Source organism: Leopardus geoffroyi, chromosome E3 (assembly GCF_018350155.1).
Source record: "Leopardus geoffroyi isolate Oge1 chromosome E3, O.geoffroyi_Oge1_pat1.0, whole genome shotgun sequence".
NCBI lineage: Eukaryota > Metazoa > Chordata > Mammalia > Carnivora > Felidae > Leopardus > Leopardus geoffroyi.
The window spans coordinates 18559290-18816268 of record NC_059340.1 but is presented as its reverse complement, the minus strand read 5'-3'; the positions used below and the strand labels follow the sequence as shown (position 1 = coordinate 18816268).

At 49.5% G+C, this 256979-nt stretch overlaps 15 protein-coding genes and 3 long non-coding RNA genes across 45 annotated transcripts; 7 read left to right on the top strand and 11 right to left on the bottom strand.

The window, feature by feature from the left end:
* The first annotated feature begins 25974 nt into the window (after positions 1-25974).
* On the top strand, positions 25975-39574 carry KCTD13 (potassium channel tetramerization domain containing 13). The gene is made up of 6 exons (XM_045460511.1): positions 25975-26415; positions 27953-28122; positions 35930-36019; positions 36109-36161; positions 36822-37017; positions 38739-39574. Exons 1-6 carry the CDS (start codon positions 26172-26174, stop codon positions 38973-38975), a joined length of 990 nt encoding a protein of 329 aa, XP_045316467.1. The 5' UTR covers positions 25975-26171; the 3' UTR covers positions 38976-39574.
* On the bottom strand, positions 39521-42953 carry ASPHD1 (aspartate beta-hydroxylase domain containing 1). The gene is made up of 3 exons (XM_045460510.1): positions 41889-42953; positions 40527-40640; positions 39521-39991 (listed from the first exon to the last, which is right to left on the bottom strand). Exons 1-3 carry the CDS (start codon positions 42766-42768, stop codon positions 39882-39884), a joined length of 1104 nt encoding a protein of 367 aa, XP_045316466.1. The 5' UTR covers positions 42769-42953; the 3' UTR covers positions 39521-39881.
* A 1202-nt stretch (positions 42954-44155) lies between these two features.
* On the top strand, positions 44156-62947 carry SEZ6L2 (seizure related 6 homolog like 2). Of its 3 annotated transcripts, none has more exons than XM_045460506.1 (18): positions 44156-44957; positions 45888-46019; positions 46688-46987; positions 47354-47493; positions 47762-47963; positions 52300-52485; positions 53136-53304; positions 53935-54098; positions 56070-56270; positions 56746-56884; positions 57722-57918; positions 58057-58251; positions 60363-60554; positions 60638-60829; positions 61318-61356; positions 61535-61652; positions 61754-61875; positions 62352-62947. In XM_045460506.1, the coding sequence occupies exons 1-17, from the start codon at positions 44879-44881 to the stop codon at positions 61866-61868; spliced, it is 2760 nt and encodes a 919-aa protein (XP_045316462.1). In that variant the 5' UTR covers positions 44156-44878; the 3' UTR covers positions 61869-61875; positions 62352-62947. The 3 variants fall into 3 exon arrangements, with proteins under 3 accessions (XP_045316462.1, XP_045316461.1, XP_045316463.1); XM_045460505.1 differs by having other exon boundaries at positions 44160-44957; positions 61779-61875; XM_045460507.1 differs by lacking the exon at positions 61318-61356 and having other exon boundaries at positions 44160-44957; positions 61779-61875.
* A 1623-nt stretch (positions 62948-64570) lies between these two features.
* Positions 64571-69257, bottom strand: LOC123588990 (putative protein T-ENOL). Of its 8 annotated transcripts, none has more exons than XM_045460538.1 (6): positions 69146-69257; positions 68244-68340; positions 67794-67941; positions 67497-67527; positions 67249-67306; positions 64571-64768 (listed from the first exon to the last, which is right to left on the bottom strand). In XM_045460538.1, the coding sequence occupies exons 2-6, from the start codon at positions 68334-68336 to the stop codon at positions 64733-64735; spliced, it is 366 nt and encodes a 121-aa protein (XP_045316494.1). In that variant the 5' UTR covers positions 68337-68340; positions 69146-69257; the 3' UTR covers positions 64571-64732. The 8 variants fall into 8 exon arrangements, 5 of the variants coding, with proteins under 5 accessions (XP_045316494.1, XP_045316495.1, XP_045316492.1 ...); XM_045460539.1 differs by lacking the exon at positions 69146-69257 and adding an exon at positions 68768-68841; XM_045460536.1 differs by lacking the exon at positions 69146-69257 and adding an exon at positions 68635-68760.
* Positions 69258-69285: 28 nt separating this feature from the next.
* Positions 69286-73556, top strand: CDIPT (CDP-diacylglycerol--inositol 3-phosphatidyltransferase). Of its 3 annotated transcripts, none has more exons than XM_045460531.1 (6): positions 69286-69803; positions 69898-70032; positions 70750-70903; positions 71615-71696; positions 72261-72342; positions 72489-73556. In XM_045460531.1, exons 1-6 carry the CDS (start codon positions 69761-69763, stop codon positions 72632-72634), a joined length of 642 nt encoding a protein of 213 aa, XP_045316487.1. In that variant the 5' UTR covers positions 69286-69760; the 3' UTR covers positions 72635-73556. The 3 variants fall into 3 exon arrangements, with proteins under 3 accessions (XP_045316487.1, XP_045316488.1, XP_045316489.1); XM_045460532.1 differs by having other exon boundaries at positions 69465-69803; positions 69983-70032; XM_045460533.1 differs by lacking the exon at positions 69286-69803 and adding an exon at positions 70446-70635 and having other exon boundaries at positions 69919-70032.
* A 7367-nt stretch (positions 73557-80923) lies between these two features.
* On the bottom strand, positions 80924-105711 carry LOC123589324 (major vault protein). Of its 4 annotated transcripts, none has more exons than XM_045461266.1 (15): positions 105304-105711; positions 98914-99046; positions 98535-98730; positions 90463-90586; positions 90231-90362; positions 89896-89990; positions 89128-89364; positions 86665-86946; positions 85579-85823; positions 85244-85441; positions 84011-84397; positions 82858-82974; positions 82575-82701; positions 81875-82063; positions 80924-81186 (listed from the first exon to the last, which is right to left on the bottom strand). In XM_045461266.1, exons 2-15 carry the CDS (start codon positions 99036-99038, stop codon positions 80968-80970), a joined length of 2673 nt encoding a protein of 890 aa, XP_045317222.1. In that variant the 5' UTR covers positions 99039-99046; positions 105304-105711; the 3' UTR covers positions 80924-80967. The 4 variants fall into 4 exon arrangements, with proteins under 4 accessions (XP_045317222.1, XP_045317223.1, XP_045317224.1 ...); XM_045461267.1 differs by having other exon boundaries at positions 105339-105711; XM_045461268.1 differs by lacking the exon at positions 105304-105711 and adding an exon at positions 104888-105297.
* A 113-nt stretch (positions 105712-105824) lies between these two features.
* On the bottom strand, positions 105825-108552 carry PAGR1 (PAXIP1 associated glutamate rich protein 1). The gene is made up of 3 exons (XM_045461288.1): positions 107642-108552; positions 107363-107445; positions 105825-106248 (listed from the first exon to the last, which is right to left on the bottom strand). The coding sequence occupies exons 1-3, from the start codon at positions 108121-108123 to the stop codon at positions 106049-106051; spliced, it is 765 nt and encodes a 254-aa protein (XP_045317244.1). The 5' UTR covers positions 108124-108552; the 3' UTR covers positions 105825-106048.
* PRRT2 (proline rich transmembrane protein 2) lies at positions 107721-112546 on the bottom strand. Of its 4 annotated transcripts, XM_045461280.1 has the most exons (5): positions 112394-112507; positions 110763-111729; positions 110238-110370; positions 108531-108618; positions 107721-107848 (listed from the first exon to the last, which is right to left on the bottom strand). In XM_045461280.1, the coding sequence occupies exons 1-4, from the start codon at positions 112408-112410 to the stop codon at positions 108566-108568; spliced, it is 1170 nt and encodes a 389-aa protein (XP_045317236.1). In that variant the 5' UTR covers positions 112411-112507; the 3' UTR covers positions 107721-107848; positions 108531-108565. The 4 variants fall into 4 exon arrangements, with proteins under 4 accessions (XP_045317236.1, XP_045317237.1, XP_045317234.1 ...); XM_045461281.1 differs by lacking the exons at positions 107721-107848; positions 108531-108618 and adding an exon at positions 108814-110059 and having other exon boundaries at positions 112394-112506; XM_045461279.1 differs by lacking the exons at positions 107721-107848; positions 108531-108618 and having other exon boundaries at positions 110066-110370.
* A 163-nt stretch (positions 112547-112709) lies between these two features.
* LOC123589334 lies at positions 112710-113843 on the top strand. The gene is made up of 2 exons (XR_006708261.1): positions 112710-113294; positions 113386-113843. It is a non-coding gene; the product is annotated as an uncharacterized LOC123589334 (long non-coding RNA).
* MAZ (MYC associated zinc finger protein) lies at positions 113667-118814 on the bottom strand. 5 transcript variants are annotated; one of them, XM_045461276.1, is made up of 6 exons: positions 118711-118811; positions 117981-118067; positions 117041-117897; positions 116576-116639; positions 116128-116299; positions 113667-114782 (listed from the first exon to the last, which is right to left on the bottom strand). In XM_045461276.1, the coding sequence occupies exons 1-6, from the start codon at positions 118744-118746 to the stop codon at positions 114625-114627; spliced, it is 1374 nt and encodes a 457-aa protein (XP_045317232.1). In that variant the 5' UTR covers positions 118747-118811; the 3' UTR covers positions 113667-114624. The 5 variants fall into 5 exon arrangements, with proteins under 5 accessions (XP_045317232.1, XP_045317230.1, XP_045317231.1 ...); XM_045461275.1 differs by lacking the exon at positions 113667-114782 and adding an exon at positions 115115-115317 and having other exon boundaries at positions 118711-118814; XM_045461274.1 differs by lacking the exon at positions 118711-118811 and having other exon boundaries at positions 117981-118243.
* Positions 115185-116225, top strand: LOC123589333. The gene is made up of 3 exons (XR_006708260.1): positions 115185-115297; positions 115787-115876; positions 116011-116225. It is a non-coding gene; the product is annotated as an uncharacterized LOC123589333 (long non-coding RNA).
* A 711-nt stretch (positions 118815-119525) lies between the features above and the next one.
* Positions 119526-133644, bottom strand: KIF22 (kinesin family member 22). 2 transcript variants are annotated; one of them, XM_045461272.1, is made up of 14 exons: positions 133585-133644; positions 127346-127541; positions 125678-125805; positions 125433-125587; positions 124984-125193; positions 124673-124903; positions 124187-124340; positions 123920-124055; positions 121976-122144; positions 121287-121455; positions 120849-120916; positions 119923-120135; positions 119744-119803; positions 119526-119659 (listed from the first exon to the last, which is right to left on the bottom strand). In XM_045461272.1, exons 1-14 carry the CDS (start codon positions 133640-133642, stop codon positions 119612-119614), a joined length of 1995 nt encoding a protein of 664 aa, XP_045317228.1. In that variant the 5' UTR covers positions 133643-133644; the 3' UTR covers positions 119526-119611. The 2 variants fall into 2 exon arrangements, with proteins under 2 accessions (XP_045317228.1, XP_045317227.1); XM_045461271.1 differs by lacking the exon at positions 133585-133644 and adding an exon at positions 127887-128901.
* LOC123589335 lies at positions 120038-121135 on the top strand. The gene is made up of 3 exons (XR_006708262.1): positions 120038-120152; positions 120428-120492; positions 120876-121135. It is a non-coding gene; the product is annotated as an uncharacterized LOC123589335 (long non-coding RNA).
* A 147-nt stretch (positions 133645-133791) lies between the features above and the next one.
* CE3H16orf54 (chromosome E3 C16orf54 homolog) lies at positions 133792-189703 on the top strand. 5 transcript variants are annotated; one of them, XM_045461282.1, is made up of 3 exons: positions 133792-133991; positions 156206-156325; positions 187863-189703. In XM_045461282.1, exons 2-3 carry the CDS (start codon positions 156221-156223, stop codon positions 188535-188537), a joined length of 780 nt encoding a protein of 259 aa, XP_045317238.1. In that variant the 5' UTR covers positions 133792-133991; positions 156206-156220; the 3' UTR covers positions 188538-189703. The 5 variants fall into 5 exon arrangements, with proteins under 5 accessions (XP_045317238.1, XP_045317242.1, XP_045317239.1 ...); XM_045461286.1 differs by lacking the exon at positions 156206-156325 and having other exon boundaries at positions 133828-133991; XM_045461283.1 differs by lacking the exons at positions 133792-133991; positions 156206-156325 and adding an exon at positions 187042-187169.
* On the bottom strand, positions 146301-165658 carry ZG16 (zymogen granule protein 16). The gene is made up of 5 exons (XM_045461290.1): positions 165653-165658; positions 156096-156102; positions 147689-147750; positions 147372-147504; positions 146301-146701 (listed from the first exon to the last, which is right to left on the bottom strand). Exons 3-5 carry the CDS (start codon positions 147741-147743, stop codon positions 146398-146400), a joined length of 492 nt encoding a protein of 163 aa, XP_045317246.1. The 5' UTR covers positions 147744-147750; positions 156096-156102; positions 165653-165658; the 3' UTR covers positions 146301-146397.
* LOC123589331 (zymogen granule membrane protein 16) lies at positions 172783-175124 on the bottom strand. The gene is made up of 4 exons (XM_045461289.1): positions 175037-175124; positions 174194-174255; positions 173877-174009; positions 172783-173208 (listed from the first exon to the last, which is right to left on the bottom strand). Exons 2-4 carry the CDS (start codon positions 174246-174248, stop codon positions 172893-172895), a joined length of 504 nt encoding a protein of 167 aa, XP_045317245.1. The 5' UTR covers positions 174249-174255; positions 175037-175124; the 3' UTR covers positions 172783-172892.
* Positions 189704-202982: 13279 nt separating the features above from the next.
* QPRT (quinolinate phosphoribosyltransferase) lies at positions 202983-218380 on the bottom strand. Its single transcript, XM_045460331.1, has 4 exons — positions 218256-218380; positions 203901-204436; positions 203463-203594; positions 202983-203365 (listed from the first exon to the last, which is right to left on the bottom strand). The coding sequence occupies exons 1-4, from the start codon at positions 218266-218268 to the stop codon at positions 203078-203080; spliced, it is 969 nt and encodes a 322-aa protein (XP_045316287.1). The 5' UTR covers positions 218269-218380; the 3' UTR covers positions 202983-203077.
* Positions 218381-222614: 4234 nt separating this feature from the next.
* On the bottom strand, positions 222615-225527 carry SPN (sialophorin). Of its 2 annotated transcripts, none has more exons than XM_045460329.1 (2): positions 225340-225527; positions 222615-224945 (listed from the first exon to the last, which is right to left on the bottom strand). In XM_045460329.1, the coding sequence occupies exons 1-2, from the start codon at positions 225510-225512 to the stop codon at positions 223481-223483; spliced, it is 1638 nt and encodes a 545-aa protein (XP_045316285.1). In that variant the 5' UTR covers positions 225513-225527; the 3' UTR covers positions 222615-223480. The 2 variants fall into 2 exon arrangements, with proteins under 2 accessions (XP_045316285.1, XP_045316286.1); XM_045460330.1 differs by having other exon boundaries at positions 222615-224930.
* Between the last annotated feature and the right edge of the window lie 31452 nt (positions 225528-256979).

Below are 256979 nucleotides of genomic sequence, written 5' to 3'. Positions count from 1 at the left end.
AAGGAGAATGGGGAGTCATTATTCAATGGGTACAGTTTCCGTTTGGGAAAATGAAAAAAGTTCTGGAGGTGGACAGTGGTGGTGGTTACACAATGTGAATGTACATAATGCCACTGAACCTTGCCCTTAAAGATGGATAAAATGGTAAACTTTATGTTACCTATATTTTAACACAATAAAAAAGATGGGAAAATAAAGAATGAAGTACTGACATGTGACACAACATGGATGAACCCTGAAAACATTATGCTGAGTGAAAGAGGCCAGACACAAAAGGTCACATATTGTATGATTCCATTTATATGAAATGTCCAGAAGAGGCAAAGCCATAGAGACAGAAAGTAGACAAGTGGTTGCCAGAGGCTAGGCAGAAGGGGTCTAGGGAATAACAGTTTAATGGATGTGGGATTTCCCCTAGGGTGATGAAAATATGTTGGAATTAGATAGAGGTAATGATTGCACAGCATTGTAAATGTACTTAATGCCACAGATTATGCCCTTTAAAATGGTTAAAATTGTATGTTATATGTATTTTACCATAATTTTTTTAAAAACTGAGCTTATTACTTTTGCTCTCTTACTGTATCTTCATCTCAAGTAACAGTATCATTATCTACCCAGTCTCCAAAGCAAGAAACCTCTGAGTCAACCTTGACGCCACCCTCCCCCTCACCCCCCACACTCCATCCATCATCAAAACTGGAATCCCTCCCCTTCTCTCCATGCCTACTGCCTTTGATTTCTTGAGGCTGTCATTAGCTCTCATTGGGACTACAGCAGCCAGGTGTCTCCTCACCCTTCTCACTGCCTCCGGTTTCTCCTCCCTTCAAACAATCAGCCACATTGCCTACTGGGTTAGCTTCCTAAAAGGACAATCCCAAGATTCCACTGCTCTGCTATTTTTTTTTTAATTTTTTTTAACGTTTTATTTATTTTTGAGACAGAGAGAGACAGAGCATGAACGGGGGAGGGGCAGAGAGAGGGGGAGACACAGAATGGAAGCAGGCTCCAGGCTCTGAACCATCAGCCCAGAGCCCGACGCGGGGCTCGAACTCACTGACAGTGAGATCGCGACCTGAGCCGAAGTCGGACGCTCAACCGACTGAGCCACCCAGGCGCCCCTCCACTGCTCTGCTAAAGACCTTTGCTGACTCCAGGAGAAAGTTCTAATTCCTGGTGCATATAAGATCCTTTACAACCTAGCCTCAACCCTGCTTTCCAACAACGCCTTCCATTTTCCACTCCAGCCACATAAACGTCTTGCAATTCTGCTATTCCCCACCACCATACTTTTGGCTAGCACTGTTCTGTCTTCCTGGAACACACTTACTTACTTCTACCTGGTACACACTTTCTTTCTTCAAGACCAATCTCTAAGGGCACAACCTCTGTAATGTTTTTTTCCTACTCTGAAGAGTCCCCACCCTCATCATGCCTCTCTGCAACACTCCATCCATTACAATACAGAGCATCCTGCATTCCAACCTTCTTGTAGAAAGTCTATCTCCTTTGAGTTGCAAATTTCTGAAAGCAAAGACTGTTTCACATCCTCCTTATCTCTTATACCTCAACACTCATCTGGTAGCTGGCATGTGGTAGTCTCAAAATGTTGGGGAGTTCCCTCTCCCACTCTCCTCAGTAACTGTTCCAAGGCTCTCCCACTCTCCTTCAGATCCTTTACCCAACCTCTGAAACTTCCATCTGAGTTGTCAACAGGTGACCAGAAAGAAGCCATCAACCATGAAATCCTTGGACTCCATGCCCTTGCCACACACCCACCATACCCCACAAACACACTTGCCTGCATACCCATCTAAGCTTTTCTCCTTGACTCTGTCACAGAGGAGCATGTATGAGTCCTTCATCCAGCCCAAGGCCAATCCCCACATTGTACTCCAGATCCCCTCTCAACTCCTCAGTGCTTTCTCCAACATCTTTCTCTCCTTTTCCACCTGCATTCATTCTACAAAAATTTACAGAGCAATCCTATGTGCCTGGATGCTAGGATTATAGTGGGGAACAAGTTCGATAATGTTCCAGACCTCATAAAGCTTCCATTGTAGTGAGAAAGATAGACCATTAACAAGTAATTTTGAAATGGATGTGAAGGAAATGAATATGAAGATACAGGGAATAAGAGATGGGTCACTTTATTTTATTTATTTATTTTTTTTAATTTTTTTTTTCAACGTTTATTTATTTTTGGGACAGAGAGAGAGACAGAGCATGAATGGGGGAGGGGCAGAGAGAGAGGGAGACACAGAATCGGAAACAGGCTCCAGGCTCTGAGCTGTCAGCACAGAGCCCGATGCGGGGCTCGAACTCACGGACCGCGAGATCGTGACCTGGCTGAAGTTGGACGCTCAACCGACTGCGCCACCCAGGCGCCCCGAGATGGGTCACTTTAAATAAGGGGGTCAGATAGGTGTTTTTTGGGGGAGGGGTGTTTTTTGGTGTGTGTGTGTGTGTGTGTGTGTGTGTGTGTGTGTGTGTGTGTAAGTGACATTTGAGCTGATACCTGAAGTTTTCTGTGTGAAAGTCTGGCAGATGATCATTCCAAGTAGAAGGAATAGCAGTGATAAACCCAGAGAGGAAAGGACTGGCTTGTAGGGAGTCAGGGTGACCAGAACATGAAGGAGGGGAGGGTGGTATGAAAAGAAGTTGGAGAGCTACTCTAGGGCTGGGGCCTTGTAAACCATTGTAAAGAGACTGGAGTTTATTATAAAGAGAAATGGGAAGCCAATGGGGATTTTAAAGGAGAATAATATGATAATATATGCATTTGTAAGTGATCACTCTGGCCTCTGGAAGGAGAATAGACTGAAAGGAGGAAATAGAGGGAAAGGGGAAATTAGGAGAAATTCCCAAAGTGCGAAGAAGATATGATGAGCTAGTACCAAGGTCATCACATGGGGTTGGAGAAAAGTGGTTGAATTGAAGATACCAGGCGCAATAGGACTTGGTGATGGAGGGAAAGAGAGAAATCTAAGATTATCCTCTACTGGTTCCCTTCCCTCACCCAAACACACTCATACCCATGGTTTTAACTATCTTTTGATAACAATTAGTTATCAAAGGGATCCAAAATCCTAAGAGCAAACCTTTTGGCTGATATATCTAACATCCAACTGTCACCTCCAACTCAACATATCTAAAAGGACTCATTATGAGCTCGTGTTCTATCTGCAACTGCTCCTCTCTACCTCCACTGTTCCCTGTCTTGATTGACACCACCACCTGTACTCTTATCAAACCCAAAATCTTGGAATCCATCCTTGCCTCTTCCTGACTCCTGAACCCTCCTATCCAATCAATCTGAAACTCTACCGCCCTATAGGTATTTCTCAAATTCACTCTTCCCTCTGCCTTTCCACTGCCACTGCCTTGGTGCCAGCCCTCAACACCTCTCTTGCCTGGTCGAAACCATTTCCAGACTTGTTCCCCAGAATCCTTTCTCTCAGATGAAGAATGATCATTCTGAAATACCAGTTTCAGAAGTTGAAGTTGAAGTTGAAGTTTAAAGAAGGTAAAGTTGGGCGCCTGGGTGGCTCAGTCAGTTAAGCGGCCGACTTCGGCTCAGGTCAAGATCTTGCGGTCGGTGAGTTTGAGCCCCGCGTCAGGCTCTGTGCTGATAGCTCAGAGCCTGGAGCCTGTTTCAGATTCTGTGTCTCCCTCTCTCTGACCCTCCCCTGTTCATGCTCTGTCTCTCCCTGTCTCAAAAATAAATAAAACGTTAAAAAAAATTTTTTTTTTAAATAAAGAAGGTAAAGTTGAAGTTTCTTGGTTTGTCCCATACCCTTGGCAGTCATGCTCCTGCTGACCTCTGCAGGGCTATCCTCTGCTGCTGTAACCCGCCTTGTACTTTAAACCCCAGTGAAAACTGAACACTTATGGTTCCCCAGACATAAGTTGCTAATTCAAATATTTATGCCTGTGCTCAAGCTGTTTCTTTCACTAGATCACTCCACACCCTTATCTGCCTCAAAACCCCCTATTAATCATTTACATGTGGAATTTATATTTCTTGTCTAGACCTTTCTCTCAAAGTCCACATTCATATTGTTCACTGCCTATGTGAGATCTCCACTTACATGTCTAATAGGTCTCAGAAACTGAAAATATCCAAAACTGAATACTCCATCTTACCCCCTGAAACTTCTCTTACCTTCAGCCTGCATGTCTCCATTGAGGGTAACTCCATTTTTTTTTTTTTTTTCAGTAGCTCAGGCCAAAACCCTGGAGGTCATTTTTAACTCCTTTCTTCCTCTCTCATGCCACTTCCAATTCTGTGGCTCTACTTAAATACATGTCAGAATCCAACCACTTCTTAGAATCTCCACAACAATCATGTTGGTCCAAGCCTCCATCATCTCACAACTGACTTACTGGTCTCTCTGCCTCTACCTATACCCCACCACAGTCTGCTCTAAATACATCTAGAATAATCTTTTTCTTTTAATTTTTTAAAGTTTGTTTATTTAGAGAGAGAGAGTGCATGCACATGCGAGCACATACATAGAGGAGGCGCAGAGAGAAAGAGAGACAGAATCCCAAGCAGGGATCCACACCATCAATGCAGAGCCCTATGTGGGCTCGAACCATGAGATCATGACCTTGGCAGAGATCAAGAGCTGGACGCTTAACTGACTGCACCACTCAGTCACCCTACATCCAGAATAATCTTTAAAAAAATTATTTTAGGGGTGCCTGGGTGGCTCAGTTGATTGAGTGTCCAACTTCAGCTCAGGTCATGATCTCATGGTTGGAGTTTCAGCCCCTTATGGGGCTCCTAGCTGGCAGTGCAGAACCTGCTTGGGATTCTCTCTCTCTCCCTCTCTCTGCCCCTCCCCCAATGGTGCACTCGTGTGCACTCACTCTTCCTCTCTATCTCAAATAAAAAAATTATTTTATTTTATTTTTTCTTTTAATTTTTTATATTTCATTTATTTATTTATTTATTTATTTATTTTTTAAATTTTTTTTTTCAACGTTTATTTATTTTTGGGACAGAGAGAGACAGAGCATGAACGGGGGAGGGGCAGAGAGAGAGGGAGACACAGAATCGGAAGCAGGCTCCAGGCTCTGAGCCATCGGCCCAGAGCCTGACGCGGGGCTCGAACTCCCGGACCGCGAGATCGTGACCTGGCTGAAGTCGGACGCTTAACCGACTGCGCCACCCAGGCGCCCCTATTTATTTATTTTTAAGTAGGCCTCAGGCCCAGCATGGAGCCCAGTGTGGGGTCGGAACTGACAGGCCCAAGATCAAGACCTGAACTGAGGTCAAGAGTCAGGTGCTTAACTGACTGAGCCACTAAAGGGAAAAAAAAAATTTTTAAGGAAGATCATGTTACTCTTCTGCTTAAAACCATGTAGTGACTCTCATTTTACCTAGAGGAAAAACCAAAGTTGTCTCAGTGGCCTATAAGGCCCTACAAGCTGTGGACCATATCATCTCTCTGACCTCCCTCTCCTACCATCCTTCCCCTCCCTCAGTTCACTGGCCTTATTGCTTCTTTTCAAATATGTCAGGCCCACACTCACCCGAGAGCCTTTGTGCTGGCTGTTCTGACTACCTGGAAAGCTTTTCCTTAGATATTTCCTAACCAACTCCCTTTTGACAGATCTTTGCTCAAAAATCACCTCCTTGATGGGGTGCCTGGATGGCTCAGTTAAGTGTCTGACTTCAGCTCAGGTCATGATCTCACAGCTTGTGGGTTCGAGCCCCGCATCAGGCTCTGTGCTGACAGCTCAGAGCCTGGAGCCTGCCTCAAATTCTGTGTCTCCCTCTCTCTGCCCCTCTCTGCTCACGCTCTGTCTCTCTCTCTCTCTCTCAAAAATAAATAAAAACATTAAAAAAAATCACCTCCCTGACAAGGTCTACCTGACTATCTTACTTAATGTTGCTATTCACATCCCCCTCTACCAAAGATACTCCTTATTCCCCTTACCGGATTTTGCTTTTTTATCTTTTCATAATGCACATCACCTTGTAACATGCGATATAATTTACTTATTTATTATGTCTACTAGTTATTGACTCACTAGGATGTAAGTTTCATGAAGCAGGAATCTTTGACACTAATACAGCCTAAGAATCCAGAACAGTGCCTGGCACATAGCAGGCACTTAACACGTATTTGTTAAATAAATGAATTCTTCACAAATTATCTCAGATATCTGGTTCTTCACCAAGTTTTCCCTGACTGTGAACAAACCCCACTGTCCCTCAAACAGATGAAATTAACCTCTCCCTTTGTTGTGCTACCTTTGTACCTTGTACCGTTGTTGGATTTTCCAGATAATACTGTAGTTTGCATGTCTCAATTATGAGGGCAAAGTTTAGGACTTGTCCTTTTCATTTTTACATTCTTGTGCTCAACTCAGGGCCTGACAATAACATGCATCATTTTGATGAACAAACGAATAAAGCTGCACCAAGATCGAATGTCTGGAAATATCCTATTGGTGGGGGGATGGGAAAATAGGCCCACCCTCAGTGTAGATGGGAGTCTAAATTGATTTAAGCTTTCTGCAGGACAAAGTGAAAATATCCGTCAAGATGAACATAACCTTTGACCTTTACCCTTAGGAATTTATCTGACAAACTTATTTATGTATTTCAAGAAGTATTACAAATATATTCATTGCAGCATTGTTTATACTATCAAAACAAAGAACACCACTGGAATTGTCCCCTCAGTAGGTCCATAATAGAATATGGTGCAGCTGCTGAGACATATCTATATGTACAGACCTGAAATAAGTCCCAAGTGGAGCTTATTCAGGTGAAAACAGTATAAGAAAACATATGGTATGTTAATTAGTGTCTTTCACAAAAAGGAGATTAGATACACGCGTGCTTATACATGTATAGTGTGTTTTGTAAAGATAAAGAAGAAACTCTAAACAGGGGCTGCCTCTAGAGAAGAGAACTAGAGGTCAGGGTCGGGGGTGGGGGAGGAAATGAATTTTATACTGCATACTCTATTACTGTTTGAATTTTTTATCATGTGTATCATATTTTCAATAGGAATTAAAAATTTCTTAATTACTAAATAAGACCCAAAGGTGCATATTGGACAAGGATGGAGAAGAGATGTAGCCCTCCATTATGCCTTGGGTGATTGATTGATCGACTGAAAAACAACAGATCTCTTTTAGGAGCCTCTGTCCCCAACACATCTCTCTCCTCTCCTTTTCTCTCTGTCTCTCTTTATCTCTTTTTTTTTTTTTTTTTTTTGTCATCTCTTTCAAAATGAGCAGCTTGGCCAGAGAGACATCTTGTCAGTAGCATGGTCGGGGTGAGAAAGAGGACAAGACTGGGGCTGGAGACCTGGTCGTGCACAGAGCCACTCCTTGAGAGATGTGGCCATGAGCCACAGGACTGTGTCCAAGGCATCTTGATTCAGGCTGTTCAGATCCATATAGTACATGAGAGGCAGTCAAATACTCTCTGTAGTGGCTATATTCAGAATGTGGTTCCGAGTAATCAGTTTCTTACATCAAGGCTCAGCCTGACATTATGAGCATAGGAAGACGGTCTTGACTCCAAGGGCCAGCATTGGCCAGGGGAGCTAGCGCCAGTCCTGGGGAAACTGTTTTGTCATTCGGGGAAATTGAGGCAGAAACGTTGGCCCACATAGCAGAGAAAAGGGGAAAGGCAGGGGTTTTATGGGCTTAAGACTCCCAGGGCTCACCTTAGGCAGTCAAAGGAAGACATAGGTCCCTGGGCTTTTTGGAGAATAGAGTGAAGGACATATGGTGTGGGAAATGGCAAGGATACAGACAGGGGAGTGAGTTAGTGGGAGCACTTAGCCTAAAGCTTTTTCTGTTTTCTCCCATCTTCACAAACCAAAGAGGTCATAGAATTGGGTCCCTTGCTCCTATGATTCCAGTGCTGGAAGGATCCTTAAAGATTCTAGCCAATGCCCCGGGTGGTGGTAGAATCCTTCTATACTCTAGGCACAATTCATACACTCAGAGATCTGGTAAAGCCCTCAGAGACCATGCTACCTGGTATACAAGCCCCTTTCTCCTGCTTTCTCCTCCAAAGAAGCATGCCCAAAGGATTTTTCCCCATAGCCTTTTTCTGCCTGCCCCAGACCTAGCTCCCAATAAGAAACCCATACCTGAGACAGCTCCACTTTCTCTTCCTCCAAAGCCAGCTGGAAGTTAGGAGGTGGCACACTGCTGAGAAGCCCAGGAAGCCCCTCAGATTGCTCTGCAGTCAGACCAGCTTCATTAAAATGAACTTTGTTCCCCAGGGACTTGATCACGGAGATGTTATTGTGTACTTGATCACAGTTCCTATGGCTACAGGCTCACAGTGGGAAGGGAACAGGTATACATTAGCATTTTCCTGTAAAATAGGGATTTGACCTCATTTATAGTCAAACATGCAGCAGGCGACCTTGCAAATGGCACAGCATGAATAGAATTCAGGGAGTTCTGACTGACTTATGCAGAAAAGAACATTAAATAAAACAGTACATGTGAAAGTATGTGTTCAGTCCCTGGTTCAGCTTAGGTACTTAATGGCTGTTAACTATTCATAATATTAATCTTTACATCCAGAAGGGAGATCTTCCAACTGAAAGGTTGCAAATTGGCAGCCCTCAGACAAAATCAAGCCGTAGACCTGTTGTGTATGATTTCAGACTTCTTAAAACTTATTTTGAGTTAACTTAAAAAAAAATCAGTATCTTTCAGTGAAAACAAACAAACAAAGCCAATTTCCAGTGGCAATGTCCTCCTGTCAAAGGCAACCAAGAACACACCTATAATTGAACAAAGTTGGGTTTATTGACTCATTGCAATGAGGGAGACCACACAAGATGGGAAATTGTAGAGCATTTCAGTATAAGAAGATGTTAGAAATGACTTCGTATAGGACTTGAGCTTGGGTTAAGTTTCTGGAGAAGACCCAGGGAAAGGGGCTTTGCTCTGGTTTGAATGCTATGAGGAAATGGGGATAGTTCCATGATTGGGTATCTTAAAATTTTTTATATAAAAGGTGGGAAGAGGGGTGCCTGGGTGGCTCAGTTGGTTAAACATCCGACTCTTGATTTGGGCTGAGGTCATCACCTTGCAGGTCACGAGATTAAGCCCTGCAGAGAGCTCTGTGCCGACAGTGCCGAGCCTGCTTGGGATTCTCTCCCTCTCTCTCTGCCCCTCCCTCGCTCTCCCTCTCTCAAAATAAATTTAAAGGTAAACTTTAAAAAATAAATTAAAGGTGGGAAGAAAGGAGCAAGACTAAAGCTATAATTGATAAAGGAGCATAATTCTCATATTAGCCAGGATGGAGAATATTTGGTCATTTCTGTTTGGATAATGCTTGTTTTTGTCGGTGTTCAGTCATGACAGAATGGTCATGTTTTTGCCTTGATCCATCACGGTGGTAGCCTTGTCATGTTAGTGTTTTGTGAAATTGTTTATGTTTATTAAGGGAAACCCACAGTCTAGCTGTGAGTGTCATACGAATTCCGATCAACACCAAAGCCTAGATGATAGTGTCAGGCAGGCTCCAGGCTGTCAGAGGATGCTTTCTCTTTCTCAGTCTCCCTCTTGGCCAAGGGCAGATGGAATCAGGCCTTAGGATTTTAGTCTACTACTCAGCTCTTTGCCATTGCCAAGATTTTTCTCATTAGGAGATTGCCAAGAGAACATCTATAGTTCAGCTTAGGTCAGTCTCACCTTCTCCTTTTGTTACATACAGCAAGAGTTGTTGAATCCTCTGACATGATTTTGGTTACACAGTAGCATTTAAGACTCTGAAGACAAGGGGCACCTTGGTGGCTCAGTTGGTTGGGCATCCAATTTTTTTTTTTTAATGTTTATTTATTTCTGAGACAAAGAGAGACAGGGCATGAGTGGGGGAGGGGCAGAGAGAGAGGGAGACACAGAATCAGAAGCAGGCTCCAGGCTCTGAGCTGTCAGCACAGAGCCTGATGCAGGGCTCGAACTCATGAAGCATGAGATCATGACCTGAGCTGAAGTCGGACGCTCAACCGACTGAGCCTCCCAGGCACCCTGGGTGTCCAACTCTTGATTCCGGCTTAGGTCATGATCTCACAGTTCGTGTGTTCGAGCCTCACGTCAGGCCCTGCACTGTCAGCATGCAGCCTGCTTGGGATTCTCTCTCTCCCTCTCTCCGCCCCTACCCCACTCACTCTTGCTCTGTCTCACAAAATAAATAAATAAATATTTTTAAGAAAGACTCTGAAAATGGTACATCAGCCAACTACATTACAGGAAATTACCAAAAAACAAACTAGTTTCTATTGAACTATTACTTCTTGTAATAGGTCCTCAAGACAGTGGCCCAGGTTATCAAACCCAGGCAATGAAACCATGTCCAAAAGCCCAGCTTGTCTTTTTTAGAGATTCAAGTGACTTCTTCTTTATTTTAATATTTATTTATTTTGAGAGAGAGAGAGAGAGAGAGAAAAGAAGAAGAAGAAGAAGAAGAAGAAGAAGAAGAAGAAGAAGAAGAAGAAGGAGGAGGAGGAGGAAGAGGAGGAGGAGGAGGTGGTGGGGCAGAGAGAGAGGGAGAGAGAGATTCCCAAGCAGGCTCCATGCCCAGCACTGAGACCCACACAGGGCTCGATCCCACACTTGTGAGATCCAAAATCAAGAGTCCGATGCTTAACCGACTGTGCCACCCAGGTGCCCTTCAAGTGACTTCTTTTAGCACAGTTGCAGACTGTTCTACTTGACCTGTATTTTGCAGGTGCAGCAACAAGTGTTTACAGAAGCATAACTTTCACCTTGGTTAACAAATTTAAGTTGGTTGTTGATCTTCTGAGTAGATGTATTGCTTATGATGTCTGCTGAGGTTACGGACAAGTTTTGCATCCTCTTTTCCAGTAGTCTTTTCCCTCTCTGGGAAGTGAAGTTCATATCACATGCATGATTAGGGAGTAGGTTATCCCTCCTGGGAGTTTATCTGAGTAGCCTATTCTTGTCTCATTTCAGAGATTTCTAGGTACCATTCTCAGGAAAACATGATCCACTGGAAAGGTGGTTGTTGAAAATACCCGAAAGGCTCTAACAGTTACCCTGAATCTGTAGGATAAGTTAGTGTGTAGCAGCAAGTAAAAGCTTGATGTCTGAACAAGAAGTATGACCCCTGCAAGGCATAGGTTGTATTGGGAGATAAATATCATGTATCAAAATAAGTGTATCCAACTTTTGAACTCCTGAGGTAGACAGATTCCTTGAGTGGGATTACATAATTACTATAAGTAGGCTAGAGTGTCTGTAGCAAGAATAGCCCCAACATTAGTTCCCATTCCCGATAACCTAGGTTTTACTAGTAGGGTTATAATGACCTCAGCAAAAGCATTTTGTTCAGGTCCAATTTCTACAGGACTAAATTTTGGAATTAATTATGTAAGGAGAACTTAAGACTGGAAAGGACTTGTGGAAGGAATTCTACCTTTTGGAAGTGTTTTGTTTTTTGTTTTTTGTTTTTGCTTTTGTTTTTTTGTCAGCAAGATTAGCTGGAGAGGCGACAGGTCCAGCAATGAGTTAAGTTCAGAGCAATACAAATAACAAGTGTTGGTGTGGATATGAAACAAAGGGGAATCCTCATGCATTGTTGGTGGGAATGTGAATTGGAAATGTGCTTTCTACTGTGGAAAGCAGGATGGCAGTTCCTCAAAAAATTAAGAATAGAAATACCATACGATCCAGTAACTCCACTGCTGGACATTTACCCAAAAAAGATGAAAACACTGAGGCACCTGGGTGGCTCCATTGGTTAAGCATCCGACTTTGGCTCAGGTCATGATCTCACAGTTTACGGGTTTGAGCCCCACATCGGGCTCTGTGTTGACAGCTCAGAGCCTGGAGCCTGCTTCAGATTCTGTGTCTCCCTCTCTCTGCCCCTCCCCTGCTCATGCTCTGTCTCTCAAAAATAAAAACAAACAATTAAACAAATAGATAAATAGATAAGTAAATAAATAAATAGAAAATGAAAATGAAAACAGTAATTCGAAAAGATATATGTACCCCTATGTTCATTGCAGCATTGCACTAGCCAAGATATAGAACCTAAATGTCCATCAATAGATGAATGGATAAAGATGTGGTATATATACATAATGAAATATTACTTATCTCATATAAAATAATGAGATCTTGTTATTTGCAACAACATAGATGGACCTAGAGGGTATTATACTAAGTAAAATAAGTCAGACAGAGAAAGACAAATACCACATAACTTCACTTATATGTAGAATTTAAAAAGCAGAGTCAATGGACAAACAAAAAAACAGAAGAAGATTCATAAATACAGAGAATAAGCTGGTGGAGGCAAAATAGGTGAAGGAGATTAAGAGGCACAAATTTTCCAGTTATGACATAAATAAGCCATGCAGTTGAAAAGAACAGCATAGGGAATGTAGTCAGTAATTATGCAGTTAATAATACTGTAATACTGTTGGGTGGTGACTACACCATATTATAGTGATGAGCATTGAGTAATGTATAGAATTGTCCAATCACTATGTTGTACACCTGCAACTAATGTAATAACATTGTGTGTCATTTCTATTTTAAAAATAGAAAAAAAATTTAATGGAATGTTGTACTTTACTTAGATTAGTGATAGATAACATTTAAAATGTGATTTTAATGTTTTTGTAATGTGCACATTGTAAAATAATTAAACACTGCCTACCTATCTGTGAAAGAAAATTCAGAGCAGTAGCTAAGGTCTGAGAAATATGCACCAGCATTTTTTTTTCCTTAAGTAACAAAAAGAAACCACTGGGGTTCAAAAGTAACAGAATGAAGATACAGAAGATCATATTAAGAAAATATTAGTCAATTAAAGAGGGGATGTTAAAGACAATAATAGGTAGAATTACTAGTAGAACAAAGGGTATGGAAAAGGGTACAGAAGAAATAAAAAATTAATCTTGTCTTCTGTAGAAGCTGTTCCATTAGCATCCTGTTCCATCATCTGGGACAGAAGCTGCCCACAGTCAGCAATTTCTAGAGAAATGCCAAGAATCCTCATTTTGAGGTCCCCTATTGGACTAGATGCCAGTATTCAGGAGAAAGTGATATATGTCTTTTTAGTTGGGAAATATGAGCCTCAGGGTCAACAATTTGGAGTTTATTATCGTATCAGTTATTTGTTAAAGGTCATTTGTTTAGAGGATCAAGGGCAGTTGTTGTGGTTGTTGTTTTTCACTCTTTTCCAGAAGACCAAATCTCTAGGTATCAGATCATGCAGAGCTGCTTAGGTGGATGTTTTGGAAATACTTATCAGTGGTAAGTCTGGAGGTATTATACGAGTCCCTGCAGAAATTAGTCATGTAAGTTTATAACAGGATCAGTCTAGGATTAGAAGTAATTCCCAAATGCATAGGGCCGTTAACTCAGTAGGAAATAACTTGTGAATCCCGGAGGGAATTGATCTTGTGGTACCAAGTGCAGTGGCAAAGCTTGGGGTTTCTGAGAGTTTTGATAATTATGAGCTTTCAAATTCCTTTAGTTCTCTTATTTTTGTTGAAGATAGTGGATGATATGGAGAGTTTATTTTCTGAGTAAAAGAAATTAAGAAAATAATGGTACCAGTGCATGTGTTTCTGTTATCAGAGAGATAAATTGAGACACCCCCCGCCCCAGCACCACCAACGTCGGGAATTTTAAAATCAAGTAATTTTTTCTCCACTAGTATGTACATAGCTCTCCAGCGAGAGAAAAACTTAATCCATCGTGAGAATAAACCACAATAACCAGAACACTCATAGTTCATCTGGAGGTGTTCACAGGGCCTGGGAGGCTTTGGTTCCTGTTCATGTCCTACCTTTATAGATAGTCTTGCAGGGAATATGTCCTTGACAATTAGGGCATGCATTGGAAGCATCCTCTGCAAGACCCTGAAAGTTACCCCCACCCATGTTGGTTCAGTGTTGTTAATTTATCTCTGCTATATGGGCAGTATCAGGAAGCATTTATGCTAAACTCCATTTTGACTATGTTTACCTCTTAGATAACAGCAAAACATCTAAAAGTTCTTTTTTTTTTTTTAGTTTTTTAAAATGTTTATTTATTTTTGAAGGAGAGAGAGAGCATGAGCGGTGGAGGGGCAGAGAAAGAGGGAGACACAGAATCCAAAGCAGGCTCCAGGCTCTGAGCTGTCAGCACAGAGCCCAACGTGGGGCTTGAACTCAAACCGTGAGATCATGACCCACGCCAAAGTCGGATGCTTAACCGACTGAGCCATCCAGGCACCCCAAACATCTAAAAGTTCTTAATTTGCTGTCCATTTTAGAGGGATATGTCAGGAAATCTGTTTCCTTTTTAAAATTTAATAAGTTTTTATTTGGAAATAATAACATATCCACAAGTAATTCCAGTAATTCTACTTCTGGGTATTCACCCAAAGAAATGGTAGCAATCCCAATGGTAACATCTTACATAACAGTAGTGCAGTGTCACAATCAGGAAATTGATACTGGTACAATCCACAGACTATTCAGACTTCATCAGTTTTACATGCATTCATTTGTGTCTGTGTATATACAGTTCTGTGTACATACTGAATTTTATCATGTGTAGAATTATGTAACCACCACCACCATCAAGATACAGGAGCCTGCTTGAGATTCTCTCTCTCACCCTCTGCTCCCCCTACTCAAGTTCCCCCCCCACACACACACACACAATTTTTTAAATAATTTTATGTAAGTGACCTTGAGGTCTAAGTCGTTGCATGTTTCAATAGTTTGTTCCTTTTTATTGCTGAGTAGTATGATAACCAATGGCCGAGAACCCTAACAGGAGGTGGTAAGCTTCTCCAAAAATTAACAATAGCTGAAAGCTGTTAACCACTCTTAGGATGGAGGGACAAAGTTTAGTGTTACCAGATCCTAGGGTCAGGGTCACCTGTAGAAGTTGGAATTATGGCCAGCCTCTCCCATGGGAGATGTGATAGCTACAGCCATCATAGGGTATACTATGGGAATAGGAAGTGAGGGTGGGGGAGGGTGCTGGTAGAGAAATATCCTGGCTTCTCCCTTCCTTCTGCTTTACATTCTCCCTCCATTGCCTTCCATTGCTTGAACCCAACTGGAAGCCAGCTGACATGGCTGCTTGAGATGGATAGCCTGTAGCAGTCACCCAGCCATAAAACTGAGCACAGCAGGGGACTATGAGGAGTAGCTCCAAGAGCAAATAGGCCCAGAACCTGCACAATAGCATATATGAGTGTTCAATTTTATGAGATGAAGCCACACCGTTTTTCTAAGTTAGAATGTCTGTTTCCGATGCATTTTGAAGTCAGGAATTGACCTAAAAGTGTAAACCCACTGTCGGTATGAATATTTGTTTTATTATCTTTGATCAGTTTGCAGGCCTGGGTGAAGGTAATTTATTTACCATCTGAACTGATTTAACATCTGGAACAAGTTTACAAGGATAAATCCAAGATGGTGATAACATAGGCTGCTTGGATTTTTTTTATTTATTTTTTTATTTTTTAACTTTATTTATTTACTGGGGCACCTGGGTGGCTCATTGGTTGAGTGTGCAACTTCGGCTCACGTCATGATCTCAGAGTCTGTGATTCTGAGCCCTGTGTTGGCCTGGAGACTGCTTGAGATTCTGTGTCTTCCTCACTCTCTGCCTCTCCCCCACTCACACTCTGTCTCTCGAAAACGAATAAATCTTTTAAAAATTTTAAGTTTATTTCTTTATCATGACAGAGAGCAAGAGAGCACAAGCTGGGGAGAGGGGCAGAGAGAGAGGGAGAGAGAGGATCCCAAGCAGGCTCTGCACCACCAGTGCCTAACCCAGCATGGAGCTCAAACCCACAAACTGTGAGATCATGACCTGAGCCAAAACCAACCGATGCCCAACCGACTGAGCCACCCAGGTGTCCCATATATTTCTCTCTTTTCTAAATTGTTAGTTGTAGTAAAATACACATAAAGTAAATCTCATCTTATGGCTTAGCATCTTAGCCATTTTTAGGTGTACAGTTCAGTATATTTTTAAGGTACATTTTAAGAGTACATTCACGTTGTGCAACCATCACAACCATCCATCTCCAGAACTTTTTTCATCTTGCAAAACTGAAACTCTGTTCTCGTTAAATAATGACTCCCCTTCCCCTTTTCCCCAAGCCCTGGCAACCACCATTCTACTTTTTGTCTCTATGAATTTGACTACCCTAGTACCTCATATCAGTGGAATCATACAGTATTTGTCTTTTTGTGATTGGCTTATTTCACTTAGCATTTCATTAGAGCATATGTCAGAATTTCCTTCCTTTTTAAGGCTAAATAATATTTCATTGTATGCAGATACCATATTTGGTCTATTCATTCATCTGTTGATGGGCCCTTGGGTTTTTTCTACTTTTTGGCTCTTGTGAATATGCTGTATACATATGGGTGTACAAATATCTCTTTGATACTCTGCTTTCAGTTCTTTTGGGTATATATCCAGAAGTGGAATTGCTGGATCATATGGTAGATATGAAGTGGTAACTAACTGGTTTTGATTTGCATTCCCCTAATGATTAGTAATGTTGAGCATCTTTTCATGTGTTTTTGGTCATTTGTATATGTTCTTTGGAAAAATATCTATTCAAGTGCTTTGCCCATTTTTTAGTCAGGTTAATTTTTTGTTGTTGCTGTTGTTGAATTGTAGGAGTTCTTTACGTGTTCCTGATATTAAGTTTTTAGCAGATACTGGATTGGCAAATATTTCCTCTCATTCCACAGGTTCCCTCTTCACTCTGTTGATTGTGTCCTTTGATATGCAGAATTTTAAATTTTTATGTAGTTCCCGTTTATCTATTTTCTTCTCTCTCTCTTTTTTTTTTTTTTTTTTTTTTTGTCTGTGATTTTGGTGTCTTATTTAAAAAAACATTGCCAAATCCAACATCATGAAGCTTTTCCCCTATGTTTTCTTCTAAGAGTATAATTTCAGGTCTTACATTTAGTTCTTCCATGCATTTTGAATTAATTTTTGTATATGGTGTAAGATGAAGGCTCGACTTCATTCTTTTGCATGTGGACATCCAGTTTTCTCAATACCATTTGTTGAAAAGACTAGCTTTTCCCCATTGAATGATGTTGGTATCCTTGTTGAAAATCATTTAACCGTATGTTTGAGGGTTTATTTCTGGACTGTCTATTTTATTCCATTGGTCTATATATCTATCCTTATGTCAGTGCCCCACTGTTCTAATTGCTATAGCTTTGTGGTACATTTTGAAATCAGTAACTGTGAGATCTCCAATTTTGTTACTTTTCAAAACAATTTTGGCTATTCAGGGTCCATTGGGATTCCATGTGAATTTTAGGATGGATTGTCCTATTTCTGCAAAAATCACTATTGGGCTTTTGATAGGGGACTGCACATATCTGTAGATGAATTTGGGTGGTATCGACATCTTAACAATATTAAGTCTTCCAACTCATAAACTTGGATTTCTTTTGATTTATTTGGTTCTTCCATAAGCTCTTTCAGCAACATTTTATAGTTTTCAGTGTACAAGCCCTTTGTCTACTTGGTTAAGCTTATTCCTCAGTATTTCATTACTAAAAATTTGCTTTATGTTTTATTTTACATTTGAGAGAGAAAGAGAGAGAGAGAGCAAGCAGAGGAGGGGTAGAGAGACAGAGACAGAAGCAGACTCCAGGCTCCAAGCTGCCATCCCAGAGCCTGATGCAGGGCTCGAACTCACGAAGAGTGAGATCATGACCTGAGCCAAAGTCAGATGGTTAATGACTGAGCCACCCAGGTGCTCCAGTGTTTTATTATTTTTGATGCTATTGTACATGGAATTGTTTTCTTAATTTCATTCTCAGATTGGTCATTGTTAGTATGTAGAAACAACTGATTTTTGAGTGTCAATTTTGTATTGCACACTTTGTTAAAATTCCTTTATTAGCTCTAGTGGGTTTTTTGTGGAATCCTTAGGGCTTTCTACGTATAAGATCATGTCATCCTTGAATAAAGAAAAATTTACTTCTTCTTTCCAATTTGGATGACATTTTTATTCAGTTTGGATGACTTTAATTTTTCTCTTGCCTAATTGCTGTGGCTAGGACTTCCAGTACTATGTTAAATACAAATGGCAATAGTAGGCATTCTCATTATTTTTCTGATCTTAGAGGAAAAGCTTTCAGTCTTTCCTCATTAAGCTCCATTATGTCTGGTATTGGTATTTATCTTTTTAAAGTAAGATTAATCAACAAACGCAATTAAAGCAGGGGTACAAGGGAATCTCTAGAAGGTCTTTCCAGGATTTGTGAGTTCCCTAAGAGAGAAAAACAACCATGGGCTTCTCCTCCTCCATGTAAGAAAAGGAGGGTGTCTGATTTACAGGGTTGCAGTGACGGACAATGACACGTAAAGGGAAAATAATAGTATTTCATAGGGAGATAGGCCACCAGCTGAGAAGTGTTGAGTGTTTTCTGTCAGTAGAAGAGTCTTTAGAATGGGGAACCATAGTTAGCAGAGACCTTAGAACTAAATAAATCAATGGAAAGTTGTATGCATTCTGCTGTTGTTTCTATAGCTCTTAGACAAGGTAGGTATGCCGTGGCTATTGGATCTAATGAAAAACTGAAAGGGGCGCCTGGGTGGCGCAGTCGGTTAAGCGTCCGACTTCGGCCAGGTCATGATCTCGCGGTCCGGGAGTTCGAGCCCCGCGTCGGGCTCTGGGCTGATGGCTCAGGGCCTGGAGCCGGTTTCCGATTCTGTGTCTCCCTCTCTCTCTGCCCCTCCCCCGTTCATGCTCTGTCTCTCTCTGTCCCAAAAATAAATAAATGTTGAAAAAAAAATTTAAAAAAAAGCAAAAAAACAAAAAACTGAAATAAGCAGTAGGCCTCTGATGACCCCCATCTGAAAGTTGACCAGTACTCCTAATGCTTGTTCAGACTTTTTTTTTTTATTAAAAAAATTTTTTTTTACATTTATTTATTTTTGAGAGACAAAGAGAGACAGCGTGAGCAGTGGAGGGGCAGAGAGAGAAGGAGACACAGAATCCGAAACAGGCTCCAGGTTCCAAGCTGTCAGCACAGAGCCCGACACGGGGCTCGAACCCATGAACTGTGAGATCATGACCTGAGCCGAAATCAGACGCTTAACCCACTGAGCCACCCAGGAGCCCCTTGTTCAGACTTTTCATGAAGATAAAGGAAAGATGCTTGTGACACTAAAATCTTGGAAACTGATCTTTTTGTAGATAGTTATCACACCAATTTTTGTGCTTAAAAATGATTGTGCTTGGGGTGCCTGGGTGGCTCAGTTGGTTAAGAGTCCGACTTCAGCTCAGGTCATGATCTCGCAGTTTGTGAGTTCGAGTCCCACATTGGGCTCTGCACTGGTAGTGTGGAGCCTGCTTGGGATTCTCTCTCCCTCTCCCTCTCTCTCTCTCTCTCTCTGCCTATCCCCCACTTGTACTCTCTCTTTCTCTCTCCCCTCCTTAAATAAATAAAAACTTAAAAAAATGATTATGCTTTTTTTTTTTTTTTTACTAAAAAGCATATAATCATTGACAGATATTTACATTAACCTACACTTTAGTCACGTGTAAATAACTTAGGAAGAAAACTCCTTGGTTTATTATTTTTTAATTATGAGTATAGAAGACAAAAGAGTTCTTATTTAATGAATTCAAACTAATAGGAGAATTTGGAGAAGAGGAGTTTGGAGAATTCCTGGTAAACCTAATGATTCCTATTGTTCTTCATTTTATAAAGTAAAGGAGAAGATCTCTGTGTTACCTAATGGCTTTTTTAGAAAATCGAAGCTAATTTAGGCATAAAAAATATCCTAATAGTGTTATTAGTCTAATTTTGAGGACTGAATCTAGGAAAGGAAAAATCAAGAATAGTTGTAGAGGAAACAATATACAGGAAACAAATATCTAAAGAAAAGAGATATTTGGTGCCTGGGTGACTCAGTTGGTTTGAGCATCTGACTCTTGATTTCAGCTCAGGTCATGATCTCATGGTTCGTGAGATTTAGCCCTGTGTCAGGCTCTGTACTGACAGTACTAAGCCTTCTTGACATTCTCTCTCTCTCCCTCTCTGCCCTTCCCCCCAAAAAATAAATAGATAAACTTAAAAAAAAAATAAAGTACCAAGAGTTAATAATCCCCAAATTTTTATGGTGTCACAACAGACTCCAAGTAGCCAAAGCAATCCTGAAGAACAAAGTGGGAGGCATCACAATTCCTGATTTACAGTTATCCTACAAAGCTATAGTAATCAAAACAGTATGGTACTTGCACAAAAAATTGACATATAAATCAACAGAACAGAAAAGACCCTAGTAATAAACCCACACTTATATGGCCAATTAATCTACAACAAAGGAGGCAAGAATACACGATAGGGAAAAGACAGTCTCATCAATCAACAGTTTATCCTGGGAAAACAGGACAACTGCATGCAAAACTGGATCACTTTCTTACACCAAACACAAAAATAAACTCAAAATGGATTAAAGACTTAAATGTGAGGGGCGCCTGGGTGGCTCAGTCGGTTGAGCATCTGACTTCGGCTCAGGTCATGATCTCTCAGTATGTGGGTTCGAGCCCCGCGTCCGGCTCTGTGCTGACACCTCAGAGCCTGGAGCCTGCTTTGGATTCTGTGTCTCCTTCTCTTTCTGCCCCTCTCCCACTTGTGCTCTATCTCTCTCTGTCTCTCAAAAATAAATAAACGTAAAATATTTTTTAAAAAAAGACTTAAATGTGAAACCTGAAATAATAAAACTTCTTAAAGAACACATAAAAGCAGTAACCTCTTGGACACCAGCCTTAACAACATTTTTCTAGATATGTTTTCTCAAGCAAGGAAAACAAAAGCAAAAATAAACTATTGAGACTACACTAAAATAAAAGGTTTTAGCACAGCAAAGGAAGATATCAACAAAACAAAAAGGCAACCTACTAAATGCAAGAAGATATTTGTAAATGACTATCCAATGATGGGATTAGGGTGTCTGGGTGGCTCAGTCAGTTAAGTGTTCGACTTTGGTTCAGGTCATGATCTCAACGGTTCATAAGTTCAAGCCCCACGTTGGGCTCTGTTGCTGACAGCTCAGAGCCTGGAGCCTGTTTTGGATTCTGTGCCTCCCTCTCTCTCTACCTCTCCCCCACTCTCTCTCTCTCTTTCTCTCAAAAATAAATAAACATTAAAAAAAACTCCAATAATGATATTTTTACCTGAAATATATAAAGAACTTATACAACACCAAAAAAAATCTGACTTTAAAATGGGCAGAGGACCTGAATAGACATTTTTCCGAAGAAGACATACAGATAGCCAACAGATACATGAAAAGATTCTCAGCATCACTAATTATCAGGGAAATGCAAGTCAAAACCACAAGGAGATATCACACCACATTAGTGAGAATGGCTAATATCAAAAAGACAAGAAAAAACAAGGGTTGGCAAGGATGTGGAAAAGAGGGAACCCTCGTGCACAGTCATTGGGAATGTAAATTGGTGCAACCACTGTGGAAAACAGTGTGGAGGCTCCTCAAAAAGTTAAAACTAGAAATACCATATGATCTAGTAATTCCACTACTGGGTATTTACCCAAAGAAAATGAAAATACTAATTCAAAAAGACATATGCATCCCTATGTTTATTGAAGCCAAGGGGTTATTTACAATAGCCAAGATATGGAAACAATCCAAGTGTCCGCTGATAGATGAATGGATAAAGAGGATGTGATTGATACGTATATTCGATGGAATACTATTCAGCCATAAAAGGCAAGAAATTCTGCTATTTGTGACAGCATCGATGGAACTTGAAGGCACTATGCTAAGTGAAATAAAGAAAGAGAAACACCATAATATTTCACTTATATGTGGAATCTAAACAACAACAACAACAAACAAAATTAATAGAGACAGAGAACAGATTGGTGATTGAAAGAGACAGGGGTTGGGGTAAGGGAAATGAATGAAGGTGGGCAAGAGGTACAAACTTCCAATTATATGATAAGTTCTGGGGATGTAATGTACAGCATGGTGACTATTTTATTTTATTTTTATTTGAGGGAGGGAGGGAGGGAGGGAGGGAGGGAGGGAGAGAGAGAGAGAGAGAGATTGAGAGTGGAGGAGAGGGGCAGAGGCAGAGAGACAGAATCTTAAGCAGGTTGCATGCTGAGCACAGAGCCAGATGTGGACCTCAATCCCATGACCCTGGGATCATGACCTGAGCCAAAATCTAGAGCCAGACACTCAACTGATTGAAACACTCAGGCACCCCAACATGGTGACTATTTTTAAAAGAAAAATATTTTAAGGAAAATAGTATCTGAAAACTATGATAATTTACTTAACTTTTAAAATCAATATAAAATATAAGAAGGTTTAAATCACAAGAAGACTGACACTGATCTTATACAAACCAAAATATTGTACTGGTATTATTTTTACATGGCAAATTTAAAGACATTGGATTATGCCAAAAGCTCTTCCTTTATCTTTGAACTGAGGCCTTTTCTTATCTTGTACTATAATAACAAAGCCTATTACATAAATATACTTTTCAGTGCACACTGAGGAAATCATATATAGTTTAGCAATTAGTTTAGACATGTTTGTTTAACTAGATTAGATATTTCTAGAGTGCATACATTCAACAGAATAATTCCCTAAAGTTTTCCAAGAGAAGAAAATGGACAGCAAAAAAAGTGAGAGGTAGCTACTTAAGGCTATAAAACTATCACTCTAAAAGGCTAATTCATGTTTTTCGTGCAAGGAGAAGGAAAACAGTTTAAATGTTAAAAAAAAACAAACAAAACACATTTTGACATAATACACACACACACACAATGATATTCCAGCCTATTTAAAAAAAAATAAATGAGGCACTTGGCAATGTAATACAGCTATACAATTAAAAAGTCAGCATTTGGGGCGCCTGGGTGGCGCAGTCGGTTGGGCGTCCGACTTCAGCCAGGTCACGATCTCGCGGTCCGTGAGTTCGAGCCCCACGTCAGGCTCTGGGCTGATGGCTCAGAGCCTGGAGCCTGTTTCCGATTCTGTGTCTTCCTCTCTCTCTGCCCCTCCCCCGTTCATGCTCTGTCTCTCTCTGTCCCAAAAATAAATAAATGTTGAAAAAAAAAATTAAAAAAAAAAAAAAAAAAGTCAGCATTTATTAATCTCCAAAGTATGGAAATGAAATAATCACCTATGTTAAACAAAATAACCTCTCTCTCTCTCTCTCTTTCTTAGGTAGGCTCCACATCCAATACGGAGCTTGAACTCACAATCTTGAGGTCAAGAGTTGCACACTCTACTAACTGAGCCAGCCAGGCACCCCATAAAATAATCTCTCCTTTTGACAAATAAGACAAATAATCTCCTCAGGAGACTTTCTTCCTTTTTTTGTTCTAAGGTACCTCTCAAATAAATAATCTTGTTAGGGGCCACTGCAATTCTAAATTGTCCCTAGTGAGACTGTGTCAGAGAGATAAGGGTACAAGTTAGTATAATTGTGAGAAGGAAGCAGGTATTTGGCCCAATCTTAGTTGAGACAAGGATCCATAAGGATGCTGTGCAACCTTGCATCTGCAGAACTTTGCCAAAGGCCAATTTTCATTGACAGGGACCAGAGAAAATGTCCTGATTCTGGTCAGAAGAAATGAAACAAAGAAGTTTGCAGGGACACAAACAAAACTGAGGAAGAAGACCTTATAGCAATTTAAAATGGCAATCTGCTGCAAAGTTTATCCAAAAGACACTGGTCCGAGGATACCTTTTGAATTTCATAGCCTCTAAGACTTGTTATAGTACAGACTTATTGGGCATTGGTTGATAGAGTGATTTGTCTGGTTTATCCTGGTAATAAATGACACTCCAGCATGCTAACTAGTTATATGACCCCTGAGTGGTTGGCATCTCCAGCTTCTTAAAGGGACAAGTGACGTTCAATCATTAGAGTTTGAGCAGTAACAGGTTTGTGATGCCCTTAGACATCCAGGACTGTATACCTGTCCTTTCCCTAGAAACGTTTCCTGTTATAGACAAATGGCATTCAAAACACTAGACAGGAGGTCAGACCACAATAGCAGGTATAAAAAGCCCGAAAACAATTTTACCAAGGAAAAATAAAAATCTAATTGGATAACCAAAAAACCAACGGGGACATTATACCAAGGAAAACAAAATAATCCTAACACATAAGGGTCTTAACAAAATATTAGAGCTCAATATAGTGACAACTTGGCTCCTGGTCATGGACAGGATGGCACCTCCGAGACACAAGGGATCTGAGATGTGTACATTACTAGAGTGGAGGGTTCCAGTCCACAGTGGTAAGGGCTTTAGCTGAATCTCTGTGGATTCCCCATTTCTGACAATGCCCTCCAGCCAAAGATCAACGGGAACACACCTGTAGTTAAACAGGGGCAATGGCACACCATGGGGAACCCCATCATGGACATCTCAGCAAGCGTGTGTTAGGAAGGACTTATTTATTACAGGATTTAGGCTTGTGTTGGATGATTTTCAAGGAGGGTTTGAGAAACGGGAGATTTGCGCTAGGTTGGAAGTTGTCAGGAGGTAGGGATAATTCTTTTTGGTTATCTTAATAATTCTTATCTAGAATTTAGGAGGAACAGATAAGGATTAAAGCCGTACTTGGTAAAAAAAATAAAAAGGCAGTCACTCAAACTGGGGGGGAGAGTTATGTTTGGTCATTTTTGTGGTTGGGACAATGTTCTTGTTTTTGTGTTCAGACATGATTATGAAATGGTCTTTCTCTCAATCCATCAGAGACTGCCTTTGTCTGATGTTGGGAGTTCTGTGAAATTGTTTATGCTCAAAAGCACAACACCATAGTCCGGCTGACAGTGCTAGGCCAGCTCCTGGCAATACCAAGGCTTCTAGAGGGAGAGTGCCCACCAGCTCTCAGCGGTGATGGGCTGCTTTTCTCTTTTTCACCAACTACACTTGTAAAATCACAATCGACAATCCCTTCTGGTAAAACATGAACTCTTTGGGTCACCCCAGGCCCCATTACTCCCCAGTGCCTTACAATGGCCCACCCCACTCATTTACACTCCCGTCCCCGGGCACTGAAATCTGCACCCCTCGCTAAGCAAAAAAGGAACCAAGCCCAGAGAGAGGTGGCTTGCCTAGGATCACTCCGTGAACTGGGAGCATGGTGGAAACTACAACTCCGTTTTTCCCTGCTAGACATTAAAGGCCCATTATTAAATCTCTGAAGTAGCAGCTTCTAGAAGGAAAGTAGATTCAGTCAGATAAAACACACGCTCTTGTCAACAAGGTGTTCCGATCTTATTCCTTCTTTCTTTCAGGATTGGCTGTCTCGTGACATCAGCCAGATTCTGAGACCCCTGCCTGGCTGCGGCAGCCACCCTTGACATTCATTCTGCTCCTCAAAACCACCAAGCGCGTTCTGGCCTGGAGTCTGTGTTTGTGCCCTTCCCACAGCCCGGAACTCTTGTCCCTCACACCTCCACGTGGCCGCGTCTTCTCTGCTTCGGCCCCGCATCACCTCCTCAGGGACGCACTCCCTCTAGACCTTACCTACTCACACCCTGCATGCCCTAGCACTCCTGTCACCTCCTCTAGAAGGCCACCTCACAGCAGTCTCTTGTAAGAATCTCCCCTGGTGCTTTGTTCGCAGCTCTTCTCAGTTTGTCAAAAACGCGGCGATGGGAGGCGGGAAACCTTGCCCTTCACGCCCACGAAGCGCTCTGAGGGCAGAGACCCAACGACGCGGAGGAGACCTCGTTTTCCACGGCAGACTCGCGACCGCGGGGGGGGGGGGGAGGGGAGTGGGGGGGGGAAGCCTCCTACACTCAGGGTCCCGGGCTCGCGGAGGGCCGCCCACCTTGCATAAGGCCCCGCCCCGCCATAGGCGGAGCGCTGTCTCCCAACCGGGCCCAAGGCCAGCACGCATGCTCCGCACCGCCTGCCCGCGAGGTCGGGGGCGGGACCTTGAGGCGCCTGCGCAGTTGCTCGGCCCCGGCTTCCGGGCGGTATCGGCGCGATGGAGCTGAGGGCCAGTGCCGCCGAGTAGCGGCGGCGTGAGGTCGTGCGGGCCGGGTGGTGTGACCCGAGGGCTTGGGTCTCCGGGTACTTGGGAGCCGCCGGAGGGTGCGGAGAGAGCCTAGGATAGCCGTCCGCCGCCACTCCCCGGCATGTCGGCCGAGGCCTCGGGCCCGGCGGCGGCCGAGGCCCCGTCCCTGGAAGCGCCTAAGCCCTCGGGTCTCGAGCCTGGCTCCGCCGCCTACGGTCTGAAACCGCTGACCCCGAACAGCAAGTACGTGAAGCTGAACGTGGGCGGCTCGCTGCACTACACCACGCTGCGCACCCTCACGGGACAGGACACCATGCTCAAGGCCATGTTCAGCGGCCGCGCAGAGGTGCTCACCGATGCGGGAGGTACGCCGCGCCGCCCTCACCTGTGTGGTCTTCCAGATCCCAGTCTGCCTTTCTTCGCCCAGTCTCTTCCTACCCCCTCTCTCGTCTCTATCGTCCACTCAACTCTTATTCACCTCCCTCCAGCCCCACATCCCGTCTTATCTCCCCTTTCTCATCCATAATCTCCCTCAAGTCCTTCACCCCCTGCAAATAACCAATGTTTATGAAACATCACTTCCCCCCCGCAACAGGTGCTACGGTTGTGATTCAACATGTCACTTCAGAATTTTTATTATCACTTCCCTCCAATTCTCCCACCCTTTACTCCTCTGCCCAAACGACTTGGAAACCAGCCCTTCTGCCAGCAGCGCCCTTCCAGGCAACCTTCAGGTTCCTTCTAACTGCTTAGACTTATGTTTGCCTCTCTACCTCAGCACTGCTAACCACCAGCCGGGAGGAGTTGTCTGTTAGCGTGTTCCTGTAACATAGGTCCCTGTACACTCTAGGGATTCATCTGTAAATGCAGATTGTAGAAAAGGGCTGCTTTGGGTTTGCCAGGGTCACCAGAATGGAGGGTGGACAGTTCTCTTTGGCAGGTGAACCTTACATTCTTGGAGTGTTGCCTTCAGGGTTGGACGCACATGCCCCGGTGGAACCTTGAAGTTTTTGTGAGGGGCGGGGGGGATTTAGAGGGATATAACGAGGATTGTAAGAGCAGGAGAATTAAAATTTCAGAGGTGGAGTTCAGTCTTCAAATATCTGAAATTGAAGAATGTATTTATTCAGCAATTATTTGTTTGTTTGTTTTTTTTAACGTTTATTTATTTTTGAGACAGAGAGAGACAGAGCATGAATGGGGGAGGGTCAGAGAGAGGGAGACACAGAATCTGAAACAGGCTCCAGGCTCCGAGCTGTCAGCACAGAGCCCAATGCGGGGCTCGAACTCACGGACCGTGAGATCATGACCTGAGCCGAAGTTGGCCGCTTAACCGACTGAGCCACCCAGGGGCCCCAATTCAGCAATTATTTGTAAAGCGCCAGTTAGTGCCCGAGATACTTTGGTAAATGAATCAAACAAGATTAGTCTTGTGGACTTTACTTTTTTTGTGGGAGCAGGAGGAAAATAATGAGCAAGTACACATGCAAAAAATACATGTAATTGCAGATAGTAATAAGTTCTATGAATAATATAAAGGTTAAAATGGTAGTGAACTGGAGGATGGGGTAGACATTTTAATTAAGTAGGATGGTCAGAATTAACACCAAAGGTTAGAGTTTGTTGATACGGTAATCTGTAATAACTTTCTCACGGTGAGAGCTTTTTCAACATGGGACAGACTTGGAAGGGAGTTAATTCTCTGTGTCTGCAATATGTTGTTAAAAAGGGGCCTATGGGAGAACTCACTGGAGATTTTTAAAAGGGAGGTTCTTGGGGATGGCAGCAGTCTGAGATCAGTATTCAGACTCGAAGAGGGAAAATCTGTTTTTCATAAAAGTTTAGTAGCTCCGGAGCCACCTGCAAAGCCAGCCTTCCTCCTGCCTCTCTCCACCCCACCAGGTTGGGTGCTGATTGACCGGAGCGGCCGTCACTTTGGTACAATCCTCAACTACCTGCGGGATGGGTCCGTGCCACTGCCTGAGAGTACCAGAGAGCTGGGGGAGCTACTAGGCGAAGCGCGCTACTACCTGGTACAGGGCCTGATTGAAGACTGCCAGCTAGCACTGCAGGTGAGGGTCCCTGGGTCCCACCCTATGCCCATGTCCCTGGGAGAGCTGCCCAAGCAGTTAGATACTAGGACATTAAAAAAAAGAGAGAGAAGAGGCATATGGGATACTGTCCAGAGATGCTGCCTGTGGCCTGGCCGTGACTGGTCATGACCACAGAAAATTTGGGGGTGCTTTCCACTGTATCCCTGCTGCCTCAAGAAGGACCTCTTTCACCACCTCATGCCAGGACTAATGCAGTTGTTAAATAACTGCTCTCTCCTTGCTGTTCCTACCTGGCTAATGGAGCTCTCACACTAGCACCTGAATGATGGTCCTTAAACACAATCCCAATCTCTTCTCCTCCTTGCTCAGAAATCTTAAATAACTCCATGTGCCACTAGGAAAAAACAAAAACAAAAAACTAATTTAAACTAGAATATAGTGACCTGTGTGATTTGGTTCTGTCCTGGGAGGCAGCATTCCACCTCCAACCAGGTTTGGTTTTTTTTCCTTTTCTTAACTTTTTTTTTTTTTTTTTTTTTTTAAATAGCGTTGAAATCCTAGAAGCAGAACTGCTCCCAATACAACAGGCTGGGGGTTCCAGAGCCCCAACTGCTGGGTTTCTCTTCTATGGATCTCTTAGGATTCTGAGGAAATAGAAAGCATAGCCAGGACCTGTGGGTTAAGTGTCACCTCTCCCACAGCTCACTGAACGACCTTGATTGAATCAGTTCCTACCTCTGGCATTCTGTCCTCATGTTCCAAAAGATAGGGAAACAAGAAAAATATGTACAGTGTAGTGAGTTTTACATAAGCCTTTTATTCTGTTCTACTTTTACAATGTTAAACATGTCCTTTCTTTTATGATACAATATTAATAGGAGATAATGAGGTTTTTTTTAATGCCCTTTATGTGTTAAAAAGTGGCAACTATTAACAACTTTCTGTTGTCTTGGTGAATACTTACTGGTTCTGGAAATCCAAAAATAGAGTTCCTTTGGGCAATATCCATGTTTTTCAAACTGCATCCCATAGAAGAAAAAATGCATTTTATACTCACATATATATAACTTAAATAAGAGTTTTATGAAAAGATACTTTTAGTGAAATACACACTGATATATTCTGTTCTCTTTTTAATGCTTTTTGGGACCCATTAAACTTATTCATGACCCACTAATGAGTAACCACTTGCAGTTTGAAAACCATTGCATTAAATGATCTTGAAAGTGGGTTCCTGCTCTGTAGTTCTATATTTATCCAGTATTACCTCACACCCACTGTGTGTCAGGAGCAATTCTGCTATCTATTTGTGTGTACATCTTGTACCTCCTGTTTGACATAAAGGAGGGAAGTTGGGGATGCCTTCGAGGTCAAAGAGCCAGTAAGCTGCAGAGCTCAGATTCCCAGGTGCAGTGCTTTTTCCTCTGTACTCCAGCTGCCTCCTTTCCAGGTTTCCCTGACACCATTCCCATCCTCACCCCACTCAGAGTTTTCTTGTTTGCCTGGAGGTTTTGTTTTTGTTGTTAAGATTTGGGTTTAGAGAATTGAGTTCATCATACTCCTCAGTGTGTGGTACTTAATCATTATTGGTGTATACAAATCTTTTCTCTTTTTACTTTTTCCCTGTCATTCCCAGTCCCTTGCCCATTTCCCTTTGACCCATAGATAGCCCTCCAATTCTAATGTTTTGATACATATACTTGGATTATGTTTGTACCCTTGAAAAGCTAAAAGCATTGTTTTATATATGTACGTTTTAAATATCCATAAATGGCATTGAGGTATTGGTTGTGTTTTCTGTTTGAACACTTTTTTCAAGATCTATTCATGTTGCTATATGTACATTTAGTTCTTTACTTCTGACTGCTGCACGAGAATCTATGGCTTGTATTCACCATATTTTATTTATACATTCCCCTGAGGTTGGAGACCTAGATTGCCTCCTACTTCCTTCCCCTACAAACAGTGCCACCTGTCACTGTGAGTGTGGATCCTGGGCCAGGGTTTCTCATGTTTGGGAATGGAATTGCTGGGTCACAGAACACATACAAATACATTTCAGCAAGTATCATCAGATTACTCTCCCCATTGACTGTAGCACTTTATACTCTTGATCAGCAATGCATAAGGGATCTCGTTTCTGCATATTCTCAACCACACACAGCATCATCCAGTGTTCTAATTTTGCAAATCTGATTCGTATGGAGTGATCTCATTTTAATTTGCATGCCTCTGATTACTAATGAATTGAGCATCTTTTCATATGCTTAACTCACTTTTTTGGTTTCCCATTCTGTGAATTGCCTATTCATATTCTTTACCAAATTTTCTACTGAGTTTCCTATCTTTTTCTTGTTGCTTTGCAGAAGATCCTTGCATATTTTAGTTTAGTTCCTGGGGAGAATTAAGCCCTAAGGCATATATTGTACATAATAAGTTTATTCTCCTCCTGTGCAGCTAGAATGGTACTATTTGCTTATCATCCTTGGAAGAATTGAGAAAATAGTTACTCAAATTATTTATTTGCTGGGTTTGTGATTTGGGTGAGGAATCCTAGTTGAGAAAATCTGTTTCAGATAATTTCTAGTCAGTTTTAGTTGTGGCCAGTATTTTCTCTTGAAATGTCACATGTCTGTGGCATCTGTTGTTGAATAGAAATCCTTGATTTTTTTTATTATAAATAACTTTTTTTTTTTTTTTCAACGTTTATTTATTTTGGGGACAGAGTGAGACAGAGCATGAATGGGGGAGGGGCAGAGAGAGAGGGAGACACAGAATCGGAAACAGGCTCCAGGCTCTGAGCCATCAGCCCAGAGCCTGACGCGGGGCTCGAACTCCCGGACCGCGAGATCGTGACCTGGCTGAAGTCGGACGCTCAACCGACTGCGCCACCCAGGCGCCCCACTATTTATTATTTTTAAAGCAGTATACATATGTATTGTAGAAATTTAGAAAACACAGATAATCAAAAAAAAATAAAAGCACCAAATATCCTTCCGGGTCTATTCGTGTGTGTGTGTGTGTGTGTGTGTGTGTGTGTGTGTGTGTGTGTGTGTGTTTGCTTGCCAAATTATGGTCGTGCTGTATGTGCTGTTTTGTAGTCTGGTTTTTTTGTTTATTTGTTAATAATTGCCATCTTTCCATGTCAATAACATTTTTTCTTATCTAACATCCAGGGTATACAAATTCTCCATTTGTTCCAGAAACATCTTTTATAGCTGACTCATCTAAACCAGGATCCAGTCTAGATCTTTGCATTACATATGGTTATTATGTTCTTTAAGTCTTCTTCCAGCCGAAAACCATCCCTTCTGTTCATGCTGACTTGTTAAAGAGACCACCAGCTGTCTTGCACAGTGACCCACTTTCCAAATTTGTGTGGTTGTTTACCTGTGGTGTCATTTGGTTTGTTACTCTACCCTATTCTGAGTTTTCTGTAAACTAGACTGTAGATTTAAAGACTTGACACTAAACATTTTGGTTAGAATACATTGTAGGTAATTTTATGTATTTCATACTATGTTATATGAAGTGACCCATAATATTGTTAATATGACCCATCATTGGTAATGCTCAGAATTGGCTCCTAGATTCAGGTGATAATGGTCTGATCCCTCCATTATAGTTACACTACTTCATGACAGCTATAAAGCAATCTATGTAATGTTTATGCACTGTGTGAATGGCAGTTATCTATCAAACACACACCAGTTGAGAATCCTTATGTGAATCAGTAGTTTCATTAGGGTTGTGGAGTAATTATAATTGTTATTATTCTTTCAACATTATGACCTGGGGTTATTTGTAAAGTCACGTTTTCTGTTGTTAACTGGAGAAATTCTTGATTTTTTTTTTAATGTTTATTTTTTTTGAGAGAGAGAAAGAGAGAAACAGAGTGTGAGTGGGGGAGGGACAGAGAGAGAGGGAGACAGAATCCGAAGCAGGCTCCAGGCTCTGAGCTGTCAGCACAGAGCCTGATGCGGGGCTCGAGCTCATGAACTGTGAGATCATGACCTGAGCCAAAGTTGGCTGCTTAACTGACTGAGCCACCCAGGCTTCCTGTGAAATTCTTGATTTTTAATGTCAAATTCCTCCCCGCTCCTTTATTTCCCTCCTTAATGGTATATCCTTTCAGGGTCTTGCTTAAAAAGGTTTTTTGTTTGTTTGTTTTTTCCATTCTACATCTTTTATTAGCTTTATGGTTTTATCTTTCATATATGGGTCTAAATGGAATTCACTGTTATAAATGTAAATTATGAAGGGATTTAACTATTTTTTGTCCTCCATAGAGTGAACTAGTTTTCCCAATGCCACCTACTAAATATTCTGTGGTAGCCAGTGTCCAAGATGCCCACCCGCAATTCTTACTTCCTCCTTATTCATGCTCTTGTTTAGTCCCCTTCCACGCTGAATAGGGCTGACCTATGTAATCAGTAGGATATTGCAGAAGTGATGGTGTGTGACTTCTAAAGCCAAGTCATAAAAGACATTGCCATTTCTGCCTATCTCGGGTCACTCACTCTGGGGGAAGCCAGCTGCCACACGAGGACAAGGGAGGTTCACTTGGTGAGGAACTGAAGCCAATAGCCAGCTTCAGCCAATAGCCAGCACAGACTCCCAGCCATATGGGTGAACTATCTCAAGCAGATTCTCTAGGCCCAGTCCAGTCTTCGGATAACTACAGCCCTGGCCAATGTCTGGACTCCAACTTCATGAGAGACCCTGGGCCAGGACCACCCAGCTAAGGTGATCTCAAGTTCCCAATCCACCGAAACTGTGTGATAATAAATGTTTATTGTTGTAAGCTGCTAAATTTGTAGTAATTTATTACCCAGCAATAGAGAACAGATTGGGTATCTGGAGTGGGGTTCTGTGGTAACAAAACTCTAAAGAGTAGGAGTGGCTTTAGAACTGGGAAGTGGGCACAAGCTGGCATGGCTTTGAGGAGAATATTAATAAAAGCCTAAAGAGCTTGAGAGGGTCTGTTCACAGAAGTCTGATGACCTTGGAGTAGGCTGCTGGGATGAAAATGTTACTGGAAACTGGTGTAAAGGGGATCCTTGTTATGTAGTGGCAGAAGTTTAACAACACTGTCTCCTACAGTAATGTAGAAAGTGGAAAATGTACCTAATGATCTGGGTGGTGTAGCTAAAGAGATTTCCAGAAAGAATGTTGAAGGTGCCACTGGGTTTATTGTTGCTCATAGTAAAATAGAAGAGGAGAGGGTAAGCAAGAGGAAAAACAATTGAGCACAAAGGAGCCAGGTATTACTGGGTTTGAAAGTCCCCAGCCTTTCCAGGTAATGCATGATGTTAAAATTAACAAATGGCTTCCAGGCAAAGATCAAATATAGGGCATTCTCAGTAAAACATGATCTAAAGATGAAACTGAGGATATGATTGTAAAATCCGTTGTTAAGACTTCAGAAATATCCAAGAAGATGCCTCAGAGAACCTTTGAATCAAATAATAGTGCTTCTAAGAAACTTAAGGGTGTTACCCCTCAGCAGTCTCAGCACAAGCCCAAAGTAGAGGACAGCTTATCTCACGAAGATTTGTGGGTGTGGCATTTGTCTAATGAACTGAACCCCAAGACTCACAAGACACCCATTAAGTTTTTAAGAGAATTATATTGGCAGAAACACTGCCAGCTTGGACCAAAAGTGACAGACCGTGCAAGACCTTTGGACCCCCAGAGTTCTGGCAGGAAACCGTGGAGCTGCAAGCATGGATTATCTTTCTTGGAAAAGGAAGGATGACTCAGGGCAGAGCCAAGAGCCATAGAGAATCATTTCTGAAAAAGAGTAGGCATCAGAGAGCTCCCAGTATTCATCCAACTGGATTACAGAATTGATACGAAACAGTGACTTCCGTGTGCCACCTACCTCCTCCCCAACCGTTTGAACAAGAGTGCCCCGGTGATTGTGCTAATGCCCGTTCCACCACTGCATAGTAGGTATATGGGAGAGATGAGTGGTCTCTTTAGTTCACAGGTCTTCAGATAGAGTGGAAATGTTTACGGAGCTATACTTAAGGAACTACACCTAAGGAGCCTCATCCCAACCTACACTGACTTAGATAACAAGATTCTGTACTTCAAGCGATGCTGAAATGGGATGAGACTTTGGGGGATCTTGGGAGGGAGGAAGTGTGTTTTTCAATGGGAAGGAGTTGAATCAAAGGAGCCAGAGGTGGCCTGTAGAGTCAGTTAGCCTCCAAGGCAGTCCCCGGTGATTCTTATTCCCCAGTATTCATTCTTTCATGTAGTTTCCTTCCACACTGAACAGAGCTGACAAAACTAGGTCATGAAAGACATTGAGCCCATCACCTTGGTCTCTCGGATCATCTGCTCCGGAGAAGCCAGCTGCCATTTTGTGAGGACACGCAAGCAACCCTATGGAGAGGTCCAGATGACAGGGATGAGATGTTTCCTGCCGACAGCCAGCATGAACTTGCCAGCCATATGAATAAGCTTTCTCAGACACAAACCGTCCAAATCAGGCATGTCTTCAGATTCCTGCAGCACTGGGTGACATGACTACAACCTCAAGGGAGACCCCTATGCCAAAACGACCCATCTGAGCCACTCCTGAATCCTTGATCCACAGACACTAGGGTAATAGATATTTATTGTTGATTTAAGCTGCCAAGTTTGGAGATAGTTCATTACACAGCAATAACCAATACATACTTCATACTTGCCCCCACTGATATGTGTTGTCCTCTTTATAAATATGTTTTCATATATATACCAGCCTGTTTCCAAACTCTCTGTTGTGTTCCATTGGTTTCTTGTTTGTTCCCCCAAACCAAAACCACACTGTTTTCTTTACTATGGCTTTGTAGGATACATTAATATATGATAGAGTCAGTCTCTTCTCTTGGTTCTTTTTAAAAATTGACCTAAGTAATAGACTTTTATTTTTCCATGTTAATTTTAGAAAAAGTCATATGAGTTTTTTTTTCTTTTAATGTTTGTTTGTTTGTTCGTTTGTTTTGAGAGAGAGGAGAGGGGAGAGAAATTCCAAGCAGGCTCTGCGCTTTCAGCACGGAGCCCGATGTGGGGATCAAACACATGAACCGGGTGAGATCATGACCTGAGCCAAAACCAAGAGTCAGACGCTTCACTGACTGAGCCACCCAGGTGCCCTAATTTTTAAAAATCTTCTGGAATTTCTAGTTAAGAGATCTTCTGGTTGAGAGAGGTGAGAGGGGTTTTGGCATAAAGATTCTTAAAGACAGGAAAGAGGAAAGAAGCCCATGTATCTGGTTTTGCCTCAGTCCTCATCCCACCCAACCAAGTTCATTTATTGAACAGACACTGAGCATCCACTGTATACTAGGAATTCCCTAGGTGAGAAGAGACCAGATCATAAGCAAACATACCCCAAAGTGAGAAAATGTGAAGAACTAAGAGCCATGAAGAATGAGCTGTTAATGTGAAAAGGAAGTAGAGGAGCCTACTTTACTCTAGTAGTGGTCAGGGAGCTTCAGGAATTGGACCAGCACCCTCTGGGGTTACTGTTTGAGTTATCTTAATGGTATGAAGGGACCAGCCATACATACAACAGTGTAGACCATTCCAGGCAGTGGGAACAGCAAACACCTGGGTGGGCACAAGGAACAACTATGGGTGGGGCTGAAGCCCAGCAAGTAGGTGAGAGTGGTAGAGATGAGATCGGAGAGGTTGAATCCTGCAGAGCTTTGTGGACCACTAAGGAGTCTGAATTTTTTTCCCAAAGGCAACAACAACTTTTGACAGCTTTTAAGTGGGGGAGTGAGTGACCTTTGGTTGTGCTGTTAACCACCTTCCGCTTCTTCTCCAGCAAAAAAGGGAGAACCTGTCGCCGCTGTGCCTCATCCCCACGGTGACATCTCCCCGGGAGGAGCAGCAGCTCCTGGCCAGCACCTCCAAGGTGAGGCCCCTGAGCCCTGTAGGGTGGAGGCCGGGGGCCTCTCCTTGCAGCCTGACCCCCACCCTTCTCCATGCTCTCTCCGCCAACAGCCCGTGGTGAAGCTCCTGCACAACCGCAGTAACAACAAGTACTCCTACACCAGGTGACCACCACGGGGCGGGAGGTGCACCGGGTGGAGTCCTGAGCTCAAGCACACCCCAGGTCTGGGCCCAGGGGGAGGGACAGAGGGACAAAGAGAAGGCCTGCCTAGATCAGGGTTCCAGCTCTGCCACTTACCCACAGGGCACTTTGGGCAGGTCATTTTCATTCCTGAGCTTCAATGTGATCACCAGTAAACAGGCTTGAGGTGAGGATTAGATGATAATGGCTGGCATTTACTAAGTGCTTTTCCGTAACAGGCATTGCTGTCAGTGCTTCACACATATTAACTCCCATCATCCTCACAGTCGTTTGAGGTCGGTACTATTGTGATCTCCATTTTACAGATGAGGGAACTGAGGCACCAAGAGGTGAAGTAGCTTTCCTGGTGTCACTCAGTTAAAAAGCAGCTGGTCTAGGACGTTAGGTGAAGCAGCCCAGCCCCACAGCCTGCACTGGGAGCCACTCCGCTGTGCTGGGATTTGCTCTGCAGATGCTGGTCCTCCCTGAGGCCCGCTTAGCCTGGCCCCAGGGGTGGAGGAAGCTCCCTGCTGGGCACCAAACCCCTGGGCAGGACCAGAGTGCTGGGTAGGGGGGCCCCTAGGCTAGGGGAACAGCGGGCAGGAAGCCAGTGTACTGAGGCCTCCTGGCCCCTGGTCCTCAGCACTTCAGATGACAACCTACTTAAGAACATCGAGCTGTTTGACAAACTGGCCCTGCGCTTCCATGGGCGGCTGCTTTTCCTCAAGGATGTACTGGGGGACGAGATCTGCTGCTGGTCCTTCTACGGGCAGGGCCGCAAAATCGCCGAGGTGTGCTGCACCTCCATTGTCTATGCCACGGAAAAGAAGCAGACCAAGGTCAGAAGGGGTTCAGAGTCTGATCAGGGAGGGCTGTGGTGGTGGGCAGCACCAGGACCCTGGACTGGACAAAGGCAGCTCAGCAGACCAGGCAGCGGAGAGTCCGTTACTGGGAGCTAGGAGCTGCAGTTCCAAGTTCCAGGGTCTTTTGTAACCTTGGGCATGTCACCTTACTTCTGTGGGCCTGTTTCTCTGCCGTGAAATGAAGGTGTTGGATTACAGTGGGATTCTTTACCTAGGCCATTTGGGTCTCCAGGCTACCTGGAAGTGGTTTGCAAGTTTGGGAGTGTGTATGCATCTTTCCATTTAGAAAGACCATAGTTGTTAGAATCTCAGAAGGGTCCATGACTCAAAATAGGCTTTTAAAACCTCAGGACCTTAGAACACACAGGTCTCTTAGAACAAGTGAGTGTATAATTCCTGAGTCATTAACATGACAGTCATCAGCAGATAACTTCCTGAGCACCTACTCTGCACTAAGCTTTGCACCAGGCTTCAAATCAAGGTGAATGAAATGTCTGGTTAAGTACCAGCCCTCTGTCATGGCATCTACTTCCTTCTGCCCTTGATATGAGGGAAGAGCCTCAGATACACCCTCTGAGCACCCAGTGCTATCTCATACCTCCCCACCTTTGTACACACTGTCCCGCTTCTTAGACTGTTTCCTCAGCCCCGTCTGCCTAATGAACTTGTGCTTAATCTTTAAGACGCAAGTCAAGCACAGCTTTCTTTGGGACACCTTCGCTCATGAACTTTCAACCCCACAACCCGAGTTGATCATACTTCCTTCTTAGTCTGCAGCAGGCAGAGGCGGAGATAGGGGGCTGTCACACCAGCAGCAAGGGGTTAGCTTCTTGAGCTTAGGGGGTCTATCTTTTCTTCCTGTCTCTCTAGTACTAGACAAGCACTTGCCACACAGCGAAAGCTAGGAAACATTCATTGAATGCATGCATGAATGAATGAGTGACCAACCCACCTTCCAAGAAGTTTCCACTGTAATTGGGAAAACAGGATAAACCAGTAATGAGAATGCAGCTTGTTAAGAGTTAGTTATATCCCTCCAGGCCACACAAAGAGACCCTCCATCACCCCCTCACTTCACTCCTTTCCACTCTCTCCACTGCCTCCCTCCTTACTATACTAAGTGCACTCCTGCCCCAGAGCTCTTGCACTTGCTGTTGCCTGTTCCCCAGACTGCTCTTTCTCTGCTCATCCACCTGGCTCCTTCCCTCCTCCTTTGTCTCTTGGTTCAATGTCACCTTTTCCACAAGACTTTCTCTGAACTCCCTCTCTAAAATTGTAACATTCCTGGCCATGACAATCCCGCCCCCTTTTTATTACTTGTATGTCTGTGTCCTCCCCCTAGAATGTAAACTTCCTGCAGATAGAAACTTTGTTTAGTTCACTGCTATCTTCTCAATGTCTAGAACAATGCCTGGTACAGTGCAGTCACTCAGTAAAAATTTGTCAAATGAAAGAACATACCAAGAGACTTGGCAGCAAAGGAGAGAAAACAAATAACTCTGCCTGACTTTAGAGCTGGACCTTGAAGGATAAGTAAGACTTTGCTGAGTAAAAAATTTGCAAAGAAGATAGTCCAGGCCAAAGAACCTGTGATTTCAAAGGCTCAGGGGTGTGCCAGTGCAGGGCCAGCTGGGGGAGGGGCACGTCTGTGTATCTGGATCAGAGGGTTGGAGCTGGGGGTTGCTGGCCTTTTGCAGGTGGAGTTCCCAGAGGCCCGGATCTTTGAGGAGACCTTGAACATCCTGATCTACGAGACTCCCCGGGGCCCAGACCCAGCTCTCCTGGAGGCCACAGGGGGTGCAGCTGGAGGTGGTGGGGCAGGCCGAGGGGAGGATGAGGAGAACCGAGAGCACCGTGTCCGCAGGATCCATGTCCGGCGCCACATCACCCACGACGAGCGTCCTCATGGCCAACAGATTGTCTTCAAGGACTGACCTTTGACCTTTCTCCCTGTTTTCCTCCTGCCACTGGAACCCAGTTCCTCTCTCTTTCCCTCCTTTTCCCATACCTTTGCCCCGGCTTTGCTGGCCAAGTCGTGGGCCCATCTTCTGTCTCTTCATCGCATGGTACAGTTCACTGTGGCCCTTTTCCATTCATTCCCACCTCACTGCTAACAGCACGGTACATTCCAGCCCCCTCCCTAGGTCAGAGCCCTTCAGAAGGCCTGCATTTGTTCCCTTATCCCATTCTTGTCTTGTTCTTCCCTCACCAGCTGGTTTAGAGTGATTTAGAGCTCCCTTTCTCCCCTTCTCTCTCTCTCTCTCTCTCTCCCCACCCCGTTCCCCCCCCCCCCCCCCCCGCTTTTTCAGCACATAGTACACACCAAAGTGTCAAGCCAGCCCTTACTGAACCACCTCCCCACCACCGTGCAGGGTAGTTTCCCTCCCTTGTCCTTCCCCCACGAGCCCCCCCCCCCCCCCACCTCCTTAACTTTGTACTAGGCTGGCCTGGGCTTGCACCAGCTCAGCCATCTTCTCAATCTATTTCATATTATTTATTTTAATTTTCTATTAAATTATTGGAATAAAGTTGAGTTGAGGGTCTGGTGCTGGCTCTGAGGGAGAGGATCGGGGAGATGGCTTGTGTTAAGGAGGTACTTGGTTAGTTGGATGGGACAGGCCAGGAGCTCCTGCCCAAAGCCTTGAACTGGGCTGGTAGCTAGAAAAAGGTAGTCAGGAGTTAGGAGAGGATTTAAAATCTGTATTTCAGTGTTGGCTGGTCCGTTCCCACCCGAAGCCCCACCCCACCCCCTGCAGTGGAGAGGCAGTCCTGGCTACCACTCAAGCCATCCCTGAGTGCAGCATCTCTCCAGCCCAGATGTCTGAAGGGAGCCCCTTCCTTCAAGGGTCTGGTGCGAAGACAAAGTCAAGGGCCTGGCGCTCAGCCCCAGCCACGTTGGGGTGCCAAAGGTCCACGATGAAGACCACTCGAGGCCCATCTTCTGGGGAGCCTAGGGCACATGGGGATGGAGACAAGAGAGCAGCTGACATTAATTACTTATATGCCAGAGCACTCGCCAGGTGCTCCTAACAGCAAACACTTTGTAAATAAGTGCCAGGCATTGTTCTAACCCCTTGTATGTGTTAACTCTTCATCATCAGAACAAACTTGAGGGTCAGTACCACAATTATTCCCGTTTTATACAAAGTAACTGAGGCACAGAGAGATTAAATAACCTGCCCAAGATCACACAGCTAGTAAGTGCCAGAGGTAGGACTGGAACCCAGGTGGTTCAGGCCCAGACTCTTGTGCTGTTAACCACTTGGCTATGCACCTACATTAACTTATTTAATCCTTGCAGTCACCCAATAAAGAAGGTGATTGCCCCATTTCACAGGTGTTTGGGGAAGTTATAGGACTCGTTCAAGGTCATGCAGCTGGAAAATGATGGTGCTAGGACAGGAAACGGGTTGGGCTTGATTCTGCAGTCTCTATTCCCTTTCACTCAATCTCTCATGCCTCCTAGCAGAACGGGAGCCCATTACCATTATGAGCCACTGTGTGCAGGAACGAGTCGTCCACCAGTAGACAGTGTCCTTCAGCCCAGCACTGGGGCTCGCCCCCGACCACCAGCTCACAGCCAGGAGGAATCTTCAGGCCTGTGGAAAGAGACCCAGGCATCCAACACCCCTGCTTCCATCAAATGGGCCCACCCCATTTAGTCAAAATGCAGAATTGCAAGTCTTAAGCACCCCATGTAGTGTCCCTCTTTGCTGTCTGGAAGGTGACCCAAATGTAATTACGACATAGTAGCAGCTGAAGTGCTGGGAGATACAGGAAAGGCAGTGCAAAGCACAATATTTGTTTCAGAGAAAAGGGAAGGCTCCCTGGAGGAAGTGGCATCTTTTCTTGGGCTTCTGCCAGTTTAACTCAAGATGCTACTTAATGTGTGCTTGGCCCTCATTAGTATAATACTGATGGATCCACTTTGGCCCCAGGACCACAACACAGTAGAGTGCTGTGAGAAAAGTGGGCACCAACTCCAATGATGGGGAATAGACCTCCCAGAGGCGGGTGCGGCACTTGAAAGTGGAGTCCTGAAGGCGGAGTAGGATTTTTCCAGGAGGTGATAAGGGAGAAAGAGATTCTAGACTGAGGATAGCGTGAGTGTGGCATCTGCCAGGATCAGCCAGAAAGCTCTCATGATTTAACACATGGTGGGAGGGAAGGGGAGGAAGGGAACAGGTGGGAGATGAGGAGAGAAGGAATCTGGACTTGATCCTGAGACCGGGGTGCTTCGAAGTGAAGGACATGTCAAACTGGTAGCACACAAAATGCTTTTAGGCAAAACAAGGTTTTAAGTAACAGCACATTAAATAACAAAAAATGTTTCCTTTTCCATTTTCTTTCAGCTTTTAAAACATGAAGAAGAGAATCTCAGTTTGGTGCTACCATAACTTTAACACCCCACCAACACTGCTCCCTTCTAAAGGAAGAGAGTGGAGGCTTCAGCCTGAGAGAGACTAGAGTATTTAGCTGGGATTTTTAAAGCTTGCTTCTTTCTTTAAGTTTAAATTTGTTTTTATGAGTCCTTTCTATTTGGAGCAAGTAATACTGATTATCATTGTTCTCTAAAGATTCCTTTTAAATAAGCGAAACAAAATGTAGGGAGAATCAGTATCGAGAAAAACAGTACAGGTGGAAAATGACCACGGCAAAGCTTATGAAGATGGTTCGCAGGTAACTGAAGCTCAGGAAATGCTGCTGTGGGCAACAGGGAGTCATGGAAGATTTCTGAGAAGAGAGGCATGATCAGAACCATAGTGTAGAAAGCTCTGGTGGCAGAGAAAAGTCTGGAGGAGGAATCGTGGAGGCAAAGAGGTTGTCTGTAGGCAGCATCTACTTACCCAGATGGCATCTGACCCGGGCATTGGTGGGCCCACAGCGACCCTCAAGCCGGGCCCCAGGCAGGAGGACAGAAAAGCCAGCATTGCCGAAGGTGTTGGCACTCATAAAGCTCCGCAGCCCCCTCAGTGCCCGATAGGCCCCCGGGCACCGGCGGCAGTTGCTGGGTTGGCACCGGCCTGCTTGGTACAGCAGGAGCTGGTAGCACCCAGGGGCCAGGGGTGGGGACCAGCCCCGAGGCAGAGGAGTTGTCCCTGAGAAGTCCCAGCTCACAGCCCCAAAGTCCCGCAAAATGGCAGGGAAGCTGCTCTCCAGGAGCTCCACATCATGCCGCTGGGCATCCCGTGGCACGAAGGGGACTGAGGGCAGGTCTGGCAGGAAAAGCAGGCCTGGGCGCTGAATGCCCAGGACCCCTGGCCCTCCCCCAGGGCCTGGACCACCTTGAGCTGCCCTCCTCACCCTACCCATGCCCGCCCAGGAGTAGCGCCTGGCATAGGCCCGCAGGCGACGGCTCACTAGGCCTTCTGTCCTGAGTCCTTCCCCAGGCTCCCCAGAGCTCCCAGGGCTTGGCCTGCCAGTCTCAGAGCATCCCCTAGGCCCTCCACTGACACCCCCAGCCCGACCCCCAGCCTCCAGGGCCTGCATGTCTTGGGAGCCCAGACGGTAACAGTACCAGAGGAAAAGGGAAGTGAGGGCTCCAAGGAGCAGGGTAAGGGCTGAGGAGGCCAGGGGCGATGGCCACGCAGGCACGATGGGCAGGGAGGCCCTGGCCAGGAGGCCTGGGGCATCTTCCAGACCCCAGTTCCCCTGTCCCCCCAGTTCTCCACCGGTTCCCTCTGTGGCTGCTCCAGGGTTACCCCCTGGGCTGTTTCCCCTCCACATTTCCCACTCTTGGTTCTGTCTCCTTCTGAGGTCTTCTCTTCACCTTCTAGTTCCCTCTTTCTCACCTCCTTCAAATACCTCCAACCCTCCTTTCTCTTTCTTCCCTTCTATCTCTCTCTCCTTCTACCTCTTTTTTCTCCTTCAACACTCTCCTCTTCCTCCTCCCCCACCCCCTCTCCTTTCTCCTTCCGGCAGTTTCCTCTCTCCCCTTCAGCCTCTCCTTTCCCCACTCTCTCTGTCTCCCTCTCTCCTTTCTCCTCTCTTCCCTCTCCTCCCCGCCCCTCTTTAAGCTCTCCCTCCCTTCTAGCTTCCCCGGACAGCAGTTCCTACCCCACCTGGACCCGCAGCCCCGGGAACCCGCAACCAGTCGTCCTCCGCAGCGGCTTCTCTCTCTCCTTCCTCCCCCTTCTCCCCTCTGCCCACGCTTCTCACTCGACTCGACCCGCGGGTCTTCTCTCCCTCTCTCTCTCTCCTTCTCCCTCTCTCTCTCTCTCTCTCTCTCCCCCCTCCCTCCCTCTCTCCTACTCGTTCCTTCCTTGGCTCCCACTCACCCTGACGTCACCCATCCCCACAGTCCTCTCAGCTTAGCTACCCCCGCCCCCACCCAGTGGCAGCCGCATCTCAGCCGGGATGGGGGGAGGGGGGGGTCGTCTCCAGATTTGCCTCCCCGCCCCGACGGGGCGCCACGTGGGGCGCAGGGGGCACTGTGCCAACCTCCAGCCGCCCCGCAATGCGAAAAGGAGGGGCGGGGGCTGAGGAGGGGCGTGGCAAGGCAAGGGGCGGGGCGGGCGCGCGGACTGATGGACAAGGCCGGCGCTCGCGGACTGAGGACAGGGACACTGCGGCCCGTCCATAGGTCTGCAGATCCCTTGACCAGTCGGCCTGTGACTCCCCTCCCCCTCCGCCTTCACTAGAGCCGGCCCCCGGCGGGAGACTGATTGATAGTGAGGGTGGCTTCAGCCAATCGCCGGCGGCGCGGGGGGCCGGGCCCGCTTCGGCTGGGCCGAGAAGAGCTGTCCGCTGGCTGGTGGTGCTGAAAAGGGCGCCCCAGAGGCGTGGTGACAGAGGCCAGGAGAAAAAAAAATCAAAGTTGAAGCTGCCTGGCCGCTGGCCGGGGTCGTGAATGTAAGAGAAGGGGTTTCCCCTCCCCAGATCCCGGCCTGTCGCCCCTGCGACTTCTCATAAACGTGTAAACTTGCCATTCTCCTGGAAGAGGGGAGCCCATTGCACATGAGCTGTAAAACAGAAAGGGAAGTCCTGTGGGGGGTGGGGGTCCTGGATGTGGGTAGGGGGCATACTGGGGAGCCGAGCAAGCGTGAACCCAGCTGTGCCGCCCCTCGGCACCCTGGGAAGAGGAGATTCAGATTCCAGATGTGCTGGAAAGGCTGGGGGAAGAGGTTGTAATTACAGCTAGGACCAGAGTTTCCTTTGCCTCCCCTAGGGGCCGCGGGAGTGAGGATTACGGTCTGGCTCATGTGGTCCCTCCTTCCTCCATCTGCACTTCCTCCTTCTCCCTCCCCCCTCCCCGTCGCCCCCAAATAAATCCCGGCCCCTCCCTTCGCCCGTCCCCAGGATCTGACGTGGGTTCGACACCTTTCTCAGCTTCTCCCTCCCGCAGCTCCTGTGCCCGAGCTTCGGCTCTCCAGGTTCCGCAACCCCCTCCCCTCCCCGCCAAGCCCCGCTAGAGCACAGTAGGGACCCTCCTGATCCTCGACCCCACCCCAGACCCCCTGAAGCTGTCTTGCCTCTCCCCACTCCCCCAGCTTGGGATCCAGCCAGCTGGGGGGACCCAGGCGCCCGAGCGAGAGGGTAACCCAAGCGACCCGGCCCCTTCGGCCTTCTTGGTCCCACCCCCTGCAGCCGGAGCCGCGCCCCCTCTCCCACAGACCCGAGAGCAGAAGACAGAGGAGATTGGGCAAGGAGGGGTGGGATCCAGGCGACCTCCAGCCCAATTCTGCCCCTCCATCCCAAGGGGCAGAGAAATTGTCTTTCTTGCTCCATGCTAGCAGGGAAAAAAATAAATAAGTAAAGGGAAAGATAAAAGGAGACGGAGGAAAGGTGACAGATTATTTAGGAGAGACGCAGAGGAGAGAAATCGGTGTGAGTCGCCATGGGGACTCCCAGGGTCCAGCACCCGCCGCCTCCCCAGCTGCTGTTCCTAATTCTGCTGAGCTGTCCCTGGATTCAGGGTAAGGACATGGGAGCGTGGGGGTAGGCCCCGGGAAGGTCCTCAGCTGGGTCTTCTGCCATCCTTTCTCTGAACATCCTGGGCTTTCTGAGCTTCTGGGGGAGGGGAGGGGTACAGCTGATGGGGAAGGGGCAAGCCAGGGCTTTCTCGCTGGTGCCTGGAGCCCTAACCCCCAATACTGAAGAGGTGGGGGAATGAATGAGGGGAGCTTTTACCAGAGCCGGGGGGGGGGTGTTAAATACAGGAAGAAGGGCTGGGGAAGTTGGGGGGATGTCTGCGGAGGCGTCATGAAGCATGCAGGGTACCTGGGTGGGACACGGAGGTGGTGGGAGAAACGCCAGGCACTGCACACACAAACGCTCTTGGACGAATGGACAAAGACAGATGAACAGAGGCAGTGCTCAGAGACCAGAGACCAAATATTCAGTCCTCTAATCTGACCCCTCGCCAGACTCCAGGGAAGCTGGCAGAGACTGCAGAGAGGGAGAGAGAGAGAGAGACAGAGAGAGAGAGAGAGAGAAAGAGAGAGAGAGAGAACACCACACTGCAGAGACAGAACCCCAGAAAGAAAGCTGGGCACTGCGGAAGCAAGGGCTGGGAGGTACTGCCAGACCCTCTGCAGAGCTCCAGGGTTGGGGAAGAGCACCAGTGAGGGGAAAATGAAGGTAGCACTGTGGCCACGCTGCTGGCGCTGTCCAGGGTTCACTGAAGGCCCACTCAGCCTGGGGGGTGGGGGGAGAGGGGAAGGTGCAGGAGTGTGTGAGGCAGCTGGGAGCCCCTCCTCCAATCTTGGCTCTCAGCCCAGTCTGGGACCCTCTGAGCTCCTGCAGGCCCTGCTGACTGGGGAGAGGGGAAGAGCTCTGGAAAAGATCTTTCTGGAGAAGGAAAGAGTGTGGGGCAGTGGAAGGGCTCACACAACTTCATCTCCTAGGTCTGCCCCTGAAGGAAGAAGAGGTACTGCCAGAGCCCGGAAGTGAGGCCCCCACAGTAGCCTCCGAGGCTTTGGCCGAGCTGCTCCATGGGGCCCTGCTGAGGAGGGGTCCAGAGATGGGCTACCTGCCGGGTGAGGCCCCCAGAGTGGCACGAGTGGCATACAGAGAGGGAGGGAATAAACTCAGGGAGATGGGAACCCAAGCCAGTGACGTTCAGAGAGTGATGGTTAGAGCGTGTCAAAACTGGGCATAGACAGAGACCCAGGGAAATCGAGACAGAATGATCAAGAGACAGAGCCAGACAGAAAAACAGACCATCAGAGAGAAACACAGATGGAAACTCAGAGAACCAGACTCGGAGGAACAGGGGGGAGAGAGACACAGAAAGAGAGAGAAATGCAGAGAGTAGCAGATTTAGACTCATAAAGTCAGAGAGCCACGGGAATACTAAACAGAGAAGAGTTCCAGAGAGAGCGAAAGAGAGAGAGAGGAGAGAGAAAGGGGTACACAGGAAGGGGAGCCGGATCTGAAGGGGGAGGCATGGAGAGGCTCAAGGAGACCGTCAGAGTGGAAGGACCTAGGCAGAGAGGTGGCGAGGGATGGGGGGTCAGGCTGTGGACGCCTTGGGAGGAGGCTCCAAGTTCGGGTGGGGAAGGGAGACGTGGGGGGGGGACCTGCACCTTGTGGGGGAGGTCTTTGGGGTTCAGTGGGGGAGCCCCCAGTTTCCCTCAGCCCTGCTCCCTACCCATGGCCCCCAATTTGCTCCTTCTGTGCCCTGACTTCCGTTGCACTGTCCCAGGATCTGATCCAGACCCCACACTAGCCACCCCTCCAGCCGGCCAGACTCTTGCAGCGCCCTCCCTGCCACGGGCCACTGAGCCAGGGACAGGGCCTCTGACAACAGCCGTAACCCCTAAAGGGGGCAGGGGGGCAGGCCCCACCGCACCAGAGCTGCTGACCCCGCCCCCAGGAACTACGGCCCCGCCCCTTCCTGGCCCCGCCTCCCCAGGCCCACCCCTCGGGCCTGAGGGAGGAGAGGAGGAGACCACGACCACCATCATCACCACGACAACTGTTACCACCACGGTGACCAGCCCAGGTGAGGCGAGCGAAAGGGGATGGGGACAGTGTGCAGGAGTACGAATGTGGGAGAGGAGCGGGTGTGCAGGGGGAGAGGCTGCTGGGAACGTGTGGAAGAAGGGGTCTGGGCTTCCGCTCAGTAATAATAAAGGCTGGCATTCACATACCCTTGCTATGTACCAGCACCTCTCTATGTGTTTTATCTCCATTACGGTTGGGGAAGGGAGTTGTGGGCAAGGGGGAGGGGGAGGGGGGAGAGGGAGCACCGGATAAAGGTGGTGAGAGGGGTGCTGGGGCCAAGACAGGTGAGGACCCCCACAGTTGCTTGGCTGGGGGGGCAAGAACACAGGGATTCTCCCAACTCCAGCCACTTGTATCTCTTCAGTTCTGTGTAATAACAACATCTCTGAGGGCGAAGGGCATGTGGAGTCTCCAGATTTGGGGAGTGCAGCCAGCCGCACCTTGGGGCTCCTGGACTGCACATACAGCATCCATGTCTACCCTGGCTACGGCATTGAGATCCAGGTAACTGGACTTCGAAGCCCCCAAGCCCTTTCCTCTAGGCTCAGGGGTGTGCACAAGTTTGGCCTGGGAACCAGAGAACCTGTTTCCTAACTGAAATGGGCCTGTTTTCCGAGGATCTCAAAGACTCTCCTAGAGTTCTATAATTTGACCGATGTCGCAGTGATATTTGGCTGCCACACGCAAGGGAGGGGAAGGCAAGGGGTGGGGGACTTAGGGGTCACCCACCCTCACTGACTTGTCCCGGGGGGTCTGGGTCTGGCTTCTTTAGGTGCAGACGCTGAACCTGTCTCGGGAGGAGGAACTCCTGGTGCTGGCTGGTGGGGGGTCCCCAGGCCTGGCCCCCCGACTCCTGGCCAACTCCTCCATGCTGGGAGAAGGACAGGTCCTTAGGAGTCCAACCAACCGACTGCTCCTGCACTTCCAGAGTCCACGGGTCCCAAGGGGCGGTGGCTTCAGGATCCACTATCAGGGTGAGGAGTCTGGGGTGCTGGTGGAAGGGGAGGGGCCACACTGGGCACAAGGGACATCACCAGGAGCCTTTCCTCCTGGCTAGGACCCTGGGGGCAGAGCCCATCGAGGAGATCTACATACACTTATTTCACACACTCACAGACCTGTGTCTGGGTGTGCACACATCCAGGTGGCAGTTCACCCATTCACTCGACAAATGTTTATTGAGCACCCGTTTCATACCGGCCCTGTGTTATCCCTGGAGGGAGAAAAGAACAAGCTAGATGTAAATCATCAAGGAACTCAGAATCTAGGTAAAGAGATGGGCAAGTAATCAGGATGATTATAATTCAGTGAGATTCGGACCTATATCCCTGTGATGAAGGAAACACAGGCAGAGGGAACAAATTTCAAAGGGACCTAAATTTCTCCTAAGGGATACAGGGACACCTTCTTGGAGGAGGTAATGAAGCTGGGAACTAAAAGATGAGCTACTAGGGGAAGGTGGGAGGGGGAGAAAGAGGCAAGTGTCCTGACGGATGAAAAAGCATGGCCTCCTTGAGGAGTTGAAGTGATTCAGCATGGAAGACAGAATTGTCTTAGCTGTGTGACCTGGGGCGAGTTACTTAACCTTTTTGTGCCTCATTTCTCACCTGAAAAGTGGGGATCATAATACTTAGCTCATGGCATTATTAGGAAGATCAAATTAACTAATACATGTCAGGTGCTTAAAATAGTGTCTCGTACACAGTGAGAGTTCAGCAATGTCAGTTGTTGCTACAGAAAAACCCAGAAAGTGGTGGGCGGGAAGCAGGCTCTAAGAGACCAGACTGGGAGGTAGGTTGGACTCAGATCATGAGGGGCCTTATCAGCTTCAGTAAGGAGTACAGACGACTTTATCCTGCAAGGGGCATGGAGACGGGTTGAGAGGTTTTAAGCAAGATAGTGACAGCCTCAGATTTGTGGCCGAGAAAGATCCTGCTGGGTTTGGGGGGCGTAAGAGGCACAACTGCATTCATGAGCAACCACCCACGGACAGCCTACAGACAGGTGGACATTGGTGCTCACCCGTGTGTACGGGAACCTTCCCACAGTGCAAGGGTATGTTCTAGCATACATGTATGTATGAGGCAACAGTCCCAGCCCACTGTCCCATTCCGGACCCTGCTGCCATCTCCAAAGTCCCTGTGTTCCTTGGAAAACAGAGAGGGAACTATGTTTGGGGCCAATGTCCCCATTTACATCACCTCATGGCCTTGCCTGCCTCTTGTGTGCTCTGCTGCCCCCCGTTTCCCTTGTGGGCTTTATCCAGCTCACACACCGCCCATACCCCTTCCTCACACCCTTTCGAGTTTCTCCTGAGGCCTCTGCCCAGCCCCAGGGGCTCATGTGTGCAAGGTGGAGAGACCTATTCGCGGAGAACCCAGTGAGGTGGGGGCCATGTAACTGGTGGTCGGATCAGCAGGAAGCAAGGGCATGGCCCAGGGCCCGGGCCCAGGGCAGGACTTCCAATTTTACAAAATGGCTCCCCGCTGGCTCTCTTAAGCAGCCACTTCCCTAGGGCATTGAAAATAGGACTCTTTAGACTAAGTAGAACATTTGGGGAAGCAGGGCTATTGCATAAATTGGCCTTCATTACCTGCCTCGGTCTTCCCTGCTTTGCAGCTTCTCAGGGCACCTTTGGGACCGAGGCCCTGTTTAAGCGCTCCCCAGTCTGCACTAGCTGGGGCCTCTGGTCCAAAGTGGCCTCATTAGCTTCTCTGAAAGGCCAAAGGCTCCATCACTGCTCGCCCCAAGCCCAGCGAGCGTTCCCATTTACAAAACCCCTGCGCCAACTGTGGTTTCCTTTGCATCTCCCAGCACCCCCGAGAGTGACCCCCAGCTCTGAGAGGATGAAAGGTCAGATGGATGCTAAACCACCTGTAAGTTCATTGCAGAGTCAGCAGTCAGTCCCCAGCCCTGACTCTGAGGCATTCATTAATTGAGATGGAGTGGCAAGTGATTAAGCTTTTCTGAGTACTTTCTATGTGTCAGGTGCTTTGCGTGTTTCTTTCCTTTAACCTGAAGGCCAGTTGTCAATGATAGTGGTTATTACTGCCATTTACAGGTGACAGGCCCTAGAGGTGACATCACCTGCTCAAGGCCATACAGCTAATAAGTCTTGGAGCTGGACCCAGAACTCAGGTCTGCCCGGTTCCAAATCCAGTGCTCTTGTGTATTGTTCCAAAAACCCTCTTCGCCGCCGCATCAGTGGACCAGTTAGGCTAGGCTCTGGGGAGACAAAATAAATAAGGTGTGGTTCTGTCTCATCATGGCAATAGACAGCAGTCAATGTGATGATAAGATTATGCAGGTGCCTGTGAGGAGGCAAGAAAGAAACAAACTCAATTGGAAAGGGGAGGGGTGAGGAAGACTTCCTGGAAGAGGTGGTTCTTAAGTTACTCCTTGAGAAATGAAAAAGGGCGAGAAGAGGGCCTTGCAGGTGGGGGAAATGGTGTGAAAAGATACGGAAGTCACAAAATTACATTGTGTAGGATATACAGATTGCGGGTGCTAAGACCTGACGCTGGGAGTGTTGCGCTGGACACAGCTATGGAAGGCCCTTGAATGTCAACCCAAAGCATTTGGACTTGATTCTGCTAACTGTGGAGAGTCATCAAGAGGCTAATATGTACTTAAACCACTGTATTCTAGAAGGTTTTTGTGTTTATCTTCATAGACTGTGAACTCCCGAAGGGCAAAGCCTGGGGGCCCTTTTTGCCTCTCTGTGCCCAGCACCCAGCCAAGGAAATGCTTATTGAATTTTGAAGTAGGGAGAGACCAGGTCTCTGACAGAATCACTTAGGGCTGGAGAGTTAGCAAAAACAAAGGCCCAGGCAAACTGGTACCTTCCAAGCACGGTTACCCAGAGCCTACCCCTGCTACAGAGACCCAGCTTTGGTGCACCTCCGCCTGGCAGCCCTTCTTGATGAACTGTGACTGGTCTGAAACAGACACACAGAACTGTGTCAGGACCAAATTTAGAGTCCATTGTTTACTACCAAGTCTCTTCCTTTCTTTTTCTTTGTTCCTTCCTTCCTTCCTTCCTTCTTTCCTTCCTTTCCTTCCTATTTTATTTCTTTCTTTCGTTCTTTCTTTCTCTTATTTAATTAATCTCTACACCCAACATGGGGCTCAAACTAATGACCCTGAGATCAAGAGTCGCATGCTCGTCTGACTAAGCCAGCCGGGCATCCCCAAAGTCACTTTCTATTTATTTCTCTCATAGGATTCCACAAGGTTTTCAGGAGGCTTTCAAAAAAGAACACAGCAAAATTAAATAAAATAAGAAGAAAATTGGTGCCAGGAAGTGCGTATTAAAGATGAAAAAATAGATGTGGATGGACAGGCCCTTGTTGCTAGGGACAAGCTTCGATCTGGTTCCGAGCGTCTTAGCAGCCAGCACAAAAAGAGAGATTGGATAGTTCTCACTGCAAGAGAAGAGGAGAGAAACAAAGGAAAGCAAAGCTTTCCCTAGCACTTCACTTTCACTGGAGGATTCATTTAGGGGGCACTGAGTATGAAGGTCTTTAATGACAAGATGGTCAAAGTTCCTAAAGGAGTTTCATGTGGCTCCTCTAGATGAAAGCTGAGGGAATCCTACCACCACGCGCCTCCATGGAAGAGAGTCTGTATGTGTAGAAGGGAGAAAGCATAGGGGTGCCTGGGTGGTTCACTTGGTTAAGCCTCTGACTTTGGCTCAGGTCATGATCTCACGGTTCGTGGGTTTGAGCCCTGTGTCAGCACAGAGCCTGACGCCTGCTTCAGATTCTGTGTCCCCTTCTCTCTCTGCCCCTCCCCCACTCATGCTCTCTCTGTCTCAAAAATAAATAAAACATTAAAAAAAAATGCTTTTAAAGGAGGGAGAAAACATGGTGAGGCACTTAGTAACCAATTTCTACATCTGGAAAACGTATCACAGTCTTACTCTGGCTACCTCAAAAGTGCTGCATAAACTCACCTTAGCAGCTGAACAGGCTCTGGAAATACTATTTGTTATTATTAGAGCTGGATGGGTTCAGAGTGGTCAACTGATTTGCCCGAGGTCACACACCAAATATGTACCACAGTCAGAATGTCTTTGAATCTCAGATACTTCATCTCTAAAATGGAAGCCAAAGTGGGTAGATTACAAAGATTAGGGGACATAAGAGATATTGAAGTTATCTCTTCATTAGACCAAGTAGCCATGTGAAAACTCCAGTAAGGAGCCAGTCTGTGCCTCCAGGGGGATGTGGAAAGGGGGAAGGAAGTGCTGGGTGATTGGTGAGAGTGGCCTGGAGAAAAGAGTCCTTCTCCCTGCTCTGCCTTATCCAGCCTATCTCCTGAGCTGTGGCTTCCCTCCCCGGCCGACCCATGGGGATGTGAGCGTGACAGACCTGCACCCTGGGGGTACTGCCACCTTCCACTGTGATTCGGGCTACCAGCTGCAGGGTGAGGAGACCCTTATCTGCCTCAATGGCACCCGGCCAGCCTGGAGTGGTGAACCCCCCAGCTGTATGGGTGAGTCTCCTGCATGCTAAGTGGGGCCTGTCCTGGGAGCCCCATTGGGAGGGTACTATCTTGGGCATCTCCATCTTTGGGGAACATCCATCTTGAAGTGGTTTCTGCCTAGAAGAGTCCCTATCCTGGTGTCTCCATCTGGAGCTCCTTACACTGAATGTCCCTATCCTCTGAGAATCTCCATTCTTGGGGGTCTCTATCTGGGGATGTCCTGCCTAGAGGGTTTCCACTTGGGGAGTCACCATTCTGGCTGCCTCTTCTCTTAGGGACTCCTCATCCTCAAGGAAACCATTCTTGAGGTCCATATCTAGAGGGTCTCTATCCTGGAGAGTCTTCATCCTGGTGATCCCGTCTGGAAGATTTTCCATTTGAGGGCTTCAATTTGGGGGATCCCCCATAACTCCAGATGCCAGGGTATCCACATCTGGAGAGTGTTCATATTAGCAGGATTTCCATCCTAGGAGGTGTCCATTCTGGGGTTTCCTATTTTAGGGCTGGTTCCCTGCCTGAGTGGTGGCCTGGAAATGTCCTGTCCTCTGCCGTGAGCCTGTAGGGCACCCTGAGGCCAGGTCCCAACCAAAGGTGTGGATGTAACAGCTCTGAAGACAGGAGGACAAGTCACCTTAACATATCCCCCCTCCCCCCCACAGCATCCTGTGGTGGCACCATCCACAATGCTACACTGGGCCGCATCGTGTCCCCTGAGCCTGGGGGAGCGGCAGGGCCCAACCTCACCTGCCGTTGGGTCATTGAAGCAGCTGAGGGACGCCGGCTTCACCTGCACTTTGAGAGGGTCTCACTGGATGAGGACAATGACCGGTGAGGATCTGCGCCTTGAGTCAGAGGTCCCCACCTCTGGGAAACAGGGAGGCTGCAGGGGGTGGTCAGACAGGTCTGGGGTGGATCCCAGTTAAAATTTGTGTCAAATACAGATTGGTCCTTCCCCTTCTTAGGCAGTATAGCTGTGTCAACTTAGATGAATCACTGAACTTCTCTGTGCCTCAGTTTCCTCTCCTGTAGAGTGGCAATAATAGGACCTCCTTTTGAAGGTTTCTGCGAGGATACATGTTAAGACACATGAAATACTTAGAAGGGTGCCTGGCCCACAGAGAGCACTGTAAATGTGCTTGGCATCCTCATCATCATTGGTACCCCCTCTATCTAACTGCTATCGCAGCTCTGCCACGAGTTGCTGTGCGATGTTGGGCAGGTTATTTACTCTTTCTGGGCCTCCGTGTCCTCATCTCTAAAGTAAGGAGTAATAAAGAGTACCCACTCAAGGGCTCTTGTGAAAATTAAATGAGACAAAATGTGTAAAGGCTTAGAGTACTTGGCATGTAGTCAACCTTTGAAAACAATAGCTTGAAAATGAGTGAGGAGAGCCTGGCAAGAGGTGGGGCAGTTTCTGAGGGGAAACTGAGCTCCTGACGACCCTTCTGTCCATCTCAGGCTAATGGTGCGCTCAGGGGGCAGTCCCCTGTCCCCAGTCATCTATGACTCAGACATGGATGATGTCCCAGAGCGGGGTCTCATCAGTGATGCCCAGTCCCTGTATGTGGAGCTGCTCTCAGAGACACCTGCCAATCCCCTGCTGCTAAGCCTCCGATTTGAAGGTAACCGCCCTCCTTTCGGGGCCCCAACTCCTGCACTCTCCCCTCTTCCTGATGGCCAGGTACAGTCACAAGCACAAACACTGTCCATGTTCATTTCTGTGTTTGGATCCCTGGAACCTAACTTGCTTTCCCACCCCAAAACTCTAAAAATCCCCTCTGATAGACCCCTTCTAATTCCTGAAGTGGCTTTTTCTCTTTAAGTTTCATATATGGCTGGCTCTAGATACACAGCCAAGAGTCCAATTACCTTAATCTCTCAGTTCTTTGCTCTGCGTTGGCTTCATTGTCAGGCTCTCATATGTGGTGGACCTAGCAGTTCTGACTGATAAACCACCAACTTAGTAAGTCAACCAGAAAGAGAAAGTATAGCACTTTCTCAGCAGAAATGCCAAGAAGGGCTCTCACTTCCCTGGCTTAGGTCATGTGCCTACGCCTGAGCCTCATTAAAGCTAGGGTCAGGTGGTGTTAGGATTGGCAGATCCACATCACACAACCATCCAGAGTTGGCCCCAACCGGACCTCATTGACCGGGGAGGCATGTATCCCAAAATGAAAAAGGAGTGCTGTAAACAGAAGAAGGGGGACCGGATGCTGGACAGGTAGAAACAAGGAGGTCAGCCGACCATGGGAGAAGAGGTGTTTGAACACCTTACAGGATAGAGAGAATTTTGAGAGTCTCATACTCTACCTACTGGCCAGGCTCTGGGATAGAGAGAATTTTAGAAGTGGGAGATTAGGGGCACCTGGGTGGCTCAGTCGGTTAAGGGTCTGACTTGGTTTCCACTCCGGTCATGATCTCATGGTTCGTGAGTTGGAGCATTGAGTGGGGTTCTGTGCTGACAGTGTGGAACCTGCTTGGGATTCTCTCTCTCCCTTACTCTGCCTCTCCCCCACTCATTCTCTCTCAAAATAAATAAATAAACTTAAAAAAATAAATAAATAAAAGAGGGAGATTAGGGATGAGCATCTCAGGTGAAAGAAACAGTGTGAGCAATAGTAAAGAGTCATAGAAAGGCCTGGTATGTTTGGGAAACAGGAAATTTCAGTGTGACTGGAGCAGAGGATTTGTGAAAACAGTAGCAGGAGAGAGATAAAGAAAATGAAATGCTCAGAGATGGGAGGGGCTGGTCTCTGGTATGAATCAAGGGAGAAATGGAATTGGCACTGGGCCCTGATGGGTGCATAGGATTTGGACATGACACTTAACCTCATCGGGTTAAATAACAATAAACTACAACAGTGGATCTAAAAAATAATTTGCATTTTGTCTTTGAAAATGTGAAAAGAGTCCCAGGTTTAAGGCCTGCCTCCCTAGTTGTGGGTCATTGCTGTTCCATGAGCTTCAGATTCCTCTTCACGTATAGTTTTGCAGCTAAGATATGATCACGTGGGCCAAAACTAAAATGCTCTCCAAATGTTCATTTTTGCTGACTTAGTCCAAAATCAAAATTGAGTAGCTTCTGCATTCACTGCACTTTTGGATTCTAGCCACAGCATGGATGATCAGGGGTAATCAGAATCTGTTATTTTTGAGGGGAGAACACACTTACATGAGCCAGTTCTCCAAAGGCACCCTTTCCTCTCCCTCCTCTGCAGTTTCTAAAACCAAGTGTCTCTAGCTGGGAATCAAGCCATGTGAGTCTGAGACCTGATTCTGCCACTGCCCTAGTGTATGACACTGGGCAAGTGACTTTTTGTCCTTGGACCTCAGTTTCCTCATCTGTAGAATGGGAGCTGGGATTTGACTAGCCTAGCAGTTTTCCTCCAGAGGCCAGGAAGGTAACAGAAATGTGTAAAAGAGAAGTGTTAGGGTTTGGAGGAGACTGGAGAGTGAAAGTTAAGCCCTAAGCATTCCATTGTAAACAGACCACGGAATGACCAAACGACACTTGAATTCAGCCTAAGTCCCCCCAGTCTGAGACCCCTGAGACCTATCTTAATACTTAATTTCTGTGACTGACTCCTCTCTAGCCTTTGAAGAAGATCGCTGTTTCGCCCCCTTCCTGGCACATGGCAATGTCACCACCACGGACCCTGAGTACCGCCCAGGGGCACTGGCCACCTTCTCGTGCCTCCCAGGATATGCCCTAGAGCCCCCGGGCCCCCCCAATGCCATCGAATGTGTGGATCCCACAGAGCCCCACTGGAACGACACAGAGCCAGCCTGCAAGGGTGAGCCCTCGACATCGCCAGGAGGTCCTTCAGTCTACAGACGCCCCCCGGGCTGGGAATCTTAGGAAGGCCATTCAGGGAGGAGACTTGCCTCTCCAAACCTAATAAACCCAGGCCTTGGGCAAATCCCTGTCCCTTTCAGAAATAGTTTTCTTAACTAACTGGTGGGTTTGTTACAAAACTTAGGGGTCACAACCCAAATGTCTTGAAGAGCTAGAAATAGAACTAAGTTATGGGTTGGGGTGGGGGGTAATGCATAGGCTGGAGCATGGGCAGGGTTAATTGAGAGCAGGGCTGGGGATTGGGTACAACAGGACTGGGTACATCGAGAAACAGGTGTCTTAATAGATAACAGGAAACCTGTGAGGTGGTCTAGTGCACGCAGTTGGGAGCGGTGAGGTCTGTGGTGAACTGGAGACCGCCCTCCCACCTGGGTTCTGAATCTGACGACGCCCCCCCCCCCCTTCCACCCTAGCCATGTGTGGAGGGGAGCTGTCAGAGGCAGCTGGTGTGGTCCTCTCTCCTGACTGGCCCCAGAGCTATAGCCCCGGCCAGGACTGCGTGTGGGGCCTACATGTCCAAGAAGAGAAGCGCATCTTGCTCCAAGTGGAGATGTACGTTTGGGTGCTGCAGGGGTGCGGCGGGCGTGGGTCGGTGAAGTGTGGTATGACAACAGCCTAGCCTGCATTCTGAGCCTGGCCGGCTTGCACGTCTACACGAGATTTGGTGAATATACGATCTAATGAAAGAGGCAACTAAGGGTTCAGGATGGGGGAGTGCGTTGTCGGGTAGACCTAGGTACAAATTATTAGCCAGGCGATTTTGGACAAGGAAATGGGCTACTGCAGTCTTCTGCGGCTGGGGGGGGTGGGGGGTGGGTAGTAGTGAACAGGGGGCTCTGGCCTGGAGTCTCCCACTCTTTGGCTGTTTCTGAGGTCGCCCCTGGAGTAACTTCCAGGGGCCCAAGCCCAAGCTATTGTATCACCACCAGCACCCAAGGTGGGTGTGGGTGTGAGGAGAATCCAGTGAGCTGATTTGGTGTGAGGTGGTCACGTGACGAACCAGAAGCGGGCCTGCAGATACTCGGGTGGGGCCTGGAGTTGGGCTGGTGGTAAATGAACATGGCCTGTGATTGGTCAGGGCGGGGCTTGTGCGAGACTGTGGCTCACCGCGTGATGGAGGAGGGACCAGAGAGTGCGAGGTCGCAAGGAGTTGGACTGGGAATGGGGAAGCAGGAACTGGGACGAGCCACAGAACAGGTGGAACCTGGAGTGGTTAGCACAGAGAAGCCCAAAATTGGTCAAAAGGCGGGGCCGGGCCTGGGATGGAAGAATGTGGGCAGGGCTGGAGAGTAGGTAGGGTTACTAATGAACTGAGTTAGGGATTGGGCAGAACCGGATAGGAGGGGCCGATCATAACCCAGCCCCCTTATCTGGTCCCACTCCCCGCAGCCTGAATGTGCGCGAAGGGGACATGCTGACACTGTTCGACGGGGACGGTCCCAGCGCCCGAGTTCTGGCCCAGCTGCGGGGACCCCAACCGCGCCGCCGCCTCCTCTCCTCTGGGCCCGACCTCACGCTGCAGTTCCAGGCACCGCCAGGGCCCCCAAACCCGGGCCTGGGGCAGGGTTTCGTGTTGCACTTCAAAGGTACCGAGGTCTAAGCTCCTGAAATGGGCAGGGGTCCGGCAGGCCAGAGATCGCGGGAGGAGCTCGAGGTCCCCGAGGCTGGAAGGGCTCCCCGAGTCATTCGCAGGGCAGCCTCCAAACTCTGTCTTTCCCCTGCAGAGGTCCCGAGGAACGACACGTGCCCCGAGCTGCCACCCCCGGAGTGGGGCTGGAGGACAGCCTCCCACGGGGACCTGATCCGGGGCACCGTGCTTACTTACCAGTGCGAGCCTGGCTACGAGCTCCTCGGCTCCGACATTCTCACCTGCCAGTGGGACCTGTCCTGGAGCGCAGCGCCGCCCGCCTGCCAAAAGAGTGAGCTCGGGCCCCGCCCACATCTCTCGTGGCCCCGCCCCTCCCCATCTGGGTTTCGCGGCTCAGCTTGGGCGCCGCCAGACCCCTCTGCGTCCCGCTTCGGTCCCTTTGTGTCCCCGCCCCTATCCCGGCCGCGTTTCATCCCTTCGTTCTGGATTCTGCCCAGATCTTGCTCAGGCCCCGTCCCTCTTTCCCTTTGGGGTCAATTCCTCCGATCCTCGGTGTCCCAAAACTGTCCCCTCTGGACCCACTCTCATCTCCGGGCGTCATCCCTCAAGTGCACTGTTCTGGGCTCTGACCCCGCGTGCCCTGGGTCCAGCCTCACCTTTTCGCGGCCCCGCCCCACAGCCTATTGGCCCCGCCTCTGCTGAGGCCGAGTTCCACCCCTCCCGGCCTTCCCGGTCAGTTCTCGGCTCCCGCTCGCTCTTTTCGTTCTAGACCCTGCTCCAGTCTCTCAGTCCCTAACCTTTGCCCTTACGGGGAGTCACTGTACTAAGGCCGAGGCTGGTCAGAGAATTAGGTTTATTTTAATGCAGTCTTTGAAGCCCCATGCGGGATTAGGGTTATGCAGAGGGTCTGGGGTCCCTCCCGACCCTGGCGGAGCTCACAGTCCAGAAGGGGGACAGACGCTTAAATAACTCAGAATATTGCACAGTGGTAACTGCGGGATGATTTGGGGCAAAGTGCTTAACATCTCTGAGCCTTGGCTGCCTCATCGGTGAAATAGGAAAAGGGGCTGTGAAGAGCAAATCAAGTTCACACAGCGCGCGTGTCAGCAGTAAGTAGTAGCTGCTATAAATATGAAGAAGGGAAGGGAAGGGGGGGTCGTTGTTCCAGTGATGGCACAGGAGATTTCGCAGAGGAGGTGACATTTAAAGGAGCTGGGAGTGTTTATCTCTTAGAATAGCAGAAAGGGGTGGTTGCTGTCATTTTCTTCAAATTTGGGGAAGCCGGCCACGAGGACATGGGATGGGAGGTCTTCTACCTGGTCCTTGGGGGCAACGGTGGGCCCGATGAGGTTAAGTTCAGGAAGGCAGATTTGGGCTGCGCACAAGGAAAACGTTCTGGATGACGCAGCTCCCCATCTCTGGAAGGATTCACAGGATGTCCAGTCTGAAACCCAGACAAGACAGGACAGGGACAGAGACAGGAAGGGACGGAGGCAGGACCTAGAGGGGATAGGGGACAGGGGATAGGGCCTGGCCAAGGCAGCACATTGAGCCTGAAGTTGAGCTGAGACTCAAGTCTCCGAATCTCAGCCCAGTGTTATGGGGCTGTGACCTGGCTGAGTGGCCATGGACCAGTTATTTGACCACCTTGAGCCCTGGGAGACACGTTGACCTTTTGGGACCATCAGGGTATAGGATACCGTGGATGTAAAACATTTAACAGGGTGCCTTGTGCAGGTCTAAGTACAAGAAATGGCTATGATTGTTACTTCCTGCAAGTAAGTAAGCACCTGCAGGGCGGGCTGTAGGAGCGCACAAGGGGCTGGGAAGGATAGTGATGAGCTGAGCAGGAGGGCTCTAAAGAGGACAGCTGCTGGACCGCCTGGGTGGCTCAGTCGGTTAAGCGTCCGACTTTGGCTCGCATCATGATCTCACAGTTCGTGAGTTCGAGCCCCACACTGGGTTCTCTGCTGTCAGCACAGAGCCTGCTTTGGATCCTCTGTTCATCTCTCTCTCTGCCTGCTCCTCCCCGGCTCATGCTCCCCCTCTCTCCCCCCTTCCCCTGCCCCCCTGTCTCTCTCTCTCCCTCTCTCTCTCAAAAATAAAATTAAAGAGAGCAGCTGCTGTCCCGCCCAAGATCCACCATGCAGGGCTGGCAGTGCTGGGGTGTAGCTGGTCTGCTCTGGTACAGGGGCCACCATATTTCAAATTTCACCCTAGGGTGAGGGCCTGGGTTGCCTCCACCACTCTTTTCTGGAAGAAGCCTGAGACCTAAAATGCATGGGGGTTTAGGGCTTTCCAACTTCTGATCTCTTCATTCAGAGGAAATAGGGGGAGAGGGGGGGCTTGCCTAGAGGGAACACGGCCCACGGCTCAGCCCTAAGCTTTCTGGGAGATCCTTTAAGGGCCGAGTTCCCCCTGACCTTGCCCTCCTGCCAACAGTCATGACTTGTGCCGACCCTGGTGAGATCACCAATGGGCACCGTACCACCTCGGACGCTGGCTTCCCCGTTGGCTCCCACGTCCAGTACCGCTGTCTGCCCGGGTACAGCCTGGAGGGGGCGGCCGTACTCACCTGCTACAGCCGGGACACAGGCACACCCAAGTGGAGCGACCGGGTCCCCAAGTGTGCCTGTGAGTCTGGGGACACCCTGGGAAGGGTGGCTGGGTGGCCTGCTCAGCAGCGAGCCGGCCTGTGACTGACATGTGCCCTGCAGTGAAGTATGAGCCGTGCCTGAACCCAGGGGTGCCAGAGAATGGCTATCAGACGTTGTATAAACATCACTACCAGGCGGGCGAGTCTCTGCGCTTCTTCTGCTACGAGGGCTTTGAGCTCATCGGCGAGGTCACCATCACCTGTGTGCCCGGCCACCCCTCCCAGTGGACCAGCCAGCCCCCACTCTGCAAAGGTGCCTGGGCAGACAGGGCCGGAGGGGGCGCAGCAGTGTCTGGGGAGTGACAGGGCTGGGAAAGTCAGGAAGCGAATTTGAGACCAGCGGTTAACCCTGCCGAGCTCCCCCTTCACCTACGGAGGGCTCTGATCCTCACGGGTATTACAGAATTGTCCTGAAGGATGATGGAGCAGAGGGGGCTTTGGCTTGGAAGTCCCGTGCCCTCTGGAGCAGTCTCCACTTCCCTACTTTTGACAAAGTTCACAGACCTGATTCATTTAGACTGCCCAAGAAGGCTGAACTTTTAGGGGTCTGGAGAAGGAGGAAGAAGGCCCTGCCCTGACTACTCCTGCCACGCCCCCGCCAAGGGAAGGATAAAGTTTAGGGTGAGCAGAGGGCAGAGAGACCCAGGCTGTCCAGCCCAGCCCCCCTGGGCTCCCGGCCTCTACCCAGCCTCCTCCCCTCCCTGGCTCAGACCCCGTCCCCTCCCCCTCCTCTCCCTGCAGTGGCCTATGAGGAGCTCCTGGACAACCGAAAACTGGAAGGTCAGTGAGGGCACAGGTGGAGAACCAGGCCTGGCCGAGTCGGGGGGGCAAGGCAGAGGCCGGGGGCAGGAGGCCAGGCCCCGGAGGGGTGAGGCCCAGGGTTCGAGGCCCAGGGCAGGAGGCTGGGAGAGCCCAGGGCTGGGCCCAGCCCCAGCTCACTGGCCTCTCCTCTCCCCAGTGACCCAGACCACAGATCCGTCGCGTCAGCTGGAGGGCGGGAACCTGGCTTTGGCTATCCTGCTGCCCCTAGGTTTGGTCATTGTCCTTGGCAGCGGCGTCTACATATACTACACCAAGTAAGTACCCTACTCGGGAAGCTTCGAGCCAGGGCAGACGTCCTGCCTGCCTGGCACAGACGCCTGGGTGAGGGGGGGTTGGGGGCTCACCTCTCGATAAGCCCCTCTATCTCCTCCCTTTCCCAGGCTACAGGGAAAATCCCTCTTCGGCTTCTCGGGCTCCCATTCCTACAGCCCCATCACTGTGGAGTCAGACTTCAGCAATCCACTGTATGAAGCTGGGGTGAGCCCTTCCCCTGCCCCCGGAGCGCCACACCTCTCAGCTCCCCCAGGACTCCATAACCTTCTCTCAAAGTCTCTGTAATACCCGTCTGGGGAATTTCAACCTCAGCTGCCTACCAAGGCCACGCCAATGAACAAAGCAAGTCAGGTGTGAACAATAGAGGGTGGTGAGGACTATGGCTAAATGGAGACCTTGCACCCCATCGGGTCCGTAGTGGAGACTCGGGCGCAGTTGCCAGATCTTCCAGTTGTTCGAGACAATCCAGAAACTCTGATTTTGTATGTGATTTTAAGATACTATAAGATAAACCGAACATCCCCTGGCTGTTCCCACCCCCTGACTCCCAAACGTCGCGATCGGTGTTATTTGTAAAAAGCCCACGGTCTCTCCCCTTCCTTGTGGGTGCCTCCTCTCACTTTGTTCCCTCCTCCATCCCCCTCCCACTCCAGCAACTGATCCCACCTCTCTGTCTCCAGGATACACGGGAGTATGAAGTTTCCATCTGAACCCCAAGACTAAGGCCGCAGGACCCAGGACGCCCCTCCCCTCCCCCTCCTGGGCAGGGAGGAGTACAGGACCTTGCCTCTGGCTCCCTTTCTCCCTGATGTGTAAATAGTCTCCTGGTCCCACGAGGGGGCTTTGATGGCCCTTGGGGACCCTACAGTAAAATAAACCAGCATCCTGCCGCCCAAGCCTCCTCTTCTCAGTTGCCAAACAAGGGGCCTGCCCCTCCCCTCTGGCCCTACTGGCTTTTGGACCCTGGGAGGGGAACTCGGCCCCCCGCAACTCCTGGGACCCCTCCAGCCCAGGGCAACCCCTCCCCCCCACCCCCCCCCCCCCCACCCCCTGCCAAAGGACTGCCTGAGAGCTCTGCATTCCCTTGGCCATGAAGCCTCTTCCCAGACGCTCTGGCCCCAGGCCTAACCCCTGGGCTCTGGAGAGTCACAGGAAGAGAGATGTAGGGGGAAAACAGGGACAAGGCCCCTACCCACTTCATGCCGTCTCCCAGCCCACAATCTCCCCGCCTTTGCTTATGGATTTTTGTTTTTGAGCAATAAACAGAAAACCACCATTTGTAACTGGGCTGGTGGGGCATGGGAAGGTGGGTCACAGAGTGCTGGACACAGTGACGGTGGCCCATCTGGAGAGAGGCCTGGGGAAAGGGGAACAATTTGGAAAAAAGATGGCGTTCCAAGACTGGGCACAGGGCAATGTCAAGGGGGGTTGGCTAGGGGTCAAAAAGCCTGGCTTTCGTCTCACCCTCTGTGGAAGCTGAACCCCCTCCGGGCCTCAGCTGTCTCTCTGCCAGGGCTTGGTGCTTCTAGGCTCGTATAGAAGCACCTAGTCAGGAGATGGCGGACAGTAGGCAGGAGGCAAACAGCTTTCCATTTGTTTCATAACCAGTGTACCTAAAATGCAAGCTTCTTTTGAGAACTTTTGTATCCATCCAAGTATACCATTCTTTCGTCCCCTAATCTGCTGTTACACGTCTACTAAGGAAGGGTCAAATTTGTAGCATTTCACAAAGAATGAGCTTGTTTTTTACCCTGTGGGCTTCCTTTTCTGGCATATCCACTTTTGAACATTATAAGGAATTTGTAGCCCATTTGTCTAAAGAGTCTCCGAATTCATTGAATTTCACTTAATTCAGATTTTTATATTTAAATATAATTAAACACTCTTAGGACACTCGAAAGGACACTGAAATACTCAAAAGGAGGTTGAATTTAGGAGAACATGATGCAAGCTGACCTTACTAATAATAACAGCCTGCATTTCTGGGCGTTTATTCTGTGCCAGGCATTGTGCTAAGCACTTTCTATGCATTATGTTTTTAACCCCTACGAGGACCCTGTGAGACAGGGACAATTATTCCCATTTTTCTCACAAGAAAACTGAGGCTCAGAGATGTGAATGGACTTCCTCATGAGGCTCCAGTAAGTGGCCGGACCAGATTTATTTTTTTTAAGTTTTTATTTATTTATTTGTTTATTTATTTATTTATGTTTTTATTTAGAGATACAGAGACAGCACGAGTGGGAGAGGGGCAGAGAGAGAGAGAGAGAGAGAGAGAGAGAGAGAGAGAATCTCAAGCAGACTCCACGCTGGCAGTGCAGAGCCTGACATAGGGCTCCATCTCATGAAACCGTGAGACCATGACCTGAGCTGAAACCAAGAGTCAGATGCTTCACCAACTGGGCCACCCAGGCGCACCCCAACCCCCCCCCCCCCCCCCCCGCCACTCAGATTTAAATGCAAACTCTACAAAGCTAGCTATAATGAGTGTGACCTGTTCCCCTAGGCACGAGGCCCCAGAGCTTGGAGGGGAGGCCTCAGCACTGCCATTAGTGGCAGAGAAGCTCCTCAGATGCCAGAAGCAAGGGTGTATCTTCTCAGATGCCAGAGGCCTAGACCTTAAGCTGTTGGAGTTTGGCTAGGAGGCTGGTTTGGATCCATGAACTCATCTCTGCCAACAGGTTGACTGATAACAGTTTGTTGACTGCCTGTATTAAAGCCATTCCAATAATATGGAATATTCCTGTCCACCAATATGCCCACACATCTGGCAAAACAAAAAGGAGCAGGAGGAGGGGGGAGGAAAGGAAGGAAGGAAGGAAGGAAGGAAGGAAGGAAGGGGGAGATAGGGCCACCCTCTCATATCCCCACCCCAGAGAAGTCACTCCAGAGCATGACCTGGGTTGGGAGGAGGGAAGGACCTCTGTCTTTTTATTAAAGCCTTTGATTTCTGGTGATGTTCTTGCCAGTTGAGGGGGAGAGGTGTGTGATGGTTCCTGAACACCTAGGAAGCTTCCAGGGGTATGTTGCTCATGACCAGAAGTCCCAGCAAAGTGAAGTGTTAATGACTCGTGAAAGAGGAGCTCTGATGCACGTTCTAGAAGGACAGAACAGGGGAGGACTTGAGAGGCCAAGAGCAGCACCAAAGAGGGTTGGGGTCATCCTCCAGATGTTAAGCTGCTAGGCAGAGCTCTCTAGAAAAGCAAAAGAGCCTTCTGATTCTTTGGACCCAAGGCTCATGTCTTCTTATCCTTCTATCCTTCACCTATCCATCTAACCCATATACCCCACTCACCTATTTATGCATCCACTATTCCCTATTTACCCACTCATCCATCCATCCATCCATCCACCCACCGTCCATACATCCATCCACCCACCGTCCATCCATCTATCCACCCACCCACCCACCATCCATCCATCCATCCAACCATCCATCCACGTATTTATCCACATATCAACCCATCATTCTTCATCAATCTTTCTGCTCATCTGTCTGCCCATCCACCTATCCCTCATTCATCCATCCACTCACTCACCTCTCTTCCACCTAATCACTCCACCCCCATTTAAACTTCTCAAAAGCAGGGACTCTATCTTGCTCACTTCTAGCCTCCAGCCCCTACAGCACTGCTGGCACATAGAAAGTGCCCAATGAACATTCAGTGAATTTACCTAACCATTTATCCATTCATCCATTTGCCTACCCTCTCCATCCACTCACCCATCCCCCCACTCAACATTTCGATCACCTACAATGACCTATATTTCAAGGGGCAATTCAAAGGTCTGTAGGCTTCCACGTTCTTTCTTGAGGAAGGAAAAAATCCGTTGGGACCATGGAGTGCTGCCCGGGGGGATGAGAGGGTATTGGCTCAGGATGAAATTCTCAATCAAGTGCCATTTGGGAAGAAGCAGGAAACCACTGTATGGGCAGGTAGGGCCCTTACAGAGCATCTTGTCCAAGGCTCCCATTTGACACATGGGGAGGAAGAAAGCAACTTGCTTCCTATCTAAGCTAACTATCAGGTTGACACCAGATCAACCCAGGGTTTTTCTGCTACTTCAAGCTGCTTCTAACACCAAAGCCCAATTGGGAGACCTCAAGTGTCCCAAAGGCACTAGGAAGCCAGCTCCCTGAGGATAAGAACAGTGGATTGTTCTCAGCTCTCTTGTGCTTCTGGTCTTAGTCATGAACATTTGAAGCAGCAGCCCTGGAGAAATGACTATCCCTCAGACCTGGTGGACCGGGCACGAACAAGACACTCAATAAACATTTGCTGTCAGTTCCTTTTCATGACCCCCATCTCCTCCTCCATCAACTCCTTACACAGAGACACTCTTCAGGGCTCTGCCCTCAGGGTCCTCTTTTTTCTTACTCTGCATAACCCCCACCTCTGGGGGCAACCACACATCCTTCAACTGCCAACTCCCTCCGAAATCCAATTTCTGTCACCAGCCCAGATGTCTCCAGTGAGTTTTGAAGCCGTATTTCCAACTATCTACACTACATTTCCACATGGAGTGGGATCTGTCCAAAGGCGGGAGCATGGCTGCCATACTCCAAGAAGAGTGAGAAGGCTGGCATGACTGGAACAGGGGCGAACAAGGGGAAGGAGAGAGATCATGTAGGGCCTTATAAGCTATGATGGGCTAGGGCTTTTACTCCGAAATGGGGAACTAGTGTGGAGTTCGGAGCAGAAGCATGAGGTCATCAGACTTGTTACCTAAGTCAGAAACCTGGGGGAAGGGAGGGGTCATCTGATTTCCTCTTTTATTTGTTCCCCTATCATTTCTAATCAATTACCAAACTCAGTCTTCCTGGTCTTTATTTCTCATATCTGCTCCTCTTCTCATCTATACTATCACTGTGACAATTTGAGACCTAATCATCACCGACTCAGTCTCTTGGCACAATTCCTAACTGGCCTCCACCTCCGGTCTTCCCTTTCCAGGTCATTCTCCCCACTGACCACCAGAGTGACTGATCTAAAATTGCAGCCTCTCTTGCTCAAATCTCTTCAGTGACTTCTGATCTTAATAAGCACACATAAGGTCTCTGAGTAGTCCCTGGCTAGCCTGCCTGAGTCCTCCCGCAGTTAAACTGCCTCTGGTCCCACCCTCTCCCCTGCCCTAAGCATCCATACACTCCCATGCACTCTAGTGAGATTCACCTTTGTGTCTTCGCTCATGCAAGCCCTACCACTTGGAATACACTGACCAATCCATTTTTTTTTTTTTTCCCTAGAAGATTCTTTCTTTCGGTGTCACCCCCTCCAGGAAGTCCCATGATTCCTTTCCTTGCTGTTCCAACTGCGGCTGGGATAAGGGCTCTTCTCACTGTTTCCACTTCTATTACACTTCTATTACTTCTATTACAGGGCTCTTATACATATTATGCTGTAACTGACCATCTACTTGACCGGTCCCACATGACACCGTGAACTCTTCAGGGGCAGAGACCGTATCATTCGTTTCTGGGTCCCAAACTCCTGAAACGGGGACTCGCATAGCCTGTGAACTCCACACGTTCGGTTAATACTGAATGGCGTTGTCATTCATGGACTCGGTACAAACCTTGTCACGAGGGGACGGCAGGAGGTGGGTCTTGGTGCGGGTACGGTTTCTGTCAGAACTAGAGATGGCGGACGGAAAGGGGAGGGCTGAGAAGTCTGAATTTGAGGATCAGACCAGAAGAGAATCGGACTTCCCGGTTTAAAAATCGCCCTGCCCCGCCAGGATGTTGTCAAACCCTCCCTCTCTCCCCTCCAGGCTCCTTATCCTTTTCCCAGGACAAAGGGCATCTCCATTGAAGATTTACTCACCGGGTGTCGGTGCCTCGGGTCTGGAAGAACACTAGAAGTAGAAGCCCCAGTCAGAGAATTTCCTACCCCTCTAGCCAGAAAGAGATGAGGCTAGAAAGGAAGGGGCTGAGGTGATTCCTGGCCAGCAGTGGGGAGTGGGTACCCGGTGAGTTGTGCGGGGAAGCACTAAGCAGTCCCAGGGAGGGCTGTGAGACATGAGATTGCTGGAGAGCTCAGCTTGTGGTTGGGAGGGGTCAGGGATTGGAACTAGGGGTATGGTGGGGTCTCTGGACACAGCGGTCCTGGAGGTGGGGTCACCGTGTTTGGATATCTGAGTCCCTCGGTCTTGGGTCTGTTTATCCTTGGTGGGTACAGGGTTCGTGCCGTAGCCAGCGGTAAACAAGGCCTCATCAGTAAGTTCTGTGCTGATCTGGGTCAGGAATTCCTCAGAACGGGATAATGAAACCTGCAAAAGGGGAAATCAGAGAGACTCAGCCTAGGAGTCCCCACATGGGAGTCCTGGGTCTGGGGGCTCCCAGGCTGGGGCTCTGGGTGTAAGGAGTCTGGTACTGGAGGGCTGAGTCTTGAGATTTGACAAAGGCGGCCCTGGGAGTAGGGGGGCGTTGTGGTTTTTTTTTTTGGGGGGGGGGGTAGTTTCTTTGAGGACCTGAGGGCCTAGTGCTGGGGGCTATGGGCTCAGGGTTGAAGCTAGCCTCTCAAGGCTGGAGACTCTAACCCCTGGCCTAGGAGCTCTCCACTCCATCTCACCCCCATGCTCACTGGACCTCCACCCAAGAAGGTTGCAGCTTGGGACATCCTGCTGCCCTTTTCCTCCAAATTCCTGGTAGGTGTGGACGCCATCCTCCTGGGAACAGGTGGAGCCTGTGTTAGGCTGAGAAACCAACCCACTTCCCCCAGACCCATCCCACCAGCATTCCTCGGGGCCAGATTTAAATAAGGCCTTTAGGTGAACCATCCTGCTGTCTCAGTTCTCTCCCTGGGTGGGGGAAATCCTTACCTTAAATCTTCCTGGGGGGAGGGAGTGGAATAGGGACGCTCACAACAATCCTCTCCCCACCCCCACTTCTCCCAGGGACACTCTCCTTCCTTCCACCTAAGGCCCTTCCCAAATCAAGGCAGCTGGCTTGCCGGCCCAGACCTGGCAGGAGTTGAAGTCTCAGGAAGAGGTAAACGGAGAGGGCTAAGGAGCTTCTATTTAGGTCTCAGGGGACGGGGAGTAGGCGCTGGGGAGGAAGGTTGGAAAGAGGGGGGGACCGGGGTGGTGCGGCTACCGTCGCTATAAAACCCTTGGTGTCTGCGGACGTTCTGCAGCCCGGTTGCCAGGATATTAGGGATTCTAGAACCAAAGGCGGGGGCCGGGGAGGGGGAGCATTTTCCCAGCATGTCGCGTTCGCTCCTCTGGTCTCCATTCCACCTCCTTCTGGGTCCCTCCTTGGGGATGCTGGGCCCAGCATCAGAAGTCTGAAAAACTTTGGAAGATCACAGGTGGTGCCTGGGACCCAGTCCTCCTACCACTAGGGGCAAGCAAGAAACAACCCCGCCCTCGGCCGCCTTCCAACCTCTCTAGCCATTCTCTCGCTCCCTGGAGCCTGCGAGAGCAAGGGCGAGACAGGGGCGGGGAAGAAACCATGTGGGCTGTACTAAATAACCTTGTATCTCAGGGACGCGTAGGTCTAGGAGGGCGGAATATTTTCTCCGTGTCTTCGTCTCCAGGAAGCTATACCCTCCGGAGAGAGAAGAGTAGAAGCAGTTCCTCTGGGCCTCCTTTTCTTTTGACCTCTCCTTCTCGGTTCCCTCCTCGGCGTCATGGGTTCCTTGCCCCCCTCCTCCCTCTGCGTTTTGGTACGCGCCCATGGAAAGGGGCGGAGGGAGGAAAAGGAAGAGGAAGCGGGCAGGTCTTAAAGGGGCCGCAGCCATTTTTAAGCTTTTTTTTTTTTTTTTTTTTTTCTTTTTTCTTTTTTCTTTTTTCTTCCAATTTTGCCCGGTGGGGCTCAGCTGGGGTGGCGAGGGCGGCCGCTGGAGGCGCGAGGGCCTGCCCCCGGGGGAGGGCGGCGTGTGCGCGCCCCGGCGCCCGACGCACATCTGGGCCGGCCGGTGCTCCGGCGGGCTGCGAGCTCTAACACCTGGGGCCGGGCGGGGACAGCGGGGAGCTGCGCGCTCTTGGCGCTGCCGATGCGCCGGGCCGGAGGGTGAGGCCGCGCGGCGGGGCTGGGACTCAGTTGCCACCTCCAGATCGGGCCCGGGGCTGCAAGGGGGTCGCCGCGATGCCAGGCGAAAATATCTTCCTGTTTGTGCCTAACCTCATCGGTGAGTGCTGCCCGCGGCTCCGGGCCGGACGGGAGGGCGAGGGGCCTCGGGCGGGGTCTCTGATTCCACCCTCTCTGCCCCCGTCCATCCCAAGGTTATGCCCGGATTGTCTTTGCCATCGTTTCTTTCTACTTCATGCCCTGTTGCCCCCTCACGGCCTCCTCCTTCTACTTGCTCAGTGGACTTCTGGACGCTTTCGATGGACACGCTGCTCGAGCCCTTAATCAAGGTGACTGACACCTCCTTCCAACCAGCCTTGGGGCCCGACAACCCTCGGTCCCCTTTTCCTGCTTCCTGAGGACCTTAGGGCGGGCGGGTACTCGGAACCAGAGGACTCCGTCATTCCCATCTCTAGAAGGCAGAACAGAATGGCCTGGTTTTGTAACCGAAGGGATTTTAGCGGGCTCTGAAGAAGAACTCACTGATAGGGTGTGGGGTAAGCAAGACGAGGTGGCAGTGGCAGTGCTGAAGGTCTCTCTGAATAAAAATCCACTCGACAGGTGTTTGCTGGGGGGGGGTCTCCTGTGTGCCAGGCACAAGGAATAGGGGTTCCAGAAGGCATGTTTAGAGGGAGACTGGAGAGGGAAGACGGATGGTTTCTGGAGGGTTGATTTTTTTTATTCTATTCTCCAAACCCACCAGCAAGACTTCCCCTAAGACTTTAAGTCTGCTTGTCTTGAGTCCCGGACCATTGATTCTGGGATTGATGAGTTATAGACCTAGCCTTCTCAGGCCCTGCTACGCGCTCCTGTGTCTCTGCATTTCCTGCATGGTGACCCTTGTCCATTGACCTCACACCGCACGGATAGCAGCGGCCTGTTTTCCTCCCCAGGCAAGTAGGTGGTGACATTTTCAGGCTTCTTTTAGACTCTGCATCAGAAAGACACAGCAAACCTGGTCCCTGCCCCTGATGGCCCCTTCCCACCTAACAGCCCCCGTTTTTCAGGGACCCGGTTTGGGGCCATGCTGGACATGCTGACGGACCGCTGCTCCACCATGTGTCTGCTGGTCAACCTGGCCCTGCTGTACCCACGGGCCACCCTTCTCTTCCAGCTCAGCATGAGCTTGGATGTGGCCAGCCACTGGCTGCACCTCCACAGGTCTGCGATTCTGGGGGTGCCGGCCAGCTGAAGAAGAAACTAGAGTGGGGAGGTGGGGAGGCTGTCTGGGAGGGTGTTTGGGACGGCTTCCGGCTTCCTGGGAGGTGTCCCTTTCAGCTCTCCTTTGTTGAAAGACCCTGGGCAAATCCTCTGTCGGTCAGCTCTTGGTCCTGTTCACAGTTGAATTAAGCAATCCCTGGGGCGCCTGGGTGGCGCAGTCGGTTAAGCGTCCGACTTCAGCCAGGTCACGATCTCGCGGTCCGTGAGTTCGAGCCCCGCGTCGGGCTCTGGGCTGATGGCTCAGAGCCTGGAGCCTGTTTCCGATTCTGTGTCTCCCTCTCTCTCTGCCCCTCCCCCGTTCATGCTCTGTCTCTCTCTGTCCCAAAAATAAATAAACATTGAAAAAAAAATTTTTTTTAAATAAAAAAAAGAATTAAACAATCCCTAAAACTCTTCAGACCGGATGGTCCCAGAATTCCAAATAGATAACAGCTGGGGGCTTTTGAAACAGCCTTCAAATCCTGACTCTGCTAGGTAATTACCAACGAGGTAATTGTGTGGCTTCAGGCAAGACCGTGGTCCTCAGCTGTGCCCCACTTCCTCTGTACGGCAGGGACGATCCCAGCACCTACGTCGTGAGGGTGGATAGGAGGATTAGATGGGCGTTAGTGATCAGGAGTGCTCATGGACTCCCCTTGCTTTCTCCCCAAGTTCTGTGGTCCGAGGCAGTGAGAGTCACAAGATGATCGACCTGTCTGGAAATCCCGTGCTTCGCATCTACTACACCTCCAGGGTGAGCATTTCCTGCCCCTCCCTTATTCCCTCAGCTCCCCCAGCTCCTGCGGGGGGGCCCAGCCCTAGTCCTACCTTAGGGGTCGGGAGGGAGGAACCGACCCAGAGTTTTCTCCGGAGGGGGCAGGGGAGGCCTGTAAGCTGAGGCACGAAGGGGAGGGCAGGATTGGTGAGGAGGACTTGTGCAGGCAGCAGGTGGGCTGGAGGCCCGGTGCACCCACAGAGGGGCAGGTGCATCCAGAGAGGGGGAACCTGCCCCGGAGGGAAGGAGAGAGCGAAGCCAGATTGGCCTGTGGAGCCAGTGCGCAAGGAGTCTTAGGCCATAAAGTGTGGGCTTTATTCTGGAAGCGGAGGTCGTGTCTGAAAGGATGTTTCCAGAGAGAAGCAATAAAGAGAGAGCTGAGATTGCTCTTTCCTCTCACCCTTGCCCCACCCTGCACACCCATTTCCCGGGTCTGGTTCTTCCCCGGCTACCCATCCGCAGAGGGTTCTGGTCCCCCCCTCCCTTCGCAGGGGGAGGGGCGGCACTACCCTCGCTGAAGCAGCCGATCTGCTGTTTGTGCAGCCCGCTCTGTTTACCCTGTGTGCTGGAAACGAGCTCTTCTACTGTCTCCTCTACCTGTTCAATTTCTCCGAGGGACCTTTAGGTAGGAGGCGAGGGGCTGGGCAGGAGCGTGGGAGGGGGGCCTGGCCTGCCCCGGGGGTGACGAAGGCCTGAAGGCCGCCAGCTCCCAGGCCTCTCCCTCACCTGCATCCCATTTTCTTTGTATCCTCCCCGTGTTCCCTTCTGCAGTTGGCTCTGTGGGTCTTTTCCGAGTGGGCCTCTGGGTCACTGCCCCTATCGCGGTGCTCAAGTCTGTCATCAGTGTCGTCCACCTGATCACAGCCGCCCGCAACATGGCTGCCCTGGACGCCGCGGACCGTGCCAGGAAGAAGTGACCCCGGAACCTCCAGCCCCTGGCTGCCCACCTGCCCTGGGAGTCTCGCTGTGCCACGCGGCTCCCCCTCTCACTCCCGCGAGGTCCCAGGCTCACGTCTTCCTAATGTGTTGTCCGGCCTGCTGGGAAGGGCGTCGGCCTCCTTGGTGATGCCATGTTCTCTGAAATCCTGAGGACCAGTCCCACCAGTAGGATTCCCCAGGACCTGGACTTCAAATCAGGAAGGATGCTCAGGAGGCCCCGCCCATGCGGGCAGTGCTCCTAGGGCACCAAGAGACCTGTCTGGGGACCGGGCGTTGTCGCACCTGCTGGCTCAGCTCTGGGGTCTGGCTTGGCCTGAGGCTTCAGAGACACCTGAATGAGGGAGATGGGGTAGGGGCCAGGCTTCTCGACAGGCAGGGAGTCAGGCCTGTGCCCCTGGCCAGAGGAAGCCTGCGGTCCCACGGCCAAGAGAGAAGGAGCCGAGTAGATCCTTTCCCATCCCAGCCTCCTGTGTCTGGTCTATCCCAGCTCTGCAAACCTCTGTAATAAAGGGGGAGGGGGACGTCACTCTCCAGGATTTGGTTTCCTTTGAGATACAGTTGGACCAAGGCCTGGGTTGAGGGGAGCTTGGGGAAAGAGAAGATTCATCTGGATGCTTTCCCCTAGTTGCTTACTGTCTGGCTCTGTCCTGTCGTTCCACAGTGACCTCAGACAGAGGCCCTCCCTGCCACCCAAGCTCGTACCCTGTCTCTGCCTAGTTTTCTTGATGACCTTGTCACTGGCTGTCTCCATTTATTTGTATACCTCATATTTTCTATCCCCACCAGAATGTAAACTCCCTGAGGGCACAGACTTTTCTTGTTCTTCCTCTGTCCCCACCATGAAGATTAACCTGAACCTGGCCGATCATAGCCACTTAATAAATATTCACGAACAGATCAGTTGGTTTCTCAAGAGTGCAGTCTTTGGATCACCTGTGGATTATTTCTTTAAAATTCAGCTGCCCGGACCTTGGGCCAGACCTTTGGAGTTGGAATCTCTAGGGATGGGCCCCGAGGTCCGCAAGTTTAATACACTGCAGGTGACCGATTCTTCCCCATAATGTTGAGAATCACTGTTCCTTCGTAAAACAGTTCTGGGCATCTGTCCCTAATAGCTACCTACCCCTGCCATTTGAGCTTTCTCTGCTGTCTGGCACCAGCTTGCTTTTTAAGGCTATATTGAGCCTACCATATGCCAGATCCTGTGCTGGGGGGTTGCGGATGCCACTCATTTCATCCTTATAATAGCTTGGCCAGGAGGCCTTTGTGTCCCGGAGAGCTGAAAGTTAGCAGATGGGTATTGAGCCTCAACGCCTGTGCTAGGCCCAGGGGATTAGGTCAGCCCTCTTGGAGGTCACAGGCGAGCGGGGGCGGGGGGGGGGGGGGGGGGGGAAGTAGTCTGGTGGTGCTTGGAGGAGGGGACAGGAGAAGGAAGTCCGGAAGTCCCATCCCGGAGCGCTTAGGTGTGGCTGAAGCCGGTGGGTGTCTAGACCGCTGCTGGGGATTGGGGCGGGAAGGGTTAATGTATCAGAGAGGGTGGATTCGCAGCTGAGACGTCGGGAGCCTGGAGAGGCCAGAGAGCACACTGAGCAGTTGCAGAAAGGGAAATGGAAACAGATCGATGTGCCTGGAACACTCAGCGCTGGGGGCTGGGGGCTGGGGGCTGGGGGGCGGGTAAGAGATGCCCTCAAGCCAGCGGGGCAGCCCGAGGAGTCCCATAGGGCATTTGGGTTTTGTCCTGAGGGCCACATGGAGCCACCGGAGAAATCTTTCCAAATAATAGGTAAAATATTCGTGCGGCAAAGATACTAAATCGTGACCAAATCTGCCTCCTTAAGCCCCCACTCCTCCCCAGAGGTGACCAGGGGTACTCAGAGCTCAGATGTCTGTCTCGGTAAATTCTCCACGTTCCCATATCGTAAGCCTCATCCTGCGGGTGTGCTGTTCCACTCTCCCAAGCCACCCTCGTGCCAAGTGCTTTTTGTGTGCGTCTGTTCCCTCACTTCGCCCCACACCTACGCCGTCCTGTGTACTAGACAGCACGACAAGCCTTTTATTGTGCCCATTTTCCAGAGAGTAGGTCGAGGCCCTCAGAGGCGTCCATCTTGGTTGGCCTGGCTCCAGAGCCTGCACCCCTAACGTTCACCGCCCACAGCCGTCCACGTCGGCAGTCTGCTTAATGGTGGCACAGAATTCCATTATTTGTTTCACCAGGTCCTGCCACCAAAACAAATGAGGCTGTGGTAAGTCACCTGTGCCCTCTTTTGGAGGGCACTTGTCTAGGCAGGGACAGATTTATACTTGAAGCTAGTATACGTTACTCAGCTGCCATTCCAATGCTTCAGGGGTCCCCCTGCCTGGCCTGCTCCCAGATTCCCAACTGTCTGCCCACTGTCCCTCGTGAACCAGCTGTCCCCTCCAGAGGGATGCATCCTTTCAGCACTCAAGATGGCTCCCTCCACCGCCGGCCCTGCCTCCTTGGCTCTTTGACCCTAACCATTTACAGCAACACCAGGAGTCTCTAACTTACATAAACCCAGCAAACCCTGGCCTAAAAAAGAGGGAGAGGTGGGCAGGGGAGTGTGTCTCCACTCAGAAGAATACACCCCTGAGGCCTGAGGCCCCAGCATCAAGGACTCGTGAGTCCCCTCCCCCGGTAGGGCCTGGAGGTCAGCCTGTGCCTTTGGTCCCATGTCCAGTGGCTGGACTGAGCCCAGCAGAGTGGCCTGGAGGAGGCCAGCGGGGAAAGTCTAGGCTGAATTTGATCTAAGGAACGTGGTGGAGGAGCGCCTGGGTGGCTCAGTCGGTTGAGCATCCAAATTCGGCTCAGGTCATGATCTTGCAGTCTGTGAGTTCGAGCCCCGCATCGGGCTCTGTGCTGACCGCTCGGAGCCTGGAGCCTGCTTCGGATTCTGTGTCTCCCTCTCTCTCTGCCCCTCCCCTGCTCATGCTCTGTCTCTCTCTGTCTCAAAAATAAATAAAAACATTAAGAAAAAAAAATTTTAAGGAACGTGGTGGAGCCATATGTTACCATGGGCTAAGTGTTTGTATGCTCCTAAAATTCATGTTGAAACCTAATGCTCGACGCGATGGCGTTTGGAGATGGGGCCCTTAGGAGGTGATAAGGTCTTGAGCCTTCATGAGTGGGATTAGGGATCTCACAAAAGAGGCCCCAGAGAGCTCTCTTGCCCCTTCCACCAAGTGAGGACAAAGTGAAAGGTGCCAGCAGGAAGAAGCAGGAAGAGAATTCTCACCAGAACTTGACCGTGCCGGTGGTGCCTTGATCTTGGACTTCCAGCCTCCAGAACTGTGAGAAATGCATGACTGTGGTTTATAAGCCCCCCAGTCTGTGGTATCTTGCAGCCCGAATGGACTAAGACATCATATGTGCAGTAAGAGCTTTCCGGATTTCAAGCATATGCTTTCAGAATAAACGAATAACCACCATGCAAGACATTCCATTTGCTCATGCCACTCAACTGGCTCAAGCCTCCGGGAGGGCACGGCCTGGGCACCGTGAATCTGTTCTTCCCTCCGGTAAGCCTCACTGCTATAACAACCTCAAGATGCACAGTGGCTCAATCACAACAGAAGTTTATTTCTGACTCCTGTGAAGTCCTCATCAGGAGCTCCCGACTGGGAAGCAGCTCTCCTGAAGCTGAGACTCAGGGAAGCCGCCATTTTCAACGCAGGACTTCCAAGAACATTCCACCCTCGCATTAGCTAGGCGGGGGAGGTGGGCCCGGAGGATTGTCTGAGGATGGCGTTTACGGGAAGCCAGGGAATTGGCACGTCTATTTCCCTTCACTTTCCATTGGCTACAACTCAGTCATGCAGCCACATCTGTATGCAAGGGAGGTTGGGAAATAGAGATTAGTTGTGGGCTTAGGAGGAAGAGAAAATAGACTGGGTAAACATCTTACCACGCTGAGTGTGATTTCACTGTTTAAAGATGCACATTTTTCTTTCTTTTTAAATTAAAAAAAATTTTTTTTTTCTTTTTAGCATTTATTTTTGAGAGGCAAAGACTGAGGGCGAGCAGGGGAAGGGGCAGAGAGGGAGACACAGAATCCAAAGCAGGCTCCAGGCTCTGAAGCTTGTGGGCTTGAACCCACAGACCACGACATCATGACCTGAAGTTGGGAGGGAGCTTAACCAAATGAGCCACCCCAGGTGCTCCATTTTTCTTTTTAAACTTTTAGAGGAAACCAATTTGACAATAAATTTCATATATTGAAAAAAAATTAAAATAAAAATAAACCATGTCCTTAAAAAATAAATAAATAGGGGCGCCTGGGTGGCGCAGTCGGTTAAGCGTCCGACTTCAGCCAGGTCACGATCTCGCGGTCCGTGAGTTCGAGCCCCGCGTCAGGCTCTGGGCTGATGGCTCAGAGCCTGGAGCCTGTTTCCGATTCTGTGTCTCCCTCTCTTGCTGCCCCTCCCCCGTTCATGCTCTGTCTCTCTCTGTCCCCAAAATAAATAAATGTTGAAAAAATAAATAAATAAATAAAATAAACTTTTAGAAAGAGAGAGAGAGGGGAGAGGGGCAGAGGGAGCGAGAAAATCTAAAGCAGGCTCCATGCTCAGTGCAAAGCCCAGTGCTGGGCTCAATCCCATGACTCTGGGATCATGACCAGAACTGAAATCGAGACAGACAACCAACTGAGCCACCCAGGCGCCCAGACACAGATCTTTCTTACTCAAAGGGTCCTTAAGTCAATTACTTTATCGGTATTCAAGCAAAGAAAAGCCAATTGCTCGACTGCTGGAGGAAAACAGGTTGTGTTGAACTTCATCAGAGGTCACAGTGTTCTGTATTTTATGGGCAATTTAAGGGACTCTCAAGGGTAAATTTAGTACCAAAGGGACTGGCTTAGAATCCGGCTCACATCCGGCTCACACCGGATAATGTGAGCTCCACATTATCTCCAGCGAAGCCCCTTTTCCTGTCACTGGGGTATATCTGGTCTCCCTCACCCTACAATCAGTACCGGGCCCGTCTTCCTGCGTACATTTATTTATTTATTTTTAATTTATTTTTGAGAGAGAGAGAGAGAACATGAGCCGGGGAGAGGCAGAGAGAGAGAGGGAGACACAGAATCCAAAGCAGGCTCCAGGCTCTGAGCTGTCAGCACAGAGCCCGACACGGGGCTCGAACTCACGGGCCGTGAGATCATGACCTGAGCTGAAGTCGGACCCTTAACCGACTGAGCCACCCAGGCGCCCCATGTGTACAATTTAAAGAACAGCTTCCCCCATTACCTTACCAGACTACAACTTTGTGAGGTACACAGAAGTGGTCAGGATAGGCTAGGTTACGCTATGGTAGCAACCCCCCCCCCCCGGCCCCCGCAACTTCGGTTCCCTAACACAGCAAACATTTCCTGTCCCTGTGGCAGGTCTACTGTGGGTCAGCTGTGACTCTGCCTCATGCCATTTCTCTCTCAGGAACCCACACCGACAGAACAGCCTCTGTTTGGAATATTGCCTGTCACCACGGAAAAGGGAAAAGAGAGGACAGAGATGCCACTTCCCCTTGCATTTCACTGGCCAGAACAAGTCATACAGCCAAGCCCAATGGCCATCAGAGAGCCATGTGGAGACATCAACTCAGTTGGAAAGGAGTCCAGAGTTCAGGGGTGAGGTCAGGGATAGAGGACTACATTTGAAGTCCGTGGGATAGAGATGCTCTAAAGCCATGGGACTGGCCAAGGTTGTCACTAAGAATGGGGTTCAGGGCAACCTGTGACTGAGACGGAGCAGAGGGCGTGGAGCTGGCCAGGGAAACAGGAGTGGCCCCTGAGGTGGAGGCCATGTCATGGGAGCCCAGCGCGGAAGAGGGATGGCCCCTGTCCCGAATGACGGCAGAGGCTGAACAAAGAGAATCTAACTGCGGGGTCTGGCAACAGGGATGTCATTGGTGATGCCAATAAGAGCAGTTTCCAGGAAGGAAGGGGTGGAGACAGCAGCTGATGGGAGTGACATGAGGAGATAATGAGAGGGGAGGGATGGAAACTAAGAAATGTGGCCGCGAAGGGAAAATAGAGGAGGGGGTGCAGCGGGAGGGAGGGCAGGGCCCAGGGGGAGCTCACTCGTTGAGTCTGTGTGGCAAAAAGTAGAGCACGCTCACCTGCTGGTGACAGGGAGCCGGGAGAGGGAGAGATGGACAGTGCGGGACAGAAAGGTGATCCGTGGAGGAGTGGACTCAGGGGCTTGAGATTGGTGGGTGGTAAGCTCAAGGGGAGGAGTGGGGCTCAGGGGGACACATCCCCAGTGGGAACGGGGGTGGGGGGGGCTTCCTGCCCAAAGTGCTTCTATTTTCTCTCAGAGGTGAGAGAAAGTGGGTGGGGATGTGGGAAGCTGAGGGGAGAGGTGTGAGTGGTAGTTCTGAAGGAGATCTGGCACAAGCGGGAGAAGCGGAGTCAGAGGCCCTAGGTCTCCCTTGAGATGTGTTGCCAGGAGTTTAAAATGAGATCAGTCAGCATGTGGGCTGTACCTCCCCCAGCAACATGCAGCTGGGCAGGGGTGGGCAGAGAGGGCGGTGGATGGTTTAAGGAGGGACAGGGCTAAGTAGCCCAGGGGATGGGGAGGGTGGCGTTAAGGAGGGAGGTTTCTAGTGCGTGAATTACCCAGACATGCAAAGGGTGAGTGTCAATGTTGAGGGGGTGGTCAAGGTCACTGAAGGAATGGTTTTTGGAAGGCGAGGGTGAGGCAGCAGTTGTTGGTGGCAGAAGTGGGATGGTCATTAGTAAAGACAAGCAGAGGGATGGCCGTAGGAGCCGGTTGCTGAGGGGTAGGAACGTACCCACCTCGCCTGCTGTCACCCATCCCCAGAGGCCCTTGGCCATAAGCTGTGCTAACATAGCATGTAAAGCTCCTCAGCTGGTACCAGGCACATGTTAAGTTCATTACCTCTCTCAAGGGACAATATAGGACAGTTAGAAGGAAGCTGGGCTGGAGGGGCCAATTCACTTGCCTGTCCCGTCAACTCTGAGCCAGCTCCACCAAGTGCTGTGGGCTCAACAGTCAGCCCCTGGCCTCAAGCTCAGACTTGAGTGGAGCCACTGGCCACACAAATGCACCTCAACTCGGAAAGAGACCAGGCTCGTAGGGTCAGGCCTCAGTGCACGAAGAGGAAGAAGGCCCTAACCAAGCATCAGCCCTGTTCAGGAGGAGAATTCCTGGCCTCTTTCACGGACAGAGGAGATCAGAGAAGTTGCCTTCCTCAGTTATACCGAAAGTAAACCCAAGCTTCTCTCTCCCCAGGATCTTTTTACTTAGTTATCAACCTAGTACCTACGGCTCTACCTGGGCAAAGGGCTGGTGCAGCCTCCTCTGTGCAGCCAAATTCGATCACGCCTGATCTTTCCTTCAGAAAGGGCTCTGCACTGGTTGCAAATTTGATCATGCCTGGATCCTTCCCCCAGAAAGAGCTCTGCACTGGTTGCGGGGGAGGGTGGAAAGAGGGAACTCCTCCCTCGATGCTTGGGAAGAGCCCATATCAGAAGCCCAGAAAGGCACTCCAGTTCCTGTGGCCCCTGGGCAGGCTCCTGACATCCCATCTGAGAGGGACAAGTGTACAGGCCTGCTGGCTATGCGGTGGGACCAGCAGGTGGTGCCAGAGAGAGAGAGAGTCTCCCAAGTGCTGGGAGGCGGGGGAGGGGATGCAGGGGTGGATGCACCTGCGGCCTGAGGGCTAGATTCCAAAACCCGCCCAGCCTGCAGTTTCCTGGAGGAATTAGCAGTGAGGAGAGACGTTGCTAGTGCAGGAGCCATCCCAGGGAGGCTGCCTAGGCAGGGCCCCCCATTCTCTCCCCTGTGGTATCAGCTCCCCCACCTGAGGTCTAAGGGAGCTGACCACCAAAGACAGTCTGACTAGTTGACCAGCCATGGCGCCTGGGTGGCTCAGTCGGTGAAGCCTCCGACTTCAGCTCAGATCATATCTCCCGGTTCACGGGTTCGAGCCCCACGTCGGGCTCTGTGCTGACAGCTCAAAGCCTGGAGCCCGCTTGGTTTCTGTGTCTCCCTCTCTCTCTGCCCCTCCCCTGCTCGCGCTCTCTCTCTCTCACTCTCAAAGACAAACAAACATCAAAAAAAAAAAAAAAAAGTGCGATTAGTAAGACTTTGGGGTCACATTCCCATCAGCGTGACTGTTCCCTGCCTCAGTTTCCTCTCCACCTCACAGGCGAGGATAGTCTCTAGTAGCTACCTTGAGATTTCAGGGGTATCCACAATGCTCCCTTGTGACAGAGACTTGAGGCCCAAGGTTAGAATGCCCAGAAATGTTTAATTTGTCGGTTGCAGCACGGCGCTAAGGGACAACACGGTTGTCTCCAAGAGACTGAGGGGCAGGAGGGGACCGGAGAAGCAAGCCCTCTTGGGGGCTGGGCATGCCGGCTGCCTTTTTGGTTGGGGGCTGGGCCTCCGACCCCAGCCCCAGGAGACCCAAGGCTGTGTTGAAGAGGTTGATGGGGGTGGAACCATCGGTGATGAGCGTTGATTTCAGGCCCAGGCTCTGGAGCAGTTTCACCTTGAGGAGCAAGAGGGAAGAGTCAGGCCCCTGTTCCTTTTCTTGTCTCCTTGGCCACCACCCACACTTATCGGACTCTGCAGCTGTCACCCGAGCCATCCTCCTAGGATTAGTCGGGGACAATAAGCGAGGTGTATCAGGGGAGACTGAAGGTTTCACCGGGGCTTAGAAGGCCTGAAAGACCCGGCCCCACTGTAGCTGCTTCCAGAAGCTCACCGTTCCACCCTCGGTCACGGCCATTCAGTCCTTTCTGTTCCTTAAACGCACTGAGTTCTGTTGGCCTTGTGTCTTTGCACATGGAGCCTCTCCCAGGAAGCTCCCGTCAACTCTACATCGGCCTCAAGTATCCCCTCCTCCGAGGGACTCTCCCTAAACCAGCCAGCATCCCTGGCTCGACTTCCTTCAAAGCACTTGCCACGGACTGGGGTTCCACTTGATGACCATCCGCCCCAGGGGCTGCAGCTCCCTGCCGAAGCTAGCACAGTGCGTGACAGAGGCCACCGTGCACAAGTGCTACAGGCTGGGGGACACGGGGACAGTTCCACCTCCTCTCCCCTCCGCCCCCAGCATCATCTTTCCAGATACGTCTGCCCCAGCTCTGCCTTCTTGGTTTCAAATATGGTCCCAACACACACATACACACACACACACACGCGCACACACACACCAGCCCCCTCCCCACTCTGACCTGCATCTCTGGCCCAGCCACAGCAAGGTCCCTGATGGTGCTGGGGCCCAGGGCCTCCGTCATCTGCTTGAACTTCTTCACCTCCACCTCCGCCAGCTGCTGGGCCTTGCTCACCTCCAGCTCCAGCTGGGCCCGGGCATAGACCAGTTCTAGTTCTCGCACTTTCCGTACCCGTTGGAGCTCAGCCTCCTGGAAGGGGGTGGGGGGAGAGAACGCAGGATTGTGTGGCCCCTGGGAACTGTCCCAGCAAGCCAGAGGGAGCAGAGGCCAAAGGGATGGAACTGTAAACGGATAGTCAATTCGGGGCGACTCCTGGCCAGGCTGCCTTGTAGCTGGCGACTGGTGGGAGTCCTCAATCCAAGCCTTGGTTCCACCATCTGTAAAATGGAGACAGTACCTGCCGCCTGAATGGGACTTCAGGCATTAAATAAGACCGTGTGTGTAAGACAGGTGCAGCACTTTGCACAAAGCTGGCCAACGTGTGAGCGCACATTACACAGAAGACAGAGGTCATCGTGCCCGGAGGGGAAAGGCGGTTAAGCGAACAGACACAGGGCAAAGGACTTTATAAACCACGGAGTATTTAAATAGGGCTTTGCATCGGGACGCCTGGTCTCCCACTCCTCTCCAAGGCTGCAGTGATGGGGCCTCTTCCAGACCCCCGGAGCCGCACCCTTCCGCAGGCATCGCCCCCACTCACCGTCTCAATGGCCAAGGCCTCGGCTTTCAACTTGGCCTGTAGCACGGAGCCTTCTCCCTCGATGCGCAGGGCCTCAGCGCGGGACTCGGCCTCCGCCTTGGCGGTCCCCGTGCTCTCCACGGCAGTGCTGGAGGGGTGGCGGGGGTCAGGGGACGCCACGAGGAAGCCCAGCCCTGCCCTCCTCCACCCTCACTTCTGCGCAGCAGAAGTCACACTCGTCTCAGTCCCTCCGCCAGCTGCTTTCCAAGACCGGGCCCCTCTTTTCCTCTGGTTCTCAACCCACCTCAGAGCCTCCAGCTCCAAGAGTTCGCGGCGAGCCTTTTCAGCTTCGGATTGGTCCAAGATCTTCTGCCTCTCAAGCCGGCCGCGGGCTTCTTGCTCAAGTCTCTGAGCCTCGTGCCTGGAGGGGAGAGGGGACTGGGAAGACGCTGGCCATCTTCCAAGATGCGAGCCAGCTCTCCAAGGGCAGGGACCGCCAGTCTGCCGGGGGTGCCCGCGGGAAGCACTCAACGTGCCAACGGAAGAACGGCGTGCGCGCTAGCAGCCTGGCATGATTGCAGGCGCAGGGGAAGGGACGGACTGGTGACCCGAGGCCCCCGCTTCCACACAGCCCACCCTCCAGTGGGGAGAAACAAAGGGACGTGGTTGATTGCGGACAATGACAAGTTCCCTGAAAGGGGGTGATGGGACACCAAGCAGAGCGGGTGCTGCTTCGGTTGGGGCAGAAAGAACTGGGCTCTGCGAGGAGGCGAGCTTCGGGCTGAGGCCCGAGGAGGAGGCCGGCTGAAGCGCTCTAGGCGAAGAGCATTCTGGCCGGAGGGAACAGCCAGCGCAGAGGGCCCGAAGCGGGGAGCCCGGCTGTGCATCTGAGGGGCAGAAAGGAGCCGGTGGGATTGGAGCACGTGAGCCTGGGAGAGGCTGGAAGGTGAGGTGGGGGAGGTAGGCCTGGATCCCCGGTGCCTGGAAGGACCACGGAACAAGTTTGCCTTCTAGCACAAGCAAGGTGAGAAGCCACAGGAGGGGGATGGCACCTAGTCATACTTTTTTTTTTTTTTTGAGAGAGAGAGAGAGAGAGAGAGAGAGAGAGAGAAGTCAGGAAGAGACAGAGAGAGGAGACACAGAATCCAAAGCAGGCTCCAGGCTCTGAGCTGTCAGCACAGAGCCCGACGCGGGGCTCGCAGACCGCGAGATCATGCCCTGAGCCGAAGTCGGACGCTTAACCAGCTGAGCCACCCGGGCGCCCTGTCCTAGTCGTATTCTTAAGTGGGCCATGCCATCTGCTAAGGGTGATCGCAGGCCGACCGTAGGCGGGGGCGGGGGGAGGCCACCTTGTTACCCAGGTCGTGGCAGTGGGCCGAGGTGAGGACTCTGGAGAGGTCTGGCCCGCAGTGGGCACTGTGGGCAGTGGGGAAGCCCTGCCCCCAGGCCTCGCTCACTTGGCAGCTGCCTCCTGGGAGTTGGTGGTGATCTCAATGGCCAGTTGGACGCTGCGCTGTAAGGCATCCCGGGTCCTCTGGTCCACGGGCTCCACGGACTGCACGTCCACGCTGCTGACCACCAACCCGTTTTGGGGGAAGACGGCCCGGTCCCGGGGCTGGGGCAGAGCCCTGCCGTCGAGCCCCTTGGTTTCTGGGGTCTCAAAGCCAAAGACAGCAGTGCGAATAATGCGGGCAGAATTCTTATGGAAGTCATCGAAGGTGACGGAGGCCACGGCCCCCCGCACCCGGGATGCGATGGCCTTGCAGGCGTCACCCACGAAGTCAGGCACTGAGAAGAGCTTGGCTGTCTCCTGTGGGTCCTTCCGGTCCCTCAGCTCAAAGTGCCTGTGAACAGAGAGGCCCAGAATGGGGAAGCCATCTTCCTCCAGGAAACGGCAACTCTCGTCTTTGAAAAGGACTCTGACACCCACCCTCTGTCACTGGCCAGGGTCTCCCATGACAGAGAACGAGAATTGCTACCCACCATGGGCCCAGGTGAGATACCATCTTATTCTCCCAGCCACCCTAGGAGGTGGGGATGAGCACTATCCTCTTTTACAGATGAGGAAAGAGAGGCCCAGAGAGGTTAAGTGACAGGCCCAAAGTCACATCATATGTGGCAAGCCAGAAAGGTGAACTCAGGCAGTGTGGCTCCAGGGTCTATGCTCTTAGCGACCATGCTGCAGTGCCCCCCCTCCCTCCCAGAGAGGTCAGCGCCCCCATCTGTCCCTGTCACAGTCCTGGCCACTCCGCCCAGAGGTGGGTGTGGTGGGACACAGCGACCGTATGGGACTCCCCTCCCCCGACTCCGGTCGCTGCCATTTGAGCTCTAACTACGTACAGGGCACTGTTCCAATTCTCACCGCATCCCTTCGACCGCCCCGTGAGGCTGACGGTTGTCACTCTCATTTTACAGATTGGGAAATGGAGGAAAGCACCGAGTCACTGGCCTAGGTCCACAGCAAGCAAACGGCAAGGCCGGGACCCAGGCAGCGAGCCCCACAGCCTGTGCTTGGGGACATCTGCCCACTCGCACTGGGTGTGTCCAACCGACATTTTCATGACCTTGCAGTTATGTGGTTGGCTGAACGTGAGCCCAGCGCTGCGGGACCCAGGGCTCTTCCTCCTGGCCCCCCCCCCCCCGCCCCCGGGCCGCGCCAGCACCCCGGCCGAGCCCTCCCCACCCCTCACCAGTTGTAGGCGAGCTGCAGCTGCAGCCTGGCATGGTCTGCTGTTTCGATGGTGATGACGTCTGTGAAGAAGTCAGGCCCCAGCAGCAGGCAGAGAGCGCGGCGGGCGTGGGGACGCTTGGGCCTCCCGGCCGAGAGGGACAACACGGTGAACTGCTCCTCGGGACCCAGCGACACCAGCTCGGGCCCAAAGACCACACTGCAGAGGGAGCCGGGAGTCAGACACACGGAGAACCCCTCCCGCCTCGTCCCCCTCGCCCCCCCCGCCGTGGCCCTTCCCGCCTCCCCCCCAGTAGCCTCCCCAACTGCCCCCCCCCCCCCAGGATGGCCCCTCACCGAGCTCTCTTCTCTCTGTAGTCATACACCTGCACGGCAGCGTTGTGAGGGACCCGGTAGCTGACCACGCGGGTCTTGTTCCGGAGAGGGGAGGGCTGGGGGGTCTTGGGCACCTCCTTCACACCCCTGTCTGCCAGCGGGTCCTGCCCCTTGTTCAGCAGATCCTCCACCCCAGGAGGTAGCTCTTTCTCCCACAGGACTTCGTCCTGGGTCAGCATGTAGGTGCTTCCAATCACAGCTCGTACCTTGAGAGAGAACGGGCAGGGGTGTCACCCGGGAAGGGAAGGGGGAAGGACCCAGCCAGCAGCCCGGTGTGTGTGTGTGGGGGGGGGGGAGGGTAGCGTGGCGCTGTGGCCAAACATGGTCTCTGGAACGAGGCTGTATTCGGATGCACGGGCTGCTAGCTCGGTCGTCTTGGGCGCACCCCTGCTTTGGTTTCTCATCCGCACAGGGTTGAGGAATGAATGACATCTCAGATGTCTAGTGCTGAGAACTTGGCACGTGGTAAGGGCTTCAGAGGATTTCTTCTGGAACTTTCCTTCTGGGGGCAGCTTGGAGGGCATCGTAGGGACAGATGCCATCAATCCTAGGACCTAGGTAACACTCGCCAACACTTCCTAGGATTCTGAGCTCTCCTTTCAGGTTGGCGTCTTAGAGAAAGAGGTTGGAGATGTGGTCCTAGGTCAGACCAAGGTCAAGGCTTCAGATTAGGGCGGGGGGGGGGGCAGTTTGGCAAAGGGGAAAAATTCCACCTGGATAAGGGGATGGGGGAGGAATTTGGTTCTTGCTGTTCCCAGGCCACTCCCCAGTTAGATCTTTAGGCTGGGGCCAGTTCTGCAGTGGAGACAGAGTCCCCGTCCTTAAACCTGGCTCATCTCCTCCCTGGGGAGCTTCTCAAGTTTGCACTTCGCTATTTACGACAAAGGGAAGGCAGATACTCCACAGAATGCCGGCCTGCTCGGATGCCACCACCAAGGCTGTCAAAGTCTCCTCCCCCATCTCCACCACGCACCTGTCCCCGTCAGCCCCGAGCAGGCCACCACCGTGGCCGCACAACAGTAAGGGTGCCCATCCCTCAGCTGTTACCCTTCCAGTCTTGACATCCTGCACGTAGATGCCCTCGTTCTCGTCCAGAGGGATGGCCTGACGTTCTTCCACCACCTCTACCTTGGCAGAGGGCACGTACTCCAGGGGCCCGCGGATGAGCCAGTTGTCCCCAGCCTGGTGGGAGACCTTCTCCTCCTCTTCTCCCTCCTCCAGGGGTTGCAGGGCCCTCAGCAGCAGGCCCTGCTGCTCTGACAGCACATATATATCCTGGATGCCTCGCTCCAGCCTCTCTCCAGGCTGGAGGAAAAAAGACTTCTCGCCCTGGCGGAAAGACATGGGATTAGAAGCGGTTGCCACCCAGAGTTGTGACCGCCTCTGATAGCGCCTCTTTTGGTTCCTGTGGCCACAGGCTTGTGATGAGGACAGGAGCCCCAAAAGACCCTCCTCACGTTCCCACCGTAATACAGCGAAGCATTATCGGGACGAGGCTCTCGACAAACGCCCACAGATCTCGTTTGGTCAAACCCGCCCTTGATAAATCCTGTAAACCGTCAGGACCTGGACCCTCACAAGCTCAACCGTTAAGAATAAACCTCTTGGAGGGCCTGGGTGGCTCAGTCGCTAAAGCATCCAACCCCCTTTTTTTTGTTTTTAATTCATTTTTGGGAGAGACAGAGCGTGAGTGGGGGAGGGGCAGAGAGAGAGGGAGACACAGAGTCCGAAGCAGGCTCCAGGCTCCGAGCTGTCAGCACAGAGCCCGACATGGGGCTCGAACTCACTAACTGCGAGATCGTGACCTGAGCTAAAATCAGATGCCCAACTGACTGAGCCACCCAGGTACCCCGTAAGTGTCCAACTCCTGATTTCAGGGCAGGTCGTGATCTCATGGTTTGGGAGTTTTGAGCCCCGCATCTGGCTCTGTGCTGACAGTGTGGAGCCTGCTTGGGATTCTCTCTCTCTCCCTCCCTCCTCACCACCCCCGTCCCTCCCATGCACTCTCTCTCTCTCTTTCAAAATTAAACATTAAAAAAAAAAAAAAAAAAAAAGCTTAAAAAAAAAATAAGAATGACCCTCTTGTTGCTCATTTCTCCCATGCGTTGTTTTCTTGGGATGGTGTCGTCTGGACATTGGCAAACTCAGTTTCTGGGCCAAATCTGGCCACTATTTTTTTTTTTTGTAACAATCTATTTGAGATATAATCTATACACCATACAATTTTTCCGGTTAAAGTCTACAATTCAGTTGTTTTGGCATATCCACAGAGTTGTCCGATCATCTCTAGGATCTAATCCCAGGGTTTTCATCACCCTGAAAAACTCATTAGCGGTTCCTCTCTGTCCATCCCTACCCCCTCTAACCACTAATCTATTTTCTATCACTACGGATTTACCCATTTGGGACATTTTGTATAAACGGAACCACACAGGGGTGCGTGGCTGCCGCAGTCAGTTGAGTATCCAGCTCTTGATTTCAGCTCAGGTCGTGATCTCAAGGTCATGGGATCAAGCCCCACTTCGGGCTCCGCACTAAGTGTGGAGGCTGCTTGGGATCCTCTCTCTCTCCTCTCTCTCTGGCCCCCCCCCCCCCCCCGCAACTACATTTTAAAAAGTAAAACAAATGGAATTAAACAATTCCAAGTACTAGCTGAAATACTAATGTAGTTTTTTTTTAATGTTTATTTGTTTTTCAGAGAGAGAGAGACAGAACGTGAGTGAGGGAGGAGCAGAGAGAGGGAGACACAGAACCCGAAGCAGGCTCCAGGGTCTGAGCTGTCAGCACAGAGCCCGACACGGGGCTCGAACTCACGGGCCGTGAGATCACGACCTGAGCTGAAGTCGGACGCTCAGCCGACTGAGCCACCCAGGCGCCCTGAATGCTGATCATTAGCACACGAGCATCTGTACATGCTTATTTCCTTTTATAGCTGAAGGATATTCCATTGTGTGGATATGCCTCAATTTGTGACCTGTTCATCCACTGCTAGACATTTGGGCTATTTTGGGAAGTAAAATGTTACAGGAACACAGAGGCACTCGTTCATTTACAAGCTGTCTATGCTTTTGCTCCACCAGTACAGTGGAATGTGCTCCCAAAGCCCAAAGCATCTACGATCTGGCCCTTTACAGAAAAGTGTGTCGATCCCTGGTAGTCCCATGTATAGTTAAGAGAGGGGTGAGGTGGGGTGGGGAGACGCGTAAACCAAGAGGTTTGTTTTACGCAAGATGACAAGGTTTCCAGAACAGCAGGCACGGATGGGACCCGGGAGATGCTCCCAGAAGAAACTATGTGGAAACTGAGGTTGGGGGCCACCAGGGAGATGAGGGGGCCTCTGTCTCAAAAGACAGAACTAGACGTGCAAGGACACAGAGGGAGCCAGAACAAGCTTGGTGCTTCTAGAACATGTACCTGGGGTGGGAGGAGGGAAGGAAGAGGTCCGAGGGCCTCCAGTCAAGGGCATTCGCCCTCCCAGAGCAGAGCTCCAGGTGAAATGGAGGCACTCACCTTGACCACACGCTTCTGCCCCAGCTGGTTCTTGCCATCCGGTCCCACTGGGTCGAGAATCACACAGTAGTTGCGGGGGCCCAAGGTGGTGATGGGCACGACCCCCAGCACCTCCTCGTAGACGTCTGGCACATGGGCCTCCGTGTCCTGCACGGTCACCAGCCACTCCTCCCCCGTGCGACGGGTCACTCCTCTCAAATCTCGGAAGTTCTGCCGAGCCCGGAGGTGCAGGGCCGTCTGTCGGACAAGAGGTCGGGGCGTTTGGGGAAACCGATCTCCAAGTTCCTCAGGGAACCTGGGAGCCCCCACTGGCCACTAAGTGCTTCCAGGCCTGACCGCCAGTCTCCGCCAACCCAGGAGGGCATTTTAACCCTCTCAGAGGACTCAGGATACCCCTCAGGTATCGGACCTTTGCAGTTTTCTTTTAGTGGCCTTAGAAATAATGGGGCGCCTGGGTGGCGCCGTCGGTTAAGCGTCCGACTTCAGCCAGGTCACGATCTCGCGGTCCGGGAGTTCGAGCCCCGCGTCGGGCTCTGGGCTGATGGCTCAGAGCCTGGAGCCTGTTTCCGATTCTGTGTCTCCCTCTCTCTCTGCCCCTCCCCCGTTCATGCTCTGTCTCTCTCTGTCCCCAAAATAAATAAACGTCGAAAAAAAAAAAAAAAAAAAAAGAAATATTGCTTCTCTTTCACGTTCCTGTCCTCTGCCACTATTCTCTGCCACTCAGAGGGATCCCTACCCCAGGGTCCCTTAACCCCCCAGAGCACAGACCTTTTCTGTGAGGATCACGGCGTCCACCAAATCCAGAACCTCCTCAAACACTCCCGGGAGATATGCCCCCACGGAACGCACCAGCCATTCTTCCCCTGGGTCAGGTGGAGGGTGGGGTTGGGGGGAGGGAGAAGCCATGTCAACACGACAACAGGGTCAGGGGAGAGCCCGCACAGGGGGGGGGGGGGTTAGGGAAAGCAGCAGTGGGCAGCCCCCAAAAGCTTATAAGAGAGATCCCAGGGAAGTGCTTCCTCCCAGGCTGCTAGTGGCCATCCCCAACCCTGCGGGCAGAACACGGCCTGTCCGCCCCCATCAGCACCCCTTATCGACCCCACCTGTCACCCTCTCCTTGCCGTCCCGGTCCCAGCACTCCTTGCGGGCCCTCAGCCGCAGGGCCTGGTTCTGCCTGATGACCGTGGCCTGGATAATCTCCAGGACCTCCACCTCCTTCTGGGGGATATATGTGCCTGGGGAGGGGAGAAGAGGCTGGAGGTGAGCAGGTATCAGAGCTCTAATGGAAAGGCCAGGAGCCTCTGACCCGGACTCCGGCCAACGGAAGGAACTTACCGGGTCCTTCAAATAGCCACTCATCTCCTGCCACCACCTTCTCTCCATTCTTATCCTCAAAATCCAGCAACGCCTTAAGATGGAGGGCAGTGTTGGGCATAACCACCTGCAGCGGAGTGATGTCCTGACAAGGGAAGAAGGGAGGTCATGGGACATCCAGTAAGTACTGTGACTCCAGGAGTCACGCCCAATACCTTGGAGGTCAGAGTCCACAGCATCCATCTTTATAGGTTCCCCCCCCAAAAAGCCGCCAAGTGGAATGTACAAGGTAGGGGGAGTCCCAAAGCCATCTGACCTGAAGAACTAAAACAGCTGACCGAGCAAGAGGAAGCCACTACCAATGAGCCAAGAACACACGATCCTCTGGAGGAAGTGCTTAGAAGCGGTTCTGAATTAGAAACCTAGGCTGGGAAACTGGGACACACCTCAAGGTCTAGTACGCCCCGGGGAAGTGCAGAAAGTAAGGAAGTGGGAAGCCTGGACGGCTGTAACAGGCATGCTTTGGCACGTGGCTTTGTCATCAGGGTCGCTTCATGGTCACAAGATGGCCACCGTGCTCCAGCCATCACGTCTCTTTTCATCAGGAAGGGGGACCTGGCAACAAGCATCCAAACCTTTTAGAAGTTTGTAGAAAGGTTTCTAAGAGTAGAACTTCACTTGGTCTTTGATCTGAGGGAGGCAGGAAAGGAGAGAAAGAGGCTCAGAGAGGCTGGAAGAGATATGCCCAAGGTCACACAACTAGTGATGAACAGGATCCGGACTTGAACCTCAGTCTTTAGCGAAGCTTAGCTGCCTGCCGCTCCTTTCTCTGACCAGAGTGACCCAGCGCGGAAAGGTCGAGCAGCTCTACTCTCTCCCCACTGACCACACACTGGGTTGGAGGCAGGCGAGCCCTTCCTTGTGCATCTTCAATGGGCACAGCGCCTGGCTGATTCTGGTAGGGGCAGGCCACACACACACACACACACACACACACACACACCCATCTTCCTGGATTGGAAGTGGCCAGCAGGTGGTAAGACAGATACAGACCCCTGTCTCCAAGCACACCGTGGACAGTGTCAAGGGACAGAGGTTGCAGAAACTTGGGCACATCAGGAAAAGCCCTCTGGGAGTGGCATTTGAGCAGGGGCTCAAAGGAAGAGCTGGCTTTTGATATAAAGGTGCAGGAAGAGGAGAAAGTGAGATTTCTGGAAGGAGCGTGGGGGTTTTTCACCTCCCACATCTACTCTATCATCATTTTCTCCCTGTTCCGCTGAAAGCTACATCTGCCTCTATCGCTGCCATTCCCCTCACCTAAGTCACCATCTCTTGCCTGGATAATGGAAAGATCTTCCTAATCTGTCTCCTGGCGGCCACCCTGGTCTCCTTCCTGTCTGTCCCCCACGCCACTGCAGGCTTCCAGCTCAGGTGACTAGGTACCCAGCAGTATCGCCACATAAGATTGGGAATGCGGGAGAAGAGCAGATGTGGGGGGAAGGGAAAGTGTCGGGTTTGGATGTCCAGTAGGAAGTGGCAGTGGGACATCCAGGAGAGAGCCTCCCACAGGCAGCTAGGGGCTCACAGGTCGGCAGCTCCCAGCGACAGTACAGGGGTGGATGTCTAACATAGACGAAGTGGTCAAGGCCACGAGAGCATGAGAGGGCTCACAGGAGGTTCAGGACAGAATCTGAAGGCAGAGGGCAGGAGAGGAGAGGGAGACATCGAAGAAGACGGAAAGAGATATCCACAGGGTTAAACAGGAAGATAAGTTTTAGCAGGGGGCCAGGTGGAGGGGAAAAAAAGACAAGTTTTTTTTTTTTTTTTTTTTTTAAGTGTTTGAGAGAGAGAGAGAGTGAGCAGGGGAGGGACAGAGAGAGATGGAGACAGAGAATCTCAAGCAGGATCCACGCCCTTAGCACAGAGCCCAATGCGGGGCTTGAACTAACGAACCATGAGATCGTGAGCTGAGCCAAAATAAAATATCAGACACTCAACCAAGGGAGCCACTCCAAAAAGACAAGTTTTAATAACAGGGCAGGTCAACAATGGTTGTGGCTAAGAAGACCCGTGAGACACAGAATGTCCACCCAGGTTAGGAATTAGGAGTTGGGAGGCCTTGGAGCTTTGTGAAAGCAAGTTCAGTGGAGGTGGGGGGCGGGGGCAGGGGCCAGATGTAGGGGCTTGTGAGGAAATGGGGCAGAGGACATCAAGCAGTTATCAAAGGGTAAGTATGAAAGGAAAGCAGCAGCAGTAAATAGCTAGAAACTGGATTTATATATAGGGCCCTCATAAAAGTTCCTACTTTTAAATTTAAATTTCAGGGGCGCCTGGGTGGCTGAGTCGGTTGAGCGTCCGACTTCAGCTCAGGTCATGATCCCGCGGTTTGTGGGTTCGAGCCCCGCGTCGGGCTCTGTGCTGACAGCTCGGAGCCTGGAGCCTGCTTCGGATTCTGTGTCTCCTTCTCTCTCTGCCCCTCCCCCACTTGTGCTCTGTCTCTCAAAAATAAAAAAGTGTAAAAAAATTTCACGTGCGTATCCTGGGACCCAGCAATTCTTAATAGTTTCTACTCTTAAAGAACAGCAAACACTATACGTGCCTGGTTGGCTTAAGTTGGTAGAACATGGAACTCGATCTCAGGGTTGTAAGTTCAAGCCCCAGGTTGGGTGCAGAGATTACTTAAAATCTTTCTTTCTTTTTTTTGTTTTTTTTTTTACATTTATTTATTTATTTTTGAGAGAAAGAGCACAAGTGGGGAGGGGCAGAGAGAGAAGGAGACAGAATTCAAAGCAGGCTCCGGGCTCTGAGCTGTCAGCACAGAGCCCAACACGGGGCTCGAACTCAGAAACTGTGAGATCATGACCTGAGCCGAAGTTGGACGCTTAGCTGACTGAGCCACTCAGGCGCCCCTAAAAATAAAATCTTGAGAGGCCCTGATGGCCGGTTAAGCGTCCGACTTTGGCTCAGGTCATGATCTCACGGCTCCTGGGTTCGAGCCCCACATCGGGCTCTGTGCTGACAGCTCAGAGCCCAGGGCCTGCTGTGGATTCTGTCTCCCTCTCTTTCTCTGCTCCTCCCCCACTCACACTCTGTCTCTCAAGAATGAATAAACATTAAAAAAATTTGGGGCCCCTGGGTGGCGCAGTCGGTTAAGCGTCCGACTTCAGCCAGGTCACGATCTCGCGGTCCGGGAGTTCGAGCCCCGCGTCGGGCTCTGGGCTGATGGCTCAGAGCCTGGAGCCTGTTTCCGATTCTGTGTCTCCCTCTCTCTCTGCCCCTCCCCCGTTCATGCTCTGTCTCTCTCTGTCCCAAAAATAAATAAACGTTGAAAAAAAAAATTTAAAAAAACATTAAAAAAATTTTTAATTAAAAAAAATCTTGAAAAAATGTTTTTAAACACACACACACACAAACAGCAAACAGGAACATGAACAAGGACACACAGACAAGCTTTTAGCATCATCTGGAATTACATAGAACAAATGAGACTTCTATAACAATATGCAGAAGCTCATTCAAAATACACTGGCAAGTGACAATGTGATAGCTTTATGCAAATAGGTTATAGTTGATATGATTTTTTTTTTTTTTTACACATACTTATGTTAATGCATAAACATATCTGGAAGCACAGACCCTGAATGGATGACAGTAGAGGGCTCTGGCCAATGGCGAGTAGAGATTGGGGGCAGAAGTCACGAAGGACCTTACAGCCTTCTGGGTGTATTCTTTAGAATGAAAGCTTCTGCAAGTAAGCCTTTAAGGGCAGAGAAGGATGGAAGAGACAGAGCGTATTTATTGGCCAAGAGAAAGGCAGCAGTAGTGGGGAAATTAAAGACAGAGAGGAAAGAGAAGCTCCAGGTGGGGTTACAGGTTAAGTGTTGGACTTCGGCTCAGGTCATGACCTCATTCATGTTCAGGACTTCGAGCCCCCCATCGGGTTCCACGCTGATGACGCGGCACCTGCTTGGGATTCTCTCTCTCCCTCTCTCAAAATAAATAAATAAAAAAGATAGAAGTATATAAACTTACCCAAGGAGGTGAAAGACCTGGACCCTGAAACTACAAGACATTGATGAAAGAAATTAAAGGAGACACAAATGGAAAGACATTTTACGCTCATGGATTAGAAGAATATTGTTAAAACGTCCATACTGCCCAAAGCAATCTACAGATTTCATGAAATCCCTATCAAAATACCAACAGCATTTTTCAGAGAACTAGAACAATCCCAAAATCTGTACGTTACCACAAAAGACCCAGAATAACCAAAGCCATCTTGAAAAAGAAAAACAAAGCTGGAGGTAGCACTATTCCAGATTTCAAGTTCTATTACAAAGCTGTAGTGATCATGACAATATGGTCCTGGGGCAAAAATAAACATAGATCAATGGAACAGAATAGAAAGCTACAATTATATGGTCAATTAATCTTTGGTAAAGGAGGCAAGAGAATGCAATGGGAAAAAGTCTTTTCAACAAATGGTGCTGGGAAAACTGGACAGTTATATGCAAAAAAAAAAAAAAAAAAAGCAACGGTACCACTTTCTTACACCATACCCAAAAATTAACTGAAAATGGATTAAGGACCTGAATGTGAGACCTGAAACCATAAAAATCCTAGAAAAGAGCACAGACAGTAATGTCTCTGACATTGACCATAGCAACATATTTCTAGGTATGGTCTCCTGAGCAAGAGAGAGAAAGCAAGAACAACCTATTGGGACTACATCAAAATAAAAAGCTTCTGCACAGCCAAGGAAATAACCGACAAAACTAAGGCAACCTACAGAATGGGAGAAGACATATCCATAAAGGGTTAGAGTATCCAAAATATATAAAGAACTGACACAACTCAACATCAAAAAATAATCTAAATTAAAACGGACAGAAGACATGAATAGACACTTCCCCAAAGACATCCAGATGGCCAAAAGATACATGAAAAGATGCTCGACAGGACTCATTATCAGGGAAACGCAAATCAAAACCACAAGAAGATATCCCTCACACCTGTCAGAATGGCTCAAATCAAAAACACATGAAACAATAAGAGTTGGCGAGGGTGTGGAGAAAAAAAGGAATCCTTGCGTACTGTTGGTGGGAATGCAAACTGGTGCAGCCACTGTGGAAAACAGTATGGAGGTTTCGCAAAAAATTCACAATAGATCTACCCTACGATCCCGTCATCACCCTATGGGGTATTTACCCAAAGAATGTGAAAACACTAATTCGAAAGGATATATGCACCCCTTTGTTTATTGCCGCGTTATTTACAATAGCCAAATTGTGGAAGCCCAAGCGTCCATCAACAGAAGAAAGGATACAGAAGATGTGGTATAGACACACAATGGAATATTACGCAGCCATAACAATAATGAAATCTCGCCATTTGCAACAACATGGATGGAGCTGGAGAGCATAATGGGAAGCGAAGTAAGTTAGAGAAAGACATACCGTATGATTTCACTCATATGTGGAATTTAAGAAACAAGTGAATAAAGGGAAAAATAGACAAACCAAGAAACAGACTCTTTTTTTTTTTTTAATTTTTTTTTTCAACGTTTATTTATTTTTGGGACAGAGAGAGACAGAGCATGAACAGGGGAGGGGCAGAGAGAGAGGGAGACACAGAATCGGAACAGGCTCCAGGCTCTGAGCCATCAGCCCAGAGCCTGACGCGGGGCTCGAACTCACGGACCGCGAGATCGTGACCTGGCTGAAGTCAGACGCTTAACCGACTGCGCCACCCAGGCGCCCCAAGAAACAGACTCTTAACTACAGAGGACAAACTCTGTTACCAGAGGGGAGGTGGAGGGGGATGGGTGAACTAGGTGAAGGGGGTAAAGAGTACACTTATCCTGATGAGCACTGAGTAAGCATATGGCATTGCATGGCTCACCCAAGCCTAATACTGTAGGTTAATTACACTGGGATTAAAATAAAATACAATTAAAAAGAGACACAGAAGGATAAGCCAGGTTCCCGGGGCCACCTGATGGAGGCCCCAACAGGTAGAAAGGAGATGAGCACAGATATAAAATAAGGGAAGGGGATGCAGACCCAGATCCTGCCAGATGGCCTGGACTTCTAAGTAAGTGGCGAAGTTGTTTAAGAGTGAGTGGGGCACCCAGGTGGCTCAGTCAGTTAAGCATCTTACTCTTGATTTCAGCACAGGTCGTGATCTCATGGTTCGTGGGTTCGAGCCGAGCCCTGAGTCGGGCTCAGGGCTGACATCGTGGAGCCTGCTTGGGATTCCGTCTCTCCCTCGCTCTCCACCCCTCCCCCACTCATATGTGCTCTCTCTCAAAATAAATAAACTTTAAAGGGCTTCTTAAAGGGGCACCTCGGTGGCGCAATTGGTTGAGTGTCTAACTTTGGCTCAGGTCAGGATCTCGCCGTTCGTGAGTTCAAGCCCCACATTGGGCTGTCAGCACAGAGTTGGCTTTGGATCCTCTTTCCCTTTCTGTCTCCGCTCCTCCCCAACTCGTGCGCACGCAGGCGCTCTCAACATTAAAAAAATTAAAATAAAATAAAATGTTGGGGCACCTGGGTGGCTCAGTCGGTTGAGCGTCTGACTTCAGCTCAGGTCATGATCTCACAGTTCGTGAGTTCGAGCCCCGCATCGGGCTCTGTGCAGACAGCTCGGAGCCTGGAGCCTGCTTCGGATTCTGTGTCTCCCTCTCTCTCTCTGCCCCTGCCCAGCTTGCACTCTGTCTTTCCCTCTCTCAGAAATAAATAAACATTAAAAAAATTTTTTTAAAAATAAAATAAAATAAAATGCTACTAAAAAATAGGATAGAAAATAGGAAGGGAGTGGAAAATGATAAATATTTAGAGGCATGCAGAAAAAAAGTGGAGAGAAAGCTGGTTAGGAAGGAAGAGAACCACTGAACAGAGCTGGCCTGGAAATGAGCCACTTGACCCATCAGCTACTTGTAATACTGTCATCTTTGTGGATCTGTCCCCATGGCCAGTAAGCCCCTCCTGGGTATGAGGACAGGAAGGGTTGGGGTCACAGCAATCCAGGACCGGCTTTGGCCACATAAGAGACTGTTCCTGCACATAAGAGACTGTTAAAATGACAACCTCCAGTTGGTGTAGGAAAGAGACCAGGAAGAGAATCTGAGGGACAGAAGACGGAATGAAAAGCCCTGAGGGGTCATGACAACTGAGGAGGCAGGGATTGAGTTTCCAAGGTGGGGGAGGTGGGAGAATAACCAGGTCCCGAGTGGGCTGGCACCAGGAGGGGCTGCAGCAGAACAGAAGAATTGAGGTCAAGAAGGCTAAGTCATTGACAAGGTCATCACAAGGACATTAGTGAGGCTCCCATGAGTCAGAAGAGGAGGGGGAGGGAGGCCTGAGGCAGGCACCTTCTCAGTGGAGACCAGAAGGGAAGAGGTGTGGGCAGAGAGGGTGGAAAAGGAACGGCTCCATGACATTGGGCTCCAAAGAGGGAGAGGCCCTGTCCTCCTGGCCTGGAGGATGTGGGGTTTGAGAGAATGAGCTGCTGTGGGCTGGGGAACCTAGGGAGCTTTCAACACTGCCCCCCCCCACCCCCCCAACCACTCCCCACCCAGAGAGGGACTGAGCTGATCCGAGGTAGGACCTGGGTATGGGGGATTTTCAGGCCAGGGCCTGAGGGCCACGTAAACGAGGGCCAGGCCACAAGCGCAGGCCTGTGATGCCTTCCTGAGGAACAGTCACCAGTCCCCGAGCCCAAACTCATCTCGTCCACCATTGCGGTCACTGCCCACCAGACTGCCCAACGGTCTGGCACCGTTTGAGTGGATGAAAGGCTCACACTTGGCATAATTGTTTAGCACCAGAATGGTCGGGAGCTTCTAGCAGGCTCCAGAGCCTGGCAGGTCAGGAGGGGAGATGGGCTGACATCTCTCAAAGCAGAGGCAGGTCTGCTGTGGGCATGCGAGGAGGAAGGAAGGAAGCAGTAATTCTAATTTGGGGAGAACCTGCAAATGTTGCCCCCACCCCCTCCCACAGCCCCAGTTTGTTTTCCCTCCAGAAGGCAGCGCAGAGCCCTAGGACAAGGCAGCAGAACAGGCAGAATGATCATAGAGGAAGCAAGCCAGGTACCTTTTCCAGCACCTCCCCTGGGTACAGGGGGAAGGGGTCCTGGGCCAGCCGGATCTCTAGGTCAGCGTGGCGGAGCCGTACTTGTCCTGTGACGTCGAACAGCACCAAGCCCTGGGGATCCCGGGACACCGGGTTGGCCACTGTGCAGTAGTGGCGTGGGGGGACGGTCACCATGCGCATGGGGGCAAACAGGACCCTGTAGGAGGGTGAGAAGCAGTGTGAGGACCTGGGGGACCCTGTTCTCATTTCTGAAGGGGACAGTGAATGGGAGAGAAAGCGTCACCCAACCCAGGGCCAATCCTGCCTGGGAACAGGAAGGGGATGGACGGTCACGCCAGCCAGACTAACAGGCACCCCACGGCACAGTCCCAACACCAACCTCTCATTGTCTTGCCGGATGTAAGTCTTTGGCCCGACCTCCACGCGGGACACGTTGCTGTTCTGGTCCAGCACGTGGATGTAGTGGTATGGGGGGATGCGGATGATGGACTCTTCGGTTGCCATGGTGACTCCTGAGCCCAGGGCAGCAGGGGGACAGACAGGTGGGGAGAAGATCCAACAAGATGAGCACAGGGGGCCGGCACGGGGCCAGCATGAGCCGGAGGACTGGCTGGAGATGGGGGAGTGGGCCTGTCCTCCTCCAGCTCGGATTATTTCACCCTTTTGAGCCCCACGCCGGCCGCTTCCTCTGTTCTCCCCCCCCCCCCCCCCCCCCCCCCCCCCCCCCCCCAGGGCACACAGCCCATCCAGACCTCATCCCTGCCGAGACCTGCTTGACACAATTAACCGCGGAAGCCCAGCTTGTTCTCTGCCTCTTCCTTTCCCTCCCCAAGCTGCCTGCAGCACCGGAAGGGGCTTTAGATGAAGACTCTGGAGGTGCCGGAGGTGGCCTTCACCAGCAGAGCAGGAGCAGTGGCTGGGTGGCTCCCCGGCTCCTCCAGACACAGGCTTGTTTATTTCAGGGGATCCCGGGACCCAGCTGTATTGCAATGGTAGCCCACAGCCTAAGAATATTTACACGATCTTTGCACCCATGCCCCCCACACACATTTTAAGCAATCTGGGATGAACTGTTCAGACACGGGCCACCTCTCAAGGGAGGGATCCCTGGCGGAACTGGTGCTCCCATAGAGTCAGCTGGGTTGGAAACCCCAACCAAATCAGTCCTTTTCTCCCCAGTTCTCTCTGGTCTGTGGTCACTCTTGGTTTCCTGTGTTTGCAGGTAGGGGTGGGTGGGAAGGGAAAGGGAATGAACAAGTGCGTCTCTCACCCACCCCCATCCTACCTGCTTCTGAATCCTGGGTGGTTCAGGAAGGTCGTGCCTCCTGCCTGAACCCCCGTCCCTGCCTCCAGCAGGCCTTGGACTTTGGACGATACATCCCTTGGGGTCACACAGAGGGAACCAAGTTTATTAGACAACTCAAAGCCCTGCCCTCTGAGACTTTGGTCAGGCCATTTTGAAGCCACCAGCAGAAAAGGAGGGACACTTCATCTGCCCCACCATTCAACTAACTTCTTTTTTTTTTCAACGTTTATTTATTTTTGGGACAGAGAGAGACAGAGCATGAACGGGGGAGGGGCAGAGAGAGAGGGAGACACAGAATCGGAAACAGGCTCCAGGCTCTGAGCCATCAGCCCAGAGCCTGACGCGGGGCTCGAACTCCCGGACCGCGAGATCGTGACCTGGCTGAAGTCGGACGCTTAACCGACTGCGCCACCCAGGCGCCCCGACTAACTTCTAACCTGAGAAGCGGAAGCGAGGATGGAGTGGCTTAGCGCAGGAGAAACAGGCTGAAGCCCCAAAATTGCAGAAGCCAGGGAAAGGCACAAGAATTCTACTTAACCTACACACTCTGTAAAATTTTTATTTATGTTTTTGCTTAGCAATTGTGAGTTTCCACAACCTCCCGATTCCTGCTTCTCTTGAAGAATTAGGAGCTACACCCTACATTTCCACCTAGCAAAACTGGCTAGAGTCAAGTCACAGCTGCTGCCTATAGATGTGACACCCCCCCCCCACGCCCGCCTGCCCCCTCCCCGCCAATCGTGCGCTTACCACAATCCCCACGTGCTGTCCCTGTTTTCTTCTACCTAGGCTGCTGCACTCAACGTCACCTGCCTGGCTCCTGCTTAAGTCTCTAACTCAGCATCATCTAGTAGAACCTTCTGTAATGATGGACATATTCTAAATCTGGGCTCTTTGGACTTGTCATGGGCGGCTACCGAATACTTGCAACGTGACCAGGGGAACTGAGGAACTAAACATTAAATTTCCATCAAGGTGGCCAAATAACTGTACCTCCAAGTAGCTGAGTCCCAGGTAGGGACTATGGATCATTAGAGGCCACGCAGCAAATCAGTGGGATGAGAATCCCCATGGAATGCTTGGTCCTGTCCTTCTCTGGTGGCAGCCATGGGACAGTGGTTAGGGGCACAGATTCAGCCAGACTGCCCGGTCTTAGGGTTCTGATTCCCTGCCTTGTACGGTTTCCTTAACATCTTACCTCATTTTGAAAGGTTACAGTTTTCACCTGTCTTCCTGGTACACTTTCTACATCAAAAGAATGTTCTGCTCTCTATCTTGCAACTTTGTATGGGATTTGACCTCGATACTTTTTTGTTGCTCTGGTTTATGTGAAGTTAATTCCCGGGACTTGTAGGAGGGGCTTTTCTAACGACAGGGCTCCCTCTTCTGTTGTTTTCAGGCAGTGTTTGAAAATACAGGGGCTGCCTTTCTGCTTTCCTTGATCTGTTCTCCTCTCCACTCTTACCTTGACCTTCTCTTTCCTTCCTCCCTACTGCCCAGTCTCTCTCTGCTGTGCTTCCAAAGTGGCTTCCTGAGGAAGCCCCCGAAGAGCCCCCAGGAGCCGGAAGTACCTGCACCCCTTCCTGGATGGGGTAACCTCAGACGAGTCTGTTGCCCTCCCTATACCTGTTTCCCGGCCTGTAAACTGTGAACGGATAGGGCATCTACCCGAGTTACGAGGACTGAGGTAATCATAAAGTACTTGGAACAGAGCCCGACTCTTCAGAAGCACTATGCTACTTATTGCTGAGGCAGGAATAGCCTGAGGCCCAGCTCCCTTAATCAGTTAGGGGACGTGGCCTAGCACCAGAGACCCCCTAACCCACCCGGCCTTAACCCCCCTTGCTGAGTGGTCAGAAAGGTGGCAAGTCTTGTGTCGCCCCAGCTGTGGGGCTAGAATGGCAGCAAAGAAGGGGCATCTGAAGGCTAAGTGAAGCCTTTGCCAGGTTCTCTGCAGGGTAGAAGCCTGGCCAGGAAGCCAGATGGGGGAGAGGAAGGGCTAGGGCTATAAGTGGAGGTGTGGACAGGGCTCCGTGAGGCACCCCCTAGGGAAGATCTGAACTCTAGAAGGCCATGCAAGGGCTGGGAAGCAGGCCCCAGGAACAGCCTCCAATGACTCCTTTTTGGACAATCCCCCACTCCCTATGGCTGAGGCCTCTCCACCATCTGTCATCCCAGCTGGGCCCAGTCAGGGGGGCTGAGAGCCTCACCCAGCTCAGTGACTCAGCTGAGAATCATCCTTATAGCTGATCTGGCTGGGCTTCTGCCTTGTTCCAAAGCCAAGCCCTTGTTTCAGTACTGGGACCCTGTCTTACCCCCCTGACTGCCCACTACCATACCCTAAAGCTATGCCTTCCACCTAGACCACCCGCTGTTCACCCCAGAACAGACTTTGCTCTTATCCTCTTGCTATCTGTAAAAAGAAGCCTCCATGTATGACCTCTCCAGGGAGCCAGGGAAACCACTTGACTCAGGCAGCTCATTTGTGACAAGTCCCAGATTTACACTTTTGGGGTGTACCAGATGACATGGATAGTCAGAACATTGTCTTTCCAATAAAGCCCCTCAAAAAACAATGGTTAAGGATGATGTTGGCCTTTGGAAGGTCCTGCCTAGACCTTGGGGCTGGCCCCCGCACTCCAAATCCACTCATCCCCTCCCCTTCGGGGCCTGCTTCCAGGATCTGCCCCCTAGTCTGCTCTCTGCATACATGCCCAGCTTGGTCTGATCACACTTCCCCCAGATGTCATGAGCTTCCGGCAGGAATCCATCAGCTGTTGCCCAAAGTCTCAGACACTGCACCACACCCACGAAGAAGGGGGGCGGGTAGTGGGTGGAAGGGCAGAGAACAAAACCTGTAGGCAGAAGCTGCTTCATCCGCTAGTTAAGACGCAGCTATAGACCAGTGTCTTGGCTCCAAAGGAAACTTACAAAAAGGAAACTTACACTACAGCAAAACTCAATGAGCCTCTCTGGTCACTACCTGTCAAGAGATCTTCAGGGTCAACCGTGAGCGCCTGGCACAGTGACTCAAACAGATGTCTGAATGACCAGTTTTATGGTGTACTGGTCTGTAGTGAGCGACATCGGCATCACCTGAAGCTTGTTAGTAAGGGGGCTTCTCAGGCCCCACTCAAGAGCTGTTGAATCAGCCGGCATTTTAACCAGATCCCTCGTGATTTGGGCACATATTAAAGTACCAGCAACTCCGGCCTCGAGCAGCCACTCTCAGTCCTGGCTGTACTTGAGAGTCACCTGGAGGTCTTCGAAAAGCACTGATCTCTGGGGATTCTGACCTCAGTGGCCTGAGGTGGGGTGCAGGCATGGCTAGATTTAAAATCTCTCCCACTGACCCTGATACACAGCAAAGATTGAGCTCTGTCAATCTGGGGCCACTTGCTAGCTCTGTGCCTTAGTCTCCTAGACGGAGAAATGGAAAGGAAGGACTATTTCCTGGGCCTAAAGAGATTAGTGACTACAGGATGGCTCTAGGGCACAGGAGCTCAGAGGGTGGCTGGGAGGAGGGAGAATAAAATGAGCTCAGATTACAGACTGCTCAAGGGCAGGGCATTTCGTTCAGCCAGGTCCATGGCAGGTCCAAGGAGCCCCCAAGCAGACCTGAAGCTGGAGGGGAAGTCGGTGACTCAGCCTGCCACCATCCTCCCTATCAAGCTCAGGTTTAGGGAAATGTACAGGACGCTCAACATACACAGGGGCTCATCGTTGCCGTTTCCCCGTGTACACATTCTAGTCTTTGGAGAATGCAAGAGTCACATTACTCAGGGACTGCTCAGAGGATGTTTATTTACCAGCTTCCCAGTTTAGGGAGATTATTTCCTACTACAGGGGGACTAGAGTGGAAATTCAAGAATTTGTCTCCCACCAATCAGGTTTAAGAGCAGCTTTTTGGGAACTTTTCTTCCTAGGAAAGTGTTCTCTGAGCTCCAGCTCAACTACCTTGTGGGAGGAGGAGCAGCTTGGTGGCCTCACTGGGGACAGAACAGTTCTGCCAGCTCAGGATGCTCCTCGCCCTATCTTCACCCTACTTCCTGGATGCTGCCAATTAATGCCACTCATTGAAGATGAAGGTTGTCCAGTTGAGAAGTGACCCAGGAACCAGGCTTCAGAACCCCTGATCTAGATCAATGTTTTCTAAACTTGCTCCATCACAGGAACCAGCTGAGAGTGTTGCTCCTGTTCATGCTGATTCCCAGGCCTCATCCAGCCCCACCGCACCAAAGTCTCCAGGAGACTCTAGAATGTGTGTCTTTGGCAAGAGTCCCCCAAATAACAGCTCCCGCTTATTAGGAACTTAAACTGTGCCAGGCATTGTGTTAAGGACCTTTAATTCATTCATTTAATCCTCACAAGAACCTAGATTAGTTAGCAACATCACTCAGGATCACGCAATGATCAAAGGACAGAGCCAGAACTCAGCCTGGGATCGCTGCTGCAGAGCTCCCAAACCAGGAAGCACAGAACAAGAACTTAGGACCCGGGTGGGGCAGATTATTCTCTGGGAGACAGGGTCAATGGCACTTCACAGCCGAGCAATTTCTGCAAGGGGAGGGGGGCTGGGGGGGAGGGAACTCCTCCATCCAACAAGGAGGCCAGAGTCACCTTGGAGCCCTCAGGCTGTCCCTGGGCCATCCACTCAGGGTGGCTGCTCCAGAGAGCTGCCCCACCCAGAAAGCTTCACCCGGGGTCAGGCTGGGTGCCCTGTTTGCCAAGGGCAGAAACAGGCAGAAGTTTCTAGGGAGCCCACTGACTGCACCCCATGTAACAGCCAGCTTTCCCCCCTCACAACCCAGGGGACCACCCAGGCGGGAAACAGACAACACAGGGGACATCTGCCTCAGTTACCATCCCCCACCCCCCTACTTCACTCCTGAGAGCCAGCTCCAAGATCCCCATAATCACAGGCTGGCGGGTCCAAATGAGTTTCCTGTTTCTTGATTTCAGCCCCCACCCCTCCACCCCCCCCGCAAAAGAGAAAATGAGAGAGCCTTGCTCAGCAACCCCCAAGCCTTCTAGAAGTCAAGCCTACCTTGAGATCGCTTTGCTAACCACCTCCCAAATGGCCTGCTAGGATCACGGTCAGCATAGCCTTAAGTGAGGCTGTGGGAAATCCTCAACATTTGGCACAGATGAAGGATCTCAGTGTGTGGGGGGCGGGAATCACATTCTAAAAGCTCAGAGAGGACAGGCCAGAGCCGAAGTCCTTAGGAGGAAGAGGCAGAGGCCTACAGCAGGGACCCAGGGACCCAGGAGAGAGTGCGAATGGACCCAACTTGCCTCTGCCCTAACTTCTGATATGGGAGCCTGAAGTCAAGAGGCCTTCGATTTGGGGGGTGGAGGAGTGTTGGCAAGATAACAAGTTGATCTACGTTTACTTCAAAAGACAAAAAAAAAAAAAAATCCAGCAAGGAAAGCAAAACCTCCCATGGCCAAGCCTCTACCCACCTTCTTCCTCCTCCTCCGGTTCAGAGATGTCTTACCTGCCCCGGCAGAAGCAAGGCCTTAGAAGGCAGGACGGGGCTAGGCGAGCCTTAAGGGACACAAGGTCCCACCAACTGTTTGGGGGGCTTTGGGACCTGTACGAAGTACACCCAGAAGGAGTGCTGCCTGCCCCAGGCGCCTCAGAGGGGGAAACTCCCAGGCCCAGCCTTAGGGATCACTTCCCGGCAGGGCAGGCACTCAGGGGTGGGGCCTGGCCATTTAAAGGGCCCTCGCAGCTGGTTCTCTCTTCCTCCTCTGGGCGGCTTCTACTGCAGCTGAAGGCACTGCAGTCTCTTGGCTCTCTCGCTGAGGTCCCACCTCAGAGCCAGCTGGCAGTGCTGGAATGAGACCGGGAAGGGTCAGAGGGGCAGGTGCTGAGTTCACCTCTGCCCCCACGTGACTTTCATTTCCCAATCTGGCTGAATATGTTTCTGCCACCCCACAACTGTTTGGGCTCCTGCTGCAGCCCAGCCCCTAAGAGAAGATAACTTTGTGTTTTTTATTTTAGATTCAGAAAAGTCAACCCAGGTTCTCCAAAGAGATGTTCACCAGAAAACGTAAATACACACATGTCCTCCTTCTGGCAAGGTGCGGTGTTGGGAGCTTGGGAGTCTCTGTCCTCTTCCCCAGTGCCCTGGGTTAGGGAAGGAGGGCCCAGGTCTCAGGACGCGTACACCCTGCATCCTAAAGGTGGCGGAAGGAGCAGCAGTCAGTATTTCCGCTGCCGGGGGAAGAGAGTACTCCCTGAGGACCGGAGTGGGGGGCTGGTGGGGCTGGGGTCCTCGGAGTCCAGGCTGAAGAGGTCCCTGCCAGTGCGAAGGATCTGTTCCTCCAGCTTTTTGTGCCGCTTCATGTCTGAGAGGACCTTGTCCAGGCGAGCCTCCCGTTTCTGGCTCCGGGCTGAGCTCCCTAGAGAAAAGTAAGGTAAGAAATGTGGATGGGAAACAGGGTGCACCAGACCTGTCCGGATGTTAATTAATTACTTGCGGAGCTCATTAAACATAGAGAATTCCAGACCTCTGTCATGGAGGTTCTGAGGTTTAGGGCTTGGCCTCAGACGGGGTAAGTCGTGAAGGTCTGAACCACGAGAAGGGGCCAGTAATGTGCAGACCAGGGAAGGGTATCCAGGCAGGGGAAGGACAAGTACAAAGGCCCCAGGCAGGAGCAGGGAGGCCTGTTCAAAGAAGAGTATATAGAAAGCTGGGGGAGGAGACTGAAAGATGTGCTCAAAGAATCGACTCACAGGCCAAAGTCATGAGGAGTGGCTTGGATCTCTTAGTTTAAATGGAAATGTCCTTGGAAGCCTTGGTGACCCAGGGAGTGGCAGAGTTGGGGGGGGGGGGACAGGGGAGGGGAGTTGCAGCGTATGGATTCTCTCTTGACATGCTCTTTCCTCCAGTGATGGAATCCTTTGGAGAATTTTAAACAGAGTAGTGACGTGATTTATATTTTAATAGGATCGTTCTAGTTGCTGAGAATGGAAGCAGGGAGACCAGTTAGGAGCCACTGCAAATATCCAGGCAAGAGAAATAATGGCTTGGATGTGGGTGTGGTATTGGAGGCGGAGAGTAGCAGATGAACTTGGAAACATGGAGGTAGAGAGCTAACAGAACTTGCTGCTGGCTTGAATGTTGGGGTAAGAGAAAGAGAAATCAAGAATGGCTCTAAGGGTAAATTCTAGGAAGGCACATGGGGTGTTAAGTTGGGTCAGATTAGGATATGTACGCGGTAGTAGAGGGATGAGGATCTAGATAATAATGAATTACCAGAAAGACCTGAACTTTTAGGGAGACAGAGATAAAAGGAATGGGGACCATTATAGAATTATTCGTGAAAGTTTTGTAAAAGAAGATAAAGTATCTATCCAAGCCGGAAGGAGGGCACCACTGGGTGAAATGCTCGTTCCTGCAGCTACAAGTTGTGTAGCAACCAAGGCACCAAGCATAGGCCTCTTTTAGGCAGTCACTTTTTAGGTCAGTGGGAGTAGAGGCTCTTACCACCCCCCCACCCCCCTTGTCTGTACCTGGGGTGCGTCTCCGGTCAATCAGGGAGTCCTTTGGTGTCATTGGCTCATCATCAAAGTCAAATTCTGTAGGCATGTGTGGTCTGGGAGAGGTGGACAGAGGGTGAAGGGTGAGGGTGGTCTCCCCAAATACCCCACCCTGCCGGTCTTCCCCCCCACCCCCCCCCCCACTTCGGTGCCAACACTTTCCATGCTCCAGGGTCCCACCTCCCCTCCCAATTTCCTCCGGGCATCAAAGGAAGCAAGCCCCAGGAACAAGGTGTAAGGGTGTGCCCTCACTTTTCCTCTTCCTCCTCTTTGGGCTCAGGCTCCTCATCGGATCTCTCCTCTTCACTCTGGGCCTCAGGCGTCGGTGGCCGGCGGGGCAGGATCTCAGCCCGAAGCTCCAGGGTACCGTGGGCAGCCAGAAGTTCATAGAGCCGCTGGATTTCGGAGGGGGGAGGCATCCAGGCCTGCCCATCCGCGGGCAGCTCCACCTCCTCATCACTGCAGGGCACGTACCAGTCTTCGGATTCTCCCTTGGCCTGCTCTTCCCCGTCAGCACTGGGGGCTTCTCCCTGCACCTCCTCAGCCCCGGACCCCTCATGCTCCGTCTCCTCCCGGCCTCCTTCCCCCTCTTCTTCGGCTTTATTGGCCGAAGCAGAGGGGCCTCCGGTATCCTCCACGGCCAGAGCTTGGAGGCCAGAGGTCACTTCCCCTTCTTCAGACAGAGGCGCCGCCGTGGTGGCCGAAATGTCTCCATGACCCCGAACAAGAGACATAGGCTACTAGGGGAGGGGCCTTGCGATGATAGGGAACGCAGGAATAGTAAGCCGGGGGGGGGGGGGGGGGGAGGGGGCGCTGGAGGGGGGGGCCTCCCGTCCCCCTCCCCCAAGGGATTGGGCTGCCCAGGAGTTTAGGAATTGTCTCTGCAACCAATCAGGCTCCAACAACGGTCCCTGCGACGAGACCGCCGGTTCCCAAGAGGGGGCGCTGAGTCCCCTCCGAGGACCCCGCCCCACGTATCCAGATCCGGTACTCCAAGATTCCCAGGGATCACCGGAACCACTTTCTGGGCCAGAGAGGGGCGGAGCCGCTCTTTACGCCTTCACACCGCCCCTCTCCACACCTGGATCCGAAGCCCTCTCCCCACACCTCGCAGATCCGCCACTTCAGCCGCCGTACGCACCTGGAGCTAAGACCCGCCTCCCGGGCTGCGCAGGGTCACAGTACGCAGGCGCACAGAGATGGCGCGGAAGGCTCCGCTCTAGCCAAAGCTACTTGGAAAAGGAAAGCAAGGGGAGGATTGCACATGCGCAGGTAGGCTCGGGCACAATTGGCTTCGGCCCACAGTAAAGATGGCCACCGGGTCGTCGCATGCGCACACCACCCAGTAGGTTCTGCCCGAAAGAGGGCAGTGCCACGGGCCCCGGCGGCGGCGGACAGACGTAAGGACCAACTGAGGCTTAGAGGCGAGTCTCATGCAGTCTCCGTTTATTGGTGTTTCAGACTCATGCAGCATCCGGCATACAAAGAGGGAGAATCTGTTTGATGTATCTTTTTTTTTAAAGACTTTTAGTGTTCCCCCACGCTTTTTTTTTTTTTTTTTTTTTTTTTTTTTTAAGAAAACAAAACCCGCCAACTCCAAACAGCGTCATAGCTCGGTCCCCGCCTCCCTAGCGGACTGTCGCGTGCAACAAACCTCTCTCGTCCTCTTGGAAAATAATTATAGAGCTTCCCGCCCCTCATTCGCTCCCTGCATCTGGGAGCTTTGGATCTATTTCGGGGTTCTTTCGCTACAAAGCACGTGAATGACCCCAGTCCCGACGCCTTTAAGAAACTCGCTGACCGGGTTAAAAAGCCCAGGTGGGGCAGGTCAACTCGGGCTGACCGGAGAGGGTCAACAGCCACGCCCCTTCCTCCTCGCAGGTGCGTGTTCAGAACAGAGCTAGCAACAGTGCACGACACCCTGCACAAGTCCCCAGACAAGGCCTGGCTTGCCAGCTCTGCGACCCAGAGGCGCTCCGGGGGCGTCAGGACCTGGGTGGGCCCAGCAGAAAACAGTCGGAACCCAGGCTGGGGAGCCCTCCCCTGATACCGCTCCCCTCCCCCAGCCTGACCTACGTGCTGGAGTTTTTGCAGAGAAAACGGTGGCAAGAGGGAAGAGGAAAGGATCCTGAGGAGAGGAAGAAATGCTGAGGGGGGATGAGGCAGGAAGGGGGCAGAAGGTGTGAAAGGGGAAGGAGAGATGATACCGGGGAGAAGGAAGAAAGGAATGGGGAAATATGCCACGACAGTGAAAGTTGAAAGGGGGACACTGGGGCTGAGGTGCAGGGAATTCGGGAAGTTGGGAGGAGTGCAGGGAGGGTGAGAGCAGAGAGAGTTTGTGAGACCTTCAGGGAGATTTCCAGAAGTGCAGGGAGGTTTCCAGAAGTGCAGGGATAGGGAGGCCAAGAGGCTGGAGGGGATGCAGGCAGAAGTGCAGGGAGGTTGGAAACAGTGCAGGAAGAAGAGAGGCCTACGGTTGGCACAGGAGCCTGGCAGGATGCAGGAGCAGGAAAGAAGCTGGCTGTAAACAAGGCCGCTCAGGCTCCCTTGGTCCCTATGGGTGCGGGCCTGGGCCATCGATTGGACTCCCCCCAGGGGAGGATGGGCCCAAGGCAGCTCCCAACAGGAAGAAAAATCTTGGAATGCGGGGCAGAGCCCCTCACTTATACACTGTGGGAGAGGAGAGGGAGGGACAGACAGAGACAGTGGGGGGGGGGGGGGAGGGGGAGACAAGGAGAGACAAAGGAGAAGTAGGGAGGACAGACAGGAGAGAGCAGGGGAAGGGGTTAGTAAAGCTGCCCTTGCCAACCCTTCCATTCCTCCCAGCCTGTCCCAGACCCCCACTCACCGCCTAAGTTGATGACGCAGGAGGCGATGATGATGAGGACCCCCCCTACCAGCGCCACGATGCTTAAGAGCTTTGCCACGCGGCCCAGACGCTGGGCCCCATCCACGTCCCCCTGCTGCAGGCTGTTCCGGGACTGGGGTTAGGGTGAGGGGTGGGGCACCATGGCCCAGGTCAGGAGAAGGCAGCCCAGCAGGGATCAGGTGAAAGAGTTGTCCAGAGGAGACAGGCGGGCCCCGTGGACAGTGGTTAAAGGAGGAAAGAGGGTTGGGGAGGCAGGGGGAGGAGGGCACAGGTCAGCAAGGTGGTGTGAAACACGTCTTGGCATCCCTCCCACCTGACGGGGTAGGGCAGTGGTGGCTCAGACGGTAAAGTCCTAGGGAGAGGCCGGGAAAATCCCCATAATTGGGAAGTGAGATCCATGCAGAGAGGAGAGGGGAAGACAAGGCTACTCCCGGGGTTCTGTCCAGGTGCTGGCAGGAAGCTGGGAGCCACAGCAGGCCTGGGCCAGGGTCCCATGGGGCTCACCATGACAGCATAAGCGAAGGCCACGATGTTGACAGGCCACATGGGGCAGAAGCAGGACAGGATGGCGAGGATGATGTAGTCCCGAGGTTTCTGGGTGCCTTCACCCCCCTCCACCCCAGACCCTGCCAGCTGGGAGCTGGGGTGGCGGCTCAGGCTACCTCTGGGAGATCCTGGATGCCCACTGTGAGCCCTTCCTAGTCGATCCTCCTCAACCAGCTGCTGCAGCACGCGGGGAGGAGCCCCATTGGCTGGGTGGGTTTTTGTTGAGGGTGGCGAGTGAGGCTGAGGGGCTGGGCCCTCTTCCCCATCGCCAGCCTGCAGGGGAACCACTGCCCCATTTTCTTGCTTTTCCCCCACACTCTCAGTCAGGACCTCAGGGGTGGGGTCCTCCTGGGTAGGGGGCTCTGGCTGAAGAGCTGACTTGGGGGTGGGCTGGGAATCTGGCTGGCAGTCTGGCTGAGGGTCTGACTGGGTGTCCAGCTGGGGAGCAGACTCTGAGGCTGGCTCAAGTGGGGCTGTAGACCCCAGATCAGACCCCTGGTCTGCAGTGGCCTCTTTATTTGCTTCTGGTTTGGGTGCCGGCTCTTGGTGTGCTTCTTTGGGGCTGGGGTTGGCATTTGACTCCCCTCCTGGACTTGAGCTGAGGTCTCTGGCCTGGGCTGTTCCTGGGGCCCCAGTTAGGGTCTCTGTGGTTTCTGGAGCCAGTCCAGCTTTGGTTTCTGAGTCCACAGGGGCCCCAGTGTCGTCTGGGCCGGGCTGCAGGGCCTCTGGCTCATCTGGGACCCCAGCTGGGACCTGGAGAGGGCCAGTTTCGGCCTCAGAATGGCCAGGCCCTTCTCCTTGGGTTTGGGGACCCTCTTCTATCACCTTCATCTCCGAGACCTCAGAGCTGCTGGCTGCCATCTTGAGAGGGGAGAGAGGAGAGGACCTCAATGGAGTGGATGGAGCAGCAGAGACAGCAGCAATCCTGGAAGAGGAGGAGACAGGTTTGGTGTGAGGAAAGAGGTGGCTCTCGGCACTGCAGCCCAAGAGGGCTATGCTCCTGTCTTAGGGCCAGCCCTGGGCTCCCTCTGGGGAGAAGAAGAAAAGTTGGGGTTTCCTTTGCCTTAGGGTGGGACATCCCTGGGGAGGACTGCTCTGCTCAAAGTGTTCTGCTGGGAGAGCCCCGGGGAGATTAACCCTTCTGAAAACAGGACCCTCCCCATGGTCTCTTCCTGGGTCCACCCGTTAAGAGCCAGACTCTCGGATCCTAGCAGATGCCCCAGCACCCCGAAATCAACAAGCTGTGCAGACGCTCGTAACACTCCGACAGGCAGACAGGCACACTGGGCAGAGGACCGATACTCACATTCCACTCCCTCTGCATCCTCCCCTCCTCCCTGGGTGCCCCGCCGGTGCAGTTTTCTCACTGCGCGTCTGGGGCGCAGACGCCCCCGCCCCTCCCTGGGGGACCTGGGCATTTCCTCTGAGCCCCTTCTCAGCCCCTCTCTCAGGGATTCCCTCAACCTCCGGGGAACCGGCGCCTCCTCCTCCCATCGGCGTGGCGCGCCCAGCACCACCAGCCAGTCCGCCAGGCGCCCGCATTCCGGTGCAGCCCTCCCGGCGTCCGCCGTCTGTCCGCGCACTCCTACCCGCAGCCTCTGTCCATCCCCGTCTCACCTCGACGCCGGCTTCTAGACTGCTCCCGCTGCTGCTGCCACCGCCGCCCCGTTGCAGCAGCCGCAGCCCGGGAGGGAGCGAGTCAGCGAGCGAGGGAGGGAGGCGGCGGGTCTCCCCTCCCCTCTGCTCGTCCCCTCCTCTCGCTCCTCTCAGGTCCCCTCCCCTACGCTCCGCTGCCGCCGCGCACCGCCCCCGCCCCTAGCTCGCCTCCCGCCCCTCCCGGCCAGCCCCAGGGAGCCACGCGTGCCAGGCCCCGCGTTACCCGGGCAACCGGCCGGGTAACCACTCGCGCCCCCTCCCTACCCCTTCCCACGCGCGCCTCCTGGGGGGTGCCCCCTTCCCAAGCCCCGGGCCCCTCCCGCCAACGGTCACCGGGGGTCCTGGCAGAGGCAGGGGGCCGGGGGAAGCCAAGAGGGGTCTGCGAGGACACGGGACCTGTGAGACAGGCGGGACCCGGTGGTGGCACCCCAACAAGCAGAAAGAGGGGAAGGGAGATGAGGCAAAACTTAGGGAGGCTGCTCAGGAAGAACAGGGTGGGGTTTTAAGAGAGGGGAGCCTGCAGTACAGGAAGTCCCTCTACCCTCGAGGAAGCAGCAGCAGAAATGGGCGCTGGAAGGCTCCAGGGCTCCTGGAGCAGGACTCAGAAGGGAATTCCAGGGCAGAGGCTGCAGGGGCAGTCTGGAACAGGAAGGGGGCTGGGGCCGCGGAGCCCGCAAACGCAGAATGGGCCACGCCTAGGGTGAAAGGGACAGGTGGGGAGCAGTGCGGTTTTTCTTCTCGCCCTCACTGCTCCCAGTCCCGGGGCTGACTTCCCCCGTCCTTTCTGCAACTCCACCACTCGCCGTCACCTCTTAGGGCCTTGAGGGTGTGCAGGTATTCGGCGGGGGTCTCAGCAGCAGGCAAGGGGTGTGGATGGGGGAGAGCAGCATTTCTGTCTGGTTAACTGTTTGGGTTTCTAACCCAGGCGTCTTCGAACCTCCAGTGGCTATTCTGGGCCTGCCCAGATTGGGTATTCCCCGGAGACCTGGGAGTCCTGGAACCTGCTCTCCAGTCACTGGAGCCTCGGCCCCACCCTGGATCTGGACTGCAGCCACTGGTGCTGCCTCCGGTGAGGGAGGAGCCAGCGCCCCAGAGCCACGCTGGGTGGAGAGCAAGGCTGGGACTGACTCCCGGCAGCGAAGAAACTCCTTGGGGGTGGGGACAGAGGGCTTGGTGAGAGCAACTCATCCAATCCAGAGTCAGAGACAGGTTTTTATTTAAAATTTATTGTAATGGGGTCCGCGCAAAAGGAGGGGATGAAGGGTGGGGAACATGCAGGGGACACAGGAACACGATGACATGGCCAGGGCCACAGCTTCTGTCTTGGGGGAGAGGGATGAAAAGAAAAGGCCAGGGCTGGAGCTGGGGTGGAAGAGGGACGGGGGAGACACTGTGACTGCATTCCCCCCACCCCCAGGAAGCACCTCTAGTCCCTGGATCCCCCCGTTTACCCTGGCACCCTAAAATTCCATCTCTTATCCTGCCTCTGGCCCTAGTGGCTCCTTCTTTTGCTCCCCTTGACGTGTTTTCCCCTGACAGATTCTAAGTAGGACAATGTTTAGGGCCTGACCCTAAACAACCCCACCTTATGAAGGTACTACCGTTGCCTTCCCTGCTTCTGCCCCTTCTCCAATCTCACCTTTTCCCCTCCGGGACAGAATCTTTGACTCCCCTCCTTCCTCTCCTCCCTCCCCCTGAAAAAAAAAAAAAAAAAAAAAAAAAAAAAAGCACCAACTCCCCAGGGAGGGGCAGCAGACAGTAGTGGGGGGTGGGGGGAGATGGAAGGAGGAGAGCAAGGACCATCAAGAGGAAGGCTCACAGATCCCTGGAAGGGCAGGGCAGGGGGTTACAGAGAGGAGAGGGGGTGAGGGCAGTGGCCACTCCTGTCCTCTGCCACCCCTGCCCACTGTCCAGGGGGCTTCAACACAACCGAGGGGACAGGTGTTTGTGTGGGGTCAGGTCTGACAGGGAGAAGAGAGGAGCAGGAGAAACAAATCGTTAAAACCTAGCGAATTCCCCTAAGAAACATCTCTTCCTCCTTTCCTTCTGGAGGCTCCTTGGTTGGTGGGGAAGTAGTGAGGAGTTGGTGGGAAGAGAGGGGAAGAGGAGACGGTACCAAGGGACTTTCCTCCACTTTCCGCTCTCCCCGCCACCAACCTGGAGCTCACCAGGGCTGAGAGGGAAGTGGCTGAGAGCTCACGGGCACCCCCTCGGCCCCCGAGAGGGAGCCCACAGCTGTCGGGGGAGCCGCCACCGCTGCCGCCGCCGCCGCTGCCGCCGCTGCCGCCGCCGCCGCCGCCATAGGACAGACCTCACCGGTACCTGCACAGCGAGAAACACCAGGAGATCACAGTACAATCTGAAAGGCAAGAGCCTCGCCCCCTGCCCCAGACTCATTCCCAGACTCCCTCCCCTGGGACACAGCCGTTGCTCACTTCCTGTTTGGTCCCCAGAGGCCTCCGCCTGCATCCTTACCCAGTTGTCCTGAAGGGCCTTCCCTGTCCCCAGAAGTCTCCCTAACTTCAGTGATGGATGGGCATCCCTGGCCTTCCTGAGATCCCCTATTGGGCCCTTTGAGCCCCCTCGTCCCACACAACCCATCCCACCCCCCCAGCCATGCCCCACGCCTTGCCTGGTGGGTGCGGGGGTCCCCCTCAGCAGGTGGGCTGTGGCTGGGGGGCGTCTCCCGGGACAGGGGGGGCGGCCCCCCCCAGATGGGTCTGCATGTGGCCGGCCAGCTGGGCAGGGGTCTTGCAGTGCACGCTGCACAGCTTGCACAGGATGCGGTCAGCCCGCGGGGCCTGGAGCCCGTGGTCCTTCACCGCGTGGATGCGCAGGTATGCTGCTGTGGTGAAGCCTATTGGGGGGGGGGGGTGGATTGGGATGGGGGATGGGGGGTCAGCCAGGTGGAGACCCCAGAGACGGGGCTGTTCTCCTAGGCTGGGGACGCCCTGCTCAGATGGCCCTGTCCTCCTCCCACCATATCCTTGGTAGCCTGGGGCCAGCTACTCTGTTGGGGCTGGTGGGGCACATTCCCTCCCTAAGTTTGGGGCCTGTTGAGTGGTGTCAGCTTCCTAGCCTTGGTGCCCACAGAGCCTATTCTCCGTGGCTGGGGGACCTCTTCCGGGATGACAGCGCACTGATTCCTAGCCACTTGAAGAGTTGACCCTCAGCAGAGACGGCTGTGTCCCCTCCCTCCAGGGCCCCATACAGTCTCAGCCCAATTACTCCGTGAATATGTGAGTCTGTTTAAAAGCAGCTTTTTCTGCTCCTGGGGCAGGGCGCGAGCTTGTTAAACCCCTGCCAACGCGCTCTGCTTGCCCCAGGAGCCGAAGAGCAGAACATGTGGCCACACAGCTGAAACCCTGGCTTCCAACCCTTGGGAACTGGCTCTTGACCACTCCTTCCCCACAGCAGTGAGTCCTGCTCCCACCCTCCCTACCCACCCCCAGAGACTGACTCTTCCGGGTAGGTCATCTCCTCCAGTCAACACCTCTCAAAACTTAATGAGGTTCAGTCCTCCTGATGTTGTTCCATTTGCTTCCTAAAGGGCTCTAGATGCCATGAGCTCTGGACTACAACACCTTTAACCCACGTCTGTGGAAGGGCCTCTGGCTTTGTCCCCTACCCATTGTCCCTGGCCCTCCCAGCATCTTTCAGCATGTACCTTTGTTGCAGAGCTCACAGACATGGTGAGGGCCCTGGCTGTGCACCTTCATGTGGTCCGAAATATAAGCCGAGCTCAGCATCTTGCCACACACATGACATGGCACCTTCTCCTCGTGTCGTACTGTGTGCGCCCGCAGTCGATCCTTCGTAGCAAAAGCTGCCTCACATTTCTGGGGAAGGGGGGAGGGGCGTGGGGGGTGTCAGGAGAGTTAAAGCTTTGGGGAGTGGGGAGAGGGGGGCAAGAGGTTAAAGGAATCAGAGCCTTGGGGATCTTTGATCTGTAGGAAATGGGAGTGAGATGACAGGGTCTTGAAGAAGAGATGAGAAAATGGAGTGAAAAAGCAAAAAGAAGAGAGAGAAAAAGGGGGTCTGAGAGGCTGAGCTCAGACAGCTACAATGAGGATCAAAATCATGAAAACCGGGACAGGAGGCGGCGGGCTTCCTACCTCACATTTGAAGGGCCGTTCTGTTGAGTGCACTTGTCTGACGTGACTGTTGAGGTGATCCGGCCTGGGAACACGTTGGGGTTGGGGTTAGGGGCCTGGGGAGCGGACGCGCTCCCAATTCTACCCAACTTAGCACGACCGGCCTTTCCAAAGATCCCTGCCTTTTCGCCCCAGCCCAAGGCTTCGGAGCGCTGGCGCGGCAGGAAATCCCTCCCCCTGACGCAGAGCGGGCTGGTCCTCCTCCCACGCGAAGCTTTCTTACAACCGGAGGACCCACCTCCTTGGCTAAGTACCACCCCCTGCTCCCTGGTAACCAGGAGAGGCTTTCCTCCCTCCTCCCGGGGAGTGGCTCCCGGTCCCCGTCCTCAGAAACCTCCTCCCTCCCCGCCAGCCAAGGCCAGGCCACCTCCGTAGCCGTCCCTCCCTCCCCACCCGCCCAGTGGGCGGCCGAGGCCCCGTGCACACCGGGAGAAGCTCTTGCCACAGTGGGAGCAGTTGTAGGGCTTGTGCACAGCGCCGTCATGTGAGCGCACGTGGTAGCTCATGCGGTCCTTGCGCTTGAAGCGCTGCTGGCACACCGGGCACTGGTAGGGCTTCTCGTCCGAGTGCGACAGCTTGTGTCGGTTCAGGTGGTAGACGTCGCGGAAGGCCTTGCCGCACATCTCACAGGCGTGGTTCTTCCGGATGCGCTTTCCCGAGGCGGTCGTGGTCACCACGCCACCCGCGGCCACGGCGGCCGCTCCGCCGCCCGCACCCGCTTCTCCCCCTCCCCCGCCGGCTCCGCTCAGCTGGGGCACGCTCAGGAGGCTCAGGGGCACCATGGTGGGCATCTTCATAGCACCCGAGGGGACCCGGCCGGCCTTGGCTCCCGTGTGGATGGCCTCGTGCCTCCGGAGGTTGTAGCCGTTCTTGAACTCCTTGGCGCACAGGGCGCAGATGTAGGGCCCCTTGCTCTTTGTTTTCTTCTCCAAGGCAGATGCGACCGGGGCCACGGCGACCGTCGAGGTTGGGGCTACGACGGCGGTGGCCGCGGCTGCGGCGATGGTGGCGGCAGAGACAGGGGGCGCGGCCTCGGCAGCGGGCGCCGACACCGGCGGGGGCGGCGGCGGGGGCGCCGGCGGCTGCTTCAGAGCCGCTGTGTCCACTGTGGAGGCGGCGGCCGGGGCCGGGGGCGCAGCAGCGACGGCGGCGGCGGCGGCGGCAGCTGCGGCGGCGGCCGCGGCGGCGGCCGACTCCTGGGCGGCGGCGAGAACCGGGAGCAAGTCCACCTGGAGGGGCTCGGCCGCCGGGGGCTGGGGCGTGGGTGGGGGCGCCGGCGCGGCCTGCGAAGACAAGGCGCCGTGTGGGCCGCGGCCGCGGGTCGGCGCCCTCCCGGCCCGGCCCGCCACGGCCGGCCCCTACTCACCTGGAATGGACTCTGGGCGCAGCCCTGGGAGGCAAAGAAGCGGGACTGGAGCTCAGCCCCGACCTGCAGGGGGTTCTGGGCGTGACCCTGAGGTGGCGGGAAGGAGTTCATGAGGCCGCCCACCCCCCGGGAGTCCAGGCCCAGCACGGGGAAGGGGGGGGCCAGCAGCGTGCAAGGGAACACGGGGAACATGGCCTCGGCCACGGCGGGGCCCCCGGGGCTCAGCGGGGGCCGGGGGCGCGGGCCGCGCGGGGCCCGGGCTCGGGGCGCCGCCCCCGGCCGGCCGGGCTGGGCCGCGCCGAACGCATGGCCCGCGGGCCGCCCCGCCGCCCGCGCACCCCGGCCGGCGGGAGGGAGGGAAGGAGGGCGCCTGGCGGGCCGCGGAGCGCGGCGGCGACGGCGGCGGCGACGCCCCCTGGGTGGGGGCGGGAGGCCCCGCGGGGCCGGGGGCCGGGGGCAGGGGGCGGGGGCCCGGGCGGCGGCGGCGGCGGCGGCGGCGGCGGCGGTTGGAGCCTGGCGGGGCGGGGTGGGGGGAGCGAGGGAGCAGCCTCGGCCCCCGCCGCGCGCGCGCCCAGCCGGCGCCTCGGGGAGGGCGGGGGAGGGCGCGAGGGAGGGAGGGGGACAGCTGCGCGCGCACCGGGCGCGCGGAGGGGGGGTGGGACGGGAGGGAGGGCGGGCGGGAGGGGGTGTGGGAAGGGGGGGTGGGGGGGCGGGGGGAGGGGGTTGTTACCTGGAAGATGAAGCTGCTCCAGTTGCCGGGATCCATGGCGGAGGGAGGGAGGGAGGTGGCTCGAGCTCACCCTGGGGCGGGAGGAGGAGGAGGCGGCGGTGGGGGAGGGGGAACCCAGGGAGGAGGCGCGCGGGGCGGGCGGGAGGGGGGAAGGAGGAGGAGGGTGGGGGGAGCGGAGCACACTGCGCGCGGGGAGGGCGGGCGGGGGGCGCGAGGACACACAAGAGGCTGGAGCGGGCGCGAGCGCGAGCGCGCGCGAGGCCAGCGGGAGGGGGGAGGTACGAGAGGGACTCTTGGCGGGAGGAGGGACGGGGGGAGCCACCCAGCAGCCCGAGTCGCCCCAAGCGCGAGACCCCTGAGACGGCCGCTGATTGGCTGACGATGGCGCAGGTGGTGGGCGCGCGGGAGACAGGGCGGCTTCTCTCTTCCCCCCCCTTCAAAGATTCCACCCCCCTCCTCCCTCCGCCAGCGGCCGTTATTTCGCGCGCACGCGCATAAAACCGCTGTCGTTGCTGAGCGGGAGAACAGGGGAGCGCGCGCCGGGGGTACGGATGGGGCGGGGCTAAACACGAAGCGCGCGCCCGCCTAACGGTCGTCGTTCTGGGGCTTTTGCGTTAGTGTTTTGATTCCTTTCGGCCACCGTCCTTCCCCTCTCCCCCATTCCAGCGGTTTATTTACAATCCTGCCCCGCTTCTTTCCTGCTTGCTCTTCCCAAAGATGGCGCCGAAAGAGGTTACGCGGCGGAGCTTGTGGCCCATCCCAAGGGCAATTATACCCTTGGCCCCACCCCCGTAGTCCCAAGAATCAGGCTGAAGCACCAGAGTAAAAACTGTATTTACACGACACGCGGTTATACGAGAATTTAAAAAAAAAATGGCCAAGTGAGGAAAGGAGCCTGCAGTCAGGAGGTGTCGCAGCGATGACACGCGGCGAGACCCAAGATGTTCGCCTGCAACACAGGAAGGGAGAGCAGCGTTAGAGCTGGGGGCGGGGCACAGGCCAGGGAGAGGAGGGGGCCAGGCCGTGGGCTCACCTTCAGGAATGACTCCATCTGTTTCCCGGATATGCCCTCCACGCGTTCCAGGTCCTCCACCTGGCAGGACAGCAGCGATAGGAAGGGGCAGGGGAGGAGGGGGGGTTGCCGCGCTTCTCCTCTGCCGCCCCCCCCCCCCCCCCCCCCCCCGTTCCAGGCCACCCTCGCGGGGCCGTTACCTGGCTGAAGGGGCCGTGGAGCTCCCTCCAGCCCACGATGAGCTGGGCCTTCTTCTGGCCAATGCGTTGCAGGCTGCGCAGATCCCGGGCTGAGCCTTCGTTCAGCAAATCTAGTATTTTTTGGCGCCCATGGGCCAGTAGCTCTGGGCTGATCTGTAGCTCCCAGCAGTCCTCAGCCTTCTCCTCTGGCTCTGAGGCATCCAGGGACTCCAGCTATGAGGCAGGGGGAGGTGAGTGACAGAAACAGAGTTTGCTATTCAGCCTGTGGCAGCAAACTGCTTTAGACTCCTCTGCCAAGGATAGGAACCTAACAGCAGCTACCTCCCCGCCCTTCCTAGCCTCTCTTTCCTTCAAATGTTTGTCCAAAAACCCTCCTCCCCGGTCACTCTCTGGGCTGATTCTCATTTTATCTGACTTGTGAAAGAGTGGGGACTGTTGCTGAGGACAAAGCACATAGTAAGCTCTTAAATCTGCCTCATCTCCAAAAATCATCTTTCACTCCTAGGGAGGAACACAGAAGGCACGCGGTAAATGATACCCATGCCCCCAACATATCATCTCAGTTTTTAGGTAATTTTTTCGGTGTTGTTTCATTTCTTGAATGCTTAGGTCATGTTTTCCTAAGTGGGCTCTTAAGTTGGTAGAGAGTGGGACTCAGGCTACCCAATGTACCTAGCAAGTAGCTACTGACTGAGGGTGAGAGCCATCAAGAAGAAAGGGAAGTAACAGGTGTTGGACACCCTCTCCGCTAGGTACATACTGTATGTCATCCTAAATGCCCTATGAGGTGTCTCCATATTCAGAGGATAAATAACTTGTAAATTGCTGGTACGTGTTTTGACTCCATGGCCAGTGCTCTTCTCACTAGAGCTTACTACCCACCCTTTTCCGCTCTAAGTGTAGCGGAAGCCTCCAGCTGCTCTCACCTTTCTCTTCCGGCCTTTCTTCTTCAGGATATGGATCTCAGCATTTGGGGATGCCGCCTGCTCCTGAACTGAAGGCAAGAATTGTGAACCAGAATCATGGCAGAGGCTACTTCTTCTCACCCTCCCTGGTGGCCACTTGGTTCTCCCATTTCTGATTCCTTGGGTCGGTCCCCTCCATCCCAAATCAACCTCTTCTTTTGTTGTTTCCCTGTGACCTTTCTTGTATTGGAAAGTAGTCTGTTGTTAGTCTGTATGTTAGTTAACATACTAAATGCCTGAGAACAGAACACTCAAGCTCTGTTTCAGACAGTCCTCACCCCTCCCTGGGGTTGCAACATAGTGGGAGCACACAAATGACATGATGAAAGCTGCTCCAAACACCTCTTCCCTGTCCAAGATGTGTTATCTGGCCCTCCTGGTCCCCACCGCCACACTTACTCAGTTGCAGGGGCATCACCACAGCCTTTTTGAGGGGCTTAGCTACTGTGACTGTGCGGCGTGCAAGCGGTCGGAGCACTGCAGGAGAGGCGTTTTCTTTATCCTTTGGGTCTACAGCCTCCTGGGCCAAAACCTTGGCTTCCAGTTCTTTTTGCTTCATCTTCAGCCTCTATTGGAAAGGATCAAGGAGACATGTCACCTAGAACCAACGACTTTCAGGCAGCTTGGATGGCAGTGGATTAGGAAAGTGAGTACAGGGCTCTGATGCCCTAGCAGGCAGGGCAAGGACCAAGGAGAGAAGCTACCAGGAGACAACTGGAGCCCACTGTAATTAAGGGCTTTCTAATGATCAGGGATGCTCAGAGGTGGAATGGGCCCCTTTGTGAAACACTGAAGGGAAAGACCGTTCGAAAGTCCTAACTTAATTTGAGCTGGTGTTACAAAATGACAGTCTCTTCTATTGTTCCTTTTACCTGGATTTCCACCCCCCTCACCTCCTCACAGCTGATCAATTATTTTCAAAGTCCAGTCACATTAAGGACATTCAAGCAGAAGCTGAAGAACAGGGATTCCCGGTTAGGTAGAAATCGGATGCTGGTCCAGCCTTTCAGTGTCCTTCCCTATTTGAAGATCCTCAGATTGCTTCTCAAGGCCAATAGGAATGCCAGCCCCACCTGCCCAACACTTACCTCAATCTCCAAATCCTTCTCTTCCATGGTCTTCATGAGCACCATCCGCTCTCGCCTCGGGGTGTTCAGCCCATGGGTTCCTTGGCTCCCCTGGGAGCCCAAGAGACGGTCCAAGCTGAGGAGGCGCTCCAGCACAGCTGGGTCCATGCTGCTCAGCTTCTGTAGGGGGCTGAGCAGACAAAGGTTACTCCACACCCACCTCTCCTCTTACCGCCCTCTCCACAGCAGGATTCCCTTCATTATGCCTTAAATTGGTGTATTCTGTGATTCCAGATTCTGCTATTAAGTTGCCGGGCAACCCTGAGCAAGTCATTCAGACTCTCTGGGTGCAGTGTCTTCGTTAAGTGAGTGAGGATCAATCACTACTTGCCCAGGTAACCTCTCAGGGATGCTAGGAGATCCGATGAGAACAAGTATTTAATGAACACTTGAGTTGTAGGTGTTCAGGCTCTAAGACACTCCCTGCCCTATAGGCACTCACAGTCTAACGGGGAAGAAGAGACTGTGATAAGGTGACAGCAAGGGCTGTGTGCCTTTATTGGAGGAGCATGTGGGGAAAGATTCACAAAGGAAGTCATCCTCAGCAGGGCTTTGAAAGCCGCTGCAGACCTCAAATGCCAAGCCTTCTTCCCATGGGCAGTAGGAAAGGCATATTCGAGCTGAGTCCTGACTTAATCTGAGCATAATGCCTAACATTTGTTCCTTCTGCCTGGAAGTTTTCCCCTCACAATTATCATGCAAAAGTCAACCTGATACCACCTTTCCCGTAAAACCCAGCTTGATTGTATATCTTCTTTCCTATACTGTGAACTAGCTCCTCAAGGACAGGGACTGCCCTGTTCTTTGTGTGCCAAGTGCCTAGGAAGAGCAGGATCAGCAAATACGGGTGAATACCAGAAGTCATTTCTTCCTTCCTGGCTCTCACAGAAGCAGCTCCTCTTTCCTTACTGCATCCTGTACTACCTACCCTCCATCATATACTGATGTTCTAGTCTTCTTTCCTTTAGAGCCCGAGGTCAAGGTCTGACTAGGTCTGATGTGCCCCATCTCTGAGCTTTGCCTATTCACATGTGCAGGGGTGTACATTTCTGCTGACAAATAGCTTGAGAGAGACAAAACTGACATGGAGTTCTAAGCAAGCAAGCACCTGTTGCTATATGCCATCCATCCTCAACTACAGCAGCCTCCCCAGGGCAGAGGATGTACTAATCCTTGACCTCCTCTGGTCACCCCTATTCACTAGTCTTTAGACTTACAGTTTAGAGAGACTGTACTTGGGCTTGGGTAGAAACTGGGCAAAGTAAAAACTGCGGCTGGCTCCCTAGAATTATTAGGGGGGGCCAGGTGGCCAGAAACAGAAAGCTAGGCAAGACCACTAAACAGCAGTGACCTAAGGAGTCAAGCATACCGGGCCATGAGCCGGGGCCATCAGAACTAGGGAGACTCGCCATACACACAGAAGGGAGGGACTCGGTGACTCTGGACTGAGGTTAGAAGCAAAGTTAGATAGCAATGGGCTCCTTGTAGGGTCCTGGAGATGCTGGACTCTAACGCACAGACTGAGAGGTCTCAGGGACACATGGCTCTTCATCTCCTCCTTGTCTCTTTGCTTTGTACTTATCCTCTAGACCTGAAAGACCTGATCTAGATTACTTCTTGAACCAGAAAGAGCTGCCCCCAAATGTGAGGTTTTGCTGACTGCCTAAAGGGATTGGAAAATGGAAAGGGAGGGGCTAGGAACTCAAGGAGGAGGCTCCCTTCAGGCCCGGGGCAGCAGCACCAAGGACATAGATTGACCTTAGCACTTCAGTGAATTCAGTAGAGTAGGATTTGGGGTGAATTCAATGGGGAACAAGTTCACAGACTAAACCCACTACTGCCCTGCACCCAACCCAGACACAACAGAACAGGGAATATACCCAAGGCCCCTCCCACTCTGCTCACCTGACTTTCTGAGAGGCAGAGGCTGGAGCTGCTGTGGGCTCAGGACTCCCAATCTCCTCTTCCTCAGGGCCTCGGGCTCTCTTTGCCTCTGATGGGCCTACCAGTTCTTTCTGAGACAGTTTAATGGGTGCCAAGACTAGGAAAAATGTGGGGCGGGGGGGGGGTGGGGGGAGGGTGGTCAGCCTCTATGCTGATGCTTGGCAGAGTCAGCAAACTCCCCAGCTGTCCAGATCTGGCTTTTCCACTCTTGCCAACCCCAGTCCTCACCACGAAGCTGCAGACTCTCGTTGGTAAAAGGACGATTGATCACCTCCTTGGACCTGGCAGCAAAGTTCAGCGCAGAGACTGTATCTAGGTAGAAACGTCTCTCAGGGGCAATGTTGGCAATGAGGATGCTGTGGGCTGAGCCACCCAGAGAATCCTGAGGGATGGGGATGGGCAGGATAGGCAGATCAGAAACCCCACATTTCCGTTTTTTGTTTTTTTTTTTAATGTTTATTTATTTTGAGAGAGAGAGAGTGCAAGCAGGGCAGGGGCAGAGAGAGAGGGAGAGAGAGAATCCCAAGCAGGCTCTGCTGTTGTCAGCAGGGCTCGATCCCAGGAACTGTGAGATCAAGAGCTGGAGGCTCAACCAACTGAGCCACCCAGGCATCCCCCAACGTTTTCATTTCTTGACTGCTGTTCCCCACCCTCCCAGCACACCTAAGAACCTCCTTCTCCAGCCCCTTTTCGCCCTGAGGTGGGTGGCCTGACCTGCAACAGGCGAGTGAGCTTGCTGTCCCGGTAAGGCACACGAGGGAGGCCCTGGTTCAGCGCATCCACCACCTTGCCCAGTACAAACAGGGACGAGTTGATAGCTCCACTTTCCTTCAACCGCAGACCCTTGTTACCCGTACGCCGGTTGTCCTCTGAACCAGCCAAGTCAATCAGGTAGAGTTTACCCTCCCGCTGGCGGAATGGGGCCAGACGTTCCCGCTGATCCACCTGGAGTTAAGAGCAAGGACCCCCAACTTAGTTCAGGTTCTAGGGGCTTCCCAGGTCCTCACCCTGTCGGCGGGCCTCACCTTAACCAGGAGCACAGCATGACTGCGGGAGGAGCGCTGGTTGAGCCGGGTGGCTCCTACAGTCCGGTTTCTACTGGCTGGCAGAAAGTGCCGCTCAAAATCAGCAAAGCTAGTGATGGGCTTCTGTGTGAGGCCCGGAATCAGGATGTTTCCTCGACAATCTTCTCGGATCACCAGGTCTCCTGATGCAGGGTCCAAGAGGTCTAATACCTATCGGAGCAGTGAGAGGTAGGGCGGGTTCTGCAGACACAGGCCACTTACTTCCTGGGCACCAGTCTCCTTTTCTCTGCTGGGCCGTCAGAGTTGTACCATCTGCTACCTCAACCTGTTTTTCCGGGTCTTGCCTCCTTGCTAGAGCAGAGCTTCATGCTTAAGAACTGGATCTTATTCTGACTTTTGTCTCTTCCCTCCCCAACCAGAGTGGGGGCGGGGGGGGGGGCGGTGCTCACCTTTTCCTGGTAGATCTCTAAGTAGGACATAGTGACAGAGAGAGCCCATGGCCGGCCCTCGCCGCCCTCCTCCCTTGTGAGCTGTAGGAGGTCCATGAGAGCCCGGGGAATCACTCCAGGTTGCTCTGGGCTGCCCAGCATTGTGTGCGTCTTCCCTGGGGAAAGAGTGGAGATCGCTGTGAGATCTTCCTCCCCACTCTGAAGCCCTTTCTGACCCATGGCTATTCCCTATCTGGCTCCCTCACCTGCCCCTGTGGGCCCATAGGCAAGCACACTGGCATTCTGCCCTTCCAGCAAGTGCCTCAGGATGGGCTGCACTGATCCCGCATAGACGTCCTGCTGAGAGCTCCTCTCTCCATAGAAGGCATCAAACCTGCAGGCAGGAAAAATGGAGGGAATTAGTGGAGGGTTCCATTCTCACCCAGACTTACAGGGTAATACTAGCCACGGATTTAAAAGAGTCTCTATCCCTTTTCTTGCATAAAGACCTTAGAAAGCACCCACTGAACACCTGTCCTGTTCCTGTCTCTGTACTGGTGTTAGAAATAAAGAGATGAATCTGATGCCCTGATCTTGGGAGTTCTGTAGTCTGGTGGGATAGAAAGATACCCATCCTTTGTTGTGATTCAGGAAACGAAGAGGAGGACACACTAGAAAGAATAAGTGAGTCTGCTTGAGCAAAGAGGATTTTGCCAGAGACAGAGAGGAGAAGGATATTCCACGTATCAAAAAGAGCACACAGGGATGCCTGGGTGGCTCAGTCAGTCAAGTGTCCAACCCTTGATTTTGGTTTAGGTCATGATCTTCACTGTTCGTGAGATCTCACAGACAGCGAGGGAGCCTGCTTGGGATTCTCTCTCCTCTCTCTGCCCCTTCCCCGCTCGTGTTTTCTCTGTCAAAATAAATAAACATTAACAAAACTTAAAAAAAAAATAGCACAGAGAAGGCATGGTGTGAAAGAGCAGGGCTTCCTGATCTTTCCCCCAACACGGTGTATATAGGAAGCAGTATTGGTACACCACGATGGCGCAGAGGATGCTGCTTCTGACTAGGAGACACTCCACTCACCTGCAGTCTACTCTCTATACTCCGGTAGAGAAGCCGTGGCTGAGGCCACAGCAGAGATTAGTATTTTAAGTGGAGTGTAGCCTGTGTTGGGGGGAATGAGGCTGGTAAGAAACAAGTCCAATTGCCAAGGGCCTAGCATGAGGTGGTCAAACTTTTTCTGTAAAGAGCCGGCTAATAAATATTTTAGGCTTGGTGAGCCATAGGATTCCTTTTGCAGCTATTCACCTCTGTCATTATAGTCAGAAAGCAGCCGTGGATCGTATGCAAATGAACACGTGTGGTTCTGTTCCAATAAAGCTTTTATTACAAAAAAAGACTCCTGGTCAGATTTGACCTGCAGGCTGTAGTTTGCTACCCCCTAGCCTAGAACGACAGGCCGAAAAGTCTCAACTTTCCACCTCCAGTGGGGTTTTAAGGTAGCTGCCCTTGTGAGTTCTGTCCCCAAATCCGGATGGCTTCTGTCACACCCAGCTGCAGCCTGGGCTGGCTGGCTGGCTGGTCTATGTTCCTCCCACCCTTCCCACACCTCCCTGATCCTAGCTGGGGCTCCCCTGGTCACCCTTGCCACTCCTTCCCCACTTTGTGCCTATTTCCCCCATGAGACTGTGAATAGTAATATAAATCTGGTTCAGCTGCCAGTCTTTCCCCAAGTATCCTACAGAACACTGGTCACAAGTGGGCACCTATGAACATTTCTGAAAGCCCAAACGAAGGTGTGGGGAGCAAAGTTGTGCTATGAAAGGTGGAGATTCTAAAAAGGCACGTCTGAGAAACTGTCTGGGCAAGTGATAACGTGAGCTAGGAGAGAGGAGATGGACAGGAGGGAAGAGTGGCCTGAACCTTACTGGTATTTGAGAGTCTCCTGGTGGTTCCTCCAGTTGGCAATCTCTAGTGAACAGCTGTCCAGGCCCCGCACACAAGGGGGCTCACCTGCTGCAGCTGTCCCATCCACAAATGGTCGCAGCCTCACGGCCACCCTTACCCGAGCTGGAGGTGGGCGCCGGCCAGCCCCCACCTTGCTTAGCCGACAGCGACCAGCTCCTAGAGGAGAGAAGGGAAGTTTTTAGGCATGAAATATACAGTGGTAGCACAGAAGTTGCAGGAGCCGGCTTTGCAGAGAGGTAACGGTAGGAGTCTTACAGGAAGAGCTACTTGATAGAGCTGAGCTCTGACGGATGAATAGCAGCTTGCCCAGCATTCCAGGCAGAAGGAATGGCATATGCAAAAGCATGATGGTGTGAAAGCATGGCCCCCTGGAGAACTGGTGAGGCAGGACTCTGTGTTCTGTTAGTGAGGATGAGCAGAGAAGGGCAGGATGGAAGACAAAGATGAATCAGATACATGGTCTCAGGAGGAGTACGGTGGGGGTTGGAGGACAGAGATTACCTACATACAGGTCAGGGGTTGCAAACCATATCATGTACTTAGCAAACATTAACAGTAAGCACTGGCTACATGTCAGGTACACTTTAATCTTCATGGTGTCCCATGGTGTCCCCTCTTAGTGCCATTTTACCAACAAAGAGGCTTATGGAGGTGCAGCAGCTCTTCTGAGCACGTCGGTATTTTACACCTGGGGCCTTGTGGCTGTCGCACCTTGTTTCATAGCCTACATTTTGTCTTTTTGCTCCTCGAAAGAGTAAGCACAGCCTGAAAACAAAACAAAACCCCAGCATCTTAAGTAGACTAGAGACCCACATAACCTTGACAGAGGGGCAGGGAAGATGGACTGGAGGCTAAGGTCGTGGGGACACCATGGGAGGGCCAGGGGCCACAGCTCATTTCGGGGAAGCTCTTTCCACCCTGGCTGTACTGTGGGTGTCCCCAACTTGGCCCAGTTCTTTCCTTGCTCCACAAATAAGTCCAGTGGGGAGTAGATTGTCATGTTTACACAAGTAACCTGGAAGCTCTTGTTAAAATGCCGATTTCACTTCCGTCCCTGGAATGATGCCCGAGATTCTGCATTTGTAACAAACTGCCAGATGGTGTGGATGCTGCTGGTAGGACATGCTTCGGATTGCCAAGGTGTTGTAGACCAGCATCTTGTAAGGATTAAAAGAGCTGACATTTGCCCCTCCCAAAACCAGTCAATGAACTGCCTGACTCTTCTGTGCTTCTATGTCTCACCTGAGGTTTACAACACACACTTACCTGTACATGTGTGTTACATACACAAAACTGATGGTTTTCTCTTGATGGAGCTTATGTGGGTTTCTTTTGTTACCCAGTTCTGTGATGCTCTAATGTTTGCATTAAAAACATAAGTAACACTGTGGATGGACACCTTTGTTTGGAAGGGATGAGGTTGAAAGGCAGCCCAGCCCCTTTCTGCCCCAGCTCAGTCTGCAAAAGGCATTAACATGCAATCCTCCTCTGTTGTAAGCTTTCTGTTTAGTTTGCTTCCAATAATTAAATTTAAGTCATTAAAAAAAAGAGAGATTATAAATATTTTTATCAGAAAAGACAAGATAAAACCTTTTTTAAAAAGCCTGTTTTGAGGGGGGCGCCTGGGTGGCTCGTCGTCATCTGACTCTTGATCTCAGCTCAGGCCCTGATCTTAGGGTCATGAGCTCAAGCCCCATGTTGGGCTTTGCACTAGGTGGGAAGCTTACTTTAAAAAAAAAAAAAAAAAAAGCCTGTTTGGGGTGCCTGGCTAGCTCAGTCAGTAGAGCATGAGACTCTTGATCCTGGGATGGTGAGTTCGCACCCCACAGTGGGTATAGAGACTACTTAAAAAAAATAAAAATTTAACAACAACAAATAGCCTCCTTATTTTCATGAGGACTGAATGAGCTAAAAAATATCTCATGAGGAGGGCATTTCTCTACTTTATGGTGGAGGATACCACACAGTACCTCACAGCTAACAGCAGAATTCCAATCTGGATCCCTTTGCCTCCAAAAATCTGCTTTCAGTGAGGATGCCATATTGCCTATTGGGAAAGTTCTTGGCATCTCTGACTCTCTCCCTTTTTCTAGTGGTAACAGCTGGTTGTCGGGGCCATAGGCCTCAGAGAAGGCAAGAGGCTGGTATGTGTGACCAACACAGGAACAGCAAGATGAAAAGGTGGGCAGACTACCCTTGCTGAGAATCTTACACATAAGGCATGCCCGTAAGCGGATGGCCTACAAAACCTGGGCTTCTGCTCCGTTATCTGACAAATGAAGCCAGTAATACCCCTTCTCATTCCATGGTTTACAAGGCACTTGGGCATCTAGTTTTCGCTCGATCCTCAGGAGTCCTGAAAGTCCGTAACAAGTCAAGAGAAACCTGCAGATGCACCCATGCAGGTGAGAACACTAAGGTGCAGAGAGGTTCACTGACTTGTCAGAAATGTGTGCAGGGGCTTCTCCTTGCCTATCTTTCCCAGGGTTTGGGGGAGAACAGAGAAAGTTGGCAGATACAGACACATTTAAGGAAGTTTAAGGGGAAGGGGAAGTCTGTGGTGATGTACTTGGGTCAGACAGAGCTGAATTTCAATTCCAGCTCTAACACTTGTTAGCTTGCGACCCTGGGCAAGTGACTTGACATCCAGGTGCTCTGGTTTTCTTTGTTTATACAATGGGGTGGGGTGGGCGTCGGAGAGGCTTAATGAGAATTAAAAGAAGTAACATGTAAAATACCAACACAGTAACCAGCACACAATAAGTAGGTTCGTTATTCAAGGTAAGATGGCCTGGGTTCAAAGCCCAGCTCTGCCACTTACAAGGAAACGGGTACATAATGGTCTATTCCTGTGCCTCAGTTTCCACAATTGTAAAATGGGAATAACTATGTACTCGCTGGGTTGCTAAGGGAATAAATGAGGTAATTCATGTCAAAGTGCTCAGAATGGCATTTGGTACATTGGTAAAAGCCTTGGTGTTTTATTTTATATTCATCTTTCATTTTCCAAATGTGGAAACCTCAGTATAGAGAGGTTGGCTAACTTGCCTGTGGTCAACAGCTACCTAGTGACAGAGCTTCAAATGAAGGTCTAACTCTGAAGTTCATTGTATGAGTCCCCAGACCTTCTCAGCTCATCTTTGTATCCCCATGGGCCTTGGAGTCAGAGACAAGTTCCACCCACCCGGTAGCTGTGTGAGCTTGGGAAGCCTTCTTCACTGTTGCAAGCCTCAGTTTCTCTTTATAAAATAACCGTATCATAAGATTGTGAGAAGTCAAAAAAAGAATGTACATACAATGTTTGGCACAGTGGGTGGCATCAGGGGCTCAGTAAATATTAGTTATTGTTATTATTACACTCTTTTACTTATTTACTCTTGTTACCCACTCCTCCAGGTAGCAATTCACTTCAGCCCTCACCATTCAGCAGGGTCACGAATAACCTCCCTAATGCTAAATCCAGTGGACATGCCTGGTCCCCAATCTATTTGACTTCCCAGTAAGATCGGACACCTCGACCTGCCTTCCTTTGAAAAACACACTTTCCCCTAGTTTCCATGCCAGAGGGCCAAGGTGAACAGCTCTCTGCTTACTCCTTCTAAGTTTCTGCCAATCTTAAATATTTTTCCAGGCTCCTTCTATCCTTTCTCTAGCCTGAGGTCACTCAACTTTGGCCCTAATATTTTGGGCTACATAATTCTTTGTAGTGAGGCTGTCCTGTGCACTACAGGGTGTTTAGCACATCTATGCTAAACACACATGCCAGTAACATTCTGCACCCCCCCCCCACCTCCTCTTACACCTCCTCTTGAAGTCGTAAGGTACTTCAAACCCCACCTATCCCAAACTGAACCCTTCCCCATCTCTCTTGCCACCTGGTCCTCCTCCCATGCTCTCTAGTGTAAATGAACGGAACCAACCCCAAAGACGGGAGTCTTCCTTAACTCCAGCTTCTTTCTCACCTTCTACATCAGTTATTCAGTATCTGTCAATTCTGCCTTTTTAGAGGAGTCCACTTCTCTCTACCCCACTGCACAGTCTTCGCAAAGGCAACCATCATCTCAACAGTCTCCCACATTGGTCTCCCTTCCTCTAGTTTCACTCCCCTCCAGTCGCTCTCTTCCCACTTCCTCCCTTGCACTATAAGCTCTCAGCCACAATGACCTTCCTACAGTTCCTACAACGTGCCCAGTTCTCTCACACCTCTGGGCCCTTGCACATGCTATCCTCTCTCCCCGAAGTATCTTCCTTCTCACCACCACTCGCCATGTGACTGAGGTAAATACACCTTACTTCCTCTAAAAAACCCTCTTTTGTAAAATTACTCTCCCATGAAGTTGTGTCCATGGCTCTCTGGCTCCTCCATCCAAGCACTCATGACATCCCACTGTAACTGTAGATGTGTCTCTGTGCTCCATCTGACTGTGAACTCGGTGACAACAAGTCTTACTCTGGTCACCTTTATATCCCCAGTGCCTGGCACAGAGTAGTTCTCAAGGAATATTTGCTGAACAAATTAAGTTTTGGTGAATGAACATAAAGCATTGTCTTGTTTCTTGTTTTCTTCATAAAAATGGCTCCCTGCCATTCCTGTCCCAAAGCTCACAGCCCAAGGGAGAAGGAAAGGAGAGGCACATGTATGCAAGTGCTTATAGTACAAGAGTCTATCCCTTTCATCATAAAAGCAACTTTAAGGGTTGGGCAAGGCTAACACTTACTTCTTCTAATTTCCTCCCTCTCACAATTCCCCAACTTCATTTGGTTTAACTCCTCTTTTATGGATGAGGAAATTGAGCCAAAGACAGCATCACTGGCCTCTTTATACATCATAAATAAATCACTCGGTGGTCTTTTCATCCAGCTGAGGCCTGATAAACTCCTATCCGACCCTTGAAACCCACTTCAAATATCACTTCTGTTAATTAGGTCCTCCCAGAATATCCAAGGGTTTACTTACTTCAGATTTTACACTCTCTATCGCAGTTTATACATATCTCTCATTGCTTTTCATGACAGCATATATTTATACGATTATCCACTGAAACAGATTATAAACTTGTCTGGAAGAAGGGTCAATATTCATTCAAGCATTTTAACCATATCTACTATGTACCAGGCACAGTGGGTGTCGGAAAAGTGAGGGGAGGGAGGCCGTGCTCCGAAAGCAGGAGTATCATGTGCTTGGGCATAATGGTTAAGAGCAGAGGCCCTAGAGTAGGACTGCCTGAGTGAGAATTCAGACCTCAATATTCACTAGTTGTGTTAACTTTGAGCAAGCTATTTAACCCATCTATGCCTCAGTTTCCTCATCTGTAAAACAGGGACAATAACAACCAACCACCTTATCGCATTGTGTAGCAATTAAACGATTCATCACCGCAAAGTGCTTACAACTGTGCCTGGCACCTAGCAAGGGCTCAACATGTGTTTGACATTCTGCTAGACAGCTTTGTTTCTCCATGGGGCCTGACCAACAGCAGGGAACTCAAATCAATTACTATGGCATCTACCATAATCAATGACCAGAATTCAGTGGACAGGAAGAGAGCAGAGACATCTGTAAACAAACACTCACAACATACAAGATTCGTAATGTCCCAACAGCCTTTCCAACCCTAAAATAGCACTGACTTCCACGGCTAGAGCGAAAGGAAACAGTCCCTTATTCCCCCTATTTGTGATCTGGGCATATCTTATACTGTCAACTCACACCCAGCTGCTGTGCCTCGGCCTGCCCTCCAGCGTCTCCCAGGGATCGCCGCTCACCCAAACAGCACGTCATACACAGAACCCTCCCCTCGCAAAATGCGCATCCAGCTCCTTTCGTCTGGTCCCTACGGTCAATGTCAGCCACTCTTCGCTCGCTTACTCACATAATCTCCCGAGATGGGGTAACTGTCCCCATTCTACAAAGAAACTGGAAGCTCACAGAGGAAAAGTGCGCTAGGCTCAAACAAAGCTCTATATCGGAACTGGGTGTTTTAACACGGTCAATTGACCCGCACGGAGGGCTGGAAACAAGTGAGAAGGGAAGAGCGAGGTGCGCTGACCAGCTCGAGACTCCCACCTTCCCCTCCCCTCCCCGCCCCCGCGCCATTTCGGCCTCTCCCCGACAACCCGCAGAACCCGGACCAGGCTCCGGCACATTACTCCACCAGGTTCCAGACTTCGGCGTCCTGCCCAGGCCGGGCTCGCGTACCTGAGATCGCCGCCGCCATCTCGCGTCGCCTCAGCTGCGCGGTACCCACCGCGTCCATTCCTCTCCCTCCGTTGGCCCGCCTCTCCCATTCGAATTTCCCGGTGCCCCGCCCCCCGTCCTGGCCTCCACCAATCACGGCTACTCGCTACCGGAAGCCCCTGCCGGCCGTTCGCAACCATCCCGCCCTCTAGGGCTCGCCTCAGGGTCCTGCAAGAAAAAGTTTCCCCTGGCGGAGGACGCATGCGCGCAGGATGGCCACCCAGCCGTGGACGCCCCGGCGCGCGTCGTGGCTTGAACTCTGGCGCCCGAGGCTTGGGCGGCGGTGGCGGTTGGAGGAGCTGCTGAGCGCCGCTGGGCACTGGACTCTCTGTACCTTCTGGCTTTCGGATTTCGAGTCGTAGATTTGCGTAAGTCCAGACTTTTCGCCTCGTGTTTCCCCCTCAACCACGAATTTTGGTACTAATCATGCAGTGATCGAAGGCACTTAATCGATTTACTCCCAGATTTCCCTGAATTGAATACAATTTTAGCTGTTTTAGTGGCAGAAGAGGTGATTATATGAAAAAGGGAGATGTGCGTGGAAACGGGTTATTCAAAGCGAGTTTCACTTTCAGCAGTTTCTTGCTTCAGCTTGTTTCGCGCTCCGTGGGTTCGTGGGTTTGTGGGTTCTCGGACTGGAACTCAGTGCCAGTCCACGGTACTTTTCCGTCTGGTCACTTCTGTAGGTCTGACCTGCGCTGTCTGGTTTGTAGACAGTCGCGTTATACTCCCCCTCTTGCTAAGCCCACATCACCATGCAGATACCAGGTGACATGTCTCCTCTTACGTCAAATCTGAGCGGAGGGGGGCTGGTCTCGGATGTTCCTTGCTTTGTAACTCAATATATCGGAGTGAGCCTTAAAGGCATGTTCAGTCTGTTACTTAGTCAGCTTCATCCACGGTCCCAGTGTCCTAGGGGTTCAGCCATCTGTGAAGTCCCTGTCCCTTCTGGAAGCTTAACCAGGGATGAATGTCCCATCTCTGAGCTCCTGATAGAGCCCTGGGTTAGACATGTCTAGACTATTAAAACAAGTGTTAGACCAGCGGTTCTCAAAATTTTTGGCATTGGAATCCTTTACATTGTTAAAAAAATGAGGCCTCTTGGGGCGCCTGGGTGGCGCAGTCGGTTAAGCGTCCGACTTCAGCCAGGTCACGATCTCGCGGTCCGTGAGTTCGAGCCCCGCGTCGGGCTCTGGGCTGATGGCTCAGAGCCTGGAGCCTGTTTCTGATTCTGTGTCTCCCTCTCTCTCTGCCCCTCCCCCGTTCATGCTCTGTCTCTCTCTGTCCCAAAAATAAATAAACGTTGAAAAAAAAAATAAAAAAAAAATAATAAATAAAAGATACTTCTAAAAAAAAAAAAAAAAAAAATGAGGCCTCAGGGACACCTATGAGGACACATAGGTAGGTAGAGCCTGCGACTCTTGATCTTGGAGTTGTAAATAACAGCCCCAGCGTGGGTGTAGCGATTACTTAAAAGTTAATTTAAGGGATGCCTGGGTGGCTCAGTCGGTTGAGCGTCTGACTTCCGCTCAGGTCACGATCTCACGGTTCCTGAATTCCAGCCCCACATCGGGCTCTGTAGTGACAGCTCAGAGCCTGGAGCCTGCTTCAGATTTTGTGTTTCCCTCTCTTCTCCGCCCCACCCCTGCTTGTGCTCTGTCTCTGTCTGTCTTTCAAACATGAATAAATGTAAAAATAATTTAAAAATAATTTAAAAATGTTTTAAAAAATTGAGGCCCAAGAGATCTTTTGTTTATATGGGTTGTGTCTTCATACTTATTGTATTAGAAATTAAAACGGGTGCCTGGGTGGCTCCGCTCTGGTGGTTAAACTCGCAACTCTTGGTTTCAGCTCACCTCACGACCTCAGGGTTAGTGAGTTTGAGCCCGGAATGGGTGCTAACAGTGTGGAGCCTGCTTGGGATTCTCTCACTCCCCTCCCACCTCTCTCTCTCTCTCTCTCTCTCTCTGCCCTTACCCCTCTTGCTCTCTCTCTCAAAATAAACTTTACAAAAAAGAAAACAAATTTTAAATGTTTATTAATGCACTTAAAAATTGCAGTAACAAATCCATAGAGACAGAGTAGATCAGAAGTTGGTGAAGTGTTGGTGAATTAGGATTATTGCTATTAGTTAGGTATAGAGTTTCTTTCTGGGTGATAGAAATGTTCTAGAATTAGTGTGATAGTTGTACAGCATGGTGAATATACTAAAAACCACTGAAGTATACACTTAAAAATGATAAGTGAATTGTACCTCCATTTAAAAATCTTCCCCCAAAATTACAATAACAAACCTATTACACAGAATATAAATAACATTTTACTTTTAAAGATAACTAGTTTTTAAATGTCCATAAGATTTACCATTTAAAGTTTATTTATTTTGAGAATGAGTGAGGGGGGAGGAGCAGAGAGAGAGTCCTAAGCAGGCTCTGCTCACAGGGCTTGAACTCATGAACTATGAGATCATGACCTGAGCCGAAACCGAGAGTCGGATGCTTAACCAACTGAGCCACCCAAGTGCGCCCCAAAAATAAATTTGGAAATTTTTTCCAAAGCAAAACAATAGTGAGAAGAGTGGCATTGTTTTACGTTTTTTTTTTTTTTATTGTTGTTGTTTACAAATATGTCTGGCTTAAGAGAAAATAGCTGTATTCTCATACCTGCTTCTGCATTCCGTATGTTGTGATATCAGTACATCATATAGCTTCTTGAGAACTGTAAGGATGCAAGGAGAAAAGTCAAATGGCATCTTAGTTTTATTATGAAAATGGTTTTGGCCTTGTGGACACTCCCTCCCCCCCCCCATCCCCCCCACCTCGGCCGAGACACTTTCAGAATCTCCTAGACTACCCTTGGGAAACTATGGACTTACACCATTGGCAGTTTGGTCTCCCCCCACACTTCAGAAAAGGCTCTTCAGGTTTTCACATTTGTTGCCAGTCCCCAGAAATTTGGTAAGATACCTGCCGGAAGTAGTGGAAAGAGCATCGGTCAGGGAGTCAGGACTTCCTAGGTTGAATAAATAGCTTAAGTACAGGGCTTTGTATCAGACCACCCAGGGTAGGGGTTTAGCCTCTCTGTGCTTCCATTTCCTGAGGTGGTAAAAGGGATTAATGGTTGAATTTGCCTCCTAGGGTTTTAAGGATGTGCATTTGCCTGGTGGAAATTGGGTTCTGAAATACCTGACAGGTGAAGAGAAAGAAGCAGTGGATTTTTTTTTTTTTTTTTTAATTTCCAGATGAGACCCTTGGGAAGCAAAGCAGAACAGAGGAAAGTCATGAGTTTACGCCATAGCAACAGGAAGGAGACTAGTTAGCGAGGAAGACGGTTCTGTCCTTTAAGCCTGGGAAGATATAAATGAGGATCATCTGGGGTGAGAGACACAGCAGCAGTGATGAAGAAGGGAATTGGCGCTGGAAAAGACCAGATCTGGGGGGCCAGGTGGGGAAGGACTCCTGGGAGAGATAACAGAGCACACGGGTGGCCAGGAAGCCTTGCCAGTCTGCCAGGTGGACATCCTTTTCCTTCACATCATAGACTCTGTATAAGAGCTATGGGGGTTGGGGGGGTGGGGGGAGGTTCCTTAAAGGAACCGCAGGTCCTTTACTGAAGGCACGGAGGTGGGCTCTGAAGGGCTGCTGTGCATGGGCAAGCGTGACCTGCTCACTGCAGAGGACGCCTCGAGAAGACAAAACGGAGTGGCACATTCACATTTACAGCATGGGGCGCCTGGCTGCTCAGACTCTTGAGTTCAGCCCAGCTCATGATCCCAGGTTCGTGGGAGCGAGCCCTGCTTCAGGCTAGGCGCTGAGCATGGAGCCTGCTTAAGGTTCTGTCTGTCCCTCTGCCCCTCTCCCTAGAGCACACGCGTGCTAAATAAATAAATAAATAAATAAATAAATAAGATCTTGTAATCCCTAGAGCAAGGATTCTCAAAATGTAGTCTGGGGACCCCTGGCCTCTACAGAGTTAAAGCAATTTTCATGATACCAAAGATGTTATTTGCCTTTTCACTCATTCTCTCAGGGGCGTACAGTGAGGTTTTCCAAGTGCTCCATGCTGCCTAATATATAACAACAGTTTGAATGCAGAACAGGCTAAACTAGGCTGTGGTGAAAAAGTCAGAAGAGTGGTTGCCTTTTGGGAGTTGAGGGCAAGAAGTGACTGGGAAAGGCCCAGAAGGAATATTTTGGGCGGTGATGGTGACTTCTTGATGATGGTATCTTGATGGAGGAGTTTGGGTTCCACAGGCATATATATTTGTCAGAACTCATGTGCAGAAGCATGGCATGGTTTTCTTTCTTTTTTTTATGTTAATTTATTTTTGAGAGAGACAGAGACAGAGCACAAGATGGGGAGGAGCAGAGAGAGAGGGAGAAACAGAATCTGAAGCAGGCTCCAGGCTCTAAGCTGTCACTGCAGAGCCCCACTCGGGGCCCGAACTCACGATCCGTGAGATCATGACCTGAGCCGAAGTCGGAAGCTCAACCAACTGAACCACCCAGACGCCCCATCATGGTGTGGTTTTCTAACTGTAGGATCTTCAGACTGGAAAATCTTGTCCAAGACTTTGTTTCTAAGACGTTTGAAAATCAGACATGTGGAAAATGCCCACATTTCAATGTCAGAAAGACCTGGGTTCGATCCTAACTCTGCTCTATGCTATGTTCGTGACTTTGGACAAGTAACAGCATTTAGCAGAGTGCTTGACACGTAGGCACCTAATGAATATTTGTAATATGACTGAATGAAGCCATGTAATTTTCCAGAGCTCTACTTTGTACGAGCTCTAAGAAATCTCACTTTCATTTGCTCCACCAAGATTTGGAGGGTTTCTGGGTGAGTTTCCTTTAATGGCAAACCGAAGCAGAGAAAAAACCAAACATGCTTTTGTTTGGGTTTGCTTGGTTATCACCTACTGGGGAATAAGCAGGGGGTTAAGGCTGGAGGGGAAGGAGACACCATAGGCCTTTGACATCTGCTGTTGTAACTCTTAAGCCACCTACAGCCGTAACTGATTTCTGTCTTGGTGACTTCATCTGAAAAATGAGACCATGCTTACTACCTTCCGATAGGATTGTTGTCATAAATAAATGAAGTACTTTTTGCAGAGTGCCTGAAGTCACAATGGATGCAAAATAAATGTAAGTCCCTCTTCTGTTTTTCGTCTCTCTGTACTATTTTGCTTGAAATAACCACACCCCAAAACATGTATGACTGCTAATATAGACTTCCTACCAGAAGTGATCCTTAAACGTTCTCTCATATGTGCTGTGTTAGTAATCGATCTATATTTGCTCTCCTTCCCCATCACGTTACACGTGACAGCGCCAAGGATCACATCGTGTCATTGGCTGGACTTGAATTTATTGGGCTCAAAACTTTCTTGAAACCCACGAACTGTAGTCCAAGGGGAGTCTTCTCTTTCTTGGATAGTTGGGTTGTTTTGTGGGTGGTGATTGTTTAGGGATTTGACCTTAGCTGTCTCCTGGGTGACTGCATCAGCTTGTGCATATTGGGGCTTCTCTATTCTTGGGACTGCTCAAGAGGCCTGGCCCTGCGTTTCCTTAAAATGGCTCTTTCATTGCTCCGCTCTGCAGTGGGAGCTTGAGGACTCAGTACCAGCCACTGGGGGGTCCATGATGGTCCAAACCGGGAAGCAGTCATATCACCCAGTTAATTTGGTGACCTCCTGTAGGGAGGGTCAGGGTAGGGTGGGAAGGGTCTTTTTTTTTTTTTTTCTTCTTCCTGACCTTTATACCTAACTTGGGGCTGAAATTTACAACCCCAAGTTCAGGAATCCAGTGCTGTACCAACAGAGCCAGCCAGGCGCCCCTAGCCGGGGGTGGGCTCTTCTTTTTGAGAGATTGCCTTTCATCTCCAGTTGCCATCAGAGGAGCTGTGGGTTCTCTTTGTAGTTTGTGGGCCGTTGGGCCCTTCATTCCAGGCATGTTCCAGAGTATTCCCTACTTGGAAAGGCCTCAGACTTGCCCCCATTCCAGGCCACCTCAGGCTATGTGCCTGGGACCTCCTTCCTACACATATCTCAGTTATCCCTATTTAACATTCAACCACCACACAGTGAGGCCAGTTATTTTCATGTAACAGTAAATTGTTAGATTTCTAGCATGTGTGAGCTGGATAGGTCATACAGAACGTGTGACCCAGAGAAGCTCCTTTTACAAATGGGTAATTGAAACCCAGAGAGGTTAAGAGATTTGACTGAGGCCATGTAGCCGAGGGGAGGTAGGACTTAGGTTTCCCAAGTCCCTGTGCAATACTCTGTCAACCCCACTGTGACCTCTAATAGCTATTAGCTAAGTTCCCAGCATTCCTCAGTAATCTTTTTATCTGACTTTGGTCAGCAAACTCCTTCATTACCTGCCATTGTCCTGATTCCCCACCCCAGCCCTCCTAGGTTTTCTCAGGTGCAACAGGTAGTTTGTGTCAGTTTGGCTAGGTTGTAGTAGACTGTTAAGTCAAAAGCAGTCTAGGTGTTGCTGTGAAGAGGCTTAGTAGGTGTGGTTACCATCTACAATCATTTGACTTTAAGTGATGATCCTGGGTAAGCTGGGTGGGCATCATCTAGGCACTTCAAAGGCTTAAAAGCAAAACTGATACTACATGGTGTCACTTATGCGTGGAATCTAAAATCAAAAAGTTGAACACAGGGGCTCCTGGCTGACTCAGTCTGTAGAGCATGTGACTCTTGATCTCAGGGTCGTGCATCTGAGCCCAACCTTCAGGATAAAGATTACTTAAAAAAAAAAAAAATGTATTTCTTAAAAAAAAAAAAGTTGAACAGGTAGAAACCGAGTAGAATGGTAGTCACCAGGAATTGGGAAGTATAGGAAATGGGGAAAGTTGGTAAAAGGGTACAGACATTCCACTGTGTAGCATGGTAACTATAGTTGATAATACTGTACTGTATGATTGCAGTTTGCTAAGAGAGTAGATCTTAAGCATTCTCACAAATTTTTTTTTTAATTTTTAAAAAATGTTTATTTATTTTGAGAGAGAGAGAGAGAGAGCATGCAAGCAGGAGAGGGGCAAAGAGAGAGATGGAGAGAGAGAGAATCATAAGCAGGCTCCGCACTGTCAGTGTAGAGCCCGATGTGGGGCTTGATCCCATGAACTGTGAGATCTTGACCTGAGCCAAGATCAAGAGTAGATACCCCACCAACTGAGCCACCCACGTGCCCCCCCCCCAGTTTTTTTATTTTTTAATTTTTTGTTATTATTTTAAGTAGGCTTCACATCCAGCATGGAGCCCAAATGTGAGGCTTGAAGTCACAACCCTGAGATCAAGACCTGATCTGAGATCAAGAATCAGATGCTTAACTGACTGAGCCACCCAGGCGTCCCCCCCCCCCCCCAAATTTTTTTTAAGTAAGGGTTACTATTTGGACGCCTGGGTGGCTCAGTCAGTTGAGCATCTGACTCTTGATTTCGACTCAGGTCATGATCCCAGGGTCATGGGATCGAGCCCTGCGTTCAGGGTCTGCACCGAGCATGGAGTCTGCTTAAGCTTCACTCTCTCTCCTGCCCCTTTCCCTAGCTCACGTGTGCTTTCTCTCTCTCTCTAAAAAAATTAAAATAAGTAATATAAAAGAGTAGGGGCGCCTGGGTGGCGCAGTCGGTTAAGCGTCCGACTTCAGCCAGGTCACGATCTCGCGGTCCGTGAGTTCGAGCCCCATGTCAGGCTCTGGGCTGATGGCTCAGAGCCTGGAGCCTGTTTCGGATTCTGTGTCTCCCTCTCTCTCTGCCGCTCCCCCGCTCATGCTCTGTCTCTCTCTGTCCCCAAAATAAATAAACGTTGAAAAAAAAATTTAAAAAAAAAAAAAAAAAAAAAAGTAATATAAAAGAGTAACAATTGATAAAGTAAATAAGATATAGGGATATAATATACAGTATAGGGAATATCGTTAATAATATTGTAACAACTTTATATGGTGACAGATGGTGATCATTTCATAATGTATATAAATATTGAATCACTGTGTTGTATACCTGAAACTAATACAATATTGTATGTCAATTATTCTTCCATAAAAAAATTTTTTTAAGCTAACTCTGAGGTGATGGATGTGTTAATGAACTTGATTGTGGGAGTTCTTTCACAAGGTATCAAATCATCACGTCGTACACCTTAAACATTACAATTGTATTTGTCATTTATACTTCAATAAAACTGGAAAAAGAATTTCTAAAGAAAATTAAGTTACTACGAGTGTAAATTTTGATGATAAATTAATTTACAAGGAAGAAAAGGCAAAACTGGGGTTTCCCTTAGGAAGAGTAAATTCCGCCTCTGGACTGCAGCACCCACTCCTGCCCAGGAGTTTCCAGACTGTCGGCCTGCCTTACAGACGTCACACTGGCCTCACCCGCCTCCACGGTTGAGGAGCCGATCCCTTGCAGTAAATCTCTTCATGTATAGGGGCACCTGGCTGGTTCAGTCACTAGAGCAGGCGACTCTTGATCTTGGGGTGGTGAGTTCAAGCTCCACACTGGGGGTAGAGATGACTTAAAAATAAAATCTTAAGGGCACCTGGGTGGCTCAGTCGTTAAGTGTACAACTTCTGCTCAGATCATGATCTTCATGAGTTCAAGCCCCAAGTCCCGCTCTGTGCTGACAGCTCAGAGCCTGCAGCCTGATATGGATTCTGTCTCCCTCTTTCTGCCCCACCCCTTTCAAAATAATTAAGTGTTAAAAATGTAAATAAATAAATAAAAATAAAATCTTAAAGGGGCACCTGGGTGGCTCAGTTGGTTAAGCGTCCGACTTCAGCTCAGGTCATGATGTTGCGGTTCACAAGTTCAAGCCCTGAGTGGGCTCTGTGCTGACAGCTGGAGCCTGCTTCGGATTCTGTCTTTCTCTCTCTCTCTCTCTCTCTCTCTCTCTCTGCCCCTCCTCCTCTTGTGCTCTGTCTTTCTCTCTCTCTCACAAAAATAAAGCATTTAAATAAATAAAAACATAAAAAAAAAAAAAACCTCTTTATGTATATATGTACGTATGTCTCCTGCTGGTTTTCCTCTGGAAGAATGTGACTCATACTACAGGCAGGTTTACTTATGCAACCGAACAAGTCAAGGTTGGGTATTAATTCCCTCAAGGTTTGCTCCATACCCACTCCCTCTACAAACTAACCTGTACCTTCACTCATCTTCATTTTCTTCTTTCTTAAGGTTTCCTGCCCCAACAGCTACGTAAAACAACCCCCCAATCTCCTGCGAGACCTTGTTCCATCAGTTCCCTCCTCTTTCCTGAATCCTCAGCCTCTTCCTCCCTCTGACTCCTTCTTCGTCATATAAACATGCTCACGTCTCCCATGTCTAGGAAAAAAACCCAATCTCTCTTTCCTTACATCCCCCATAACTGTGACTAGCCTATTTTCTGGCTTTCTGGAGCCAGACATCTTGGAATATTCAAGTCTTGCTGCCTGTATTTCCTCATTTCCCATTCATTCCTTAGCCAACTGCAGCCTGGTTTCAGCTTCCCCCAATCCCCCGAAGCTCTTTCGGGATTATTCGTGACCTTCTGATTGCCAAAGCCAAAGAATCTCAAGTCCGTCTTTTTCTTGCTTAGATGGCAGTAACAGCTCCATGAAATTTCTCTCTTGCCCCTGAGTGCGGTCCCTCCCCGGCCCCTCCCGTCTCTTTTCTCTAACCAATTCCTCTTTGGTATTCTCCAGTCCTCTGACGCCAGCCTTCTTCTCATTTTATATGCCCACAGTTTTCCCACGTGACTTCTTCCACATATCCATCACTGGAAGTCCATTGTCTCTGTGCTTGTGACTCCTGAATCTAAGGCTTACCTGAAAGCTGTATCCAAGCCTTTATTGCTAAATAGTCCTCTGTGTAATGTTGGGTCTCCATCAGGATGTGCCACAGGTATGTCAAAATGCGACAGGTCCTTGGGGCAGCTGTCTGGCTCAGTCAGTTAAGCGTCTGACTCTTGATTTCGGCTCGGGTCATGATCTCAGGTTTGTGAGATCGAGCCTTGCATAAAGCTCTGCACTAGTGGCACGGACCCTGCTTGGGATTCTCTCTCTCTCGCTTCCCTGCTACTGCGCTCTCTTGCTCTCTTTCTCTCTCTTCCTCCCTCTCAAAATAAATAAGTATTATTTAAAAATGCAACAGGTCCAAAAGCTAATTTCTCCTGTAGTCCTCATCTTAGAGAGGATCTCTCTCTTCCCAGTTGCCCATACTAGACATGATAGTTCTTCTAGACTCTCCTCTTTGACTCACCTTCATGGGTTCTTTTATCAAGTTCTTCTAAGTCTCCCCTCCCCCTCGAATCTCTCAAATTCCTCCCTCTCTTTTTTCCCTCACATCACTGCCTTTGTTCAGACATCCATCATTTCTGATCTAGACCTAGTCTCTTAACTATTATCTCATCCTGCTTCACCTTCAATCCATTTTCCCCACTTATACAAGGAAAGATGATTTTCGTATAAATCTTACCAACCCCCTGGGCGAAATCTTGGTTCATTGGCTTCTTGTAGCCCATAAAATAAAGTTTTAACAGTTTAGCATGACATGCATGGTCCCTGCCTTTCCATGAGGCTTCATCTTTACCTAGTAGAACTTTGCATTTTAACTGTGCAATTGTCATTTTAATGTGTTCATATTTCTGCATAGGCTGATACTGCATAGCCCAGTACTGTGCCCCTATCACACACGCACATGCGTACGCTCACACACACACACACACACACCCCTTCCTTCACCAAGTCTTCCCTTTGACTAGAGGAAAAGAAATCTTCAGTGGTCTTTGTATTCCCAAGCACCTAGCAGAGAGCATTTGATAAACGTATGATTAGCTCAATTTAACAATTTTAGAACTTTATAAGGAAAGGTAAATTTTCTTTAAATAAAATCTTTTACAAAAGCCTAATACGCCAACTACACGAAAGCCGGGAATCCCATGACATCGTCCTCTTCTGCGGCAGCTGCCTGTCAGGTGCCAGCGACTTCACTGGCCCAGGGTGAGACCCGCTGGTGCAAAGCTGATCCTGAAGTTGACCAGGTATCTGATGTGTCAGATTCAGCCGCACAAGGGAACGAAGTCCTGACACGTGCTACCACGTGGATGAACCTTGAAAATACGCTAAATGGGAGAAGCCAGACACAAAAGACCACACTGCTGTACAATTCCATCTACATGAAATGCCCGGAACAGGGAAATCCATAGAGACAGAAAGTAGATGGGTGGTTACGAGGGGCTGGGGGAGAGGAATGGGGAGCGACTGCTTAATGGGGATGGGATTTCTTTCTGAGCTGATGACGAAATTGTGGCATTAGCGGTGATGGTTGCACAATCCGTGAATACTAAAAACGACGGAAATGGCACGCTTTAAAAGGTCAAATATTGGGGCACCCGGATGGCTCAGTCAGTTAAGTGGCTGACTCTGGATTTCAGCTGAGGTTATGATCTCACAGTTTGTGAGATCGAGCCCCGCTTTGGGCTCCGCACTGAGTGTGGAGGCTGCTTGGGATTCTCTCTCTCTCTCTCTCTCTCTCTCTCTCTCTCTTTCCCTCCCTCTCTCTATCCCTCTGCCGCTCATGCTCTCTCTCAAATAAACTTAAATAACTAAATAAATGGGTGAATTTTATGTACTTTATATCTCAAAACAAATTACTCTGACATGATACCCCATCCCATGGAATTCTTTGAGAGAAATAAAGGAATTGTTCTAAAAACTCTCTAGGCATGAGTTTGTTTCTGTAATGTTAATATTTCTTCCTCAAATTACATGTACATAATTGTTATCTTTGTCTAATTGGGAAGAAATGTGACTCTGGCATTCACCATAATGTGAATAAATCTTTGGGGAGCAATGAGTGACTTCCCTCATCCCCAACCACCACCACCAAAAGGCAAAAACAAAACACTGTGGTAATTTTAGGACTGGGCACTAGAATCCCAAGAATTATTTCCAAAGTGACTCTGTATCCTTGCTGAATCTATCCAGCCACTCTGTTGCTTCCCCTGAATGGTAACCAACCCCCGACGTTCACAGAAACCCACCATGGACATCTATCCCTCTTGGAATGCCCTTTTTTTGAGGATGGTATTGGCAGAGTAGAAGCTGTTGAGGAGGTGGCAGCTTCCTAGGGAAAGAAGCCCAATTCTGAGCGAGCTGAGCTAAGCAGGGAGCATCAGTGCTTATGGGCAAAGGTGGGGAGGGACTAGGCTGGAGTAAGAGACAGAGTTCTCGACACAAACTTAGGCCAAGCTTCGAGAGACAGGTGGATTCTGGGAAAGCACGAAAGAAAATGGCCCAGGCCACCCAGAGACAGCAAGTGGTTAATGCCAAGAGAGCCAGGTGACAGCCTTTTGGTGGGGAAACACTATCTCAAGGGGAGACAAGGCCTAGAGACTGGGACATCTGGGGTTTGGGGAGGAAGCTAGGCTGCACCCTCAAGCTTAACTCCAGTTTGGGTAAACAGTGTCAGGAGCTATCCTTGAAAAAAAGAGTTGGAGCAATCCAGAATCTTATCTCTTCTCCATAAACCAGGAAGAAAAGCCCAAGACTTTTACACCTCTCTCTCTCCCTCCCACTCTTCACCAGAAAGACATCTATAGATAGCCAGAAAGGACATTCACACATCCACAGCCAGAGTCAGGAGGCGGGTCCCAGCTGCACACACCCACATACACTCCAGCGTCAGCTATGTCCTTTTATTATTATCTTTATTGAACCCTGTAGGTGGGGTAGTGGTAAGGCGGTTCTCACAGCCGGCTGCAGCGGTTCAGCAACTGGTTCAATACCTGCGGTAGAAGTCCCAGTGCAGGCCTATGGCATTGATGAGGGTGCTAGCGCGACCGCTAACGAATCGTAGTACGGTGTTGTGGTACAAGGGGACAGCACTGAAACTCCTGCCTATGTCTGTCCCAAAAGGCAGGTACCGGCCCTTGTTAGTCACAAACACCAGCTTCCTCAGGTAGTAGTCGTACTTGCCAGACACCTGGATCACTGACTCCCCGGGGTGCAGGAAAATCTCCTCCAGGTCTCCCTGGGTGCCACCCACATAGTCGCTCCACACCTTGCCATAGCGCACCTGGAGGCTGGGCGGGGGGGTGAGGGAAGGAAGACTGAGCAGGGTGACTGGAATTCAGACCTCTTGGCCTACAAGCCGAGAGACCTGCAAACTGGTGGCAGAGATGACAGGTCCCCTGCCAGTCCCAAGGTGTGTGAGGGATGAGGGAGCCCTTGAGGTCCCACTGTGAACTTCAACTCCTTTTGCCGACAGATAGGCTCAGAGAGGAAAAGTAACTTGGCCGGAGCCTCCCAGACAGTGGTAGAGCTTCACTTTGGAATCTAGGTTCCGGCTGTGCTCCCAACCCCTACGTGAAAGAAACAGATGGGCCTTTCTGGACGGCTTTCATGAGGGAAGAGACTCTGTTGCCCCAGGATCAGAAGGATACATGTTTTGGGGAGAGGCGTCAGCCAAGATGGAGGATGCCCGAGGGGACCTACACCTCCGGTGGGGCCAAAGTAGCCAGCTTCCCAGCGCCTCAGTGGCTGTGCTACAGATTCGCCTGAGGACATGCACGCTGGGGGCTGTAGGGCTGTAGCAGCACCGGCCTCAGACCCCAGCCTCCTGATACCTTTCACATCCCAAGTTATCCCTGGGACTTGTTGACTGAAACAGAGGTGACCCAAAGTGACTGAGAACTTTCCAGTGTGGTAGGATCGGAGAAGACCCCCAAACCACAGACACACAAAGAATCTTACCCTATGATGTAGTTGTTGTCGATGCGGACCCGGATGGCAGTGATGGGGCCCTCCAGCTGGTAACCAGAATGGGAGAATCGCTCACCTCCATCGCCTCCATACTCTCCATTGTAGGAGGAGGACCTAGCCTGAACTGGAGGGGACAGTAGGCGTCAGAAGGAGAGATCTCAAGAGCTCCAGTCCCTCCTCACCACTCCTACACCTCCCACAACTCGACGCCCACCACCCCAAGCCAGCCCCTGCGAGCCTTGGCTACCGGCAGAGCAGGAAGCTGCCTTCCCATGACGCTAATACTGGGCTCCTGGCCTCTCACTTACTGGCATTGGCCGAGGCTGATGCGCAGACAAGGGCAAGAAGAGCAATGGTCAACATTCTGGGGCTGGAGGGGAAAGAAAGCAGAACGTCAATGTTCATTCACCCTGTTTCCTTTGGACTTCATTTACCCAGGCTTCCCTGGGTTAGACCTCCAGTTGAGACTCGGCCCTCTTTGTCCCTCAACTCAGACCTAACTGACCCAGTCTTGGGCTCAGAAAGGATTGCCCCTAGTCTCTAGTCCTGCTCCTGGCAGGTGCGGTGTCCTTAACCCCTCTGTCCTCCCTGGTCTCGAGGTAGCTGACCCCCTTGTTCCATCCTGAGTCAGAAGATCAGTCCTAACCCTCTGTCTGGACCAACCCGTGTAAGTCCTGGTCCCTCCTGGCACAAAGCAGGAAAAGAGTTTCAAAGAAGTGGAGGCCATCTCCAAACCATAGAGATGGTTGAGTTTACCAAACCAGGATTCTGAGCAAAACCTAACTGCAACCTGCCTGTGATACATGGGCCTGGCTTGGGGGACCTCCGGAGCAGAGTTTAAATTCCTAGCTTTAGCCGGGTTTCCAATCAGAAGGAAAGGAGCATTTTAGGGGTGCGTCTCTGTGTCACCCAGGCAGTGAGGGTCATTATAGACGAGACTGCCAATACCAGCATCGGAACAGTTGAGAAACTGCACAATGAGTTTGGACCACAGCTCAAGATATCAGCTTCCAGATGCCTGGTCTATTTGTCATCATTCTTTCTCCACTAACACAGATCTGGCTGTGTCGATACCCCAAGCATCCCAGGTGTCTCCAGTCCTTCCTCTGAGACCCAAATATCTTTGCACCTCCCTCAGATGCCCCAGGTAGCTGCCACACAGGTCTCCCCTGCCACTCACTCCAGGCAGTCTGCTGTCCAGCGCTGCTTGAATTCCCCGCTAACTCAAATCCAGCCATCCCTTTCACCCCTTAGCGCAGGCCTCTGTCACCCCTCACCTGGCAGTTCCAGGTGCAAGGTAATCACCTGGAAACTTCCAGATCTTTTATACCAGGTCCAAGCCATCTGCCTGCTCTTTATCGTGTGAACCTCACCACCTGAGCAAACATGGTCAGCCTCTAGGGTCAGTTGTCAGGCAGGGTCTGGAATACCATATCCTGCCTCTCCCCCCAAGAGTTTCATGTGGCAGGGTGGGGTCCACTCTGGGCCAAGGCCCAGATCTCAGGATGGGCAGGATAAACTTGAGAAAAGGTCACCAACCCAAGGGCCAGCAGCTTTTGGTGGGCAAAGTAGCTAAGTGCTTCTGGATGTAGTCTAAGGTTGTCGCCCCCCTATTTGGGTGTTCTGCAGGTGCTCCTACCTGCAATCTGTCATCTCTCAGGAGAAACCTTGTCCTCACTGTCCTGCATTTGAAATCTAGATTCTCCTGGGAAGGGATGATACACCCAACACCCTGTACTTAGAAGCGTCTACTATTTTCCAGACAATTTTTTTCCTTCTCATCCCGGTTATTTTATATGAAAAAAAAATTCAAACATAGGAAATATTTAAATAATTACACAGTGAACACTCATATACACACCACATAGATTCTACCATGGTTAATACTTTCCCGTACTTGCCTTTTTCCGCCTCCCCACCCCCATCTATCCATCCTCAATCTGCCAGACTGTTTACAAAACTTTTCTGAGAAGGGTAACGTTTTTCTGCAGGTGGACAACGAACACCTGTCAATGTCCCACCTGGGAGACAGGCAGTCAGGCCAATAGGCATGTGGGACGCTGAGGAAGTAACGGTACATGGTTCCTCCCTTGGGGGAAGTTCTGGGCTCAAGACCCTCAGGACTCCTGGGAGCCATGGCTGAATCTTCTGGGGGATAAAGACCACACGGGGCAACAGCTCCTTCCCATAGACCTTAGATTTGTGTCATAGATTTCTTCTCTTCCGAGGCCCTTCTGTTCCACCGGAGTCTCTAGACGGACTCCTGAGTCCTACTTCCTGACCCCTTTAGGACTGGCTCTTTGACACTCTGAGTCAGCGGGACCTCCCAAGCAGAGAGATGGATGGAGCCCAGGGAAGAGCTGGAGTCATTAGCCTTGGTGATTAATGATTAGTAGCTGGACACATAGAGTATCCACCCCTCATAGACCATCTAGGACTGAGGACTCCTCCCAGGAAAGCCGGGGAGCCCCAACATAAGGAGCCAGATATAGGACAGGGCTCTTGGTCTGGAGATTCCGAGAGCAAAGAGGGCAGCCAGGGTTGTATTGTCTGATCTCTGCTTCAAGTTCAAAACAAGCATGTCCTGGTGAGATAACTTCTCCCTCATTCCAGCTGTTTTGTTCTGTCTCTCTTGTCCTCTCTGGTTTTCTTTCTTTCCTACTTCTCTCTTTCCTTTTGTCTTGATCTTTCCCCATCATCTCCTGCTCTAAGGATTGTTCTTTGTATTCACTGTCTCCATCCCTTTTTCCTTCTGCCTCTTCTCTTTGTCTCTTCTCCTCCAAGCTCTCTCTCTAAATCTTTCCTCTGTCTCCTCTCACTATTGTCTGTCTTTCGTCTTCCTTATGAGGAGTATATCCCACAGGATGGAACCAAACACTGGATATCAAAGATGGCAGCTCAGGGGCATGCAGGTGACTAAGTTGGTTAAGAATTGGACCAATCGTGATCTCACCACTCGTGGGTTCGAGAGCTGCATCGGGCTCCGTGCTGATGGCTCAGAGCCTGGAGCCTGCTTCAGATTCTGTTTCACCCCCCCCCCGCCACTCCCCCACTCATTCTCTCTCTCTCTCTCTCTCTCTCTCTCTCTAAACCATGAATAAAACATTAAGAAAAAAAAAGATGGTAGCCCACAGAGGTCTGCAGTGAATGCCTTAGGAGAATACCCTCATATTTCCATACATGACACATCTGGGACCCTCAGGGAGAGACCACCACACTTGTCATAGGTTCACTCTGATGCACCGGCCCCACCTATGCAGAGAGTCAGAGTCTCCCCGATGCCCATAGACTGGTCCCTGGTTCCCCCCAGCAGGTCCTCCATCCCCTCTCCAGAGTGTAAAGAGAGAACTTTATTCCAGTGGGAGGGGTCTCAGGGCTCATCGCCTGTGGGTCCCAGAGACCAGCTAGACCACTGTGTAGCTAATGTTGGTATGCCATCAGGTCCAGTGCCATTGCTCCTGTTTGAACTTGTCACATTTTACCCATGTGTCCCCTGGGGGCCTACTTTCCCCAGTCCTACAGGCAGTGAAGGTCATCCCTGCCCAGTCCCAAGGTTGCCAAGTCCAAAACCTCCCCAAGCTTTCTGCTATGGCAGGGCAGCTGACACTCATTCTCTCGCTGTCTCCTGCCCCTTGGCAAAGCGACTCACTCAGCACATTTATGCAGCATCTGTATGTTGGAGGCACCATTCTAGATGCTGGAAAGACAGCCACAGAGGAAGTCAAATGGTAGTGCTGGAGCTTTCGCTGCAGGGTGGGGGGGTCGGACAATTGAACAGCTCATTCCCATGGGCTAGGCCAGGAGGAAAAGAGGCAGAGTGAACCAGGAGAAGGGCTGGGAAAGCTGTCCCTCTGCCTGGGAGGCCCCTCTCTCCTCGGGTAACATTTGCGAAGACCTCACCGAAGTGATGGAGAGACTACAGATGTTTGGGAGAAGACTGGACCTGGTGAGGGAACGAGTACGCAAACCCTGAGCAGGAAGTGTGCGGAACAGTGTGCGGGGAGGGCAGGGTGGCTGCTGGGAAGTGTGGCTGCCAGCGGGAGGGGACGTGTGGGCAGCAGCCGGCGGGCAGGTAGTACAGGGCCTGGGAGGCTGTGGTCAGGAGTTTGGATTCCTCCTGAAGGTGAGGGGAGCCACCGAGTGGTTTCGTTCCACTCTTAAAAGTGGAGAATGGACAGGGTGGGGAATGAGGGTGTGTGGAGGGGCAGGGGGAGGGCGCGCCCACCTCAGGAGGCAGGAACAGTGTGAGCTCTCATACCCCCCAACCCTTGTCTCAAGGGGCCCCTGCTCAGAACACTATTTCCTCTCTCAGACAAAGCCTCTTAAATCCTGGTGCAAATCCACACCCCAGGGGGGAGAATCTGCCCCTTGACTCCCATCACTGATTTTTCAAAATGTATTTCCAAACGATAGCAGATCTGTTTCCTGTTAAGAAAAAAAAAAAAAAATTCTCTGTCTCCTCATTTACGCCTTGGGTAGATGGTGGTTTCATTTGAACGAAGGGTTTTACCACAAAAGCAAATGTGAACAGTGCTTTTCTGTTCACCCTTCATGGTTCCCGTGAAGAAAGTAAAGTCTTGAGAGAGAAGTGACCTCACTAAGCTGCAGAGAGGGTCCCTCCACTCCCTGCTGTAGAGGCCGCTTGTAGGCAAACAGGCTTGGGTGACAGGAGGTAGAAAAGGGCCACAGCGATGGGATGCAAGCTGGTGCAGCCACTCCGGAAAAAGTATGGAGGCTCCTCAAAAAATTAAAAATAGAACTACCCTACGACCCAGCAACTGCACTACTAGGTGTTTATCCAACGGATACAGGTGTGCTGTTTCGAAGGGACACTTGCAGCCCCATGTTTACAGCAGCACTATCGACAATAGCCAAAGTATGGAAAGAGCCCAAATGTCCATCGATGGATGAATGGATAAAGATGTGGTGTATATATATACACAACGGAGTATCACTCGGCACTCAAAATAGAATGAAGTCTTGCCATTTGCAGCTACGTGGATGGAACTGGAGGGTATTATGCTAAGCGAAATTAGAGAAAGACAAAAATCATATGACTTCACTCATACGAGGATATTAAGATACAAAACAGATGAACCTAAGGGAAGGGAAGCAAAAATAATATAAACACAGGGAGGCGGACAAAACAGAAGAGACTCTTTAATATAGAGAACAAGCAGAGGGTTACTGGTGGGGGTGTGGGAGGGGGGATGGGCTCCATGGGGAGGGGCACTAAGGAATCTACTCCTGAAATCATTGTTGCACCATAGGCTAAATAATTTGGATGTAAATTTAAGAACATAAAATTAAAAAACTAATAAAGTAAAAAAATCTTTAAAAGAAAAAAAAGAAAAGGGCCACGGCGACCCCCTGACTGAATACAGACAGGCCCATGGGTCGGGGGCACCTCCATGAATCAGTTATAGGCTCTAACTGACCAATGGGCTGCTTACAACCAGGCACAGTCACCACCAAAGGGGAGAATTCCATACATCCCCGTAAGCCCTCACCTTCCCCCTTCCAAAATAGTCCCCCATCCCCCACACTGCCTCTTCTCAGACAGCCTCTCCTCTGCAACCTTGCTGTGTATTCCATAAGCTTCTATCTCCTTTGTTCTGCCTCAGGTGAATTCTTTCACGGCCCAAGCCACCAGCCTCCACCAGGTGGTCACTGCACATTTGGGGGCCCCCATCTGATCGGGACACCACACCTTGCCTCCTGTCCCTCGTAACCCACATGCCAGTCCCTACACTAGCCAGCTGTTTGCTCCTGCCACTCTGGCTGCCTAAATGTTCTCCTGTCCTGCTCACCAGCCCATCTTCTACCCTTAAGACATTCAGCCCCTACCCCCCCCCCACCACCCCCTGCACACACCACCCCCTGCACTCCTCCCTAGGGCTTCTATCGTAGGGGTCTCCCTCCGGCCCCTCCACTTCAGACAGAATTCCTTTTTCTGGCCTCCAACTGTGTTTGCTACCTCCCCAGCTCAGCTCTGATTACCCTGCGCTGTAATTTATCTGTGTACACAGAAGCCTTCTCCACCAAACCCCAAGCCCATTCTAAGGCGGAAGGCCTGTCTTGTCCAACTCTGAATTCCAGGCTCCTGCTTCCCATCTGGCACATTACAGGTACCCCATAAATGACTGTCACGTCCCTTGTCTGCGGTGAGAATTCTATTAAATACTCCTCCTTTGTCTTTTCAGGCCAGTGTCTCTCTTCTGGCAGGCTTGAATTTGGGTTTTCTTGTTCTTATTTCTGAACCTTCTGGTGAAACCCTGTTCGGTAGCATACTGTACATAAAGACAGAATTGTGGGTTGAGGTCCTCCATTCCAAACCTCATTAGCCATGTGAATTTTAAAAAGTCACTAGGGTGCCTGGGTGGCTTGGTTGGTTAAGCATCTGTTTTCGATTCAGGTCATAATCTCACAGTTCGAGCCCCATGTCGGGCTCTGTGCTGACAGCTCGGAGCCTGGAGCCTGCTTCGGATTCTGTGTCTCCCTCTCTCTTTCTCTGCCCCTCCCTCACTGTGTGGGCTCTCTCTCCCAAACTCTCATAAATACGTAAATAAGCGCTAAAAAATAACAAGTCACTATTTCTTAGAGCCTGTATTTCTGCATTTGGAACATGAGAAGCAAATGGTCTCGAGATCAACCAAAATCCTCAAGGACAGAGTTCTTCAGACTGTGGGTCTTAACCCACTAGTGGACCATGAAATCATTTTAACAGCTCAAAAACAACGTATTTTTTTAAGTTTATTTTCTTTAGTAAGCTCTCTACCCAACGTGGGGCTCGAACCCACAAGCCCTACAACAAGAGTCTCATGCTTTCCCAACTGAGCCACCCAGGTGCCCCCAAACCAACATATTTTAGAACGAGATAGAGAAAGTAAGAGCATCGCATGTAACAAGGCTAAATACTATTTCCTGAGATAGCGTTTCAGTCAAATACTCTATCCTACGCGTAACTGGCTCACAATATAAAATGTTCTTTTCTATTGTGAACTGCTCTTAAAAAAAAGAAAAATCCTTGAGAAAAATAAACTCTACCTCTATCAAAGGGTACGATTTTTTATATGTCAACACAGTTCAAAACTGCCAGGCGGGAAGTGGGTTGGGACACCTTTAGGGTAATAATTAGAGCAGCTCCTGAGACCCAGACTCAGATATGGAAGAATATGTTGATAATCTTTTTATTTTATTTTATTTTTTGACATGGAATTGACACGTAACATTACATTAGTTTCAGGGATTACCACATGCTGATTCGACATATGTATATATTGCAAAATGCATTAATCATTTCTTAAAGTCAGAAACCTATAGCAACCTGCCAAGAATTCATGCATAGAATGGTGCCTTAGTAAGAGACGTGTCTTTAAATTTTTTTTAATGTTTATTCATTTTTGAGAGAGAGAGACAGAGGGTGAGCAGGGACGGGGAGGGGCAGAGAGAGAGAGAATCCAAAGCAGGCTCCAGGCTCTGAGCAGTCCGCACAGAGCCCGATGTGGGGCTCTAACTCACTGACCACCAGGTCATGACCCGAGCCAAAGTCGGACGCAAAACCGACTGAGCCACCCAGGAACCCCAGCAGGAGACACGTCGTAAAGCTTGGTTCGTGCCCTGCCTCCATGATCCTCGAACTTCAGTTTGTTCATCTGCGATAGGAGATAATGAGCCTAACCAATTTGTGTCAAGCCCCTGACACAGCTCTGGCACACATAATACTGAGTAAACATTTATTTTTTTCTCTCTTCAATTCTCAAAAAATATGGTCTTTCTTTTTCATTTCTTTCAGATAAGGTCGACGAGGGAGCAAGGGCTTTCTTTCTCGTTTGCAGTTAGCTTTATTTTTATGGTTTAGCTTAGTTCAGATCCTGGAGAGCTTTGTAAATGCATCATACAACTTGACACAAGAATTTTTTTAATGTTTATTTCTTTATTTTTGAGAGAGAGAGAGAGAGAGAACGAGTGGAGGAGGGGCAGAGAGAGAGGGTTCTACAGAATCCAAAGCACGCTCCAGGCTCTCAGCTGTGAGCACAGAGCCCAATGTGGAGCTTGAACCCATGAACTGTGAGATCATTACCTGAGCCGAAGTCAGCCGCTTAACCAACTGAGCCACCTGGGTGCCTTGGGAACCTGGTTTTAATTTCTGTTTATTGAGCTATGATTACATGGTAGCTTTTTTTTAGCCTTTGTGTGTGGTTGTTGGTTTTTTTGAGATCTGATTGTTAAGTAATCTCTACATCCTACATGGGGCTCAACCTCACAACCCGGAGATCAGAGTCACATGCTGTACAGACTGAGCCAGACAGGTGCCCCTAACCTCTGTCATTTTTGCCTCAAGCCTCCACATCTCTTACCGAAAGGCTTGATCAATTGTAATGCAACTGCAAAAGTTGCTTTGTTTATTTTTTCCTTTGTTTCCTCTATTTGTTTTCCTCCTCACAAAGAGCATTCTCCAGAACATAACACAATATAACATCAAATATTGATATAACAATATCAAATGGGAATGAGGTGAGGTCATTCCACCAGGACACGGTCATTCTTACTTTGTGTCAGGAACAATTCAGCTGAAAGTATGAGCCGATTTCGTTTCCTTGATATATGACTGAGGCTCCAACAGTCACCTGCTCTTGCACTTGGCACGTTCTACAAGCGCAGGAAGACAGACGCAGGGTGGAGTGTTTGAAAGGCGCACAGACGGGGCAGGACTCAGAAGCTGGGTCCCTGGGGAAAGTTATTTCACTTCTCTCTGCTTCTGTTCTCATCGGAAACACACACATACACAAACAAAAAGGCAATAATTTTGCGTACCTCCTCAGGTTGCTGTGGTTGTGATGTACTTAACGGAAGTAAAGTTCCAGAACACTGCCGATGCAAGGCAAGCTCCGAGGAAGTTCTTCTGTTTCTCATCGTCTAAGGAGAGGCTCCATCCTGGCCAGGTATGTTGTGGAGGACATAAAGCTTAACATTTTCTTGAGACCACCCATCTCCACCAGAATCAGACTAAGAACCTTCGAACGGGCAGGCCCATTTCGTGTAGGAATTGGGAAAAGATGTGGCAGCCCCTGGGCCCTCCTTTCTCCTGGGAACATCTGGTGGGCGGCCATGTATCACAGGGTGTGGGGTCAGTTGCTGGCTACAGAAAGCCTCAGTATAGAATGGACCTCAGTGACTTTCCAAGTGGCATCATGGCAGAGAAAAGGGACCCACGTGCCATTCACAAGTGGCCATGTGGGAAGTCGCCCCTACACATACTTAGCTTCCTTGAGATCGTTCTGGTCCCCTTACCTTCTTTTTTTTTCTCATTCGTTTTTTAAGTTTATTTATTTATTTTGAGAGAGAGAGAGAGAGAGGGAAAACAAGTGGGGAGGGGCAGAGAGAGAGAATTCCTAGCAGTCTCCACACTGTCAGTGAGGAGCCTGATGCGGGGCTCAAACTCACGAACTGTGAGATCACGACCTGAGCCAAAGTCAGAAGCTCAAGCGACTAAGCCACCCAGGTACCCCAGGTCCCTTTATCTTCTGATGGGGCCGGTGAGCTTTGGCTGCAGAGAACTGTTAAGGTATACAAGTGGCTAGATTGGACAGGGACGATCTAAGCACAAGTGAAGGAAGGCATCCCAAGCAGGCTCCACTTGTTGGCACAAAGCCCAATACGGGGCTCATGAACCATGAGATCATGACCTGAGCCAAAATCAAGAGTTGGATGCCTAACCAACTGAGCCACCCAGGCACCCTCCAAAAATGTTAAGCTATTTTTTTAAGTGATCAGAGATACTTAAGAATCAAAACATCCCATTTTGATTCTAGATCATGTCGGATCTTCCTGGTTTTAATAATGTTTACCCTTCTATTGTTTTGTTTAAATTTTAAATTAAAATTTTATTTTAGTAGGTTCCACACCCAGCATGAGGCTTGAACTCACAACCCTGAGGTTAAGAGTCACATGCTCTACCGACTGAGCCAGCCAGACGCCCTTAGTGGTTTTTTTTTTTTTTGAAGAATGACTAATTAAAACAGAACATACATAATATTCAGATTTTACTTATTTATTAATTTATTTAGACGTAACATTTTTTATTGTAAATACATGTAACAAAATTTATTAACCTTTTTTAAAACTTTATATATATATTTTGAGAGAGAGAGTGTGTGCACGGGCAAGCAAGCAATTGGGGGAGGGGAGAGACGGAGGGAGGCAGAGAATCTCAAGTAAGCCCCACCCTCAGTGGGGAGCAGGACTTGGGGCTTGAACCCCCAAAACAGGAGATCATAACCTGAGCAGAATCAAGAGTCAGAAACTCAACTGACTGAGCCACCCAGGCACTCTTCTTTTTTTTTTTTTTTTTTTAAGATTTTATTTTATTTATTTGTTAATTTTTTTGGAGAATTTTGTAATGTTTATTTACTTCTGAGAGACAGAGAGAGACAGAGCACAAGCAGGGGAGTGGTAGAGAGACAGGGAGACACAGAATCTGAAGCAGGCTCCATGTTCCAAGCTGTCAGCACAGAGCCCAACATGGGGCTCAAACCCATGAACGATATCATGATTTGAGCCGAAGTCGGACGCTTAACCAACTGAGCCACCCAGGTGCCCCGAGCTCTTTTAAACAAACTTGAATACGTGCCCAGGAAGTCTCCTGAAGTGGGTATGGAGGATCCCTCCTTGCCTTGGCCTTTGGTGGTGTGAGTTGTGGCAGCCTGCTCCCAGATGGTCTTAAACTAGGGTTTCCTCACCTTCACAGTATTGACATCTGACCCAGGTAATGCTTGGTGGGGGAGACTTTCCTGCATGCTGTAGGATATTTCGCAGCCTCTCTGGTACCAGTAGTAACCCCATAGATGTTACAACCAAAGATGTCTCCAGACATCGCCAAGTGTCACCTGTGTGAGGTCAAGCCCCGCGTTGGGCTCCATCCTTGGCATGAAGGCTACTTAAGTTAAAAAAGAAAAAAGAAAAAGTTAATCAAAGGAAGGTATGAGACGAAAAGTTTAAAAATCTCTCAGGATGTAGAACAAAATGACAACGAAATGGAAAGTATGAAAGAAAAGTTAAGAGATGGAGGGCCAATGTATTCCATATTAATCTAACAGAAGTTCCAGAGAGCACCAAGAAAATGGAGGAGAGGAGATAATCAAAGCTTCTATTTGACTGAGAAAAAAACATTTCAAGCAGAGAAAACAGGTCTGTAAAGTGGCTCTCACCTGGCTGCACCCTGGATCACCTGAGAGCTCTTAGAAACACACACACCAAGATCCCTGCTTCTCCTCAAGGTGGAGTCACAGGGAGCAGTTTTACCTTCCCGCCAGAAACCACCACCACCACTGCAACAAAACCAGACAAACACACAATACAACGGTTTTCAAAACAGTGGACACCAAGCAATGAAAGGCAGTAACATGGCTCTCAATCCCAGAGAGAAAGGAAAACAAGTGAGATTTGTCTTTTGAGGACACCAGGGCGAGAGCCATCTCTGCAGGCGGCTGTGCTCAAGGCCTTTTCGCACCAGCCCGACTAGCAATGTGACAAAGTGGAGTGCAGAGTGTTCAGGAAGGGTTTCACTTAGTAGTGGGGAATAATCAGCCCCAAGCTGAGCACTACTATGCACCTGTCTAAGAAATCACACATATTACCAAAGTATCTGGCACTCGGCAAGGTAAAACTCACAACGCTGGCCAATCAGCCACAGATTATGCATGACGCAGAATGAGGAGAATCATCAATCAATTGAAACCAACCCAGCACTGATAAAAATGCTAGAGGGAGCAGAAAAGGACATTAAACAGCTACTATAATGGTATTCCATATGTTTTTAAAAAGTTAAATAGAGACATGGACATATAAGAAAGAAATGAAAATTCCAATATCAGGGATGCTTGGCTGGCTCAGTTGGTAGAGCACGCAACTCTTGCTCTCGGGGTTGTGAGTTTGAGCCCCACGTTGGGTGTCGAGATTTCTTAAAAAAGTAAAATCTTTAAAAAATACAGAAAATTACAGTGTCAGAGATGAAAACTACACTGAATGGAATCAACGGTAGATTCGACATTGCAGAAGAAAAGATTAGTGAAGCTGAAGGCATAGCCACAGAAATTATCCAAATGAAACACACAGAGAAAGGAAGTTTTTGTTTTGTTTTGTTGTTTTTAATTTACATCCGAAGATTTCAGGAGTAGATACCTTAATGACCCTTACCCATTTAGCCCATGTCCCCTCCCACCACCCTTCCAGTAACCCTCTGTTCTCCATATTTAAGAGTCTCATGTTTTGTTCCCCTACCTGTTCTTATGTTATTTTTGCTTCCCTTCCCTTATGTTCATCTGTTCTGGGTCTTAAAGTCCTCATATGAACAAAGTCATATGATATTTGTCTCTCTCTGACTAATTTCACTTAGCATAATAACCCTCTAGTTCCATCTATGTAGTTGTAGATGGCAAGATTTCATTCTTTTTGATTGCTGAGGAATAATGCATTGTATATATATACCACATTCATCCATCCATGGACATTTGGTGTCTTTCCATGCTTTGGCTATTGTCGATAGTGCTGCTATAAACATCGGGGTGCGTGTGTCCCTTGAAAACAGCATCCCTGTATCCCTTGGATAAATACTTAGTAGTGCAATTGCTGGGTTGTAGGGTAGTTCTATTTTTAGTTTTTTGAGGAAAAAAAACCTCCATACTGTTTTCCAGTGTGTCTGCACCAGCTTGCATTCCCACCAGCAATGCAAAAGAGTTCCTCTTTCTCTGCATCCTCGCCATCATCTGTTGTTGCTGGAATTGTTAATGTTAGCCATTCTGACAGGTGTAAGGTGGTATCTCATTGTGTTTTTGATTTGTATTTCCCTGATGATGAGTGATGTGGAGCATTTTGTCATGTGTCTGTTAGCCGTCTGGATGTCTTCTTTGGAGAAGTGTCTATTCATGTCTTTTGCCCATTTCTTCACTGGATTACTTGTTTTTTGGGTGTTGAGTTTGATAAGTTCTTTATAGATTTTGGATACTAACCGTTTATTGGCTTTGTCGTTTGCAAACATCTTCTCCTATTCTGTCGGTTGCCTTTTAGTTTTGCTGATTGTTTCCTTCGCCGTGCAGAAGCTTTTTATTTTGATGAGGTCCCAATAGTTCATTTTTGCTTTTGTTTCCTTTGCCTCTGGAGACGTGTTGAATAAGAAGTTGCTGCGGCCAAGATCAAAGAAGTTTTTGCCTGCTTTCTCCTCGAGGATTTTGATGGCTTCCTGTCTTACATTTAGGTCTTTCATCTATTTTGAGTTTGTTTTTGTGTATGGTGTAAGAAAGTGGTCCAGGTTCTTTTTTCTGCATGTTGCTGTCCAGTTTTCCCAGCACCACTTGCTAAAGAGACTGTCTTTATTCCATTGGATATTCTTTCCTGCTTTGTCAAAGATTAGTTGACCATACGTTTGTGGTTCCATGTCTGGGTTCTCTATTCTGTTCCATTGATCTGAGTGTCTGTTCTTGTGCCAGTACCATACTGTCTTTATGATTACAGCTTTGTAGTATAGCTTGAAGTCCGGGATTGTGATACCTCCTGCTTTGGTTTTCTTTTTCAAGATTGCTTTGGCTATTCAGGGTCTTTTCTGGTTCCATACAAGTTTTAGGATTGTTTGTTCTAGCTCTGTGAAGAATGCTGGTGTTATTTTGATAGGGATTGCATTGAATATGTAGATTGCTTTGGGTAGTATCAACATTTTAACAATATTTGTTCTTCCTATTTTCAGGAGCTTGGAATCTTTTTCCATTTTTTGTGTCTTCTTCAGTTTCTTTCATAAGCTTTCTATAGTTTTCAGAGTAAAGATTTTTCACCTCTTTGGTTAGACTTATTCCTAGGTATTTTATGGCTTTTGGTGCAATTATAAATGGGATTGTTTCCTTGATTTATTTTTCTGTTGCTTCATTGTTGGTGTATAGGAATGCAACTGATTTCTGTGCATTGACTTTCTATCCTTCAACTTTGCTGAATTCATGAATCAGTTCCAGCAGTTTTTAGGTGGAATCTTTTGGGTTTTCCATATAGAGTATCATATCATGTGTGAAGAGTGAAAGTTTGACTACCTCCTTGCTGATTTGGATGCCTTTTATTCCTTTGTGTTGCCTGATTGCTGAAGCTAGGACTTCCAATACTATGTTAAATAACAGTGGTGAGAGTGGACATCCCTGTCATGTTCCTGACCTTGGGGGGGGGGGGGAAGCTCTCAGTTTTTCCCCATTGAGGATGATATTAGTGGTGGGTCTTTCATGTATGGCTTTTATGATCTTGAGGTATAGTCCTTCTATCCCTACTTTCTTGACGGTTTTATCAAGAAAAGATGCTGTATTTTGTCAAATGCTTTCTCTGCATCTATTGAGAGGATCATGTGGTTCTTGTCCTTTATTTTATTGATGTGATGCATCACATTAATTGTCTTGTGGATACTGAACCAGCCCTGCATCCCAGGTACAAATCCCACTTGGTTGTGGTGAATAATTCTCTTAATGTATTGTTGGATCTGGTTGGCTAGTATCTTGTTGAGGATTTTTTCATCCATGTTCATCAGGGAAATTGGTCTGTAGCTCTCCTTTTTAGTGGGGTCTTTGGTTTTGGAAGCAAGGTAGTGCTGCCTTCATAGAAAGAGTTTGGAAGTTGTCCTTCCATTTCTATCTTTTTGGAACAGCTTCAAGAGAATAGGTCTTAACTCTTCTTTAAATGTTTGGTAGAATTCCCCTGGAAAGCCATCTGGCCCTGGACTCTTGTGTTTTGGGACATATTTGATTTCTAATTCCGTTTTTGTTTTTTTTGTTTTTTTTTTTTTCTGGTCATGAGTCTGTTCAAATTTCTATTTCTTCCTGTTTCAGTTTGGGTAGTGTATATGTTTCTAGGAATTTGTCCATTTCTTCCAGGTTGCCCATTTTATTGGTATATAATTGTTCATAATATTCTCTTATTATTGTTTTTATTTCTGCTGTGTTGGTTGTGATCTCTCCTCTTTCATTCTTGATTTTATTTATTTGGGTCCTTTCCTTTTTCTTTTTGATCCAACTGGCTAGTGGTTTATCAATTTTTTAAATTCTTTCAAAGAACCAGCTTCTGGTTTCATTGATCGGTTCTACTGGGTTTTTTGTTTTTTTTTTTTTTTTTTTTTTTTTTTTGTTTTGGTTTCAATAGCATTTATTTCTGCTCTAATCTTTATTATTTCCTGTCTTCTGATGGTTGTGGTTTTTATTTGCTGTTCTTTTTCCAGCTCCTTAAGGTGCAAGGTTAGGTTGTGTATCTAAGATCTTTCTTCCTTCTTTAGGAAAGCCTGGATATACTTTCTCTTATGACCAACTTTCCTCTATCCCAGAGGTTTTGGGTTGTGATGTTATCATTTTCATTGGCTTCCATGAACTTTTTAATTTCTTCTTTAACTTCTTGCTTAGTCCATTCATTCTTTAGTAGGATATTGTTTAGTCTCCAAGTATTTGTTACCCTTCCAAATGTTTTCTTGTGGTTGATTTCGAGTTTCATAGCGTTGTGGTCTGAAAATATGCACAGTATAATCTCGATCTTTTTGTACCTGTTGAGGGCTGATTTGTGTCCCAGCATGTGGTCTATTCTGGAGAACGTTCCATGTGCACTGGAGAAGAATGTATATTCCACTGCTTTAGGATGAAGTGTTCTGAATATATCTGTTATATCCATCTGGTCCAGTGTGTCATTCAAAGCTATTGTTTCCTGGTTGATTTTTTGATTAGGTGATCTGTCCATTGCTGTGAGTGGGGTGTTGAAGTCTCCTACTATTATGGTATTACTATCAAAGAGGCCCTTTATGTTTGTGATTAATTGATTTATATATTTGGGTGCTCACACATTTGGCACATAAATGTTTACAATTGTTAGGTCTTCTTGGTGGATAGACCCCTTATGTATGATATAATGCCCTTCTTCATCTCTTGATACAGTCTTTATTTTAAAGTGTAGATTGTCTGATATAAGTATGGCTACTCCGGCTTTCTTTTGGTGACCGTTAGCATGATACATGGGTCTCCATCCCTTACTTTCAATCTGAAGGTGTCTTTAGGTCTAAAGTGGGTCTCTTGTAAGCAGCATATAGATGGATCTTGTTTTCTTAATCCATTCTGTTGCCCTGTGTCTTTTGATTGGAGCATTGAGTCCATTGACATTTAGAGTGAGTACTGAAAGATATGAATTTATTGCCATTATGTTGTTTGTGGAGTTGGAGTGTCTGGTGGTGTTCTCTGGTCCTTTCTAGTCTTTGTTGCTTTTGGTCTTTATTTATTTATTTGTGGTTTTTGTTTCATCTTTTCTCCCCTCAGAGAGTCCCCCTTAAAATTTCTTGCAGGGCTGGTTTAGTGGTCACAAACTCCTTTAATTTTTGTTTGTCTGGGAAACTTTTTATGTCTCCTTCTATTTTGAATGACAGCCTTGCTGGATAAAGAATTCTTGGGTGCATATTTTTCCAATTCAGCACATTGACTATATCCTGCCACTCCTTTCTGGCCTGCCAAGTTTCTGTGGATAGGTCTGCTGCAAACCTGATCTGTCTTCCCTTGTAGGTTAGGGACTCTTTTTCCCTTGCTGCTTTCATGATTCTTTCCTTGTCGGAGTATTTTGTGAATTTGACTCTGATATGCCTTGTTGATGGTCGGTTTTGTTGAATCTAATGGGGGCCTCTGTGCTTCCTGGATTTTTATGTCTGTGTCTTTCCCCAGGTTAGGAAAGTTTCCCGCTATGATTTGCTCACATAACCCTTCTACCCCTATTTCTCTCCCTCTTCTGGGACCCCTATGATTCTGATGTTGTTCCTTTTTAATGAGTCACTGATTTCTCTAGTTCTTAAATCGTGCTCTTTTCCCTTAATCTCCCTCTTTTTTTCTGCTTCATTATTCTCCATAAGTTTGTCCTCTATATCACGGATTCTCTGTTCTGTCTCATCCATCCTTGATGCTGTGGCTTCCATTCGAGATTGCAGCTCAGTTATAGCATTTTTTATTTCATCCTGACTAGATTTTACTTCTTTTATCTTCCCAGAAAGGGATTCTAATCTATTTTCAACTCCAGCTAGTATTCTTATTATCATGATTCTAAATTCTGGTTCAGACAGCTTGCTTGTTTCTGTGTTGGATAAGTCCCTGGCTGTCGTTTCTTCCTGCTCTTTCTTTTGGGTTGAATTCCTTCGTTTCATCATTTTGAAGGGAGAAAAAGAATGAATGAGGTAAAAAAAATGAAATTTTAAAAATACTATAATTAAAAAATATTAAACTTAAAAAATTAAAAACGAAGACACACACACACACAAAATCAAATAAATGATCCAAGATCCTAGGTGTGTTTTGGTCAGGGCGTTGAAAGGGGCTTGATAGATTAGAGAAAAAAGGGGAAAGGAAAAAAAAAGGAAATCATTTGAAAATTTGAAAAAAATGAATACACTGAAGTAGACTAAAATGAAATGATGGAAGTAAAATAGAATTAGAAAAAATACAGAAAATTAAAAAATATAGTAGAAAAATTAAAGAAAAATATCTTAGTAAAAATTGAAAATAAATGATTTTTATTTTTTTTCTGTATTCAAGAAAAAGAAACGAAAAAGTGAATAAAGAAGAAAGGAAAAAAAAGAAAGAAAATTGAATAGATGGAATGGTGAGCAGACTGAAATACGACTGAAATTATTTCGTTTTCTCCTAGTAGTCAAACTATGAAGTACTTTATAGTCCGTAAACTAAGCAGGCAGAGAGTCTTCTGTTCCTGAAGAGCGAGGTTGGCCCAGTTGGGCGGAACTTAGTGGAATGGCTCCGTTCTCCACTAGATGGCACTGCTTAGCTTGCTGGGTGGACGGTTGTGGCGCTTGTAGGTGTATATGCACATGCGCGGGAGTGGTGAAAATGGCGTCACCCAGTCACCCAGTCTCTAGTATCAGAACTCTGTTCTCCCTGATCAGCAATCACACACCCGTCCTTTGTATTCGGCTTCCATCCACTCCCCGCTTTTATGCAGTTCGTGACCAAGCCCCAGGCAGCACCTCCCTCCTGAGTTTTGTCTCTGATGCGGCTGTTTTTCCCAGCCCCTTACTTCTAAGAGACTGGGGCTTTGACCTGTTCTGCCCTTCTGTGGAGGGCCTCACCGAACAATGGCCTGGTGCCGGCCGCACTCAGGAACGTTTGAGAGACTGTGCTGCTGCCGACGCCCAGAGACTGCGGCCGGGTGCCAGCCTGCCCCAGAAAAAGTTCACACGATAGTGTAGCAGCAGCATTTCAGGGACTATGGAAAATCACAACACACGTCTGGCACCAGGCTTTACCCCCAACAACGCTGTTCCAGTACCTGCGAATGTGGTTGTTTTCCCGGGTCCACTGGGGCCTTGCCTTTGGGGAACCACACAGGTGTCCTCCCAGCAGGGGAACCGCCTCTCCCGTGTGGCCTGAAGAACCCCGGACGCCACTCTGCTCCTGGAGATTTGCCCTTCCCACCAGAGCACCGCCAGGTATTAGCTGCGGAGTTTCAGCCTCTGCACTCCCTCTGTTTGTAGAGTCTTAATGGAATTTAAACCCTCTCCTTTCTCCTTCTCCTTTTTTAGTTCATTCCCTGCGGCTGTTTACACTTTTCCACTTTTTCTCCAGCTGCTTTTGAGGGGGGTGCTTTTCACCTCCTCCCCCCACCCCCACGTCTCCATCCTCTCTCCACACACAAAAGTGGGTCCCTACCCTCCTTGGCTTCTCTACCTCCCAGTTCATCTCTCTGTGCTATGTGCCTGTTGAATTCTGTGGTTCAGGTTGTGCACATTGTTGTGTTAAGCCTCAGGTCAGTTTTCTAGGTGTGCAGGATGGTTTAGTGTTGGTCTGGCTGTATTTCATGGATGCGAGACACACAAAAAACTTCCGTGCTGTTCTGTCATCTTGGCTCCTCCCCACCATAGGTCTGAAAGGAAGTTTTTTTAATGAAAAATGCATCAGTGTACTGTGGGATGACCTCAAGTGGCCTAGTGTGTGAATGATTGGAGTTGAAGGAGAGGAGAGACAGAGAGATGGAAAAATATTTTAAGAACTAATGGCTGAATAATTTCCAAGCTTGATGAAAATTATAAACCTACAGATACAAGAATCTCAACAAATCTCACCCACAAGAATCTCCATCGAGGCACTCCCAAAGGGGCACCTGGCTGGCTTCATCAGTAAATCACGCACCTTTTGGGCTTGGGGTTGTGAGTTCAAGCCCGAAGCCCCACATTGAGTATGGAGATTATTTAAAAACTAAAATCTTTAGGGGCGCCTGGGTGGGTGGCTCAGTTGGTTAAGTTCCAACTTTGGCTCAGGTCATGATGTCACAGTTCATGAGTTCAAGCCCCAAGTCCAGCTCCATGCTGATGGTGAGGATCCTGCTTGGGATTGTCTCTCTCTCTCCTCCTCTCTCTGCCCTTTCCCTATGTTCTCTCTCTCTCAACAGTAAGTAACCTTTAAAATAAACAAAAGTAAATCTTTAACGGGGTTAAGATGGTTAAGTGTCCAACTCAGTGGTTAAGCATCCAACTCCTGATCTTAGCTTGGATCTTGATCTTGGGGTCATGAGTTCAAGCTTTATGTTGGGCTCCGTGGTGGGCGTGAAGCTTACTTAAAATAAATAAATAAGTAAATAAAATTAAAAAAAAAGCAAAGCCCAAATTCATAGATCCTGAGAACAGATTGGTGAGTGAAAGGGGTCAAAAGGTCCAAAGTAGAGTCATAAAATAAATAAGTCCTGATGATGTAATGTACCGTGTGGTGCCTATAGTTAACAATACTGTAATCTATACTGGAAAGTTGCTAAGAGAGTAGATCTTAAAAGTTGTCATCACAAGGAAAGAAAACTGTGACTATGTGTGAAGATGGATGTTAACTAGACCTCTTGTGGTAATCATTGTGCAATATACACAGATATCGAATCATCACATTATACACTTCAACTAATATAGTGTTCTATGTCAATTACATCTCAATTCAAAAAAAAAAAGTGAAGGCAAAAAAGAGACATTTTCAGATTTACAAAAGCTGAACCAGAAGACCCACACCCAATGAAATTGTAAAATGACATCCTTTGAGCAGCAGAAAAATAATCCTAGAAGAAATCTGGATTCACAAAAGGAATGAGGAGCATCAGAAATAGTAGAAATTGTAGGGGCGCCTGGGTGGCTCAGTCAGTTAGGCGCCCAACTCTTGGTTCCAGCTCAGGTCATGATCTCACGGCTCGTCAGTTTGAGCCCACATCAGGCTCCATGCTCACAGCACAGAGCCTGCCTGAGATTCTCTCTCTCCCTCTCTCTCTCTGCCCCTCCTCTGCTCTTTTTGTCTCTCAAAATAAATAAACTTAGATATAGGGGCACTTGGCTGGCTCAGTCAGTAGACCACATGACTCTTGATCTCTGGGTTGTGACCGAGCCACACGTTGGATATGGAGATTATATAAAAATTTAAAAATTCAAACAAATAGTAGACATATGGATATATATGTACGTATATATATATACACATATATATGTATATATATATGTGTGTATATATATATATATATACACACATATATATGTATATATATGTGTGTGTATATATATATATATATATATATACACGTATGACTTATTTTCTTATTATTTAAGTACCTTTCAAAGATAATTGATTTTTTTCAAAAAAAAGAATACTATACTGTGGAGGTTAAAATACATATAAAAGTTAAATACATCACAATGATAGCATAGAGGCCAGGAGAGGTGAAATGGAAGTCTACAGTTGCAAGGTTTTTATACTATGTATGATGTGGTGTAATGCTTCTCAGAAGCAGACTGAGATAGGTTAAAGTTGAATGCTATAAACCCTAAAGCAACTACACACACACACTGAGAGAGGTATAGCTTATAAGTCAACAAAGGAGAAAAAAAAGCATAAAAAAATACCTCCAACAACAGGCATAAGAAGGGACGCCTGGGTGGCTCAGTCAATTAAGCGTCTGACTTCAGCTCAGGTCATGCTCTCAAGTTCATGAGTTCAAGCCCCATGTCTGGCTCTGTGCTGACAGCTCAGAGCCTGAAGCCCACTTAGGGTTCTGTCTCCCTCATTCTGCTCCTCCCCAACTCACGCTTGCTAGTGTGTGCACTCTCTCTCTGTCTCTCTCTCTCTCTCTCTCTCAAAATAAACATAAAATATTTAAATAAATAAATAACCTTAAAGCGGTGCCTGGGTGGCCCCTTCGGTTAAGCATCCAAATTCAGCTCAGGTCATGATGTTGCGGTTCACGAGTTCAAGCCCTAGTCGGCTCTGTGCTGACAGCTGGAGCCTGCTTCAGATTCTGTCTTTCTCTTTCTCTCTCTCTCTGCTGCTCCTCCTCCTGTGCTCTTCCTTTCTCCCTCTCTCACAAAAATAAAGCATTTAAATAAATAAAATGAAATGAAATCTTAAAAGAAAAAAACTCTTTATGTATATATGTACATATGTCTCCTGCTGGTTTTCCTCTGGAAGAATGTGACTCATACAACAGGCAGGTTTACTTATGCAACCGAACAAGTCAAGGTTGGGTATTAATTCCCTCAAGGTTTGCTCCATACCCACTCCCTCTACAAACTAACCTGTACCTTCACTCATCTTCATTTTCTTCTTTCTTAAGGTTTCCTGCCCCAACAGCTACGTAAAACATCCTCCCCAATCTCCTGCGAGACCTTGTTCCATCAGTTCCCTCTTTCCTGAATCCTCAGCCTCTTCCTCCCTCTGACTCCTTCTTCGTCATATAAACATGCTCATGTCTCCCCTGTCTAGGAAAAAAACCCAATCTCTTTTTCCTTACATCTCCCATAACTGTGACTAGCCTATTTTCTGGCTTTCTGGAGCCAGACATCTTGGAATATTCAAGTCTTGCTGCCTGTATTTCCTCATTTCCCATTCATTCCTTAGCCAACTGCAGCCTGGTTTCAGCTTCCCCCAATCCCCCGAAGCTCTTTCAGGATTATTCGTGACCTTCTGATTGCCAAAGGCAAGGAATCTCAAGTCCGTCTTTTTCTTCCTTAGGTGGCAATAACCGCTCCATGAAATTTCTCTCTTGCCCCTGAGTGCATTCCCTCCCCGGCCCCTCCCATCTCTTTTCTCTAACCAATTCCTCTTTGGTATTCTCCAGTCCTCTGACGCCAGCCTTCTTCTCATTTTATATGCCCACAGTTTTCCCACGTGACTTCTTCCACATATCCATCACTGGAAGTCCATTGTCTCTGTGCTTGTGACTCCTGAATCTTAGGCTTACCTGAAAGCTGTATCCAAGCCTTTATTGCTAAATAGTCCTCTGTGTAATGTTGGGTCTCCATCAGGATGTGCCACAGATATGTCAAAATGCAACAGGTCCTTGGGGCAGCTGTCTGGCTCAGTCAGTTAAGCGTCTGACTCTTGATTTCGGCTCAGGTCATAATCTCAGGTTTGTGAGATCGAGCCTTGCATAAAACTCTGCACTAGTGGCACGGACCCTGCTTGGGATTCTCTCTCTCTCGCTTCCCTGCTACTGCACTCCCTTGCTCTCTTTCTCTCTCTTCCTCCCTCTCAAAATAAATAAGTATTATTTAAAAATGCAACAGGTCCAAAAGCTAATTTCTTCTCCTGTAGTCCTCATCTTAGAGAGGATCTCTCTCTTCCCAGTTGCCCATACTAGACATGATAGTTTTCTAGACTCTCCTCTTTCACTCACCCTCATGTGTTCTTTTATCAAGTTGAGTCTTCAAATGTCTCAAATCTCTCAAATTCCTCCCTCTCTTTTTTTCATCACATCACTGCCTTTGTTCAGACATCCATCATTTCTGATCTAGACCTAGTCTCTTAACTATTATCTCATCCTGCTTCACCATCAATCCATTTTCCCCACTTATACAAGAAAAGATGATTTTCGTATAAATCTTATCAATCCCCTGGGTGAAATCTTGGTTCAGTGGCTTCTTGTAGCCCATAAAATAAAGTTTCAACAGTTTAGCATGGCATGCATGGTCCCTGCCTTTCCGTGAGACTTCGTCTGTACCCAGTTGAACTTTGCATTTTAACTGTACAATTGTCGTTGTAATGTGTTCATATTTCTGCATAGGCTGTGGCCTGAGCCCATTATTGTGCCCCTATCATACACGCACATGGGTACGCTCACACACACACACACACATGCCCCTTCCTTCACCAAGTCTTCCCTTTGACTAGAGGAAAAGAAACAATTCTTCAGTGGTCTTTGTATTCCCAAGCACCTAGCAGAGAGCATTTGATAAACATATGATTAGCTCAATTTAGTAATTTTAGAACTTTATAAGGAAAGGAAAATTTTCTTTAAATAAAATCTTTTACAAAAGCCTAATATGTCAACTACACAAAAGCCGGGAATCCCATGACTTTGTCCTCTTCTGCGGCAGCTGCCTGTCAGGTGCCAGCGACTTCAGTGGCTCAGGGTGAGACCCGCTGGTGCAAAGCTGATCCTGAAGTTGACCAGGTATCTGATGTGTCAGATTCAGCCGCACAAGGGAAAGAAGTCCTGACACGTGCTACCACGTGGATGAACCTTGAAAATACGCTAAATGGGAGAAGCCAGACACAAAAGACCACACTGCTGTACAATTCCATCTACATGAAATGCCCGGAACAGGGAAATCCATAGAGACAGAAAGTAGATGGGTGGTTACGAGGGGCTGGGGGAGAGGAATGGGGAGCGACTGCTTAATGGGGATGGGATTTCTTTCTGAGCTGATGACGAAATTCTGGCATTAGCGGTGATAGTTGCACAATCTGTGAATGTACTAAAAACGTCAGAAATGGCACACTTGATTTTTAAAAAAAATTTTTTTCAACGTTTTTTTTATTTTTGGGACAGAGAGAGACAGAGCATGAAAGGGGGAGGGGCAGAGAGAGAGGGAGACACAGAATCGGAAACAGGCTCCAAGCTCTGAGCCATCAGCCCAGAGCCCCACGCGGGGCTCGACGCGGGGCTCGACGCGGGGCTCGACGCGGGGCTCGACGCGGGGCTCGAACTCACGGACCGCGAGATCGTGACCTGGCTGAAGTCGGACGCTTAACCGACTGCGCCACCCAGGCGCCCCAAGAAATGGCACACTTTAAAAGGTCGAATATTGGGGCACCCGGATGGCTCAGTCGGTGAAGTGGCTGACTATGGATTTCAGCTCAGGTTATGATCTCACCGTTGTGAAATCGAGCCCCACTTTGGGCTCTGCACTGAGTGTGGAGGCTGCTTGGGATTCTCTCTGTCTCTGTCTCTCTTCTCTCTGCCCCTCCGCTGCTCATGCTGTCTCTCAAATAAACTTAAATAAATAAATAGATAGATAAATAAATAAATAAATAAATGGGTGAATTTTATGTACTTTATATCTCAAAACAAATTACTCTGACATGATACTCCATCCCATGGAATTCTTTGAGAGAAATAAAGGAATTGTTCTAAAAACTCTCTAGGCATGAGTTTGTTTTTGTAATGTTAATATTTCTTCCTCAAATTACATGTAAACAATTGTTATCTTTGTCTCATTGGGAAGAGATGTGACTCTGGCATTCCCCATGATGTGAATAAGTCTTTGGGGAGCAATGAGTGACTTCCCTCACCCCCAACCACCACCACCAAAAGGCAAAAACAAAACACTGTGGTAATTTTAAGACTGGGCACTAGAGTCCCAAGAATTATTTCCAAAGCAACTTTATATCCTTGCTGAATCTATCCAGCCACTCTGTTGCTTCCCCTGAATGGTAACCAACCCCCGACGTTCATGGAAACCCACCATGGACATCTATCCCTCTTGGAATGCCCATTTTTGAGGATGGTATTGGCAGAGTAGACGCCGTTGAGGAGGTAGCGGCTTCCTAGGGAAAGAAGCCCAATTCTGAGCGAGCTGAGCTAAGCAGGGAGCATCAGTGCTTATGGGCAAAGGTGGGGAGGAACCAGGCTGGAGTAAGAGACAGATTTCTTGACACAAACTTAGGCCAAGCTTCAGGAGTCAGGTGGATTCTGAGAGAGCACGAAAGAAAATGGCCCAGGCCACCCAGAGACAGCAAGTGGGTTAATGCCAAGAGAGCCAGGTGACAGCCTTTTGGTGGGGAGACACTATCTCAAGGGAGACATGGTCTAGAGAGTTGGACATCTGGGGTTTGGGCAGTAAGCTAGGCCGCACTCTCAGGCTTGGAACCCCAGTTTGGATAAACTAGTGTCAGGAGCTATCCTTGAAAAAAAAGAGTTGGAGCAAGACAGAATCTTTCCTCTTCTCGATAAACTATGAAGAAAAGCCCAAGACATTACACCTCTCTCTCTCCCTCCCACTCTGCACCAGAAAGACGTCCAACAGATAGCCAGAAAGGAGATTCACACATCCACAGCCAGAGTCAGGAGGCGGGTCCCAGCTGCACACACCCACATACACTCCAGCGTCAGCTATGTCCTTTTATTATTATTTTTATTGAACCCTGTAGGTGCGGTTGGTGGTAAGGTAGTTCTCACAGCCCCACTGCAGTGCCTGGCCCAGGGCAAGGCTGCGGTTCAGCAACTGCCACAGTCGCTGGGATAGACGTCCCAGTGCAGGCCGATGGCATTGATGAGGGCACCAGATCGGCCGCTGATGAAGCGTAGCACGGTGTTGGGGTACAAGGGGACAGCATTGAAACTCGTGCCTGTGTCTTTCCCAAAAGGCAGGTACCGGCCCTTGTCAGTCACAAAGACGAGCTTCCTCAGGTAGTACTTGTACTTGCCAGACACCTGGATCACTGACTCCCCGGGGTGCAGGAAAATCTCCTCCAGGTCTCCCTGGGTGCCACCCACATAGTCGCTCCACACCTTGCCATAGCGCACCTGGAGGCTGGGTGGGGGGTGGTGAGGGAGGGAAGACTGAGCAGGGTGACTGGAATTGAGGACCTCTTGGCCTACAAGCCGAGAGACCTGCAAATTGGTGGCAGAGATGACAGGTCCCCTGCCAGTCCCAAGGTGTGTGAGGGATGAGGGAGCCCTTGAGGTCCTACTGGAAAATTCAACTCCTTTTGCCGACAGGCTCGGAGAGGATAAGTAGCTTGGCCGGAGCCCCCCGGACAGTGGTAGAGTTCACTTTGAAATCTAGGTTCCGGCTGTGCCCCCAACCCCTACGTGAAAGAAGCAGATGGGCCTTTCTGGACGGCTTTCATGAGGGAAGAGACCCTGTTGCCCCAGGATCAGAAGGATACATGTTTTGGGGAGAGGCGTCAGCCAAGATGGAGGATGCCCGAGGGGACCTACACCTCAGGTGGGGCCAACGTAGCCAGCTTCCCAGCACCTCAGTGGCTGTGCTACAGATTCGCCTGAGGACATGCACGCTGGGGGCTGTAGGGCTGTAGCAGCACCGGCCTCAGACCCCAGCCTCCTGATACCTTTCACATCCCAAGTTATCCCTGGGACTTGTTGACTGAAACAGAGGTGACCCAAAGTGACTGAGAACTTTCCAGTGTGGTAAGATCAGAGAGGATCCCCAAACCACAGACACACAAAGAATCTTACCCTACGATGTAGTATCTGTTGACCCGGATACGGATGGCGGTGATGGGACCCTCCAGCTGGTAACCAGAATGGGAGAATCGCTCGCCTCCACCACCTCCATACTCTCCATTGTAGGAGGAGGACCTAGCCTGAACTGGAGGGGACAGTAGGCGTCAGAAGGAGAGATCTCAAGAGCTCCAGTCCCTCCTCACCACTCCTACACCTCCCACAACTCGACGCCCACCACCCCAAGCCAGCCCCTGCGAGCCTTGGCTACCGGCAGAGCAGGAAGCTGCCTTCCCATGACGCTAATACTGGCCTCCTGGCCTCTCACTTACTGGCATTGGCCGAGGCTGATGCGCAGACAAGGGCAAGAAGAGCAATGGTCAACATTCTGGGGCTGGAGGGGAAAGAAAGCAGAACGTCAATGTTCATTCACCCTGTTTCCTTTGGACTTCATTTAGCCAGGCTTCCCTGGTCTAGACCTCCAACTGAGTCTTGGCCCTCTTTGTCCCTCAACTCAGACCTAACTGACCCAGTCTTGGGCTCAGAAAGGATTGCCCCTAGTCTCTAGTCCTGCTCCTGGCAGGTGCGGTGTCCTTAACCCCTCTGTCCTCCCTGGTCTCGAGGTAGCTGACCCCCTTGTTCCATCCTGAGTCAGAAGATCAATCCTAAGCCTCTGTCTGGACCAACCCGTGTAAGTCCAGGTCCCTCCCGGCACAAAGCAGGAAAAGAGTTTCAAAGAAGTGGAGGCCATCTCCAAACCATAGAGATGGTTGAGTTTACCAAACCAGGATTCTGAGCAAAACCTAACTGCAACCTGCCTGTGATACACGGGCCCGGCTTGGGGGATATCCGGGGCAGAGTTTAAATTCCTAGCTTCAGCCAGGTCTCAAATCAGAAGGAAAGGAGCATTTTAGGGGTGCGTCTTTGTGTCACCCGGGCAGTGAGGGTGATTATAGACGAGACTGCCAATACCAGCATCAGAACAGTTGAGAAACTGCACCACGAGTTTGGACCACAGCTCAAGATATCAGCTTCCAGATGCCTGGTCTATTTGTCATCATTCTTTCTCCACTAACACAAATCTGGCTGTGTCGATACCCCGAGCATCCCAGGTATCTCCAGTCTTTCCTCTGAGACCCAGATATCTTTGCACCTCCCTCAGATGCCCCAGGTACCTGCCACACAGGTCTCCCCTGCCACTCACTCCAGGCAGTCCAGCTCTGCTTCAATTCCCCCCTAACTCAAATCTAGCCAATACTTTCACCCCTTAGCTCAGGCCTCTGTCACCCCTCACCTGGCAGTTCCAGGTGCAAAGTAACCCCCCTGAGACTTCCAGATCTTTTATATCAGGTCCAAGCCTTCCCCCTGCTCTTTATCGTGTGAACTTCACCTCCTGAGCAAACATGATCAGCCTCATGGGGTCAGTTGTCAGAGTGGTGTCCTCTTTAGGCCAAGGCCCGGGTATCAGGATGGACAGAATAAACTTGAGGAAACAGTCACCAATGGAAGAGCCAGCAGCTTTGGGTGGCCAAAGTTACTAATTTCTTCTGGGTGTAGTCTAAGGTTGTCACTCCCCTATTTGGGTGTTCTACAGGTGCTCCTACCTGCAATCTGTCATCTCTCAGGAGAAACATTGTCCTCATTGTCCTACATTTGAAATCTAAACTCTCGTGGGAAGGGATGATACACCCTATGCCCTGTACTTAGGAGTGTCTACTATTTTCCAGCCATTTTTTTTCTTCCTCTTTCCTGTTATTTTATATGAAAAAAATCCAAACATACAGAAAAATTGAAAGAAATGTACAGTGAACACTCATACGCACACCATGTAGATTCTACCATGGTTAATATTTTGCCATACTTGGCTTTTTTTCCCCCATCTATCCATCCTCAATCTGCCAGACTGTTTACAAAACTTTTCTGAGAAGGGTAATGTGTTGCTGCAGGTGGACAACTAACACCTGTCGATCTCCCTCCTGAGAGACAGGCAGTCAGGCCAATAGGCATGTGGGACACTGAGGAAGTAACGGTACACGGTTCCTCCCTTGGGGGAAGTTCTGGGCTCAAGGCCCTCGGGGCTCCTGGGAGCCATGGCTGAATCTTCTGGGGGATAAAGCCCACACGGGGCAACAGCTCCTTCCCATAGGTTAGCTTGATGTCATAGATTTCTTCTCTTCTGAGGCTCTTCTCTTCCACCCAAGTCTCTAGGATAACCTCCTGAGTCCTACTTCTTGACTCCTCTAGGATTGGCTCTTTGACCCTCTGAGTCAGTGGGCCCTCCCAAGCAGAGAGATGGGTGGAGCCCAGGGAAGAGCTGGAGTCATTAGCTTTGGTGATTAATGACTAGTAGCTGGACACATAGAGTATCCACCCCTCATAGACCATCTAGGACTGAGGACTCCTCCCAGGAAAGCCAGGGAGCTTCAACCTAAGGAGCCAGAAATAGGACAGGGCTCTTGGCCTGGAGATTCCGGGAGCAAGGAGGGCAGCCAAGGTTGCATTGTTTGATCTCTGCTTCAAATTCAAAACAAGCGTGTCCTGGTGAGATAACTTCCTCATTCAGTTGTTTTGTTTTGTCTCTCTTGTCCTCTCTGGTTTTCTTTCTTTCCTACTTCTCTCTTTCTGTTTGTCTTGATCTTTCCCCATCATCTCCTGCTCTAAGGGTTGTTCTTTGTATTCACTGTCTCCATACCTTTTTCCTTTTGCCTCTTCTCTCTGTCTCTTCTCCTCCCCCAAGCTCTCTCTCTAATTCTCTCCTCTGTCTCCTCTTACTACTGTCTGTCTTTCGTCTTCCTCATGAAGAGTATATCCCACAGGATGGAACCAAACACTGGATATCAAAGATGGCAGCTCAGGGGCACCCAGATGGCTCAGGTGGTTGAGCATCTGACTTCATCAGCTGAGTTCATGATCTCACCGCTCGTGTGGTCAAGCCCCGCATCGGGCTTTGTGCTGACAGTTCAGAGCCTGGAGCCTGCTTTGGATTCTGTATCTCCCTTTCTCTTTCTCTGCCATCCCCCACTTGTATGTATGCTGTCTCTCTCAAAATTAAATAAGCATTTTTAAAAAACAGAAGTCACTGTTTCTTTGAGTCTATATTTCTGCATTTGGAACATGAGAAGTTAAAAGACTCAAGATCAACCAAAATCCTCAAGGACAGTGCTTTTTATTTATTTTTTTTAAATTTTTTTTAATGTTTATTTATTTTTGAGACAGGGAGAGACAGCATGAACGGGGGAGGGTCAGAGAGAGAGGGAGACACAGAATCCGAAACAGGCTCCAGGCTCCGAGCCGTCAGCACAGAGCTCAAACTCACGGACCGTGAGATCATGACCTGAGCCGAAGTCGGATGCCTAACCGACTGAGCCACCCAGGTGCCCCGGGACAGTGCTTTTTAAACTGTAGGTCTTAACTCACTAGTGGACCACAAAATCATCTTAACGGCTCAAGACCAACATATTTTTTAAGTTTATTATTTTTTTTGGTAATCTCTATACCCAACGTGGGGCTCGAACCTATGACCCCTAGAACAGCCAGGTGCCCCAAGACCAACATTTTTTTTTTTAATTTGAAAGAGTGAGTCGGGGAGAGGGGTAGGGGGGAGAGAGAGAGAATCTTAAGCAAGCTCCATGCTTAGTGCAAAGCCAGACTCGGGGCTTAATCCCACGACCCTGAGATCATGACCTGAGCCAAAACCAAATCGGATGCTCAACCAACTGAGCCACCCAGGTGCCCCAAGATCAACACATTTGAAAAGTGAAATAAAGAAAGTAAGAGCATCACATGTAACAAGACTAAATACTATTTCCTAAAATACTGTTTCAGTCAAATACTCTATACTGCATGTACTGACTCACAATATAAAAGGTTCTTCCCTATTCTGAACTGCTGTTAAAAAAAAAATCCTTGAAAAAAAACCTACCTCTCTCAAAGGGTAAGATTTTTATTTTTTTAATGTTTATTTATTTTTGAAAGAGAGGGAGAGAGAGAGAGAGAGAGAGAGTGTGTGTGTGTGTGTGTGTGTGTGTATGAGTGGGGGAGGGGCAGAGAGCGAGGGGGACACAGAATCCGAAACAGGCTCCAGGCTGTGAACAGTCAGCACAGAGCCCAACACGGGGTTCAAACTCACTGACCACCAGGTCATGATCTGAGCCAAAGTCAGACACTTAACCGACTGAGCCACCCAGGAACCCCAGCAAGAGGCTTGTCTTAAAGCTTGGTTCGTGCCCTTCCTCCATGATCCTCGAACTTCAGTTTGTTCATCTGCGATAGGAGATAATGAGTCTAACCAATTTGTGTCAAGCCCCTGGCACAGATCTAGCACACATAAGTACTGAGTAAATGTTTATTTTTTTCTCTCTCTTCAATTCTCACAAAATATGGTCTTTCTTTTTCATTTCTTTCAGATAAAGTTGATGAGGGCAGGCCTTGTCTTTCTCATCTGCAGTTAGCTTTATTTTTATGGTTTAGCTTAGTTCAGATCCTGGAGATCTTTGTCAAATGCATCATACAACTTGACACAAGAATTGTTTTAATGTTTATTTCTTTATTTTTGAGAGAGAGAGAGAGAGAGAGAACGAGTGGAGGAGGGGCAGAGAGAGAGGGAGACAGAGAATCAGAAGCAGGCTCCGCACTATCAGCACAGAGTCTGATTTGGGCTCGAATTCACAAACTGTGAGATCATGACCTGCGCCAAAGTCAGACACTTAACCGACTGAGCCACCCAGGCGCCCCCTTGCAAAAAGAATTTTTTTAAGTTTATGCTTTTTTTTTTTAGTAATCTCCATACCCATCATGGGGCTTTGAACTTCTGACCCTGAGATTAAGAGTCACATGCTTGGCCTACTGAGCCGGCCAAGCACCCCTCAAAGAAAGATATTTGTGTAGGTTGATTTGGACAACTAAAGTTAAAGTCACTTGGAAACCTGTTTTATATATATATATACACATATATATATATATATGTATATATATATATGTGTGTATATATATATATATACACACACACACACATATTGTTTATTTTTTTTTTTTTTTTTTTTTAATTTTTTTTTTTCAACGTTTATTTATTTTGGGGACAGAGAGAGACAGAGCATGAACGGGGGAGGGGCAGAGAGAGAGGGAGACACAGAATAGGAATCAGGCTCCAGGCTCTGAGCCATCAGCCCAGAGCCCGACGCGGGGCTCGAACTCACGGACCGCGAGATCGTGACCTGGCTGAAGTCGGACGCTTAACCGACTGCGCCACCCAGGCGCCCATATTGTTTATTTTTAAGACAGACGCGGGGTGGAGTGTTTGAGAGGTGCACAGACAGGGCTGGACTCAGAAGCTGGGTGCCTGGGGCAAGGTATTTCATTTCTCTCTGCTTTTGTTCTCGTCTGAAAACACACACATCAACAAAAAGGCGATAATTTTGCCTACCTCCTCAGGTTGCTGTGGTTATGATATAGTTAATGGAAGTAAAGTTCCAGAACACCGCCTGATGCCAAGGAAGTTCTCTGTTTCTCATGGTCTAAGGAGTGGCTCCATCCTGTGGAAATAAGAGAATCATAAAATTCCTAAATGCCCCTCATGTTTTAGTTGTAAACCTAAATCACATTTTCCTAGCCTTCCATACATTTGCTAACATCGGGAGGTTTGGTTTTCCGCCCCCGCCCCCCAATTGAATATGTTGCAGGCAAACTAAAGGTGTGTGTCCGCCTGAGGCCAGACTTGCTGATTTTAGTACTTCTCGACTCTGGCCTTATCATAGCAAGGTTATGAGGATGTCACGCGTCTTCTCTGGTATCATCACCTCATCGTGTCTACGCGTCTTATAAAAGAGTAAGGGCACAATGGTCAAGTAACCGGAGAATACTGATACACAGGCCAAGGTAGCTTGAACTGAACATCAAAAGCACCTACTGAGGGCCCTGGGAAAATGGAAATGAAGTGTCCTGCCCTGGAGGGGCTCACACTCTCCTGAAGGGCAAACCTAATCAAGCTGGTCTTCAGAGTGCAGGGAAGGAGCATAGCTGGACACACAGGGATTCAGTCAAACCCAGAGGAGGGGACAAGGATCCTGGCTGTGGCCAGGAAGTGTGGTCACAGATGCCAGAATTGCACAGTGAAAAGAGAGAAGCGGGCTGAGGCCTGGCTTTGCCGCTTTCTCCTGGCAAATTAAAGTCTCTGAATCTCAGTTTCCTCATTGCAAAAGGAAGGATAAGATCCACTTCAAGGGTTGCTTTACAGGATTAAATGAGACAGAGCAATGTGCTTAGGGGCGCTTGGCTGGCTCAGTTGGTGAAGCATCTGACTCTTGATCTCTGGGTTTGTGACTTCGAGCCTGATGTTGGGTATAGAGATTACTTAATAAGGAAAGAAAAGAAAAGAGAGAGAAGAGAAGAAAAGAGAAGAGAAGAGGGGTTAGTAAATTGCTAGGCACATAGAAGCGCCTTGGCCAGGAGCAGTAGCTTAGGAGGAATAGAGACATTGGAACAAAGTAGGAAGATCAGCACAGAGGATCTGTGGGCCACACCATCCTTCACTGAGGGAAGAAAGTACCAGGGCAGACAGGGCCCACAGGACTGGAGGAAGCCAGTGAGAATCCCCAGGCAAGCCATGCACAGAACCAAGAGTGAGCATGGCCAACCCTACTCTCAGAGGCTGAGAATGAACAAGGCAGAGAGCTCCTGCCTGAAGGCCTCAGCTTTCTGCACAAGAAAGAGAAAGTGTATCCGCTGATGGTTAGAGTCGAGGTTGGGCAAAGCTGGTAGGGAAGGGAGAGAGAGAGAGAGAGCGAGTTGCCCAGATCCACATGACAGCATGACTGAGGGACCAGGTGGAGGTGGGGGCACTACACGTGGTCAGTTGTGTGATTTTCTCCAATGTGGCTCACCAACCTGTTAACAGGACAAAAGGAAAGTAGTTGTACTGGTTCCAGGCAGAAGCTTTATGAGGAAGGTGTTGGGGGGGGGGGGGGTGGGGACAAGGCTGGCAAATGCCAGGAAGAGAGTGGTTGGAACAATACAGCACAAAGTCGAGGTTATAGAGGAAGTGGAGTGAGATTGGGTAGGGCTGGTCAGGAGGGGACTCCAGGATGTGGGCTCCAGGAAAAGAAGTACAATGGGATGGACCAACAGGTGGAGTGGGAGAAGAGGGAGGGAGGCTCAGAGCCCGGGGGAATCTGATGGTTGGTATAGAACAATCTTGAGTGGTAACAAGATTTCAGGTGGGTGAACAGATGTGAAGGGACAGATCCTTTAGGGCCTTTCAAAGATGAGCAACAATGCTAGACCAAGATGGAAGGGGACAGAAGTGCTGAATGCCTACTTTAAGAGGTGCTTTATATAAACTATCTAATATTGCCCTCCAACAACCCTTCAAGTTGGGAATTCGTGAAAAAATGGAAATCGAATAGATTGCCAAGGGTCTCAACAGCTGTGGAGCCAGGAACCTCAGATTTAATCCCAGGGCTGCCTGGTTCCAAAGCCCGGATTCTTTCCACCTTCCCCGATTTCCCCACACAGGTGGCACTTGGGACCTTTCTAATTCATTCTTATCATTTTTTAAAGTTTATTTTTTTAAATCATCTCTAATACCCAACGTGGGGCTTGAACTCACGACCCTGAGATCAAGACTTGCATGTTCCTCTGACTGAGCCAGCCAGGCACCCCCAATCTTATCATTTTTCACAGCTCTCAAGGTTGGAATCTCTGACTCTCGGGATCCTGAGCAGCCGGTAGGTGCCACCCAGCAGGCCCTGAGCAGTGATAAAATGCTCCTGAGCTCAGCCCTGTGTTTATCCCCTGTCTGGCAGCAAGATAGCTCTGGGTGAGGGCTGGGACTCTCAGCAGGGTGGACCCCACTGCAGAGGGGGTGAGGGTGAAGGGAAGAACAACCGGAAGTGCCTGGACCTTTCTGTTGAAACTCTGAAGGCGTTTCTTATGACTGACCTTCTCAGTAAGTCATTCATTCAGCAGCAGGAGGTTGGAGACGGTCAGATCTGGGTTCCGATTCAGCTCTGGGACTTGAGTTGTGTGACTTTGGATGACAACAACCAACTTTCTCAGTTGACCCAGAATTAAAGTGTTTTCTGGGATGTAGAACTTCAAGTGCTAAAACCAGGACGGTCCCGGGTGCCTGGCTGGTTCATCAGTAGACCATGTGGCTCTCGATCTTGGGGTCATGAGTTCAAGCCCCACGTTGGGCATAGAGCTTACATTTTAAAACGAATGAATGAATGAATAAATGAATGAATAAAAATAAGGATGGCCCCAGGCACAATGGGAATGGTTGGTCACCCCGGTTGGGCTACTCAATCCTCCTAAGTCTCAGTTTCCAAGTATAAAATGTGGTCATAGGCTGTCTGCTTCTCTGCTCCTCACCACCTGGGGTTGTGCCTTTCAGAGAACACAAGAGCAGAGAACACGATTTAATTCCGTCTGGCCAGGAGATGTTGGCTGACAGGTTGGCTGTATGCTCCTTCATCCACTGAAGCCGCTGAAGCCTCCTTCTGAAGTGCAAAGCAACTTTTTTTTAAATGTCTATTTTTGAGAGAGACAGAGTGTGAGCAGGGGAGGGGCAGAGAGAGAGGGAGACACAGAATCCGGAGCAGGCTCCAGGCTCTGAGCTGTCAGCACAGAGCCCAACATGGGGCTCAAACTCACAGAACACAAGATCATGACCTGAGCTGAAGTCAGACACTTAATCCGCTGAGCCACCCACGCGCCCCTGCAAAGCAACGTTTTACTGACATTCTGCTTGGAGACCTCAGACTGTAGCTCATGTTGTGACACGGACACCAAGTCATGAGCTCCTCTACTTGCCCCCCTCCCCTACTGTTCCTGGCTACTCCCTCTTGTCGCCAGGGGAGCGTGGCAAGATCCGAGCACACCATGCTCCACAGGCAGGGGTGAGACAAGGGTTGGGTGTGCGTGGATGAAGGCAGCTTGAAACACAAAACCTAGAACTCTGGTCACAGTATCATTGCATAAGAAGAGGTCTTTAGGCTTCAGCCAGGACGGGTGGCATGAGCATGGAAGGACCGCAGCCATCTTCTTGAAGGGTTGTCTTCCCTCATGCCTGTTGACGGTCGATTCTCCTCTTGCCTGAGGTTGGTGGCCTCCACACGTTTCCTAGAAGCCAAGTGCACGGTGGACCCAACACGGTGCAGGAAGAAGTTGTGGAACCGTTGCTGCTGTCGGAGGGTGGGCCCGGAGCAGAGAGTAAGGAGAGGTGGATGAACTCAGCAGTTGTAACTTTGGTCACCCACACTTCCTCAAAAAGGTGAACACAGTGTTGCCATCCGACTGTGAGGTCTGACTCCCAGCTATAGACCCAAGAGAAACTGAAAACATGTCCACACAAAAACCTATACATGACTGTTCACAGCAGCATTACTTGCAATAACCAAGAAGCAGAAACAATCCACGTGTCCCTCGACTGATGGATGGATAAAAATGCAGTATAGACATACACTAAAATATTCAGCTTTTGTACAAAAAAAAAAAGAATGAAGTACTGGGGTGGCTCAGCTGGTTGAGCGCCTGGCTCATGGCTTCAGCTCGGGTCATGATCTCATGGTTTGTGGGATCGAGGCCCGTGTCTGGCTCTGTGCTGACAGTGTGGAGCCTGCTTGGGATTCTCTCTCTCCTCTCTCTTTGTATCTCCCCCAACAGTCTCTCTCTCAACATAAATAAACATTAAAAAAAAAAAAGGAAGAATGAGGTACTGATTCATTAAGCATGGATGAAGCCTGAAAACATTATGTGAAGTGAAAGCTGCCAGGCACAAAAGGCTGCAGGTTATGTGATTTCATTGATATGAAATGTCCAGAAGAGGCAAATGCATAGACACAGAAAACAGACAGTTGTTGGCGCACCTGGTGGCTCAGTCAGCTGAGCATCCAACGTCAGCTCGGGTCATGATCTGGCAGCTCACGGGTTGGAGACCCACATCCAGCTTTGCGCTGACAGCGTGAAGCCTGCTTTGGATTCTCTGTCTCCCCCTCTCTCTGCCCCTCGCCTGCTCCGTCTCTCTCTTTCTCTTTCTCTCTCTCTTTCAAAAATAAACATTTAGAAGTATTTTGAAAAAAGAAAACAGTGTTGCCAAGGTCTGGGGGAGGAGGGAATGGGGAGTGACCGCTAATGGGTACAGGGTTTCTTTCTGGGGTGATGAAAACGTCCTGAAATTAGATAGTGGTGATGGTTGCGCAATCTTATGAATATATTAAAACCCACTACTACTGTACTGGGTGAACTTCATAGCACGTGAAGTTCAATGGAAATAATAATAAACGCAGTTTGGCCACTGAGTCCTGTGCATGTACAAAGTACAGCAGTGGAGTGATGCCTTCAGGCTCCTGTTGATACCCTTTGGCATTGGGATGGGGTGTTAGAAGATGGGTGGGTTTGGATGGGGATGAGTCTCCCGCACCCAGGCTACAAGTGGATCCTCCAATTGGATCACCAGTGGTTAACTGCCCATGGAGGTAGTAAGACTCTTGTGATGAATGGGGCTGTGACAGCCAAGTATGTTGTGGAGGGGATGAAGCTTAACATTTTCTTGAGACCACCCATCTCCACCAGAATCAGATTAAGAATCTTCGTACGGGCAGGCCCATTTCGTGTAGGAATTGGGAAAATTGTAGCAGCCCCTTGGGCCCTCCTTTCTCCTGGGAACATCTGGTGGGCGGCCATGTATCACAGGGTGTGGGGTCAGATGCTGGCTACAGAAAGCCTCAGTATAGAATGGACCTCAGTGACTTTCCAAGTGGCATCACGGCAGAGAAAAGGGACCCACGTGCCATTCACAAGTGGCCATGTGGGAAGTCGCCCCTACACATACTTAGCTTCCTTGAGATCGTTCTGGTCCCCTTACCTTCTTTTTTTTTCTTATTCTTTTTTTTAAGTTTATTTATTTATTTTGAGAGAGAGAGAGAGAGAGAGAGAGGGAAAACAAGTGGGGAGGGGCAGAGAGAGAGAATTCCTAGCAGTCTCCACACTGTCAGTGAGGAGCCTGATGCGGGGCTCAAACTCACGAACTGTGAGATCACGACCTGAGCCAAAGTCAGACACTCAAGCGACTAAGCCACCCAGGTACCCCAGGTCCCTTTATCTTCTGATGGGGCCTGTGAGCTTTGGCTGCAGAGAACTGTTAAGGTATACAGGTGGCTAGAGTGGACAGGGGGATCTAAGCATAAGTGAAGGAAGGCATCCCAAGCAGGCTCCACTTGTTGGCACAAAGCCCAATACGGGGCTCATGAACCATGAGATCAGGACCTGAGCCAAAATCAAGAGTTGGATGCCTAACCAACTGAGCCACCCAGGCACCCAGGCACGAACTGAGATAGTTAAGAATCAAAAACATCCCATTTGGATTCCAGATCATGTTGGATCTTCCTGGTTTTAATAATGTTTACCCTTCTAGTGTTTTGTTTTGTTTAAATTTTAAATTTAAATTCTATTTTAGTAGGTTCCGCCCCCAGCATAAGGCTTGAACTCACAACCCTGAGATTAAGAGTCACAGGCTCTACCGACTGAGCCAGCCAGGTGCCCTTAGTGTTTTGTTTTTTTAAGGGATCACTAATTAAAACAGAACATACATAATTTTCAGATTTTATTTACTTATTTATTTAGACTTAAAATTTTTTATTGTTGTAAATACATGTAACAAAATTTATTATATTAACCTTTTTTTAACTTTATTTATATATTTTGAGAGAGACAGTGTGTGCAAGCAAGTGGGGGAGGGGAGAGGGAGAGGGAGAGAGAGAATCCCAAGCTTGGGGCTTGAACCCATGAACCAGGAGATCATGACCTGAGCCGAATCAAGAGCCAGATGCTTCACCGAATGAGCCACCCAGGTGTTCCCTCAACCTTTTTTTTTAAGTTTATTTTTTTAGTAATCTCCACACTCAACGTGGGGCTTGCACTCATGACCCCAAGATCAAAAGTAACATGCTCTTCCGACTGAGTCAGGCGGGCGCCCCAATCTTAACCATTTTTTGTGTCCATCTCAGTGGTATCAAGTTCAGGTTTTATTTTTTATTTTATTTTATTTTTTAATGCTTATTTATTTTTGAGAGAGAGAGAGAGTAGGGGAGGGACAGAGAGAGAGAGGGGGGACACAGAATCTGAAACAGGCTCCAGGCTCCGAACTGTCAGCACAGAGCCCAATGTGAGGCTCAAACCCACAAACCGTGAGATCATGACCTGAGTTGAAGTTGGATGCTCAACCGATGGAACCACCCAGGCGACCCAAGTTCCAGTTTTATTTTAAGGCTTATGATCTCATCAAATTATAATCACATCAGGTTTCGGCATATGTTGTAAAGCCAGGAGCCTCGGGACTCTCCATTTCCACCTACCCCCATCCCATGCCACATTTTGTGCTCCTTCTGGCCCTTTCCTCAAAACCACCGGGACAGACCAATGTGAGTCAGGCTGCCCTTGTGACCATCTTGTAAGACACTAACATTGCAACATATTTTTGTAGCATTTCTCATGAAATGGCTGTCATTTTGCAAAAGCAAATATTAATACCTGGTAAGGATTGTGTTCAGGTTGCTTGCCAGACCAGGAATTTATACCTATGCTTCTCCGGTCCCTCCCGTATACATGGGTTGTGTGACTTTGGGCACAACGTCGCCCGTGTGCGGGGCCTGCTTGTCATCTGTCAGCGAGCAAGTGGAACTAGACAATCTCCTAAGGGATCCGAGTGGCTGAACAACACTCCCTCCTCACTCCTTGCTCCCAGGTTCCTCCGAGCCTCACCCCAGGAGAAGGGAGGCCGGAGGGCAAATGTTCAGGGTCTTGGAGACAGGATTCTCCCAAGAGGCCTACTTTGTTGGTGCCCATGCCTCACCTCACAGATGGCTTCCAACCAAAACTGAGGCTAACTGGCCTAAAGACGAAGAGATGCATATTCATGAAAAGTATGGGGAAGGCTGGGTCAAGCAGGAGGGGGCTGGATGGCAGGAGCGGGTTCGGAGGGGTGTAGTGGGCAGGCCAGGGCCAGGGCCACCCCTCGAGATCAGGCAGAGCGAGGGGCCTGGGGCCTGGCTATGGGGTGAGACTGAGTTCAACACAACCACTGCCCATTCCGGCCCCACCTCTCGCCAGGAAACGCCTCCCCACCACATTGACCACATCCCCCCAGGTTGCCTTGGAAACACTCCCCAGGGGCAAGAGGAGTTGGGGCACTGTTGCCCAGCAACAGGTGGTGCCCTCCCTTCCGGCCTCATCTGAGGCAACTGCCTGACACCCTGCACAAGGAGGAGTGCTCTGAAGGGAGAGCCAGGAGCCCTGGGGCCGCCCTGAATTAAGGTGAGGCGTGGTGAGGGCCCCTGCAGGTGGCGGACCTGGGGGGTAGAGAGAAGCAGGCAGAGTCAAACAAGGGAGGCACGTTTGGCCAGAGCCGGAGAGGAGAGGCGGGGACAGGTGCAGAGGTGGCGCCCGGGACCTGGCAGGACAGCAAGCTCAGTGGAACCTGCAGAGAGCAAGACCAAATCCAAGGAGAGTCGTGAGGGCCCAGGAGCACCCAAGGTGCTAGCCAAGCGGTGGGAGGGGGTGCACAAGCAGGGTGGGAGTCGGGAGGGGAGCTTCTCGTTTCTGCACCCACCACTTCCTCTGAGGCCCAAGCAAGACGTGGGGGGAGCCTAGACAGCAGGAAAGAATCTCTGGGGGCCCTTACAGTTTTGTCTGAGGCACCCCGGGGTCTGGGCGGCGGGAGTAGGGGTGGGGGACAGGGCGTCTGGAAGCAGGTTCAGGAGCCAGAGCAGGAGGGCCGGCTGCCGACCAAGGTGGGATCCTGGCTCTCCAACCTTCTGCCTATCTCTCGCCGTTCTGGGCCCTCTTTGTTCCTCTGTCTGCCGGGGTCTGTTTCCCAGGCCGGATGCGGAGCCGCTCGGGCCTCTGTTTCTCTCCTCATTCTTGTTTGGACACACGCTGCCTCTCTCTTCCTATAGGTTGTGCTGACCTTGTCTCATGTGCTTCCTCTCCTGACCCCTGTCTCTTCAGATGCCTTCAACTCCAGAGCAGCCCTCTGGGCATGTGGAGGGACTCCCTGAGTCGGAGCTGGTTACATGGCCCCCGCTGCCCTGTGGGCCCTGCATCCCCATCATGCTGGCCCTGGCCTCCCTCGCCGCCCTCTTCCTCGTAACGACAGCTGTGTTGGCCGAACGCCTCTTCCGCCGCTCTCTGCACCCAGACCCCAGCAACCGTGCACCCACCCTGGTCTGGCGCCCAGGAGGAGAACTGTGGATCGAGCCCAGGGGCACCCCCCGAGAGCGCTCAGAAGACTGGTATGGCTCTGCGGTCCCCTTGCTGATGGATGGGGCCCCAGACCCTCCCATCTCTGGAGGCACCTTGGAGGCCCGAGCCACAGCCCCACCTGCCCCTATAGCCCCACTCTCCCCTCCCAGCTCCTTGGGCCTCCAGAGCCCACCCAGGGCCCCAGTCCGCAGCACCTTCTGGGGGCCCCAGGCCTTGGAGGAGAGGCCCTATGCTCCGGGCCTGGTGAGCTGGGCTGAGCCTGAACAGAGGCCAGAGACCAGCATGCACCTGGGGAGCCCCCAGACCCGGAGGCAGCGGCTAGGGAGCTCTGATCTGGAGTGGGGCCTCCAACCTCGGGTCACCCTGGAGCAGATCTCTGCTTTCTGGAGGCGTGAAGGTCGGACCAGCGTGGGGTTCTGATTCCCCAGGGCCTGGAGGACTGGCCTCTCCGAGACACTGAGGAAGGCCTTACCTCAGAGGGTCTCTCCGAGGCCTTAAGATCCTGAGGCTCCAGCCTAAGAGCCCAAGTTCATACTTGGGCCCACAGGGAAGAACACCCCTCCCAAGGCCTTTTACATCTGGATTTCAATTCCCTGGATCTGGGGCGGGGCAGGCACCGCATGGACAGAGCCTGTGCTGCAGCGGAAGCCCAGAAGTATCTCTCTGGCTGCCCAGGGTCGCGGCACAGACAATTGGAGGTGGGGCCGACTACGGGCCAGAAGTCGCCAAAACCATGTTCTAGATTAAGAAAGATCTCAAGCTACCAAACGGGTAGGAAATAGGATCATCACAGAAGCTTCCACCTTCATTGTGCACATTGTGCATCGGCGTGCAGGGGTCCTGTGGCTGCCGAACAGACTGAGTGTAGATGACCAGGGTCAGTCCTGCCAGCAGGAGAGGACCGGAAGCCAGCCCCCCAGAGCCACGGATCATGCCTCCAGGAAAACACAGACAGAGGTCAAGGCCAGGCAAAGGAGCGTCTTATTACATCCAAACTGTAGCTTTGACCCCCAACTTGCCACAGGAAACTTGGGCAGCCAAATTGGAGAGGCCCCTCCTTGCCTCCAGCTAGGACCTCGAGTCAAGGGAGGTCAGGGGGCAGCCGTCCCATTAAGGTTGAACATGGCAGCCCGCTGACTCTGACCCCTCCGGGGTGAGGGAGGCCCGCCGAAGCGATCGGAGTTTGATCCAATGTGGAAAGGAACACTGTCCCTGGGGAAGAGTAGCTCCCGGTGTGCGGCCTCTGGCCATCCTCCCTCCCAGCTTGCTGGATCAATCCAGACAGATTTGCCCCATGACAGGCTTATTTATAATGCCTCACCCGGTAGAAATGGAGCCCAGAGATGTCCTTGATTCCACAGCCATCTGTATCAGCTGGCCACCCCCTGGGAGGAGAGCCAGGAACTGGGGAGAGGAAAAGGAGCTGCACTCCGGGCACGGGGAGGGAAGGGGGGCCTGATTTCCCAAACTTCAGTCACGAATGTTAGGATTTTTGCCTTATCACTTTACCACCTGTACTATTATTTACTTCATATTTTTCCTTAAGATGATTTCCTATTTGCTGAATAAATTTATTTTAGAAGGAACATTTTTTGTATCACTTCTGCAAATGGAAAACCAGTTATCACGTGCCATAAATAGAAAGTAAAACATGAAAATAAATACAAGGTTAAACAAAGATATTACGTTCCAAGTAGATATTGTCCCCTCCCTGCTAGTAGCATTCATTGACCCAGAGGTCTGCTCTTTTTTTTTTTTATTTTTTATTTTAATTTCTTAATGTTTATTTATTTTTGAGACAGAGACAGAGACAGAGGGTGAGTGGGGGAGGGACCGAGAGAGAGGGAAACACAGAGTCCAAAGCAGCCTGCAGGCTCTAAGCTGTCAGCACAGAGCTCGATGTGGGGATCGAACTCAACAACTGTGAGATCATGACCTGAGCCAAAGTTGGATGCTCAACTGACTGAGCCACCCACGTGCCCCATGTTGTTTCTATGTTAAAAGAAAAGAGAATTGATGGGTCAGCAAGTGGTAAGAAAGTGTTAGACATTCGAGTACCATCCTGAGACACTCCCCCCGGAAGTACTGAGACAGACTGAGAGTTCTGCACGGGGAACAGCCACCCTGTGCTATTTGATGGCCAGGAACCTCCCAAGTTCACACGCAGGAAATGCTGCTGGGCAGGGACCTGTAGTCAGCTCTTCCCTCCTGTTCAGGAGGGCCTGGACCTCCCGCTCGCTCTTTGGGTGCCAGAAGTCAAAGTAACACCGGAGCACCATCTCTGAGCCAGGCCCTGGGGGTGGAGGCGTCAGCCTGGCCCTGGCTCTCAAGGAGCTCAGACTCTCTGGTGACAGGAGCAGGGGTTGAAGGAGGTGCCATAAGATAGGGACACATAACTGACACAAGATAGAGATCAGAGCCCCCCTCCCATCTCGGTCACTCAGGAGCTGGATAAGGCTGTCACTTCTCATTGTCGCCATCAGCTGACGGGACTGGGTTGTGGGGACTCTGCCCACAGGAGCAAACACACAGCCCACCAGGGAAACAAAACAGACATACAGTGTTCAGAGCTTAGATGCTGGCCTGCCAAGAGCTCGGCAGAGGCTCGGCAGAGGCTCTCCATCTGGCTTTGCCGCCCACTCGCTCGGCGACTTCAGAAAAGTGATTTTTACGTTGCTGGGACTCACATTCTTTTTCTGTACGAGAAAGTCGAAAGGTGAACAGGATGCCCTACGGGAACTTTTCTAGCTGTGACCTCTAAGGATGCTATAAAATGAAAAAGGGGTGGGGTGCCTGAGTGGCTCAGTCGATTAAGTCCGACTTCAGCTCAGGTCATGATCTCGAGGTTTGTGAGTCACGATCAGGTTCTTGGGTTCGAACCCTGCATCAGGCTCTCTGCTGTCGGCTGAGAACCTGCTTCAGATCCTCTGTCTCCCTCTCTCTGATCCTCCCCCACCCTCTGTCTCTCTGTCTCCCTCTCAAAAACAAATAAACTTAAAAAAAAAAATGAGAGAGGGGTGTGTGCCCGCAGTGCTGAATGTGATCTTCCTGATGTAGAGCCCAGAGTCCCCTTCCATTCCCAAACCCAGACCAGGGGCCACATGTTACTAGCAGCCCCAAAAAATGAACAGATGCCTGAGGGGTGGATTAACAGAGGAGTTAGTTTTACCCTTTCTCCTTTCTGTTGTTGTTTTAAGTTTATTTTATTTATTTATTTATTTATTTTTTTGAGAAGGAGAGAGCGCTTGTGCACAAGCGGGGGAGGGGCAGAGAGAAGGAGAGACAGAATCCCAAGCAGGCTCTGCGCCATCAGAGCCTGATTTGGGGCTGAAACTCACGACCGGTGGGATAAGGACCCGAGCGGAGATCAAGAGTCTGACGCTTAATTTCTGAGCCACCCAGGAGCCCCACTGCTTTCTCTGTTTTAAACCTCTCTGCCACTTATTTTTAACACCTGTTAATTACTTTCGCGCATTGAGTCCTTCTTTTAAGTCTTTCGTGCTTAAAATATACTCACTGTACCGTCCTTTGCTTGATGGTTCTGTTGTCTGGAGCTCGAGGGTACTTACTCTCATCCATGACAGATGGTTTCCTCTTGTGCTTTCTAATTTGGGGCTGTGAACTCAGAGTCAGCAGGGCCTTACCTATGCTTCAAAGGTATTATGAACCCTGAGCTATGTTATTTGTTCATTTTATCAGGGCTGACGATTCAATTTATCATTTTATGCAGATGGTGATCCAGGTAAGGACAAGCCACTGGTAATGGATTCTCAGGAGAGATTTTCTTTTTTTGTAAATTTATTTATTTATTTATTTATTTTTAACTTTTATTTTTGAGACAGAGCATGAACGGGGGAGGGCCAGAGAGAGAGAGAGAGAGGCACAGAATCTGAAACAGGCTCCAGGCTCTGAGTTGTCAGCACAGAGCCTGACGTGGGGCTCGAACTCACAGACCGTGAGACCATGACTTGAGCCGAAGTCGGACGCTTAACTGGCTGAGCCACCCAGGCGCCCCTCAGGAGAGATTTTCTATTGCCATAAGATCTCGGTGAACCAGATGGTTCTTTTATACTCGCTAAGCTGATGGAAATGGAAAGATTTTTTTTTTTCTAGTCTACTCTTTTGGTTTTTTAAAGTTTACTCATTTATTTTGAGAGGGAGAGCGCAGGTGAGGGAGAGGCGGAGAGAGAGGGAGAGAGAGAGGATCCCGAGCAGACTCCTCAATGCCAGCACAGAGCCTGACTCAGGGCTCGAACCCACGAACCGTGGGAGCCAGAGTCACGACCTGAGCCAGAGTTGAACACGCTCAACCGACTGAGCCACCCAGCTGCTCCATTTCTAGTCTGTTCTTTCACTGAAGGTGTCTCCCTTTAAGGGGTTGAGCTTTAAATTAGGGTCTCGGTTTTCAATGCCCCAATGAGGCCAGGCCTCATCTCCAATCTCCAGGCGGGGATAAAACCCAAGCCCCTGCATTGCCAAGATCTGCACAACCACACAGCCCCCTCACAGCTCTGGTTTTCAATTTCCTCTTTGTGGGCGGGGATTCCCCTTACTAAACGCAGTTATGCATTTTAAAGGATGTTTACTTGATTTTATGCTGAATTTCTAAACGCGTCAAGGTGGGCATGTGTTTGTCAGGTTATACCGTTCACACTATCACGAAGCCCAGACTATTTCCTCTGTGAACAACTTCAAATCTCTTCCACCACACGGGGTGCCTGGGTGGCGCAATCGGTTAAGGGTCCGACTTCAGCCAGGTCACGATCTCGCGGTCCGTGAGTTCGAGCCCCGCATCAGGCTCTGGGCTGATGGCTCAGAGCCTGGAGCCTGTTTCCGATTCTGTGTCTCCCTCTCTCTCTCTGCCCCTCCCCCGTTCATGCTCTGTCTCTCTCTGTCCCAAAAATAAATAAGCGTTGAAAAAAAAATTAAAAAAAAAAAAAATCTCTTCCACCATAAAACAACCAACCAATCCAGCCTCTAATTCTCCATCCTTCACCACACGTTGCCTCCCACCTCCCGCACAGCCAAACTTTCAGAAAGAGCTGTCTGTCCTAACTGCCTACATTTTCTCCTCTCCGGAGCGCCTGCGCCCTGCTGCAGGCTCCCACCTGCTTCCAGCACTCTAGAGAGGCCGCTTTCACCAAAATCACGGCCTGCATATTTCAATGAAAGGGCACCGGATACGCTCCCGTCGGCAGCGTTAGACATTTTGATTCTTTTCTTGACACATTTTCTTCGCTTGGCTTCTGTGACTCCACACACAATCTGATCTCCCTTCCCTCCCTCTGGCCATCCTCTCTGGCCTTTTTGCGGTCTGTGTTCTTCGGAGGTCAGTCCTGGACTGCTTTTTTTTTTTTTTTTTTTTTTTTTCAACGTTTATTTATTTTGGGACAGAGAGAGACAGAGCATGAACGGGGGAGGGGCAGAGAGAGAGGGAGACACAGAATCGGAAACAGGCTCCAGGCTCTGAGCCATCAGCCCAGAGCCCGACGCGGGGCTCGAACTCCCGGACCGCGAGATCGTGACCTGGCTGAAGTCGGACGCTTAACCGACTGCGCCACCCAGGCGCCCCAGTCCTGGACTGCTTTTGATGTCTGACGCACTTCCCCTGGGCAATCTGTCTCATACTTGAGAGTCCCTGACTCTCCACCTCCAGCGGCGGCAGATACGGTCCATGTTCTGCCATTATTCCCAACTCCTAGTAACAGCGGTGGAGAGACAGAACGATCAACTAAAGGATTATCTTAGAACCACTCCGCAGCTATCCCTGGGTACAGAGTCAGTATTCATCCCCAGGATAAAACCAGAAAGAAAGAGGGACGCCTGGGTGGCTCAGTTGGTTAAATGTCCGACTGCAGCTCGGGTCATGATCTTGCGGTTTGTGAGTTTGAGCCCCACATCGCGCTCATAGGTGACCAAGTGGACCAGGAGACAGAGGTGGGAAGGGATCATATGCCTGTCTGTAGGACAGCAGCCACTAGGCTCTACTAATCATGTCTGTCTTGATTTTCCAGCAGAAGCTAGAATCCAGATTTTTAGGTAAAAATCAAGCAAAATGTTGGTCACTTTATATAGATATAGATTTAGATGCAGATATAGATATAGATAGCTCAGGGTTTCTTGTTCCCCTTCCCCCCACCCAGGTGACACTTGGCGTGTCTGGAGACATTTTTGGCTGTAACATCGAGGGGGATACTACTGGTACCTAGCGGATAGAGACCAAAGAGGCTGCTGAATATCCCACAGCATGCAGGAAAGTCTCCCCCCACCAAGAATTATCTGGGTCAAAAGTCAATACTGTGAAGGTGGGGAAACCCCTGATTTAAGACCATCTGGGAACAGGCTGCCACGCCTCACACCACCAAAGCCAAATGAAGCAAGGCTGTGGGCCACGTGTGATTCATGACCCATCAGCTGGAGATCACTTTTTAAAAATTTTTTTTTTTTAATTTTTTTTTTTCAACGTTTATTTATTTTTGGGACAGAGAGAGACAGAGCATGAACGGGGGAGGGGCAGAGAGAGAGAGGGAGACACAGAATCGGAAACAGGCTCCAGGCTCTGAGCCATCAGCCCAGAGCCTGATGCGGGGCTCGAACTCACGGACCGCGAGATCGTGACCTGGCTGAAGTCGGACGCTTAACCGACTGCGCCACCCAGGCGCCCCTTTTAAATTTTTTTTAAATTTCTTCTTTCTATAGAGAAAGAGAGAGAGCGCATTGGTGGGGAAGAAGGGCAGAGGGAGAGAGGGAGACTCTTAAGCAGGCTCCATGCTCAGTGTGGAGCCCAGCATGGGTCTGGGCTTGAGGTTGTGAGTTCAAGCTTTATGTTGGGCTCCGTGCAGGGCATAAAGCCTACTTAAAAGAAGAAGAAGGAGAAGAAGAAGAAGAAGAAGGCAAAGCCCAAATTCATAGATCCAGAGAACAGATTGGTTTTGGCAGAGGTGGGGTGTGGGGGGTAGGCAAAGTGGGTGAAGGGGGTCAAAGGTACAAACTTACAGTCACAAAATAAATTAGTCCTGATGATGTAATGTACCGTGTGGTGCCTATAGTTAACAATACTGTAATCTATGCTGGAAAGTTGCTAAGAGAGTAGATCTTAAAAGTTGTCATCACAAGGAAAGAAAACCGTGACTAGGTGTGGGGATGGATGTTAACTAGACCTCTTGTGGTAATCATTGTGCAATATACACAGATATCGAATCATCACATTATACACTTCAACTAATATAGTGTTCTATGTCAATTACATCTCAATTCAAAAAAAAAAAAGTGAAGGCAAAAAAGAGACATTTTCAGATTTACAAAAGCTGAACCAGAAGACCCACACCCAATGAAATTGTAAAATGACATCCTTTGAGCAGCAGAAAATAATCCTAGAAGAAATCTGGATTCACAAAAGGAATGAGAAGCAGCAGAAATAGTAGAAATTGTAGGGGCTCAGTTGGTTAGGCGTCCAACTCTTGGTTCCAGCTCAGGTCATGGTCTCACAGTTTGTGAGTTCAAGCCCTGCCTCAGGCTCCCTGCTCACAGCGCAAAGCCTGCCTGGTATTCTCTCTCTCTCCCTCTCTCTCTCTGCCCCTCCTCCACTCTCTCTGTCTCTCAAAATAAATAAACTTATATGTAGGGGCATCTGGTTGGCTCAGTCAGTAGACCATGAGACTCTGGATCTCTGGGTTGTGAGAGCAAGCCCCACATTGGATATAGAGATTACATAAAAATTTTTTTTAATCTTAAAAAAAGTAAATAGTAGACATATGGATACACGCACACACACACACACACACGCACATATATGACTTATTTTCTTATTATTTAAGTGCCTTTCAAGGATAATTGATTTTCTCAACAAAAAGAATAGTATATTGTGGGGGGTTGAATATATATAAAAGTTAAATACATGACAATGATAGCATAAAGGCCAAGAGGGGAGAAATGGAAGTCTATAGTTGTAAGGTTTTTATAATATATATGATGTGGTGTATGCCCATCAAAAGCAGACTGATGGATGTTAAAGATGAATGCTATAAACCCTAAAGCAACCACACACACACACACACACACACACACACACACACAAGCAAAGAGTTATAGCTCAACAAAGGAAGGGAAAAAAACATTTTTAAAAAAACCTCCAACAAAAAGCATAAGAAGGGACACCTGGGTGGCTCAGTCGGTTAAGCATCTGACTTCGGGTTGGGTCATGATCTCACAGTTCATGAGTTCAAGTCCTGTGTCGGGCTCTGTGCTAACGGTTCAGAACCTGGAGCCTGCTTTGGATTCTGTGTCTCCCTCTGTCTCTGCCCCACCCCTGCTTGCTCTCGGTCCCTGTCTTTCTTGAAAAGAAACATTAAAAACATGTTTCAAAGGCAACAAAAGAGGAAAAGGGGAACAAAGAACAAATAAAAAACAAGTAGCAAGATGATAGATTCAATTCTAACCATATCAATGATTACATTAAACATAAATAGTCCAGGCTAGATTGGAAAGGACACCAGTTTACACCCACTAGGGTGGCTAGAACAAAAAAGACAGATAACAAGAAGTGTTGGTGAGGATGTGGAGAAATTGGAACTCTTGTACATTGCTAGTGGGTATGTAAAATGATGGCCCAACAGCTTTGGAAAGCAGTTTGACAAGTGCCTGAAAAAGTTAAACATTGGGGCGCCCGGGTGGCTCAGTTGGTCAAGCGTTGGACACTTGATCTCAGCTCGGGTCTTGATGTCAGGGTCGTGAATTCAGTCCTTCATGCTGGGCATGGAGCCTGCTTAAAACAACAACAACAACAACAACAAAGTTAAACACGATCCAGAAATTCTCTGGGTGTATATACCCAAGAGAAATTGAAAACATAAGTTTACACACAAAAAAAACCTGCCCATGAATCTTCACAGCAACATTATTCATAGTAGCCAAAAAAGTGGAAGCAAGACATATGTGCATCAATGATGAATGAATAAACAAAATGTGGTCTACTCACAAAATGAAATACTATTCAGCCACAAAAGGAAATGAATTACTGATGTGTGCTACAATGTGCATGAACCTTGGAAATATGCCAGGTGAAATAAGTCAGACACAAAGGGCCATATACTGTATGATTCTATTTACATGAAATGTCCAGAAGAGGAAAATCCATAGAGACAGAAAGTAGAATAAAGGTTGCCAGTGGATGAGGGAATGGGGAATGGGTATTATATAGTGGAAATTATACAGTGGGGATGGTTCCACAACTCCATAAATATACTAAACACCACTGGATGGAACATTTTGAAAGGGTGAATTTTACGGGATCAAATTACATTCTCAATTTTCAAAAGTTAATACATCAAGAAGACGGGATTAGATCTGTTATTTAAAGTTGTATGGCGCCTCTGAGTGGCTTAGTCATTTGAACGTCCAACTCTTGGTTTGGGCTCAGGTCATTATCTCACGGTTTGTGGGTTTGAGCCTCGCGTTGGGCTCTGCGCTGACAGGGTGGAGCCTGCTTGAAATTCTCTCTCTCCTCCCCCCTCTTTCCCTGTCCCTCCCCTGCTTTCACGTGCGCACACTCTCTCTTTCTCTAAAAATAAGTGAACTTCAGAGGCACCTGGGTGGCTCAGTCGGTTGGGTGACCAACTCTTGATTTCAGCTCGTCATGATTTCATGGTTCATGAGTTTGAGCCCCACACCGGGCTCTGCGCTGACAGTGGGAACCTGCTTGGGATTCTCTCTCTCCCTCTCTCTCTCTCTCTCTGTCCCTCCCATGAGTGCTCCTTCTCTCTCTCAAAGTAAATAAATAAACTTAAAAAAGAAAAAACTTTACAAAGGGGTACTTGGGTGGCTCAGTCAGTTAAGCATCCGACTTCAGCTCGGGTCATGATCTCTCAGTTCGAGGGTTCGAGCCCCACGTCAGGCTCCGTGTTGACAGCTCACAGCCTGGAGCCTGCTTCGGATTCTGTGTCTCCCTCTCTGCCCCTCCCCTGCTTATACTTTGTTTCTCCCTCTCTCTCAAAAATAAATAAACATAAACATTTTTTTAAAAATAGCAAAACTAACAAAAATAAAGAAAAGTGTGTATAAGCTAAATTCTTTCTCCTTCACACAGGGAGTCCATAGAGCTTTAAAAGCTATAAAGGATCATCTTTACAATTCAAGAGAGCCACCAGAAGAATTAAAAACTTCTTAAAAGTGGTTCTCTCCAGGGAATGGGAGTGCATAGAGATTTTCACTTCTTCATTTTATACCATGGTAACTGAATTAATTAACAAATGAAAAATAAAGGTGAGGATAAATTAACTGTTGGTTCTCCTTTAATTATTGTATGCAGAGCTTCCCTGAATTGTTGCCACAGACAGGTCATGGAAAACAGTTTTCTTGCACCTTCTCTGTCTTCCCCAATACACTTTTCATTCATTAGAATTAATTAGATTGGAATTAAAAAAAAATTCAAGTCTTGGTTTAGCCCCCGAAATCATCCGTCTATTTGGGTAGTTACTTTACCACAAATACAAAACTGTGTCCAGTACAACCCTTTACCTAAAAAACTGCCAAATCTCAATAAATTCCCCTTCCGGCTCGCAACATTCAAGAAAACAAAGCAAATCGTGCAAAAACTAAAAATGACATAGTTTGGGTTCTCGGTGAGATTACAGTTAAGGGGCTTTTATTGTTGTTTGTTCATATGGGAAGAACGATTTTTATCCAGCCTTTAGGAAATCAGCATTGTCCTTCACATACTGGTATATTATTCGAACAAAACTCCTCTCCTTTGGCTAAAAAGCAACCAAATATCAAGAAGCAAGTGGCTTGCGGGGTAGCTCTTTGTTGGTACTGTCTAAGGCTTTGGAATCCCTCAGCTGAATTGCTGGGAGAGAGGAAAAGAGGTTACCCGGCAACCCACCAAATAGAGATATGTTTGAGGATCTCTGCTTCTGATCATTTTCCAGGAGCGCTGTACTGTATTCCAGTGGTCTAAACAGCACTACATACCTGAAATGAAGAAAGCCCTCATCATCTGGCATCAATCTGACGTGTACAGGGATCAATGGAGACGTTATTCACAGCCTTACGGTCAGATTCCCTTCAGTACTTTGTAGATTGGTTTTACAAGCTGAGCTACTTAGGGCCTCAGAAAGCAGGTCTTAAAATGTTGCCAAGTAACTGCCAAAATGATCTATTACTCGGGAAGTGATTGGAACAGAGTCCACAGGTACTGAAATATTTATGGAATTTTACCTACTATATTGTCTTGAAGGGCTGGCGATAAATTAATATATGTGTCCACACCGCATAATGCCACAGTGGGATCTTTTAAAGATCCAAAGTTGAATTGCTTTCAGATACGGTTTGGTTTGCTAATAATGTCCTGCCGTTTTTAAATGCCTTCAGTTTTTAAATGCCTTCAGTTTTTAACTGGCCTTGGCACGCTAAAACTCATGCCCACTGAGTTCACTGACTCTGTCAGCCTGGTGTGACCTCTTTGCCTTCCCCGGCCCCGGCCCCCGCGGGACTCGATGCCCCAGTTGGCGGGTGGAGGGCTGGGAACAGGGACGAGGACATGGAAGCAGGGTGGATGGGTTGGTGAGTGAATAACACTTGGGTAACCTCTGGAGTCCGCAGGGCCTTATAAAATCGCTGAGAGGCCTTGAGCGGTTGGATGGAGATGTGGTCAGGGGAGTAAGCTGGGGAAGTGGGTGGAAGAAGGAACTGTGGCACACCTCTCCTCCGTTTCCATCCTTGAGCAGCTGCACTGTGTATTCATAGCCTCCTTGGCCGGTATCTTTGGAGCCCAGAAAGGAAGATGGAAGCAGAGAAAAGAAAGGTGGTGTGATCGCAGTGCCCTCTGGTGGTCAAGAGGGGACTCGACATGTGGTATTCTTAGGTACAAATATTTTCATTGTCTAGTCTCCACCTCACCCCCCACCCCCCCCTCCGCGTCCCCCCCCCCCCCCCGCACCCTCTTGATAGAATATAAACTCCACAAGGACAGGGATTTTTGTCTGTTTACTCATTGTTGTATATCCACCGTCTCGAATTGTGCCTGGTACCATAGTAGGTGTTGAATACATATTTATTGAATGAGTGGCTGACGGATTTCAAACCTGGCTCCGCCACTTTATTGATGTACGACCCTGAGCAGCGCTCTTAACTTCATAAATCCTCAGCTTCCTCACGGGTAAAATAGAGACGCTCACCCCCACCCCTCACGAGCACTGAGGGAAAGAGACCCACCTGCCCGGGCTGAGCAAGGCACTCAGGCAATGGGTGTTCCCGCCCACCCACCAGCCAGCGTTGATGGTGCATTATATGCTGACTGCAGCACCCGATTTGATGGGCACACTCGCCATGATGAGCATGGGTCTTACTGGGCATGGGCAGCTTGGGAGAAATCATCCAAACCCAATCCCAGGCTGGCCAGGCAAGAAGGAAGTGTACCCGATAGACAGGGTGATATCAGGTGAGGTGTGAGATTTCTCTTCTCCCAATCCTGCCCCCCCCCCCGCTCCTTCCACCCCACACCCCAACTCCCACAGCCACACCCAACTCTTCCTACTGCCACCAACCCATGGGGCTCCATCTGCCCTCCGAGCCTTTGCGCATGCTGTTCCCTCTGACCGCAGTCCCTTCTCTCCACCCGCATTGCCACAACCCACATTCAGAGCTCTGAGGGGCTGTATCGGCCTCCTTCTGGGCTCCCTGCAGCCACTGCAGCCCCCTCGAACGCATCTTCGTGCCACGGACTCGGTCTAAACTGCAAATATGCTTATCTCACTTTCCAGCTTCGGTCTGATTGTTCTCGGGACAGAGTCCAAGTCCTCTGACCTACCATCTCGTGGTCTGGACCCAGCCCAGCTCCTAGCCATCTCGCCTCTCTTGCTCCCATCTTCAAATCTTCCACCAAACAATCCAAGTCATTTCCCACCTCTGAGCCTTTGCCCTTGCCCTCCCCTCTGCCTGGAAATCCACTCTCTGGCAAGGAAGGCATGTGTTGTTTTTGCCTGCTCAGGATCCATTTCCTTTTCCTCTGGTAATGGAATCCTCTCCCAGCTCTCCGATCTGGAGGTGCCTGTAGGGCTGACCCATTTCTGCCTTCAAGGCAGCCTGAGACTCAGCCTGGTAGATTTCTTTTTTCTGTCTTAATTGGGATTTGGTGGGTGCCGTTGGCCGCCGCCCACTCAGCTTTGTCTTATTCCAGCTTCTCCCAAGTATTTTATCAGCTTAGGTCCCGGAGGCTTTGAGTTTGAGATTCCTGGTACATTTCTCCCTTCTGCCTCTGTCAGGCACTGATTCCCTCCTGGACCCCAAGTGTTTTGCCTTCCCATTCCCAGCGCATCCAGGAATCCTGACTTCCTTATTTGGATACTCAGAAGTGCCCCCCCATCCCCCCAGTTCTATCGGTGTTCAGTTATGCCTCTCCGGGTCTGGGGATCTGAGGCTCAGAGATCTAAATTCTTCCAGAGCCGGGAAGTCTGCCTAGCCGAGCATGACTGTTTTCCCTGGAGAAAGGACAGGAGGACCCAGGGGTGGAAGTGTGTATTAAAGAGAACAGGTGCGGCCCCAGGTGGCACGACTGGGCTGTGTCCTGTGAGAATGGTCCCTTCAGACCAGGGCATCACCAAAGGCAGCAGCTTACCACTTCCGCCCGGCATCTTTGCTAGATTATTCTCCACTCTGTGCTCTCAGCCTGGCCACAGCAGGCACTCAGTGCATAATTAGTGTGTGAATGATGGTCTTGGCTTGTCTGGGGCTTTCACATCTGAGATGAGCTCATTGTTTTCTTGATCTGCTCCCTTCCCAGCAAGGGGTCTCCAGCACTGATGAGGGGGGGAAGGGGTAGGTTACCTCCCTCAAGGCAGGCTGGGACCCCCCAGGCTCTCCCTGGGGAAGGGGCTTTGTGGACAAGCTGTTTTTCTCTCCTCCTGGCAAAGGGCAGAGAAGACAGTGGGTTCTAGGAGGGAAGAGGTGGCTCCAGAAGGGAGCCCTTCTGGAAAGTCACCTCAGGAGCCGCTTTGCCCTGAGGGACCCCTCATGTCCTTTCCTGCCCGAAGGGTTAGAGAGAGGCGAGCTCCCCGGGCTTGAAGTGAGGGTACAGTAGCCAAACAAGTGAGTGATACCTCAGGTGTGTGAGTGTGTTTGGGAAGCTGGATTTAGATCCTCTGCTTAGACCCCTGAGTCTTGACTTAGCAGGAAAAGTTGATGTCTGAACATGGACTTCCACCTGCCCCATCCCTCCTCCCTCACGTGACCTCTGCTCTGGCCCCAGCTGCCCACCTTCCTTTCCCAGCTGATGATAGCGCTATGGGACCAGAACCTATGGGACCTCAGCACCCAATGGCGACGCACATCTAGGTTGGAAACCCTGGAAGTGAATGGTCAGGTTCTCACCTCCTCCAAGGAGGTGGTAACAGGAGTCAGAGGAGAGAGGGAACATACTGAATACCCAGTACAACACGGGCATCAACCCAGTAATGTTCTAGCTGAATACCAGACCTGATGCCATATACCCTCAAATATAAACTGCCATTGACCTTAAAACACACACGCTATTACTGGGAAAGAGACCTGTCAATTACACTTCGACCAATGTTTTCTTATCATGTAGCAGTTCTTTCTGGTATTTGCTAAAAGAGCTGTCTGGGACTTATTTCAAACATAGATTGTTATCATGTTTTATCTACAAGCTGCATGCTAGGGCCATGATGCATGGCTATGTGATTACTGATGCCTGGCTGATGGTGACCACGAGACGCCATTGGTTAAAGACGCACTTTGACGCGGGAGAAGGTAGTATGTGAAAAAAGGCCTATCTCAGAATCGACGGACTATGGGAATTTCTAAGAGTTACTGAACACTTCTTATGTGTTAATTATCACCCAAAGAAATCCATAAGGTTGATCATTTATCAGACCCATTTTACAGATGAGCAGAGGTGAAATCAGCCCCTCCACCCCCACATAGGCAGAGCCAGACGTCAGCCCAGGCTAACGCCCGGAGAGTCCTGTACTGCAGACTCCAGGGGCCCAAGAAATTGTGATTCCCCTGCCAGGGGCGCCCTCTTTGGCTTTAGGTCTGGTAGGCGTGGCCCCTTCCGCAAACAGCTTGAGGGAGAAATCCAGGGCCGGGGCAGCCTGGGTCAGCATCCCCAGGGAGATGATGTCAATGTGGGGCCCGCAGAACTGAGGCAGGTTGGCCAGGGTGATGCCCCCGCTGGCCTCCACGCCCACACTCGGGAAGCGGGCCTTCAGCGCAGCGGCCGTGGCGTGCAGTTCCTGCGGGACACAAACACAAGCCGGGGGGGGGGGGGGGGGGGGGGGAGGTGAGAGCGCGGGACGGCGGCCCCTTCCCGGGAAGCAGACCCCACCTTACCTCGGGCCTGAAGTTGTCCAGCAGGACGAGGTCTGCGCCTGCCTCGGCCGCCTCCACAGCCTCCCGCAGACTGCCCACCTCGACCTCCACCTTCAGGGTGAAGTCGGCCACCTGCCGGGCGCCTCGAACCGCCTTTCGGGCAGAGGGGGCAGCGGGGACAGGAGGGTGAGGGCGAGGACAGGGGCACTTGACACAGGGCACAGTGAGCTGGGCCTGGCGTTGGAAGGGCCCCGGGGGGATAACAAGCTTGGGTTCATGAGAACGTCTGGCATCAGGATGGTTTCTTTTACATGGGGGGGGGGGGGGGGGGACCGCGTGAGGGGTCTAGCAGACCCCCCCAACCCCCCAGGGCGTGGTCGGGGAGTCTCAGGTAGAGGGGAAGGGCTGCGGCGGGGGAGATGGGAGCGGGGCCGAGCAGGGGCCCGGCCGGACACGCACCTTTCCCACACCACCGGCTGCCAGGACGTGGTTGTCCTTCACCATCACCAGCCCTCCCAGGTCGTATCGGTGGGCGGCCGCCCCGCCCACCAGGAGCCCGTACTTCTCCACCAGCCGGAAGCCTGGCGTGGTCTTCCTCGTGCCCGCCACGTGCCCGGCCCAGCCGGCCCCCCGCGCGGCCTCCACTGCCGCGGCCGCGGCGCTGGCCACCCCGCTGCAGCGGGCCAGCGTGTTCAAGGCCACCCGCTCCCCCAGCAGCAGGCAGTGGGCGGGGCCCCGGACCTCGGCCACCTGGGCCACGGGCGCCAGCTTGGAGCCCTCGGGGAGGAGCCAGGAGACCTGGCAGTTGACTTGGGTGAAGATGGCATCGAAGAAAGGCCTCCCGGCCAGTACCCCAGCGGACTTGGCCCACAGCGCCGCCTGCGCGGGGGCTGCCCCCGTCACCAAGGCTGCGTGGTTGGGACCTGGGCAGTCCTCTCGGAGCCAGCTGTCTGCCAGGGCGGCCAGAGTGGCGGGGGGCAGCAGCAGCGCCAGGCCTGGGAAGGAAAGACAGAGAACAGGTTATGCTGTGGCCCCCTCGCCCGTAGTCAGGGGTGGTTGTCAAAACATGTAAGGACCAGTGGGGCGCCTGGCTGGCTCGGTCCAGGGAGCCTGTGGCTCTTGATCTCCCGGTTTCCGGTTGGAGCCCAGTGCTAGGTGTAGAGATTACTTAAAAATAAAACCTTAGGGGGGGAAAGAACTTTTAACAACCAGCTACATTGGGGACTAGCCAATTAGGACGAAGACGTGGGGGTCCTGGAAGAGGGGTTTGTGGGCAGGACAAGGTTGTCCCATTAAGGAAATAAAAATACAGGGCACCTAGTTAAATTTCTGACAAACATCAAGTTTGTTTTTCAATTTTAAAAATTTTTTTACTTTTAATGTTTATTTATCTTTGAGAGAGAGAGAGAGTGCGGGGGGGGGGGGGGGGTGGGCACGGAATCCAAAGCAGGCTCCAGGCTCTGAGCTGTCAGTACAGAGCCCGATGCAGGGCTTGAACCCACGAACCGTGAGATCATGGCCTGAGCCGAAGTCGGACACTTAACTGACTGAGCCACCCAGGTGCCCCTGTTTTTAACTTTTTAAAAAAAATTTTGAGAGAGAAAGACAGAGAGTGAGCAGGGGAGGGGCAGAGAGAGGGGGAGTCACAGAATCCAGAGCAGGCTCCAGGCTCTGAGCTGTCAGCAGAGAACCCCATGCAGGGCTCGAACCCACGAACCATGAGATCATGAACCTGAGCCCAAGTTGCGCACTTAACCAACTAAGCCACCCAGGTGCCCCCCTTTTTTTAGTATAAATATATCCTACGTGATATTTAGAACATACTTACACTTAAAATTTATCCAATTATCTGAAATTCAAGTTTAACTGAGTGGCCTGTATTTTATGTGTCAAACCTAGTGCTAGATCAACAGCTATTTATCAACTGGAAGAGAAGGCACCTAAAAGTCACCAGCAGCCTTTCCAGTCGGCCTGGCATAGAAGGATTAGTTGTGAGTGGAAGCATCCAGCAGAATGTGTGTGCTCCACAGCACCAAGCGTTTTCCAGCTGGAAGCTCGGCTTTTTACAGATGTGGAGACTGGGGAGAGTCAGGTCGGGGCTGAGGTCACACAGCAAATTGGTGGCAGGGTCAGACCAACCGGGCCCCTCTGCCTTTGCTCTCTTGCTTGTAGACTCCTCCCACGCCTGATGTTTCCACAAACCGTCCTCTCTCTAGAGATGGGGGCGGTGCAAGGAGGAAGGTGCAGGGGAAAATTGGGTTTGAGCCCTTGCTCTATGAGGCACAGCTTCAGGAGTGTGGGTGAGTCCTTTCCCTGTAAAAAAAAAGTTGCGGACAAGGTGGTAGTTCCCGCCAGCATGTAGCCGCTAACGGGCCCCTCATGTCTGTTGAATGAGTGGGTGACGGCAGAGGCCGAGCTCAGACACGGTGCGACATCGCCATCTGTCGGCCAGGAGGAGACCTGAAGCCTCCTGTGCTCGAGCCAAGGACAGAACTCGTGGCCCCTCTGGGGGAGGGGGGAGAAGGCTGGATAGCACGTTGCAGGGTTTTGTTTTGCTTCCTCATTTTGCTCCAAGTCGAAGACTAGACATTCTGGTTTGCTCTACTCTCAGAATAAGGCCCTTCTTGCCCAGCCTTTCTCCCCCAACGCCAAGCACCCAATCTGCACGCCGTGCCCCCCACCCCCTACCCTCACTCTCAGTGATTGCACCTGGCCCTTCTGTCCCACACTCTGCCCCATGTGGCTTCCATTCCTCCCTCAGAACCGTCTTGCCCTGGCGGGTGCTGGGAGCCGACAGTAAAACCGACAAAGGCATGGTTCCCATCTCCACCGTTCACCGTCCAGCCAGCGGTCGTAGGGCAGAGACGCGGAAGCTCCCACTCCATCCGTACCAGATGCAGTGGTGTTTGCTTTTTAAAGTGAATCTGAATCCATCACCCGGTGAGTATATGGTAAACAAGCTGTGAGACTCCCCTGCAGGGTAATTCTCCTGGGCAACAAAGAAAGGAACCGAGTACTCTCTCTCTCACACACACACACACACACAAGACAGGGACACGTTTCCAATGTATTCTAAGTAAAGGAGTCAGATTCTAAAGGCTACATGGTATTTGAGTTCATCCACATGACATTCTGGAAAAGGCAAAAACCACAGCAAGAGAACAGACTGGTGGTTTCCTGGGGCGGGGTGGGGGAGGGGCGGGCCACAAAGGAGCAGCCCCCCCCCCCCCCGCAGGGCGGTGGGGGGGGTGGTTTGGATAGGACTGAACTATATTTTGTCTCTGATGGTGGCTGCACCACTGATGCGTTTGCCAAGACTCATAGAACTAAACATAAAACAGGGTGAATTTTGCTCTCTGTAATGATACCTCATTAAACCTGACTTGAAGACAATAAAAAAGTACGTCACTCTCCTGCTTAGATCCCCGCTTTCGTTGTGTCAGTTCCAGCTGACCTTTCTCTCCGTTGTTTTCATTCAGTCTTTTTTTTTTAATGTTTATTTTTTATTTTTGACAGAGAGAGAGAGAGAGAGAGAGAGACAGAGCATGAGCAGGGGAGGGGTAGAGAGAGAGGGAGACACAGAATCAGAAGCAGGCTCCAGGCTCCGAGCCATCAGCACAGAGCCCGACGCGGGGCTCGAACTCACAGACCGCGAGCTCGTGACCTGAGCCGAGGTCGGACGCTTAACCAACTGAGCCACCCAGGCACCCCCGTTTTCATTTACTTTTTTGACAAGTCCTTATTGAACACCTGCTCTGCGCCAAGGAGTAATTTCAAGGCGACAGAATGGGCAGCTCTTCCTCTTAGCTTTTGGGCCTCAGCCTATGTTGTTCCAAGCCTGTGCCTCTGCCTGGAAGTCCCTTCCCTCCTTCCCCTCACCCCAAACTCCTCCTCCACCTCTACACCTCTTTCAGGTCTTCTCTGGGGCATCAGTTCCTCGGCAGGGGCGCTCGCACCCCTCCTAAATCAGGCCACATGCGCAGTCGACTCCTTGTTCTTCATCCACGCTCTACTGTTGTCTCTCTAGGGACAAAAGTGTGTCCATCCAGAGAGTGCTCTGCTCTGTCTCAAGTGCCTAACACACCAAACCATACAAATGTGCTGCTTTTACAGGTCAAAGATGGTCACGTATTGGCGATTTCATGTTATTTAGCTTCACACTAGGTGTTCAATGATATTCATCCAAATAGAGAGGCTGCCCAGTTCGAGGAACCAGAACCCAGACTGGGGCCATAAGGCCTGCGTTCCAATACTGCCCCAGCAGCCTCCAGCTGAGTTATCTTGGGCAAGTGACTGAACATCTCCAGGGCCTCAAGGGTGCCTCCTTTGTGACAGGGATAACAAAAATAATCGCCTCACAGGGTTGTATGGAAATTAAGTGGGTTAATGTTTGCAAAGCCCTCGGGAACACTGTCTGGCACATAGCAGATGTGTTTGCCAAAGGGTGGCTGAACATTTACCAAGGGTCGTGGGAGCAAAGGCGAAGAAATGACTAAGTGTCCAGGAGGAAGGGGGAGGTGGTTTTAGTGGCCTTGAAGGATGAGTAATGTTTTCCAGGCAGAGTTACGAGGTAGGGAGGGGGTGGGGAGACATTTCAGGCTGAAAAAGCAGGTGTTCAAGGCTCAAAAGTAAGAAAAGAGAGAAAGTTTGTAAGGGAGGACTTCGGGGAAGAAAAGGGATGGCCAGAGTGAAGAAGGACTGAATTATTTAGCTCAGCAATTTGGACAGAACTTAGGGGCCATCACGGAATTTTAAGCAAGAGAATTACTATTTTTTTTAAGGTTTCATTTTTAAGTAATCTCTATACCCATCATGGGGCCCGAACTCACAACCCTGAGATCAAGAGTCAGATGCTCGAAGGGGCACCTGGGTGGCTCAGTCGGTTAAGTGTCTGACTTCAGCTCATGTCATGATCTCACTGTCCGTGAGTTCGAGCCCCTCGCTCTCTGCCCCTCCCCCACTCACACTCTGTCTCTCAAAAATGAATAAACATTTAAAAAAAATTAAGGACGGGCTAAGTGGCTCAGTCGGTTGAGCGTCTGAGCGGCTCAGGTCATGATCTCGCGGTTGACGAGTTCAAGCCCCACATCGGGCTCTGTGCTGACAGTTCAGAACCTGGAGCCTGCTTTGGATTCGATGTCTCCCTCTCTCTCTGTCTCCCCGCTCATGCTCTGTCTCTGTCTCAAAAATAAATATAAACATTAAAAATTTTTTTTTTTAATTAGAGAGTCGCATGCTCTAGCAACTGAGCCAGACAGGTGCCCCAAGCAAGAAAATTATAGAATTATGATTTTGTTCTAGAAGAATAACTTCATCCCCCAACTGGAGACCGGTTGGGAGGCAAAAGGAGGCTGAGGCGATTGGCCAGACAAAAAAAGAGACAGACGCTGGATGTCAAGGAGCGTCCTGTGTCATGCCCTGGTGCCACAGCGTATAAATAAGCAGCAGAGCTGCGGGGAAAGAGTGGCTTCGGCTTTGCCGATGTTAAGGTTGTGCTGCCAGCAGGAAAACGTGCGTGGCCGTGTCCTGATGGTGGGACCTGGAGTTCGGAGAGACACTGGGTGAGGAACGGGGATTTTGGAGCCACCAGCAGACATGGGTGATGACTAAGCATAGCAACGCGTAAGATCATCAGGTCAGGTAAGAAAAGGAGAGCTCTGGGAAGCACCAGTATTTAAAAAGAGAAGTGGCACCAGGAGGGAGTGGGCGTCCGGAGCTGAGGGTTTCAAGAAGTAGGATGTGAGCAGAAGCAAATAGAAGGAAGGCTGCAAATGGGCATAAGACTTAGCAGCTGGGAGGCCATTGCCAGAGCAGTCTTAGCACTGGGTAGTGGGGGCAGAAGCCACACGGTCATGGTCAAGGAGTACATGGGAGGAGAGGAAGTGGTGGCGGTGGGTGTGACCACTCTACTTGGCAGAAGCTGAGAGAGCAGGGGGCCCTGCTCCCCGGGGAGCTTTTCAGACAGTCTGCTGCTCAGCCCCAGCCCAGACCAACCGAATCAGAATCTTTCTAGGTGGGTCCCAGGCATCCAAGTTTTGGAAGAGCTTCCCCTGTGACTCAGATGCACATAAGGGCTAAGAACCCATGCTCCAAGGCACCTGACTGGATTGGTCAGTAGAACAAGTGAGCCTGGATCTTGGGGTCATGAGTTCGAGCCCCATGTTGGGTGTAGAGATTATTTAAAAAAAAAAAAAAAAAAAAAGAAGAGGGAAAAAAAGAACCTATGCTCACTTGTGCTCACACAAGTCCACACCTCCTGCCTTCATTTATATGAAATGTCCAGAAAAGGCAAATCAAAGAGACAGACATCAGAATAGTGGTTGTCGGGGGTTGGGAATGAACTCTAAATGGCATAGGGTTGGAAGGATGGCAATGACCTGTGGGCATGGGTGCCTGGGTGGCTCAGTCAGTGAAGCCATCTGACTCTTAAGCATCTGACTTGATCTCAGGGTCGTGAGTCAAGCCCCACATTGGGCTCCGTGCTGGCTGGGGAGCCTACTTTAAAAAAAAAAAAAAGGCAGGCACCACCTTGCACCCCAGTGAACTCTGGGCACTGAAAATCAGGAAGAAAGAGAACTAGATACTGGGCGTTCCTGACAGGAGAGCACATCACCACCCAGCAATACTCTTGCCCAAATAGCCAACCCAGAGTAAGATCAGACTTCTAGATGCAACCACCAATTTACAAGAAAACCAGAGGACAGAGGAACATGTTAAACTCTACCATGGGAATACAGCCAGCAAAATTCAGACCATAGGAAACTCTACCAGAGGACAGTCTAATGTTTCCAACAAGTACAGTCCAAGAAAAAGAAAAGGTTAAAAGAATCTTAAAACAGGGGTGCCTGGCCGGCTCAGTCAGTAGAGCATTGATCTCGGGGTCGTGAGTTTGAGCCTTATGTTGGGTGTAGAGATTACTTAAAACTAAAATCTGTAAGGGCACCTGTGTGGCTCAGTCGGTTAAGTGTCTGACTCTTGGTTTGGGCTCAGGTCATGATCTCATGATTTGTGGGATCGAGCCCCTGACAGCGTGGAGCCTGCTTGGGATTCTCTCTCTCCTCTCTCTCTCTCTGCCCCTCCCCCTGTTCACGTGCTGGCAAACAAAATTCTCTCAAAATAAACATTTTTAGGGGTGCCTGGGTGGTTCAGTCAGTTGACCGTCTGACTTCAGCTCAGGTCATGATCTCACAGCTTGTGAGTTCGAGCCCCACGTCGGGCTCTGTGCTGACAGCTCAGAGCCTGGAGTCTGCTTCAGATTCTGTGTCTCCCTCTCTCTCTGCCCCTAACCCACTCACATTCTGTCTCTGTCTCTCTCAAAAATAAATAAACATTAAGAAAAATTAAAAAAAATAAACATTTTTAAAAACTAAAATAAAATGTAAAAAAAGTTTTTTTATTTTTTATTTTTTTTTTTTAAATTTTTTTTTTTGAACGTTTATTTATTTTGGGGACAGAGAGAGACAGAGCATGAACGGGGGAGGGGCAGAGAGAGAGGGAGACACAGAATCGGAAACAGGCTCCAGGCTCTGAGCCATCAGCCCAGAGCCCGACGCGGGGCTCGAACTCATGGACCGCGAGATCGTGACCTGGCTGAAGTCGGACGCTTAACCGACTGCGCCACCCAGGCGCCCCTAAAAAAAGTTTTTTAAAGAATCTTAAAACACATGCCAATCAATTGCAACATACGGATCTTATTTGGATCCTAATTCAAACAAAGTGAAACCAAATTAGAGCATTAATGAGGCAACTGAAAATTTGGACACCAACTGGGTGTTTGATAACATTAAGGACTTTTTTTTTTTTTTTTAAGTTTATTTGTTTTCAAAGAGACAGAGAGCACAAGCTGGGGAGAGGGGCAGGGAGAGAGGGACAGAGAATCCTAAGCGGGACTCGACCCCACAAACCATGAGATCATGGCCTGAGCTGAAATCAAGAGTCTGATGCTGAACCAACTGAGCCACCCAGGCGCCCCACATTAAGGATCTTTTTTTTTTAACTTCGTTGTAAAGAAAAGTTAGTTGTGATAATTGTATTGTGGTTGCAATAAAAAGAAACATCCTTATGTTTTCTTAGAAAATACACATCAAGGTGTTCATGTATGAAAAGACTGGAGAGCCGGCTTTACTTTAAGGTAATCCTGAAAGGTAGAAAGTAGAAATGGTGTGGCTAGAGCTGGGCTGGCCAAAAGTTGGTGGTTGTTGAGGCTTGCATGATGGGTACATGAGGGTTCATCATCTTTTTCTCTTTATTTTTGTTTGAAAAATCTTTATAATGAAAAAAGTTAGGAAGGAAGGTAGGAAGGAAGGAAGGAAGGTAAGAAGGAAGGAAAAAAGAAAGAGAGAGGAAGGGAAAAAAGAAAGAGAGAGAAAGGGGAAGAGAGGACCGTCATTTGACCTAGGGTCAAGGAAAGTTATGGGTTGTTTTGTTTTGTTTTGTTTTGTTTTGAAGTGGGCTTCACGCCCAGCACAGACCCCAATGTCCGACTTGATTGAACTCACAAACGTGAGATCAGGACTTGAGCTTGATCGAGAGCTGGATGCTTAACCAACGGAGCCACCCAGGCGCCCCAAGGAAAGTTTTTTTTAGGATGGGTAAGGCAGTCCTGCTCAACCTTGGCTGCACAATGGAATCATCTGGGGAGCTCTGCAAAATGCTGATGCCTTGGCTGCCCTCCCCCGACCCCAAGATTCTAACTGCAATGTGGTAACATAATTTCAATTTGTCCTAGAGCTGAGAGCTTCAGAAGTGCAGGAAAAGAATCATCTCTACCATGGGTCAGTGCCTACAGGCCTGGCACGTGGTCACAAATCCTACCCCAGTTCCTCAAGCTCGAGCTCACTCATATTTACAGGTGGAGATCTGAGACTCAGAAATGTAGAGGAAACTACCTACAGAGCAGAGCCAGGAAATGATAAAGCAGGACAATGACCAGGGTGGACCCAGGTCTCCCCTCTCCAGGCCGGGTGCTTTGGGACCCCCACGAAGCCTCCACCAGCAGGGGTTACTCTCTCGGAGCCTTTGAGATCCATCGTTCGGCGTGCGAATCGCTGAGCGAGTGAGAATGTTACAGGCTCCGTGTTCCGTTTGTGAAAAATAAACAAATACCTCTGGTTTGCTTCAGCCTCCCCACCCCATGCATTTCCAACAAAAGGGATTCCTGAGGGAAGCAGCTGTTACTGAAAGGAACTTCAGAGAAGGGAGAGCTGTTTTGGCAACTGCCAGAGGAGACCTTGCCTAGAAACTGCCACCCAGAGGGCGGCTGTAACGCCCTGTCCCGCCTTCTATCCTTGCGGTTGTCATAGGTAAAAGTCCTCTCAAGGTGCCCAGACTTCAAAGATTATAGTTTTATCCTGTGGGATGTAACTTAGACCTCTTCATTGGCTGTCCAGAATTTCATTAAAATTGGCATCTCGGGGCACCTGGGTGGCTCAGTAGGTTAAGCGTCTGACTTTGGCTCAGGTCATGATCTTGTGGTTCCCTGACTCCAAGTCCCACATCGGGCTCTCTGCTGTCAACGTGGAGGCTGCCTAGGATCCTGTCTCCTTCGCTCTGCCCTTCCCCCGCTCAAGCATGGGCTCGCTCTCTCTCTCTCTCTCTCAAAAATAAGTAAACATTAAAAAATTAATGGGAATGCAAGCTGGTGCAGCCACTCTGGAAAACAGTATGGAGGTTCCTCAAAAAACTAAAAATAGAACTACCCTACGACCCAGCAATGGCACTACTAGGCATTTATCCAAGGGATACAGGTGTGCTGTTTCGAAGGGACACATGCACCCCCATGTTTATAGCAGCACCATCGACAACAGCCAAAGGATGGAAAGAGCCCAAATGGCCATCGATGGATGAATGGATAAAGACGATGTGGTATATATATACAACGGAGTATTACTCGGCAATCAAAAAGAATGAAATCTTGCCATTTGCAACTGATCTCACATGATCTCAGTGGATGGAACTGGAGGGTATTATGCTAAGTGAAATTAGTCAGAGAAAGACAAACATCATATGACTTCACTCATAGGAGGACTTTAAGAGACAAAACAGATGAACATAAGGGAAGGGAAACAAAAATAATATAAAAACAGGGAGGGGGACAAAACAGAAGAGACTCATAAATATGGAGAACAAACTGAGGGTTACGGGAGGGGTTGTGGGAAGGGGGATGGGCTAAATGGGGAAGGGGCAGTAAGGAATCTCCTCCTGAAACCATTGTTGCACTCTACGCTAGCTAATTTGGATGTAAATTTAAAATTAAAAATAAATACATAAGTACATAAATACATAAAATTTAAAAAAATTGGCATCCCTGTTCCTGAGGGGATGCAAAGCATCATGGCATATTTCTTGCCTGCACTTCCTTCCTCCCTCCCTTCCCACTTCCTTCCTTCCTTTCTCCCTTCCTTCCTTCCTTCCTTCCTTCAATTTTATTTATCTAAGTGATCTCTACACCCAACATGGGGCTCGAACTCATGACAAGAGTCGTGTACTCTTCCGACTGAGCCAGCCAGGCATCCCTCTTGCACCTTTTTTCTTTACAAATCATGTAAAAAGATACAGATAAAGTGATGACCCTGAGAGAATATATGAAGATTTTCCCCCATGGGCATTCTTGCTGTTCTTGTCTGGACGGTGGACTGATTCTTACTGTGCTTCTGTGTGGCCCTAATTGGGTGGTGGCTCCTGGCCGTGAGGGACGAGGCCAACATGAGAACTCCCACACCGTCCCCTTTCCTTCGGTCGTTTAACTTGCTCCTGTGAACACACCCAAGATGAGTGTAACAAGCGTGTTCTTATTTTTGTGTGTGACGATGTGGACCGTGTCAGCAGCTATGGGGGTGGTATGTGTTCCACCTAAACCCAAGTCAGGGGACTCCTGGGTGGCTCAGTCGGTTAAGCGTCCAACTCTTGATTTCGGCTCAGGTCATGATCTCACGGTTCGTGGGTTCAAGCCCTGGGTCGGGCTCTGTGATGACAGCACGGAGCCTGCTTGACATTCTCTGTCTCTCCTTCTCTCTCTGCCCCTCCCCTGCTCTGTCTCTGTCAAAATAAATAAATACTACAAAAAAAAAAAAAAAAAAAAAAAGGATGGGGGTGCCTAGCTGGCTCAGTCGGTGAAGCACACAACTCTTGATCTCGAGGTTGTGAGTTTGAGCCCCATGTTGGGGGTAAAAATTACTTAAATAAAATAAAACAACAGCTAACACTTTCACAGTCCTTCTGAAGCACTGTGCCAAGCATCTTACATGTATATATAGACATATTCAATCCTCACAACGACCCTTTGAGATAGGTCCCATTATTTCCTCCATTTTACAGTTGCGGAAACTGAGGCACTGAAAAGGCAAGTAGCACCCAAAGTTCACACATTTCACACAGCTGGGAATGGGGAGTCAGGATCATAAACTCAGGCAGGATGGCTCCAGAGTCCCCTCACTTACCCCACCTCACCACACACTGCCATAATCTAGCACAAAATTATATTTTGAAATTGCCATATGTTTATTACGTCAACATTCAGAGCTCTGCAAACCACGCCCACGGCTCCAGGGCTCTTTCCTACTGACCTCGGAACACCCTGGATCAGGGCGTCAGAAACACCGGGGGGAGGGGGGGGGGGAGGCGCCTGGGTGGTTCGGTCGGTTAAGTATCAACTCTTGGTTTCGGTTTAGGTCATGATCTCATGGTTCCGGAGATCGAGTCTCGAGTTGGATTCCAGGCTGACAGTGTGGCGCCTGCTTGGGATTCTCTCTTTCCTTCTCTCTCTCTCCCCATCCCCAATTCACACGCGCGTGCATGCGTGCGTGCGTGCGTGCACGTGAGTGTGCTCTCTCTCTCTCTCTCTCTCTCAAAATAAAATAACAAACAAAAAAGAAACACCTGGGTTGGAATCTTACTCTGCCACCTACAGGCTGAGCGACCTGAGGCAATCTACTAACTTCTCCGAGGGTCAGTTGCATGCAGAAATCACAGGTTTTCTGGAGGCGAAGATCCGCCCACAAGAACATGCCCCTCGAAGGACCTCCGGCCCCGTCCCCGGAAGAGGAGGAGAGGAAGCCCAAGAAGCAGCGCCTGGCGCAGAGCCCCAACTCCTACTTCACGGGTGTGAAGTGCCCAGGATGCTACAAAAAATCATCACCATGTTCAGCCACGTGCAGACCGTGGTGCTGTCTGGGGGCTGCTCCACCGTCCTGTGCCAGCCGACAGAAGGACAAGCAAGGCTCAGGGAAGGATGCTCTTTCAGATGGAAGCAGCACTAAAAGCCCCGAGTCAACATGAGTGGGGAACTATCCCAACAAACAGCTTTAGGATTAAAAAAAAAAAAAAAAAGGAAAGAAAGAAGAGAAAAGAGAAGAAATCACAGGGCTGCAGGGAGGAGGGGGTGAAGCAACTGACAAAGAGTGCCTGAGCCGATGCCTGGCCAGATGGCTCTGAACCCATGTGTGTGACCCTGGCAGCTTCGTTCTTCCATCTATTTATTTGTCGATCCATTTGTCCAACGCCAGATGGAGACAGAGGCTGGCGAGCACAGCAGTTTCTAGATAAAGTTCTTTTCTTATCTCCTTCTCTCCCTAGAAAGAGAAATTACCTCCAAATAGGGCCACATGGGACCGCCCTCCGCACAAGTGGGAAACCGATCTACAGAATTTCAGAGTGACCCAAGAGTAGAGAGCTGAACCGCAGGAAGGGGCCAGACCGAGCAGGCCTTGAATGACAGAAAAGAGTTCGGGTTTTGTTCAACGGGCAATGGGAAAAGCACTTCAAACTTTCGATCGGAAGTCACTTTGACGTTTAAATATTTACATTGTGCCTAGAGTTCTCGAAAGATGCAAGATGGGAGGCTGTTGCCACAGCCTGGGCAAGGAACATTGAGCCGGGATGTGTATGTGAGAAGTGTCTCCCCCAAGGCTGTAAGGAAAGAACACAGCACCAGCACCCTGCGCCCAGACTGGCCTGCTCTGGCCCGCCCTGCTCACACTTTGGCGGAGTCTGACTTCTCCATCTTTGCCACCTGCTTCTGCCCCAACTCTGTCCTTGCCCTCCCTTTCCCCCATGTCCCCAGCTTTTGATTCACCCCTTTAATTTGCCTGCTCCCTCCTGGCTTAATTTCCACGGGGCATTGATCCCCGCCAACCCTTCTGACTTGGCCCAGAGGTCCACCAACATCACCAGAGTGAAGGCACTGAAACAAAGGAAGCCTCCACCAGGCTCCTCCCCCAGAGGGAGGTGGGAACAGAAAAGGAAGAGGCTCAGGTGACACTCTGGTGAAGGCAAGTCATAGGACGCGGCAGCTGCCTGGATATTGGGGTGCGAGGGAGGATGGGCAGAGATGACCCTGAGGTCAAGTAGGAGGATGGTGAGGTAAGGACAGAAATGGAGCCGACGTGGGGCGCCCGGGTGGCTCAGTCGGTTAAGCGTCCAACTTTGGCTGGGGTCGCGATCTCGCGGTTTGTGAGTTTGAGCCCCGCGTCGGGTGCTGTGCTGACAGCTCAGAGTCTGGAGCCTGCTTCGGATTCTGTGTCTCCCTCTCTCTCTGCTCCTCCCCTGCTCATGCTCTGTCTCTCTCTCTCTCTGTCTCTCTCTCTCTCCCCAAAATAAATAAAAACATTTTAAAAAATTAAAAAAAGAAAGAAATGGAGCCGATGTCGGGGGAGGTCTTTGAGTCTGACACGCCAGGGAGATGTCCAGGTGCAAATGGACCCACACGGCTTCCAAAGATGGGACCAGGATCTGGGAGGGCTCAGAGCTGGACAGACACACATGGGGAATCAACACCATCACTGGCATAACGACATCAAGTGATTTCTGTGTAGCTGGCACAATGAGTGTTCTCTCATTTAATCCGAACCACAACCCAAGCGAAGGCAGTGTTTTCACTTCATCAATGAGGAAACTGAGGCACAGTGAGTGGAAGCGTCCCGGTTCTGTCCGAGGTCGCACAGTTAGCATGTGGCAGGGATAGGACTTGAACCCAGGCTCTGACTCTGAGGTCCTTTCTAAGCCAAAAGCTGGCGTGGACCCCAAAAGCTGGCTCCACAGCCAACCCAGAGGTGCCAGGTGTGTGGGGCCAGCGGATACCTCAGACCAGGGGAGGCAGGTCAGAGCCGGAGAGAAACAGCCCAGGGTGGGGAAAAAGAAAATGCAGAGAGCTCAGGAAGGGCCCTCCTGTCTTCCAGGCACTGGCCAGATACCTCCCAGAAGTCTGTCGTTTGTGAGCTGGGAACTCTCATTGTCATTTTACAGATGCAAAGAAATGAGGATCTGAGAAGTCAGGTGACCTGCCCGACGTCACACAGCCTGTTCCTGGTGAAGCCCAGATTCAAACAGGAGCCTTTGGACTCCAGAGCCTGGCCCGTACCCTTGTACACACGGCCTCCTTAGCGACAGCACCCCCACCCCAGGCAGAGTCCCTGGGCTCCGGCCCCCTCCCCCACCCGGCTGCACAAAGGACCGGACTTTGCTCCCCTCCTCCCCCGCCAGCTATGTAGGGGCAAAGTCCAGAGCTGCTCGCGAAAGCGGCCTCCTCCAGACCACCCTGACCTTTCCTTTCCGGGGGCTCCGGCCCCTTTCTGCCCCTTTCTGCCCCAGAACTCGTTGGGGAACCATAGAAGTAAGGGTAAGAAATAGACTCCTGGAGACAGAAGAGCTTGGGGTTCAGAGAGGTTGGGGGCAGAGAGTAGTGGGGAGGGAGGAGAATAGGGGGCAGGCGCAGTTGAAGGGGGTCAGAGACTGAGAGGTGTTGGGATGGGGAGGGAGGCAGGATAGGGGACATGGTGAGACAGGGACGGGGAAGCCAGGCCTGGGAGCCTCCTCTACCTTCAGGGTCCATGACCGCTTGAAGCTGCAGGACCGGCGGCGTGCACTGCTCAGTTCCCCTTCTCCTCGGAGGCCGGAGGGGGTGGGACTGCCAGAGGAAGAAGGAAGGGGCTGGTCCAGCCAGCCCTTCCCAGATTCTCTGGGGCTCCCTCCCTCCTCCCCTCTGCCAGGACCCCTGGGGGCGGTACACACCTTCTCCTTCCACTTTCTGCTGGACTGGAAGAGCTCTTGCCTAACTCAAGTCCTCACCCCGTTCCCTCCACCCGCCCAGGCTTCCCCAGGCCGTGAGGCTGCTGGTGACAGCTGGAAAGCTTCTTTGATGGGTGCCCTGGAAAAATCGCGGGCTTGGGTCCTAGGTTCAGATCAATTCCCAGTTAGTTCTAAAATCTGATTTTCTGAATAAGTGTATTTCTCACTTGACCGATTTTTCCCCCCTGAGGCCAGACCCCCACTATATCCAACTTGAACTAGAATAACGCTCTCACCTTGGGCTGCACTCCCTTCAGGCCATCCTCCTGGATGCCCGGTTTACCCAAAAGACAGACCCAAGCTTGCCACAGGTGTACTTGAAATCGTCATTTTTTCATTCGCTAATTCATTTATCCCTCCATTCAGTAAACACATATCAGGTAGCTACTGTGCCGGGCCCTGGACCCTGGAATCACAAAGATGACGCGTGGACTTGGAGGGGCTACACTCTAATGAGTGAGGGACACCGTCACACAGTTACCGCCCGGGTGTCGTGCGGTCACACGAGGTGCCGTGGAAGAAATACCATGTCTGTTGGGGATGGAAGCGGCAAGGGCGGCTTCACAAAGGCGGTGACATTTGAGCTGAATCTTGACGGTTGAGGAGTTTGGCGCGAAATCAAGATGTGTGCGTCATGGGGCAGGCCGGGGGTGGGCTGGCTTCAGGCAGAGCGCGTGCAGTCTTGAGTAGGTGGCTCTCTTCAGGACCAGCCCTCCTGGGATGGATCTGGCCCATAGTCCAGCTAGGCTATCCAGAGGCCACAAGCTGGCCAGGCAGGGACTGAGCACCCTGGGAAACTGAGGCACACAGGCACCCATTTGCAGCTCATTGTCCCCAGCAAGGAGATTGTCTTCAAAGTACCCTGGGTTTCCTTTGTCTAACAGCTCTACCCCGAACCTCCCTAGAGCACAACAGCCACCCACTGTGTAGGATACCCTCGTAGAGTTTGAAAGTTTTCTCTCTACGTTTGGCTGGAGTCTGCTCCTGCAAATACTTTAGGAATCTTAGAATCTTCTGGTTATATTCCTCTCTGGTCTTGCTAACAATCCAGGCTTAATCTGCTTCCTGGCACAGTCATTGAGCTTGAGGCTCAGGGCTGGGGTCTTTCTCATTCCCTTAGCCCAAGGGCTTAGAGGACTCAGAACTGACAGGTGTCACCTCTACTTGTATCCCACCCATCACAGGTTCCGCCTGCCGAACTGAACATGGTCCATGGTCAGAAATAGGGATGCAGGGGCGCCTGGGTGGCGCAGTCGGTTAAGCGTCCGACTTCAGCCAGGTCGCGATCTTGCGCTCCGTGAGTTCGAGCCCCGCGTCGGGCTCTGGGCTGATGGCTCAGAGCCTGGAGCCTGTTTCCGATTCTGTGTCTCCCTCTCTCTCTGCCCCTCCCCCGTTCATGCTCTGTCTCTCTCTGTCCCAAAAATAAATAAAAAAAAAACGTTGAAAAAAAAAATTAAAAAAAAAAGAAATAGGGATGCAGAGGACATTTAGGTGTAAATATCCTTTTTCAGAAATGAAATGTCCTCAGAAGCATGCACGGGGGCCCTTCCTCCTGTCTGCAAAAATGAATTGCATTAATAGATTTCTCAAGACTTTCTCTAAATCCTTTTACCACCTGGAAATGTCATTTTGTATGACACAGCTTTATTTGTAACCATAATCTTGAGTGCACTTTTGAGAACAAAATGGAAACGTATTTGAAAATATAAGACGAGGAGTGTCTGGGTGGCTCAGTTAGTTAGGCGTCCGACTCTTGGTCTCAGCTCAGGTCATGATCTCACGGTTCGTGGGATTGAGCCCCACAGCGGGCTGTTGGCTCTGGCAGCATGCAGCCTGCTTGGGATTCTCTCTCTCTCTCTCTCTCTCTCTCTCTCTCTCTCTCTCCCTTGCTCTCTGCACCTCTCCTGCTCATGCTCATGCACACTCTCTCTCTCCAAATAAAAAAACTTTAAAATTTTAAAGAAAAAAGAAAATATAAGATGAAGTATAGTACATCATGTGTACGTGTGTGTGTGTGTGTGTGTGTGTGTGTGTGTGTGTGAATCCTGTTATTAAGAAACTGGAATGTGCTGGTAATTAACTTGCTACTGTCTGGACAAAATAAATATTTTTAACATTTTGAACTACACCCTCAAGCACACATCAAGAAAAACAGATGGCCTATTCAGGGACCTACAAGGAATGTGATGTGGCTGGAGGGCATAGAGTGTTTGCACCAAGGGCTGACCAGTCAGGGCCAGATGTCGAAGGGGTCTTATCTTCAAGCTAAGGCTCTGTCTTGACCTCATTAGGAGGGAATCTGAACCCTTGTAGAAGAGCCATTGGGAGCATCATGGGCAGAGGGTAGAAGAGGTTATGGTCAGGAAACCCAAAGAGAAGTCTGGGCAGGACCCAGGCAAGGTGTGTTGGGGCCTGGGGGAAGGAAAGGCTCTAAGGGACCATGGACGCAGAGTCAGGGGGACTTGGTACCCAAGAGGCAAAGACAGGAAGAAGTGGGGTTTGATGATGGGTCTGAGAGGCCCTGGAAGAGTCTAGACCAGACTTAGGTTTGGTGACCTCCCCACTGCTTTCAGAACTGAATCCAAACTCCCTAGTCCTTCACAGTGGGGCTCCAACCCGCCCTTCCCACCTCATGTCCTTGAACCAGACACCCCATCCCCCCAGCGAATACCTTCTTGGTACTATTTTTTTCTAATCGTAAAAGTGATAGGTATTTATTACATAAAACTGGGAAAATACAGAAAAGTAGAAACAAAGTAACGATCATTCGTAAACCTCTCACCCGACAGATAACCACAACGAACATTTGGGATATTTCCTTCAAGTTCTTTTTTTTTTTTCCACAAACGTCCATGTTTTTGCATTTTCATTACAAACCTAGATTCATACGTATTTACAGATTAGTAACTAGCTCTTTGTTCCCCGGTGACATTATATTATAGACGTTTTATTGCATAGTTTTGGAGCACATGGTGTAATAAGCCATTTACAAACATTTTCGTACTCGATATGTTTGGTCCTTTCATTACCACACTTGATAATTTTCTCTTTTGTTTCTCTCCCCACCCCACCCCGGCCCCCTTTTGGTCCTATAGTATCTGCTGCACCCGTTCCAACGTGCGCCATGAAACTAGTCACACGGCCCTTATGGCAACTTTGCGTTTACTGCCCCCTCTGCTGAGGGGGCCTTTCCCCCCTTTTCGGCCTGGCAAACACCTTCCACCCAGCCATGGCAGCATGACTGGCGAGGGCTGCATTCGTCCCAGCTCAGCCTGTCCCCAGTCCAAGCACAGGTGGCACAAGCCACGGTGGCCAAGTGGACCCATGGTCACTTTCTACCCCCATCTTCCGTGGCCACTTTCTGTCCCTTCTCTCCCCTCCCCTCCCCGAACCACAGGAACAGATGCACCCCTGAGCTGTTCCCCTCCCCTCAAGGTCAGGCCACGGGCAGTCACACACTCAACTTCCCAAGGGCCTTTCTGTGGGTCAACCTGTCTCCTCTCAGCCACTGCACCCTCTGACTCAACAACTTCCTCTTTGCAAATTTCCTCTTTGTCCTGGGGAAATACCAACTATCTCTGGCGCCCTGTGGCCCCTTGGGCTCTGGCCTGGGGTGGGGTCTTCTCCCCGCTCCCAACCATCCCATCCCAGAACCGCAGGGGAAGCTCCCGTGTCTATGGGCCTGTCAGTCTCAAGGACTTTTCCCGGAGAAGGGAAGGAGCCCGCCCCCAGGGGAAGAGGAGATACAAACACATTAAATGAGGGCCGCCTGGCTGGCTCAGTCAGTTGAGTGCTCTCTGACTCTTGATCACGATCAGGTCACGATCGATCTCAGGATCTCACGCTCCCCGCGTTTGAGGCCTGCACTGGGCTAGTGCAGGGCCTGCTTGGGATTCTCCCTGTCTCCCTCCGTCTCTGCCTACTGCACTCTCTCTCTCTCTCAAATAATTAAAATTTTAAAATCCACATTAAACGGGTAACAGCAACACCCCCCCCCCCACCTCAGCCCTCCTCTCCCCTGCCTTGGGAGCAAGCCAGCTGGAGTAGGGGAGGCTCTGGGCACGGGAAACAGCGGCTGAGCTGAAGAACCACACTCAGGTTACACATGCAGTCTATCAAGCCCCACGCTCTTTATTGGGCTACAGATATGGCTAAATCTTCTGCCGCCTCCAGCCCACCTGAACCAAGATGAGGACACAGATGTTCTCAGGGGCTCCTCGGATTGGCAGCTCCTGTCCCCTCCACACGCCGGCCCTACTCACCGCCACCTGCACAAACGCGGCCAGGCCTGGCCTCTTGCACGCAAGCTGCGCCCGTGACAGGACACACGCGGGTGCCAGGGTTTCTGGAAGACTGCACCCGCCAGGAAACTTTTCTCACCTCTGCCCCCGGTGGGGGAGAAGGAGCTGCCGCCTCAATCCACAGGTAGGGGGTGGGGAGTGTGGGCCAGGCGCCAGCCTAGGATCCGAGAGCACAGCTAGGTGACGCCCCCCAGTCCCTGCTCTGGTGGCCAGTGGCCGGGCACGGAGCACTGCGCAGTGTCAAAGCAGGTTCGTGGGCTGAGCCGGTAGGACTGTCCTAATCTATGGGGCCAAAAGCACTTTCCAGAGCAATCCTCGGCGAGAGTTTGCTGGGTTGTCCCCATCTTCCTTCCTAGACTCCCGTGTCCCTGGGGAGTCCTCTGAGACGGCATTGGCCAAGGAAGTTTGGCATTGTGGAGACTCAGCAGCTGCTTTCAAGGACAAAAACGTGGAGAAGAGGGTGATGAGGACCAGTTGGGATTGATGAGGAAAGTCTGTTGGTTCCAGGGGTGTGGGTGCCGCCTGGGAGACCTGGGGTTGAGAAGCCGGACGAGGGCTCGGGATGAACATACAGGGTGAGGACCCAGACGATGCTGCGTGACAAGGAAGCTGGAGGCGATGATAGGAGGGAAGGTGGTGAAGGCTGGGAGCCATTCTGACCTGCGCTCCTGTTTTTCACAAGCACGGAGGGGCCTCCACATCTCCGGCCTCTGGCCCCTGCGAAGCAGGGGCCTCCACAGCCTCATCCTTGCTGCCCACCAGCGGCTCCTCCTCCCCGTTTAGGACGGGGGGCGGCCTGGCCTTCAGCTCCTCCAGCTCCAAGGAGCCCGGTTGCGACTTGCGTCTATCGAAGAAAGTGGTGAGTGTGGGCCGCTGGCCAGACGCTTCCCCCTCGGAGACCCCGGGGCCCTTCCCGCCCCCAGACCCGCCTGCTGCTGCTGTCAGGGCCTCCTCGTCAGACACCTGGGCCGGCCCAGCCCAGGCATCTACTACCCCGTTGCGCTTTCCTCCCCTGCTTAGTATCAGGGCCCCTGTCCTCCTCTTCTGCCGCCGGCGCCACAGCAGGAGTAGGGTCACAAGGATTGTGAACATCACCAGGGCCACAACCACAGCCACCAGCAGGGTGCCATTTTTCTTGGGAACTAATGAGGGATGCCTACTGCCTGTGCCTGTAGAAATGGGGGGTGTTTTTGCCGAGGAGGTGGGGAAGCCACTGGGCCCCTTAGGACTCGCCAGAAAGCCAGTTGCCATGGTGAGAGGGGTTACACTGGCTACATCAGAGGTCTTCAGAGAGCCAGTTGCCATGGTGGCAGAGGGTCCCCTGGCGACATCAGAGGTCTCCGGAGGGCCAGTGGCCATGGTGGCGGAGGGTCCCCAGGTGACATCAGAGGTCTCCGGAGGGCCAGCGGCCATGGTGGCGGAGGGTCCCCAGGTGACATCAGAGGTCTCCGGAGGGCCAGTCGCCATGGTGACGGAGGGTCCCCAGGTGACATCAGAGGTCTCCGGAGGGCCAGTCCCCATGGTGACGGAGGGTCCCCAGGTGACATCAGAGGTCTCCGGAGGGCCAGTCCCCATGGTGACGGAGGGTCCCCAGGTGACATCAGAGGTCTCTGGAGAGCCAGTCCCCATGGTGGCGGAGGGCCCCCTGGTGACATCAGAGGTCTCCAGAGAGCCGGTTACCGTGGTTCCATCAGTCATAATGTGAAGTTCCAGAAAGTCTTCTAGTGATTGAGCATTAGTTTCCAGGTTTGATGACTTCTTGGTGGCAACTTCCCCAGAGACCGATGGCTCAGGTACATGGAGGTCACCACCGGCAGTAGTGGAAGCCCCGAGAAAGAACGCCTCATTGGCTGTATAGGAAGCTGAAGAAGGTGGGGAGATCTGGGGCCCGGTGCCATTGCTGTCCTCGCGGACTCTGGCTGTTGCAGGACTGGGGGTCACTACGCTGAGGTTTGGGGGCAAAGAAGTTGGGGTCAAAGAAGCAGAGGGTCCTGTGGGTGCAGACATCCCCAAAGTGGTCGCGAGGTCCACAAGCTCTGGGTTCATCTCTTGGGTCCAGACGCCCCCAAAGAGGAGGAGAAGCAGGATCATTCCCATGGCCACAGGCGTGAGCAGGAGCGGAGACCTGAGGGAGGGGAAGCTGGAGAAATACCAACACACAAAGCGCTGAGGGGGAGAACCTGGCCGGGCCCTCCTCCCCGTCTGCCCACTTCCCTGCTAACTGCCAGGCCTAACTTGCGGCTAAACGGCTTTTTCCACCCTTGCTTTTACTATTATCAGAAAGAACAAGGGCACAGATGCTGGCCGCTCTGCCGTCAGCCCTGATCCGCGGGCTCCCTGAGCCCTGGCTGCTCGTGCTCCAGCGATGGCCAGCCCCCTGGCCCTCCCTGACTCCATTCAGCCCCGGTGGCTCCTGATCTTTTCCTGTCATCTACCAGGCCCTTTTCAAGCCACGGCACCTCTCCCGCGGCCGCGAAGTCTCCCGCGGCCGCGAAGTCTCCCGCCCCGCCAGGCCGCGCCCCACACCAGCTCACTTGATGAGGGCACAGGGCTGGGACCAGACCACTCCAACTCCTCCTGAGGCTGGGGCAGGACTGGGCAGATGGGCCCCAGGGGGAAAGGAAGTGGCCCTGGCTCCACCCACCCCACCCCGGCATCCTGCCCCACCCGCCCTGCTCCCACAGCTGCTGTGTGATGACAGCTCCATCACTCGCTCTTGCTGGGGTCTGAGATGATGCCAGGGGCCCTGGGGTCTTGGCTGAGGCAAGTGGGGTCGTGGCGGGTGCCGGGGGGAGGTCTGGAACGGGGACCTCGCTGGGAGCCGGGACGGCGAGGGGTGAGGCTGGCAGAGGGATAAGGGTCAGAGCCTGTGTGATGCAAAGCCGTGCTCTAGAACAGGGGGTGCGGAGGAGGACATGAGAGGGGAGGGTGGCTTCCTTTGCATTTGTGGTTCCCAAGTTGTTAGGCCCAAACCCAGGGTAGCACCCTTTCCTGCCCCCGAGAGCAGGGTAGCACCCTTTCCTGCCCCGAGAGCTCCCCGGAACTACCAGGGTAAGAAGCCTCGGCTCTGGCTGGGGGGGGGCCGCGAAAGCCTTTGCAGGCCGCGTGCAGTCCCGATGGGCTCTGGATGACATCTCAAGACTGGTGGCTTGGGGGGCCACCACGCGGGGTCCCAGTTGTGGGGTGCTTAACTAGACCAAGGTGGTTACGAAGCACTCATTCGTCATGATTTTATTTGGGGGGAAAACTAATAAAGATGTGGGAAGCTATATGGAAAACAGTCTGGAAAAACATCTACCGAGGCATTAACCAAGTTTCTTTGGATAGGTATGAGTAGGGGGTCCTTTATTTTCTTCTTTTGATAGTTGCTGTTTTCTGAATTTCCTCTAATTGTTTTCTTTTTCCTACTCCTCCTTCTTTTTGTGTGTGTATACACATATTTTTTCACTTCTTTTATTTATTTATTTATTTGTTTATTTCTGTTTCTCTCTCTTAACTTGTAAGCTTTGACTTTCTGCATGAGTGTGATTTTGGCTTTTTGCCTTTCTTTAAAAGAAAAAAAAAAAAAATCAAAACCAGAGGTGCCTGGGTGGCTCAGTCGGTTAAACATCCGACCGGCTCAGGTCGTGATCTCCCGGTTCACGAGTTGGAACCCCGCATCGGGCTTTGTACTGACAGCTCAGAACCTGGAGCCTGCTTTAGATTCTGCGTCTCTCTCACCTTCTGCCCCTCTCCCACTCGTGCTCTCTCTCTCTCTCTTTCTCAAAAATAAATATTTTAAAAAATCAAAACCACGTTTATTTTTATTTATTTATTTATTTTTTTATTTTTTTATTTTTTGAGAGAGAGCATGCATGAGCAGGATAGACAGGCAGAGAAAGAGAGAATCCCAAGCCGACTCCACTTTTCAGCACGGAGCCCTACATGGAAATCAATTCGATGACCCTGGGACCTGACCCAAAAACAAGAGTCAGACGCTCAGCTGACTAAGCCACCCAGGTGACCCCAAATGATTTTTGTGTTGTAGAAAAGTATATGTACGTGATAAGTGATTGAACAGGTCCGTGTGAAGGCCTGGGGTTATACGCCACGCACAAGCTAAGGAGTTCATCTGACACAGATACATGAGACACCTGGGTCCCAGACCGGGGAATCCATCACTCACAGCAGAGCAGGCAGGAGCATAATGTTTGCATCAGTTCCCCTCGCCCCCACGTCCCACGAAGGGTGACACACAGGGGCTTGCCCTGCCGCTAAGGAACTCTGAGCTTGGGGCCTTTCCCCCTGTTTGAGCAGGTGGTAAGCAAGCCTGCTCTTCAGGGCAACATTACTGTGTCCCTCAGTCACTCGGCCCAGAGAACAGCCCCAAGAAATGGCCCGGATGTAGAGCAGCTGGGACCTGTGTTCTTGGCATGCGAGCAGGAGTGTGCGGGGATGCTCAGCGCCCTGGCGGATTGCCTCTCCTAACAGTCAGGAGAGTGTAAGGAGGAAAAGCTCCAAACCCTACCACCAGATAAACGTTCAGAGCAAAGTTGTGTGTTACGTCTGTGCTTACGCAAGCATATGTGCATGTATTTCATTATATTACATCTTATTCTACATACTGTTCTGCGCTTAACTGAACAGAAGAAGGAAGGAAAGAAGGGAAAAAAAAAGAAGAAAAAAGCCATTCCATTGTCAGACATTTAGGTTATTTTAACATTTTACTACGGCAAATAGAAAAGTACAAACAATTGGCTGAGAAGTAATTGGAGGCTAAATTTTTTTAAGTCGATTTATTTATCTTGAGAGAGAGAGAACACGAGAAGGGAGGGGCAGGGAGAGAGGGAGACAGAATCCCAAGCAGACTCTGCACGCTCAGCACAGAGCCTGACACGGGGGGTTCAAACTCACGAACCGTGAGACCATGACTTGAGCCGAAACCAAGAGTTGGTCGCTTAACCGACAGAGCCACCCAGGCGCCCAGGTTAAAATTTCTTTCTTTCTTTCTTTCTTTCTTTTTTTAATTCTAAAAAGTCAACCAAAATATTTGTAAGACTACACAGAGATTCCCAGTTTCCCAATCTTTAAAACAATTACTGAAGCACAATGCATTTTTGACAAAATGTCATTTCAACCAAATTGCTGCTGACAAAGTTGGATGTTCCCCAGGCTTTATGCGGGGCCCCAGTTCCGGGGAGAGAAGAGAGAACCAGGCTGGGCCCGGGCTCTAGCCTGAAGTGCTCAAGAAACAGGGACCTATCTGCACAGACTGTAGACCCTGGGGTGGAGGGAGAGATCACGAAAATGTGAAAAAGACATCACAGAAGGGCATTACTTCGAAAATTCTGGTAGCAGCACTCTGCCAGGTACAGAACCAAAGGTTCTCTGTGCATGGTCCCAGCTGCTCCTCACAGCAAGCCCATTTTACAGGTGAGAAGGCCAAGTACAGAGAGATTAAGTGACCTGTCCTAGAACAGGCCAGGCTCAGTGCCAAGCACTTCACATTTACATAGTATTTACTCTTCACAACAACCCTGTGAGATACCGATCATCACCCCTAATTCTGCAGGTGGAGAAACTAAGAAACAGAACAGTTCAGAGACTTGTCAAGGCTCAGGCAACCAGCAAGGGCTAGAGATGAGCTTCAAAACCAGGTTGGTCTAAGGACCCAAGGCCAAGGATAAGGATCTCCCAGGTAGTACCAGGGTCGGAAATTTAATTACTGGGCTACATGCAGAGACATGTTTGTGTATAAATGATTCAAATAATAGAAGACTTGCTAAAATAAGGGCTAGAGTCAGCCTTGGGAAGCGCCTAGGAAAACTTCAGAGAAGCAACGTCTTCAAAAGCGGAAAGGAATGGGGACTCCGCTCCTTCCTTTATACCCTACATCTAATGTGTCTGTACATCCTGCGATCTCTACCTTCAAAATGGGGCCAGCACCTGAAACCCAGATCTTGGCTCCTAAATACCTCTCTTCTTGGAAAGGAACCAGGGCTCCTAAGAAAATGGCTGATTCCAAAGCCGGGGCAGGGAAAGCACAAGGTAAGCCTGGAATATCTTGTTGCATCAGGAAGTAAGGACATGCTCAAAGAATGATAGGAACGGGTCAAAGGGACAAGGAACTAGCTTGAAGGAGTTTCCCTGGGGCCAAAGCAGAGACACTTTGAGCATCAAAATGGATAAGTGTAGTGATCGATTAATGCACCGAATAAAGAACCCATGAGTTCATATGGCTCCTGAAACTACCAGAAAGACAGAGTGAAGGGGGAAGGGAGGAAGATGGGAGAGAGGAGGGAGAGTGGTAGGAAAGCTTTTCCAGTAGGAAAAGCTACTGGATCATTGTAGAAGGCACGTAGAGTTTTAAAATGACCAATCTACAGCCACCATATAACTGATTCAAGTAAGAATGAACTGTGGAGTAAAATTGGGGCAGCAGGGGCGGGGTGCATATATGATATTTTTACAGGCTTAAAATATCTCCCCACAAGATACATACACATTACGAAGGAAAATTAGCAACTTCACGGTGGAGAAATCTAGCAGGCATCATCTGAACCGAATGATCGCACTTTTTTTTTTTAAGATTTTATTTTCAAGTAATCTCTCCACCCAACGCGGGGCTGAAACTCACAACCCCAAGATCAAAAGTCACTGCTTCACTGACTGAGCTAGCTAGGTGCTCCAACCAAGTGATCAAACTTAACATCACCAGTCATGGGGCAAACCAACATTGGGAGGCTGAGAAGGACACAAAATCACATCTGTGGTAGTCCCAGCAACAATGCAGAACCCGATTGTTAAGAGACATCAGGCAAGGGGTGCCTGGCTGGCTTGGTCAGTTGAGCGTTCAACTCTTGATTTCAGTTCAGGTCATGAGCCCAAGGTCATGAGCCCCACATCCAGCTCCGCTCTGAGCATGGAGTCTGATTGGAATCCTCAATCTCCCTCCCTCTGCCCCTCTCCCCTGCTCATGTTCTCTCTCTCTCTCTCTCTCAAATTATATATATATGGCAAATCAAATTGAGGGACATTTTATAAAATAACAGGCCTGTACTCTTCAAAAATGTCAGCATTGGGAAGGACAAAGAAAGCCCGAGACATTCTTCCAGATCTTGAAAGAGTGAAGAGATGTGACCACAAAATGCATTATGGATTGGACCCCGGAATCAGGGGGAAAAGTTGCTATCAAAGACACCATGGGAATAGTTGGCAAATCTGAATGCGGACTGTAGAGTAGACAGTAATATTGAAGTCACATTCACTTTCCTGAACTTGATAAGTACATGCTGGTTACAACAGAGAATGTTCTAGTTTGCAGAAAATACATCGTCGAAGCACATAGGCGTGAAGGTGCACAATGCAGCAACTTCCTCTTAAACGATTACACACATTGGGGCGCCTGGGTGGCTTAGTTGGTTAAGCATCCAACTTCGGCTCAGGTCATGCATGATCTCACAGTTTGTGAGTTTGAGCCCCGCGTTGGACTCTGTGCTGACAGCTCGGAGCCTGGAGCCTGCTTCGGATTCTGTGTTTCCCTCTCTCTCTGCCGCTCCCCAACTTGCACTCTATGTCTCTCAAAAAAATAAGTAAATGTAAAAAATAAAAATAAAACAAAAAATTTTAATAAAAAAATTTAAAAAACGATTCCACACAAATGACAGTAATAACAATAAAAGTAATAATGGAGGAGATAAAAATGAAGCGTATGTGTCAAAATGTTCACAGATAGTGGAGAAGCTCCTGAGTTGGTGAGCTATGGGGATTCGGGGAGAGCCGTGCGCTCCCAGAAGGCACAGAAGCTCCACCCCCTTCCCTCATTGATGCCCTGTGCGCCTCTTCCATGGGGCTGTTCCTATATTCTCGTATATTTTAACACTTTCCTAGGCCATCATTTCCCTCATTTGTTTAGCACCTGCCCTGAGATTTGAGAAGACAACTGTGGAATAAAAAAGCGAGAAAGAATGTCTTCCAAATCTTAATTCTCTACTCAGTTACTCATAAAAGAAGAGAAAGAAGTCTTTTTTTTTTTTTTAATATTTTTTAAAGTTTATTTATTTTTGGGACAGAGAGAGACAGAGCATGAACGGGGGAGGGGCAGAGAGAGAGGGAGACACAGAATCGGAAACAGGCTCCAGGCTCTGAGCCATCAGCCCAGAGCCCGACGCGGGGCTCGAACTCACGAACCGCGAGATCGTGACCTGGCTGAAGTCGGACGCTTAACCGACTGTGCCACCCAGGCGCCCCAGAAGTCTTTTTTTTTTTAATGTTTACCTTATTTTTCACACACACACACACACACACACACACAGTGCAAATGGGGGAGGGGGAGGGGGAGGGGAAGAGGGAGACACAGAATCCGAAGCAGGCTCCAGGCTCTGAGCTGTCAACACAGAGCCCAATGCAGGACTTGAACCCACAGACCGCGAGATCTTGACCTGAGCTGAAGTCAGATGCTTAACCAACTGAGCCACCCAGGCCCCTGAAGAAGTCTTTTAATTAGTGGTCATTAACAAAAACGCTGGATGGGGTCATCACACTTCCCCAAGGGCAAGAACAAAAAAACCCAGAGGAGGCTTCTGAGAACTACGAAGTTTTTATGATGTATCCAGATGCCGTACTGAAAATGTAATTCTACCACCCGTCTATTATTTGCTTAGGCATACAGCAGAGGGACATGCTTTTTTGTTTTTAAAGTTCGTTTATTTGTTTTGAGAGAGAGAAAGAGAGGGAGGGAGAGAGAGAGGGAGAGAGAGAGAGAGAGAGAGAATGCTTGGGGCTTGATCTCAGGTACAGTGAGCTCATGACCTGAGCCAAAATCAAGAGTCAGATGCCTGGGTGGTTCAGTTAAGTATCTGACTTTTGATTTCAGCTCAGGTCATGATCTCACATTTCATGAGTTCAAGCCTGCTTGAGGTTCTCTCTCTCCCTCTCTCTCTGCCCCTCCCCTACTCATGCTCTCTCTCTCTCAAAATAAATAAGCTTAAAAAAAAAAAAGACACTTAACCCACTGAGCCACCCAGGCGCCCCTAAATTTTTTTTTATTTTTAAGTAATCTCTTCACCCAATGTGGAGATCAAACCTATGACCCCCATATCAAGAGTTGCACACTCCAGCAACTAGGCCGGCTAGGTGCCCCCAAAATTTTGAAAATAAAACAACACAGAAAGATCCAGAGTCTGACTACTCTCCTCATCACCACTACCCCCTGGTCCAAACCTCTCCTACTCTCACCCGGTACATGCACCAGTCTCCTTCCCTGTGACCTCATCCCCCTTTGGATGCTCTCTTTCCAACGTTTATTTATTTTTGGGACAGAGAGAGACAGAGCATGAATGGGGGAGGGGCAGAAAGAGAGGGAGACACAGAATCGGAAACAGGCTCCAGGCTCTGAGCCATCAGCCCAGAGCCCGACGCGGGGCTCGAACTCACGGACCGCGAGATCGTGACCTGGCTGAAGTCGGACGCCTAACCGACTGCGCCACCCAGGCGCCCCTGGATGCTCTCTTTCCAACAGAACAGCCAGAGGGCCCCAGATCACACATCTGATCCTACCCTTCAGCTGCTCTACACCTGAAGACCGTGCCCACCCGCCTCAAGTCCTCAGAATGGCCAACGAGGCCATACGTGATCTGTCCCTCCCCCCCTCCCTCTCTCCCTCCCTCCCTCTCCTGCCCTTATTCCCCCTGCTCCTACCACCAAGGCTTCCATTTGTTTCTGAAAAATGTGAGCCTTGGGGCCTTGGTGCTGTCATGGCCCCACCTGGAAGGCTCTTCACCCAGATATCTAGATGGCCCCTTTTTTCATAGATAGGGGTTTTTGTTTTGTTTATTTTGTTGCTATGGTTGTTTGGTGGTGGTTGTTGTTTTTTTTTTCCTCGCAAGTTTTTGCTCAAATAATAGCTTTTGGCTCTGTCTGGCCACCCTAGTCAAATTGTGCCCACCCCCCTGGTCTGCACCCCCCCATTTCCGCCCCCCACACGTTTCTCTCCACAGCACTTCTCACCTTCTCGAATGCTGTATCTTCTACTTCCCTATCTTGTTTCTGGCTGGCTGGCCCTACCAGCATGTGAGCTCTGTGACGGTGCAAGATGTTTCTGTCTGCTGTCCCGGCAGACCCTGGAAGGTGCCTCGTACACGGTAGGCGCTAGGGTGATGCAAAGTTCTCCAGCCCAGAGAAAGAGAGGGTGTCCTGCAGGGCAGAACGGGGTGAGGTAGGGGTGGGGGCTGCGGGCATTCGAAGGGTCTGGATCTGCAACCACCCCCGCCCAGCCCGCAGACATCCAGGAGGTCATCCCGGGTCATCAGAGGGTTTCAGGCTTCCGAGTGACTCGAGCAACTTGTGTTCTATGAAGATAAGCTCTTCCCTCCCAGCCCCTTCCTCACCAGTGTTTGGGCTTGCAGTTCTGACCTTCTGCAGGGCTGTGAGGGGCCGTTTGCAGCCAGACACCACAGCAGATAGGAGCTGGCACCAGAGAGCCTGCCCCTCCCTGCTCCTAAGCCAGGCACCAGGGGAGCCACAGAAGAGTGGACGGGACACTGGCAGTGAGCTGCATTGCCTCCTCTGTGTGCAGCCTAGGGTCGGTGATTTCATCCCCTCTGCCTCAGTTTCTTCATCTGTAAAATAGGGATAACAGTCTACAATTGCACCAAGACCCATTAAATACCTAGGAATAAACCCAACCAAAGAGGTGAAAAGCTACACATTGAAAACTATACAGAAAGCTTATGAAAGAAGTTGAAGAAGACATGAAAAAATGGAAAAATGTTCCATGCTCCTGGACTGGAAAACAAATATTGTTAAAATGTTGATACTACCCAAAGCAATCTACATATTCAATACGATCCCTATGAAAATAGCACAAGCATTCTTCACAGAGCTAGAACAAACAATCCTAAAATTTATATGGAACCAGGGGCACCTGGATGGCTCAGTCGGCTAAGTGTCCGACTTCAGCTCAGATCTTGTGGTCTGTGAGTTCAAGCCCCGCATCGGGCTCTGTGCTGGTAGCTCAGAGCCTGGAGCCTGCTTTGGATTCTGTCTCTCTGCCCCTCTTCCGCTTGTGCTAGCTCTCTCCGTCTCTTTCAAAAATAAATAAACATTAAAAAAAATAATAAAACTTGTATGGAACCAGAAAAGACCCTGAATGGCCAAAGCAATCCTGAAAAAGAAAACCAAAGCTGGAGGCATCAGAATCCCGGACTTCAAGCTGTATTACAAATCTGTAATCATCAAGGCAGTATGGTGCTGGCACAAAAACAGATACTGAGATCAATGGCACAGAATAGAGAATCCAGAAATGGACCCAGAAACATACGGCCAACTAATCTTTGACCAAGCAGGAAAGAATAGCCAATGGAATAAACACAGTCTCTTCAGCAAGTGGTGCCGGGAAAACTGGACAGCGACACACGGAAAAATGAACCTGGACCACTTTCTTACACCAGACACAAAAGTCAACTCAAAATGGATGACAGACCTAAATGTCAGACAGGAAGCCATCAAAATCCTCGAGGAGAAAGCAGGCAAAAACCTCTTTGATCTTTCCCGCAGCAACTTCTCACTCAACACGTGTCTGGAGGCATGGGAAACAAAAGCAGAAATGAACTATTGGGACCTCATCAAAATAGAAACCTTCTGCAGAGCCAATCAGCAAAACTAAAAGGCAACCAACGGAATGGGAGAAGATATTTGCAAATGACGTATCAGATAAAGAGTTAGTATCCAAAATCTATAAAGAACTTCCCAAACTCAACGCCCAAAAAACAAATAATCCAGTGAAGAAATGGGCAAAAGACACGGATAGACACTTCTCCAAAGAAGACATGCAGATGGCCAACCGACATGTGAAGAAATGCCCAACATCACTCTTCAGGGAAACACAAATTGAAACCACAATGAGATACCACCTCACCCCTGTCAGAATGGCAAACATTAACAACTCAGGCAACAACAGATGCTGACAAGGATGCGGAGAAAGAGGATCTCTTTTGCACTGTTGGTGGGAATGCAAGCTGGGAAAACAGTATGAAGATTCCTCAAAAAACTAAAAATAGAACCACCCTAAGACCCAGCAATTGTACTGCTAGGGATACGGGTGTGCTGTTTTGAAGGGGCACATGTACCCCAATGTCCATAGAAGTGCTATCGACAACAGCCAAAGTATGGAAAGAGCCCAAATGTCATCGACAGATGAATGGATAAAGAAGATGTGGAATCTATATACAATGGAGTATTAGTCGGCAATCAAAAAAGAATGAAATCTTGCCATTGGCAACTACGTGGATGGGACTGGAGGGAGGGTATTATGCTGAGCGAAATTAGCCAGTCAGAGAAAGACCAATGTCGTATGACTTCACTCATAGGTGGAATTTAAGAGACAAAACAGATGAACATAAGGGAAGGGAAGCAAAAATAATATAAAAACAAGGAGCAGGACAAAACATAAGAGACCCTTAAATATAGAGAACAAACTGAAGGTTGCTGGAGGGGTTGGGGTGGGGGATGGGCTAAATGGGTAAGGGGCATTAAGGAGACACTTGTTGGGACGAGCACTGGGTGTTATCCACAGGGGATGATGAATCACCGGAATCTATTCCTGAAGTCATAATTGCACTACATGCTAACTAACTTGAATGTCAATAAAAAATGAATAAATAAGTAAGTAAATAAATTTTAAAAAATAAATACAATACAATAGGGAAAATAATACTATTTTTCAAAGTTCTTGGGGGGATTAAATTAGATCGTGTGGGGCCCTTCGTCAGAACCTAATGCCTAATAGCTGATGTAATAGGAAACGAGTTAAGTGCCATTCTGATCTTCTGGATCAGACTCCAGGGCTATAGGATTTGGCCTTGCTTTGGGGCCTGGGGCCCTTTCTTCCCATCTATCACCCTGTCCAGGCACGGGACAGGCAGACATCCCTGTCCTCCGAGGAATTTCCATTTAGCCAGAGAGAGGTTTACGTACTAATTTATTCACTGAACACAACTGCTTTTTAAATTTTTATACAAGGGGCACTTGGGTGGCTCAGTTCTTCAAGCATCTGACTTCGGCTCAGGTCATGATCTCAAGGTTCGTGGGTTTGAGCCCCGCATCAGGCTTGTGCTGACAGCTCAGAGCCTGGAGCCTGTTTCAGATTCTGTGTCTCCCTCTCGCTCTGCCCCTCCCCTGCTCACATTCTCTCTCTCAAAACAAATAAACATTAAAAAAATTTTTTTTAATTTTTATCCAAGTAATGATATTATAAGTACAGAGGATTTATCACGAATGGCAATCCTCCTCCCCTTTCCTTCCCAAGTCATGGTCCTGGAAAAAAAAAAAATTTTTTTTAATGCTTTTAACTTATTCTGGTCTCAGTTCTTCTGATGGGTCCATATCCCTAAACAGCATGCTAATTCAACTATTTCTTAATGTATCCGTTTTGCCTGAATCTACCGGCTTCCAGCTCAATAGATGAACATTTGACCCACTGGCCCTGTCTCCCTTCCCAGGTTTCCTACATCCTTCTCTTTAGGCCCTTTGTAACTAAAGTTGTTTTTTGTTACTTTATTTTTTTTTTTAATTAAAAAAAATTTTTTTTTGTTTTTTGAGACAGAGCATGAGCAGGAGAGGGGCAGAGAGAGAGAGGGAGACACAGAACCCGAAGCAGGCTCCAGGCTCCAAGCTGTCAGCACAGAGCCTGACACAGGGCTCGAACCCACAGACTGTGAGATCATGACCTGAGCCGAAGTCGGACGCTCAACTGACCGAGCCACCCAGCTGCCCCTGCTTTTTGTTACTTTAAATAACAGCTGGCCATGGTCATTGGGGGTATCCGTTAAGCTCAGAGGCACAGTGGTTCAGGGAATAGACTCTGGGACCAGATGTCCTGAGTCAGATCCGGGCTCAGCCCCTGACTGAGAGTGTGAGACTCTGGGCAACAGATGTGGCCTTCCTGTGTCTGAGGCTGCTCAGCCACGAGAAGAGGCTAACAACAGCATCTGGCAGACGGCCTTGTCCTGAGGATTAAATGAGCGCGGACGGGACTCGGAACACTGCCAGCGCCTCTAACCTCCATGTACGCGGTGTCCACGTTGGCTGTAACAAATCCTCCGTTGTCACTTTGTGGCTTCCCTGCTTTTAGCTCTCTTCTGCCCAGTTTCTGTTATGCATACATTTACTTTGATAACGTTCTGGGTAGGGGCGCCGGGGTGGCTCAGTTGGTTGAGCTTCCGACTCTTGATTTTGGCTCAGGTCGTCATCCCAAGGTCGTGGGATTGAGCCCCATGGTGGGCTCCACGGTGGAGCCTGCTTCAGAGTCTCTCTCTCCCTCTGCCCCTCTTCCTCCCTCTCTGAAATTTAAAAAAAAAAAAAAACTATTTATAAAGATCTGGGTAGATTATACTTGCATTCTCTTCTTTGCATGGTCTAGAGCTATACTGTCCCATATAGCAGTCACTAGCCACATGGGGCTATCTGCATTTCGATCAATTAAAATTAAATAAGATTTAAAATTCATGTCCTCCATTGCAACTAGCCAGCTACATTTCACATATTCAAAAACCACATGTAGGGGCGCCTGGGTGGCGCAGTCGGTTAAGCGTCCGACTTCAGCCAGGTCACGATCTCGCGGTCCGGGAGTTCGAACCCCGCGTCGGGCTCTGGGCTGATGGCTCGGAGCCTGGAGCCTGTTTCCGATTCTGTGTCTCCCTCTCTCTGCCCCTCCCCCGTTCATGCTCTGTCTCTCTCTGTCCCAAAAAAAATAAATAAACGTTGAAAAAAAAATTAAAAAAAAAAAAAAAAAAAACCACATGTAGCTCGTGGTTACCTTACTGGATAGCACCTCAGCAGAATATATGCATTGTCTCAGTAGAATATTTGCCTCATCTCACTGGCTCGTCCAGAATTTGAGTCTAACAGTGAAAAACTATCAGTTGTCTTTCCTTTTAAAGATTACATAATTTTGTTCAGTGCACAACCAACACTTTACTGTGATTATCTCCCCTAACTCATACATCTTTTAATTTTTCCCAGAGTTTCTAATTGCTTCTCATAATTCCTTGTTCCAAGAGGCTTCCTTGCCCCCCTGCCCCTCCCTATTGCTACACAGCTTTATCCTAGAACCAGTGGTATTGTGCTCCCAGGTGGGGTCCCCTATTTCCTGCACCCCACATCCTCCTCTTTCTAGGTTTATCCCCTCATTTTTGCTGGAGCATATCCTCAAGTCATTTTCTAATAAAGGGGACTTCTTAAGAAGAAGGTAAACTTTCTGATTAATCTTTCACCTTCATAGGTCTTTATTTCATTCTTACACCTGCTTGATATAGAATGCTAGGCTAGGGGCACCTGGGTGGCTCAGTCGGCTAAGAATGCCAGGCTAAAAATCATTTCCTTAGAACCTAGAAGCATTATCTTCTTTTCTTCTAGGATCTGGATACTTGATTTTGCTGATGAATAGTTTGATGCTAATCCAAGAGTTTTTCTCAAAAAAAAAAAGGGGGGGGAGGATTTGAAAATTCAGCCTCTGCGTTAGAAAGCCCTACTCCAGTAAGCAAGGCCCCAATTAGTGTTTTATTAGCTTACTCTGAATGCTGAAAGGACTTTAAAGAAATACCAGATATTCAGAGAAGCGCTGCAAGGTGAAAAGAAAGCACCAAAATGAAACAGCCTCAGCAACCATTCTGCCTCCCTCCTTCCTAACAGAACCCCAATTTGTTCAGAGGCCCACTCTCCATGCACATCAGGGGTACCGACCCCTCCTTCAGCTCCCGAAGAAAGTCTGATTAGAGGCTCCTGAATGGCTCAGTTGGTAGACTGTGCAACTCTTGATCTCAGGGTTACAAGTTTGAGCCCCATGTTGGGTGTAGAGATTACTTAAAAAGAAATGAGTTAACTAAGATTTTAAATTTTTTAATGTTTATTTTTTTTGAGAGAGAGAGAGACAGAGACAGAGCACGAGTGGGAGAGGGGCAGAGAGAGAGGGAAGCACAGAATCCAAAGCAGACTCCAGGCTCTGAGCTGATAGCACAGAGCCGACACAGGGCTCGAACTCACAAACTGTAATGAGATCATGGCTTGAGCTGAAGTCAGACACTTAACTGACTGAGCCGCCTAGGCGCCCCTAATTAATATCTAAAAAAAGAAAGTCTGATTAATCTACAGGAACTACCCTCACCTTTGCCCATGATTGGAAAGGGAAATGTGACCCGATTCTAGCCCACTAAACTGAAAGAAGGGAAGCTTCTTGGGAAGTTCTTCCTTCCTTCCTTTTTTTTTTTTTTTTTTTTTTGAAACTTTTGTTTAAATGTTTATGTATTTATTTTGAGAGAGAGAGAGAGAGAGACAGAGAAAGAGAGAAAGAGAGAGGGGATCCCAGGTAGGCTCCATGCTGTCAGCGCACAGAGCCCAACACGGGGCTTGATCCCACAAATGGTGAGATCATGACCTGAGCTGAAACCAAGAGTCAGATGCTCAACAGATTGAGCCATCCATTGCTCCAAAAAGCTCCTCCTTACTTTTAAAAGAAAACCAGGGCACTGACTTCTCTCTCCCTCTAGACATGATTAAGGACACATCCAACAACTCTGAAAGGAACCAACCCTAGGATGATGACAGTGTTGTGAGTGGCAGGGCAGGGAGACAAAGAGCATGGGATCCCTGAGGCATTGTAATAGGTGGGTCAGTGGCCCCTGAATACTACCTGTCCCCTTCTGTGGTCTTCCTAGGAGTTGGATCTTCAGTTTTTTGTAGTTAAGAGCATCATAAGTATATAAACAAAATGAAAAATAACCTTTGAGGAAACAGAAGTTGAAAGAAAGAAAGAAAGAAAGAAAGAAAAGGAAGAAAGGAAGGAAGGAAGGAAGGAAGGAAGGAAGGAAGGGAGATCTGATATTCTTGGAGAATTTTGAGAAGATATTCCTTCTTTAAAATAAGAACAGGATGCTATGAAAAAGAAATAATTAGAGTACAAGACTGAATTCTTAGAAATTAAAACTGTGAGGGGCGCCTGGGTGGCTCAGTCAGATAAGTGTCCAATTTCGGCTCAGGTCATGATCTCATAATCTGTGAGTTCGAGCCCCACATTGGGCTCTGTGCTAACAGCTCAGAGCCTGGAGCCTGCTTCAGATTCTGTGTCTCCCTCTCTCTCTCTGCCCCTCCCCAGCTTGCATTCTCACTCTCTCAGAAATAAACATAATTTAAAAAAAAAAGAAATTAAAACTGTGATACTGAATTATAAAAGTGCTAGAATATAAGATCAAGAAGGGCACCTGACTGACTCAGTCAGTAGAGTATGTGACTCTTGATTTTGGTTGTGAGTTCAAGCTCCATATTGGGTGTAGAGATTACTTAAAAATAAAAACTCCTTGGTGTTATGTCCCGTGTTCTTCTGGCCTGTGCCAGTAAATCCCTTCTTGCTTTTAATACATACATACATACATACATACATACAATACAATCAAGAACTATCCCAGGGGTGCCTGGGTGGTTTGGTCTGTTGAGCATCTGACTCTTTTTATTTTTATTTTTTTCATCTTTATTTATTTTTGAGAGAGAGACAGAATGTGAGCAGGGAAGGAGCAGAGAGAAAGACACAGAATCGGAAGCAGGCTCTAGGCCCCAAGCTGTCAGCACAGAGCCCAACACAGGGCTCGAACTCAAACTGCGAGATCATGACCTAAGCGGAAGTTGGACGCTCAACCGACTGAGCCACCCAGGTGCCCTGAGCATCGACTCTTGATTTCAGCTCAGGTCGTGATCCCAGGGTTGTGGGATCAAGCCCCGCATCAGGCTCCACACTGAACATGGACCCTGCTTAAGATTCTCTCTCTCTCTCTCTCTCTCTCTCTCTCTCTCTCTCTCCCTCTGCCCCTCTCCCTCACTCACACTCTCACTCTCTCTCTCTAAAATAAAAAGAAAATTAAAAAAAAAGAAACTATCCTAGAAAATAACCCCCCCCCAAAAGTAGAAGGTGGAGGAGAAAATATGAGAGACAACATGTAAGGCCACATTATTTCAGGTAAATCTATGTGCTCTAACAAAGAGATCCAGTAGGGTAGCCAAAAGAACAAAGTAGATTATTTATCTTTAATGAAACAAGTCCAAGTTAAGTGGTGGTGGTTGGTGACACAGCTCTGTACCTCGCATCATTCAGGGACCAGATTCCTTCCTAGCATTTTTCTGCCGTCCACTGTTGCAGAGATGAAAAGAGAGTATGGAGGAGGCATGCTTTGCCCACCTTCTTAGACTTATGCCTAGAAGTCTTAAACATCAATTTCAAAATATTCTGTTGGTGAAAACTCAGTTGGATGATCATATCTAACTGCAAGGAAGGCTGGGAAATGTAGTTCAGCCATGTTCCCAATGGGAGAGGGGATGACTGGATTTTGGTAGACAATGAGTAGTGCTCGCCACAGAGACACAGTCGATCAATCCAAGAGGTTCAAGCCAACCACACCAGGAAGAGAGAACCAAAAAAAAAAAAAAAAAAGGAAAGGGGTAATTATTCGAGAAATAACATAAGATACTCATTTAGCTGAAAAAATGCATCTTCAGACTGAAATGCCCATTCCAATAAAAGACTATTTGGTTAAATTTACTCCTATGTATTTTATTCCTTTTGACTCCATTTATTCTTTTTTGGGGGGAGGGGGGGTGGGAGAGAACAAGCAAGGGAGAAGGGCAGAGGGAGAGAAAATCTTTTTTTTTCAACGTTTTATTTTTTATTTTTGGGACAGAGAGAGACAGAGCATGAACGGGGGAGGGGCAGAGAGAGAGGGAGACACAGAATCGGAAACAGGCTCAGCCCAGTGCCTGACGCGGGGCTCGAACTCACGGACCACGAGATCGTGACCTGGCTGAAGTCGGACGCTTAACCGACTGCGCCACCCAGGCGCCCCAGAGGGAGAGAAAATCTTAAGCAGGCTCCGCCCTCAGCACGGAGCCTGACACAGGGCTTGATCTCACAACTGTGAGATTATGGCCTGAGCTGAGATCAAGAGTCAGATCCTTAACTGACTGAGCCACCCAGGTGCCCCACAATTTATTCTTTTTGCTACAGACTGAAATGCCTGCCCAATAAAAGAAGACTCATGCCCAGACATTTCACAATCCCAAAGATGCCACGTATGACTTACATCTCTCCTAAGGAATAGGAGGCAGTTGAGTCCAAAGCACATAGATGAAATCAGAAATTAAAAAGGAGACATTACAACCGATACTACAGAAGTACAAAAGCTCTTGAGAGACTACTATGAACAATTACATGCCAACAAGTTGGAAAACCTAGAGAAAAGGGATAAATTCCTAGAAATATAAAAACTACCAAGATTGAATGGTGAAGAAATAAAAAACCTGAACAGACTGATCACCAGAAGGAGATTGAATCAGTAATCAAAAACCTCCCAGCAAACCAAAGTCCAGGATCAGATGCCTTCACTCCTGAATTCAACCAAGCATTTAAACAAGAATTAATACCAATCATTCTCAAGCTCTTCTGAAAAATAGAAGTGGAAAGAATACTTCCAAACTCATTTTACGAAGCCAGAATTACCCCAATACCAAAATCAGACAAGGACACTACAAGAAAAGAAAATTAGAGGCCAATATCCCTGATGAACATAGACCAAAAAATTCACAACAAAATATTAGCAAACTGAATTCAATAATACAATAAAAGGATCATACACCATCCTCAAGTGGGATTTATTCCTAAAACCCTCTATTTGCAGATGACATGATATTATACGTAGAAAATACCACAGGCACCTGGGTGGTTCAGTCGTTTGGGCATCTGGCTATTGATTTTGTCTCAGGTCATGATCTCATGGTCATGAGATCGAACACTGCATTGGGCTCCACGTCAGGTGTGGAGCCTACTTGGGATTCTCTCTCTCCCCATCTCTCTCTTCCCCTTCCCCACTCACTCTCTCTCTCTCTCTCTCTCTCAAAATAAATAAAATTTTTAAATTTTAAAAAAGAAAATACTAAAGACCACCAAAAAGCTGTTAGAACTCATAAATGAATTCAGTAAAGCTGCAGGATACAAAATCAATAACAAAACTCAGTTGTGTTTCTTTTTTTAAGTATTTATTTATTTTCAGAGAAATAGCATGTGCATGAGTGGGGGAGGGCAGAGAGGAGAGAGAGAGAGAGAGAAAGAATCCCAAGCAGGTTCCACACTGTCAGCTCAGAACCGGACATGGGGCTCAATCCCACAAACTGCAAGATCATGACCTGAGCTGAAATCAAGAGTCTGATGCTCAAGGACTGAACCAGACACCCTAAATCAGTTGTACTTCTATACATTAACAATGAATTATCAGAATGAGAAATTAAGAAAACAATCCTATTTACAATTGCATCAAAAAGAATTAAATGCATAGGAATAAATTTAACGAAGCAGGTAAAGACCTCTACACCAAAAACTATAAGACATTGATGAAGGAAATTGAAGATGACACAAATAAATGAAAAACAGGGGCGCCTGGGTGGCTCAGTCGGTTAAACATCCGACTTTGGCTCAGGTCATGATCTAATGGCTCATGGGTTTCAGCCCCACATCAGGCTCTGTGTTGACAGCTCAGAGCCTGGAGCCTGCTTCAGATTCTGCGTCACCCTCTCCCTGCCCCTCCCCTGCCCACACTCTGTCTCTCTCCCTCTCTCAAAAATAAATAAACATTAAAAATTTTTTAGTAAAAAAAAATAAATGGAAAAACAGTCCATGTTCATGGATTGGAAGAATTAATATTGTTAAAATGTCCATACTACCCAAAGCAATCAACAGATTCAATAATCACATTGAAACAATTTCAGTGGCCTTTTTCACTGAATTAGAACAAAGAATCCTAAAATTTGTATGGAACCACAAAAGACCCCAAATAGCTAAAGCAACTTGAGATAGAAGAACAAAGCTGAAGGTATTGCGTCATGCTTCCTGATTTCAAACAAAGCTGTAGTAATCAAAATTATATGATATTGGCAGAAAAACAGACACACAGACCAGCTGAACAGAATAGAGAATCTAGAAGTAAACCCACACACATATGGTCAATTCATTTATGACAAAGAAGCCAGAATATACAAATGAGGAAAGTCTCTTCAATGAATGGTATTGGGAAAACTGGAAGGCCACATTAAAAAGAAAAAATAGGGGCACCCAGGTGGTTCAGTCAGTTGAGCGTCCAACTCTTGACTTCGGCTCAGATCATGATCTCATGGTTTGTGAGATCGAGCCCCACTTCTGGCCCTGTGCTGACAGAATGAAGCCTGCTTGTGATTCTCTCTTTCTGTCTCTCTCTGCCCCTTCCCCACTCATGTGTGTGGGTGCTCTTTCTCTCTTTCTCTCTTTCTCTCAAAATAAATAAACATTAAAAAAAGGATTCTCTCCGAGAAAGAAAGAAAATAGACCCTGATCTTATACCATACACAAAAATCAACTCAAGGGGCACCTGGGTGGCTGAGTCCATTCTGACTTCAGCTCAAGTCATGATCTCAACAGCTTGTGGGTTCGAGCTCTGCATTGGGCTCTGTGCTGACAGCTCAGAGCCTAGAGCCTGCTTTGGATTCTATGTCTCCCTTTCTTTCTGCCCCTCCCCTGCTTGCACTCTGTGTGTGTGTGTCTCTCTCTATCTCTCAAAAATAAACATTTAAAAAACTTTTAATTAAAAAAATAATAAAATCAATCCAAATGGATGAAAGATTTGAACATAAGACCCAAAATCGTAAAATTGTTAGAAGAAAATAGAGAGGGTAAGCTCCTTGATGTGGGTCTTGGTGAAGATATTTTGGATTTGAGAACAAAAGCAAACATAAACAAGTGGAACCACATCAAAAAGCAGAACTGGGTGGCTCAGTGAGTTAAGCATCTGACTTCGGCTCAGATCATGATCTCATGGTTCATAGGTTCAAGCCCTGCATCAGGCTGTCTGTTGTCAGCACGGAGCCTGCTTCGGATATGCTGACCCCTCTCTCTCTCTGACCTGGCCTCTCTCTGTCCCTCCTTCTCTCTCTTGCTCTCAAAAATAAACATTTAAAAAAATTTTTTTTTAATGTTTATTTATTTTTGAGAGAGATCGAGAGAGAGACAGAGCATGAGTGTGAGAGGAACAGAGAGAGAGGGAGACACAGAATCTGAAGAAGGCTCCAGGCTCCGAGCTGTCAGTGCAGAGCCCTACGTGGGGCTTGAACTCAAGAACCACGAGAGATCATGGCCTGAGCAAAGTCAGAGGCTCAAGAGACTGAGCCACCCAAGCTCCCAAAAATAAACATTTTTAAAATTTTTTAAATTAAAAAAAATAAAGAACTCATACAACTCAATAACAAAAGCAATTCAATTAAAAATGAGCAGAGGAGGACCACCTCTCAGTGGTTCAGTCCGTAGAGCAGGCAACTCTTGATCTCAGGATCATGAGTTCGAGCCCCACATTGGGTGTGGAGCCTACTTAAAAAAATGGACAGAGGATCTGAATGGACATTTTCCCAAAGAACACATACAGATGGCCAACAGATTCATAAAAAAGTGTTCAACATCACTAATCATCAAGGAAATACAATACAAGTCAAAACCACAACGAGATATCACCTTGCACCTGTTAGAATGGCTACGATAAAAAACAAAAACAAAAACAAAACAAAAACAAGAATTAACAAATGTTTGTAAGGATGTGAAGAAAAGAGAACACTTGTGTGCCATTGGTGGAAATGTAAATTGGTGAAGCCACTATGAAAAACAGTACGGGGATTTCTCAAAAACCTAAAAACTGATGAGTTACCATGTGATTCTCCCACTCTACTTCTGGGTATTTAGCTGAAGGAAATGAAGACACTAATTTTAAAAGATATCTTCACTGCCATGTTTATTGGAGCATTATTTACAATAGGCAAGACATGGAACCAACCTAAGTGTCTGTCCATCAATGGATGAATGGGGGAAAAAGTGCTATATGTGTAACACACACACACACACACACACACACACACACAGAGGAATATTATTTAGCCATAAAAAAGAAGGAAATCTTACCATTTGTGGCCACATGGTTGGACCTTGAGGGCATTATGCTAAGTGAAATAAGTCAGGCAGAGAAAGACAAATACTATACCGTCTCACTTATAGGTGGACTCTAAAACAAAACAAAACCATGAATTCATTGATACAGAGAACAGATGGGTGGTTGCCAGAGGTGGGGACAGGAGGGAGAAGGCAAAATGGGCGCAGGGGGTCAAAAGGTACAGCCTTCCAGTTATAAAATAAGTAAGTCCTAGGATGTAATGTACAGCTTGATGATATAGTTCATAATGCTGTATTGTTTATTTGAAAGTTGGTCAGAGGGGCGCCTGAGTGGCCCAGTCGGTTAAGTGTCTGACTTCAGCTCAGGTCATGATCTCAAGGTTTGTGGGTTCAAACCCCACATCGGGCTCTGTGCTGACAGCTCGGAGCCTGGAGCCTACTTCGGATTCTGTGTGTGTTTCTCTCTCTGCCCCTCTCCCACTAGCACTTTGTCTCTGTCTCTCTCAAAAATAAAATTAAAACATTAAAAAAAAAAAAAAAAAAGAAAGTTGGTTAGAGAGTAAATACTGGAAGTTCTCATCATAAGAAAAAAATGTTTGTAGCTACGTGTCACAATAGATCTTAAGTGGACATATTGTGGTGGTTTCACAATATATACAAATATTGATTGACATATCATATTGATACAAATTATGCTGTACACCTCAAACTAATATAAAATTGTATGTCAAATTTGCTTTAATTAAAAAAAAAGAGGGGCGCCTGGGTGGCGCAGTCGGTTAAGCGTCCGACTTCAGCCAGGTCACGATCTCGCGGTCCGTGAGTTCGAGCCCCGCGTCAGGCTCTGGGCTGATGGCTCAGAGCCTGGAGCCTGTTTCCGATTCTGTGTCTCCCTCTCTCTCTGCCCCTCCCCCGTTCATGCTCTGTCTCTCTCTGTCCCAAAAATAAATAAAGGTTGAAAAAAAAAATAAAAAAAAATAAAAAAAAAAAGAATATACACGATGAGGTTAATGAGAAAAAAAAAACCCAAGCCTAGTAAAAGGCTCATAGAGGGACCAACTTCACATTTGACTGGGAGCTTCCTGGGACTAACCCAGGAAGGGACAATTTACATGATGAGAGGGCTTAATCAAAAAGGAGGAAACACAGTAGTTAGTTCCTCAGAGGAGTCCAGTGTTTTCCTAGTACTCACTTCTAAAATTAGTTTTCGGGGTGCCTGGGTGGCTCAGCTGGTTGAGGGTCGGACTCTTGACTTTGACTCAGGTCACGATCTCACGGTTTGTGGGTTTCAGCCCCACATCAGGCTCTATGCTGACAGCATGGAGCCTGCTTGGGATTTTCTCCCTTTCTTCTGCCCCTCTCCCACTCGCACTCTCTCTCTCTCTCTCTTTCTCAAATTAATTAATTAAATTAAAAAAATAAAAATAGTTTTCATGTGAGAACATACTTCAATTGCCAGTTGATGTCATGGTTGTAATGGCCGATGGACAACGCATCAGTAGTAAGGGCCCGGGTCTTGGAGTCAGACAAACTAGCTCGCAGGCGACTCCACCAGTCAAAACTGTGCACCAGGCACCTTCCCGGGCCTCAGTCTTCCTGCCCTTTAAAATGGAAATAAAGGATCTACATCACAATATTTGTTCATTTATTTCACAAATATTTGTTGATTACTAACCATGTGTCGGGCATAGGATATAGTAATGAACCAAATGAAGTGCCACTCATGTGTCTTCCTGGAGGTGACCTTCTCCTGAGGTGAGTCAGACTCTAGAAAAATCCATACTGTTAGGTATTATGGAGGAACATAAAGCAGTAAAGAGGTGCTATTCTATAGGAAAGCCTCTTTCTCAGACAGAGAGGTGTCAGGGTGACATCGGGGCAGAGACCTGTGGGCAGTGGGGGCCCCAACCATGTGATCCCTGGGGAAGGGAATTCCAGGGGAGGACAACACCAAGTCAGAGGCCTTTTTCAAAACTGGGTCATGCTTGGTGTCCTCTGAGGACCCAGGGGAGGCCAGTGTGGCTTGAGCGGGGCATACCACAGATCGAGGGTAGGAGGGGGAGGTCAGAGAGGAAACAGGGCCATATCCTGTGAGGTGATCTCTTTTTCTTTTAAGTTTGTTTACTTGTTTTGAGAAGAGAGAGAGAGAGCACGCGGGCATGAGCAGGGGAGAAGCAGAGAGAATCCCAAGTAGGCTGCGCACCAATGCCAGGCTCAAACTCATGAAACGTGAGATGAAACCAAGAGCCAGCCACTTAACAGACTGAGCCAACAAGCCACCCCCACCCCCCACCCCCGCCCCGTGAGGTGATCTTAAGGACTTTTGCTCTGAGTCAAAGGAGACCTGTTGATGGGCTCCATCTTTGAAAAGGCTCCCTCTGGCTGCCGCAGGGTGTGGAGGGGGGCACCATGGGAGCAGGGGGCCAGTGAGGAGGCTCCTGCACTGGCCAGGAGAGAGACCACCAGGTCCAAACCAGGATGATGGGGGGGGTGTGGAGATAAGTGGTCAGTTGCCGAATGTCTTTTGAGGTATAAGCAACAGGGTCATTTTTAACATAATGGATATGCGGGTGCACGAGAGAGGATCAAGGACAACACCAGGGTTTTTTGGCCCGACAAACTGTAGGCATGGAATTGCATCTTCTGATATGGGAAGCCTAGGGTGGAGCAGGTTTGGAGGAGAAGATAAAGAGTTTATCTGGGAACAGGTTAAGTTTGAGAAGCCCATTAGACACCCAAGTCGGGGGGGGGGGGGGCGTAGAAAGTTCCAAACCTCATAGAAAAGGCCTACCCTGAAGATGTAAATTTGATGAACATCAGCATTTGCATGGCGTTTAAAGCCATGAGTCTGGACGAGTTCACCTTAAAAGTGAGTGTTGATTAAGAGACGAAGGCCCAGCATTGACATGTGAGATGGGTACTGCTCCAATCACAGAGAGGATCATAGGAGCTCAGAGAGCTCAAGCGATTTGCCTAAGGACACGCAGCTTATAAGGGGTGGAAGCTTTGGGGCTTGTTATCCTAGGCTGGTTGTCATGTGCCTTCCACCCCCAGATCCAGCCTCTGCTCTGCTCCATGCCTCGGAGGTCCTGTTGCCCTCTGGCTTCCACTCGGGTTTGGCTAAAGGTAGGATGGGCTGGAGATCAGAGGGAGAGGCAGAGCGAAGGCAGGATGTTTCTTCCCAGATTCCTTCCTAACCTGAGTCACATCTCTGGCACTGGCTTCATCACCAACCCATGTCTAGCATCTGTCAGGTGGACCCCTGTGATATTGGGACTTATTATAAGGAATATATATTTGGTCTCTGTCCCCATTTCTGGCACAGAGCTCCCCAAACCACACACACACACACACGCACACACACACACACACGCATGCACACGCTGCAATTGGTGATCAGAATTTTACCTCCTCCTCTGTATCTCCAACTTTCATGATTTCCTCCCCTTCCCAGAGAGCCCTGATCATAGTAGCAGCTCTCCATTGTGGCTAAGCCCCGAGTGTTTCCACATTCCTTGTAGGTTCTTCTAACTATCCCCACCTCTACATAGAGTCCTAATATTAAAGCCTCTAGAACTGTGTTGTCCAATATGATAGCCACTAGACACATGTAGGTATTTGAATTCAAATGACTTAAGGGGCGCCTGGGTGGCTCAGCCGGTTAAGCATCCAACTTTGGCTCAGGTCATGATCTCACAGTCCGTGAGTTCGAGCCCCACATCGGGCTCTGTGCTGACGGCTCAGAGCCTGGAGCCTGCTTTGGATTCTATGTCTCCTTCTCTCTCTGCCTGCCCCCCACTTGTGCTCTGTCTCTCTCAAAAATATATAAATGTTTAAAAAAAATTCTGAATTCAAATGACTTAAAATTAAATACAATTTAGAATGTGCCTCCTCCATTGCACTAGCCACATTCCAAGGTTCAATAGCGAATGTGGCTAGTGGCCACCATTTTGCTGAGCGCAGATAGAGACATTGCAGTCATTACAGAAGGTTCCATTGGATGCCACTGCTCTAAAACCATTGGAATTGGATTCTGTCCCCTGCTGGGACTGACTGGTACATGCCCCACATCTGTCAAAACCAAGGCATTTTTATCCGGTTTACATATTTGCGAATCCAGTTTCAACTGTCATTGACCCTCAACCATTCTAACAGATATTCAAGGCATAATGTTTAACCCTCATACACTGCCGAGGGGAACCTATAATGGTGCAGCACCTCAAAATGGTAAAACATGCTTAACCATGTGGTCATAACCATATATGACCCCAAAATTCCACTCCTAGCCATTGCCCATGAGAACTGAAAACATAAAAACTTATACACATATGAAAACTTGTTCACAAAGCAGCATTATTCATCACTGCAAAAAAGTGGAAACAATCTACGTGGCCATCAACTTATGAATGAATAAACAAAATGTAGCGTTGCCATGCAATGGGACATTATTCAGCTTTAGAAGGGATAAGGGGTACCTGGGTAGCTCAGTCAGTTAAGTGTTCCACTCCTGATCTCTGCTCAGGTCTTGATCTCAGGGTTGTGAGTTCAAACCCTGCGTTGGGCTCCGCAATGGGTGTGAAGCCCACTTATAATAAATAAATAAATAAATAAATAAATAAATAAATAAATAAATAAAACTATGAAAGGAATGAAATGCTGATACCTGCTACAGCATGTATAAACCACGAAAACATCATGGCAAGTGAAAGAAGTCAGGCACAAACGACCACATATTGTATAATTCATTCATTTGAAATGTCCTGAAAAGGCAAATCCATAAAAACAGTAGACTGGTGGTTGCCAGGGGCTGGAGACGTAGGAGAGAAATGGGGTACAGGGTTTCTTTTTTGCAGGGATGGAAATGCTCTAAAATTATCATGGCAATGGCTGAACAACTCCATGAATGTGGGAAATAATCATCGAGGATACACCTTAAATGGGTGAATTATATGGTATGTGACTTTAGCTCCATAAAGTAATTATAAGAAAAAGACACAAGGTCTAAAAGCAATGAAATAAAAGCCAGTATCTTATTAGAAAACATGGAGGTATGGGGCCCCTGGCTAATTCAGTCTGTGGAGCGGGCAACTCTTGATCTCAAGGTTATGAGTTCAAGCTCCACATTGGGTGTAGAGATTACTGAAAAAATAAAATCTGAAAAAAAAAAAAGAAAGAAAGAAACATGGAGGTAAATACCAGTAGAAATAGCTCAAGAGAGTCTAGAGTAGTTGCACAGGAGGGAGATTTGCGGGGAGAGTGCAAGGAATTGCTTTTCAAGCCTTGGAAGGCTATTTGAATTCTTAAAATTATATGTATTACTATTTTGATAGAAAAACAAACCATTTTTTAATTTAATTTAATTTAATTTAATTTAATTCTATTTTATTTTATTTTATTTTATTTTATTTTATTTTATTTTATTTTTAGAGAGTGAGCGAGCACTTGAGCAGGGTGAGGGGCAGAGGGAGGAGAGAGGGAACTCGAGCAGGCTCCATACTCAGTGCGGAGCCCAACACGGGGCTCAATCCCACAACCCTGGGATCGTGACCTGAGCCGAAATCAAGAGTCAGATGCTCAACCAACTGAGCCACCCAGGTGCCTCAAAAACCATAATTTTAAAATAAAACAAGGCTTAAAAAAAAAGAGGAGTTTGCTGTCTAAAACAGCTCCTTCAAGGAGTTAGTTCAGAAAATAGTATGGAGGTTACTCAAGAAATTAAAAATAGAATTACCATATGACCCAGTAATTCCACTCTTGGGTTTTTACCCAAAGAAAATGAAAACACTAATTCAAAAAGACATATGTACCCCTATGTTTACCGCAGTATGATTGATAATAGTCAAGATATGTAAGTAGCCCAGATGTCTATAGATAGATGAGTGGATAAAGAAGATATGTATATTTACCTTGCTGCCAATGGCAAGGTTTCATTTTTTTTATACTCAGCCATAAAAAAGAATGAAATCTTGCCATTGGTGGCAACACGGATGGATCTGGAGGGTATTATGCTAAGAGAAATAAGTCAAAGAAAGACAAATACCATTTCTTTCACTCATATGTGGAATTTGAGAAACAAAACAAATGAACCAAGGAAAAAGAGACAAACAGAAAAACAGACTCTTAACTACAGGGAACAAACAGATGGTTTACTAGAGGGGAGGTCAGTGGGGGATGGGTGAAACAGGTGGAGGGGATTAAGAGTGCACTTACTGCCATGAGCACCAAGTCATGTACAGAATTGTGGAAGCACTGTGTTGTGCACCTGAAACTAATATAACACTGTATGTTCATTATACTTGAATAAAAAAAAGAAGAGCTTAGTTCATATCACATACACACACACGCACACACACACACCGTGTTTAGAGACGTATGTTACCCAGGACAGTGGTTTTCACATAAATAACCTAGTGTGAGTCAGTAGGCTGCCTTGTTTCCACGGAGGGGCAAAACCATGCTCCATGAGCCTAAGAAAAGGTCAAATAAGTCCTCACGGGACAGGGTAGAAGAACAGGATGTGGGAGGGGCTCCATGGGAGAGCCGGAGTGGGTGTTCCAGAGTGGGAAAGAAGCTTGAACACAGCAGAGGCAGAAAGGGGCCAGGGCTGGCTGGGCTGGAGTATGGGATAAAGGGGTATAAAGAAAAACAGTTTGGAAACAGGCTGGGCACAGAGCTCCTGGCATTTGGGCCAGGAAGAGGCTTGTCAAGATCCCTTGTATCCTAAATCTCAGTTTGGCATGATCCCTTGGACCCCAGTCTTCAATTCCCTCCTTGGGGCTGTTGAGACTGTGGGGCTCTATGTAAGTGTGGTCTCCACCTCAAACCACCCTTCCAAGCCCTTTTCAAAGAATACTTTTTTTTTTTAATGTTTACTTATTTTTGAGAGAGAGAACGTGAGCAGAGAGGGACAGAGAGTCCGAAGAGGACTCTGCGCTGACAGCAGACAGCCCAATGCAGGGCTTGAACCCACAAACTGTGAGATCATAACCTGAGCTGAAGTCAGACGCTTAACCAACTGAGTCACCCAGGCGCCCTCAAAGAATACTTATTGAGCACCTACTATGTGTTCCAGGCATGGCAGTCAGTGCTGGGGACACACGGGCCCCCAGTTCTCACGGAACCTACTGCAGCCATCGATAAGGGTTATGAGGGAGGAACACAAGGACCCATGGGCCACATGACAGGAGCCTCTACTCAAATCTGGACGTCAAGAAAGTCTTCCTGGGGGTACCTGGCTGTCTCAAGTCGGTGGAGCGTGAGACTCCTGATCTCGGAGTTGTGAGTTTGAGCCCCATCTTGAGCGTAGAGATTACTTAAAATAATAATAATAATAATAAAATAAAATCTTAAAAAAAAAAAGGAAGGGAGAAAGGCTTCCTAGAGGAAGAGTTGCCTATGTGTTGCCTGAAGATTAAATAGTAGAAGTTGTCCAGGCAGAGAGAAGAGGGAAGAGATGTCAAGAAAGTGGGAAAAGCTTTAGTAAAGGCCTGGAGGCAACAAAGAGCCTCGGATGTGGAAATTGCTGGAAGGTGCTCAATGTGGCCAGAGTGTGGGGGCTTGGGAAGTGGTGAGAGAAGCAAACACAGACCTGGAGACCCTTGCTGGGAAAGGTGAGAGCAAACCAGCCAGGCGTCCTGTTCTATTATAGGCCCGGGGTCCACACGCAGTCTTTTTCTTTTTTTTTTTTTTTTTTTTTACATTTATTTATTTTTGAGAGACAGAGACTGAGCACAAGTGGGGGAGGGGCAGAGAGAGAGAGAGAGACCCACACAGAATCCGAAGCGGGCTCCAGGCTCCGAGCTGTCAGCACAGAGCCCAATGCGGGGCTTGAACTCACAAACCGTGAGATCATGACCCAAGCCAAAGTCAGACACTTAACCGACTGACCCACCCAGGTGCCCCCACACGCAGTCTTGTCAGTAATGACACCCCATGCAGGATCATGCTGGTGCCTTCCCGCCTACTGCCCGTGCTAGAACTTGCACAGCCCACAATCTTCCTGACATGCCCACAGGAGTCAAGTTCGTTTGGCACACACTGGTGTTGTTAAGATATGAAATAGTTCTTTTTTTTTTTTTTAATTTTTTTTTTTTAACCGTTATTTATTTTTGAGACAGAGCATGAACGGGGGAGGGTCAGAGAGAGAGGGAGACACAGAATCTGAAACAGGCTCCGGGTTCCGAGCTGTCAGCACAGAGCCCGATGTGGGGCTCGAACTCACGCACCGCGAGATCGTGATCCGAGCCGAAGTCGGCCGCTTAACCAACTGAGCCACCCAGGCGCCCCGATATGAAATAGTTCTGTAAAGAGCCGCCGGTCCAAAACATCCCTCCAGTATTCCCCATGCCAGTCACTCTGGCTTCTCCTTTAGGAAACTCCGGAAGGCCTCACTTTCCAGGTACTGAAAGGTTTACACCTGGAGAACAATAGTATACCTCATCCCATGATATCATGTAAATAGCATGTCTATCATGTAGGCATCGTGTATATAAAACTTAGCCTAGGGTCACCTGGGTGGCTCAGTTGGTTAAGCGTCCAACACCTGATTTTAGCTCAGGTCATGATTTCACGGTTCGTGAGTTTGAGTCCCATGTCAGGCTCTATGGAGCCTACTTGGGCTTCTCATTCTCTCCCTTGATCTCTGCCCTTCCCCACTCAAGCTCTCTCTCAAAATAAATAAATAAACCTTTAAAAATAAGTAAATAAAATTTAGCCTCGAGTCTAAGTGCACATCATTAGTGTTTAATAAATTTGGAAGTTTGGGCATCTCTAGTGGGCTCCAGGTCGATGTCACGTGTCCAGCCTCCTCATGGATCCCAGATTAGCTGGTGGCAATAGGTCCGCAGGAAGCCCTGGGACATTGACAGCCAGGCTCTTTCTGCCACCCTGCTCTCCCTAGCCTGCCTCTTGCCCACACTGCTCTTGAAGACAGAGAATAGTGCCCTCTGCTGACCTCCCTGGAGGACTTCGGGTACATTTGTGGAAAACCGGAGTCTGCTCACTGTCTCTACTGCCACTGATATTGGGGCACAAGATGGGATGGGGTTGGGGCATAGCATCGTGGAATCAAAAAGCCTGACCGGGGCTTCTGACCAGAATGAAGTAAAAAGTGCCAGGTACAGCTCCCTACCTTAAACAAGAAGAAAGAACTTTCGGTCACTGGACAGCTGGCGGTGCAGGTTGGAGAGTCCTAGAGCGCAAGAAGAGGGGACCCAAATAGACTCCAGCAGTCTCCCTGAAGTGAGGAGACAGAGTTCTATAGGGAGGAGCCACAGGCCGGAGAGATGAGAGGAGAGAATTCTAGATACCAGCAGAGCTCGGTTGCCACAAGGCTTCATCTGAGTACTGAGCAAACAATCCCTGGGGCTCGCGCACGGTGGAAGTGGCTCCTGGTCCCACCAGCCATCGTGAAAAGATCACCAAACGCACAGACATCTAGGAGAGAACTCAGAAGGGCATAGCCTCAGCAGTGGGGCCAAGTTAACTCCAGGCCGAAGGCTATTCTGGTCCCGCTTACCACGTAAAGGCAAGCCTTGGAAGGCTCCAAGTGTTTCCAAGGCGTTCAAACCCTCCAAACTTCTTGGCCAAGTAATAGAACTCTTTCCCAGGACAAAGTTCAAAGTATATAAAAAAAGAGATTTCCACCTATGGTTGAGTGAGGAGGTCAGCAAGTCCTCTCCCCCAACTCACCTATAAAGCCGGACAAGGTAAACAAAACAGTCGCTTCCCTGAGATCCGCCAAAGGCATACCACAATCTGAGAACCCCGCTCAACTTTGAGTTAGAACAGAGGGAGTCGGTGGTGTTCTTGACTAGGGCTTCTCTCTCTCTCTCTCTCTCTCTCTTTCTCCATTGGCAGCTCGGGAGGTGCAGAAGTTCTGCCGGGGTGGGGGTGGAACTTGAGGACTGGCAGTTCCGCTGCTGAAAGGGGTTTATTTGATTGGGACACTTGGATGATGTTCATGTCCAGGGATGTCGCCAAAGGAAGCGGCCAGCTCGGTGACAAGCGAGTGGGGAGAGCAAGGGCTCTATTAGCCTGATGTTGTGGTTGTGGTTGAAGGGAGCCTCTTCCCAGCTAAAGCTGTGTGCATTTGCAGCAGGGAGAGCCCACGTTACCCGTTACCCGTACATTCTTGGCTAAAACCCTGGGGCTGTATGCACAGAGAAGGCCCAGAAGGGCCCAGGGGAAAGCAAAGCTATGGTCAACTTGAAAACAGCCTGAACTTTGTACTCTCCTACCCACCCATAGATCCACTGGCACAGGACAGAATTCTTACTGGCTCAGCGTGACTGAGTACAACCGCTGTCCAATAATTAGCTGACCATTAAGCTACACAGACAGGGGTATTTCTGGGAATCCAGGCTTAAAAATAAAAGCAAGAATTATTTTAACAATTTTCAATGTTTATTTTTGTGAGAGAGAGAGAGAGAGAGAGAGAGAGGGGCAGGGAGAGAGGGAGACACAGAATCGGAAGCAGGCTCCAGGCTCTGAGCCATCAGCCCAGAGCCCGACGCGGGGCTCGAACTCACGGACCGCGAGATCGTGACCTGAGCTGAAGTCGGACGCTTAACCGACTGAGCCACCCAGGCGCCCCTCAAGAATTATTTTAAATGGGGCAGAGACATCAGTGGATATCCACCATGGGTGAGGCAGATTTCACAGATCAAGCAGAAGCAAATTATTAAACAAAGAAAAACAAACAAAAACCAATGACAACACCGACCTGTAGGGGGCATCAGAATGCAGTCTAAACTCTGGGAAAACAAGTAGACCCCCCCCCACCCTGCCTCTGAGTGTCCCCAGATGCATTCAGCATCTTTGAAGATAAAGCCATTTAGCATTTAGCAAAGACTTTGAAAGCAGCTATTATAAATATGATAAATATGGTCAAAGAACTAAAATAAAAAAAAAAAGCTCAAAGGAAATTGTGACAGAATAGATCATCTTGGTAAGAGGATAGACATTATTTATTTTATTATTTTTTTAATGTTCATTTATTTTGACAGAGACAAAGAAGAAGGCAGTGAGCAGAGGAGGAGCAGAGAGAGAGAATCCCAAGCGGGCTCCACGCTGTCAGTGTAGAGCCTAACAGGGGGCTCGAACTCATGAACCATGAGCTCATGACCTGGGCTGAAATCAAGAGTCTGTCCTTAACCAACTGAGCCGCCCAGGCGCACTGAAATTATGTTTTTAAATTTA

Bases quoted from the DNA above. Each gene is read 5' to 3' on its own strand.
- KCTD13 (XM_045460511.1), top strand. From the start codon at position 26,172: ATGTCGGCCGAGGCCTCGGGCCCGGCGGCGGCCGAGGCCCCGTCCCTG. The intron at 26,416-27,952 runs GTACGCCGCGCC...CCACCCCACCAG, and splicing joins GGTGCTCACCGATGCGGGAG to GTTGGGTGCTGATTGACCGG. The intron at 37,018-38,738 runs GTCAGAAGGGGT...GGCCTTTTGCAG, and splicing joins CGGAAAAGAAGCAGACCAAG to GTGGAGTTCCCAGAGGCCCG.
- ASPHD1 (XM_045460510.1), bottom strand. From the start codon at position 42,768: ATGTGGAGGGGAAACAGCCCAGGGGGTAACCCTGGAGCAGCCACAGAG. The intron at 40,641-41,888 runs GTAAGTAGATGC...CTCTTTCCACAG, and splicing joins CCGGGTCAGATGCCATCTGG to GCCTGAAGATTCCTCCTGGC. The intron at 39,992-40,526 runs GTAATGGGCTCC...CATGTGCCCTAG, and splicing joins GCACACAGTGGCTCATAATG to GCTCCCCAGAAGATGGGCCT.
- SEZ6L2 (XM_045460505.1), top strand. From the start codon at position 44,879: ATGGGGACTCCCAGGGTCCAGCACCCGCCGCCTCCCCAGCTGCTGTTC. The intron at 56,271-56,745 runs GTGAGCCCTCGA...CTTCCACCCTAG, and splicing joins CACAGAGCCAGCCTGCAAGG to CCATGTGTGGAGGGGAGCTG. The intron at 61,876-62,351 runs GTGAGCCCTTCC...CTCTGTCTCCAG, and splicing joins ATCCACTGTATGAAGCTGGG to GATACACGGGAGTATGAAGT.
- LOC123588990 (XM_045460535.1), bottom strand. From the start codon at position 68,950: ATGCTGGGCCCAGCATCCCCAAGGAGGGACCCAGAAGGAGGTGGAATG. The intron at 67,942-68,767 runs GTAGCCGCACCA...CCCCTTTTGCAG, and splicing joins CCAAGGGTTTTATAGCGACG to GTTTCATTATCCCGTTCTGA. The intron at 67,307-67,496 runs GTGAGTAAATCT...CGCCATCTCTAG, and splicing joins ACCCGAGGCACCGACACCCG to TTCTGACAGAAACCGTACCC.
- CDIPT (XM_045460531.1), top strand. From the start codon at position 69,761: ATGCCAGGCGAAAATATCTTCCTGTTTGTGCCTAACCTCATCG. The intron at 69,804-69,897 runs GTGAGTGCTGCC...GTCCATCCCAAG, and splicing joins GTTTGTGCCTAACCTCATCG to GTTATGCCCGGATTGTCTTT. The intron at 72,343-72,488 runs GTAGGAGGCGAG...TCCCTTCTGCAG, and splicing joins TTTCTCCGAGGGACCTTTAG to TTGGCTCTGTGGGTCTTTTC.
- LOC123589324 (XM_045461266.1), bottom strand. From the start codon at position 99,038: ATGGCAACCGAAGAGTCCATCATCCGCATCCCCCCATACCACTACATC. The intron at 89,365-89,895 runs GTCTGTGCTCTG...CTTGTCCGACAG, and splicing joins CCGTGATCCTCACAGAAAAG to ACGGCCCTGCACCTCCGGGC. The intron at 82,702-82,857 runs GTGGGTTGAGAA...CCACCCCTCCAG, and splicing joins TTGGAGCTGGAGGCTCTGAG to CACTGCCGTGGAGAGCACGG.
- PAGR1 (XM_045461288.1), bottom strand. From the start codon at position 108,123: ATGTCTCTTGTTCGGGGTCATGGAGACATTTCGGCCACCACGGCGGCG. The intron at 107,446-107,641 runs GTGAGGGCACAC...CACCTCTCCCAG, and splicing joins AAAGAGGAGGAAGAGGAAAA to ACCACACATGCCTACAGAAT. The intron at 106,249-107,362 runs GTACAGACAAGG...ACTTTTCTCTAG, and splicing joins TGACCGGAGACGCACCCCAG to GGAGCTCAGCCCGGAGCCAG.
- MAZ (XM_045461273.1), bottom strand. From the start codon at position 118,172: ATGTTCCCCGTGTTCCCTTGCACGCTGCTGGCCCCCCCCTTCCCCGTG. The intron at 116,640-117,040 runs GTGTGCACGGGG...ACGTGTTCCCAG, and splicing joins TGTGGCAAGAGCTTCTCCCG to GCCGGATCACCTCAACAGTC. The intron at 116,300-116,575 runs GTAGGAAGCCCG...CCCCTTCCCCAG, and splicing joins AACGGCCCTTCAAATGTGAG to AAATGTGAGGCAGCTTTTGC.
- KIF22 (XM_045461271.1), bottom strand. From the start codon at position 127,980: ATGAAGATTAAAGTGTACCTGACATGTAGCCAGTGCTTACTGTTAATG. The intron at 125,588-125,677 runs GTGAGGGAGCCA...CTCTTTCCCCAG, and splicing joins CTATGGGCCCACAGGGGCAG to GGAAGACGCACACAATGCTG. The intron at 121,456-121,975 runs GTAAGTGTTGGG...CCTTTCCAATAG, and splicing joins AGAAGGATTTGGAGATTGAG to AGGCTGAAGATGAAGCAAAA.
- ZG16 (XM_045461290.1), bottom strand. From the start codon at position 147,743: ATGTTGACCATTGCTCTTCTTGCCCTTGTCTGCGCATCAGCCTCGGCC. The intron at 147,505-147,688 runs GTAAGTGAGAGG...TGTCCCCTCCAG, and splicing joins ATCAGCCTCGGCCAATGCCA to TTCAGGCTAGGTCCTCCTCC. The intron at 146,702-147,371 runs GTAAGATTCTTT...CCCCCCGCCCAG, and splicing joins GACAACAACTACATCATAGG to CCTCCAGGTGCGCTATGGCA.
- CE3H16orf54 (XM_045461282.1), top strand. From the start codon at position 156,221: ATGTACTTAACGGAAGTAAAGTTCCAGAACACTGCCGATGCAAGGCAA. The intron at 156,326-187,862 runs GTATGTTGTGGA...CTGTCTCTTCAG, and splicing joins AGAGGCTCCATCCTGGCCAG to ATGCCTTCAACTCCAGAGCA.
- LOC123589331 (XM_045461289.1), bottom strand. From the start codon at position 174,248: ATGTTGACCATTGCTCTTCTTGCCCTTGTCTGCGCATCAGCCTCGGCC. The intron at 174,010-174,193 runs GTAAGTGAGAGG...TGTCCCCTCCAG, and splicing joins ATCAGCCTCGGCCAATGCCA to TTCAGGCTAGGTCCTCCTCC. The intron at 173,209-173,876 runs GTAAGATTCTTT...CCCCCCACCCAG, and splicing joins AACAGATACTACATCGTAGG to CCTCCAGGTGCGCTATGGCA.
- QPRT (XM_045460331.1), bottom strand. The intron at 203,595-203,900 runs GTGCGTGTCCGG...TCTGCCCGAAAG, and splicing joins CAGCCGGTGGTGTGGGAAAG to GCGGTTCGAGGCGCCCGGCA. The intron at 203,366-203,462 runs GTAAGGTGGGGT...TGTGTCCCGCAG, and splicing joins TGGACAACTTCAGGCCCGAG to GAACTGCACGCCACGGCCGC.
- SPN (XM_045460329.1), bottom strand. From the start codon at position 225,512: ATGGAGCTGTCATCACACAGCAGCTGTGGGAGCAGGGCGGGTGGGGCA. The intron at 224,946-225,339 runs GTGAGCTGGTGT...GTATTTCTCCAG, and splicing joins CAGCCCTGTGCCCTCATCAA to CTTCCCCTCCCTCAGGTCTC.